At 41.4% G+C, this 235,000-nt stretch overlaps 12 protein-coding genes and 1 long non-coding RNA gene across 23 annotated transcripts in view; 3 read left to right on the top strand and 10 right to left on the bottom strand.

Annotated features, from left to right (window-relative positions):
* LOC134082625 (NACHT, LRR and PYD domains-containing protein 3-like) overlaps window positions 1–1,298 on the bottom strand; it is a 17,932-nt gene extending 16,634 nt beyond the window's left edge. The window contains exon 1 of the mRNA XM_062538514.1: window positions 1,248–1,298. The gene's annotated coding sequence lies outside the window, so the exon portion shown is untranslated. The remainder of the gene's footprint in view (window positions 1–1,247) is intronic.
* A 21,202-nt stretch (window positions 1,299–22,500) lies between these two features.
* On the top strand, window positions 22,501–23,883 carry LOC134098382 (uncharacterized). Its single transcript, XR_009941032.1, has 2 exons — window positions 22,501–22,878; window positions 23,682–23,883. It is a non-coding gene; the product is annotated as an uncharacterized LOC134098382 (long non-coding RNA).
* Window positions 23,884–31,890: 8,007 nt separating this feature from the next.
* Window positions 31,891–115,625, bottom strand: LOC134082695 (NACHT, LRR and PYD domains-containing protein 3-like). Its single transcript, XM_062538639.1, has 11 exons — window positions 115,565–115,625; window positions 62,194–62,465; window positions 62,042–62,070; window positions 59,828–61,670; window positions 59,478–59,651; window positions 40,728–40,898; window positions 40,003–40,173; window positions 37,115–37,285; window positions 36,500–36,673; window positions 35,082–35,128; window positions 31,891–33,335 (listed from the first exon to the last, which is right to left on the bottom strand). Exons 2-11 carry the CDS (start codon window positions 62,454–62,456, stop codon window positions 32,797–32,799), a joined length of 3,582 nt encoding a protein of 1,193 aa, XP_062394623.1. The 5' UTR covers window positions 62,457–62,465; window positions 115,565–115,625; the 3' UTR covers window positions 31,891–32,796.
* A 5,654-nt stretch (window positions 115,626–121,279) lies between these two features.
* LOC134086201 (52 kDa repressor of the inhibitor of the protein kinase-like) lies at window positions 121,280–128,985 on the top strand. The gene is made up of 3 exons (XM_062540013.1): window positions 121,280–121,395; window positions 121,604–121,940; window positions 125,392–128,985. The coding sequence occupies exons 2-3, from the start codon at window positions 121,649–121,651 to the stop codon at window positions 128,016–128,018; spliced, it is 2,919 nt and encodes a 972-aa protein (XP_062395997.1). The 5' UTR covers window positions 121,280–121,395; window positions 121,604–121,648; the 3' UTR covers window positions 128,019–128,985.
* Window positions 128,986–129,995: 1,010 nt separating this feature from the next.
* On the bottom strand, window positions 129,996–138,782 carry LOC134087526 (zinc finger protein 791-like). 2 transcript variants are annotated; one of them, XM_062541121.1, is made up of 3 exons: window positions 138,717–138,782; window positions 138,056–138,411; window positions 129,996–135,496 (listed from the first exon to the last, which is right to left on the bottom strand). In XM_062541121.1, exons 2-3 carry the CDS (start codon window positions 138,372–138,374, stop codon window positions 133,104–133,106), a joined length of 2,712 nt encoding a protein of 903 aa, XP_062397105.1. In that variant the 5' UTR covers window positions 138,375–138,411; window positions 138,717–138,782; the 3' UTR covers window positions 129,996–133,103. The 2 variants fall into 2 exon arrangements, with proteins under 2 accessions (XP_062397105.1, XP_062397186.1); XM_062541202.1 differs by lacking the exon at window positions 138,717–138,782 and having other exon boundaries at window positions 138,056–138,655.
* A 2,780-nt stretch (window positions 138,783–141,562) lies between these two features.
* LOC134087726 (zinc finger protein 91-like) lies at window positions 141,563–146,752 on the bottom strand. The gene is made up of 3 exons (XM_062541454.1): window positions 146,613–146,752; window positions 146,068–146,409; window positions 141,563–144,892 (listed from the first exon to the last, which is right to left on the bottom strand). Exons 2-3 carry the CDS (start codon window positions 146,357–146,359, stop codon window positions 142,734–142,736), a joined length of 2,451 nt encoding a protein of 816 aa, XP_062397438.1. The 5' UTR covers window positions 146,360–146,409; window positions 146,613–146,752; the 3' UTR covers window positions 141,563–142,733.
* A 2,607-nt stretch (window positions 146,753–149,359) lies between these two features.
* LOC134088686 (zinc finger protein 345-like) lies at window positions 149,360–168,645 on the bottom strand. 4 transcript variants are annotated; one of them, XM_062542884.1, is made up of 3 exons: window positions 167,990–168,096; window positions 153,665–154,095; window positions 149,360–152,408 (listed from the first exon to the last, which is right to left on the bottom strand). In XM_062542884.1, the coding sequence occupies exons 2-3, from the start codon at window positions 154,083–154,085 to the stop codon at window positions 150,571–150,573; spliced, it is 2,259 nt and encodes a 752-aa protein (XP_062398868.1). In that variant the 5' UTR covers window positions 154,086–154,095; window positions 167,990–168,096; the 3' UTR covers window positions 149,360–150,570. The 4 variants fall into 4 exon arrangements, with proteins under 4 accessions (XP_062398868.1, XP_062398789.1, XP_062399027.1 ...); XM_062542805.1 differs by lacking the exon at window positions 167,990–168,096 and adding an exon at window positions 154,336–154,450; XM_062542966.1 differs by lacking the exons at window positions 149,360–152,408; window positions 153,665–154,095 and adding exons at window positions 157,292–158,769; window positions 168,510–168,645 and having other exon boundaries at window positions 167,990–168,322.
* A 1,973-nt stretch (window positions 168,646–170,618) lies between these two features.
* On the bottom strand, window positions 170,619–174,910 carry LOC134091940 (zinc finger protein OZF-like). Of its 2 annotated transcripts, XM_062544810.1 has the most exons (4): window positions 174,796–174,910; window positions 174,259–174,569; window positions 172,106–172,756; window positions 170,619–172,021 (listed from the first exon to the last, which is right to left on the bottom strand). In XM_062544810.1, exons 2-4 carry the CDS (start codon window positions 174,530–174,532, stop codon window positions 171,309–171,311), a joined length of 1,638 nt encoding a protein of 545 aa, XP_062400794.1. In that variant the 5' UTR covers window positions 174,533–174,569; window positions 174,796–174,910; the 3' UTR covers window positions 170,619–171,308. The 2 variants fall into 2 exon arrangements, with proteins under 2 accessions (XP_062400794.1, XP_062400713.1); XM_062544729.1 differs by having other exon boundaries at window positions 170,619–172,756.
* A 1,309-nt stretch (window positions 174,911–176,219) lies between these two features.
* Window positions 176,220–179,913, bottom strand: LOC134093726 (zinc finger protein 883-like). Its single transcript, XM_062546974.1, has 3 exons — window positions 179,780–179,913; window positions 179,196–179,504; window positions 176,220–177,662 (listed from the first exon to the last, which is right to left on the bottom strand). Exons 2-3 carry the CDS (start codon window positions 179,464–179,466, stop codon window positions 176,512–176,514), a joined length of 1,422 nt encoding a protein of 473 aa, XP_062402958.1. The 5' UTR covers window positions 179,467–179,504; window positions 179,780–179,913; the 3' UTR covers window positions 176,220–176,511.
* Window positions 179,914–181,234: 1,321 nt separating this feature from the next.
* On the bottom strand, window positions 181,235–190,862 carry LOC134076224 (zinc finger protein 260-like). The gene is made up of 3 exons (XM_062531227.1): window positions 190,776–190,862; window positions 185,878–186,180; window positions 181,235–183,198 (listed from the first exon to the last, which is right to left on the bottom strand). The coding sequence occupies exons 2-3, from the start codon at window positions 186,140–186,142 to the stop codon at window positions 181,235–181,237; spliced, it is 2,229 nt and encodes a 742-aa protein (XP_062387211.1). The 5' UTR covers window positions 186,143–186,180; window positions 190,776–190,862.
* A 2,152-nt stretch (window positions 190,863–193,014) lies between these two features.
* LOC134090467 (gastrula zinc finger protein XlCGF57.1-like) lies at window positions 193,015–205,412 on the bottom strand. The gene is made up of 3 exons (XM_062544260.1): window positions 205,272–205,412; window positions 204,757–205,068; window positions 193,015–196,217 (listed from the first exon to the last, which is right to left on the bottom strand). Exons 2-3 carry the CDS (start codon window positions 205,028–205,030, stop codon window positions 194,593–194,595), a joined length of 1,899 nt encoding a protein of 632 aa, XP_062400244.1. The 5' UTR covers window positions 205,031–205,068; window positions 205,272–205,412; the 3' UTR covers window positions 193,015–194,592.
* A 3,713-nt stretch (window positions 205,413–209,125) lies between these two features.
* On the bottom strand, window positions 209,126–229,421 carry LOC134088355 (zinc finger protein 493-like). 3 transcript variants are annotated; one of them, XM_062542316.1, is made up of 3 exons: window positions 229,271–229,421; window positions 226,642–226,953; window positions 209,126–211,875 (listed from the first exon to the last, which is right to left on the bottom strand). In XM_062542316.1, exons 2-3 carry the CDS (start codon window positions 226,913–226,915, stop codon window positions 209,834–209,836), a joined length of 2,316 nt encoding a protein of 771 aa, XP_062398300.1. In that variant the 5' UTR covers window positions 226,916–226,953; window positions 229,271–229,421; the 3' UTR covers window positions 209,126–209,833. The 3 variants fall into 3 exon arrangements, with proteins under 3 accessions (XP_062398300.1, XP_062398381.1, XP_062398459.1); XM_062542397.1 differs by lacking the exons at window positions 226,642–226,953; window positions 229,271–229,421 and adding exons at window positions 218,904–219,200; window positions 219,408–219,533; XM_062542475.1 differs by lacking the exon at window positions 209,126–211,875 and adding an exon at window positions 222,677–225,213.
* Window positions 229,422–232,480: 3,059 nt separating this feature from the next.
* LOC134080376 (NACHT, LRR and PYD domains-containing protein 3-like) overlaps window positions 232,481–235,000 on the top strand; it is a 26,486-nt gene continuing 23,966 nt past the window's right edge. For 3 of the 4 annotated variants that reach the window (XM_062536826.1, XM_062537060.1, XM_062536987.1), the window contains exons 1-2: window positions 232,481–232,633; window positions 233,872–234,004. In XM_062536826.1, the coding sequence (XP_062392810.1) occupies window positions 233,955–234,004 (50 nt within the window). In that variant the 5' untranslated portion in view covers window positions 232,481–232,633; window positions 233,872–233,954. Of the gene's footprint in view, window positions 232,634–232,683; window positions 234,005–235,000 lie in introns of those variants that run through there. The other variant, XM_062536908.1, reaches the window with a different exon arrangement.

Genomic DNA, 235,000 nt, shown 5'->3' with positions numbered 1-235,000 from the left:
CCATGTACACCCCACTGACTTCTCCAGGGCCCTAAAACCATGTACGCCCCACTGACTGCTCTAGGACCCTAAAACCATGTACACCCCACTGACTGCTCCAGGACCCTAAAACCATGTGCGCCCCACTGACTGCTCCAGGACCCTAAACCATGTGCGCCCCACTGACTGCTCCAGGACCCTAAACCATGTGCGCCCCACTGACTGCTCCAGGACCCTAAAACCATGTGCACCCCACTGACTGCTCCAGGACCCTAAAACCATGTGCACCCCACTGACTGCTCCAGGCCCCTAAACCCATGTACACCCCACTGACTGCTCCAGGACCCTAAACCATGTACACCCCACTGACTGCTCCAGGACCCTAAAACCATGTGCGCCCCACTGACTGCTCCAGGACCCTAAAACCATGTGCGCCCCACTGACTGCTCCAGGGTGAAAGACCCTAAAGGTCCCTAACATACACACAACACTATACATATCCAGATGATTTTACTACAACCATCTCTATTATATTTGGTGGCACAGGCCTTGCTGAGTTGCAAACAATGGCAATACTGTATAAAGGACAAAGAGAATACTGATCTGAAGTTGTACCCTTTCTTGAGGTACAGACAGACCATTTGTCCACACTCCTGCTTGCCTCATATGTGTCTGCCACTAACGTGAAGAGGCCTATAGCTAGCCTATGCTTTGCCACTATCATGTGAGCGTCATACCCTTTGGTTTCAGCCAATGAAATGACAGCATAGTTATACTGAGATGTAGGCGCACCTTAAGAGGAACGACTGCACAACCAAACAATTATACAAATAACTTCGCTAAAGTATTGTTAGGAACGATTTCATCATCCCAAAGTATTGGTATCGACATCCCTATGGTCTATGCAAACCCGTTCTGGTCAGGATAGCGCCAGTTAGTAGCCATGTTATGCACGAATGTTGGGCTTGATTCCATAATCTGGCCCTGGTAAAAGAAAAAAAAAAAGCCTAACTCGATGTTATGTTACAGCGGAGTGTAGGCAAATGTGATTTATTCAGGAGCCTAGTCTTATATTTAATATGACCAAGACCGCCTTCGATGGTTTGTCAGGGCGTAGAATGTCAGTCGAAAACATTTCTTGCAACGACGACAAGTTCATGCAACGAAATTTTAATATATGTTGAAATATGTGTTAATTCAAAACATTCCACTTACCGAAAACACAAAGTGAATGAGAACATGGACACATAAAATAGTGTGTTTCTTACCTCAGGCTAGCGTGTGCTCTCGATACAAAACAAGTTACAGATGCGTCAGAGTATAGGCCTGTTTACTTTCGCTTACTTTTACTTCAAAAGTCCCTCCCCGTATCGTAGCCTTAATAGAATGTATGGCAGGCTAAATTGATTCCAGTAAAAATATTGAATTGCAGACAAACTCTGGGACAACATTGTATTATGCTGTGTCATATAGGCGTACTATATGTAACCGGCGGGTCATATTAAGAGTTTATTTCATTTGCAATTTTAAAAGTGCGTGTCTCCTTTAAATGCCAGAAAACTACAGTGATGTCATGATGTAGTTCCCAAATGGGTTTAGTGATTTCTGGGTAGATTCAGAAGAGCAGGAGGCTACGGAATATGACCGCCGCGGAGTCCTGCACATTCTCTCCTCAAAATGAATCATGCGTGTCAATTTATTTCCATCTCCTAATCCATCCCCTGCTGCAACTTTTATGTGTGTGAATGAGTGCGTGCCTGTGTGTGCTTGCTTTTGTTTATGTTTGCGTCCCTGTCTGCTTGCCTGCGTTCGTGTGTGTTTTATGTGTCTGTGTAGCCTACTGTATGTTCACTTGTGAGTGTGTGTGTGTGTGTGTGTGTGTGTGTGTGTGTGTCTGTGTGGGGTGTGTGTGCATGTGGGTGTGTTTGTGCATGCGTGCGGGTACGTGTTTATGTGTGTGTGTGTGTGTGTGTATTTATTTATGTGTGTGTGTGTTTATGTGTGTGTGTAGCCTACGTGCATGAATGATGAACGTGAGTGTGTGCGTACATGTGTGTGTGTTTCTCTTGTGTGTGTGTGTGTGTGTGTGTGTGTGTGTGTGTGTGTGTGTGTGTGTGTGTGTGTGTGTGTGTGTCTGCATGTGTGTGCATACAGTCACTAAATATAGGCTACACATATGTGACCCAGGGCCCATAGGAGCCCTAAAGCTACACAAAGGAACCGACTAGTACGCCACCTAGAGGGAGATGGGGGACCCTTCAACCCTTCAATGCACCCTTTTCAACCTGTAGTGTATGGAGATACACTTATACTTATATTTGACTTTTATTTCCATGTTTTGTATTTCTTAATGTGACCCTTGACCTGTTCTTGTTATTGGATGCCACTGTGGTATAAATGTTAGAGCGCCACTCATGGCGCAGCCTTAGATGAGACCGAGCTAGAGTCCTGATGAGTGTTGGTTCAGTGGCTGCTTTGCTGCTGTGTAATGTATGTTACCAGTTTTAGTAATAAACAGAGGAATATCCAAAGATACCCATCGTTGTATATTGCAGTTACTTTGTAGATACACGACAATTTTGGCGACGAGGATGGGATATTCCTCGTAGTTTTATGTACAGCGGGTGACTCCCGTCCTGACCGGTAGCAGCTAGATTTTTTGAAGTTTGCTAACAGCTTAGCTAACATGGCGCTGTACAATACAGATATTGGACTGCAGTTCGATGAAACAACGGAAACATTCGACAATTACGAGGAAAGACTTTTACAATTTTTGTCTGCTAACGACATTGAGCAAGGCAAAAGAAGAGCTGTATTTTTGTCCGTAGTTGGACCGAAGAACTTTGCCTTGCTAAAGGATTTGATATCTCCTAAAAAGTTCGATGAACTCTCCCTAGAAACTTTGCTAGAAACACTGCGTAATTTTTACACGCCAAAGAAGAACGTATTGGCTGAGAGATTTGCTTTTAGAAGCCGAAGGCAACAGGCTGGAGAGACTTTTGTTGATTACATTGCTAGTTTAAAAAGGCTAGCGTCTACATGCAATTTTGGCGCGAGCCTCGAGGAGCAGCTCCGAGATCAGTTTGTGTGTGGAACATCTAACCAAGAACTGCGTCGAAAGTTACTGAATGCCGCCATTGGCGAGGGATTAACATGGCAAAAGATGGTCGAATTAACGAACAATTTTGAATGCACAAATTCGGGACTGGACAGTATGCAGAGGGGCCAGTCGTCGGTGCATCTGCGAGCAGACCACGTCGGAGTGCGCAGACCACGAGAGTCCAGGACTGAACGGAACCAGAGGGAGGTCAGCGACAGTCAGCATGAATGCTACAGGTGCCTGGGGAAAGGACACGGACCGGGGAACTGCCGTTTCAAAGACTTCCAGTGTCGTGGCTGCGGGAAGAACGGACATCTGGAGCGAGCTTGCCGGAACCAGCGCACCGACGCAGGAAAGGAGATGCGGTTTGCGGGACACTCATCTGCCCGCCCGCCTCGGATCAAAGGGGGCCCGGAGGTGAACTTTGTGGATCAGGCAGACGAAGAGCCAGAGACTCACTCTACTGAACAGCGGACTGATATGAGACTGTATACAGTAAAGACTGTGAGTGAGTATGTGAAGCCTTACAATGTGATGGTAAAATGTAATGGTGTTAGAATGTACATGGAGGTAGATACCGGGGCAGCGATGTCTGTTATCTCAGAGAACTTGTACCAATCTAAACTGAAGGGAGTGCCATTGCAACCGTGTGACGTTACACTAAGAACATACACTGACCAACCGTTAGCCTTATTAGGTAAAATCGTAGTGAATGTACAGTGTGGGAAGCAGCAGCTGCGCTTGTCCTTGCTAGTGGCTCGTGGGAAGGCACCTGCGCTTATGGGCCGTGATTGGATTCGCGTGCTCAATTTAGATTGGTCAAAAGTGAATCGCGTGGCTGTATCCGACCCAGTGGAACAAGTGTGTTCAGAGCACAGAGCAGTTTTCAGCACAGACCTAGGACGCGCCAAAGGCGTCACTGCGTCCTTACGTGTAGCACCAGATGCTAAGCCAAAGTTTTGCAAGGCCAGACCAGTGCCTTATGCACTGCGCGAAACAGTTGACAAAAAGTTAATCGAACTCGAACAACAAGGAATAATCTCTCCAGTGCGACATAGTGAGTGGGCGGCGCCGCTTGTGTGCATTCCGAAACGAGACGGTTCTGTGCGCATTTGTGGAGATTATAAAGTGACCATTAATCAGTTCCTGGATATTGATCAGTATCCACTTCCAAAACCGCAGGATTTATTCTCCACGTTAGCAGGTGGAAAGCATTTTACAAAGCTTGATTTAACACAGGCCTACACTCAGCTAGAAATGGATGAGAAGAGTAAACCGTTTCTCACCATCAATACTCACAGAGGTCTATATGTGTGCAACCGCTTGCCATACGGGGTCGCTAGCGCTCCCGCTTTATTCCAGCGCACTATGGATGAAGTGTTGCAAGGGCTTGATGGTGTAGTGTGCTACCTTGATGACATTCTGATAACGGGAACAGATAGCCATACACATCTGCACAATTTAAAATTAGTGTTACAGAGACTAGAAGAGCATGGGCTTAGGCTTAACAAAGAGAAATGCGCTTTTTTTCAGAACAGTGTGACCTATCTTGGGCACGTAATTGATGCTGAGGGTGTGCGCCCAATTAAAGAGAAAACTGAGGCTATTGACAAAGCTCCTGTGCCGAAAAATGTGACAGAATTGAGGTCGTACTTAGCCATGCTCAATTACTATGGTAAATTTATACCAAATCTGTCCACTGAAATTAAGCCCATGACAGAGCTCCTACACAAAGATAGGGAGTGGACCTGGACAAGAAGATGTCAAGAGGCATTCGAACGTACCAAAAAACAGCTAGTAGCCGCGCCTGTGCTCACCCATTACGATCCTAAGTTGCCTGTAATTTTGGCATGTGATGCTTCGCCTTACGGCATAGGCGCTGTGATTTCACATCAGCTCCCAGACAACAGTGAGAAACCTATAGCGTATGTGTCTAGAACACTCACTAAAACAGAAGTAGCTCTGATGAGTAGCACCACATCGGAAAAGACCATAGAGGTTTTGAGGGGATACTTTGCCACATGGGGTCTTCCAGACGAATTGGTGTCCGATAATGGACCACAATTTGTGTCTGTTGAATTTGAAACATTCCTCAGAAATAATGGTGTGAAACACATCAGGAGTTCTCCTTACCACCCAGCTTCTAATGGGGCTGCAGAGCGTTTGGTGCAGAACCTGAAAACCGCTCTGGAAAAAGGAAAGAGTAGCAACATGACTTTGCAACACTGCATCCACAACTTTTTATTCTGTTACAGAAGTACGCCACAGTCTACCACAGGGAAAACTCCTGCTGAATTGTTTCTGCGACGTCAATTCAAAACCAGGTTGTCTCTTACTAAACCTAGCTTCAAAGATACAATGCAACACAAACAGGACAGTGAACAATCAAAACAAGCTGATCAATTGGCGAAAGTCAGACACTTCCTACCAAAGCAAAAGGTGTTGGTTAGAAACCACAGGGGAGGGGAAGGTGTTAAATGGGTGCCTGGGTGCATTGTAAAGGCACTGGGTCCTGTCACATATCTAGTGAAAGTGTATGGAAAGGTGCATAAGAGACATGTCAATCAAATGATCAATACGGAAATTGATAATTGTAATGTGTCAAATGAATTGGAGGATGATGATGATTTGAGGGTTGTCCAAAACGGGTCAAATGCATGTGGGGCTGTACATGTCCCGGAATTCCCTGAGAGAGTTGAGCAAGAAGGTTCCAGTGAGACTGCTCCCTCCTCGGTTGCAGAGGATACTCAGAGGCCGCAGCGGCAAAGGAAGCCGCCTGATAGATTAAATCTGTGAACCCAATGTTATGACCATGTAATGTGTGAAAAGAGAAATGTTAAAAAGAGAAAAAAGAAAAAAAAAAGATTTTGTTTGTATTGTACAGTAAGAGTGTTGGGTTCAGATCTCAGGGGAGGAGTGTAGTGTATGGAGATACACTTATACTTATATTTGACTTTTATTTCCATGTTTTGTATTTCTTAATGTGACCCTTGACCTGTTCTTGTTATTGGATGCCACTGTGGTATAAATGTTAGAGCGCCACTCATGGCGCAGCCTTAGATGAGACCGAGCTAGAGTCCTGATGAGTGTTGGTTCAGTGGCTGCTTTGCTGCTGTGTAATGTATGTTACCAGTTTTAGTAATAAACAGAGGAATATCCAAAGATACCCATCGTTGTATATTGCAGTTACTTTGTAGATACACGACACAACCCTTCACCCAGACAGGTTCTTAAATGGACAGAGGAAGAGCAGAGACCTAGTTCTCAAGTTCAAAACACTTTTATTGATCTTTTGGAAACAGCAATCAACTGCTGGGGAGGGAATTAGTTAGTAAAAATATACATTTGCAATAAATATTGATTGGTTTACGGCCAGATATAAATGGGCATGCAACAGACAGAATATAGGCTACTATACCAGCTGGAGGAGTAGTCAGGTGAACCACTGGAGGGAGGGGAAGGGCCAGAAAAAGACACATTGTTGACAGAACTTGCAGCGTGTTTTCTAAATGATGTGTATGTGTTGACAAATGAAGATGAAGATATTTTCTTAAGTTGTTTGTGTTTCGTCTATTTGCACGTGTTTTGTTGATTGTGTTGTCATAAGCTGCACTCTTTTGGACCTGTCAGCCACAGTAGGTAATGCACCAAAAAAGCTGCTTTAGTTGCCTCAAGAAGAAACTTTTTATTTATTTATTTATTTATGTAGGCCTATGTAGTAATTCTGCATGTACAATACACATGGCTCAAAGTTATACATACGAAATCCATGTACAATATTACAGGTGCAATAAACATTCAGAGCAAACAAAACAAGAAAGGAAAAACACACAAATGCATACTAGGACTTGGAAAGTAAGTCAGATTCTGTTACTCTGTCCTAGAGCACAAATAAAGAAACAGTAGAGTTCCACACTCCAGCCCAGTCAGTGGCGGTAATGCACCGCCATGCAACATACAGTAGCCTAACATAAAAGTACGAAGAAGTAGAAGAAGAAGAGTTCTGTTTTTTTTTTACCGACAGAGAGGTATGTCTGGTACAGCAGGTAAACTGATCTCCGTGCAGAACTCAATTGAGTCACTGCTGGCTGATTTCTTGATCATATAAGTGTAGGTAGGCTACGATCGTAGTTCTTGTAAAACGACGGGACATACGTCAGGTGCCCATTTAATTAGTCGTTACAGTTCATGTTGTTTTGTTGTATTCTCTTTAAGATAAATAAAATATGTTGAAATACATGCTTTCGTTTTTTGTGTGTCGCTCCGTCTATAGGCTGCAGAAACTGCGTGGAATGATGTATGGTCCGTTGTGAACATGGATCTCGGACTTGTTCCGTTAAGTTCTGTCTAACGTTACTGAAACGCAGCATGTGGACCCTCTAAGAATGACGGTGAAACAAGAAGATCGGCCTATAAAAGAGGAAGAATGTGGTTTTGTGATTGCATTTCAACATGAAGAAAAGCCCTGTGCAGAGCTGCACTGTACCACTGAAACAGACCATGAGACAGCTGTCGCGGAGCGGAGATCAACAGCGGAGGTGAACGTGAAACGAGAAGAGGATGGAAAAGAGCTCGACTATCACCTGGGAAGTAAGTCCTTAGCAGGGTTCCTACCGGTCATGGAATTTCTGGAATGTCGTGTAATTCTAGAAATTCTATTCCAAACATGGAACGTCACAGGGAATTGTGTCACGTGTGGGGCAAAGTCATGGAATATCAGGGCATGTTGTTGTAGCAGTTTAAAATGTAGGCCTACTTGCTCAAATATTTCCACGCAGAATTTGTGTATATCATGCTGTCCTGCTTGTTTTGAGTAGCTCAACTGTATTTTTGAATGCCTATTTGTTTCATCTTCCGCTCTAAAACAAAAAAATTATAATGCTACGCAGGTGCTCTAAAATTGTTGGCTGCTTTATTTTACTATTCATAATGATAAAGTCATGGGATTTTACGTTTCATTTAGAGTGGGGAAACCTGTCTCAGATAACAAAAGCTTCTACAATGTCACCTCTTCTAGTCATAGACAATCGTAGCGTTTTCATGTCTACCTTAAATCACCTAGGCCTAACATATAGATGCCACAGCATCTGTCATACACTGTCTCCTGCTCCAACATGTGCACCTGAGTCCTCAGCTCCTAAACCGACCTGTTCCCTACAGACCCCGTGTCTCTGGCCCAGTTGAAGAGGGTATCAGTGGTGCTGGTGGACTGCTGCAGACCACAAGGACGACGAGGGAAGGAGGAGGAGATGCAGACGCAGACCAACGGAGATGCAGAACAACCCGAGACCAGTAAGAGACCAGAAACTACACACACACACACACACACATACACACACACACACACACACACACACACACACACACACACACACACACACACACACACACACACACACACACACACATACAAGCATGCATACAAGCAAGCATACATACATAGGGATGGCATAGTTCACAAAAAAGGCATTTTCCCCCCTTTTGCGTGAAAAGCAGAGTTGTGTGAAGTGTTGCGGGTCACGAGCAGAAATGGGAAGTGGGTGAGATAACGAAGACATGTCATTTCTAGCAAGCGTGCGAGCTGTTCTCTGCTCTTGCGTCTTTCGCTCGTTCTGTAGTCTTGAAGCCGCTGCACCTCAACCCACTCCACCAAGTTGATCATTAGTGTCAGCTAAAGCCTACCTTACACTGACCAGATTTGGGAAGGATTCTTGAAAGATTGTAGTCTTTTAACTAATGCCCCTCATTCAAGCTTTACTCAACAGACTACAATCTTGTTAAGTGTAAGGTAGGCTTTAGTTTCAACGTAAATTGGCACCACAGAAATAGTTTTAAAACACCAAGTTATTACTTGAATGTTACATCCCTCTTCTAGGTGAAAAGTCCATTGTAAGTAGCTAACATTAATTTGTGAACAAGGTCATCTCATATAAATGGTGGGAACGTTAAATGTAACCAGAATACATAGGATCTCTTTTTCTGTGTTATGGACTCAGTTACTGCGCAAAGCACAGATTCCATTGCTGTTGATCTGTTCCATCTTAGCTTAGTTCCAGCGCTTATGAGCTACTAATAGCTAATGTGTTACACCACGCAAATAGTTAATGTGTTACACCACGCTAATAGTTAATGTGTTACACCACACAAATATAGTTATTAGGCCTACTTACATTTTCAATTCAAACACTGGTGAATTAAATGTGTGTAATCGGTCATGTATGTATAACTCTTTGCGACTTGTTACATTTAAAGTGCCCACCATTTAAATGAGATTACTTGTTCGCAAATTATCATGACTTACACTGAAGAGATGGGTGTTAAATTGAAGTAGGCCTAATAACTAACTCTCTGTGTGGTGCAACCCATTGTGGAATTGAAAGGTGTCATTTTTTAACCGCAACATACTGTAAGTTGCCAATGTTGGCAGTCCATTACCTGCAACATCAGGCTACGTTGCAGCAATGTGGAATTGAAAAGTGTGACTTACTGGTGTTGCTAGTCTGTTAGTTATTGGCTAAAATATGTAACATTACATAAAATATATAATAAATGTAATGCCACAAGGTCTGCCATACACTGCTCTCAATATTTGCGCTGGAGTCCAACAAGCAAAGTGTGTATTTGCCCCCCACCAACATTGACATTTATTTTGAACAACTTCACTCAGGTCATGAACATCCATTCCCACTGCATCTGAACTTAGTTTATTTTCCAGCTAGCTTGAATGTGGGAATGTGTCAGAGTGAAGCAAAATCCAAAATTGACAAAAGGCCAAGTTTACACAGAAAACGTGGCATAGTGAATCTGGCCAAGACTTCAGAGAGTACAAATTATTTTACAAAATGATTTACAAAAAAGGATTCGAAACCAAGTTTGGAACCAAAAGAATTGAGAACTGCAGCCCTACACCATAGTGTAGTTAGGCATGTAGTGAGAGTGGGATGGGTTTTTTCTCTCATTTTGTGCTGATTGCCCGCTGTTAGGTGATGATCACCATCACTGATTAGAAATAACATCAAGGAGGAGGGACACTTGCACTGTACTGACACATTTGTTTAACGCAGCAGAAGATCCATGGACAGAATGATGAACTCAACCTGCAACTCCCTCATTCTAATTCTATGTCTCTATGGTAACTCTTACAGGTGCATCGGAACATCCTAACGGAACACAACAGGAGACACATGGACAGAGTGATGAACAACTCCACCTGCAACTCAAAGGAAGGCTGCACCACTGCACCGTGTGCAAGAAGAGTTTCAAATCCCTGAAAACACTTGAGAAACACCAGCAAACGCACCCTGTTAAGACGAACAAAAAACACCAGCCAACGCACTCTGTTAAGACGAACGAATTACACCAGCCAACGCACTCTATTAAGACGAACGAAATACACCAGCAAACGCACCCTGTTAAGACGAACGAAAAGCGAAAGACTCGCAAAAAGTCACATCAGTGCACACAGTGTAAGAAAATGTTAACAACAGCTTCGACTCTTCGACGCCACATGTTCACACACACTGGAGAGAAGCCTCATAAATGTGACCAGTTTGGTAAAGCGTTCTCACAAATTGCACGTCTTGAAGTACACACGCGTACACACGCTGGACAGAAGCCTCATAAATGTGTCCTGTGTGGAAAAGCTCATCTACATCTTAAAACTCTTAAAGCCCACCTGCTAACACACGTTGGAGAGAAGCCTCACAAATGTGACCGGTGTGGAAAAGCTTTCAGCCAAACGGAATCTCTTAAACAGCACGTTGTGTCGACGCACTCTGGAGAAAACGCTCACAAATGTGCCCAGTGTGGGAAAGCCTACACGCAAATCCAGGCTCTTGAAGCCCACATGCTAATACACACGGGAGAGAAGCTTCACGCCTGCGTGCTGTGTGGGAAAGAGTTCACGATTAGATCGAGTCTTAAAGCCCACATGCTAATACACACTGGAGAGAAGCTTCACGCCTGCGTGCTCTGTGGGAAAGAGTTCACGATCAGATCGAGTCTTAAAGCCCACATGCTAATACACACTGGAGAGAGGCCACACACCTGCGTGCTCTGTGGGAAATTGTTCACGATCAGATCGAGTCTCAAAGCTCACTTGTTGACTCATACGGGAGAGAGGCCACACGTCTGCGTCCTGTGCGGAAGAGCTTTCGCGCTGTTTTCAAATCTCCTAAAACACGCGGTGACACACACGGGAGAGAAGAGGTACACGTGTGCCCAGTGCGGTCGAACATTCGCGCACTGCTCCTCTCTGAAAACGCACGTCCTGACGCACAAGGCAGAGAGGAACTATCTGTGCTCCCTGTGTGGAAAAGCCTTTACGTTGCTATCACATCTGAAGTTACACACGTTCATACATAGCGGAGAGAGGCCTCATAAATGTGACGTGTGTGGGAAAGGCTTTACGCTGACATCAAAACTTAAAGCCCACAAGGTCATACACACTAGAGAGAAACCTCATACATGTGAGCAGTGTGGAGAAGATTTTACGCGAACATCAGAACTTAAAACCCATATGCTCATGCACAGGGGAAAGAAACTTCATAACTGTGAACAGTGTGGAAAAAGTTTTTTGACACCATCAAAACTTAAAAGGCATATGCTCGTACACACGAGAGATAAACCTCATTAATGTTTTCACTAACACATACGGGCACACACCAATTTCCAACATTTCATTTCTTAAAAACACTGAATGTTTCTTTCTTTTAATTTCAGTTCTGTTATACTTTATATGATGCAAAAATGTATTGCAATAATAAAAAAGAATATTTTTGATGTTGCAGGATGCCTGTGTTTTATTTGATTAAAAATCAATTTATTCTGGTTCATCCTACAGTAATCTGCATTATTTTGCTGTATAATATAGGCCAGCTGGTTCTTGTTGTTTTGCCTGCAGGCAGATTAGTGTTTTGAGCATAAACTATTGCTGTTGTGTTAAGGTGGTGGTAGTGGTTAAGTGTACTAGTGTGTTTTGAGCATAAACTATTGCTGTGGTGTTAAGGTGGTGGTAGTGGTTAAGTGTACTAGTGTGTTTTGAGCATAAACTATTGCTGTGGTGGTAGTGGTTAAGTGTACTAGTGTGTTTTGAGCATAAACTATTGCTGTGGTGTTAAGGTGGTGGTAGTGGTTAAGTGTACTAGTGTGTTTTGAGCATAAATTATTGCTGTGGTGTTAAGGTGGTGGTAGTGGTTAAGTGTACTAGTGTGTTTTGAGCATAAACTATTGCTGTGGTGTTAAGGTGGTGGTAGTGGTTAAGTGTACTAGTGTGTTTTGAGCATAAACTATTGCTGTAGTGTTAAGGTGGTGGTAGTGGTTAAGTGTACTACAGTAGTGTGTTTTGAGCATAAACTATTGCTGTGGTGTTAAGGTGGTGGTAGTGGTTAAGTGTACTAGTGTGTTTTGAGCATAAACTATTGCTGTGGTGTTAAGGTGGTGGTAGTGGTTAAGTGTACCAGTGTGATTTGAACATAAACTATTGCTGTGGTGTTAAGGTGGTGGTAGTGGTTAAGTGTACTACAGTAGTTTGTTTTGAGCATAAACTATTGCTGTGGTGTTAAGGTGGTGGTAGTGGTTAAGTGTACTAGTGTGTTTTGAGCATAAACTATTGCTGTGGTGTTAAGGTGGTGGTAGTGGTTAAGTGTACTACAGTAGTGTGTTTTGAGCATAAACTATTGCTGTGGTGTTAAGGTGGTGGTAGTGGTTAAGTGTACTATAGTGTTTCGAGCATAAACTATTGCTGTGGTGTTAAGGTGGTGGTAGTGGTTAAATGTACTAGTGTGTTTTGAGCATAAACTATTGCTGTGGTGTTAAGGTGGTGGTAGTGGTTAAGTGTACTAGTGTGTTTTGAGCATAAACTATTGCTGTGGTGTTAAGGTGGTGGTAGTGGTTAAGTGTACTAGTGTGTTTTGAGCATAAACTATTGCTGTAGTGTTAAGGTGGTGGTAGTGGTTAAGTGTACTACAGTAGTGTGTTTTGAGCATAAACTATTGCTGTGGTGTTAAGGTGGTGGTAGTGGTAAAGTGTACTAGTGTGTTTTGAGCATAAACTATTGCTGTGGTGTTAAGGTGGTGGTAGTGGTTAAGTGTACCAGTGTGTTTTGAACATAAACTATTGTGGTGTTAAGGTGGTGGTAGTGGTTAAGTGTACTACAGTAGTGTGTTTTGAGCATAAACTATTGCTGTGGTGTTAAGGTGGTGGTAGTGGTTAAGTGTACTAGTGTGTTTTGAGCATAAACTATTGCTGTGGTGGTAGTGGTTAAGTGTACTACAGTTGTGTGTTTTGAGCATAAACTATTGCTGTGGTGTTAAGGTGGTGGTAGTGGTTAAGTGTACTATAGTGTTTTGAGCATAAACTATTGCTGTGGTGTTAAGGTGGTGGTAGTGGTTAAATGTACTAGTGTGTTTTGAGCATAAACTATTGCTGTGGTGTTAAGGTGGTGGTAGTGGTTAAGTGTACTAGTGTGTTTTGAGCATAAACTATTGCTGTGGTGTTAAGGTGGTGGTAGTGGTTAAGTGGAAGATTGTATAGGTAGAGGTACTGTATACGCACACAACCTTAGATCTGAGTTAGACAACAATATGAATGGTAGTCAGGAAGACAACATAATAATAAATGTGTCCTTGCGCTGATGTCCTGCTTAAGTTATCCAGTCTGGCATTTCCTGCATTGTGATGTGTTGTTATGGCAAATGAATATGAAAACAACACTGGTACTCCCATTGCTGTGAGCTGAAAACATGTTGGGTCATCCCATGCCAAATCAACACTTCTCAACAATGGTTCCACCTGACCATCTTGGATTTGCTTCAAACTGTATGTCAATAATCTCATTATACCTAACACCATCCACGCATACGTTAGTTAGTTTTAGGCTTGTATCTTCTTTAGTTTCCGAAATATAAATGGGATGAAGTTACAAAGTTCCATAACTTATTACTTTTGAATGATTAATGCTGCAGTATAGACCAGTGTTTTCAGGGATCTACACTGTTGAAGGTCTTCAACTTCTACAATAATTGCAATAACAGTTGCAATGTTGCTAAGTTCTAGTTTGCTGAAAATTGTATGTAGGAAAATATGGATTAATTTCATTATAGTGCGCTAACACAACGTACACAAAGGTAGAGTGGCTGCGTCTCCATGTTGCATGGCAACCATTCAGATAGAGAAAATTTCTTGGCGGAAGAATGATTATCTGTGAATACATTGTTACATTTTTCGTTGCTGTGCCTTCGTTTCATGCAATCTTGCCGAATAGAAGTGGTAACAGTTTGAGAAAAGTAATAAGCCACTCGAGTCCGTAATTTGCACTGATTTTAGAACAGCTAAGGGGGCTTGCTGGTCGTGCCAAACAACAACACCCCTTAGCTTATAGCTGTTCTAAAATCAGTGCAAACGACAGCCTCTCGGGACTTATTGCTTAAGTAACTTTCCCCCTTCTGAAATAATTGTCCAACATTTGCAGTATTGCTTTTGCCCACAATATCTTCACACTATACACATACCAGATCACAATATCCTCAATATCAGTGCTCTTTAAGTGGTGACAAAGACTAAATGGGCACCTTGGCAAACTGTCTAACTGCCTCATAGACTTACAGCCTGACCAGCTAGACCAACATCAAGATAGGCAGGGCTCAGTCAGAGGGGTTGTCTTTCAAATTCCCTCTCCACGCAATAGGACAATGCTAAACGAATCATCATCTTGTTTTCAAGTAGCAGGATGTGTAACATTCCCTCTCCACGCAATAGGATAATGCTAAACAAATCATCATCTTGTTTTCAAGTAGGATGTGTAACATTCCCTCTCCACACAATAGGACAACGCTAAACAAATCACCTTCTTGTTTTCAAGTAGCAGGATGCGTAACCATCGCAACTTCTGGTCGCATGTCACCATTATATTAAGCCTGCCCACCGACTCTAAACACGATTGGTCTGGTCATTCACTCAGCTCCCTAGCTCAATGGAGCGTTGCTAGACTGGCCTTCAGCCAAATTAGATTTGCTGCCGCTAGAGGCGTCTAGATTTCTAGGCTATCAGAGAGCAACTCTCTGTATTTGTCTGTAGGCTATATCAAGTGAGCATCATGGCTGAGAACTCTCTGGACCTGCTCTTCAGAACTCTGGATGAGTTAAAGAAGGCACAGCTGAAGCGGTTCAGGACGTACCTGTCTGAGAATATGGTGGAGGGGTTTGAGCCCATCCCCAGAGGAAAGCTGGAGGACAGTGATGCTACTGATGTTGCCTCTGTGATGAAGGAGGCCTATGGGGAGGAAGGCTCAGAGAAAATGACTCGGACCATCCTGAGGAAGATGAACCTCAACAACCTTGCAGACAAACTAGAAGAGAGGTAGATACAGTATATGCCACTCTCTCTCTCTCTCTCTCTCTCTCTCTCTCTCTCTCTCTCTCTCTCTCTCATCTCTCACACATACTGTACACACACACAGACACACAATATTTCTCCATGACATTTCTTATTTGTAGACGAAATGGTACATGTGTTACGTTTTGTTTTCCTTACAGAACTGACCATGTTTATTTAGACAGAATACGACCACGTTTGCTGAGATGTACGTTTTTATTGTTTTTTAATTTATTTGTAATTGTCATTCACATTCACATGTTTTAGCCTGCATGCTTGAATGTAAGTCTCTAGCAGTGTGTGTGTGTGTGTGTGTGTGTGTGAGAGAGAGAGAGAGAGATAGTCAGGGGGCCAATTCTGAAAAGGGCTTCCGTTAAGACTTTTGCGGACATGTTTTGGTACAAGCGGTCAACCTATTTTTTTAGTTAGAAGACACCCATAGGTAAGATATTATGGTGGTTGTCAAGCAAAATTTTTTTTTTTTTGACTTGTGCAAGCAATTTCAGGCCAATTTTTTGGTTTCCTGCTCAATATGACATGCCAACGATAAATGTTGAATATCTCCACAACCACAAGGACCATATAGATAAAAATGGTATGGAATGAAAGCTAACACTCGTGGGATGTCTGCTGAAGTGTCAGAATTAACATTTATTGTACAGTATAAGAGACAACAGACCTAGAACATGAAAAAAACAATCTCCGCCTAAAGAGAACCAGTTTTCAAAGTGAATATCAGATTGGAAACATAACATAGCATTCCAAAACCTCTATCAATCAGTACCCCTATCTATGGGAATGAGTCAAGCCAAGTTTAAAGCTTGTAGGGAGAGACAGTGCACTGCTGCACATGTTGTAATACTTTAATGTTATGGCGAAAATGTAGAACTGTAGATGGTGGTCTATGGTGCTATTTGACTTCATTAATGTACCAGGTTGTGACAATTATGTTTAATGGACATATCACTATATTTATCAATTCTACCCAAACATAACTGCTCTCTCAGTTCTTTACGATTAGAGGTTAGTAACTAGTTAGTAGTAATAACTTTGTAATAGTCGTATGGCAAAGGTATTTTTCCCCATCCAAGCAGTGGTGCTCGGCTATAGGCAGCCAACAGAAGAAGGGACATGAAGGATGGCATGCTTTCCCCCCAGCTTTTAACCACAGAGGTCAGGTGCTTGGAGCTTGGTGAGAACAGGTCAGGTGCTTGGAGCTGACGATATGAGGATGTGAGGAAAGTGGAAGTCAGTGCAGTACCAGGCAGTGTCGATGTCCCTGACCAGGACTCAGACTGAGCACATGGACATGGTCCCTGGGTACCTTCTGTTGGCTGCCTACCTGAGCACCACTGCTTGGCTGCACTGTAAAACCCGGGAAGTTAACTTAAGTGTAAATAAGTCATTCAGCTCAGTTATTTCTATGTGTGTAGTTTGTGTTGGGATAACTTTAAGGAGTCAAGTAAACTACTGTATACTCATTTTATTCACCTAATTTCTTGAGTAAAATACAGTCATGTCTGAAAGTGTTGGCACCCATGTTAAAGTTGACTAAAAAGAGGAATATAAAATCATCTTTTGGAAATTGATATTAATGTCTTAAGTAATAAAAGTAGAAAATGTCCAACCTTTAAGGACACCAACTTTCTATGTGAATGAATAATGTATCATAAACAAATAAATGTATTGGCACCCCTATGTAACCCTATGGGAATTTAACACAAAGGGTTAACATAGGGGCAGGCACATTTTTAAAGGCCACTTATTTCATGGATCCAGGATACTATGCATCCTGATAAAGTTCCCTTGACCTTTGGAACTAAAATAGCCCCACATCATCACACACCCTTCACCATAACTAGAGATTGGCATGGTGTTTTGTTCAGTTGGCCTATTAGCTGGTTTGATTTGCATTGAGCTCAATGAGCATCAAACAGGCTAATAGGCTAACTGAACAAAACTGAACAAAACACCATGCCAATCTCTAGGTATGGTGAAGGGTGTGTGATGATGTGGGGCAATTTTAGTTCTAAAGACCAATGGAACTTTATCAGGATGCATAGTATCCTGGATCCATGAAATAAGTTAACTTAAGTGTAAATAAGTCATTCAGCTCAGTTATTTCTGTGTGTGTAGTTTGTGTTGGGATAACTTTAAGGAGTCAAGTAAACTACTGTATACTCATTTTATTCACCTAATTTCTTGAGTAAAATACAGTCATGGCTGAAAGTGTTGGCACCCATGTTAAAGTTGACTAAAAAGAGGAATATAAAATCATCTTTTGGAAATTGATATTAATGTCTTAAGTAATAAAAGTAGAAAATGTCCAACCTTTAAGGACACCAACTTTCTATGTGAATGAATAATGTATCATAAACAAATAAATGTATTGGCACCCCTATGTAACCCTATGGGAATTTAACACAAAGGGTTAACATAGGGGCAGGCAATTTTTTAAAGGCCACTTATTTCATGGATCCAGGATACTATGCATCCTGATAAAGTTCCCTTGACCTTTGGAACTAAAATAGCCCCACATCATCACACACCCTTCACCATAACTAGAGATTGGCATGGTGTTTTGTTCAGTTGGCCTATTAGCTGGTTTGATTTGCATTGAGCTCAATGAGCATCAAACAGGCTAATAGGCTAACTGAACAAAACTGAACAAAACACCATGCCAATCTCTAGGTATGGTGAAGGGTGTGTGATGATGTGGGGCAATTTTAGTTCTAAAGACCAATGGAACTTTATCAGGATGCATAGTATCCTGGATCCATGAAATAAGTGGCCTTTACAAATAAAAATCTGCCTGCCTGCCTGAGAACATAGGGTTAACATAGGGGTGCCAATACTTATGACCCCAGTCTTTTAAGGAAGAACATTTATTTATTCATGATACACTCATTGCATGGGGTGCCAACACTTTCAGCCATGACTGTATATGCCACTCATTTCAATTAAGTAATCATGGCAAGAAGTATATTCACAATAAGAAATGGCTGACCACACATTACATTTCCCAGAATGTCACCGTCCATAGTATTCTTAACACATTATCACATATTAATCTTGACTGAAATTGAATCTTAAATGCAATAGTTAAACTATATTTATGGCTATACTATAGCTGTTATGTTATTGTGTTATTTACATTGACACCACACACCATCAAGCAGATGACTATCCACAACAGACTTGGCCTGTGGGCTGATTTTAAAATCTTAGATCATGTGTAATGCTTCTGACAGACGTAATGATAATCTGAAGATACAGTATATCATGATGGCCAGTACTGCCATGGTGATAAATATTATGTTTCACAATTACCCTCATTCTGCAGTAATCCTATTCATTTAATAGAAATTTAAACCTATAAAAAAATCCTGAAATCTTTACTCCTGAAGCTCATATCCTGCCCATAAGAGGGGTAATATAGTTACTCAATGTAAACATGCATAATGTGTCTGTATCTCCCCAAGAGCCAATACAGACAGACAATAGGAGGCTCAATCACACCATTGGGATACTCAACTTTGTGACACTTTCAAGTGACTATAGGTCAAAGTCAAATTGGGAAACGCAATCAACTTTGCATTAGGCCAAGTAAAAGTGCACTTCATAATGTTCTTTATATTTTGAGAATGGGCTTCTCCTTAATGGTATATCTGACCATATTCTGAAAATCATCAACACAATATTTTTGCCCATCACCTGGTAAACAGTAAGAAGCCACAATTAACAGCTAAGAGAACAAATACTTATTAGAAAATCAAAGAAGCATTTACCCATAATCCATAGAAAATGATAGCTCACACATTGAGTACATTGCATTTTTTCGTGTGTAGGCCTACATAATTCTTACTTGTCATGATAATTCACTCAAGTTGTTATTAGGTGAATAAAATTAGTGTAGTTTACTTGACTCCTTTAAGTTACCCCAACACAAAATGCAATACATACTGTACAATATACTAATAACTCCAGTTGAATGACTTATTTACACTCAAATTAAATGAGTTGCCAAACTCAAATGTCAAGGCATCCGGTTTACTCAAATAATTTCAGATAAGTTACAGTAGCTTCCCAGGCTTTACAGTACTCAAATAATTTAAGTTCAGCTAACTTCCCGGGTTTTACAGGGGAAAAACATACCTTTGCCATACGACTATAACAAAGTTGTTATTGCTAACTAGTTACTATCCCCTAACCCTAAAGAAGTGAGAGCAGTTATGTTTGGATTGAATGAATAACTATAGTAATATGTCCATTAAATATAATTTGTGTCACAACCTGGTTTAAGTTAAATAGCACTATACACCACCATCTACAATTCTACATTTTCATTGTAACATTTAAATATTATAACTTGTGCAGCATTGCATGTCTCTCCCTACAAGCTTTTAACTTCATCTTCACAACCACCCTGATATCTTACCTATTTGTGTCTTCTAACAAAAAAAAGTAGGGTGACACTGACAGCTTGAACCAAAACATGTCTGCAAAAGTCTTAACGGAAGCCCTTTTCAGAATTGGCCCCCTGACACAACAGTGGCCCTTGTGGTGTGATACTCTTGTGGTATTTATTGATCATTATTTTTTAATGATCATGCTTGCACACAAGTTGGATTATATTGCACATTTGCCCAAGATTACAGTAGGTAACATGGAAGAAAAAGGAAGCACTTTGGGGGGAAAATCCGCTTTTTCCATTTTTAAGAATATAGTGTTAAAATGGACAAAATAACATTTTCTAAGCTGACAACCTGTCTAGAACTCATGTTGAGGGGTTAAATATCAATACTGGATAGGTTGTATGCTTGTACCAAAAAGTGTCCGACAAAGTTTTAATATCAGTTTTGGCCCCCTGACTAAGAGAGAGAGAGAGAGTGTTTGTGTGTGCTTATTTCTGTTTGTTTGTGTGTGTGTGTGTGTGTGTGTCCCCATATTCTGATGAGGATGTTCTCGTGTTCTCTCCTCTTGTCTGCAGATGCCTGTGAGCTCACACTGGACCCAAACACAGCAGGCAAACTCATCTCTCTCTCTGAGGGGAACAGAAAAGTGACATATGTGAGCGAGGTGCAGTCGTACCCTGAGCACCCAGAGAGATTTGACGGGTTTCAGGTGTTGTGTAGAGAGGGTCTGACTGGACGCTGCTACTGGGAGGCTGAGTGGAGTTATGAAGGAGCTGGTATATCTGTGGCCTATTCATGAATAGCAGTCACGTGACATTTTACGTCATCCGCTCATTTTCGAGCTGACTGCCGCCATCTTGAGTACCTACTGAGTACCGCTGAGTACTGACGAACGTCAGCTAAGTCATTCTCTAATTTAGGGTACATTCCATGTCAGCAAAAAAGCACAATAGCGCTGTCCTTTCTCAGTGGAACATTAAATGTCTCAATATAGTATATTAATTCAGTGTTGCATATCTGTTATCTGCAGAGCTTAAACATTAACTGTTTTTGAGTTTTTTAAATAAAAAACAGGTTTTTACTTCAGAGTTGGTCAACTATGTTACGGACAAACAGGGTGTTACAAAAAACATTAAATTCAGTCTTGCACTTGAAATGAAATGCAATTTAGAAGGCTCTTGAGTCTATTTCTGCTACCCATACAATAGTTATTTAAAATTATTTTTAGAATCAACCTTTTTTTAAAGATGAATATGCAATGCATGCATAACCGTCCTTATGGACGAGGATATTTTTCATCATAAATCTCCAATAAAGCTATCTTTCATCATTAAAAAATATGTTATAGTAAAGTCCAACCTATTCAAATAAGTAGAATGCTTAAAAATGTAAGAAACATCAATATTGGCTGTTTTAACTTTAAAAATCAAAGTGTAACCTAGGTGACAATGAAAATCACACAGTTGACACTATAACTTAGTTGACTGGACATACAGTATTCTTAACCATGGACAACATTTTATTCATGAGACAGAATTTAATTACCAAAGTTCCTTTTGGTGAGGACCTCTTATTTTAAATGCTAAATTATTGAACAATATACATAATTCCACAGAGAATACATTGAAATGCACACTAACAAAACTTTAATTTCACAAAGACTTGTGACGTAAAATCATCCTTTTTGTATTCAAAAATCTGAAATAAGTTAAGTAAAATAATATATCTATATAAAATGTGTGTATATTTAAAGGTCCAGTCGATATAAATGACATAGAAATAATTAATTCTCACAATATTCCATAGATCACTGATGTAACTTAGTTGACAGATAGTTGAGCTCTGGTGTAACTTAGTTGAAAAATAGAGCTGATCGTAACTTAGTTGACCGTAACTTAGTTGACAATTTCCATATTTCTTCCCCATAACAGAAATGGTGGACCTAGCCTAGCTAACCACATGTCATTTTTTAGAGCAGGTTAATGGAAGAATTCAACTCAAAATGGAATTATAATGAATAAAACTTTTTTAGTCATGATAATGTACATAACATAGTTGACGGTTAATAATACGGGCGTTGACAATATGCTTTTCTACATCAAATATTCAAAAAACTGAGAGGAGACTCGCCATGGTGTGTTTGAAATGACCGCTGCAGAGGAAAATGACATCACATGGTGCTGGTCACATGGTCTTGGGACAAACCATTTTTGAGTTACCAGGGGAGGTTTTGTTTGTAACATAGTTGACCAACATTTTGTGGACATGAATAAATTATATTATTTTAAGTATTTAAATACATCATTTTCATTTTAAACTATTATTTTCCTTTAATATTAAGACTTTTGAAAAAGATTGCACAAATAATGTATTTATTTCAATGGTTTTAATGGATGTTTTTGGACCCTCAACTTTCTCACATTGAAATCGGACATGGACAAAACTGTACATTTAGGGCTATAATGACACATTTTAAGAAAAATTAAGAATATATTTCACATATTATCTATGTGATGTTATTTCATGAAGCAAGTATACAAACAAAATGTTATTTGTTTGAAGAAATTTGATTGTATAAGTATATTTAACATCAGTGGACATGCAGTGTACCCTAAATTATAGAATCACCCAATTTGCTGATAGGTATCTTAGTGTAGTGTTTTTTTTATATTGGCGTTCACACTGGTTGAGTAAATGGCTACGAAGGACAACATTTCCCCACCTCGACTGCCATGAGAAGAAACGTTACTTTGAAAAAATAGCATCGTTAGGCTGTGATCCCTACTCATTACCTGAGGCGGTCTTCCAGCCTCTGTCCGCTGCTACCGAGCTAGCTGCTACCACTGTCATTTAACGATATGTATACCTAATTCATAATCCGTCGCCGTACACTGGTGAAAGCCTCAAAGCATACAAGAGTACCGAGGCATATCGGTACTTTGTCGCAGGCTGGGTCCTTGACCCGAAAATCTGGCACCTTAACAAGAAGAAGATGTTCCTCGTGAAAGGAAAGGTAAGTGTTCTTTTAATGCCAACTTTGTAGCTAGCTGTTAGCCTAACCACTGAAGACTAGACTAACTTCTAGCAACGAACTACAGCACGAATGCACACTTTGCTGCAACAACAACCCACCCCCCAAAAAAACATAACGAAGAAATGTTCTTGTGCTTAAAATGTAAAGCGTTGTATTTTCATGTTTTGGGGAGGAAATAACAGACATGTCTTTTTCTCACTCCTTCGTCCTTTTGCGTGTGACTCCTATCTGACTTTCTTTCCTACTGTGTTGGAAGTCACTGTTTTAGACGTTTTGTTGAAAATGAAATAGCACTTAACATGTAGGTCTGACGTAATTTGTTGCATAACCTAACAGATATATCTTTCAAACGAACAGTCAGTGGCCATGATGGTTTTAATGAATCTGTTGGCTTCTTCAACATTCATCAAGTACAGGGATTCCCTAACTGTGTTAACGTTGTGCGTACCACCGGTGATACGCGAGCTGCTTCTAGTGTACGAGAGACGAAGAGGGCTATGCGGAGAGTTGTTAAAAATGAACTCTTTTTGCAATTAATTCATGAATAAATAAATGATTTTGAATAATGTCATAATGATATGGAAACATGGGAACAAGGATATCAACAAGGATATCAATTTGTAAACTCTGTAGTAGGCTATGTCTCTGCAGTGTCTACATTTGCGGAGGGGTGGGGGGGGGGGGGGGGGGTACATTCGTCTGGATTTGCATTGGTATACTGTAGTTTGCTGATGAAGTATGCGGAATCTGTCTAAACAACACTTCTTTCTCTATTTTTCTAGATGGGGAAATGTGAGTGAGCCAACAGCAAGAACACAGTTCACAGCATTGCAAGATCATCACCACACCGATTTTCAAGTAGAGACAACAGGCCTGATCATCAGCACATCACTGCCATGGATCGGTGCATCGCCGGATGGAATTGTGACCTGTGCTTGCCACGGTAGAGGTGTGCTTGAAATAAAATGCCCTTTTAGTCTTAAAGATCGTTCTGTTATGGCAATGGACAATGGAATAATAGCCCTTAAGGCTAATCACAAATACATGGCACAAGTCCAAATGCAAATGCACATTGCCGAAGTCCATTACGCCGATTTTGTAGTGTGGAGTCCCACTGAAATATTTATTCAGCGCATTCAATTTGACGAACAGTTTTTCAATGACGCATACAACAGAGTAGAAAAATTTATAAAAACTAGGATTTTGCCAGAACTGCTTGGGAAATATTACACTGTACCACGTCCAGTGGTTTCCCCAACCTCAGAGCAACAGCCCCATTCAGAGTGCTACTGTGGTGAACCAGCTGGAGATCCAGAGAATGTCGTATTCTGTGCATCTAAACAGTGCAAAAGAGGGCACTTTCACAGGTCTTGCTTGCAGTTGACAAGAGTTCCAAAGGTCTGGAAATGTTATGAGTGCAGGAAAATTAATGAAAATGAAACACAGTGTTTGTTCAGATTGACTACACACATACACATGTAATGGATGCCAGCTGGCTTAGCTGTGTGTGTGGCACGTTGGTAAACCTCACTCCCCGACACCTCAAGAGTGCTGCTGGCATGACAGCTAGCAGCTTGGACTTTAAGCTCGATTGTTAGCACGCTTGACTCCCTATCTGAGGTGCTGCTGTTTGCAGGTTCAAGTCCGAGTGTGTGCTGAACCGCGCTGTTTGACACAACGCAGGTTACACTGGTGCCATGAGCTGGATCAGAAGTGAGGTTTAGAGGGGCGAGTGTAACAGATGCCAGGTAGCTTAGCTGTGTGTGTGGCACGTTGGTAAACCTCACTCCCTAACGCCTCAAGAGTGCTGCTGGCATGAAAGCTAGTAACCTGGGCTTTTTGCTCGATTGTTAGCATGCTTGACTCCCTATCTGAGGTGCTGCTGTTTGCAGGTTCAAGTCCGAGTGTGTGCAGGGCTGAACCGCGCTGGTTTGACACAACGCAGGTTATACTGGTGCCATGAGCTGGATCGGAAGTGAGGTTTAGAGGGGCGAGTGTAACAGATGCCAGCTGGCTTAGCTGTGCGTGTGGCACTTTGGTAAACCTCACTCCCCAACACCTCAAGAGTGCTGCTGGCATGAAAGCAAGCACTCCTGAGGTGTTGGGGAGTGAGGTTTACCAACGTGCCACACACAGCTAAGCTACCTGGCATCCGTTACACTCGCCCTCTAATCCTCAATCCCGATCCAGGTCACAGCACCGATGCAACTTACGTTGTGTTGAACCAACGCAGTTCAGCCTTGCACACGCTCGGACTCGAACCCGCGAACAGCAGCACCTCGGATCGGGAGTCAAGCATGCTAACAATCGAGCTTAAGGTCTAGGCTGCTTGCTTTCATGCCAGCAGCACACTTGAGGCGTTGGGGAGTGAGGTTTACCAACGTGCCACACGCACAGCTAAGCCAGCTGGCATCTGTTACACTCGCCCCTCTAAACCTCACTTCCGATCCAGCTCATGGCACCAGTGTAACCTGCGTTGTGTCAAACCAGCGCGGTTCAGCCCTGCACACACTCGGACTTGAACCCGCGAACAGCAGCACCTCGGATCGGGAGTCAAGCATGCTAACAATCGAGCTTAAAGTCTAGGCTGCTTGCTTTCATGCCAGCAGCACACTTGAGGTGTCGGGGAGTGAGGTTTACCAACGTGCCACACACACAGCTAAGCCGCTGGCATCCATTTTACATACATACACACACACACACACACACACACACACACACACACACAAAATACGGTAGACGGTTACTCCTGAAGAATAAGGCTTTATGCTTTAGGTTGTATTAGTTAATTTCCTGTAGTCTTGACAGCAGACACACGAACACACATAGATATGGTATACTGTTACACTGTATCAAGGTTTTTGCATATGATTCAAACTATTTGTTATTTTGCGGTCTTTGATTTGTATTTAATTATTTTGATGGGAAGTTCCTCCTATTGCCTTTTAACTGGTTTGTGGAGTGTGTAAATCAGATTTCAGTGCCCTGTCTAGTGTCCTGGCAAATTGTAAATACTATATATGTCTGGAAAGTATACTATTACATACAATCCCATATCCTGCTAAATTAATGAATAAACTGTGACAGTGACACTGTTACTGGTCTTATTGTTCTGTTTTTAAGAAGTTTGACATTTAAATAAATCAATTATTTGTACTGTATCAGCCATAAACAGTTTCCTGTGTGTATTATTAATGTTACAAACACAATCGATACAATTATTCATAAGTAGGTTTATTCAATCTGGTGGAACAACAGGACGGCAAAGGTTACAGAGGGCACAGCACACTTTTACCATCTTGTCCAGAGGTGTGAGTCCATCTGGGGTTGAGTAGCACAGTGTTATTGGTATAATTCCTTGCAAAATGGTGTATTTATTACGAACTAGGCCTATAACTCTCTCCACATGGATGTGCACTGCTGTCAGTCCCCGTGATGACTCAACTTCAGCTGGGTGAAGCTGCTGTTTCCCCTTAGTAAATGACGGTATCTTGAGTCGAGCATTAACAAGACCCAAAGAGTCCCAACCACCGCCACATACTTTTTTTTTTTTCGTTCTCCACACCCATTAAATATTGACCTATTAACATATAGAATTATTTAAGTGATAATAATGAGAAAGTCATGTTGTTGTAGAAAATACATGTGTTAAGAAATACGGTGAATATGATGCTGTTTAATTCATTTATAAATGATGCACTGTCACTTTAAGACTCTTACTGGCTCCACTCTGGCTGCTATGCCTGCCCTCACTCTCACAGTTTAGTGGAGCTACTGTTGTCTTTGCGTTTTTCTTTTACGTTTCTTTTAAAAAGGAGATATATCAGTTATCAACAATGCAAGCCAGCTGGTGCTCTCTCTCCCTTTCATGCGCACTCAAACACGTTCCCAATTACGTTATGAGTAACGTTATTATTAGCCTAACATAAGGCAAATTAGATTTGCTGCGGAGATTTCAAAGAGTAGCCTATCATCTACAGTGTGTGACATGCTGTTTTGATATTGATATTGTAAATTAACGTTCTCTAAGAAGAGTGTAAATCATTACTTTATGTTAACCACAACATCGTTGCTGGGAAAAAATAGCAAATAGCAAATAGCCAATGATAACCTAGTCCTAGTGCGTGGCGAGCCGGATCTATGATAAACTAACGCATGCTCGGCGGCCCGCATTGAAGTGTATCTCGGGAAGTAGTTTGGACACCTGATGGCAGTCCCGCGGCCCAAAGGTGCAAAACTGAAAGTTTGTTGCGGCCCTCGGTGGGGTGCCGGCGGCACCGTCTATACCGTTCTAATTAGGACACAATTTTCTTCTATCACTCACCACCAGCCAAAGTAGCTATAGTGAGGTTTTTTTTATACCCGCCAAAATGAATTTTTACCCGCATTTGGCGGGTTGGCGGGTGTTAATTTAGGAGCCCTGAACGTATCGCCGAATCAAGTACTCAATATGGCGGCATAGAAGTTTGACAGGTGATTGACGTCAGGTTAGAATGCGTTTGTGACATCAGCTGATATTTAAGAATAAAAGCATCAAGAGGAAAGGCTTGGGTGATGACGTCATAATGGGATGGAATGCCAAGTCCTGGGGCCGGTTGCACCAACATGTTTACGCCCGGTCTTAAGCTACGCCGGTCCTAACTCAGCGTTCTAAGTCCAACCTGATAGATACGCCAGTTGCACCATCAAGGCTTAGGCCTTCTTTTCGCTAAGACCGGGCGTAAATCTTACGCCTACTCAGTAGTAGGCGTAAGTTCTTAAGACCAACATTTTAGCACTTCTCACAGTCGTTTCTAAAGCGCAAACTACATTGTTATTAATCCCATGCTCGCTTGTTGGCCAGCTAGCACTCGTTTTAGGTTGACACTGCACTACGCCAGCCTGGCAATCATTCAGGGGCTTTCGGTATCATTCACGAATTAAAAACCTTTATTAACAGCTTTGTACATTCCTAATAGCATAACCATACACTTGGAAACATTTCAAAGATGCATATTAGCCCGCCCTACAATTACGTTTAGTGCATAAAAATAAACCGTGTAAGCTAACGTTACATTTGTTAGATAATTGCCTGTTACGGCATTCCTAGCACAACGTGGCTGGTTGGCTGACGTTATTCCGTATTCCAATGGGTCTAGCTCTTTACATAACATGCAAACTTTTTAGCCTACCTGCATTTTACAGTGCAGATAACGCTTCTACCAGTTAGTGTTGTTCTGCCACAGCCTATTGGTAGCCTTAATCTCTGAAAAGATAATGCTATAATGCGTCTCCTTTGCTTATTCTATATCAAGACATAATGAGAAGGAACTAGGCTACAGTAATTGTTAAGTTATTTATTTAGCTATTTAAATAGGTGCCACTTCCACGCATTAGGCTACATGTCATTCACTTTAACCGCTGTTTCCTCCGAACGGGGGACGTGATTGACAGAGAATCTTTAAAACAGGCAAGTTGTCATTGTTCCGTAGGCATTCACATGGACGCGCATCGGTGTAGTTAAGACCAGGCGTAAGTTCTGCTGGTGCAACCGACTTTAGTTGAATTCTAAAGACTGGTCCTAACAAAGACCAACTTAGCAGTTAGGACCAGACTTAGTAAAGACCAGTTGGTGCAACCGGCCCCTGGAGTCTGAACTGCTCTCCTGAGTCTCCTGACAGTTACTCTGTCTGGCACAATAAGAAACGCATTGACATACCTGCCCCCTCCTCCCGCTCCAGAAGAGTAGGAGTGCACCTGGACTGGCCGGCTGGCACTCTGTCCTTCTACAGCGTCTCCTCTGACACACTCACCCACCTGCACACGTTCCACTCCACATTCACTGAGCCCCTCTGTCCAGGGTTTTGGACCGGTTTTTCAGTGTCCCTGTGCCAGATCACATGAGCTCCTCCAACAGGTACGTCCTGTCACTCTTTCTCTCAATCAATTTCTCTACTCCCTCTTTCATCTTTTCCTCTTTTCTCTCCCTCTTTCTCTCATTCCCCTCCCCTCCTCTTCCTTCTCACTCTACTCCCTCTTTCCTGCCCTCTCTCCTCTTCCTCTCCTCTTTAGTCCCTTCATCCTCTCTCTGTCTCCTCTCCCCTCTCCTCCTCCTCTGTCTCTGTGTACTTCCTTTCCCCTCTTCCACTCCTCCTTCTCTCTCCCTCACCTCCCACTCCTCCCTTTCTCTTCCTTCTCTTTTTTATCTCTTTTTTCATCCATCCATCTGTCACCTGTTCATGCAGATCTGCCTCTGTCGAAATTCCAACATCATTTGGGTTACTAAAGCTGCCATCGGCAAGCCTTTGAAAATTCCGAGTCTAAAGTCGGAAAATTCAAACTGATACAACTTTCAGGTCCCTCCGCCAACCTCTACCAAGATCCAAACTGCCCCCCAAGCCCCTCCCCCTCTGGAGACGAGGTTGTGCACGTGAGCAGCAGAGCAGCAGCGGCTGGATAGCAGCGTGTGCACAAGCTGTGACTGACAGGTAGCGACTCCTCCCCCCTAACGTGATTGCTTAAACAAAATAGGGAGCGCTCGATTTTTGCAAGCACGATAACAGGCTTTAGAGGGAATTCGGGTTTTTTCCTAAACAGGCTATTTAATATTCTACCTCCAGAATCCTATGACAGCTCAAGCTAATATGACCTAAAAAATGCTGCCGACGGTGACGCACGTTGCCTGATTCACGCTCTGCGTGAAATGTATTACAACTGTATTACAACTTACAGCCACAAGGTGGCAGTACAGTCCGCTGTAGCATTGCTGCGGTGTGATTGTAGCTTAGAGTTCTACTCATTCAATAGGCGGCCCAGAAGCAACCTCTGAGTGGCCCAGCCCATAGTTTTGACTGAAATGTAAGCTAGAGAAAAAATATTTTGCGAGCTTTCGGAAATTCCAACAGAAATCCCTAGTAGCCTAGTCACCTACAGACTGCAACAACTCTTTTATTGTTTTGTTTTTTCGGGTGTTTGTAAATTCAGTCTGGCACTCTGAAAATGTTTGCAAGGCTCTGCACTTCGAAAAAGACGAGCATGTACTAACAAACTATTTGTCATAGTTAAAATTACCATTAACACAAGCAGCAGATTGAAATAACGCAGAGAAGCCTCTGTACTGGCCCTGCATGTGTGAAGCCCCATCTGTGGAGTTTCCAATGCACGGGCTCATGTCCAGTTGCAGATGCTCAAGGAGCTCTGGAAGCAGCTTCACAAAGGACTGTCCAGTGGATGCACTGCCCCGGGCCACTGCCACATGCCTCTCATGGACCACATCAGTGACCTCTCTTCACATCACTGACCACTGATCTGGCCCTGCTACGCCCTGATCTGACCGAGATGTGTTATTCATGTTGTTGCATTTACCCACCACTAGATGGCAGTATAACATTCCTGCTCTCTGGATCTCAGCAGAGATGTATTATTCATGTTGTTGCATTTCCCCCCCACTAGATGCCAGTATAACATTCCTGCTCTCTGGATCTCAGCCGAGATGTGTTAATTCATGTTGTTGCATTTACCCACCACTAGATGGCAGTATAACAGTCCTGCTCTCTGGATCTCGGCAGAGATGTATTATTCATGTTGTTGCATTTACCCACCACTAGATGGCAGTATAACATTCCTGCTCTCTGGATCTCGGCCCTGATGTATTATTCATGTTGTTGCATTCCCCCCGCCCCCACTAGATGGCAGTATAATAGCCCTGCTCTCTGGATCTCAGCAGAGATGTAATTATTCATGTTGTTGCATTTACCTACCACTAGATGGCAGTATAACATTCCTGCTCTCTGGATCTTGGCCCATATGTATTATTCATGTTGTTGCATTTACCCACCACTAGATGGCAGTATAATATTCCTGCTCTCTGAATCTCAGCAGAGATGTTTTTTTTTTATTAAGATCCGGATTTCACCAATGACAGAGTTGATGGTTGTTTTGGACAGTAATGTAACAAATGAACCTCTGCCTCTTGATCCTGACAGTTCTTCGCTTTTTCCAGTGACATTCTTTCACTAAACAGACAGAGAGAGAAAGGGGTGATTGGCTGGCATATGCTACATCACTTGCAAGATACAATTGACAATTCACACACAACCATAATAGTAATAAGCAAACAGTTGTTTACTTCATGGAGCTTTTTCATCATATATTATGCAAACACTGACTTCTTAAATTCAATACAATACAAATACATTTTGATACAATTGTACTTAGTAGCCGGGTGGCAATTGGTAACCTAGTAATACTGTGTCCTCCAATTTAGCCAGATAGATGCTTATTTTACTTCTTATAATTTCAATTTAATTTCACTTTCACTTGTTTTGCTATAACAAATCAGTTGTGTGAGTGTGGTATGTCCATAATCATCCATGTTGGTACTATTTTCAGTATTATTCATGCTATTCCATTTTCACCCACTAGATGGCAGTATAAGACCAGGAATGAGTGTTGGCATTACAGTAATGTTAACTCCACTGATCAACAGTCACCAAGGACAGAATAGTCTAAACAATAGTTCAAATAAGTAGGTAAGCTGGGCAAAGGAGGGTCCACATTAAAAGTCATTAAAAGTTGTGTTAGAATTATGTTGTATATGTCCTATATGTATTGTTACAGTTATTATCTAAGTTCATCCACATAACTCGTGTTTCAGCAATGTTTTGTATTGGGTCTTTTATTTATTTAATTTTATTAAATGAGATTTCCACCTAAACCTGAAATAAACACATTTCATTCAAACACCTGAATGCCTGAAGAGTCTCTCTGGAGACAAACTCACATCTGCCCTCACTCATCTACCTGCAGGCTACAGTATGGAAATGTGATCTTAGATACTATACTACTGCAATGCACTCATCTGGTGCAGTGTTGCATGAGATGAACTTGGTCGTTAATGCATGCCATGATCAACTACAGAAAAAAAAAAGTTTCAAGGAAGAAAGAAATCATACTCTATTTTGTTATTGCATAGCAAACAAAGAAGGAAAAAAAATGACAACATCGTCAAAGTTCATTACAGGTCCTTTCGGAATCTTTATTCAGAGATTTTAAAGTCAAAAACACATTTTACTTACATATTTGAAGTTGGGAAAACAGGCATGTTTTATAGTTCTGTGTCAACACATATAGAAATCATTTTCAAAGAGATTCAGCAAATAACTCAATTTTAGGGAGAACAGAATACATTATGTTGTTGTTGCTGAAACATTTTTTATAATTCCCACATTCATTTTAGGAAAAGCGCAAAATATGAAGAAAGCAATATCATAATTTGTTCAGTATCACCAAAACAGTAGTCTATACATTGAATATAGATAGCAATATCTCAACAGCATCTCAGCATTACACGTGTGTATGAACAGGAGTGTGTGACTCTGGTGTTCCTGCAGCATGCTCAACTGCCAGGGCCACAGATCAAGCACCAGGTGCTTACATCACAATGGATGTTGCTACGGTTACCTGGTTACTGCGGAATGTTGCGCAGTGTCTTGTGTTGATGAATTTGTGTTTCGAATTTTGGCAGTTTCATACAAACCACACACACACACACACACACACACACACACACACACACACACACACACACAAAGACAGCAGAAGAGGGAAAAGGGAGGAGGAGTAGGACGGGGGATAGGAAACAGAGAAAAGAATGAAGGATCAGAAAGAGAGAAGAAGAGGAGAGAGGGAGAAAAGAGGGAGTAGAGAGAGGAAGAGGAGATGGAAAAGAGAAGAGAGTGGGAGTAGACACTGAGTATGAAGAGAAAGAGTGATAGGTGGATGTATTTTTGTAACTCACACAATCATTTTAGGAAGAGGAGAGAAGGATAGAGAGAGAGGGGAAGAGAGTGGAGGGGGAGTAGAGACTAAGGATTGAGAGAAAGGGTGACAGGTGGATGTACCTGCTGGAGGAGGAGCTCATGTGATCTGGCACAGGGACACTGAGGAGTTAGACCAAACCAGAAATCCTGGACAGAGGGGCTCAGTGAATGTGGAGTGGAACGTGTGCAGGTGGGTGAGTGTATCAGAGGAGACGCTGTAGAAGGACAGAGTGCTGGCCGGCCAGTCCAGGTACACTCCTACTCTTCTGGAGCCGGAGGAGGGGGCAGGTATGGCAGTGTGTTCATTATTGTGCCTGACAGAGTAACTGAGAGGAGAGCAGAACAGACTCCAGGACTTGGCATTCTGTCCCATTATGATGTCATCACTGTTCCCTTTCCTCTTGGTGCTTTTATAGACCACAGATATCTCAGCTCCATATTCTCCACTCCACTCAGCCTCCCAGTAGCAGCGTCCAGTCAGACCCTCTTTACACAACACCTGAGCACACCTGTCAAATCTCTCTGGGTGTTCAGGATACGGCTGCTCCTTATTCACATGTGTCACCTTTCTGTTCCCCTCAGAGAGAGAGAGATTTCTGTGTGCTGTGTTTGGGTCCAGTGTGAGATCACAGGCATCTGCAGACAAGAGGAGAGAACATGAGAACACACACACACACACACACACACACACACACACACACATATACACCACATCAAAACACACACACACACACACGCACACACAGCTACACACACTCGTCACAGGCATCTGCAGACAAGAGGAGAGAACATGAGAACACACACCTACTCAACCTAACAGCACACACACACACACACACACACACACACACACACACACACACACACACACACACACACACACACACACACACACACACCATGTCAACACCCTCCCACTCACCCTACCAACACACACACACACACACACACTTCTACTCACCCTACCATCACACACACACAAACAAACACTTCTACTCATCCTACCAACACACACACACACACACACACAGACAGCCTACTCACCCTACCAACACACACACACACACACACACACACACACACACACACACACACAGACAGCCTACTCACCCTACCAACACACACACACACACACACACACCACACACATGAGAATACACACACACAGACATACACACACACACGCACACACACACACACACACCATTTTAACATAAAACACACTCCCACTCATCTTACCAACACACACAGTCCTACTCACTCAACCAACACACACACACCCCTACTCACCCCCCCCACACACACTTCTGCTCACCCTTCCAACACACACACACACACACACACACACACACACACACCTCTACTCACTCTACCAACACATATACACACAAACAAACTCCTACTCACTCTACCAACACACACACCATTTCAACACAAAACACACTCCCACTCATCCTACCAACACACACACTCCCACTCACTCAACCAACACACACACACACACTCCTACTCACCCCCCCACCACACATATACTTCTGCTCACCCTACCAACACACACACACACCTACTCACCTTACCAACACACACCAACACAAACACACTCCTACTCACCCTTCCAATGCCCACACACAAACACACACAAACACACACACACACACACACACACTAACATACACACACACACACACACTTCTTCTTACCCTACCAACACACACACACACACACACACACACACACACACACACACACACACAGACACACACAGACACACACAACACACACAACACACACAACACACACACACACGCACACACACACCATTTCAACACAAAACACACTCCCACTCATCCTACCAATACACACATGCCTACTCACTCAACCAACACACACACACACACACACACACACACACACACACACACACACACACACACACACACACACACACACACTCACGCACACGCATACACATACACGCACACAAACACGCACACAGCCTGCGGCCTACTCACCCTACCAACACACACTTCTACTCACCCTACCAACACATATACACACGCACACATACACCATTTCGTCACCACAAGCAAACACACACACTCCTTCTCACCCTACCAACACACACAGACACACACCATGTCGTCAACACAAGCAAACACACACACTCCTACTCACCCTACCAACATACACACACACATACACACACAAACACACACAACATGTCAACACAAGCAAACACACACACTCCCTCTCACCCTACCAACACACACACACACCCTACACACACACACACACACACACACACACACATTCAAGCATACCACACTAAAGCACGTGTATGTAAATGATCAAAAATACTGAAAAAAACAATTAAAAACGTACATCTCTGCAAACGTGGTCGTGCTCTGCTCACAGAAGAATGGTCAGTTCTGTAAGAAAAGCAAAATGTACCATTTCACAGATGTCAGTTTGTGAAATACTGCTGATTTGATGCTGTCTAACTAATGTAATGGTGCACTGTCACTTTAAGAGCACTGTACACGATTAGTTCTCAGTGATCTTTGCCATCTCAAATATATCCTATGGCTAGTGCTGTGCCTATGTCTGTGTCACAGTTTATAAATGGTTAGTAGTGGGAACTATAACTATAACTCTGTTGCCTTCATGATTTACTTTTAAAATGTTCTTGTAAAAAGAATATAAAATATAAAGCCAGTTGGAACCTGCCACACGTTCCCAATTAAATGGAGTAGCATAACGTTCAAGCTGCAAAGTCATGAGTATCATGAGTAACATGCTGTTTTGACATAGACATTGTAAACATTCTCTAAGAAAAGTGAAAAGCAGTTTGTAATATGTCGGATTGGCCATAACTACTTTCATCATCATAGCATTACTAAGAGAAGTTGAGGTTTTTGTTTTATTTAATGAACCACTCTCTTTAGTTCAACTCAGTTAATAGAACTTTTGAACAGTTAGTGACCAGAATATGTACAGAAATATCAAGAAGAGGCCTTCAACTGAAGTGCAAAAAACGTCTGTACCTCTATCACAACTGTATTTTGAAAATGATATTATGGCTAATAAAAGAATATGTGAATAAATGATTAAGCCTTGCACTATTCCGCAGCACCCTGAGTATGCGTCACAGCTCACTTTAGAAACCATGGCATAGTGGGCCGTAGTTTGCCCACCCATGATACAAAGCACTGAAGTAACTCTTTTTCCAGCTGTCTTTATCGCATACAAGGACATCCACTTGTCCCAAGGTGATGCCACAAGGATCATTTAATTCTCAGAAGGGCACAATCATGAAGTTAAAAGCCCCTACACTGTCTGTCCTGTACTTAGATTAGTATTTCATAAGTGTCCCGATATACAGAATTATTAGCACCCAGAAAATAGCTCTCTGCTTTTCTGCTCACCTCCCTGTCTTTCTGTTAATCTCACAGCCTGGAATCTGAGAGGTGATCAAATTCGGCAAACAGTGATGAATGTTTGTGGCAAATTAGTTTCAAATAAGTTTCTCTAAACAGTTACAAACAAACAGAAAACTATTTGCAAAGGTTCATTAACATTCCGCCTTGTTTGTGAATTTGACCACACCTCTGCATCCATATTTGAATTACTGGATGTTGCATCAAAAGGTAAAAATGAAAGGCAATACATTTCAGTGTAAAGCAGCTATCACAATACACATTGGAAAATAGGCCACTTCACTCGGTATGAATAAATAACTAAGGTCTCCACAATGGAGACAATTTCTAAATGTACAACACTGAGTTTCTTTCTGAACATACTTAAGTCTCTCCAGTTTACAGACAGGATCCTCCAGTCTAGCAGATAACAGCTTCAGTCCTGATTCTCCAGGATGATTGTAGCTCAGATCCAGCTCTTTTCGATGGGAGGGGTTTGAAGTCAAAGCAGACGCCAGAAAACCACAACCCTTCTCTGAGATGAGACAATCAGAGAGCCTGAGAGAGAGAGAGAGAGAGAGAGAGAGAGAGAGAGAAAGAGAGAGAGAGGGGGGTCATTATTACAGTATTAACAGTAATATAATACATTTTGCGTGTGTGTGTGTGTGTGTGTGTGTGTGTGTGTGTGTGTGTGTGTGTGTGTGTGTGAAAACTAGTAACACATAATTAAAATATCAATAAACTACAATGCTCTAAATACATGTTCAGGCACCCTGTAAAACACACTGTGCTTGGCCTCTGGCCTCGTGCCTAATTGCAAATCACAGCCATGCTAATATCTGCTACCGACGCCACTCTCACTGGTGCCATATTGCTTAATCCACAAAGAGATTTAGAAACTCACAATCAGCTCAAGAGTTGGACTACAGACAATGCAATATGCTTAAGCATGTTCAGTGCTGACCAGAAATCTAAGATTATAATAAAATGTATACCCACCTTAATGTGTGTATTTTGCAGTTAAAACTGGACAGTCCTTTAGAGAGAAGCTGAACTCCAGAATCCCCCAGATCATTGTCACTCAAGTCCAGCTGTAGCAGTGAGTTTGGTGATTGTAGAACTGAAGCAACAATCTCACAGGGTTTATCTGTGAGTTTACAGTCAGCAAATCTGCAACATTTGACAGCATTATGACAGAACATATTACGCAAAGTTACTTTGAATTAAATTGACTACATTTAGTGAACACATAACATTATACCAGTGTAGTTGATGCAGCATTTAGATTGGCTGATTATTGATTGATTCATGATTCATTTGTTACCTGTAGTGAGGACCAGTCCTTCTGCAGTAACAGTAACAGGTCACATACTGTAGCTACTTGATCATTTACAGTAAGTGTTCTGACTATACAATAGTAAATGCATTCGTTTATTCAAAAGTAGAGTTGTTTGTTTTGGACTGCTTGTTTTGCAATATGACTGGACTGTTGTAACAACTTGTAGGATAAAATGTCACATGCCAACATGTTACATGTGTAACTGGGAGGATAACAAGGGTGTGTATAAAATATACTGTATTAATAATCAATTATTTTAATATCTCAAAATGGAGTATCAAATTCGTAAATGTAAGAACAATTGAACAATTAAATAAGTTACAATTCAGAACCACTAGCCTAGATGGAATCCCATTTTCTGACATTCTGCAATTTCAATAGGATAAACATCACTTAGAACAAATAGAATAACAAATGAATACATGGAGTAAATTGAGGAAAAATATCACTTAGAGTATTCAATAATCTCATAAATAGTCTGTTTCACACTGCTATAAAGTATGCTGTGTGTGAAAATGGTCCATCAACTAGTTCAGTCCATGGAGACCGACAGGCTTTTCAATCGGGATAGCCTATTCCATTCAAATGAGTGTCTTTCAAGAACAACCCCCTGTGCTAACTAGGCCTAGTCCGTGTTGCCTTTTACACTAGGTCACTTAAATTTTTTTAAAAACAACCTGTAGCCTACCGTACGTACCTTTAGGTGACACACAACAAACATTTAGAATCTACACCAGACACAGCAGCGGAGAGTGGTCACTGGTTGTCAGGGAAGACGCGAGGCGACCGTCGCCATGAGAACCGCTGTTGAGTTGGGAACGATGGCTGCGCGCGGTGAGCTCCCAGGATAACGGTTTTCACTGGAGGCTTTTCCATTAACGTCCACCAAGTTGTAACGTTAATCTCACTATGGCGAACATTCCCTATCTCTGTCCTTCCGTATCAATTGCAAACAGATCCCAAGACTGATTCCAGACTAACGGGTGTGTGTTACAAAATACTCTCTTACCGATCTAGTTTAGCACTAGCAGTTAGATACCGATTCAGCTACCAAATGACTTCAACATTCAAGTTAACTTCACTCAAAGAACTGTCACGGCTACTAACCTCCACAATGTCGACTCATCCGACTCTTGCCAAAATAATACGTGACTATCGACCTCCGTGGCTGTATCATCCAACTACACTGATCTGTTATGACAGCTTGTAACATTTTAGCAACTTTTTCACCCCAGTGTCAAAACCGTGTAGCCTAGTTCTAGCTTCCCTTCTTATCTGTTTTTCAACTGCCCTGGTTGCTAAGCAGCGACGTCATCCGACCACCACAGTCACGTGAATGTACATGCTCTCTTGTTACATTTTACAACACTCCACAAAACTATGTTCCATGTGTGTAACCTCACAAAACCATTTATTTTTCGACAACACATGCATGCATAGGCTACGTCAAGTCATGTTAATCTGCAAAGGAGCAGAGAGGGTATCCTAACATCAGAGACTGATAGCCTTTAAACATGACATGAGCGTGGATAAAAATCGCACTGTTGAAACAAGTGCTTAAAATTGACCAGCTTGCACGGCATGATCAACAACACACGGCAAATAGCCTACGAATTATAAGGTCCATAGAAAGTTCCCCACGTATTAGTTCTACATTACTTCAGTTATGAAGCATTTAAAGCAACATTAACGCCTGTGAGGCGGTCACACCAAATCCAAGACTTGTCTTGCACAGCAACCTGCCAACATAACGAAGGAACCCTGGACACAATGCCATTGTCAGAAGCATAGTCTATGATAGGCCATATTATCATGCACTGCATCCTATGGGTTCAAATGCCTAAATTAACATGATGCACACTTCCATTTCCGTGAATAAATGTATTTTTTGCAAATGTGCAATGTGCAATGAGAGCTTCTCTGTTCACTCTAATGGAATTTCATTCGACCCAATAGAGATAGTGGGAGAAGGCAGGATGGTAGCAAAGCTGACATCTATGCTGGGCAATGAGCGTCACCCAATGCATGTCACTCTGACAACACTGAGCAGCTGTTTCAGTGACAGGCTGCTAGCACCGTCCCGACAGAGCACAAGGCACTTTAGAACTACTAGAGCTGTTCTACTGACTACCTTTTTATACAGTGCTTATACATTGCATTAGGACAGGTTATCCTTGTTGTTGTATGTATTTATTTATCTATTTATTATGTATTTTAGCATTAGTGCAGGCTGATGAGATTGTCTGGTATTGTGATAAATGGTTGTACATAGTGGTTGTGCTTTCCCCACATGTGCTCCAACAAGTAGGCTATAGTGGAGGGGTGCATGCCCAAGGAATGTGTACTGTTGCATGTTGCATGTCTTACAGATGTACTGTTGTGGGGAGAGGGGGTTTCTGCAAGTCTTATTTTTTCCTTTCCTTCACTGTCTGGACATTGTAACAATGGAAATTTCTCCTTTGGGAGACAATTAAAGGATTATCTCATATCTTATCTTCTCTTATCATGATAACACTCCTTTACAAAGACATGTCTGACTAACACCAACCTTAAGGTCTGCAGTTTGCAGTTAGGACTAGACAGACCCTTAGAGAGGAGATGTACTCCAGAATCTCCCAGGTCATTGTGACTCAGGTCCAGTTCTATCAGGGAGTTTGGTGACTGTAGAACAGTAGCCACAATTCCACAGGACTTCTCTGAGAGTTTGCATTCACCAAGTCTGCATAACAACATGAAAAACAAACAACAAAAATATAAAATGTTGCAGAAATGGATAATAGGGATACAAAGTGGTCCGATAAATCAACACAATCATCATTTCAAATCACACACACACACACACACACACACACACACACACACACACACACACACACACACACACACACACACACACACACACACACACACACACACACACACACACACCACACGCAGAATAGCCCAGTACCTGTGAACTGGTGCCTTCTCTGCTTACGGACTGTGTCTTTTAACATATTGTCTTAAATAAATATATTTGATTTTCATATAGTGGAGGGGTGCATGCCCAAGGAATGTGTAGGCCTACTGTTGCATGTTGCATGTCTTACAGATGTACTGTTGTGGGGAGAGGGGGTTTCTGCAAGTCTTATTTTTTCCTTTCCTTCACTGTCTGGACATTGTAACAATGGAAATTTCTCCTTTGGGAGACAATTAAAGGATTATCTCATCCTATCTTATCTTCTCTTATCATGATAACAATCCTTTACAAAGACATGTCTGACTAACACCAACCTTAAGGTCTGCAGTTTGCAGTTAGGACTAGACAGACCCTTAGAGAGGAGATGTACTCCAGAATCTCCCAGGTCATTGTGACTCAGGTCCAGCTCTATCAGGGAGTTTGGTGACTGTAGAACAGTAGCCACAATTCCACAGGACTTCTCTGAGAGTTTGCATTCACCAAGTCTGCATAACAACATGAAAAACAAACAACAAAAATATAAAATGTTGCAGAAATGGATAATAGGGATACAAAGTGGTCCGATAAATCAACACAATCATCATTTCAAATCACACACACACACACACACACACACACACACACACACACACACACACACGCAGAATAGCCCAGTACCTGTGAACTGGTGCCTTCTCTGCTTACGGACTGTGTCTTTTAACGTATTGTCTTAAATAAATATATTTGATTTTCATAAGTCGGTTGTCAACCTTGGTTTGTTGAACAGCCGCAGCATAGCTCCCCAGCAAAACGAGTTACACCTTAATGAGACTAGTCATCATGGGCAGCAAGATCACCCATTCTGTCAGCTTTGTCTGCTTGTTGTTCTACTTGTGACATCAACAGAAGCCTGTGAAATCATTATCGGATGGGCCCGGAGCCCCTTTCAAATGTGAAAGTTCGCGTCAAACGAGACTAATGAGAATACATGTGCTTATGGGGGGCACATATAAAGATATTCGGGCTGAATTTGCCCTGATTTTCCCCCTTTCGACCAAAGACAGAAAACGGCCGATTATCTTGAGCTCTTAAGATTAAGATTATCTTATGAGATACTCTTTTAGTGTGTGGTGTGTTAAGAGTTAAAATTCTCCCGACAATCGCCTCAGAAAACGTTCCGCACCGATAATTGTAGTTGTAGTTGTAGTTGTAATTGCAGTTAGGACTAGACAGAGATAAACTGAACTCCAGAATCTCCCAGGTCATTGTGACTCAGGTCCAGTTCTATCAGGGAGTTTGGTGACTGTAGAACAGTAGCCACAATTCCACAGGACTTCTCTGAGAGTTTGCATTCAGCTAGTCTGCATAAGAACATGAAAAAAAGATCAAATATTGCCGAAATGGTTAAATGGGATACAAGGTGCCCTGATAAATCAACAACACAATCATCATTACAATGGCAAATCACACACACGTGACTAGGACCCACACAAGACTTCCGATGCACATACTTGCACCTGAGCAAAATAGAAAATAAAGATGAACTGAACAGAACGGAACGTGTCCCCCCCCTCTCTCTCTCTCTTTTTCTCTCTCTCTCTCTCTCACACACACACACACACACATTTAGAATGTTTGTAATGTTATTATTAACATAAGTGCCATTTTATGGCACACTATCAACTGCAATCCTGTAGTGAAGATGGAATTTCTCACTTCTTCATAACAAGATGTGAAAAAAGTGTCTATATCTGCTTTTTTAAAAGATGAAAAATGGTCAAGATACCTCAACAAACTTCCATTTTAAAATGGACATTACACATCAACGTGCACATCTCTAAAATATCTATAAACTAGGGCTGTCAAAATATCTGATACATTTAGATTAATTAATTTGAGAAAAAATAACTGATAAAAAAAAAAACGTAGATTAATCGATGACCTTTGACCTGGAGCCATTCTACTCAGTCACCATTAGACTGTAAAATGGGGAGACAAAAATGTGCTGCCTGGATCATTGATTGTAACATTTACTTAAAAAAAAAAAAAAAAAAACAGCCTGAAGGTGTTAAAAATAAAGTTTTTGGAATTTGCATATCATCAGAATTCGTCAACTGTAAAGTACCACATCAATGCAAAGAAACAGTGTTTACATTGAGGCACTCAATGTTACATGACAACACAATGCATACGTGAAGTCATGTTAATCTGCTAAGGAGCAGAGGGTATAACATCAGAGACTGATAGCCTTTAAACATGAGCATGGACAAAATCGCACTTTTGCAACACGTGGTTTAAACTGACCACCAATGATCAACACACAATAAAAGTGAAACAATATAATGAGTCTAGAATTTCCCCTTGGGGATCAATAAAGTATCTATCTATCTATCTATCTTTCTTTCTGGAAGTCTGAACACAACACAACACAAACCATGGTTCAGTTTGGTTCGGACCGAGATTACCTCTTTAGGTTGAACCAAATTTTGATATTTTGATCCAGACCGAGGCACATTTCTCACCTGCAATTTTGGACCAAACTGAAAAGGCCAAACTACCAAATTAGTTTAGTCCCAAGATAAATAGCCCTGGATAAGATGCGGTAGGCATTTTTGAGGAAAAGTACTTCAAGTGTTGTTTCTATATGATTTTTAGGATAACAACTTGTAAACATCACTGTTTAGGTATAAACAATAAAAACAAAATGGCTGCCAAAAAAGTTCTAATGCATTTATTGCAGTTTAAACATTAAATATTAGAACTACACTGTGCATTCTCAGAATCGTTAAACATGTAAACAATGAATAAACAACATTAAAATGAAAGGGACCATTTTTTTAAAGTGGAAATGGCTGCTGGAAGTCTGAAATTTCAACAAAATCAGCAACAAAAAGCAATTAGGCTTGCAGCTGCATCGGGCTGTCTTGCACCCAGCAGTTCTTTAAATTGGTGGAGTTAGGGCCAGCGTTTGGAAGAAAGAGGGTAGGACTATTTGTATGTGCCTCACACGGGGCACATGTTTTCTTGAATTTCCCCTTGGGGATCAATAATCTATCTATCTATCTATCTATCTAAGTTGTGTATTTTCAAAATCTGCCAGCCGTTTTGCGAATCTCATACCCCACCTTTAACTTGTATTCCTTCAGTGCAAAAAAATACACACCCAACAGAAAGCACAGAAAGCACTGTTTATTTCACTATACACTTCGTCTATTTGAGACTGCGGATTTCAATTTTGATTATGCAAATTGGCAGCTATATTTAAATAACTAATGCCTCGTTTGCATAATGTAAACATTACATTTCAGAAAACTTCTAATTCAAAAAAGTTTGTCTCTGTCGTGAATAACTGGTAAAGTTCTATGGTGATATTATAACTTAAAAATGTTAGGCTACCCCCGTCCACCTGTAGTGTTTTGCCTGTATAATAATGCACCTATTCTTTTGATAACAGTTACAGAAAACTGGGACCCTTATTTCAATGTTGGATCCTTGCTTGGTGGATCTTTATTCAAGAGACATTGATCTTTCTACAAATGTGGTGTAACAACTTTTCCTCAAAAAATGCCTACAGGGCTACACAATCTTGAAGATTCGGACCTGACGAAATGAGGTGAGATGGCAATGGGCGAAGTTTGATTTTGTGTTCAGTAAAGCATTTTTGTTTTGATCTGGATGTTTGGTTCATTGCCTTGATGAATGATCCAATCATATCCAAGGCATAGATAAACTTATTGGGGCAGATGTACTAACGCATTTGCGCCCACTTCAGGCGTATTTGTTTCGCAACGTGCGTATAAAAAGATGGCCAGGTATGTACCAACAAGCCGCAATGAGGTGAAGGCGCAGACTGCCTGTCGCGGGAGCTGAGAATGGAAAATTGCGCTCTTCCGTCTCATGCATATGGATTTATGGGAGTGTCAGATGATAGTATGAGGTTTGGGTAAAAAGATTGGAGGAGAAGCGTTAAATGCGCCTAATTATGTATTCCCCTACTAAAACAGCCCGTGAAAGCGCACGTCTATTTTGCGCCTAAATATTTTCGCCTTGTAAAAGCAGGTGTTAAATGCGGTTTGCTGTTAAATGCATCGATAAGAGAATCATTCAAAGACAACAAAATCGCTAGACCACCAGTTTTGCGTCTTTGTACTACATCAAAAGCAACCTTAACTGTCGGTGGCCTTTCGAACATCTACTTTCACTTTCACGCCATCCGCTTAAACTTTCCTACTTGTTAGATTTGATCAATCTTCCATAGCCTACGTGCACAAGTAAGCCTAGTTTGAGTAGAACTACTGCTCTTCATTATCTTCCTGCTTGTTGACATTATGCATTGTATTATATCATGATCGCTAAACGCTGGATTCCTTTTAATGTTGTCATCAGTTAACTTCATTCAACTGCGCTTCTGATTTAAGTGTCGTTCAGTTGTTGTCCTTCGCTAATTGCGTTAGGGGGCGGAGAACGGCGCAGATTACCCAACGAATTTCAGGATTGGTAAATAGGACGTAAACTGTAGTAGCGTGTGCTTTCTGCGTTTTGGCCTTGACGCAAAAAACGTTGCGATCGCTAAACTATGTAGGCTACATCTGGCCCATAGTGTCTTGGCAGAGATTGACGGATCTCCTTTGAAAATGTTCAGTGCATTTGGGGATGAAAACAGCCCCATATCACAGACCCACCACCATCATTCTAATTAGAATGGGGTTATTTTCAGTGAAGTCATTCTATGTAGTCTACGCCAAATCTGCCCACCGAAAGTGTTTTTTCCCCAGGAACACAATTTTCATTTCATCTGACAATAGACCACACTTCCACACAATGTCACTGTACCATTCTGTGACTCCTGCCATTTAAGTGTGTAATTAAATGACTGGAAAGGCTTTTACCTTGCATGGCCTCTAAATTATCTATTAATAGTGAGGTCACTTTTGACGACTTATTTGGGGACTTGGTGACCCCAAGATAACAACCTTTTCTGTAACTCTCCAACAGTGGCTCTTCAGTGGCTCTTGTCCTCCGTACGAGGGGGCAAGAAAACCATGGGTCTTTGTCCAAGCATGTTTGCCACATTTCCAGTTGGTAAGAACCTTTTAATCTTTGTTTTAATTGTAAATATAGCCATGTTTATCAAAAAATGTTTTATAGCCACTCTCTGACTTACAAATAACAACCACTGCCTTCTATTTGAATTTCTGTTTAGTGTAAATACTCCATTATTTCCATACCATTGTCAAAAAAGAAAGTGATGAATTACAGACACTCAACTCAAAGAAGGTGAAGATAGACAGAAAGATGTTTCTGTTACATTTTGTAAATGAGATTTTATAGGGATGCCAATAACTATGGGCGATGTGTGTTGTTAAAACTATTTATTTATTTTCTGATAATTTTCTTTTTCTCAGAATATATTTGCTTCCCTTCAATGTTGGATTTGTCCTCATTGTCTTCATTGTGAGATTACAATAAACTGTTTTACCTGTAGTCAACTTTAACAAAGGTGCCAATAATTCTGGAGGGTATGTTGCAGGGAGTGGAGTGTCTTCATGTAGAGGTTTGGAATCTTGAAATATGCAATGGCTTACGCTAAACAACTATCTAACATCCATTTGCAGTGTCCATAGCCCAGCGAAAGAATCCACTTCAGAAACGTTGAAATAAAAATATTAAAAAGGTCTCCGGTTTTATGTCTTGGTTTCTTGGTTACAAAAAGAAGAATGTGAGCCGACTAAAATACACTTAATCCAAAAGTAACTGGCATAAAGTAGATAGCAGTATCAATATCAGAAGATGTAAACTAAGGGTGTTTTCACACTTGGTCCCTTTCAGCCATCTAAACGAATTCAGATCGATGACTCAGCATTTTTTGCGCATATGTGAACACTCCAACCGTACCCAGACCCCTTTAAAACGAACCGAACTGAGACTACCTCGGGAGGTGGTCTCAGTACGGTTCGCTAAAAAGTCTGCGGTACAGTTCGCCTAATCCAGGCATTGTGAACACAAAGCACACTGGGTTCCCATTTGCCTTTTTGCACAGTGGTTTAACCTTCTCCGTTTGTCGTAGCTTGGTCACGTGACCGTCGCAGCCGGGACTCAGGATTCAGTCAAAGATCCTTCATTAATATCAAGATACTGCAACACAATATGTTACTATGGGAACAAAACGGGACAGTCACTAAATAAACTCTCTCTCTCTTCACATGGTAAGAGCAGATAAACATAATTGTGTTTATAGTATTACTGTCTAAAATCACCTCCTCCAGTCATTCTATAGGACACGGACTGAATAATTTAATTAGTCTGTGAACCGAGCTAGCCAGCTAGCAAACGCCAGCTAGCTAGCAAACGCCAGCTTAAAAAGCTATGTAAGTGAATGGCATTAACCATAACAATACAGCTATGCGCTGCCAGGTCACTATAGTTGAAAGACTCTGCTCAAACTGTATATACCGTTGCAAGTTCATTGGAGTATAAACTACCCACTTTAACTAATGTCACTAATGTTTTCAGGTAGGGGTGCAACGGATCATCATTGATCCGTGATCCGTTCGGATCAGTATCTTCGGTTCGGCACACACATGATCCGCGGATTGATTTATAATAATTATTAATAATAATGTCCGTGTGTTCTTTTGAAGTAACATGCGTGTCCACAAGGCATGCTTCTAGTCCCTCCCTGCTCTGCTCCCCTAGCCTGCCTGCGCGTCTTTTCTGCTCTCACACACGTTATTAGCAGTCATGCCATAACCAGCAATACATGGCTGCTAGTTTAAGTGCTGATGTGGCTGCATAGCAGCAACACAATAATAGCCTAATATCAAGTTCGTTTGTGCACACTTACATCTCAAGTTTGTTGCGCACCTACCTATGCTATGATATTTAGGTAATTTAGGCTTAGCTACTGTTGGGTTCAATGTCAGCAATAAGCTACGCAACATTGGCTAACTTGTACATCTGGAGATAGCTTGTGCTCACTAAAATCATAAAGGAGCATTGCAAGACACTCATCTCTTTTATGATCCCAGAAAGATTTTCTTTGACTTGTTAGTTTTATTAACATGTATTTTATCTAATGAAATATCCTTGTCATCATGCACTATCCAACTTATTTTCTCAAGAATAAAACCGCGAGACTGAAGCCTAATTACCCTCACGTATTTCTTAAAGCGACAGGGACTCAATTACACACACCTTCTATGCGCACTCCTCCACACCACATTAAAGATAGCTAAATCAGTAGGCCTACACAAATGACTAAACATTTGTAGCTACTAGTAATTATGCAGATTGTGTGTGGAGGGTCAAGCAGAATCTTGGATGGCCACTGGTGTGAATGATCACACAATATTCAATATAAGGTGATTAAACACCAAATCAACTAAAATTGTAAAAAAGCATCGAAAAAGTCATTCTTGACTTAGTATCGGTATCAAAACAATAATTTTGGTATCGTGACAACACTAGCCTACTTTAAACACATGCTGAAAGTGCTTGAGCCACGTTACAACATCCTGTCAAAGACCAAACTATGTTTATTTATTTTTTTTTGCTGATCCGAAAAATGATCCGATCCGTGACTCTTGATCCGAGGAACGATCCGAACCGTGACTTTTTCGATCCGTTGCACCCCTATTTTCAGGTAGTTGTCACTTCAAAGAAATTACACTGCTCCGTTTAAAATGTTGCTAGCTAGCTAGCAACCAGACAGTAACCGGCAACAGCATAGTCTGATATTAACCCTCTATGGTACGGTGTTGCCTGTAGGCAACATAGCCTATTTTGCCTTGTTGTAATAAAATGAGGCATCCCTTAAATAAGTTAATACCACTTTAAGAACTGGACAACTCAATACTAACCAATGGAAATGCAAAATAATGGTCACATGACTCACAGGCTGCTAGTTTGACACTTCTTTCAGCACATGCACACGTTTGGCTGGGTGTCATATTTTCACGCTAGAAAAGTGTGAATTTCACTAATTTCCCTCAAGTTTGTATCCTTCAAAAAATGTACAGCCTTCATTGACAAGCATAGATGTATTTTCAATCATTTTTTTGTATATAAAATAATGTATATTTTAGAAAATAGCAAAAATCTGTATGTTGCCCACAGGCAACATTGTACCGTAATGGAATCACAGTAGGCCATACTTTATATCATTTTGGGATTGGAGGGTGTTTTTTTACTCATTGTAATGCTTTTTTCTACTTGCAATTTCAATAAATAGTCATTTAAAATAATATACATGATGATTTTAACATATTTTAGTTTGATTATGATAGTGTTCCACAGTGGTACAATGTTGCCTGTGGGCAACGGGTGAAAATGATATGACACTTTTTTGCAAGAATTAGATAATATTATGGTGTAAAAACTACATAATTCTGCTTTCTATGTCTCTGGCTATATAAAAATATGTTCTAAACACATATGCCATATTCTTTTGTATAAGAAAACATACATAGTTTAATGTTTTCCATTATGGTACAATGTTGCCTACAGGCAACATTTTTATAAAAACAAAATAAAAAATATATATTTTAAAATCTTCATTAATTTTGTTAAAGTGACTATTTCTAAGCAGGAAAAACATTACAAAAAAAATCTTGCCCCCTCAGATCATAATGCGTACCATAGAGGGTTAAGTTATTTTCTTAACAGATCCATACACTAAAAATTACACTATTAGGCTTGAAATTATTGGAACAACTTACAGATCATGACAAAATTGTCCAAAATCCAGAAAGCCATAATGACCAATTTATTGATAACATTCCACAAGTCTCCCATTGACATTAATGCAGCAAGGGCTTACTCTGGTCTGCATAGGGGGATTCCCTCCCAACCCCATTGAAATAATAGAATGCGGAAATGGTCGAACGTTGGGGCCTCTCGCTCTGCTTTAACCCTCTCTGATTCAGTGCAGTAGGGGTCTCCTCCGTATCATCCTTATAGTCCTGGTGGTAAATTGGGATTAGTCTTGAGCAGCAGTAGGCTAAGTGCTGAGGAGTAAGAGCTTCCAGATCGTTGAGATCATTGGAAGGCATGGTAATAGGCCTACTATTCAGAATGGCTTCACATTCACAGAAGAACGTCTGAAGACCTTCTTCATCCAAGCTTTGCTCTCTCAGCATGGCACCCATGATTTTCCTGATGGAGCGGATTATTCTCTCCCACACCCCTCCATGATGGGATCCGGATGGTGGATTGAATAACCATTTGATGTCACGTTGGAGCAAGCTGTTCTCAATTTGTGAAGTATTCCACTCCTTTACGGTCTTTCTGAGCTCGTGATCAGCTCCAACAAAGTTTGTCCCATTATTGGACCTCATCTCCTTCACCTGACCCCGTCTAGCAATGAAGCGACGCAGAGCTTGAATGAAGGAGTCTGTTTCCAAAGATGTTGCCATTTCTATGTGGACCGCACGACATGCAAGGCAGGTAAATATCACCCCATATCTTTTTACAGATGATCTTCCACGTTTAATGCTGAATGGCCCAAATAGATCCACTCCAGTTCTAGTCAAGGGTGGTTCGTCTGGTACAACTCTGTTTCTTGGTAAGTCCGCCATCATTTGTGTGCCTGATGCACCATGTTGTCTTCGGCAGATAGTACACCGTGACAGCATTCTTCTGATTGATGAGGGAGCATCGATAATCCAGTACCTCTGACGTACATGAGACAAGACATGATTACGTCCACTGTGTCCCAGCTGCTCGTGTGCATCCTGGAGAATCAGATTAGGGCTTTGACTCCGAACTTCGTTATTCGATTATAATTCGAATTTTTGGAAAATATATGATATTCGAACGAATTTTAGGCAGCTCTTAATATTCGAACCTGTTATGAGCATTTTTTTTTTGTACATGTGTTTGCATGCAAACGTTGTTTTCAGATTCAGTGGCTTTCTCACATCTGGTAAAGTCGTGAATCATGAGCTCATAGCAAGGCTATTAGGCTTAGGCTACTCATCTGGGCTCCTGTAGGCGATGTTAGCGAGTGGTTTGACTAGCCTATTCAGTTTCCCCACGTGTGTGTAAGTTTCAAGGTAAGCTAATAGTAACTTCCTCATTGGGACAGGCCCTTTTAAGTCTTGGAGTTGGAGGACATTGGTATTGAGATGGTCAATCAACTTGAATGCAAGAGTTTTAATCTGTGCAGCATGCTAATCATGCTAACCGGATAATTTAGCTTGTTGTCTTCTATGCGTCATTGCTTTCACGATTGTGAATGTTTAGGATGCATGTCGAGGGACGGGTGTCCATTGAGCGCGCACGAGGGAGGACGAGAGAAAGCGGGCCATGGAGAATGAGTTTAGGCTACTTAGGCTATACTGTTTGGTAAAGTTGTATGCATAGTGCCTCCACCTGAACAGCGTTATGTCGGTGCAATCAAGCTTCCAGGGATCTTGTTTTCATGGAGACAGACGCGGTCTGCACGGAGTGGAGGGGCTGTGTACGTGTGTGTGTGTGTGTGTATGTTTGTGAGAGAGAGAGAGACACAGACGCATGAGTGACAGAGAGACGGAGGGAGAGCAGGAAAAGGAAATTCAGCTTAATGAATGCTGCGTGTTTTTCCAATAGCATAAAAATAATGGTCAAAATATTATTAACAAATATTCGAATACATTCGAAGTTTGATATTAATAACCAAACGAACTTCGAATACGATTTTTGGCCAAAAGTCAAAGCCCTAAATCAGATATACCACACGATGATTCTTAGGGAGGATCATTGGGTGTTTAGCTTCGGCTGGCATGGATGCTCGACTGAGCCTTCCTCCAACGCAAAGGATTCCCTCTTCCAGTTGTGGATTCAGTCTGAGGATTCCACTACTCTTCTTGATGGAGTCCTTTCTCTGAAGAGCAGATATCTCTTCCTGGAACCTACTTTGCTGACAATGGCTGATGATGTCCGTCTCAGCTTGTCGCAGATCGTCCACAGTCGGGTAAGTCTGTTTGAGACTCTTTTTGTAGCTCAACCATCTCCCTGTTCACCTGTTGTTGATCACTGAACAATTCATCCAGCTCCTTTCTCTTCCTTGACAGGTTTACCAGAGTTCCCTTGAGTCTTGTGAACCACGCCACAGCCTTCTCAAGACGTATCCATGAAGAATAGTATTGAATTAGTTGTTGCATTTCATCAGTGCTTTCTTCTGCTGTTGTAGCATTGACAAGTATACATTTCTTGACCTCAGGATCTTCAGCTGTGAGCTTCTCTAGGTGATCATGATTGACTGGCCATTCCCTTTCAGGTTTACTGAGGAAGACGGGCCCTGCAGTCCAAACTTCGTTCTTCATGAAGACACTCACCTTTTGTCCCCTAGAGGCGCAATCAGCAGGATTCAACTGAGTGTTGACATAACTCCATTGCTGCACTTTTGATGCTTGCAAGATTATGGCAATTCTGTTCGCCACAAATGTCTTAAATCTGATGTTCTCATTCGCTAAGTACTTGAGTACGGCGGTACTGTCCGTCCAAAACCTGGAATCTGACAGTGGCAACTGTAGCTCTTTCTTCAGCATGACATCCACCTTCACAGCTAAGGCAGCCGCCGTCAGCTCCATCCGTGGGATAGTTGGTGGTTTGAGAGGGGCAACCCTCGCCTTTCCTAAGACAAATGAACAGTGTATTTGGTTACTGCTGTTCTTCTGGACTAAGTAAGTAACAGTACCGTAGCCTGTTTCGCACGCGTCACAAAAGTGATGCAGACGAGCTTGCACTGTTTTCCCAAACTCAGGTGGCTTAAAGCACCGGTCCACTCCAAAGTCAGTGAGGTGTTGAAGTTCTTCAGTCCACTTTGTCCATTGTTGTGCGAGATGTTGTGGCACAGTGTCATCCCAGCCTGTTCTTAGTCTACATAATTCTTGCAGGATGTTTCTAGCTGGCAGTATGACTGGCGACAACATTCCCAGTGGGTCGTAAACTGAACTCATTGTTGACAGGATTCCTCTCCTGGTGAGAGGCTTCTGCTCTATGTGCACGTGGAACTTGAATTGATCTGACCGGATACACCACTGTACGCCCAAAGCTCTCTTGATGGCGCGTGAATCCTGGTCAAGATCAAGATCCTTGACTTCTGTTGCCCTGTCCTGAAGTGGAATGTTTAACAACACATTCCGATTGTTTGTCGTCCATTTTGTCAATTTAAAGCCTCTTGTTTGACAGATGGCCGTCAAGTCTTGAAATAGTCTGACTGTTTCTTGTTCAGTGGCAACTGATTTCAAGCAATCGTCTACATAAAAATTATTTAAGACTGTGTCCACTACTGCTGCATCAAACATGTTCTTGTTGTCCTCAGCACACCTCCTCAACGCATAACTCGCGCAGCTTGGCGAGTTATGTGTTGCCTTTCTTTGCCTTTACTCTGACAGGAACGATGGTGAGGACACTACCTGTACCCCCGGCCCCAGTCTGAGAGCATGCTTCCCCTGCATCCACAAATCCACTGACAACAGTTTGCTCTTCCTTTGTAGACTCTTCTTTTGGCTCCTCCTGTGAAGCTTCTTCCTTTGGTAAGTCTTTGTATTTCTGCTTTATGTGTAAGAGCGTAGGGTGTGTCGCTGAACATACCTGACATCTCTTCTTTTCTTCACAGGCATTACTCATGTGTCCGCCTATAAGACAACTAAAGCAAAGTTCTTTCAGGAATTCAAGCTTTTCTTTGTGGAGCTTTCTTTGGAGTTTCTTGCACTGTTCCATGGTATGATCTCCCTGACAGAAGATACAAGGCTTCACGAAGGCTTGTGACTGTTCTCTTCTCCTGAGCTTTCTTGTTTCCGACACCAGCTGCATATTTCTCGGCTTTCTGTTCTTTTACTTCAGTGGCTAGTGTTGTGATGTTTTTCTTTCCACTTGACTTTTCAGTCTGACGCTTTGTTGGTCCTGAAATTTCGCCAAACACAGGGTGTGCGGCCATTTCGGCTTGTTTGTTGACAAATGACACTACGTCATTGAACCTTGTCCGCCGATCTTGCTTTTTCTGAATGTCAATGGCGACACTCCTGAATCAGCCTGTATGGGAGCTTCGAGATAATTGTGCGCATATTAGCAGCATTTTCCATCTCTTCTAAGTACTCTAGATCTGACATTGCATTGTTGCAGTTTGTTATAAAGAGGGCGTATGCTTCGAGTGCCTTGGTGTCATCTGCTTTAATGATAGGCCAGTTTAACGCCTTCTCAAGGTATGCCATGGATATCTTATATTCATCACCAAAGCGTTCCTTTAGCAGTCTCTTGGCTTCAGGGTAGCCCTGATCTGGGTCCATGTGAAAACAGCTGCGCACCAAGTCATTAGGCTGTCCATTTGTGAGCTGTTCTAGATAGTAAAGCCGATCTTTGCTGCTTTCTGTCTTGCTTTCTATGCGGTGCTCAAAGGCTCTTATGAAGAGACGATATTCTAATGGATCTCCTTTGAAAACTGGAATGTTCGGTGATGGCAATGTAGATAGCCTTTGTTGCTTTATTAGGCTTTCTGTGATGTCATTTTGGCGCTGCATGACGGTAACCAGGTTATCTGTATGTACAGAATTGTCTACTGAAGTGACAGGAGCTTATATCACATCTGCGCCTCTTCCACTAGTGTGACTATGGCAAGTTCAACTACTAGCCACGCTTCTCTTACTGTGGCTGACGTCACGTTTCCTCGGTGCAGACATCAATACATCCACCCTACTGCCTTTGCTTCTACTTGACACTTCTGAACTTTCATATTTTCTTAACACCTCTAATCATGCATCAGTTGCAGCTAATCCTTCTTGCAGGTCCAACTGTTCTTTTTCAACCTTGAGCTGTAGTTCATGCTCCTCTATAGTCTGTCTTTTTTTCAATGTAGCTGACTTGGCTAACAGAGCAGCTCTCTCCAATTCAACCTTTAAGCGCTCAGCACGAGCTGACGATGTTGTAGAAGTAGCAGACATTTTAGACTTCTTGGATGTGGCTTCTTTTTCTATGATTTCCATGTTTGCATCATCATCCATTAAGGGTCTAGCTACCTCGGAGGGAGGGAGATAGAGAGAGCTTCAGCCCTTACGCCCAAGAGTTGCTGGTTAGTTACGTTACTCAGAAAAAGTAATTCAAATAGTTACACTACTATTACATTTTAAACAGAGTAACTTGTAACTGTAACACATTACATTTCTAAAGTAACCTTCCCAACACTGCTTATATGACAACACTATGTTGTCTCGCGTTCGGCCATGTTTGTCCAGGCTGCTATTCTCTTTTCTCACAGCAGATGTCGCAAGGGTTTCCTGTCAGGAAACATATAGTTTATATATGTGCAATATGCCATAAAACATATAGTTTATATATGTGCAATATGTATTATATATGTGATTTATTTTAATAACTATTTTTCATTTTCATTTTCTATTTTCATAGTCTATGGAGGCGATTTACAGTGGTAAAATGCGAGTTTGTTTTGAAAATGTTGCAACGTTGTTCTATTAGGCAGGCCTACATGTGTAAAAAATATTTTCAGCTGAAATTCGTCCGTCGTAGCCTATTTATGTACGTAGGGCGCGTATGCCTACGTACATTCATAGTTGTATATCTTATCTTCTATTTGTATGGAGTGAGATAGCTGTCAATATATTTGTGTCATAGATTTGATGCACGTTCGTATTTGTCTGTAGTCGTGCATAAAATAAATATTTGTGAGTTCTCAAATGAGTCCAGTCGTGCATAAAATATATTGTGTGTATTTTATCCATCAGAATACGGATGGGAAAAAAATACGAATTCAAAAATTACAAGTACGAAATCAAACTTTACAGGTAGGCTTTCATTTATGAGTACGACTTCGCACAAGTGACTGAACTGTCAAAATACGTCATCGCCACATTCAGAGACATTACTTGTTTTCTGGACTGACTGAGTTACGTCGCGTCAAAGACCTATCCTATTTCCAATTTCGAGGTGATGAAAACGGCAAGTGGCGCAGCGTTAACTTCCTTGCCTGCGACGCAGAAGGCCCGGGTTCACAACTTGGCAGGGGCGAAATATTATAGCTCATATTGACTGAATTCACTGACCGTTCTTGAACGTCGACGAACAATTATTTTTTGTTAATGTTTTTTAATAACAAACTCTCTGAAATTTGTTTACCATTAACGAAAAATAATTTCGCCAGCCAATAATTTTCTAAGCCAAATTGAGCCGCCATCTGACAAACTTTGGCTAAGCCAGTTAGACTTTTTGCATCTAAAAATAATTATATCAGAGACACAGGCGAAAAATAAACGCGAGCCTATAAACGATTCCCACTGGATACACCACATCAGTATTGTGCTCGTTGCTACGATAGGCTACACAGGACTCAGTTGCATGTTCTGTAGACATGAAGTGGCAACTAAAGCCATTATCAGCCATGAAAACTTCATCAGCCAGCCGTTATTCTCAAAGCAAATGGCTTCGGGGTCTATAGGCTACATAACACACTATCCACTGCAAACATAGCCTATTTGAAACCGATCATTCCCCCTCCCCCATACACGTCTAACCAGTTCACGGAGGGGGGTGGGGGTCGTTTTGCTACGTGTGGACATGATCTTAGGCTACAGACATCACTGCGGCATTGATAAATGCCTCATTGCACACACTTCAATGGACTTCTTTTATGATATACATAACTATGGACATTCAAGTTATGCAATAACAACTGCAATACATTGTAATAACAACTGTATAAAGTGTTTGGACGTTCGTTGCATACTACTGTTCTATGAATGATGATGATCATAAGTAATGGCTATTCATGTACATAATTTATGTTGCACATGAAATTAGGGGCCGGAATGTTATAGCCATTCTTCTAAGTTGGATAATTTACTTTATATTTGTTGGATAATTTGTTTGGTCTATTTTAAATAGTTATGAATGTTTGCCATTACTTAATTTGAATTATGATTTTGTTTTTTGTCTTTTATTTTTGTGCACTTTTGGGCGTAACATGGAGGTGACGTAGGTAGGCATCACAGCATATGGTGCCGGCATTCCAGGTTAGAGGGCATGGAGTACGGTAGTCTGGTGAAAAACACTTTTTTGACCACGCTTTTCTTTTACAAACCATTTAAACAGTTATTTCGTTCAGACTTTACCTTGGATTACTTGCAACATTCATTTTTGTTTCTGTAAGGACCAATAAACATCTTTATTTGCCACGTAAAACGAAAAGGCGCGTCAATTCAGCCAGGCTCTAGTGCTTCATCGCAACCAGGAACTTTTTAGAAAAATGGACATCACACCTACACATTCGCAAAACGGATAATATCTTTTTCACTCATCATTTTTAATTAGCCTACTTCTCGCGCCTATGCCTGCTCAGCATTTCTGCTCTCTCTATCTCCCTCCCTCCGAGGTAGCTAGACCCTAGAATAGATCATAGGTGTCAAACTCAAGGCCCGCGGGCCAGATGCGGCCCGCCACGTCATTTCATTTGGCCCGCGAGAGCTTAAAGGGTCTGATACAGTATGTGGCCCGCGAGAGGTTGAGGTCCGATACAGTTTTAGTGTATAGGCAATACACTGCAATACAATGCATGCATGTGAGACTGAAAGGGAGGCAACATCAACCACCTTCCTCTATGATCAGTGCAACTGGCTACATCAGATGTGATAGCACTGCGTACATGTGAAAACAAAATAGACCAGTATTCTATCTTAGCGAACAGAGCGCCTAACTTAAGCGCTCGGTTTAGCCTGCCTGTGAAACGCATGATTGCTTGAAGTGCGTGTGCTTCTTTGAGAGGGGAATCGATGTAAGTTACTTTGATTTCAATTGGTAGTTGTAAACTACGTGATACATTTACGTCTACGTTTAAAAAGCATGTATAATTGTGTGTAGTCCTATTATCCAAAAAATCCAGCTTCAAATCCTTGCTAATCGCGCAAGTGATTGTTTAGCCGAAAGCGAAAGTAAGCCTATTCTGACCGAGAGGTGCATTCAGATCAGGCAAGCAGAGGTAGGCTAGACGTTTGTAGTAATCGCCCTGTTGCTTTGCATTTTCATTTCAGTTTAAAACTAACAACGTAGAATCCACACAACACCTTTCAACTTTAAAAAACCTGGGAAAAGTCCACCGGGACTGTTTGCTTCTACTGTATGTGTATGGAACGTTGTAGGCTAGTGACGCATCTCATATGGATGCACTTTTTGACATGTCAGTTAGCCTACTCGTTTGCATCACTGGCTAGATGTAAAACTGCATTTTGTTACTGGTATTTCACTTGTGCAATGAATATACTCGAATCTACAAACTCAGAAATATGAAAGAAAAAAGAAAAGAAAAAAAAATCCATGGCATGATCTCTTCCTAACTGACCAGTGACCCTCATTGAAAAGTCAAACTGTATGGAACTGACAGTGTCTGACATGTCATGCTGATACCTTTTGCTCTTCTCGATTTTAGAAGTTTTACCGATGCTTAAGATTTTGTGGCTAGTGCTGCAAATTTTAGAAGTTACATCTGGCCCTTTTAGGGCAACCATTGTGCTGATGTGGCCCTCGGTGAAAATGAGTTTGACACCCCTGCCCTAGATGCTTCTCCCTAAATGAATGAACATTGTTTTAGAAAGTAGCCGCGGTAGCCTGTAAAATGCGGCATGAAATCCTGGCTACTGTGTAATTGAAACCAGACTAGGTTAGGCTCTTTGTTCGGTCCGATCATTTTCGGCGGCGCAAACATAGCCTAGGCTACCTATATTAAATGAATAGAAGTGCATTTGGGGAGTGAATTAGAACCCATTCATTTTAGAGCTTAGATTATCTGCCCAAACCCGAACTGCGGGTTACGGATCTCGAGATCCAACAACACCGGTGTTGGGTCGACATTTTTCATCTTTCCCCTCCCGTCGGGTCAGGCTCCTAATCACAGAACGCGTATGCCTCCGTTTTAAAATAGCCAACATTTCTAAGTAGGCTAGCATACAAAATGTAAAAACGAAATATAAAAAATGAAATACTATGGCCCCAGCCGTGGCGCAACTGGCTGGGGCACCTGCTCCGCACGCCGGCGACCCGGGTTCGATTCCCGCCCCGAGGTCCTTTCCGGATCCCACCCCGACTTTCTCACCCATTCGCTTCCTGTCTCTCTCTACTGTCCTGTCAAAATTAAAGGCACAAAAGCCCAAAAAATATACTTTAAAAAAAAAAAAAAATGAAATACTATGAAAAAGTTGAAAGTCAAGTTTGCTCAAGGTTTGTTCAAGAACTCCTCCAGAGTTTTTACCTCAAACAACACAAATCAACAAAAATAAATGAACAGATAACTCAAACGTGCTGTATGTCATAATGAAACAACCACAGACAACACAGTCTGACAAATTTATGACCAAACGATTTGATTCGTGCACGAAGCGCCATATAGCTGTCATTATGTGTAAGTAACAGCCTCCCAGTCTAAGGACTCAGCGGTCTTTTGACCGCCTCGCCGCGCTTTAAGTAGTTCACAACAGCACGGCGCTTCTAGTAGGTCGTCAAAGCGGTCAAATGACCGGGGCGCTGCGCTTCTAGGTATAAGTGGATCAGAACGGCACGGCGCTTCTAGTGTTAAATGAAATTAAATTATTTACCTTTTTAAACATCATTAAATTCACATCAATAAACACATTTGTATTTATTCCTATGAACTACATCTAGGCCTCTACACTTCATATTGTTACTTTGCTTTGCCCACATACAGCAAGATATAACCACCAGATATTTATTTACAGGAAATACCAGTGCAGTATGAGTATGCATTGAGTGAGTAAGATTTGAGTGAATGAGTACTGTATGTGAGTATGAGTGAATGAGTAATGGTTTCTTGATGTCAAATTGATTTGTACATTTGACTTGATTCAAGGAGTAATTTAGACATGAATGTTTGATTTCATACTGTATGTTAAAGAGACAAGAGACAAATGCCCACTGTGGTATCTTGGTGTTAGTTCACAACTACATGCAGTGAGTGACTCACAAATCAGACAAATGAAAGGTAAGTCAGGGTAATACGATATTACATTACCACTCTACCCACAAATACAACACCAGTATTGAGTACTATTTTGTTGACCTCAACATATTGTAACCAAATAACTAACCTCATTGTTTCCAGCTTGCAGTTAGTATGCTCCAGCCCAACACACAGCAACCTCACTCCAGAATCCCTCAGAGGATTAGAACTCAGGTCAAGCTCTTTCAACAGGGAGTTTTCTGACTGAAGAACAGATACTAGAACCTCACAGGAGTCCTCTTGGAGATCACAACCAACCAATCTACAACAACAAAACACATGTGTCGGGTTAATTATAGCTAAATCAATTTAACTATATTACATCACCACTATGCACTCTCTAATACAATGCCAGAGTTATAACCTCATTACTATTTTGTTGTTCTGTAGTTTTTTACAATTCAGGTTCAAATGCTCGGCAGAGTGGCTATTACTCACCGTGCTTTCCTACAAACCTTCAGGACTACAAGAAGTCTCTTCCGACCCTTATTTGTTGTCTTGTACTTTGTCAGATCAAACTCATCTGTTGTTTCCTCTGACACTTGAAGTATGTAGGCCAGTCTTGAACACTGGGTAGGTGAGAGCAATTCTCCAGAGTTTATGTATTGTTGAATTTCCAGATGAATGGAGTTGTCCTTCATCTCCAATAAACAGAGTAACAGATTCATGCATCTTTCTGGGACTTTTGTGTCTTCACTCAGAATTTTTCTGATGTACTTGGCCGTTTCTTTTAGGCTGTCTGAGCTGCTCTCCTTGTGTGTCAGAAGGCCTTGTAGGAGTTTCTGGTTGGACTCCAGTGATATGCCCAAGAGGAAGCGAAGGAAAAGGTCCAGCTGTCCATCTTCCCTCTGCATGGATTTATCTATTGCACTTCTTAACAAATCAGTCATGGAAAGGTGTGAAGGGCCCCTCTTAAATAACCTAGTCAGCTGTTTTGGTATTGCTGTAAGGACAGATTTTTGTGGTGTAAAATGTCCGAGGGTTTCTATGTTCTTATTCAGAAAGGAGTGAAACACAAACAAAGCAGCCAGGAACTCTTGAATGCTCAGATGCATAAAGCAAAAAACTTTACGGCTGTCACCTACACTCTCAGTCTTGAAGAACTCAGAACACATACCAGAGTACGATGTAATTTCATTTTCACTGATGCCGCACGCTGTCAAACTGTCTTCATAAAATATGATATTACCCTTCTCTAGTTCTTGATATGCTAATTTAGATAATTTTAAAATAGCTTCACTATCAAACGTCAGGCATTTTTTATCATCTTGTTCAAAGTCCTCGCAATGTTTCTGGCCCTTCCGTTTTGTCTCGGTGAGCAGAAATCCGATATAGACCTCAGTCAGTGTGTTAGGCAAGTGGATTGTGCTGGTATGATGGATCATTTTCAGAAACACAGTGGCTAAGATCCAGCAGAAGACAGGGATGTGGCACATGATGTAGAGACTCTTTGACCTTTTAATGTGAGTGATGGCTGTGCCTGCCTTTTCTGGATCCTCAATCTTCTTCTTGAAGTATTCATCCTTCTGTTGGTCATTGAACCCTTGCACCTCTGTCCACCTGTGTATGTATTTACCAGGGATCCGTTTGACAGCTGCTGGCCGAGAGGTTATCCATTTAAATGCTTTAGGCAGTAGATTGCCTTTGATGAGGTTTGTTATCAATATATCCACTGGAGCAGTCTTCTGGGGATCACGGATCTCTGCACTTTCTCCAAAATTCAGGGAGAGTTTGCTCTCATCTAGACCATCAAAGATGAAAATGATCTTCAACTTCTTAAGCATATGTGTATTTATGTATTTTCCGTCCAGTTCATGAAAGTTGTCAAGGAGTTTGCGAAGAGAGAATGAGTCATTCTGTTTCAAGTTTAACCGTCGGAATGGAAGCGCAAATATGAAATCAATATCCTGATGGTCGCTCCCATCTGCCCAGTCCAGAATGAACTTCTGCACACATACAGATTTTCCTATACCAGCAATGCCTGTGGTCATCACAGTTTGGATTTTGATACAGATTTCTCCAGGTTCTGGTAAACACTTAAAGATGTCATTAGAGTTGATTTTGTCTTTGTTTGAGGTTAGACATTTTGATTGTGTTTCAATCCTGCGAACCTCATGCTGAGTGTTGACGCCTTCATTCTCTCCCTCTGTGATATAGAGCTCTGTGTAGATCTTACTCAGGAGTGCTTTGTTCTTCCCATCTTCAATACACTCATCAATAACACCAAACTTCTCCATCATCCACTTCTTGTGGCTTGCTTTGATTTCCTGTACAATTGCATCTAGTAAAAAAGAGAGGTGTAATCAATAGAAATCAATACACTGTATGCTAGAATAATTCTCACATGGTTTTGTACTTGACTTTCAAACGGTGTTAATTTATGATGAGTGGAAAAACTTGAATCTATGTCCATGATCATAGTTATGATTAGTTATCATATTTTAGCAATAAATAACTATTATTCTGTTCATATTTCATTAGAGTGTCATTATAAAAGTCCAACCATCTAATCTTCCTTATTTGAGTCTTGAACATTGATCCCTCTCATACAGAAAGTAAAAAAAATGTTTCAAAAGAAATGATTCAAGTACACTCAGTGTGAAGTACTCAAACATGGGGTACAGGTAGGTGTAGAATGTGTGAAGATCTCACCATCTATCTCTCCTGACTCGGCAGCATCCCTGGAGGAACATGGCAAGAAACATTACAATTATTCACTTAAATATCTATACAACAGAGCATTCCTATACGAGCACTGGGGAAATATCAATGTATTGTGCATGCGTAAGTGTGTGTTTATCTACCTTTCTTCTAGTTCATTTGCAAGATTGTTGAGGTTCATCTTCCTCAGGGTGGTCAGGGTAATTGTCACTGAGCCTTCCTCCCCATAGGCCTCCATCATCTCAGAGACAACATCTGTAACATCACTTTTCTCCAGCCTTCCTCTGGGGATGGGCTCAAACTCCTCCATGGTCCTGTTAGACAGGTACATCTTGAACCGCTTCAGCTCTGCCTCCTTCAACTCTTCCAGAGTTCTGAAGAGCAGGTCCAGAATGTTATCAGCCATGATGTTCACCTGACATACAGAGAAATACAGATAGTTGGTCTCTGAGAAGATAGTTTGCCAAGGTGCCCTTTTAGTCTTTATCATCATTGAAGTTCTAGCCCCTTAAAAAGAACACTCTGATGTGGTTTGATGTGAAGATAATGTGTGTGAAAGTTACTCCCATGTAATTTTCAGCATGCCATTACTTAGCAATATTGCAACAATTATTTTACAGGCAATTATTTTAGAAGTTGAAGACATTTAACAGTGTAGTTTGTGTAATTCTAGGAGAAGGGATGTGGAACTCAGAGTAAGGAGACAACTGTCGCCGAAACTACAGTATACTTCGGTAAACGGTCTAATTTTATTTACAGTATGTAAAGCCCTTTTAAAATACTTTTTATTAAGGGTTTTCAATATTAATATGTACATTTGCAAGTGTGTTTAATAAATAGTTCTGCAATGTACTCAAATGCTGCTATCCAATCCTGTGTTAGTAGATGGCAGTGATGTATAGCCTATTTGGCCAATTAGAATTAAGGATGTGGAGTCACGAATCTGCTGCCACCGACTACTAGGAAAGTGAAAATGAGAGAACACGTTTTGTGCTACGAAGTGGAAAGACGCAGTGTTGGGAGCTGAAACAGTTTTTAACCATTTGGAGACTCAGAGTAGCTAGGCTAAGTGTTGATAACTATCGGGACAGTGCTTGGGTGTCCTGGGACAGTTCCAAGGTGTCCTGGGACAGTGTCTAGTGTCTCGGGACAGTGTCTGGGTGTCCCGGGACAGTGCTTGGGTGTCCCGAGACAGTCCACAGGCCACCAGCAACAGCACAGTTATTGCTCTAACTGCCTCTCAGTGTGGGGGAACATCCTTTTCGCGTGAGTCAGGTCTCATTTTCATGTGGAATTTACATTGTGGATTTTTTTCTTGTTCGGCTACATATTTCTTTTATTTCAACATTTTATGCTTTTATTGCACGCAAACAAAAGGAAAAATAAATGTCATCTCTTTGTTGCATTTCATATTGAGTGTGGTATTGAAATAATTTGAGTGTGACCCCAGTGTAGATTATACCATTAGGGAAAAAAAGGTTACATTTAGATTTATTCATTCAGCAGATACTTCTCATCCAATCATATTACAATGGACTACATTGTCCCCGGAGCAATTTGGGGTTAAGTACCCTTGCTCCGGGGCACAACGCTGGCAGCCGGAAATTGAACCCACAACTTGTCAGGCTACTGCATGCTGGCCCAGCTCCTTAATTAGTACAGTACTACACATTGATATGCTAAAAGCAAATTGCACTCGTACCAAACAATCAGTTTACAGTCTAGTACACAGGCTGCGGTGGTGGGGGAAAGGGGAGTGTGTTCATGAAGATAAAAACGCTTCCCTAGCCTGCTGGTGCCAATACAATTAGATGTCAAAATAAAAGCACCAATACAAACCACGAACACAGCATACAGAAAGTGGTATAATAGGATCATACTGTATGTTTGAGTCTGTCTGGTTTGAAAACGACATACATACGCGTTATCTGACACCAGACCCTGTTGTTGAATGCTTCCAAATAGAGCACAGTGTTCCAGTGTTGCTTAGTGACTGATTAACAGACTTGATCGTGCCGTTGTCTACCAAGTACAATCTCCTTCCAGACTCTTATCATGAGCACAGAACTCACTGTCTGGATACCCTGATACCAGGGGGCTACATGAGTCACCAAGCTGATCTGGAGTTAGCCTCTCTCCTCTCATGCTAGATACACTCCCACAGACACACAGCACTGACCTCAGCACAGTATAAGGCCCCATGCTGATCTGGAATCAGCACTCCTCTCCTCTCTCCTCTCATGCTAGACACACTCCAACAGACACACAGCACTGACCTCAGCACAGTATAAGGCCCCATGCTGATCTGGAATCAGCACTCCTCTCCTCTCTCCTCTCATGCTAGACACACTCCCACAGACACACAGCACTAATCTCAGCACAGTATAAGGCCCCATGCTGATCTGGAATCAGCACTTCCTCCTCCACTGACCTATGGGCTATACCTGCTCAGCCCTGATTTAGTTATAAGAACCGGCTTTCCCATAAGGATCACTGTAAGTACAAGACAAATCTCTTCTATTTCTGTGATGCCCTGCATGGTAAGAGGAAGAAATCTGTTCAATTTCAGATGGCTTGTTTAGACGCCTATATCGGGTCCACAACTTATAAAATACTTATAAAAAACGTATAAACTTTTATGAAATATAGCTGTCCTGCTTATCCAGTGTCATGTTACCCCATGCTGTAACATGTTCCCAACAGGGAAGTTACAAATACTGTATAGGGCATGCTAATTATGTCATCAATGGAACTGACTACACCAGACAAGATAGCGGCCCATTCCTTTGAAAGATTAGACATTAGACCCGTCTTCAAAAACTAGTTTTACAAACTGAGCCCTTACTAGAGGCTGTAATAGGCACTTAATGGAACTTACTAGAAATGATTAAGCTTGAAGTGTAACATGCTCTCCAAGTCTGTTGTGGCACAGCTGGAAATGAATTAATGTTCCAAGCTCTCTAAACACCTACAACATTGGACATTAATATTTATAATTATAAAATATTAATTTGATCTTATTTAAGTTGGCAGAATCATACTTAGCCAGTTATTGATCACTTCATTTACATGTATGTAACTTCCCTGTTGGGAAAATGTTCCAGTACGGGCCAAGTAATTGCCAAAGATAAAGACTTTAAAGTAGAATTTCAGATTATTCAAAAACATTGAAGTATACAGGTAGCCTATGTATTATCATTAAAGTCAGTGAAAATGTTGCCTTGGCCCACACCAATGAAGAAAATTCTTCAGTTATGAGGTAAATACACGGGGGCAGTTAATATTAATATGGTTTTGTTTTTTTAACTTGCTAGGCAGCCAATCCAGAAACACTCCTGGACTCCCTTTCCTTTTTTCATGCTATACAAGCCTTTTCCTCACTTACAAAAGTACATATCGTAATAGAGTATAATAGAGAATAACATAGAATAAAGTTGATTTATTTTAAGATTCATACTTTGTCGCGTTGGTCAAAAGACTTTGCTAAATGTAACCATATTTGACCTATTTTAACCAAACTAGATGTACCGCAAAGTGGTACAAAATATGACTGCTGCTCAGTCCTGCACATTCTCTCCGCAAAAATAAATCACGCTTCTCAATTTGTTTCCATCTCCTACTCCATCCCATGCTGCAACTTTTATGAAAGTAAATGAGTGTGTCCATATGTGCGCCTGCTTTTGTGTATACTGTATGTGCTTCTCTGTCTGTGAGTTCTCACTTGTGAGTGTGTTGGGGAAATGGGATGTGTGTGTATGTCTGCTTGTCTGCATTTGTGTGCGTGTTATGTGTCTCTGTTTGAGTATGTTCACTTGTGAGTGTGTGTGGGGGTAATGGGGTCTGTATGAGTGAGTGTTTGTGTGTGTGTGTGGGGGCGGCATGTGTTCCTATAGTATACGTGTTTATGTGTGTGTGCGTGCAAGTGCGTGTGAGCATGTGTATGCCTGCCTGTCTACTGTGTATGTATATATGCGTGTGTTTATGCTTGTGTGTGTGTACTTGCATGTGAGTGTGCGTGCGTACCTGTGTGTATGAATGTATGTATGTGTGTGTGTGTGTGTGTGTGTGTTTATGTGCATGTGTCTGTGCTTGTGTGTGTGTGTGTGTGTGTCAGTGTTGTACATGAACGAGTTCAAAAGAACACGTTCTTAATTGAGACATTCTCAATTAGATGAGAACAACAGGTGGCTGTAGCCTATATTCCGTAAGAAACAGATTTTCATTCAAATTAACTGAATTTGAACTAGTTCAAAATTAAAAATGGTCAACTATGAACGTGAGCAGTTCACTTTGCACGTGTGTGAACTGAACTTTGAACTAGTTACTGAAGAGTGTGAACGTGCACAACACTGGTGTGTGTGTGTGTGTGTGTGTGTGTGTGTGTGTGTGTGTGTGTGTGAATGCGTGTCTGTGCTTGTCTGTGTCTGTGTTTATGATGTGTGTGTGTGTATGTATCTTTGTATGTGTTTGTGCATGCATGTGCGTAGTGTACAGTCACAAATTGTACACATAATTTAATTTATTGTATGGCCCCCCATGAACAAAGTTTCATGAAACTTGGCATGCACTGCAGCCAAGCAAGTTAGTGTTATTCACCTGACCTTGTTACACAAAACCGAAAACACAGAACAGCAACCAGACACTGATGCCAGAACACACACAGGAACGGAACACATACTAGTGTAGAGAGTGCTGAAGAGTGCCCCTAGTGGCAAACAGGGGAACGGCAAAGGCATGCCAGTGTAGAGAGTGTTGAAGGGTGCCCCTAGTGGCAAACAGGTGAACTGCAAAGGCATGCCAGTGTAGAGAGTGTTGAACAGTGCCCCTAGTGGCAAACAGGTGAACTGCAAAGGCATGCCAGTGTAGAGAGTACGGTAGTGCCCTATATTGGAGAGTACCGCCAGAGAATGTCTAATAAGGGGAGAACGACCACTCGCTGAATACTTCCGCATGACACTGCAACTAGATCGCGAGCAAGTGGAGAATGAATGGAGGTGAATGAGTTGAGGAGGTGAGTTTCTCCTCAAATCCATTTTTCTCTGGATATAAGTTTTTGTGTAGAAATCGGAATATTGCATGTGAAAGGGGGTCAAGGAAAATACACACGGCTGAGTATTAGATTTTTTAAGTCCCTTAATTGCTCTAAAAAGCCTTTAAAACGTGTCAATGACGTCATTCATTAGCAGGGTGCTAGTGTGTTATGGGCAACAACGACCAAGCCTGTGAGAAACCAAAGGGCCATGAGTATTTGTTCATTCAACTTTCGACCTAAAACCCATATTGAGCTTGCAGAAATTAAAATCCAAACTTTGATTTTTAAATGACAATCAGGTGAAACAGACCAATTTAGCCGTCTAGCCCCATAGACCCCCATTATTTGATCACTTGCTCGTGATCGCCCCTAGTGGAACTGCAACGGTAACTGCAGGTACAATGCAGGTACAATGGAGTTAATAGCAAGTGGATCGGCTCTCCATAAATGGGCTCTGGTACCGCCAACTGCGTTTGGAACGTTCAGAGCAGTTCTGCCAAGGATTGGTTCAGAGGTGACCACATGTTTTATGGGTGCCATCTTTCCTACAGGAAATGCCTTCGCATAGAACGCTTTCAAATGCTTTCAAATGGCAGTGTTTGAGTATCGTTGGCATTAAGTCTAATATCTTCGCCATATAGCGACCCATTTTCTTACTGAAAACTTTTCTGATAAAGTTAACATTATAACGTTTACGTCTTAAGCCTTTTTAGTGATATGACTCGTTAAGACATTAGCAGCACGGATTCTGTTTCTAACTACCCGGAGAGATGTCACTTCTGGAGGAGCAGCGGATACATCACCTTGTCTAAAAGGAAAACGGTTGGAACAACTCTGGTATATAAGGTTTATTATCATCTCATACTGTTATCATTTATGGTCTTAATTTCCTTGCATTTTGCGTTTTTGAAGCACTAAAGTGGCTACTAAGACAAGCAGTCAGTAGTGTCGTGTCGTGTGTTTACTAATACAGCTGCTTAGCAGGTAACATGTAGCGATCTGTAATCATTGATAAACTTGTTAGTTTTGCGCTTTCTTTCTTGTCGAGCAAACTAAGACAACGTCTTGTTTGCCTATTTCAAGAATGTCCTCCTGCTTGACTGAAATAGCTGGTCAGATAATTGCAGTTTGCCAAGTTAGCTAGGTAGGTAGTCTTTCTATCGACAACTAACTATCGGTATGCACTGTCAGCGCTTGCATCGCGTTGTTAGAAACTTTACTAGTAGCCTAGGCACAGTATTGTCCAAATCTGTTGAAACACACAGCATAGTTTGAAGATATAGTTTGCTAGCCATCTGTCAAACTTGGTAGGTGGTGTGTTAATCACAACATTATTAAGTGGTGTCAATACAGACTTCAGCTCAACACTGGTTTTGTAGGCTATACTTCAATCTGTCAACCCTAGTGAGTGTGCCATGCTTTATTGAATCATGATTTAAGGTGATGAATTATGTCTGTATTATAAAACAAAGCAATATAGTAAATATTATGCTTCCTCTTTGTCTTTTTCGTTATTTCAGATGGAGGTAGAGAAGGGTTAGTGGCTGGTGAAGTAAGAGGGATACAGTTGTCTGCTGATTCAGTGTCCCTGCCCCGTCGCCTCAACATCCTCAAGATCCTGTAGGCTACTGCTGCTGCTCCTTGCTTCAGCACCTTTCTCCTGATGCCTGACACCCATTGGGGGAAAGCAGTCGGCCTTGCCAGAGGGAGAGAAGCAAGAGGCAACGCATCAGTCGACCTCAGCATGGGACGATGTTCTGATGACGCCACATGGCTCTGTGCTGCCCTCCTCCTCACCAAATCAGCCCAGTCAACATGGACCCAAGTCTGAGGCTGAGAGAGGAGCTTCACGGTCAACTCCCTTTGTGTCCCGTGTGTGTGTGTGTGTGAGAGTGTGCGACAGATAATGAGTGTGGTGTAGAAGCAAACGAAAAGAGGGATCTCCCTTCACCCTGAGCCAGGTAAGTGTGTTCAGCTGCAAACCTGTGCACATTTCAGATTTTTAGAATAGCAGTCCTTACTACAGTGGTAGAAATAGTTTTGGTCTTTGGTCTTTTTTATGTACAGTACATCTACCCATTTAATGACAAGAGTTTCATTATTTTACATGCAGGACGAGAACAAAGGTACAACTGGAGAGCTGGGGTGGGATCCCGAAAGGACCACAGGGCGGGAATCGAACCCGGGTCCCCGGCGTGCGGTGCAGGTGCCCCAGCCTGTTGCGCCACGGCTGGGGCCTAGTCTTTGATTATTTAATGATTATTTAATTGTATTATAATAAATGGAAATATATTTTATTGAAAAATATTTTTGAACACCTAGCATGTTTGTGTGCTTTAGTATCAGAATGAGCTTCTATTGGCCAAGTATACTCACAAGGAATTTGACTGGCGGTCGAAACAATTAGACATGCAATAGTATACAGTCAGAAGATGCATACTATAGAGCACCACAATATACTTAAGGCACCTACCAATAGATTGAGTCCAAAACATATTGCAAAAGATGCATGTGATTTAGTCTGTAAAAATTGAACTTATGGCCAAGGTGGTGGTGACCAATTAATCTACAGTTCAGGAGAGTGATGGCAGTGGGAAAGATGTGGTTATTGTCTGGCAGGTTTTGTGCACAGGGGTAAGTTCTTATTTAACGGAAGAGTTTAAGATCAAACTAATGGTGACCTCCATGTAGTTATTGTAATAACAATAACTTTATATAATATCTATTATATTATTTTTAATAACTTAAAAAACTAAAAAAGTGTTCAATAAAAACTATCTTCTTTTACTGTCCCAGAGTATATTGAAACACCATACTTATTGATAATTAAAAAAGAAAGAAATAGCATATTTAGCCTTGCCTCATGCATGGTCAAAATATATTGTATGTCTATGTATGTATGTAATAAAGTATGATGCACATTATAACATGTATAGGCTTGTTTATGACGATGTTAAGCTATTTGTTTCAACATGTCATATTCGCCCTATTGGCCGTCAGTGTAGAAAGATTTCACTTCCGGTAGGAAACATGGCGCCCGTGATTTGAGTTGGCGATACTCTCCACATATAGGGCACTACTCTCTACACTGGCATGCCTTTGCAGTTCCCCTGTTTGCCACTAGGGGCACTCTTCTACAATAGTATGTGTTCCGTTCCTGTGTGTTCTGGCATCAGTGTCTGGTTGCTGTTCTGTGTTTTCTGTTTTGTGTAACACGGTCAGGTGAATAACGCTAACTTGCTTGGCTGCAGTGCATGCCAAGTTTCGTGAAATACAATAAATTAAGTTATGTGTACAATTTGTGACTGTCACTGTACACTACGCACATGCATGCACAAACACATACAAAGAAAGATACATACACACACACACACACACACATCATAAACACAGACACAGACAATCACAGACACACATTCACACACACACACAAATTTAGTCGCCGACTGTTAAAACAGACCAAAATCGTACAATGTAAGCCAGCCTTTATGTGTCACTTAGGCTACATCTGTCAAGTCAACAGGAAACCCCAGACATTTGCACGAGCCACGTAGGCTACATCTTCCACATCCACAGGAAACCACAGACATAGCACAAGCACATCATTTTTTCTCTGAGTTGAAGAACAACAAAGATTTTGCTCTACAACTTTAGCCTTCCATATGCCCATAACATTATCTATAAGTGACAATTCTACAATATAGTCTAAATCCGGCAGAAAATGATCACAGTATACAGAACCCGTTACATGTATTGCCACCCCGGTACAAAAAGAGCATTAAAAATCCCCCTTTGCCAACACATCCTATTAAATATATATCTACAAGCCTAAACACATAGGACTCCACCAGTCCACCACTCTCTGTATAAACACATAGGACTTCACCACTCCAGTGCTCTCTGTATAAACACATAGGACTTCACCACTCTCTGTATAAACACGACTCCACCAGTCCACCACTCTCTGTATAAACACATAGGACTCCACCACTCCACTGCTCTCTGTATAAACACATAGGACTTCACCACTCTCTGTATAAACACGACTCAACCAGTCCACCACTCTCTGTATAAACACATAGGACTCCACCACTCTCTGTATAAACACATAGGACTCCAGCAGTCCAGTGCTCTCTGTATAAACACATAGGACTCAACCAGTCCACCACTCTCTGTATAAACACATAGGACTCCACCACTCTCTGTATAAACACATAGGACTCCACCACTCTCTGTATAAACACATAGGACTCCACCACTCCAGTGCTCTCTGTATAAACACATAGGACTCCACCACTCCAGTGCTCTCTGTATAAACACATAGGACTCCACCAGTCCACCACTCTCTGTATAAACACATAGGACTCCACCAGTCCACCACTCTCTGTATAAACACATAGGACTCCACCACTCCAGTGCTCTCTGTATAAACACATAGGACTCCACCAGTCCACCACTCTCTGTATAAACACGACTCCACCAGTCCACCACTCTCTGTATAAACACATAGGACTCCACCAGTCCACCACTCTCTGTATAAACACATAGGACTTCACCACTCTCTGTATAAACACGACTCCACCAGTCCACCACTCTCTGTATAAACACATAGGACTCCACCAGTCCACCACTCTCTGTATAAACACATAGGACTCCACCAGTCCACCACTCTCTGTATAAACACATAGGACTCCACCAGTCCACCACTCTCTGTATAAACACATAGGACTTCACCACTCCAGTGCTCTCTGTATAAACATATAGGACTTCACCACTCTCTGTATAAACACGACTCCACCAGTCCACCACTCTCTGTATAAACACATAGGACTTCACCACTCTCTGTATAAACACGACTCCACCAGTCCACCACTCTCTGTATAAACACATAGGACTCCACCACTCCAGTGCTCTCTGTATAAATAGTCCAGTGCAGAATTCTCTGTATAAGCACATATGGCAGCACTAGGAGTCCGGTATGCTCTATAGCAGGTTAACAAAATCTGCCATTGGAGTTCGACCAGTTTGAGACCGTCCGTATATGAAAATGGACAAAGACAAAACCACAAAAGCGCAAGGGGGGCGCAGAGAAGTTGCGAGAGAAAAGGCGCAAAAGTCTACAAGTGGATGTAGCAAAATGTGCTAAAATTACAGAACTGTTTGCCACCACAAGTTCAATCGCAGCTGGGTCATTCCGTGTCAAATCACCCAATTTCAGCTACATTTGGAAAGTGACCGTCTCCAAAAAAATCTGAAATAAATCACAGGTGTTTGTAGACTAAACCTATGCATAAATCTTAAATAGTATATCTGGATCACTAATGGTTTAAAAACTACAGCCCTTTGAAGCTTCAAGTCATTTTAAGCATTGTGGTGAACAATCCTTTTTGGTCAACTTGCAATGTTATTGGTTCTTTTTGTATTTCACACACATCAGTGAAACTATGTGAATGGAAGCACATTTTCCTGTTGAATTAAGAAATCTAATCAGATCAGAGGTATCTTGTGCAATTTCCCATCTGCAAAGCTCTGAAAATGGCTATAAATTCATTATGTGAAAAGAGTAAAGACATCATCACTTTTGAAGGTTTCTCATTCGAAAAGTATGTGCCACAAATTTCATCAGGTTTTTTTCCCACTCATATATGAACTATAAGGTCATCAACTTTGGTTGTAATCGTTGTCGTATTGTCAGAGCATTTTGTTTTAATTGGGCTTGATTTTCAAAAAGCCCATTTTCGTCCTATCATTTCACCATGTGGACAGTTAACAGGATTTTTTAAAAATTTGACCATATATCATTCTGTATGTGAGGACCATCGGTCCAAAATTTGGGCTTGTTGCTGAGTTTCTTTATTTGACATATGATTTTTTGAAAATATTCCCTATAAATCCACTGAACTTGCATTGGATCTGCAGTACCACTTTGCACCACATGGAGTGCTCTTTTAATACAATGGAAGTCGATGGAAGAGTAAAAGAGTCACTTGTTTGCTGCACATATCCAATCTAAACACACATGTTATGGTTCATAGTTGAATATCTCCAAGTAATTATTGCAACATGAACAACATACTACTCAAATAAATCTTATTTAGAGAAAATAAGCGGATCAAGCAAATTATACACACATAAGACTCACTGGTCATCAATGATCATACATGCAGCAAGAGGATTTAGCATAATTGCCATCTTTGGCAGTTCCCACTGATAGATAAAGAATGATGGGGCGGCAACAATAGGATAGCATATCCAGTGTTAGTTAGATCAGTGGGAATGAGCCTAGAGGACCTTCCTTGAGAGTTGAAGAGAGAGGTTGAGAAGGGGCCTATATACTTGGTATGCTGTCAGAGACAAAGAGCCTCAAGGTGGATCAGTGGTTTGTCTCCATGTGATCTGGGAAAGAACTGGGAAAATGAATGTCATGAAGGAACATTAAAAAAAAAGGGGGGGGGGTTCTAAAATTCAGTGCATTGCCAAATGCAGAAAAAAAGTATTGTTTCAGTTGAGATCAGGTACAGTATTTTAAAAAGATACTTGAGGAGTTATCTCCTTTTCATGAATGTGTCTTGGATCCAGGCAATAGCATTGTGAGCCCTCATACCTTTTGATGAATACTTTTATGTGATGGAAACATGCAGTCATCTTCTAGGGGCAGCCGTGGTGTACTGGTTAGGGCTTCCGGCTTGTAACCGGAGGGTTGCCGGTTCGATCCCCGACCATTCCACCATGGCTGAAGTGCCCTTGAGCAAGGCACCTAACCCCTCACTGCTCCCCGAGCGCCGCTGGTTGGGCAGGCAGCTCACTGCTCTGGGTTGTGTGATTCACCTCACTGTGTGTTCACTGTGTGCTGTGTGTTCACTAATTCGGTTAAATTGGGTTAAATGCAGAGAACTGAATTTCCCTCACGGGATCAAAAAATTATATATTCTATTGTATTCTATTCTATTCTATTCATCAAGTGAAATACCTGTTCTAAACTGCATCTGACGCTTTTTCTGCATCTGACAATGCACTGAGTTTTAGAAACCCTTCTTTTCTTGAATATGTTCTGTTATGACTTTCTTTTTCCAACTTCTATGGTGGTGTAGAAAACTGTTACAAAGATGGCAAGCTAAATCCTCTTGCTGCATGTATCAGTCTGTCTATGTGTGTATATTTTGCTTGATCAGTTTATTTCACTAAATAAGATTTATTTATGAGTAGTATGTTGTTCATGTTGCAGTCATTACTTGGAGCAATTCAACTATGAACCATAAAATGTGTGTTTACATTGTGATGTGCAGCAAACAAGTGACTCTCTTACTCTTCCATTGACTTCCATTGTATTAAAAGAGCACCCATGTGGTGCAAAGTGGTACTGCAGATCCAATGCAAGTTCAGTGGATTTATAGAGAATACTTTCCAAAAATCATATCTCAAATAAAGAAACTCAGCAACAGGCCCAAAATTTAAACAGATGATCCGCACATACAGAATGATATATGGTAAAATTTAAAAAAATCCTGTTAACTGTCCACATGGTGAAATGATAGGACGAAAATGGACTTTTTGAAAATCAAGCCCAATTAAAACAAAATGCTCTGACAATATGACAACAATTACAACAAGAGTTGATGCATGGACATGACCTTATAGTCCATATATGAGTGGGGAAAAAAACTGATGAAATTTGTGGCACATACTTTTCGAATGAGAAGCCTTCAAAAGTGATGATGTCTTTTCACATAATGAATTTATAACCATTTTCAGAGCTTTGCAGAGGGGAAATTACACAAGATACCTCTGATCTGATTAGATTTCTTAATTCAACAGGAAAATGTGCTTCCATTCACATAGTTTCACTGATGTGTGTGAAATACCAAAAGAGTCAATAATGTTGCAAGTTGACCAAAAAGGATTGTTCACCACAATGCTTAAAATGACTTGAAGCTTCAAAGGGCTGTAGATTTTAAACCATTAGTGATCCAGGTATACTATTTCAGATTGATGCATAGGTTTAGTCTACAAACACCTGTGATTTATTTCAGATTTTTTCGGAGAGGGTCACTTTCCGGCACTGGGTGATTTGACACGGAATGACCCAGCTGCAGCTGCAGGTGCAGGTCGACATCTAGCAGCAGTGCAGAAGCAGCACAGAGTGCACTGGCTGTCAGAGAGGCACACGCGAGTGTGCAACAGAGTAGTTACACAGAGGAGGAAGGAGTAGCTATTCACATTGATTCGGAGGAGGAAGAGGAAGAGGAGGGGGAGGAGGTGAGAGATGTGACTCAGCAGGGACAGATTGAGGAGGAGGTCAGAATAGCTACTGTGAGCCCGGTAAAAAGTAGCCGAAATGTTGGCAGAATGAAGAAGAGGGACATTTTGTGTAGGGAGAGCGGAGAGCTGTTTGTGTGTGTGTGTGTGTGTGTGTGTGTGTGTGTGCCACTCTTGCATGCATTTGACCTAGGATTCAGCACCCAGTTAAGCAAAAGAAAAGTTTTATAGTGTGAGTGCGTCTTTTTGTGTGGTTTGTGTGTGTGTGCCACTCTCGCATGCATTTGAATTGCGATACCAATTAAATTAACGAGTGGTCGGCTTAAGAACGCCATCAACCTTCTGAGATCTGAAGACAGTAACGATTGGTCGGAATTGTTGTCAATCTTGACGCAGTACAACAAGCAAACTATCAAATTTCTTTGCAGACACCCATGCACACAGACATGCAGTCAGAAGCATATGTAACAGGTTATAGTATATACTTATTATATTTGAATAATTGCACAACAGATCTAGTGTAGATAGTTACTGTGCAGCTTTAATGGTTAGATATTGCTCCACACTGGTAGTGAGGGTCTTTGGTAGCCCCTCCTCTCCCCCCTTTGCCTTAATCCTTTGTCTCCCCCCTTCCTCCTTCTAGTCCGGGAGCCAAATGCCATAATTTAGGTGAACCTGGCTTTGTCGGTTAAAGTTTTTTTTTTTGCAGAATCTAGTAGACTAGGGGTACCTCTTTAAGATTTAAGAGGGTGCCCGGTGATATCCCTTGGGCAATTTCATATATTAAGCCTTTCTTGTCCAATGTGTTGACTATAAGGCGGATATACTACAGGTGAATAGGGTAAAAAAATTAACAAGCAGATATCACTATGAAACTTCACCAGTTGATTACTTAGATCAATATAAAAAATAAATGTATTACAAGTTTTCTGAAATTTAATGTTTGAATATGCAAATTAGGTATGATGTAATTAAATATGCACTGATTTGCATAAACGTAAAAATATCAAATCTGAACATTGGACAAAGCCAGCTTAATTTTTTTTCTTTTCATTTTGTTGACATAAGAGATGAAAAGTATTTTAGAGAGGGAATTATGGATATCTCATTTAGTTATTCAGTAAATCAGAAAATACTATACCAGCCTTTAAAAAATCCATTTTCGCCATGTTTTTTGGAATAAAATGTCATGTAAATCAGGCTAAGAATCATATATCAACAAACCCCTCTGCAAAATCCTTCTAAACATGGTTAGGTATAAGACTGAAAAGTTTGGTGTATGTAGATGCTTGTGAAGTGGAGATTTTGTTCTCCTAGTGAGAGAGGAAACTCATCCATATCCGCCTTATATTCAACACATTGGACAAGAAAGGCTTAATATACAAAATTGCCCAAGGGATATCACCGGGCACCCTCTTAAATCTTAAAGAGGTACACCTACTCTACTAGATTCAGCAAAAAAAAAAACTTTAACCAACAAAACCAGGTCTGACCTGGGTTGGTTGCAACCTGACCCCATGGCTTAGTGACTGGTCTGGTCTGCCAAAAGCTCACGAGAACCTTAAAGGAACACTTCACTTTTGTCGGTTAAAGTTTTTTTTTTTGCTGAATCTAGTAGAGTAGGTGTACCTCTTTAAGATTTAAGAGGGTGCCCGGTGATATCCCTTGGGCAATTTTGTATATTAAGCCTTTCTTGTCCAATGTGTTGAATATAAGGCGGATATGGATGAGTTTCCTCTCTCACTCGGAGAACAAAATCTCCAGTTCACAAGCATCTACATACACCAAACTTTTCAGTCTTATACCTAACCATGTTTAGAAGGTTTTTGCAGAGGGGTTTGTTGATATATTATTCTTAGCCTGATTTATATGACATTTTATTCCAAAAAACATGGCGAAAATGGATTTTTTAAAGGCTGGTATAGTATTTTCTGATTTACTGAATAACTAAATGAGATATCCATAATTCCCTCTCTAAAATACTTTTCATCTCTTATGTCAACAAAATGAAAAGAAAAAAATTGAAACTGGCTTTATCCAATGTTCAGATTTGATATTTTTATGTTTATGCAAATCAGCGCATATTTAATTACATCATACCTAATTTGCATATTCAAACATTAAATTTCAGAAAACTTGTAATACATTTATTTTTCATATTGATCTACGTAATCAACTGGTGAAGTTTCATAGTGATATCTGCTTGTTAATTTTTTTACCCTATTCACCTGTAGTATATCCGCCTTATAGTCAACACATTGGACAAGAAAGGCTTAAGATACGAAATTGCCCAAGGGATATCACCGGGCACCCTCTTAAATATTAAAGAGGTACCCCTAGTCTACTAGATTCTGCAAAAAAAAAAACTTTAACCGACAAAGCCAGGTCTGACCCCATGGCTCCCTGACTATTCCTGTTAAAATTCCTTATGGAAAGAGGTAGGTTGAGTGATTGCAATCTCATAAGCAATCTAATAAATATTAATATCAAACATAGTCATCCATAAGATTGCCTCACGTTATATTGTTTGTATTCAGTTTATGCATAATATATTTGTGTTATTTTTGGGAATTTACCTTTTAAATGCATTGTTTACCTGTACACTGTCTAGCCACGAGTCATAATTAGCAATACAGTGGTGTATAGTAGCTACTGTAGCCTAGGTAGCCAATATAGCATACAGTATTAGCGATTACAATAGTTCTATGAACTTTTCCAGGAGCTACTGGGAAACCGAGATCACCTGTGTGTACTGTATGTTTGCTGTGCATGTGTGCAGGTATGTCCTGTTTTATTCTTATTTTACTATATATTTTACTGCCTGTTAAAATTCCTTATGGAAAGAGGAGCTACTGGGAAACCGAGATCACCTGTGTGTACTGTATGTTTGCTGTGCATGTGTGCAGAATAAAACTTCAACGGTATCCCGCGATCGCTTTGGGTCATTTACTAAAAAATCAACACAACGCAGAAGTCTACCCGGTTACAATGGTGCCGTGACCCTTGGATCATCTGATCTGCGCTCGCTAGATCACCGGGCTGCTGTTGCTGCATCTATACCGTTCCTGCCGATAGCGACAGCTAGCTATCTCCTGCATCGAAGGCTCCTCCGACGCGTCTGCTGTTCGGTAACGTGTGTAGCCCAGTTTATATGCTGGTCCGTGCGTAAATCATTGACGTCATTTGATGAGTGTTGTACGTTCAAATCTTTGCTCAGCCTATTACTGATAAATACTAGTAAATTACTGTTGAATACTTCTCCTTTTGAGATATTGCTTATGTTTTACTATTGAAACAAAATTTTCGTTTGAAATAATAGGCTAATACGTCTTAGTTGGTGATATTACATCACAAGTTATATGCACTTTTGAGTGCTATTATTTCATTTATTGGTATAATTGCTACTGTTAGGATGTCATTTTCTAAACTGAACGGTGTTTATGTTTCTAATGGGCTTGGGAGGGGTTGCTCTATGGGATCAGATGGGGAGGCCATTTATCGAAGAGTAGGCCAGTCAGTCCTGAATCCAGTAGCTTGTTCCACCCCCATAACCCGCCTTATTAGAGGCTCACCAGAGCAGGTGGTAAATTCAGTTGACTATCCAGCCAATAGACATACAGAGCAAGCACATGACATTAACAATACAATGCATCACTACACACCTAGCACTCATTCAGGCCCAGTACATGCTTCACAGACCTGTTCAGGGGGCTGCCTGGATGCCTCAAGGCTGAACGTGGTAGTTCAATCAGATGTTAAACCGCCCCCTTTCTTCAGAGGTGATCGCACTGACACGTGTACTGTCCATGAATGGGAAGATTTGATGCAGGCTTACATTCGCCGACGCAGATTTACCACTGCTGAAATGTATGATGTGATAGCAAGCAGACTGATGGGGAAAGCCAGGGACATTGTAAAGGTTTCACTACGTAGCAACCCAGAAATTAACCCCTGTAGCCATCCTTCAGCTGTTTTTGACATACTGAAGCAGAACTTTAGTGAGCTCCCATACTCTGGCATGCCCATGGCAGACTTTTATAGCACACTTCCAAAAAAAGGTGAGAGCGCACTGGACTACTGGGTGCGGCTAAACAAGGCGATAGATGTTGCTGATGAATGTCTCCGCAGACAGGGTAAATGTGTTGAGGATGTGAGTGCTGAAGTTGTGATGATGTTTGTTACTCACTGCCCAGACCCTCACCTGGCTATGTCTTTCAAATACAAGCCAGCTGGGAGATGGATTGCGCCTGAAGTCCAGGAGCGCTTAGATGATCATCAGCGTGATCTGAGACGTGGAGCTTCAGTGAGTCAGCACTCTCCTGCCATTCACAGTCCGGGCCCTGTGGCAGTCACTCAGTCCACTGCACAGTTCAACCCCTCATTCAGCAGCATGCAAACAGAGATGATGAGCCATCCTGTGCAGCCACCTGCAACTGTGCCGTTGACTGCAGTCCACTCAGAGGAAGAGCCAGGTATGCGTGAGGTGGTAAGCATGCTGAATAAAGTCATCACTCTGTGCTCTGCTCCCCAGTCACTGTCACGTCGTGTTCAGCCTCAGCAGCGCCAACAGTCCCCTCAGCCTTTAATATCTTCTTCATGCAGAGTATGCAGCAGCACGGACCACTCCACCTTTAGCCATTGCAGGCTGCTGAAACTCTGTCATCACTGCTTCCAACCTGGCCATTTCAAACATGATTGCCCCAGTGCCTCCCGTCCGGCAGCGGCGTCTGCACAGCCCGGCCGCGCTCAGTTAAACTAGATGCCCCACGCTGTGAGAGGGCAAGCATGGGTGGTGGTACAGAAGCCCTCATGAGAGAACCAGATCTGCTTTCTATCTACCGTAACAACTGTCAACTTTTGCAAGCAGGACAGGTGCAGATTCTCATTGGCTCACAGAGACTTGAAGGGTCAAGTGAGCTGTTTTATGCACCCGTGTTGGTGAGTGGCAAGGTTACTTTGAGAGGGATGTTAGATTCTGGCTCCATGTCTTGTACACTTAGTGAAGAGGCAGAGACTAAACTTCAGGCTGCTGGTGTATTGCCCAGTGCTCAGTCAATCCCTGGAAATGTGGTGATTGTGGGTTGTGGTGGCTTGACAACGTATCCGAAGTGCTTCTATGACCTTGGAATTGAAGTGTATGAGTCGAAGTTTGTTGTACCCACTCTAGTTGTAACTGGCCAGAGAGATGACTTCATAATTGGCAGTAATGTGATTAAGTCTGTTCTACAAAACATGAGAAATAAGAAAGAATACTGGGAACTCATTTCCTCCAAAAGCAGTGACTCTGAATGTGAGCGCTTCCTGGAGCTACTGAGCTGTGTGTCACGGTGGGAGGGCCCAGGTGAGCAAGACAAAGTCGGGACGGTGAAGCTGGTGCATAATGTTACGCTGCTACCAAAGCAAGAACATCTGGTGTGGGGTAGGTTACCCAGTGATGTCCATGTGTCCCCTGGTAGCACCATCATTGTTGAGCCTACTTCTGCCCGCTCAGCTCCAAAGCACATTCTTGTAGGAAAGCTGGTCACAGCTATGTGGGGAGATCGCTGGGTCCCGATGAAAGTTCTTAATCCGACACTGAATCCCATCACTTTGCGGCGCAATGCTAAGATAGCCGATGTGTTCCCCTGTCTGGCAATGGAGGACTTGAACATTGCACAAGGACTGTGTCAAACCCAAGATGTTGCCCCTAGCCCAGTGTTGTCTAGTAGCATGCACATGGATCTTGATCAGGCGTTGAAGGATGCTGGTTTGACTGATATTGATTTAGAGGGCTGTGAGGTTTCCCCTGCTGATAGAGCCAAACTAGCCACCCTGCTCTTGGAATACAGTGACATCTTCTCAAAGGACTCACTTGACTGTGGGAAGGTCAAAGACTTTGTTCACAAGATCCACCTTTCAGATGACCGTCCTTTCCGGCTTCCCTATCGGCGAGTCCCGCCAGCACACTACCACAAACTGAGGCAGGTGCTGAATGAGATGGAAGAGCGGGAGATCATCAGGAAGAGTGTGAGTGACTATGCCTCCCCTCTAGTGATGGTCTGGAAAAAGAATGGGGACCTGCGTATCTGTACAGACTTCAGGTGGTTGAACGCCAGGACCATTAAGGATGCCCACCCTCTTCCCCATCAGTCCGACTGCCTTGCTGCACTTGGGGGCAATGCTGTTTTCAGCACCATGGACTTGACGTCTGGATTTTACAACGTCCCCCTACATGACGTCGATAGGAAATTCACAGCTTTTACCACTCCGCTAGGGCTGTATGAATATAACCGTTTGCCACAAGGCCTATGTAACAGCCCAGCATCCTTTATGAGGATGATGCTCAGCATCTTTGGTGACTTGAATTTTTCCACCCTTCTATGTTACCTTGATGATCTGCTGTCTTTTGCTCCATCTGTCAGTGAGGGATTAGAGCGTCTGAGGACTGTATTCAACCGTCTGAGAGCCAATAACCTCAAGCTTTCTCAAAAGAAGTGCTACTTCCTGAGACAGTCAGTTAAAGTGCGTGAGTTAACTTAAAACTTTTATTATTATTTATTGGATAATGGTTAGATAGCTCAGTGAAGATATAATTACCATTAAAAGTATTACTATAATTGCAATACAGTAACATTTATAGCCATTTCTGTCAAAATCACATTTTAAAATCACAGCTGAGTTATGACGTCAGAAGAGTGAGTCCTGCCACGAAAGTTCTATTTAAGTATTATGCAATATGGAGAGTTTTGAGTCTGAGGAGATCCAAAATCTCTCTCAAACCTCTATAATGGCACCCAGCCATACAATTTTGAGCATCCCAGACATGAGAGGGATGAGGGACTAAACACAAATATTAAATAATTCCCATTAAGGAATATAAATATCTGGTGTGAAGAAAACGTGCTGGTGGAGTCAGTTGTCTTGGTAAGTAGCCTATAACTTGGCCAAAGAACGATAGCAGCTACTTTTTTTCAAATTCTCACTCTCATCAATTTTTAATAAAGCCAACTCAAAAGTTCAGACACTTTAAATAGCAAAGATGAAGATTAATTTGGAGGCATAACTTGCAAAATAGGCCTATCCAATGTAGAAAAATGCGCCTTCACTAAAACACCTTGAAATAGCCAGCTAATTTAGCCAATCGTCCTCCCTCTTAACATTCACCTGACCTTCCTTATGCTTCATTTAGATCTGTCTGAAATACATCATATGACCTCTAGTGTTCAACGTAACTCTTTCCACTACGCTTTGTGTGCATTTATGACAACTCCCAACTCCGACAGGCGCTCGGTGTCCAGGGACGCACCTCCACTCCAGTGTATGCTGCTTGTAGGATGTGCTACCATTGTGTTTAGCATTTCTGAATTACACGTTTGTGCTGTTTCTGCAAGCTACCAGCCACCCACTATCCAATGTTTAATCGAGGAATCCCAGGTGGTGCAGACTAGCCTATTTCAAAACGGAGAGGTGAAATGAAATAAACAACATGAATATGTCCGGTTTTTGTTTTGTTTTTGGCTCAGCGATTTTGGTTGACTACGGTAGACTATGTGAAATATTGTGCGCTGAGATAGCACATAACAGTCGTTGTACATGACAGTGAATTGTCCGCTGTCTTTACCACTGCACTTGCATGGTAGCGCAACTCAACGGGTAGCCCAATTCGACACCATACCGGTGGGGTGTCCTACGAAGCAAGTTAGACAAATCTAGGTTATCTAGACATATCGAGGCTGCACAAAGCCTCAACTCGGGTATTAAGTTAAGTGATCCTACGACAGCAGGTATGTGATAAATTTGTCAAACTAGGCTTTCAGCTCAGATCTGTGCGCGTTCTCGTGGTTGGGGTGATTTTGACCAATCGGGAAACGTGGAGACGCAGAAGACAGCCTAGGTTTAAAAACGATTACTTCCGCATTTATGAGCGGTAGCGAAATCTAGGGTGGTCTTTTTTAGTGTCTAACCTATAACATCAAAAAGTCGATGGTCATCAGATTTTGTATGGCATACATGTCCATAGTAGTGACATATTTGCACGCACAACATAGTTAAAAGCGCCTTCGAGATTCAAAATGTTTGCAGAGGCGGGGCTGACTTGTTCAAAGTATGACAGATTAGCACACGTGAGATAACTTCGTTTTTCAAGATAATGGATTGGTTAGAATTGGTCAGAGGGCGGTGATATTTCACGATTTGAGCTATAACTAAGCACATAACCCGCTCCCGACCAGGTTTGGTTGCGAGCATAAGATACCATGGTGATACAGCGACGCTAAAACAAATCCACTTTCGTATGACAGCATACCCTGGTTTTGAGCGCAACATACCTCGCTAAGCCACTAATCGAGCTTCGTAGGACACCTCACAGGTTATTATCAATTCATTGAAAAGCGCATAATTGTCAGACTGGTGCGAGACGTTGTAATGAGCAAATCATGGTGCTACCCTGAGTGATGACCGATTGTTGGAGAGGGAGAGAAAGGAGTTATCATAGCCTACCTTATCGTTATGATTGATAATGTTTATGTAGGCATTGCCAGCCCATGGTCTCAGCTGTAGAGAACTTGTGCAGAGAAGCGTGGGTTCTGGGCCCTATTGACCATTACCCTCTGCCAGACAAACATGCCCTGACTTTGAGGCATGGTATGAACCCCCTTTGTTCTCAAGATTGCCTACCAAACTTCAGGCAGGAATGATCCTACAGACTAGTAGTCATCAGTATGCTTACACATTCACATTATTTTTTTGGTATTCATTTCATTATCATCAGAGCAGTACTCTAGTGAACAAATCAAATTAATTCTGCAACAGCATATAATAAAAAAAAAAATCCAGCTGTCCATATCTAGTTTAACTGTTACATCCCTATCCGTGGCAATACCACTACACCGCATACAGAGTACGTTGGGCCTATGGCATTCTGGGGAGGCACATCCGGAGGCCCTCATTCTTGCTTCAGCCATCAGAAGACATGTTCAAGCAGTTTCAAGAAGGTGGAATGTACAAATGTTTTAATTGGCCAAGATCAATAATAGCAATAATAATAATAATAATAATAATAATAATAATAAATAATTCTGATCACAAGCTGTCATATTGTGTGAAAGTAGCAAGGGGGCTATTTACTGACTACTTGTCCTAACTTAAACAGAAAATAAGCTATACTGGCTGGCAGTCAGGAAACAAAATGTGTACAGAAGTTCAAACACAATACACAGAAAACATAAATTCTATTTAAAGAAAAATTGTTTATTGACTGAAGATTGCAATATGAAGAGCAAAATTAAGAGCATTTATTTTACAATACATGTGGGGTTGAAGCTCCTCAAGGATGGGAGCTTGCCTATGAAGGAAGGTTGATGCAAATGCACTCACATGATATACCCAAACTTGACTAGGTCATGGATCATTACTATAAATGTAAAGGTCAATTTAAAGAATTAAAAAAAATGGTATGCATACTAGATGCATCCTAGAGCTGGTGGAAATGGGGAGATTATCAGAAGGCTGAATTAACTAAGACAGTAACTGTAAATACAAATGTTTATGAAATCATACTTTATACAATAATTACAGTTGTGTTACACATAACGCCACATTCACACCAGGTACGTGATGTACGTTCCGGCACAGCTGATATGTGTAGGCCTACGTGTGTCCATCTGTCCATCTAAACCTAGCAGATGATGGGGTGTAAATGACGTTTATGTCTGTAAAATAGAGTATTGATTAATAAGGGGAAATTCAAGAAAGAAGGATAGGTGAGATTACTCTGCACATTCAGGATATCCTTGTCTTTCTCTTTCAGAGGCTTCCCATCTTCCATATTCATGCCATCATCATAGTCCATGGGGTCATATGGTTGCCAATGTCCTGCAGTTGGCTGCTTCCACCAGTTGTGCCATCTAAAATAACAGAAGCAAAAAAAACAAGCATGGTAGTGAATAGGTTGTTTAGTTCTATTATGTCACTTACACATAATCTTAAACATCACACTTTTCACTAAAATTGTTATCAGTGGCTGCTTTATTAGCATTCTGGATTGAATGCAGTAACAGGTTTGCTGATCTGATTTTTTTCCCCTAAAGGCAGAAAAAAGAAGCCCTTTTCTTTAGAAGGCTACTTCTACCATGTTGGTAGGCTTGCCTACATCTCTGCTTCTGCACTAGTTGGTCGCAGCATACAGCGTTGCTCTTTCTCCTCTGACATTTTCATTATCGCAGCGTTTCTCTTTCTCCTCCGACATATTTTCATTATTTTAGCTACTCAGCTGCGCTGCTGATTGAAACCAGCTGGATAGCTAATACGTTAGTCATGCTGGTAGGAGAGTTTAGATTCCCCACGTGTTTTCTAAGTTTGCAACCTATATGTAAACAATGTTGGGAAATACGTTTTATAATCCATTGGGACTGAATGAGCAAACAATCAGCATAATCCTATGCAAACGTGCACTAGACGTAGCTTTGCTTCTGTTGCTATTAGCGAGCTGTACGTGCCCATTTCAACAGCCAGGCGTGTTATGACATTAGATGAGGGATCTTACCATAACTTCAGTGATTAGTTTGCTCACCTCGATTAACAGTGAGAGAGTTGCAATTTCGTTGTTGTGGTCTCTGATGCCACCGATGCTACCAAGTGAACCGACATGCACGAGCAAAACACACACCCACAAAACTGGCAGCTAGGTTAGCTCACAAGCAAGATGCTACAGCAGCCTACAAACAATTAGCCTGCTATTGAAATTGTGCTACATATTTCGACGGAATAACAGGTTTATTTGACAATAAAATACCGATTAGCTGCTCGACAAAAAGGATGCACGGGAGTTCATTTTATGGAGACAAGGCAACGCAAGCAACATCTTAGCTAGTTTCTGTATAGCCTAAATGACAAGCAACATCTTTCAAAATGGACAAAATATTTTAAGTGTCGGTCGATCTTGTTCTTGGCTGACATAATATAGTAATCCCACAAGAATGACTGGAAATCATGCATGTAGCCTACATAAGTGTCTCTGATTTAGCCTACTAAAGATTACAGTGTGCCAAAATATCATGAATTTGAACACCACCAGTCTGAACCACGAGGCATAGCACACACGGTGCTACCGGCAAAAATAACTTAGCTTGAAATAACTTAAAAATAATACGTTTTAAAAATTACTATGAAGTAATAACATGGATAACAACTAATAACCTCATAAAATACTTACCCAATCTCTGTTGATCCCGCATTTTCTCCTTCAGACGACGTGAAGGTGATGTGATGCGCTATTGTGCTTCTTGCTGCTTTTCCATCAGCTGAAGAAGACCTCAACTCTCGATTCACACAAATCCCTTAACCAATCATACCACTGGAAAGCTAATGATTTGACTTTTATGAGGAAGTTTTCAATGATAAAATTAGTTGGGTCATGGCGGAGTTATTTGACTGACAGGTAGGCCTAACAGCTGTAAACCTGAGCAACCCGCCATTTCTCTCAGGGACCTGCAGGAGTCACTCTTATGACGTCAATCGGTTCGTTTGGGGGGTAGGGGGAGTTTTAAGTAGGTACTGAAAATAACCAACTTTATCATCTTGTATTGTGCCTTTATGTGTCGAAAAACATACAAAACAATACATCGACTTGTCAAACATGTATTTCCCCTATATATTTTGTGTCAATCATAATTATAAATTTAACTTGGCGCACGGGCTTTAAGTTTTTGGGCCACATAGTGGATAGTAATGGGGTCTCAGTGGATCAGGATAAAGTTGCTGTGATTTCATCCTTTGAGAAGACTGACTTGATGGAGTCTGATGGCTGCACCCCGTCCCAGAAAAGGATACGGTCATTCTTGGGCATGGTACTATACTACCAGCATTTCATTCCAAACTGTTCTTCCATTGCAAAGCCTCTGTTTTGCTTGACTGCAGGTTCTAAGCGTAGAGGCAGAACAGCGAAAGGCGGGAGAGGTGGCACTTTTCGCCAGTTGACTCCGCAAGACTGGACGGCAGCTTGTGATAGAGGTTTTGCAGAGCTGAAGACTGCTTTGGTTGACTGTGTGGTTCTTGCCCATCCAGACTTTGATAAGCCTTTCATTCTTTCCACCGACGCGTCTCTTGATGGCTTGGGAGCCGTTCTCTCACAAGTCCAGGATGGTGATGACAGAGCGAGGCCAGTGGCATTTGCTAGTAAGTCACTTAGCCGAAGCCAAGCCAACTACCCTGCACACAGACTGGAGTTTTTGGCGCTTAAGTGGGCAGTGTGTGATAAGTTCAGCCATTGGCTGAAAGGCAGCCAGTTCACAGTGTGGACTGATAACAATCCGCTCACGTACATCATGACAAAGCCCAAGCTGGACGCCTGTGAACAGCGCTGGGTTGCGAAGTTGGCTCCATATAACTTCAAGATCAAGCATATTCCAGGCAGGTTGAACATTGTTGCCGATGCACTGAGCAGAGACCCCTTTGTCAAGCCACTGAGCCAGCGGCTGCTTTCGGAACCATACAGAGACCTGCTTCAGTGTGTGAGAGATGTTGGAGATGTGTTCGTCCCGGATGTTTTCCGCTTCATCAGCCAGCCGCAAGCTCTTACCTGTATGATTGAGTCTTCAGCCAGCTCCCATGCATCACTCTCGGAAGATGAGGTCTCAACGCTGTTTGATAGTCACAGTGACTGGGAGTCTGCCTCACGGCTCAGAGCGATGTCAGTAGGGGAACACCTGTCCGATGTGGTCCCTGTTGGCCAGCCTGCTCTGCCTGCCATGTCTTTACAGGATCTGCAGTCCCAACAGCGTCGAGACACATCCATCTCAGCCGTCATACCTTATGTGGAGAGGAAACGAAGACCATCTTTCCGTGAGCGCTGCCAAGAAAGTCAAACTACTCTGCAGCTGCTGAGGCAATGGGACAAACTGGCCCTCCAAAACGGTGTCCTATATAGAGTCTGTAAGGACCCTCTGACAAACCACAAGAGATTTCAGTATGTCTTGCCTGAAGCATTAAAGCCTGAAGCTCTGATGGGAGTCCATGATCTCGCTGGCCATCAAGGTCAGGCACGTACACTCCACTTGGCTCGCCAAAGGTTCTTCTGGCATGACATGGAGAGGGAGGTCCGTGACTACGTCAAGAAGTGTGAGAGGTGTGTGTTGAGCAAGACACCTGAGCCAGCTGCCAGAGCCCCACTGGAGAGCATAAAGACCACTGCTCCACTGGAACTTGTCTGCATTGACTTCTGGTCTGCAGAGGATCACAACAACAAGTCCGTGGATGTTCTTGTGATCACAGATCATTTCACAAAGCTCGCCCAAGCGTTTCCTTGTCGGGACCAGACAGCGAAAAAGGTGGCAAAAACGCTGTGGGACAAGTTTTTTTGTGTCTATGGTTTCCCTGAGCGTATTCATTCGGACCAGGGAACGAGCTTTGAAAGTGAACTGATTGCAGAGCTTTTTCACCTTGCTGGAGTTTCAAAGTCTCACACCACTCCCTATCATCCTATGGGGAATGGTGGGACTGAGAGGTTCAATAGGACTCTGGGTGGCATGCTCCGCTCCTTGGCTCCTAGACAAAAGCACAAATGGCCTCAGATGGTCCAGACAATGACGTTCGTTTACAACTGCACGGCCCATGAGACCACTGGCTTTCCTCCATTCTATCTCATGTTTGGCCGTGTCCCAAGGCTGCCGGTGGACTTGATGTTCCGAAGTGTTTTGCTGGACAATACGGTGTGTGACTATGACTCTTTTGTGGAATCTCTACTGAAAGATCTCAGGTCTGCCATGTCAGTTGCCCAGAAACACACAGAGTCAGAGCAGAAACACCAGTCAAGTCAGTACAACAAGAAGACCAAAGGTCAGCCATTGTCGATAGGAGACCGAGTGCTGGTGGCGAACAAGGGCTGCCGTGGAAAACGTAAGCTAGCAGACAGGTGGGGAGACACCATGTACACAGTCATTGCTTCCAAGCCGGCGCTCCATGTTTACAGGATTCGTGATGACCTTGGAAATGAGAAAGTGGTACATCGTAACCTGCTGCTGGAGGTGAATTTTCTCCCTCTAAGTGAGAAGCTGGATGGAAGCTCTTTGGAGGACGCCGAGGTGAATGCTGATGCTGTCGGGGATGAGCCTCACTCTGTGCCTGCAGTTCTCAGTGATACCATGTCTGTCCATCCATTGGATGAAGCTCTCTCTTCCCTAGATGCAGATGGTGGAGCCCGTACTTCATCGTGGGTCTCGCAGCATCACTCTGATGTCACTGTAGGGCCTGCAGAAGACCTGACTGAAGATCCTGGTTTGGTCCAGTCTCCCTCTGACTCCCCTCCTGAGCATGGTCTGACTGATGTTTCTAGTCATACTCCATCTACACAGCCACACATTCCTGTTCCACAGACCACACATACACCACATTCACCTCACACTTCTAGATTTGGTCGGGTTATAAGGCCTGTGTGTAGGTTGATAGAGTCCATGGTTCAGCTTCAATCTGTTCTTAGTGATGATGTCCCTGAGAGACATGTCATTCATGTTTGAGTTTGATTTCCAATCCTGTTTATTGACCCGGTTTATGATGGGTTATTATGGATATCGCTATAGAGTGCATTATTTTTGTCCTGGTGGTATAGAGTGTAGGCATTAGTCTATGGCAGTGGTCCCCAAATGGCGGCCCGCGGGCCAGATCCGGCCCGCGCACAGTATTTTTTTGGCCCGCCACGTCAAGTCTGAACAAAGGTAAACAGTCATGTTGGCCACGCGTGATTAGCGATCTCTCTACTTCAGTGGGTTAGGCTACAACATCTGATAGTCATTCACCTTTCATACTGTTCGTATCCGACGTCCATGTCAAATTTATTCCAATTGATTACAAATGCTACAATGAAACTCCATCTCATTCTCAGGTTTTCATTGCCTGTCTTCACAGCACGCATAAGCGCACACACGCACAGACAAATGAGCAGTCAATTTCTATCTGAAGTAACCGCTGGAAGTGGCTACAATACACTCGCGAAATCCTTCTCGTTTTGATTACGTTAAATCCGTGTCAATAAACCACTGCTAATATTAATACAGTTTTTGCGAGAGCTACTTTATTAATATTTGGGAAAGTGATTAGGGGCTGCGACTGCTCTGCTGAAGTGCCACGACGGCACAGCACAATGAGCTTCAGAAACAATCACGACATTCAGACTACCCCAAAACGTTAACGGAATTCTACCGAAGCTCCCGATTAGCCACTCAGGGCCTGCATTCAAAACATTAAAGAAATTAATTTAACAGATCATGGCAACTGCATGCAAGGTTAACTAGGCCTATCATGAGGTTATTAAAGCTGGTTCAGAATTAATTGTCCACAGTTTGCCTCTGTTCACATCAGGCCTAGATAAACGTGTGGCAGCTGATAATGCTTTAAGTTTCATTTAGCAAATGTGTACAATTGTTTGTTTGCTATTAGTAATAATAAATAGTTTTTAACCTGCCGTATCACACAGATTCGGGGGGGGGGGGGGGGGGCGGATTTGTTGGCCCTCAGCCTCACTTGCTGTACAGAATTTGGCCCTCGGGGAAAACTAATTGGGGACCACTGGTCTATGGGGTGTAAATGGCATCCCTGTTTCCTGTAGGGAATTCTGAGACTTGATCAATCTCTGTGTTCTTTTAGCCTGCTGGTGTAGGCAGCTTTTTATGCTGGAGGGTTTTTGGTTCTAATGGCCTGTATACCTGATGGAGGTTAGTAGATCTTTGTGCAATTCTGAAGGGGTGAGTGTAACAGGTTATAGTATATACTTATTATATTTGAATAATTGCACAACAGATCTAGTGTAGATAGTTACTGTGCAGCTTTAATGGTTAGATATTGCTCCACACTGGTAGTGAGGGTCTTTGGTAGCCCCTCCTCTCCCCCCTTTGCCTTAATCCTTTGTCTCCCCCCTTCCTCCTTCCTGTTAAAATTCCTTATGGAAAGAGGTAGGTTGAGTGATTGCAATCTCATAAGCAATCTAATAAATATTAATATCAAACATAGTCATCCATAAGATTGCCTCACGTTATATTGTTTGTATTCAGTTTATGCATAATATATTTGTGTTATTTTTGGGAATTTACCTTTTAAATGCATTGTTTACCTGTACACTGTCTAGCCACGAGTCATAATTAGCAATACAGTGGTGTATAGTAGCTACTGTAGCCTAGGTAGCCAATATAGCATACAGTATTAGCGATTACAATAGTTCTATGAACTTTTCCAGGAGCTACTGGGAAACCGAGATCACCTGTGTGTACTGTATGTTTGCTGTGCATGTGTGCAGGTATGTCCTGTTTTATTCTTATTTTACTATATATTTTACTGCCTGTTAAAATTCCTTATGGAAAGAGGAGCTACTGGGAAACCGAGATCACCTGTGTGTACTGTATGTTTGCTGTGCATGTGTGCAGAATAAAACTTCAACGGTATCCCGCGATCGCTTTGGGTCATTTACTAAAAAATCAACACAACGCAGAAGTCTACCCGGTTACACATAGAATTGAACAGGAATGGAGATAGCCCATGGAATTAACAATGAAAATGTTTTGGGATGTGTAGCCTACAGTATCTTCACTAAATAGTATCAGGTGAATTGTTGCCTAAAACTGTGCAAATGCTCAACATAGGAAATTGTTGCAGGTTTTATTTAGTGAAGCATTTAATAGCATATGAGTTTTGTGCACAACCTCATCCTTGCTGGTTTAGAGGTCACTCTAGTGGGTGCATGGTTTTGTTTGTGTGTACAGTAGGCTGTGTGTGTGTGTGTGTGTCTGTGTGTGTCTGTGTGTGTCTGTGTGTGTGTGTGTGTGTGTGTGTGTATGTGTGTATGAAAGGCTATTGCTTTGACAACAAATTTTGCTTCAATATGGAAATTGTGGCACTTTGACCATCTCTCCCAAGTCTGAGTATTGTACTTAAAGTATTGAAAGACTGTATAATAATAATAAATATTTTTTAAGCAAGGTTACTCGCCTCCATGCAGGCTACTGCGGTTTACTTAAATATTTCTACAAACAAAACAGTGTGCACATATACTGTATGTTATATTGTGTAAATTATCATGGTGGGCCACTATGGCCAAAAATGCCCGGGCCGTTTTTGATCCCAGTCCAGCCCTGGTGGGCACCCCTGTTCTTGCATACATGACTCTACCCGCCATCACATCCCACCAACACAGATATGTATTGGCAGATATATACACCTACGTGCACAACAAGAGAGAGAGAGAGAGAGAGAGAGAGAGAGAGAGAGAGAGAGAGAGACCCAAAGTACTAAATCTGTCTTTTGGATTATCATTTGCAGGGCTGTAGCCTAGTGAAGGCTAAACGCAAGTTAACACAATTTATACACCTCTGATCATTCTGAAATAAAGTTTATCAACCTGAGAAGAATTGCAACTGTCAACATTCAAAACCCAGACTGTATCCGCATTCATTATGAGTAGGCCTATTCTCATCCACACTCTCTAAGAACCATTGGTAGGCTATTGTAACGCCCCAAGCTGCACTGTTCCGGACTTGAGCTCCGAGAATGCTCTGCAGGAGAGTTGGGTGATGTGTAGCAGGGGTGCCCACTTCCACTTTTTGTGAGCTGGTAAACAAGTACAGGAAGTGTGCAACGTCGACGCCATTTTATGCATTTCATAAAAAACATGTGACTTCTTCAAAATCTAATTCTAACACACAATCTACGGCAGAAAAAAAAGTCAACAATTACCCACCCCGAAAAATGTAAAGTTGGCAATATAAAATAGGCTATCTCCAAGACAGGCTTTGTCTACTGATCTTGGCCGGGGCAAATGTCAACAATAAATCGTAAAAAGAACTCTGATAAGATGCGCTACTCTGATATTGTGCACTTGATCACACGGTTCTATTTCTTTTCCACTTGATTTAACGTAAGCCTAATTTAATATCCGTTAGGCAAACAACGTAGCCGGGTGCGGTAGCCTAGTCGTAGCCTATTCTTCTAAATAATTAGGCAATGCTACGAAACAGAATAAATTAACAGTAGGCCTATTGGAAGACTACTCACCACGAAATAGGTTACTTCAGCCTAATAAAATAGCAATTTTCCAGGAAGTCTGCACCCAGCAAAAGCCTGTCAGTCCGTTACACGTCTCAACGAAGTGACGATATGTTGCAACCTGTCATTTCCGATTCGAGCCTACAGTATATGCGTCAGATAGCTAGGCGCAACAGTCCCGCACGCACCTCCTCCGAGAGAGCATCCTGAAAGTAGCTTAAGTTTCTCATTCATTTCTCCAATACGTCTTGAAAAATCTTAAAGAGTTTTAGACCATGCCTTAAGGCCGCCTTACATTGTACGATTTTGGTCTGTTTTCACACTCGGCGACTACATTTCCAAAGCCGGAGAGAAATCATGAGAGTTGTGTAAGACGAGCCACTTTTTACATTTTTCATCACAGCGTCATGTCAAAGACGTCTTTTTTTTGCAATATTCATACCATATCAAACTTCAAAGTGCCCTGCTACTATTTGACTAAAAAAATAGTTGAAAACATTGTATAGACCCAGTGATAGTGATATGCCCTTTTGAAACACATAGGACTCCAGCAGTCCACTGCTCTCTGTATAAACACATACTGTAGGACTCCAGCAGTCCACTGCTCTCTGTAAACACATAGGACTCCAGCAGTCCACCACTCTCTGTATAAACACATACAGTAGGACTCCACCAGTCCAGTGCTCTCAGACCCCTGCTGAGCCTACGTCACTACGTTCGCTGGCGGCAAAACAACCATCAACTGCCATCAGCGACAACGCTAAACTCATCCGATATGTCATTGTATTGTAAATCTTAGACATGACCATTTGGGACATAGTTATATATCCAATGATCTATACACCCGCCACTTCTCCTTACTGTATACGCTCGGTTTTTCAACAACGTAATTATAAATATCTGGCCATTCAACGGAGGGCAATCTTGCTACGTCTTCTTTCCATTCACTTAGAATGGGGATCTGTCAGAATGATCCCACCTGATAACGTACGTTTTTTCAAAGTTTTTTCAAATAATCCTCCCAATCCCATACACTGAGTGTATGTACATACTGTTTTATATCGTTAGCCATTTCATCAAAGGTTAATTACGGACTAATTTTAGCCGCATTACTAGTGCTTTTCAATAGCCGTCTAACTTTTCTGCCGCCACTGACGTCACGCCACTCCGAATGTTTATCCGTTGTGAAGGGGTCTATAAATAGTCCAGTGCAGAATTATCTGTATAAGTGTGGCCTTTGGGAGTAAAACCAGCTCCGCTTTAACCCTCTCTGGTAAAACCCAGTTGTATGACATCACAAAATGGTCTGACTACGCCACTCCCATTTATTTGACTGGATGGGAGACCCAGCTAATATCTTAAAATAAAGGTACACCCCACGCTAGATATATTCAACTGAATGAAAGGATTGGAGGCTGATGTAGCAAAAGCAATACATATTATTTATTTATATTCTTTGCAAGTAGTTAAAATAGTTGTTTGGCATAGGGACAACCCACAATAACAGATTACACTAAAGACACATCCATGGGTTCTCGTACATAAATATAATAAATTACATTAATTCCTGTTGGGCAGCACCACAGTTCTCAATGTTGACAGGCCATCCACCTTTTTGGTTCACCATGAGCACAAGGCTCCAAAGAGATTCAGCACCCCAACGACAGCAACCTGGATTACACTGCATCAACCATAAAATGTTATACACACCAATTTTAAGCACATCACACAGGTGGTCACCTTAGCACACTGAGAATTGAGCCCTGCCCACTAATTACAAGAACCCACTTAATGTCTTATACTGGAGACCTAGTAAAGTGCATAGTGCTACTAAGATCAGCTGTATAGAAAAACATACAATTGCACTTGCCCACTGGCCCTTTCCCCAGCCCCCCTTGATATTGCACACTGCCCAAATACAACAATTTAACTCAATACGAGACAATACCAATGATCGGAACAAGACATATAAGTTCATAGACCTGAATGCAAGATAAAATCATACGCAATTTTCATACATGAGAAAACAGTGACTGATGTCCAAACAAAGTAAACAAACTGACAAGACCTACAAAGACAGAAACACACTGATTTAGTTATTCACATATCACACGCCTCTTCATCTTACTGGTAACAAACATTGAAACTAGAAAACGTAATTTCGAGGAAATTACCAGTGCATGCAAAAGCAAGACATAAGATAAAATGTGAAACAAACTTAAATTTACAAACAGTTGTGGACAGAGGAAGGTGAGGGAAGGGGGGGGGCAGTGTGTTGTATGTATGTGGCTTAGGGGCAAACCGTTTCGGTTAATGTTCTAATGTCTGAATTGAAGTTGGTCAATAAAGCTTGACGGCTGGATCAGGATCGGCGATTGAATGATGATTTATTGTTGGTACAATAAGTGAATAACAGACACAGTCTAAGTCTCGCTCAGTAAAACTGACAGAGTCCTCGTAGTGTGAATTGCTATCAAGCGTGGCACATAGTATCTTGCGCGTGATGCTATGCGGTTGGCTTCTCGATCCGTCTCAGCGAGAAATACAATAAGGAAACATTATTATACTCCTAACATGAATCAAATGTAAACGTGGCACAAACTAAACGTGGCACAAACATGTGGAAAAACCCAGCTCTGACCCAGATACAATGGCTCCGGCCCTCGGCCCATGCTATCACCCATATCTGGATGTTCTAAGCTACAAGGCCTTCTCTGACCTAAACATGGCCAACTGTGCAGCTAATATCAGAGCTTAAAGGATCCCATTCTATGGTGAACACATCAGAATACAGTCAGAATACCCCAGAATTCAACAAAAGTCCAACCAACCAGCTGATTCTCAGTAGTAACTCTTCAGCCAGGCAGAGCAGCTAATTGGTGAGATCACCTGTGTTTAAGTGCACAGATAGAACCAATACGTGATTGGACTTTTACTCTCTGAAGCTTGACTTTTCCACCTCTGAGTGTGAGTGCGTGTGAGTGTGCGTGCGTGCGTGCGTGCGTGCGTGCGTGTGTGTGTGTGTGAGTGGATGTAAGGAGCATGGCTTTCTATGATGCAGTGAAATGGGAGAGTTAGGTTAAGGAATGTTGTGGAGTGCATGGAGAAGTGTGGTATATATGAAGTGCTGCAGTGAGGTGTGTGTGTGTGTGTGTGTGTGTGTATATGAGTGAATGGGTAGACAGAGAGAGCTGATAATGCAGGTTCAATTTAACTGGCTGTCAATTAAACTTGATAGGGCCTTTGAGCAGCTGGCTCTTGACACAGGTGCAAATCAGCTTAATCAGCAGTGCAGTGCGATAGACCTCTGAAGTTCGCCTACAAAAAAGCTTCCCATATATGGGCAGTTGGCTTCAATTAACTCCCGGATCTCCTTATATGGGCAACAGGGCAGCTTCAGAGGTCTATGAAAAGTCAATGGGGAAAAATATTTTGCTAATATTTCAAAAAGTATCAAGTTTACAGAACTGAAATATACATAGACTTAGTCTTATTTTCAAGACCTACGTAACAAAGTTTGAACCAAGTTTCTACGTTAAACGGTTGAAGCTAATTAGGACCTGGTTAGAATAATAATAATAACTAGAAATGCAATTCCAAGGAATTACCAGTGCATGAAAATGCAAAAATAGATAGATAATGTAGATATGGTTACTAAGGTGTAGCTAGGGTAAACATGGTGGTTGCATAGTTTACAGAGAGTTGATAGTGTGAAGGTAGACAGTTTAAAGATTAAACATTCCAGTTCTAACTTAACTAATGATTTCTATTCATGTTAAAATGTTGATTAGCTAACTTAGCTAATGATTTCTAGCAGTTATGCTAAAAATGCTAATTATGCTAGCAATGCTAACTTTACTAACAATGCTAACCAGGTTGATTAGCTAACTTAACCGATGATTTCTAGCAGTAATGCTAAAAATGCTAACTGGGTGATTCTATAATTTAGGGTACACTGCATGTCCACTGATGTTAAATATACTTATACAATCAAATTTCTTCAAACAAATCACATTTTGTTTGTATACTTGCTTCATGAAATAACATCACATAGACAGTATGTGAAATATATTCTTCATTTGGCTTAAAATGTGTCATTATAGCCCTAAATGTACAGTTTTGTCCATGTCCGATTTCAATGTGAGAAAGTTGAGGGTCCAAAAACATCCATTAAAACCATTGAAATAAATACATTATTTGTGCAATCTTTTTCAAAAGTCTTAATATTAAAGGAAAATAATAGTTTAAAATGTAAATTATGTATTTAAATACTTAAAATAATATAATTTATTCATGTCCACAAAATGTTGGTCAACTATGTTACAAACAAAACCTCCCCCGGTAACTCAAAAATGGTTTGTCCCAAGACCATGTGACCAGCACCATGTGATGTCATTTTCCTCTGCGGTGGTCATTTCAAACACACCATGGCGTGTCTCCTCTCAGTTTTTTGAATATTTGATGTAGAAAAGCATATTGTCAACGCCCGTATTATTAACCATCAACTATGTTATGTACATTATCATGACTAAAAAAGTTTTATTCATTATAATTCCATTTTGTGTTGAATTCTTCCATTAACCTGCTCTAAAAAATGACATGTGGTTAGCTAGGCTAGGTCCACCATTTCTGTTATGGGGAAGAAATATGGAAATTGTCAACTAAGTTACGGTCAACTAAGTTACGGTCAGCTCTATTTTTCAACTAAGTTGCACCGGAGCTCAACTATCTGTCAACTAAGTTACATCAGTGATCTATGGAATATTGTGATAATTAATTGTTTCTATGTCATTTATATCGACTGGACCTTTAAATATACACACATTTTATATAGATATATTATTTTACTTAACTCATTTCATATTTTGAATACAAAAAGGATGATTTTACGTCACAAGTCTTTGTGAAATTAAAGTTTTGTTAGTGTGCATTTCAATATATTCTCTGTGGAATTATGTATATTGTTTAATAATTTAGCATTTAAAATAAGGTTTTCACCAAAAAGAACTTTGGTAATTAAATTCTGTCTCATGAATAAAATGTTGTCCATGGTTAAGAATACTGTATGTCCAGTCAACTAAGTTATAATGTCAACCGTGTGATTTTCATTGTCACCTAGGTTACACTTTGATTTTTAAAGTTAAAACAGCCAATATTGATGTTTCTTACATTTTTAAGCATTCTACTTATTTGAATAGGTTGGACTTTACTATAACATATTTTTTAATGATGAAAGATAGCTTAAATGGAGATTTATGATGAAAAATATCCTCGTCCATAAGGACGGTTATGCATGCATTGCATATTCATCTTTAAAAAAAGGTTGGTTCTAAAAATAATTTAAAATAACTATTGTATGTGTAGCAGAAATAGACTCAAGAGCCTTCTAAATTGCATTTCATTTCAAGTGCAAGACTGAATTTAATGTTTTTTGTAACACCCTGTTTGTCCGTAACATAGTTGACCAACTCTGAAGTAAAAACCTGTTTTTTATTTAAAAAACTCAAAAACAGTTAATGTTTAAGCTCTGCAGATAACAGATATGTAACACTGAATTAATATACTATATTGAGACATTTAATGTTCCACTGAGAAAGGACAGCGCTATTGTGCTTTTTTGCTGACATGGAATGTACCCTTAATTAGAGAATGACCCAACTATGCTAACAATGCTAAATTTGCTAACAATGCTAACCAGGTTGATTAGCTAACTTAGTTGATGATTTTTTGCAGTTATGCTAAAAATGCTAACTATGCTAACAATGCTAACTATGCTAACCATGCTAACTAGCTAACTTGCTAGTGAGGACTTTTATTTTTAAACATTTGTTGCAAGGGTATCCATTGTGGCCACTATCAGGAAACAAGAAGTTACTGCAGTATAAGCATGTTGGTTGCTATGGAAACGGTCATAAACACTTAATTTTAATGGTTGCTATGTTGGTTGCTAGGTACATGGAGGTTTCATGTAGTTGACTGGAGGCATAGTTGATGATAACTGACAGTTGGAATGGTTGAACAGTTAAATAGTTGAGTAGTTTCAAAGGTTAAATGATTTAATGGTGTATTATTGCAGTGAGGACTTTTATTTTGAAACAGTTGTGGACAGAGGAAACAGTTAACAGGATATGTAGTCTTCAGAGAGATTGTATGCTTATAGCCAGAGAAACTGACTGTTGATACGGGTGTAATCAATTTAACTGGCTAGTCTTAAGAGAGCCAGAGTGTATATGCTTGAAGCATGAGACAGAGTAAATAATTTAAAAGTTGAATGTAGTCTAATTAATGTTGATAGACAGAGAGTTTAATGGATGTTGATAGACAGTTTAATCAATGGATGGATGAGTGAATGGTCTGAAGAAGATGAATGGATAGAAAGTTGGATGGAATGTGCCTTATATTCTTGTAGAATGGAGAGACACAGCTCTCTACTGAGAGTAGTGGATACAGATACAGGTGTAATCAATTTAACTGGCTAGTGTGTTTGTTTAAAGCCTGAGAGAGAGAGAGAGCTGCTGCACCTGGACTGGCCACCTGGCGTAACATTCTAATTGCTGCCGTGATGTCATAATGAGCAATGTTAAGTCTATGGGGAAATAGCTCAATGTTAAAAGGCATAGTGGATGACAACTGACAGTTGGAATGGTTGAACAGTTCAATAGTTGAGTAGTTTCAATGGTTAAATTATTTAATAGTGTATTATTGCAGTGAGGACTTTTATTTTGAAACAGTTGTGGACAGAGGAAACAGTTAACAGGATATGTAGTCTTCTGAGAGACTGTATGCTTAAAGCCAGAGAAACTGACAGTTGGTGCCCAGGTGGCCGGCCACCTGGCGTAAGATTCTAATTGCTGCCGTGATGTCATAATGAGCAATGTTAAGTCTATGGGGGAAATGGTAATAGTTTTTAAGTAATAGTTTAAAAAGTATACAAGTTACAAAGTTAAGGGGACACGTTTTAAATGGGAAAATTACCAGAAATCTTAGTCACTTTTAAACATGAAGCTAGCAGGCGAGAAGCTAATGGTCTAATCCGATTCAATGATCTATGCTAGGCTGAAGCTAAAAGTTGTATCGCCAGACTCACAGAATGGCTGGATGAACGGGAGCAAGGTAAATATCGATTGTTTTGCTCGAGGGAAGGTGGAAAATGAGCGTATTTCCAAAAATGGCGGAATATCCCTTTAAAAAATACAAAGCAGGCATGGCATAAGCAAGACCTACGCAACAACATTTGAATGAAGTTTCTACGTTAAACGGTTGAAGCTGAATTGGCTGCGTTAGAAGAAGAAGTTTAATAACTAGAAATGCAATTCCAAGGAATTACCAGTGCATGAAAATGCAAAAATAGATAGATAATGTAGATATGGTTACTAAGGTGTAGCTAGGGTAAACATGGTGGTTGCATAGTTGCAGAGAGTTCATAGTGTGAAGGTGGACAGTTTAAAGATGAAACGTTCCAGTTCTAACTTAACTAATGATTTCTATTCATGTTAAAATGTTGATTAGCTAACTTAGCTAATGATTTCTAGCAGTTACGCTAAAAATTATTATTATGCTAGCAATGCTAACTTTACTAACAATGCTAACCAGGTTGATTAGCTAACTTAACCGATGATTTCTAGCAGTAATGCTAAAAATGCTAACAATGCTAAATTTGCTAACAATGCTAACCAGGTTGATTAGCTAACTTAACCGATGATTTCTAGCAGTAATGCTAACTATGCTAACAATGCTAAATTTGCTAAAAATGCTAACCAGGTTGATTAGCTAACTTAACTGCAAAAAATCATCAACTAAGTTAAAAATGTTAACTATGCTAACAATGCTAACTATGCTAACTAGCTAACTTGCTAGTGAGGACTTTTATTTTTAAACATTTGTTGCAAGGGTATCCATGGTGGCCACTATCAGGAAACAAGAAGTTACTGCAGTATAAGCATGTTGGTTGCTATGGAAACGGTCATAAACACTTAGTTTTAATGGACAGAGGAAACAGTTAACAGGATATGTAGTCTTCAGAGAGATTGTATGCTTATAGCCAGAGAAACTGACAGTTGATACAGGTGTAATCAATTTAACTGGCTAGTCTTAAGAGAGCCAGAGTGTATATGCTTGAAGCATGAGACAGAGTAAATAATTTAAGGCGAGACACTACAGGTGAATAGGGGAAAATTTTAAACTTAAAGATATCTTCATGAAACTTTACCAGTTGAATACTCACATAAATAGGAGAATAAAATGTATTGCAAGTTTTCTTTAATTTAATGTTTAAATATGCTAATTAGGCTATATCTCATTAAATATGCGCTAATTTGCATATATTTTGATGCGAAGGATCTGACCATTGGAAAAAGCCAGGTTGAAAATTATTTTTTTGTTGTGTTAATATATCAAATAAAAAAACATTTACAGAGGGGATTATGAATATCTTCTTTTGTTTTCCAGTAAATCAGAAAATACTGCCAATTGGCTTAAAAAGTGGATTTTCGCCCTATTTTTAGGCATAAAAAGTAATGTAAATCATGCCAAGAATGCTATATCAACAAATCCCTCTGTAAATATCTTCCTAATATAGTTAGGAATAAGACTGGAAAGTTTGGTGTATGTAGGTGCTGCAGAAGTGGAGATCCTTTGCATGGCGTGTGGGGGAAAACTCGTTTTGAGAAAACAGCCTTGAAACACAGCCAATGAAATGCGTTCTCAGCTTAGACTCGTCTTTGAACTTTCGCGATTGGTTGCTAATACAAAGGAAATGCCCATATTTGGATAGCATAGCGTCTTGTAGGAGAAGCAGGGCTTTCAAACGGTATCAAACACGATATGATTTGGATCACGATCACGGTAGTACATGACACTTTAGAATGGGAACTTTTGGTAAAATTAGGAGAAATATACAGGCGCGAGTAGACAAAAGTTCGTGAAATAAACACTTAAATGTGCAAATCGGACTTTGTTGTTGTAGTAGGGTGGTAGAATACATGCTAAAGTAGCAAACTAGCTCAAAATCTCGAAATTGACCGGAGGTCACAAAAACAGTATTTTCACCTGCCGTGTCTCGCCTTAAAAGTTGAATGTAGTCTAATTAATGTTGATAGACAGAGAGTTTAATGGATGTTGATAGACAGTTTAATCAATGGGTGGATGAGTGAATGGTCTGAAGAAGATGAATGGATAGAAAGTTGGATGGAATGTGCCTTATATTCTTGTAGAATGGAGAGACACAGCTCTCTACTGAGAGTAGTGGATACAGATACAGGTGTAATCAATTTAACTGGCTAGTCTTAAGTGTTTGTTTAAAGCCTGAGAGAGAGAGAGAGAGCTGCTGCACCTGGACTGGCCACCTGGCGTAACATTCTAATTGCTGCCGTGATGTCATAATGAGCAATGTTAAGTCTATGGGGAAATAGCTCAATGTTAAATCTATGGGGAAATCATTTTTAATGAATAGTTCAAAAAGTATAAAAGTTACAAAGTTGAAAAAAACAAAGCCCACATCACATAAGTCAGACCTACGCAACGAAGTTTGAATGAAGTTTCTACGTTAAACGGTTGAAGCTGAATTGCGTGCGTTAGAAGAAGAAGAATAAGAACTAGAAATGCAATTCCAAGGAATTACCAGTGCATGAAAATGCAAAAATAGATAGATAATGTAGATATGGTTACTAAGGTGTAGCTAGGGTAAACATGGTGGTTGCATAGTTTACAGAGAGTTGATAGTGTGAAGGTAGACAGTTTAAAGATGAAACGTTCCAGTTCTAACTTAACTAATGATTTCTATTCATGTTAAAATGTTGATTAGCTAACTTAGCTAATGATTTCTAGCAGTTACGCTAAAAATGCTTATTATGCTAGCAATGCTAACTTTACTAACAATGCTAACCAGGTTGATTAGCTAACTTAACCGATGATTTCTAGCAGTAATGCTAAAAATGCTAACAATGCTAAATTTGCTAACAATGCTAACCAGGTTGATTAGCTAACTTAGTTGATGATTTTTTGCAGTTATGCTAAAAATGCTAACTATGCTAACAATGCTAACTATGCTAACTAGCTAACTTGCTAGTGAGGACTTTTATTTTGAAACATTTGTTGCTAGGGTATCCATGGTGGCCACTATCAGGAAACAAGAAGTTACTGCAGTATAATCATGTTGGTTGCTATGGAAACGGTCATAAACACTTAATTTTAATGGTTGCTATGTTGGTTGCTAGGTACATGGAGGTTTCATGTAGTTGACTGGAGGCATAGTGGATGATAACTGACAGTTGGAATGGTTGAACAGTTCAATAGTTGAGTACTTTCAGTGGTTAAATGATTTAATAGTGTATTATTGCAGTGAGGACCTTTATTTTGAAACAGTTGTGGACAGAGCAAGTAGTGAAACAGGATCTGTAGTCTTAATGAGATTGTATGCTTAAAGCCTGAGACAGAAGGTGCCTCTAATAGCGTTTACGCGTCCTCCCTCGCTCCTCACTGATCTACATAAAGAATGATGGAGCGGAAACAATGGGATAGTCTAGCCCTTTTTCTATCTCTCTTTATGTAGATCATTGAGGAGCGAGGAGCGAGGGAGGACATATAAACGCTGCTTGAGAGGGACCCACAGTAAATACTTTAAAAGTTGTATGTAGATAGTCTAATTAATGTTGATAGACAGAATGTTTAATGGATGTTGATAGGCAGATTGTTTAATAGATATTGATTGACAGTTTAATGGGTGGATGAGTGAATGGTCTGAAGAAGATGAATGGATAGAAGGTTGGATGGAATGTGCCTTATATTCTTGTTAAGAGAGACACTGATACAGCTCTCTGAGAGTAGTTGATACAGGTGTAATCAATTTAACTGGCTAGTCTTAAGAGAGCCATATTGTACTCTTAAAGCCTGAGACAGAGTAAATCATTTAAAAGTTGAATGTAGATAGTCTAATTAATGTTGATAGACAGAGAGTTTAATGGATGTTGATAGACAGATTGTTTAATAGATGTTGATAGACAGTTTAATGGGTGGATGAGTGAATGGTCTGAAGAAGATGAATGGATAGAATGTTGGATGGAATGTGCCTTACATTCTTGTAGAATGGAGAAACACAGCTCTCTACTGAGAGTAGTGGATACAGATACAGGTGTAATCAATTTAACTTGCTAGTCTTAAGAGAGCCAGCCTGAGACAGAGTAGATTGTTTAAAAGTTGAATGTAGAGCGTCTAATTGATGTTGATAGGCAGACTGTTTAGAATGGGTGGATGAGTGAATGGTTTGAAGAAGATGAATGGATATCAAGTTGGATGGAATTAGGAGGACTTATTTTGATACTGTTGTGCGCAGAGGATAGAGGGGAACAGAATATGTAGTCTTCAGAGAGATTGTATGTGAGAGAAACTGACAGTTGGTGCCCAGGTGGCTGACCAGCTGGAGTAAGATTCTAATTGCTGCCGTGATGTCATAATGAGCAATGTTAAGTCTATGGGGGAAATTGTAATAGTTTTTAACTAATAGTTTAAAAAGTATAAAAGTTACAAAGTTGAAAAATACAAAGCACACATGGCATAAGCGAGACCTACGCAACAAAGGTTGAATGAAGTTTCTACGTTAAACGGTTCAAGCTGAATTGCGAGCGTTAGAAGAAGAAGTTTAATAACTAGAAATGCAATTCCAAGGAATTACCAGTGCATGAAAATGCAAAAATAGATAGATAATGTAGATATGGTTACTAAGGTGTAGCTAGGGTAGACATGGTGGTTGCATAGTTTACAGAGAGTTGATAGTGTGAAGGTAGACAGTTTAAAGATGAAACGTTCCAGTTCTAACTTAACTAATGATTTCTATTCATGTTAAAATGTTGATTAGCTAACTTAGCTAATGATTTCTAGCAGTTACGCTAAAAATGCTTATTATGCTAGCAATGCTAACTTTACTAAAAATGCTAACCAGGTTGATTAGCTAACTTAACCGATGATTCCTAGCAGTAATGCTAAAAATGCTAACTATGCTAACAATGCTAAATTTGCTAACAATGCTAACCAGGTTGATTAGCTTACTTAGTTTATGATTTTTTGCAGTTATGCTAAAAATGCCAACAATGCTAACTATGCTAACCATGCTAACTAGCTAACTTGCTAGTGAGGACTTTTATTTTGAAACATTTGTTGCTAGGGTATCCATGGTGGCCACTATCAGGAAACAAGAAGTTACTGCAGTATAATCATGTTGGTTGCTATGGAAACGGTCATAAACACTTAATTTTAATGGTTGCTATGTTGGTTGCTAGGTACATGGAGGTTTCATGTAGTTGACTGGAGGCATAGTGGATGATAACTGACAGTTGGAATGGTTGAACAGTTCAATAGTTGAGTAGTTTCAGTGGTTAAATGATTTAATAGTGTATTATTGCAGTGAGGACCTTTATTTTGAAACAGTTGTGGACAGAGGAAGTAGTGAAACAGGATCTGTAGTCTTAATGAGATTGTATGCTTAAAGCCTGAGACAGAAGGTGCCTCTCATATATAGCGTTTACGCGTCCTCTCTCGCTCCTCACTGATCTACATAAAGAATGATGGAGCGGCAACAATGGGATAGTCTAGCCCTTCTTCTATCTTTCTTTATGTAGATCATTGAGGATCGAGGAGCGAGGGAGGACATATAAACACTGCTTGAGAGGGACCCACAGTAAATACTTTAAAAGTTGTATATAGTCTAATTAATGTTGATAGACAGAATGTTTAATGGATGTTGATAGGCAGATTGTTTAATAGATATTGATTGACAGTTTAATGGGTGGATGAGTGAATGGTCTGAAGAAGATGAATGGATAGAAGGTTGGATGGAATGTGCCTTATATTCTTGTTAAGAGAGACACTGATACAGCTCTCTGAGAGTAGTTGACACAGGTGTAATCAATTTAACTGGCTAGTCTTAAGAGAGCCAGCGTGTACTCTTAAAGCCTGAGACAGTAAATAATTTAAAAGTTGAATGTAGATAGTCTAATTAATGTTGATAGACAGAGAGTTTAATGGATGTTGATAGACAGATTGTTTAATAGATGTTGATAGACAGTTTAATGGGTGGATGAGTGAATGGTCTGAAGAAGATGAATGGATAGAATGTTGGATGGAATGTGCCTTATATTCTTGTAGAATGGAGAGACACAGCTCTCTACTGAGAGTAGTGGATACAGATACAGGTGTAATCAATTTAACTGGCTAGTCTTAAGAGAGCCAGCCTGAGACAGAGTAGATTGTTTAAAAGTTCAATGTAGAGCGTCTAATTGATGTTGTTGATAGGCAGACTGTTTAGAATGGGTGGATGAGTGAATGGTTTGAAGAAGATGAATGGATATAAAGTTGGATGGAATTAGGAGGACTTATTTTGATACTGTTGTGCGCAGAGGATACAGGGGAACAGAATATGTAGTCTTCAGAGAGGAGCCTGAGAGAAACTGACAGTTGGTGCCCAGGTGGCTGACCAGCTGGGGTAACATTCTAATTGCTGCCGTGATGTCATAATGAGCAATGTTAAGTCTATGGGGGAAATGGTGATAGTTTTTAACTAATAGTTTAAAAAGTATAAAAGTTACAAAGTTGAAAAATACAAAGCACATATGGCATAAGCAAGACCTACGCAACAAAGTTTGAATGAAGTTTCTACGTTAAACGGTTGAAGCTGAATTGCGAGCGTTAGAAGAAGAAGTTTAATAATAACTAGAAATGCAATTCCAAGGAATTACCAGTGCATGAAAATGCAAAAATAGATAGATAATGTAGATATGGTTACAAAGGTGTAGCTAGGGTAAACATGGTGGTTGCATAGTTTACAGAGAGTTGATAGTGTGAAGGTAGACAGTTTAAAGCTGAAACATTCCACTTCTAACTTAACTTATGATTTCTATTCCTGTTAAAATGATAACTATGGTAACTATGATAACCAGGTTGATTGTTAACTTAGCTACTGATTTCATGCAGTTATGGTAAAAATGTTAACTATGCTAACTATGCTCACAGTGCTAACCAGGTTGATTAGCTAACTTAGCTAATGATTTCTAGCAGTTATGTTAAAAATGCTAACTATGCTAGCAATGCTTACTATGGTAACAAGGCTAACCAGGTTGTTTAGCTTACTTAACTGATGATTTCTAGCAATAATGCTAAAAATGCTAACAATGCTAAAATTGCTAACAATGCTAACCAGGTTGATTAGCTAACTTAGCTAATCATTTCTAGCAGTTATGCTAAAAATGCTAACTATGCTAACAATGCTAACTATGCTAACCATGGTAACTAGCTAACTTGCTAGTGAGGACTTTTATTTTGAAACATTTGTTGCTAGGGTATCCATGGTGGCCACTATCAGGAAACAAGAAGTTACTGCAGTATAATCATGTTGGTTGCTATGGAAACGGTCATAAACGCTTAATTTCAATGGTTGCTATGTTGGTTGCTAGGTACATGGAGGTTTCATGTAGTTGACTGGAGGCATAGTTGATGATAACTGACAGTTGGAATGGTTGAACAGTTAAATAGAGATTGAGAACGTGACGTAAAACGCAACGCATTTTGGGAATAGGTGCCCCAAAATTAAGTTGTTTTACTGACGTGCGGGAACAACGAAGTGCAGTTGTCGAAATGCCGTTTACCTGCTGTGTTATAAAATTCAATAGAGTAACATGAAGCTTATCTTTTATAGTTTTCCAGCGTGGAAAAATAATAGTATACGTCATGTTTCAGAGGTGACAAAAAGGCGAGGAATGGCTTGGATAGCAGCACTAAGGAAGCGCGAGATTATAAATGTTTTTCACACAATTTTTTCACGCTTAGTTTTCATTATTATCATGCCAGATCATAGACCCAGACCCACTAGTTTACATGGGCTGGCATCAGGCGAGCCAAACGTACCCATAATTCTTTGTGTTTTGATGACTTTGGTCACATGTCTTAGCGATCTCTATAGTTGAGTAGTTTCAATGGTTAAATGATTTAATAGTGTATTATTGCAGTGAGGACTTTTATTTTGAAACAGTTTTGGACAGAGGAAACAGGATATGTAGTCTTAATGAGATTGTATGCTTAAAGCCTGAGACAGAAGGTGCCTCTCATATAGCGTTTACGCGTCCTCTCTCGCTCCTCACTGATCTACATAAAGAATGATGGAGCGGCAACAATGGGATAGTCTAGCCCTTCTTCTATCTTTCTTTATGTAGATCATCGAGGATCGAGGAGCGAGGGAGGACATATAAACGCTGCTTGAGAGGCACCCACAGTAAATACTTTGAAAGTTGTATGTAGATAGTCTAATTAATGTTGATAGACAGAATGTTTAATGGATGTTGATAGGCAGATTGTTTAATAGATATTGATTGACAGTTTAATGGGTGGATGAGTGAATGGTCTGAAGAAGATGAATGGATAGAAGGTTGGATGGAATGTGCCTTATATTCTTGTTAAGAGAGACACTGATACAGCTATCTGAGAGTAGTTGATACAGGTGTAATCAATTTAACTGGCTAGTCTTAAGAGAGCCACAGTGTACTCTTAAAGCCTGAGACAGAGTAAATAATTTAAAAGTTGAATGTAGATAGTCTAATTAATGTTGATAGACAGAGAGTTTAATGGATGTTTATAGACAGGTTGTTTAATAAATGTTGATAGACAGTTTAATGGGTGGATGAGTGAATGGTCTGAAGAAAATGAATGGATAGAATGTTGGATGGAATGTACCTTATATTCTTGTAGAATGGAGAGACAGCTCTCTACTGAGAGTAGTGGATACAGATACAGGTGTAATCAATTTAACTGGCTAGTCTTAAGAGAGCCAGCCTGAGACAGAGTAGATTGTTTAAAAGTTGAATGTAGAGCGTCTAATTGATGTTGATAGGCAGACTGTTTAGAATGGGTGGATGAGTGAATGGTTTGAAGAAGATGAATGGATATAAAGTTGGATGGAATTAGGAGGACTTATTTTGATACTGTTGTGCGCAGAGGATACAGGGGAACAGAATATGTAGTCTTCAGGGATATTGTAAAGCCTGAGAGAAACTGACAGTTGGTGCCCAGGTGGCTGACCAGCTGGAGTAAGATTCTAATTGCTGCCGTGATGTCATAATGAGCAATGTTAAGTCTATGGGGGAAATTGTAATAGTTTTTAACTAATAGTTTAAAAAGTATAAAAGTTACAAAGTTTAAAAATATAAAGCAGGCATGGCATAAGCAAGACCTACGCAACAACGTTTGAATGAAGTTTCTACGTTAAACGGTTGAAGCTGAATTGGCTGCGTTAGAAGAAGAAGTTTAATAATAATAAGAAGACTTGGAATAACAGTACAGTGCATTTTCATGCACTGTAATAATAAGAAGAATAGGAAGAACAGTACAGTGCATTTTCATGCACTGTAATAACTAGAAATGCAATTCCAAGGAATTACCAGTGCATGAAATGCAAAAATAGATAGATAATGTAGATATGGTTACTAAGGTGTAGCTAGGGTAAACATGGTGGTTGCATAGTTTACAGAGAGTTGATAGTGTGAAGGTAGACAGTTTAAAGCTGAAACATTCCCAGTTCTAACTTAACTAATGATTACTATTCATGTTAAAATGTTAACTATGGTAACAATGATAACCAGGTTGATTGGTTAACTTAGCTACTGATTTCATGCAGTAATGGTAAAAATGTTAACTATGCTAATTATGCTCACAGTGCTAACCAGGTTGATTAGCTAACTTAGCTAATGATTTCTAGCAGTTATGCTAAAAATGCTAACTATGCTAGCAATGCTAACTATGGTAACAATGCTAACTTAAACTAACAATGCTAACCAGGTTGATTAGCTAACTTAACTGATGATTTCTAGCAATAATGTTAAAAATGCTAACTATGCTAACAATGCTAAAATTGCTAACAATGCTAACCAGGTTGATTAGCTAAGTTAGTTGATGTTTTTTGCAGTTATGCTAAAAATGCTAACTATGCTAACCATGCTAACTAGCTAACTTGCTAGTGAGGACTTTTATTTTGAAACATTTGTTGCTAGGGTATCCATGGTGGCCACTATCAGGAAACAAGAAGTTACTGCAGTATAATCATGTTGGTTGCTATGGAAACGGTCATAAACGCTTAATTTTAATGGTTGATATGTTGGTTGCTAGGTACATGGAGTTTTCATGTAGTTGACTGTAGGCATAGTTGATAACTGACAGTTGGAATGGTTGAACAGTTAAATATTTGAGTAGTTACAATGGTTAAATGATTTAATAGTGTATTATTGCAGTGAGGACCTTTATTTTGAAACAGTTGTGGACAGAGGAAGTAGTGAAACAGGATCTGTAGTCTTAATGAGATTGTATGCTTAAAGCCTGAGACAGAGGGTGCCTCTCATATAGTGTTTACGCGTCCTCTCTCGCTCCTCGATCCTCACTGATCTTTCTTTATGTAGATCATTGAGGATCGAGGAGCGAGGGAGGGCATATAAACGCTGCTTGAGAGGCACCCACAGTAAATACTTTAAAAGTTGTATGTAGATAGTCTAATTAATGTTGATAGACAGAATGTTTAATGGATGTTGATAGGCAGATTGTTTAATAGATATTGATTGACAGTTTAATGGGTGGATGAGTGAATGGTCTGAAGAAGATGAATGGATAGAAGGTTGGATGGAATGTGCCTTATATTCTTGTTAAGAGAGACACTGATACAGCTCTCTGAGAGTAGTTGATACAGGTGTAATCAATTTAACTGGCTAGTCTTAAGAGCGCCAGAGTGTGCTTAAAGCCTGAGACAGAGTAGATTGTTTAAAAGTTGAATGTAGATCGTCTAATTAATGTTGATAGACAGAGAGTTTAATGGATGTTGATAAACAGTTTAATGGGTGGATGAGTGAATGGTCTGAAGAAGATGAATGGATAGAAAGTTGGATGGAATGTGCCTTATATTCTTGTAGAATGGAGAGACACAGCTCTCTACTGAGAGAGTAGTGGATACAGATACAGGTGTAATCAATTTAACTGGCTAGTCTTAAGAGAGCCAGGCCTGAGACAGAGTAGATTGTTTCAAAGTTGAATGTAGATCATCTAATTGATGTTGATAGGCAGACTGTTTAGGATGGGTGGATGAGTGAATGGTTTGAAGAAGATGAATGGATAGAAAGTTGGATGGAATTAGGAAGACTTATGTTGATACCGTTGATACAGGGGAACAGAAAATGTAGTCTCAAGAGAGCCAGTTTAAAGCCTGAGAGAGAGAGAGAGCTGCTGCACCTGGACTGGCCACCTGGCGTAACATTCTAATTGCTGCCGTGATGTCATAATGAGCAATGTTAAGTCTATGGGGAAATGTTTAATAGTTTTTAATTTACAGTTTAAAAAGTATAAAAGTTACAAAGTTGAAAAATATATTGCACAGGTCTCCTTAGTAAGACCTACGTAGCAAAGTTTGAATCAAGTTTCTACGTTAAACGGTTCAAGCTGAATTGCGAGCGTTAGAAGAAGAAGTGGAATAATAATAAGAAACCTAGGAAGAACAATATAGTGCATTTTCATGCACTATAATAATAAGAAGAATAGGAAGAACAGTACAGTGCATTTTCATGCACTGTAACTAGAGAATGTAATTCCAAGGAAATTACGAGTGCATGAAAATGCAAAAATGTACAGATAAATCATGTAGATATGGTTACTAAGGTGTTGCTAGGGTAGACATGGTGGTTTCATAGTTTTTGAAAGTTGATGGTGCGAAGATAGACAGTTTAAAATGTAATTAACTATGCTAAAGAGGTTGATTAGCTAATTTAGTTGATGATTTCTAGCAGTTATGCTAAAAATGCTAACTATGCTAACAATGCTAACCAGGTTGATTAGCTAACTTAGCTTATGATTTCTAGCAGTTCTGCTAAAAATGCTAACTATGCTAACAATGCTAACTATGCTAAACATGCTAACTTGCTAATGAGGACTTTTATTTTGAAACATTTGTTGCTAGGGTATCCATGATGGCCACTATCAGAAATAAAGAAGTTACTGTAGTATAATCATGTTGGTTGCTATGGAAACTGTCATAAAAGCTTAATTTAATGGTTGCTATGTTGGTTGCTAGGTAGGTGGAGGTTTCATGTAGTTGACTGGAGGCATAGTTGATGAGAACTGACAGTTGGAATGGTTGAACAGTTAAATAGTTGAGTATTTTCAATGGTTAAATGATTTAATAGTGTATTATTGCAGTGAGGACTTTTATTTTGAAACAGTTGTGGACAGAGGAAGTATGAAACAGGATCTGTAGTCTTAATAAGATTGTATGCTTAAAGCCTGAGAGAGAGAGAGAGCTGCTGCACCTGGACTGGCCACCTGGCATAAGATTCTAATTGCCCTATTATGATGTCATAATGTAATGTTAAGTCTATGGGGAAATTTTAATAGTTTTTATTTAATAGTTCAAAAAGTATAAAAGTTACAAAGTTGAACAATATATAGCACAAATCACCTAAGTAAGACCTACGCAACGCAGTTTGAATGAAGTTTCTACGTTAAACGGTTGAAGCTGAATTAGACGCAGGAAAGTGTTAGAAGAAGAATAATAAGAAGAAACCGAATAACAGTAGAGTGCATTTTCATGCACTCTAAAAAGCCTAGGAAGAACAGTACAGTGCATTTTCATGCACTGTAATAATAATAAGAAGACTTGGAATAACAGTACAGTGCATTTTCATGCACTGTAAAAAGCCTAGGAAGAACAGTACAGTGCATTTTCATGCACTGTAATAATAAGAAGAAGATGCCCAGGAAGAACAGAACAGTGCATTTGCATGCACTGTAATAAGTTGTAAACCTTCAAACACTCACGAGGGCTGGAATTCCTTCACAAAAGGCTAGCCATGTGTGAATTGAAGCGTGCAAACGGCAGAGCGCGCAGAAGCCAGAGCACGCAGAAACCAGTAGGCCCAAATAACTGAGCACACGGGACCGGGTATGACGACGGGCTACACACAGAGTCAGAGTAAGTCTTTGCAAGGCCAAAGTCTTAATAATTCATTTGGTAATTAGGCTACCAGATACCTACTTTGGTTAGGGCTAGGTCATCCGCCCCAGTACACGACAGCAATTAAGCAAACGTCCTGTAACACCAGCACAGTCTATTGAGAGACATTAGATAACAATATTCCCAGCGTACGGAGCAGGGGATCATCTCATTGCTTTGTTATTAATACGCACCTGGTCACGAGAGAGAGGGAGAGTCCCAGGGGAGGTCAAGATTCGTTCTGTTTACATGCTCGTTCTACAAAATGCCATAATAAAATCACATCACTGCATGCCTAAAGGCTCACATCAAAACCATACTTTAAGGGAAGGATACCTACCAGCGTTTAACCCAAAGACGCTTCCGCGATTCATTGACAAGGACTGCACACACACCCATCAACACACGGAACGCCAGCACACTAACTGCCTACGTTCGCCTGTGATCTACAAAAACCACACATTTATCAATATCACCACACACAATAAAGCAGCTAATGCTGACCCATTACAACAGCGTGCCAAACAATTCAAACTCACCGCGGTTCCACTCCGCTCTGTTTCCCTGGCCAAGCAGCTGACTGACGACGCAAAGTCCCGCCCCCACGAACACCTCAGCATTTAAGCCCTCGCTACCAGCTCCTGGGTCCTAAAGTCCCACAGGCTACATCAGCACATGGCAGCACTAGGAGTCCGGTATGCTCTATAGCAGGTTAACAAAATCTGCCATTGGAGTTCGACCAGAGTTTGAGACCGTCCGTATATGAAAATGGACAAATGCAAACCACAAAAGCGCAAGGGGGGCGCAGAGAAGTTGCAAGAGAAAAGGCGCAAAAGCCTACAAGTGGATGCAGCACATTGTGCTAAAATTCCAGAAATGTTTGCCACCACAAGTTCAATCGCAGCTGCAGCTGCAGGTCGACATCTAGCAGCAGTGCAGAAGCAGCACAGAGTGCACTGGCTGTCAGAGAGGCACACGTGAGTGTGCAACAGAGTAGTTACACAGAGGAAGAAGGAGTAGCTATTCAAATTGATTCGGAGGAGGAAGAGGAAGAGGAGGTGGAGGAGGTGAGAGTGTGCAACAGAGTAGTTACACAGAGGAAGAAGGAGTAGCTATTCAAATTGATTCGGAGGAGGAAGAGGAGGTGGAGGAGGTGAGAGTGTGCAACAGAGTAGTTACACAGAGGAAGAAGGAGTAGCTATTCAAATTGATTCGGAGGAGGAAGAGGAAGAGGAGGGGGAGGAGGATATAGCCCATGGAAAAAATGGATATAGCCCATGGAATTAACAATGAAAATGTTTTGGGATGTGTAGCCTACAGTATCTTCACTAAATAGTATCAGGTGAATTGTTGGCTAAAACTGTGCAGATGCTCAACATAGGAAATTATTGCAGGTTTTGTTTAGTGAAGCATATGAGTTTTGTGCACAACCTCATCCTTGCTGGTTTAGAGGTCACTCTAGTGGGTGCATGGTTTTGTTTGTGTGTACAGTAGGCTGTGTGTGTGTGTGTGTGTGTGTGTGTGTGTGTGTGTGTGTGTGTATGAAAGGCTATTGCTTTGACAACAAATTTTGCTTCAATATGTTTTCAATGTATCTTTCAAAACCCAGACTGTATCCGCATTCATTATGAGTAGGCCTATTCTCATCCACACTCTCTAAGAACCATTGGTAGGCTATTGTAACGCCCCAAGCTGCACTGTTCCGAACTTGAGCTCCGAGAATGCTCTGATGTGTAGGCTAACAGGGGTGCCCACTTCCACTTTTTGTGAGCTGGTAAACAAGTATAGGAAGTGTGCAACGTCGACGCCATTTTATATTTAATGCATTTCATAAAAGACATGTGACTTCTTCAAAATCTAATTCTAACACACAATCTACGGCAGAAAAAAAGTCAACAATTATCCACCCCGAAAAATGTAAAGTTGGCAATATAAAATAGGCTATCTCCAAGACAGGCTTTGTCTACTGATCTTGGCCGGGGCAAATGTCAACAATAAATCGTAAAAAATAACTCTGATAAGATGCGCTATAGCCTATAGCTACTCTGATATTGTGCACTTGATCACACCGTTCTATTTCTTTTCCACTATTGATTTAACGTAGCCTAATTTAATATCCGTTAGGCAAACAACGTTATAGCCGGGTGCGGTAGTCGTAGCCTATTCTTCTAAATAATTACTACGAAACAGAATAAATTAACAGTATTGAAAGACTACTCACCACAAAATAGATTACTGTAATAAAATAGAAATGTTCCAAGAAGTCTGCACCCAGCAAAAGCCTGTCAGTCCGTTACACGTCTCCACGAAGTGACGACCCATCCCACGTGACGTCAGAGCAAAAGTAAGTGCCATTTTGGACATGAACTACCAGTAGTCTACCACGGCTAACACGCGGAAACAATTAAAAGGATAATCGAAAGGAATAGAACAACAGCGTCCTTTGGTAGCCTCAAAGTAACAATAAAGTTATCAACACATATCTTTGACATGTAATTTACGAAACTCAACATCAGGCCCATTCTAGTGCTGCATGGACTTGCTGATGGCCTTGGCTCATATTCAGTGAGGTGACGTTTTATGCAAGCATTGAGGCTTTAATCGTCTGCTTCGTGAGCGCAAGTTTGTCTTTATATTTTTAAATATGTGATAGAGATTTCTGGCATGCGTGTTTGCGTTTGCAAGATCAATCGCATGTCCGCGGGCAAAGCTTTCAAGAGCGAACACAATTTGACTAAATTAAGCTCTCCTCTAAACTGAATAGTAGACTAGGATTTCTCACATGCATAAGTGGAATCGAACATGGTCAACTTGTTAATGCTATGTTAATACCAGTGACGAGGCGTAAGGGACATTTCCGAGGAAGCCAAGTGACGAATACGTATTTTTTTGTTTGTTGTTTGTTGTTCACTTATCGAAGTGTAAAGTCCCCTCCGCCTGCGGCGTCGGGTCCTTATTACCACTTCGAACGTGCATTATTTTCCTATAAACGCACGGCGCGTCGTTGATTATCCCTACTCTAACCTACAGACCATGTAAAAGACATAACAGACTGGACGAGGGTCATTGGTAACTGCAACACACACGCACTGTCTCTCTCTCTCCCTCCCTCACACATCTCCACACAAAGAAAGAATGCACAAAACAGTCCTGTATTTACAATAGTGATTGTCGGACAAGATAGGGCCTTAGCTCCCGGGAGAAAATGCCACTGGTTGATACTAACTTGTTTCAGTGTGCGACATGCAGTTCGTTAAATGTGAACGTAAACAAACCTTAGCTGCAATAAGATGGCGACCACCGGCTCCAGTGACGATCCCTCTGCTCACCCTGTAAATGCCCTACATCGCTGGACAGTGAAGGTGTTTTCTGCATTTTTATTTTACTCGTTTTTCATTTACGTTTTCTCGTCCATTGCATTCAAACTTCAGTCCACTACATGTCCAAAATGGCAGCCGCTCTTACTAAGGTCACGTGAGTGGGATTCGAGCCTACAGTATGCGTCAGTTAACTAGGCGCAACAGTCCCGCACGCACCTCCTCCGAGAGAGCATCCTGGAAGTAGCTTAAGTTTCTCATTCATTTCTCCAATACGTCTGGAAAAATCTTAAAGAGTTTTAGACCATGCCTTATGGCCGCCACATTGTACGATTTTGGTCTGTTTTCACACTCGGCGACTACATGTCCAAAGCCGGAGAGAAATCATGGGAGTTGTGTAAGACGAGCCACTTTTTACATTTTTCATCACAGCGTCATGTCAAAGACGTCTTTTTTTGCAATATTCACACCATATCAAACTTCAAAGTGCCCTGCTACTATTTGACTAAAACAAATAATTGAAAACATTGTATAGACCCAGTGATATGCCCTTTTGAAAAAAAGTGGTCGAGTGGCTCAACTTACCCCATGCACGGGGTAAGATGAGCCAATGTGTGGGGTAAAATAAGCCAAAGCAAATATTGTTTTATTAAGTTTTTCATTGTTCATTACACGAAATATGTCCTGTATGAAGCTATGTCAACCAATTCAACCTTTAAACTTATCTTAAAGTCCATTTAAAGTTTAAAAGGGACATACAGTGGATGCATGGATCATATTACCTTGTTCTCACATGTTAAAATATGTTAAAATATAGGCTAATATTGTATATTATTCTCATATGTTAACATATAATATTGTAATCCTTATTAAAAAATAAACTCAACTGCAATTTAAAAGCCTAAAATATAGGCCTGATATTGTCAGGCTTTTTGTGGCTCAACTTGCCCCACCTCTTATGGCTCATCTTACCCCATAGAACCATTTCGGGAAAAAATGCTTCTCATGACAAGCTAGGCTAAGATTTGTCATTTTTATTAGCCCTCATATAATAGCTAAAGGCACCAACTTATAATGTGTCTAAATATTGTTCTATTCTTGTTTTCTCTAAATCATCTTACTTCTGGACAAACATGGAATTCACTCAGAGAGCAAAAAAACCACATTATTCCAAATGACTTTCTTACCAAATTTTCCATGTGCTTTCCTTCTCTACAGATGTTAGGAAAGGGTCCCTCCCCCTTAGAATGCTGTCATAATTACATTTGTTTACTGTATCCTAGAAACAAGGTATGGCTCACCTTACCCCTCGGCTCATCTTACCCCTCTCTCCCCTACTGGAATCACGGCATGCTGTTGTCAACTAGGCTACCGTTTAGAGAAAGAGAAAGAGAAAGAGAAAGCCCTGTCCCCAAAAGTCCTCAACATGGTGCGGGGGGTGGCCAGCAGGTCCTTGTCAGGGCTGCTGAAGAAGTAGGAAGACGACCTGACATGGGGTGTCTCTCATCCAGCGTTTATACGCCCTCCCTCGCCCTGATCCTCACTGATCTACATAAAGAAAGATAGAAAAAGGGATAGACTATCCCATTGTTGCCGCCCCGTCATTCCGTATGTAGATCAGTAAGGATCGAGGAGCGAGGGAGGACGTATAAACGCTTGAACAAGAGGCACCTCCAGTGCGCCGACACCAAGGAGCTGCTGAGGACGACCTGACACGGAACCAGAGAGGGTTAAAGCGGAGTAATGAAGGATCTTTGACGGAACGCAGACACCAAGGAGCTGGAGGACGACCTGACACGGAACCAGAGAGGGTTAAAGCGGAGTAATGAAGGATCTTTGACGGAACGCAGACACCAAGGAGCTGGAGGACGACCTGACACGGAACCAGAGAGGGTTAAAGCGGAGTAATGAAGGATCTTTGACGGAACGCAGACACCAAGGAGCTGGAGGACGACCTGACACGGAACGCAGACACCAAGGAGCTGCTGAGCTGCTCCGCTGCGCGTCGGGGTTCAGTTCATCCTGTCGGGAATTATTTTCCGATAATGACCGGCGTTCTATACATTATCCCTTACATAAAATAATGTTGCCGTTCTGCAACAATGGAATTGGAACACCACGCCGCCATTATGGGACCACTCGGGACAGTTCCATTGGCTTCATTGTTGATGGGTCAGCAACAATGAGATAGTCTATCCAGGTATTCTTTATAGATCAGTGCCTATCACTGTTGCATAGAGAGTGAGCTCAGCTGTGTGTTTGGTACAGTCAGTGGTGTAGTAGTGAGCTCAGCTGTGTGTACGGTCAGTGGTGTAGTAGTGAGCTCAGCTGTGTGTACGGTCAGTGGTGTAGTAGTGAGCTCAGCTGTGTGTTTGGTACGGTCAGTGGTGTAGTAGTGAGCTCAGCTGTGTGTTTGGTACGGTCAGTGGTGTAGTAGTGAGCTCAGCTGTGTGTACGGTCAGTGGTGTAGTAGTGAGCTCAGCTGTGTGTACGGTCAGTGGTGTAGTAGTGAGCTCAGCTGTGTGTTTGGTACGGGCAGTGGTGTAGTAGTGAGCTCAGCTGTGTGTTTGGTACGGGCAGTGGTGTAGTAGTGAGCTCAGCTGTGTGTACGGTCAGTGGTGTAGTAGTGAGCTCAGCTGTGTGTACGGTCAGTGGTGTAGTAGTGAGCTCAGCTGTGTGTTTGGTACGGTCAGTGGTGTAGTAGTGAGCTCAGCTGTGTGTTTGGTACGGTCAGTGGTGTAGTAGTGAGCTCAGCTGTGTGTTTGGTACGGTCAGTGGTGTAGTAGTGAGCTCAGCTGTGTGTACAGGCAGTGGTGTAGTAGTGAGCTCAGCTGTGTGTTTGGTACGGTCAGTGGTGTAGTAGTGAGCTCAGCTGTGTGTATGGTCAGTGGTGTAGTAGTGAGCTCAGCTGTGTGTTTGGTACGGGCAGTGGTGTAGTAGTGAGCTCAGCTGTGTGTTTGGTACGGGCAGTGGTGTAGTAGTGAGCTCAGCTGTGTGTACGGTCAGTGGTGTAGTAGTGAGCTCAGCTGTGTGTTTGGTACGGTCAGTGGTGTAGTAGTGAGCTCAGCTGTGTGTTTGGTACGGTCAGTGGTGTAGTAGTGAGCTCAGCTGTGTGTACGGTCAGTGGTGTAGTAGTGAGCTCAGCTGTGTGTTTGGTACGGTCAGTGGTGCAGTAGTGAGCTCAGCTGTGTGTACGGTCAGTGGTGTAGTAGTGAGCTCAGCTGTGTGTACGGTCAGTGGTGTAGTAGTGAGCTCAGCTGTGTGTACGGTACGGTCAGTGGTGTAGTAGTGAGCTCAGCTGTGTGTTTGGTACAGTGGTGTAGTAGTGAGCTCAGCTGTGTGTTTGGTACGGGCAGTGGTGTAGTAGTGAGCTCAGCTGTGTGTACGGTCAGTGGTGTAGTAGTGAGCTCAGCTGTGTGTTTGGTACGGTCAGTGGTGTAGTAGTGAGCTCAGCTGTGTGTTTGGTACGGTCAGTGGTGCAGTAGTGAGCTCAGCTGTGTGTACGGGCAGTGGTGTAGTAGTGAGCTCAGCTGTGTGTACGGTCAGTGGTGTAGTAGTTAGCTGTAGTGCAGTTGTTCTCAAACTGTGGTATGGGTAGCCTACCACTGGTGGTACGCGGACTCTCTGTTAAGGTACTTTGGGAGGCTCCAAGGTTCTTTTTTTACTTTGCTGAAAAAAAAGCAAAACATACAATGTAAAAAAATGTAAACCAAAACTCAAAACATTAGAATTATTTTTGTAATCTATCTATCTATCTATCTATCTATCTATCTATCTATCTATCTATCTATCTATATCCATCCATCTATCTATCTATCTATCTATCTATCTATCTATCCATCTCCCAAATGCAGGTGCCTGTTTGATAACCCCAGTGAAATGTTCTTGAAGGCTGTTCTATTGGTAATGTTTTAAAGTGATTGATTATTGATTATTATTATTTAGATGGCAAAAGCCTTGGTTGTTGAATGATTGGCCGCTGTGTGAAATCCTCTGAGCAAGAGGAATTTAACATCCCTGTCTATATCATGTATGGTCTTTCAAAAAGTAGCCTAAATATTTAATGTATTCCACATTAATACAAAGTAAAATATTTGAAGCCATTTATTTTTATTTTAATCTTGATGATTACGGCTTACAGCTCATGAAAGCCAAAACTCAAAACATTAGAATATTTTTATTATTATTATCAGACCCGGCTGCAGGGGGGGGCAAAAGGGGGCGGTGCACCCTCAAACAAAAAAGGTGCCCCCTCAGTTTTACTTGGCCTAATCCTAACTGTAGCCTTTTACGATTGATAGTGCCCCCCTGAAAATCTCAAATGCCCCCTTTATCACTGCTCTCTGCAGCCGGGTCTGATTATTATTGTTGAATGGCTATGAATATCTAATTTCGAATGAACCTAGAATGTATGAATATAATGAAATTGGGGCGGTGGGGGTGGTCTTTCTCCACGATATTGACATTTTCTGAGACCCACCTGTGGGCCCACATCTATCCAGCCACCCACGTCCCTGTAGTGAAACTCCACTCCAAGAGGGGGCAGTATATGCGTAGTTGTGTGTTTGGTTTCCCAACCATGAGAAATTCCATTCATCAGAGTTAGTCGGCTCCAGATTACGGAAGTTTGTGGATAAACATCTGCACGGTGAACACTTTCCTCCGTTGTGTGCGACTTAAACAGCAGGTTACCTGATGCCCATGCTCAGAGTTTCAGTTACTCTTCTTACTTGAGGTAAGTTGCGTGTTCAGATAAAATTACAGTGAATATTTTCTTGATCGCAAAGTGTAGGGGGACATTCTAGAAGGCTTGTGAAAAAGCTTGCCGTGCTTTATGGTAGGAAAACAACGATCAACGATGATCACAACATTTAGAAGTTGTCTCACATTTACACTTTCTTTGTCATCTTCACAGTATGTGTTGTTGTGTTTTCTGACTACAGGCTGTAGAAAACGCTGGGTGGTATCATCTTTGGTGCGTTGGAAACATGGATCTCGGACTTGCGTCTAGTCCTGGCGGTGGCGGTAACGTTAACGTTACTGAAACGCTGAGCGTGGTGGTGAAAGAAGAAGATGTAAAAGAAGAGGGCGAATATGGTCACATGATTACATTTCAACACAATGAGGAAAAACCCGTTGCAGAGCCTCTCTGTAAAACTGAAAGGGATTTTGAGACAGACATCGCAGAGTCCAACGTTACGAACACTGAAACGCCACAGACAACAGTGGAGGTTAAAGTGAAGAAAGAAGAGGATGAGGATGAGCTAGCTTATCTCCTGGGTAAGTAAGTTCTTTCAGATAAATGTATCATATTTACAGACTTTTTCATATTAGTTATTTGCACTGACATGACTGTTGAAACAAATTAAGCCTACACTTGCAGCCTACAGCTAATACAGCCTACACAGTCTACACTTGCCCCTGTTGCTCCCCAACCCCTCTTTTTGTATAGTAGGCCTATCTATTTATTTATTTTCTTTTTCATTTATATCTGTAGTTGAATGGACACTTGAGCACAACGAATTTCATTACTTATAAAGGCTTTTTTATGAGTACATGACAATACACTTGAACTTTGAACAGTCACACACCACACTTCAACACCATACCACACACCACACTTCAACAACACCAACACCAAGTTCAACACCAGCCACACTGCCAACTTTCCTTAGAAAATAGTTCAGTCTTGTTAGCTTTGCCCAAAGTCAGCAGACTCGGCACAATATCAGTAATAAAGTCAACTGCATTTTCATGCCTGCCTGCCTTACATCACCCTTGGTGGCTGTAGGCTACAGTATACAGTGCCTATAGAAAGTCATCATACCCTTTTGAAATAGTTACTTTTTTTTGTCTTACAGCCTGAAATCAAAACCTATTTTAAAAACAATCTTTTTCAGTTTTATTCACAAATTTAGCTGTACAACATCAAAATAATGAAAAAAAAGTCAACAGTTCTGAAAATTAATAAAAAATTAAAAACTAGAATAACAGGGTTGGAAAAGTCATCATACCCCTGACTTAATACTTTGTAAAGCTTCCTTTTGCTTTCATTACAGCCATCAATCTGTTTGGATATGTCTCTATTATAGCTTTGCACACCTAGATAGGGGAATATTTGCCCAATTTTTTGTGCGGAAATGTTAAAATTTAGTCAAATTCTGTAGGGAATGGCGATGGACTGCTCTCTTCAAGTCAATCCACAGATTTTCTATAGGATTTAAGTCAGGGCTCTGATTTTGCCACTCAAGGATATTCACCATCCTATCCTTAAGCCACTGCTTTGTTCTTTTGGCAGTATGTTTAGGATTATTGTCGTGTTGGAAGGCGAATGACCTCCCCATCCTCAGCTGTCTAGGAGAGGGACGCAGGTTTTCCTCAAGAATGTGGGTGTACTTGGCAGCATCCATTTTCCCTTCTATCCTGACCAATTGCCCAGTCCCCGCTGAAGAGAAACATCCCCAAAACATAATGTTGCCCCCGCCATGCGTCACAGTAGGTATGGTGTGTTTTGGGTGTGTTTGGGTGTGTATACTGTGTTTGGTTAGCGCCTGGAGCTCAGTCCAAAAACTTCAATCTTAGTCTCCAAAAAGTTCGATCTTAGTCTCATCTGACCATAAAAGCTTTTTCCACATGGTAGCAGAATATTCCAGAATATTCCAGATGTCCAGAACTCCAAGCGCAATGTTTGGCGAAAACCAACACAGTACACCACCCAAAACACACCATACCTAGTGTGAAGCATGGTGGGGGCAACATTATGTTGTGGGGATGTTTCTCTTCAGCGGGGACTGGGCAATTGGTCAGGATAAAAGGGAAAATGGATGCTGCCAAGTACACCCACATTCTTAAGGAAAACCTGCGTCCCTCTCCTAGACAGCTGAAGATGGGCAGGTCATTCGCCTTCCAACACGACAATGATCCAAAACATACTGCCAAAAGAACAAAGCAGTGGCTTAAGGATAGGATGGTGAATATCCTTGAGTGGCAAAGTCAGAGCCCTGACTTAAATCCTATAGAAAATCTGTGGTTTGACTTGAAGAGAGCAGTCCATCGCCATTCCCTACAGAATTTGACTACATTTTAGCATTTCTGCACGGAAAATTGGGCAAATATTCCCCTATCTAGGTGTGCAAAGCTATAATAGAGACATTTCCAAACAGATTGATGGCTGTAATGAAAGCAAAAGGAAGCTTTACAAAGTATTAAGTCAGGGGTATGATGACTTTTCCAACCCTGTTATTCTAGTTTTTAATTTTTTATTAATTTTCAGAACTGTTGACTTTTTTTTCATTATTTTGATGTTGTACAGCTAAATTTGTAAATAAAACTGGAAAAGATTTTTTTTAAAATGGGTTTTGATTTCAGGCTGTAAGACAAAAAGAGTAACTATTTCAAAAGGGTATGATGACTTTCTATAGGCACTGTATGTGTAGGTTATATGGGTAGTGTAACAGGGGAGCTACACCAGACGCGTAACTGAAGCGTTCCGTTCGCGACGCGTATGTTGCAGCAGTTAATTATCACTGTAGTCAATGGAAGTAGCCACACCAGACGCAACAGTGGCGAACTTCGCATCGCACTACTCATTCGCTACGCTACCCTCCCCGTAGATGCCTCCTGTCACAAGCCCGAAACCCTAACCAGTAGGCCACGGCTGCCCCATAAAAGTAAATATGTGACTCAGTCATCAAAGTAACTGAAACTGCATAGGATTTATTTAAAGTCTATAATGTTGGTTTGACTTGTCATTGATTCATGTTTTTTTGTGAAAACAGTTTGCAGACTCCTTGTTATTCTTTTTTGATGTCCTTTTTTTTAAGTTTATTTCATTTCATTTGGCAGATACATTTGCAAAATAAACATAAAAGGACAATCAAAAAAGAATACCAAGGAGTGTGCTAACTTTTCCCCCACAAAAATTGGACCTTTTTGCTCAGCACCTGGGACGTGCTCAAAGTCTCCTTGCAAGTAATCATTGATTTGCTCATTTGTCCAGATTTAGATTGAAACATTCTAAAAAATGCATTCCAAGAAAAAATGGATGCATACAAAGAGTTTAGATCATGGGTGGCTAACCAGTTCAGCATGAAGAGCGAAAGACATTCCACACCACTCAAAAAGAGACAAAAAGAAAAACAAGTCTGCTTCTCTGACGTTGGTGTTTAAATCTAGCCTACTTTTACCTTGTAAAAGTAGTCAGTTGTCAGTGTCATCAGTTAAGTCTGAGACTAAGTAGCAAACCAAAACCAACAATTCCTACTTTTGAATGTCCTTGATCCTCTATTTGCATTTAGCTTCAGGCCTTTTCCTCTACGTTTTCCTGATTGCAACAGTAGCATTAAAGGTCTGTGTATGATTTGTTTGTTAGTTTTCCCATCTAAAACCAACATTGGGAAAACAAAAATGCGCTTTTTTCCCCCCTATATCCAGTTCTAAAACCAACATGAAAAACACAAATTACAATGGACAAATTGTTTAACAAGACAAGCTCTCACATTCCATAATCGGCAGCCTAATTAACTGCAGAATAATGAAATTCATTCAGATTTATCAGAAATAGATGAAAATGTTTCAGTCCAAGGAGAAGTGAGAACATGTTTGATTAGCCGCGAGCTGCACAACAGGAGGCAGAGCCGCATGTGGATCGCCACCTCTGATTTAGATAAATTGATCACAGAGTATGCAATCAATTCATTCTAATTCTATGTCTCTATGGTAACTCTTACAGGTGCGTCAGGACACCCACCCATGAAGCAACAGGAGGCACATGGACAGAGTGATGAACTCAACCTGCAACTCACAGGCAGACTGCTACACTGTCTGTACCAATGCATCATCTGCAGGAGGACTTTCACAGCCCTGCGAGAACTCGAGGAACACCAGCAAACGCACTCTGTTGGTGCGAACGACAAGCAGAACGAAAAGCAGAACAAAAAGCAGAACACGAGCGGCAAAACGTCGTATGAATGTACTCACTGTGGGAAGACATTTACAACAGCGAGAAATATTAAACGCCACATGCAAAACCATGCTCTCCTGGAAAAGCCATATGCATGTGCTCGTTGTGAGCAAGCGTTTGAAAATTCCCAAAGTCTCAACACCCACATGGCAACACACACTGGAGATAAGCCTCGTAAATCTATCCACTACGGCGGAGCTTTTATACACAGTTCCTACCTTAAAGTCAAACTTCGCACGATGGCAGACAGTGCTAATATCGTCGACCTGATTTTGGCGATGCCATTCGAAAGCCTTCCTCACGAGGAGAAACTTCGAATTAAAGAGCAGGGCAGAGCCACGCCCAAGATCGATTTAGTGCAGAAGATTGGGCAGAGGAACAGGTCCTTTCAGCTCTCCTGGTACGACAAAGTCAGCTGGCTGACCGCAAGCGCCGTGACAAAGAAAATGTACTGCTGGCCGTGCCTCTTGATGAAATCGCCTCACGGATGCGTGGTTTGGTCAAAGGTGGGCTTCGGAGATCTGTCTAACTTCGACCGAGCGTACAAAAGGCACGAGAAGAGCAACGAACACGTGAGTGCCAGCGCGAGATTAAGCTGCATGGGTAGGCTGAGGGTCGAGCATGCCAACAGCGAAGGTGCCCGCGTTCAAGTGGCCAAACATAACGAGACGGTCAAACAAAACAGGGCCTTCCTAAACCGCCTGATTGACGTGACGTCCTTGCTCGGGCGTCAGGAGCTGTCATTCTGGGGCCACGACGAGAGCAGCGAATCACCCAACAAGGGGAACTACAGGGAGTTCACCGAAACGTTAGCTAAATACGACCCTGTTCTGTCCACGCAGTTCGAGTCCTCGACCGTGTTTTCGGGCACGTCCCATACCATTCAGAACGACCTGATCTCCGCTCTCGCCGCCACCATCTCCGACGAGATCAGAGATGAAATTCAGGATGCTCCCTTTTTTGGGTGGCAGGTGGATGAAACGACTGACGCGTCCTGCCGTGCCCGACTCTCGGTCATCGTCCGCTACGTGGACGCTGCCGGTAAAATTCAGGAGCGCTTTATTGGATTTTTCGGCGCACCCGAGGGCCGAGATGCTCAGTCCGTTTTTGATGTGTTGATAGAGAACATGCAGGACTACAACTTTAAGGAGAAGCTCGTGGCACAGACCTACGATGGGGCTGCTGTCCTGCCTTCGGCTCTCAATGGTCTTCAGGCCAAAGTGAAAGAAATGGCTCCCAGTGCAATGTTTGTGCACTGCTATGCACACAGGCTGAATCTGGTGCTGTCGCAGGGCGCTAAGTGCCTGCCCGAGTGCAGAATGTTTTTTGCGTCTCTCTCTGGGATTGCCACATTTTTCTCAAAATCCACAAAGAGGATGTCTTTTCTGGAGTCTGCGGGCCGTTCGAGGTTGCCCGGAAACGCTTGTACTCAATGGAATTTCACATCACGTATAGTGAGCACTGTGGCAAACAACTACGACGTCCTCCTGCAGACATTTGATGACATCATTGCAGATACGACAGTGGACGATGACTCACTTTACTGTGCCAAAAGCTTTGTGAGGAATCTGGAGGATTTCGAGTTTGTCTTCATGTTGTACACATTCGAACACATCTTCTCTGAGGCTGACGCGGTCTTTGATGCAGTCCAGCAGAGGGCTATGGACGTCCTTTACTGCAAGAAAAGAATCGAGTCTCTTCTTGCGTTTGTCAAGGAGAAGTCGTCCGAGGGGGCTTTCCAAGCCGTCTACGCCAAAGCGGCAGATCTCACGTCAGACCCTCGAGACGAGCCCGCGAGAAAGCGTTGCCGGCGGCGGCGGACCCAACCGGCGGATCCGCAGGGGCGCTACAGGACTCTGTACGCGGTCGTCCTCCACATCATGGCGGAGCAGATCCCTCAGCGCTTTGCAAATTTGGAGAGCATGCTCTTCTTGGAGTTAGCCAATCCGGGGAAGTTTGATGACATGACACAGGCGTTTCCAGAGGAGGCATTCCAGAGTGTCCTGAAGAATTACGGTCGTCACTTCAACTCAGGGAGACTGAGGTCTGAACTCAAAGTCCTGTATTCCAACCGGGACTTGCAGGGCGACCGGGGAAAGCTGTGCGATTACTTGGCGTTCCTTAAAGACATGGAGCTGGACAGCGCCATGCCGCAGCTTTACAAACTGTTCTCGTTAGTGGCAACGATCGGAGTCGCGTCTGCAGCGGTAGACGGGAGCTCCTCCTGTTTAGAGCGTCTCAAGTCCCACAGCCGCAACACCGCGGGCCAGGGCTGTGGGAGCAGCTTAGCTCTGCTGGCCGTCGAGAGGTCACTGGTCAAGTCCCTGGAGAAGACGCCCAGCTGGTACGACCGGGTCACCGAGCATTTTCTTGAAAAGGAGCATGGGGCAGAATAAAAATAAAAATTGTCATTTTTTTTTGTTATCAAAGTTTTTTTTTTATTGTGTTTCATAATTCATTCAACAAACAAACAAGCAAACTGAAATACATCTAAAATAACAAATAAGACGACATACAGTGCTGTGAAAAAAGTGTTTGCCCCCTTGCTAATGTTGACTAAAAAGAGGAATATGAAGTCATCTTTTGGAAATTGATCTTCATGCCTGAATTTGAAAAAGGAGTAAAAATCCAACCTTTAAGGACACTAATGTTCTTTGTGAATGAAGAATGTATCTTAAATAAATTAATGTTTTTCTTATTAAGTATTTGCCCCCCTATGTTAAATTCCCATAGAGGAAGGCCAGCTATTTCATGGATCCAGGATATTATGCATCCTGATAGTTCCTTGGCCTTTGGAATTAAAATAGCCCCACATCATCACATACCCTTCACCATGTGTTTGACTGTTTGACGCTCATTGAGCTCAATGCAAATCAAACAGGCTAACTGGAAAAAAACATGAGGATCAATGTCCAAAAGATGATTTTATATTCCTCTTTTTAATGTGATTGATTGATCCGCACACTGGGTATAAGCTCCAAAATACACTTTTTATTCACATTGTCTACCACTTTTGTCCGGCACCTGGATTAGTGTTTCTGTGGATGTGCGCACCTCAACCAAACGCCATATTCCTCTTTTTAGTCAACATTAGCAAGGGGGCAAATACTTTTTCACAGCACTGGACATCAATTAAGACTGCATAAAGGGGGCAAATACATCAAATAAGACTGCATAAAGGGGGATTTCGTAATTGCTGATGCAGCCTTTAAGCCAGGTAATAAGCTAGTTTCGTGAAATTACTTGTGCTAAGCACATAAATTGAACCAATACATGGCCGGACTTCTACGTCATGAGTTTCCCTCATGTTGGAGGGTCTGACCTGTTTTAACCTTGTCTTATTATACTGTACAATAAAGATCATCTACCTGAATATGCCAGACTTAAGTTTTGTTTGTTTTTTTTTTACTTTGGTTGACCATTTTGTCTTAACAGTGTCTTAATTTTAACATATGCTAGAATTTAGGCTACATAAAGTATTCTAGTTTCCTTTAAAACTAAAACTAAAAGTCTTTAAAATGCATGTCATGAGCATTATGTTTCAACTTATAATAATAATAATAATAATAATGTTTTATTTATATTCATCTATTAACATAGTTTCACAAATGGGTGTGAAATACCAAAAGAGCCAATAATGCTGCAAGCTGAACAAAAAGGATTGTTCACCACAATGCTTAAAATGACCCGAAGCTTCAAAGGGCTGTAGTTGTGAAACTATTAGAGATACAAATATACTATTTAAGATGTATGCGTAGGTTTAGTCTACAAACTCTTTTACAAAGTACTTTTACAAACCACTCTGACCAGTTAGCTCTGAACAGACCAATCCAGGCACGTCTTTCTCCACTAACTTCCTCTATCTGGTAATTTTCTGTCTGATTCCTCACACTGGCCAGGTCTGTGTGTTTCTCTCTGCAGTATCTCTGAGCATCTGTCCAGTTCTTCCTCTCAGTAACCAGCACATAGGGACCTGTGGTAATCCATGGGTCATGGTTAACTGGGAATCAGCACAGGTTTACTGTCTGGTCTTGTGTGAGTGAGACAAAGAGAGAGTCTGAACTGATTAGATCTGCAGTTTTGGATGCTTTTAATGCCTGTAATCATGACAGGAGGTGAGTGGGAGAGAGAGTCAGGCTGGGATCAGGAAAGGACCACGGGGCGGGAATCGAACCCGTGTCGTCAGCGTTCAGTGCATCCGGAGGAGGTGGGATCCAGAGGAGGATATCAGATCAACTAGAAATATGAAATGTATTGCAAATGTGCAATGACAACAAAAGCACACTTTTTATTGGAATAAAAATAACTGCATTTATTGTAGCTTATTTTACAATGACATGAAAATTCATTCGTCTTACAGACGAAAGCTCACATGAAGAGAATCACATTCTACAGTGCAGAGGAGATCTTAGACTCAATTACAACAAACAAACATTTTGCTAACGGGATGGTATGGTTTCAACCTTTAAAAGCTTGTTTATGGTTTTTCACAATATCTTCATTTTGGGAAAATTTAACCATGTGACTGTTTTTGTCAGAGGGTCAAATAAGCAACGAGAAGAATACAACTGTTTTGGGGCACATTTATGAGGCTTGCAGGTTACGAGGTGTGCAAGTGAGATACAGGCTTGTGGGCTTTGGGGGTCTACACGCTTTCTCACCCTGTCCTGCCACCCAAGTAAAGCCTCTGCAACGGCAGTTACCAGGTGCTGTGAGGAAAAACACAGTAACATCCTGCCACCCAAGTAAAGCTGCTTGGTGCTTCTGCTCTCCAGACGACCTGCCTAGCGACTTTGAATTCCGCCGGGTTGGTCTGATCAGCTACGGGGCTGTGCGTCATCATTGCCCTGGGACTTTTCTCGGCCGTCTACTGATGCAGTCAATTGGACTAAGTTGGCGTGGACTTTTCTGATTTTGTTTGCTTTTATTTATTTATTTGATTTGTGTTTGTTTGTCTGTCTTGGTGTCTTGGGAATGCTGGCGATTACGCCGCTCCGTCCGGCATTTTTGTCTTGTTTTTATTTGTAAATTTGTTTGTTTGTCTTGTTGTCACGGGAACACATGAGGCTTGCAGGTTATGAGGTGTGCAACTGAGATACATGTGGGCTTTAAAATACAGAATTTGTGCAAAAGCTGTTCCACACTGGACACATTTATGCTGGCTCTTTTGGCTATAGTGTAAAAAAAAAAATAGATTGCATTTATTTTAGTTAATTTACAATGACATGAAAATGCATTCATCTTATATATATAAAAAAAATACACGAAGAGAATCACATTCTACACTGCAGAGGAGGTCTTTCACAATATCTTAATTTGAGAAAACTGAACCATGTGACTGTTTTTTTTTTTATCAGGGGGGTCATATTGCCACCATAGAAGCGGTGAGAAGCATATGACTGGGTTTTTTTCCCCACATACAATACATTTACGAGGATTCTCTCCAGTGTGCGCAAGCACATGGGGCTTAAGTAGTGTGAATGTTGTAGATGCAATTCTGTGGGATTTTGCTAGTAGTGTGAATGTTGTAGATGCATTTCTGTGGGATTTCGCTAGTAGTGTGAATGTTGTAGATGCAATTCTGTGGGATTTCGCTAGTAGTGTGAATGTTGTAGATGCATTTCTGTGGGATTTCGCTAGTAGTGTGAATGTTGTAGATGCAATTCTGTGGGATTTCGCTAGTAGTGTGAATGTTGAGGATGCAATTCTGTGGGATTTCGCTAGTAGTGTGAATGTTGAGGATGCAATTCTGTGGGATTTCGCTAGTAGTGTGAATGTTGTAGATGCAATTCTGTGGGATTTCGCTAGTAGTGTGAATGTTGTAGATGCAATTCTGTGGGATTTCGCTAGTAGTGTGAATGTTGAGGATGCAATTCTGTGGGATTTCGCTAGTAGTGTGAATGTTGTAGATGCAATTCTGTGGGATTTTACTAGTAGTGTGAATGTTGTAGACGCATTTCTGTGGGATTTTGCCAGTAGAGTGAATATTGTAAATGCTTTTCCACAATGACCGCATTTCTTTGGGATTCTGCCTTCAATGTTCTGCTTGAGTGGCGAGTTGAGTTTTTGGGCACATTTAAGAGGCTTTTCTCCAGTGTGTGCAAGTATTGAGTTCTGCTTTTCATTCACACTGACAGTGTACGTTTTGCTCAAGCTTTCTCCAAGTTCTCTCGGGGTTGTGGAACTCAGTGGTAAAGTTGTACTGTACTTGGAGTTGCTGGTTAAGTTGAGGCATGTCTAGTGTGAATCAGCTTACAGTTATTATGTTTTCGTCTGTCTGTCTGTCTGTCAGCAAGATAACTCAAAAAGTGATGGATGGATTTCGATGTAATTTTTAGGGAAGGTCAGAAATGACACAAGGACGAAACGATTACATTTTGGAACTGATCCGTATCACCGTCGGAATTCCGGAGCCGTTTTTGTTTTTCGCTTAGCGGTGTAATGGTATGGTATGGCCACGTGGTGGCGATCTGAATAGTTAAGGTTCAAATGTATGACAACCTAGGAAGAACAATACAGGCGGAGGTCTGTGCTCTCTGAGTGTTTTTCTAGTTAACTCCGCCAAAGAGGTTATGCTTTCATCAGGGACCAGGGTTTGTCTGTCTGTTTGTGTGTGTGTCTGTCTGTTTGTTAGCAAGATAACTCAAAAAGTAATGTATGGATTTCAATTAAATCTTCAGGGAAGGTCAGAAATGACCCAATGAAGAAACGATTACATTTTGGGAGTGATCCGTAAACGGAGGCGTTTATATTTTTCGCTTAGTGTTGTAATGGCATGGTATGGCCACGTGGTGGCGATCTGAATAGTTTAGGTTCAAATGTTATCACAACCTAGGAAGAACAATACAGGCGGAGGTCTGTGCTCTCGGAGTGCTTTTCTAGTTAAGACTTAAAAAATTGTGAAATATGTTCACATTTATAAACCTTCTCTCTGATGTGTCTAGTGTAAATCAGCTCACGGTTACTGTTGGATGATCGGAATGCTTCTGCACACAGGGCACTCTGGTGGTTTATTCACAATATTCCGTAGCCAACAATGGGCGTCACCATGACACCTCAGCATTCAGAAAACGGTTATCTATTTCCGGCGAAGCTGCGTTGTATCTATTTTAACGTGACGGTTTACAGTGCTTAACATATCATAACGCATATAAAAGGTAGACATTTCGATTTTATATTGGTTATATATTATGTAGTATTTCCATGCTGAGGGCAGCATTGTCAACATTTCGAAAGAAATCTAAGTCGAAGCATATTCTAGTTAGCGTACATGTAAACAGAATCAAGTTGAAAACAGTACAGATTTCCGGGTTAAGGAATAAGGTGAATAGACGTGTATTTTCAGAGTAAGTAATTTATGAGGCCTCTGGCCAGTAAACTTAAGATTTTTTTTATTTTTATGAACTGTCCATATAACTGAAAAACCTATTCCACACTAAGTGTTGAAATCTGTAGAAAAACCGTTCCACACACACGACACATTAACGAGGCGTCTCTCCAACGTGAGTTCGCATGTGGATTTTAAGCCCGGAATTTGAGATGTAAGCTCTCTCACACTGGGTACATTTATAAGGCTTCTCGCCGGTGTGAGTTCGCATGTGGATTTTAAGGGTTGACTTCTCATTGAAAGCTCTTCCACAGTGAACACATTTATGAGGCTTCTCTCCGGTGTGGGTTTGCAAATGGCCTTTAAGAGTCGAGGGGTGTGTGAAACTTTTTCCACACTGGACACACTTATAAGGCTTCTCTCCGGTGTGAACTTGCATATGGGATCTGAGATTTGACATGTCTGTAAATCCTCTCCCACACTTGACACATTTGTGAGCCTTCTCTCTGGTGTGTATCAGCATGTGTTTCTTAAGACCGGAACTGGAGTTGTAAGCGTTTCCACACTGAGCGCATTTATGAGGTTTCTCTCCGGTGTGAGTTCGCATGTGGACTTTCAGAACTGAATTTTGACCGAAAGCTTTTCCGCACTGGACACATACATGAGGCTTCTCTCCGGTGTGAACTAGCGTGTGGTTATTAAGACCCGAACTTGTCATGAAAGCTTTTCCGCACCGGCTACATTTATGAGGCCTCTCCCCTGTGTGAGTCAGCACGTGGGTTTTAAGAGTCGAACTTTGCATGAAAGCTCTTCCGCACTCGACGCATTTATGAGGCTTCTCTCCGGTGTGATTCATTACATGTTTCTTGAGGCCTGATTTTGAGATGTAAGCTTTTCCACACTGGGTACATTTAAAAGGCTTCTCGCCGCTGTGAGTTTGCAAGTGGGTATTAAGAGTTGAAATCTGACTAAACTCCCTTCCGCACTGGACACACTTGTAAGGCTTCTCTCCGGTGTGAGTTAGCATGTGGGTTTTGAGGGTTGAAATTTGAATGAAAGTTTTTCCACAGTGGACACATTTATGAGGCTTCTCTCCAGTGTGTGTTAGCATGTGGCTTTTGAGATTTGACACCTGTTTAAAAGCTTTTCCACACTGGGCACATTCATGAGGCTTCTCTCCGGTGTGACTTAGCATGTGGGTTTTAAGATTTGCATTAGAGGTGTACGCGACTCCACACAGGATACATTTATAGGGTTTCTCTCCGGTGTGAATTCGCATGTGGGATTTAAGAACCGAAATCTGTTTAAAAGCTCTTCCGCACTGAACGCATGTATGAGGCTTCTGTTCAGTGTGAGTTTGCATGTGGATTCTAAGCCCTGAGCTTGACGTAAGAGCTTTTCCACACTGGATACACTCGTAAGGCCTCTCTCCGCTATGAGTTTGCAGATGGGATTTAAGAGTTGACATCTGTATAAAAGCCTTTCCACACTGAACACACTGATGCGGCCTCTCGCCCGAGTGAGTTCGCAAATGGACCCTGAGACCCGATCTCGATATGTAAGCTTTTCCACACTGGACGCATTCATAGGGCTTCTCTCCGGTGTGAGTTCGCACGTGGATTTTTAGCGTTGATCTCAGAGTAAAAGCTCTTCCACACTGAACGCACTTATAGGGCTTCTGTCCCGTGTGAGTTTGCATGTGGTTGTTGAGAAGCGAGCCGAACGCGAAACCTTTCCCGCACAGGAGACACCGATGGGGCTTTTCTCCCGTGTGCGTTTGCACGTGCACTGCGAGAGTTGACCGCTGCGAAAAACTTTGTCCGCACTGCGCACATTTGTGAGGCTTCTCTCCGGTGTGCACGGGCATGTGGGACTTCAGATCCGAGAGGTACGCGAACGCTTTCCCGCACTGGTCGCACGCGTGGAAATAGTCAAAGTCCTTGTCCTCTCCGCCGTGCGTCCGCATGTGCGCCTTCACGGCCGAGAGCTGCGCGAACACTTCTCCGCACACCGTGCACGTGTAGTCCTTCTCCCGCGCGTGCACCACCAGGTGCTTTTTGAGATTCGAGAATTGCGCAAAACCTTTTCCGCACTGGGCACATTTGTGCGCCTTCTCGCCGCTGTGTGTCCGCACGTGTCTTTTGAGAGCGTAACTGGTCATGAACGCTTTTCCGCACTGGACACACAGATGAGCCCTCTCTCCGGTGTGTGTGAGCATGTGCGAGTTGAGGAGTCGGATGTGTGTAAACGCCACGCCGCACTGCGGACACTGATGAGCGTTCACTGCAGCGTGCGTGAGCACCTGCAGTTGAAGGGACGAGGCTGGGACAAACAACGTTTTGGGAACACTCTGGGAACTCTCCTGAAACGTCTGCTTTGCATTCACACCAACAGAGTGCGTTTGCTGGTGCTTCTCGAGTTCACCCAGTGCCGTGAAGCTTGTCCTGCAGACGGGGCAGTGGTACAGACCTCCTTCATGTTGCAGGTGGAGTTCATCATTCTGTCCATGGATCTTCTGTTGGGTTGCATACGCATGGTCCGGCACACCTGCAAGAGTTACCATAGAAACTTAGAATGATGCAGATGTTCTGGAAGAGTTACCACAGAAACTTAGAATGATGCATATGTTCTGGAAGAGTTACCACAGAAACGTATTTAAAAAAAAAAAAAATGCATCAAAACAGTGCAAAAGTGGATGGGGATAAATGATTCCAATAAAGTAATAACCAAAGATTCTAGAACAGAGCTCTGTTCTAGAATCTTTGGTAATAACATAAATAATTAAATTAAAAAAGCCATTATGTGGCCAGGCTGTGAGGACAAGTCCAGGCGCTTACCCTTATGGTGTTAGGTGAACCAGTGCGAAACATTTTTATTCGCACCCTTAACCATTTTGGTTGCATTTGTGATTAAATTGGTTGCACTTTAGAGTCCTGGACTATGATAGGATAGCCGAATATGCTACTTTGTATACAATATTTCCCTGCTTCAACCAGACGACTGAATCAAAGAAGTATAGTTGTTAGTAGGCTTTGCATACATTTTTATGTGATGTTTTGCCATGTCTGTGACTTAAAATGACTAAATCTATTGTTAGTATTTAGAGGTGTGTGTGTGTGTGTGTGTGTGTGTGTGTGTGTGTGTGTGTGTGTGTGTGTGTGTGTGTGTGTGTGTGTGTGTGCTAGCCTCAGGGCTGCCAGGTCACACAAGGAAAAACAAGCTGCAGGTTTCTGAAAATAAGCCCAAAAGAAGCAACCCAAGACCAAATAGTAAGCATCCACTCTCCGAACCCCCGACGAAACATTTCTGCAGTTATGCTGGAAGAGCCAGCTACATCTCAAGAGTCGCCGCAGAGCGTTAAAATGCCCTTACTGTCAGGCACTGCATGGATTCTACGGAACTTCACAAAAAACTAGAGATGCTCCGATCGATCGGCTGCCGATCATGATCGGCCGATATTGGCTAAAAATGCCTTGATCGGTGAAGCCCAAAAGCGCCGATCAAAAAAGCCGATCGTGTGACCTAAATTACTTCCGTGACTTTTTTCCACCTCCAGGCGCGGCGCACAGGCACACAACAGTAGCCTAGAGTAGAGGAGCTTGCAGTGACAAACATGAGTAGGCTAAAGGTTCAGTGTAAAATACCATTTGCAATGTATGTCGTGCTGAAATCCCTCGAGGTGGAAGCCACCAACGAAGTTTTAACACCACTGACGGACAACTGAATATGTCGGGTATGAGAAACTAAACCAGCCAACGTCCCCACCCTTGAATCAGCCGACTGTAGGCCTACTAACCATAGGGATAATAAGAGATGGAAAGACATCACGTTCAGAATTAATTTGCCTCCACGAACAACCTCGTTGTGGAGGATAAAGCCCTCCTTATACAGTAGTTACGATTTTGCAAATATTTGTAGCCTAAAAGATTTTTGAAAGACAGTCAGACTCTCACATCTAAAACAAGACAAATCATAGAGTTTTAAGTCACAAACTAGTCACAGACTATGCAGACAGGCGATAATATCAGACATGTTTGATATTGTCGTAACGGCAAAACTAGAAAAAGACTCCGACTGGCTTACAACCGCTAATGGACACCTTACAACGAGTTTACGGGAGCGCGCCGCGCCATGATTTCTGTCCCGACTTTGGATATTTATTCGCCGACATGGCAACATCGTGCAATGTAAGTCGGCCCTAACCTGCCTTGATCCACGATATGACCCCGCAGGCATGAAATACTAATGTGTATCTCCCCGTGTTACCAAACAGTGTAGCCTACATTGACAAGCTGAAGAATAGAGTAATAGCTTCCCAAGCGCAGACGCCTGTCCAATGTCCCTGCTAGCTTAACAGTGCACTTTATTGACTCAAACTGGTGGCATTTAACGGCATGTTTCAATCATGGGGGATTCCAAAAGAAAAAAGGCTAGCAATTTATTGCTTACAGTAGCTTAAATTGTTTCTTTTTTGGGGATTTGGAACAGAGAAAAAGCCATAGTTTTGCACTTTGTGGCAGTAGGTTTTGATGTAACACGTTTTTCATCTAATGTAGTCAGTGTATTTAAAGGCTGTACTTTTCAAGTAGCCTAGGCAATGTAATTTGGACCCATCCCATTTAGGTGATGTGTGTTGGTCTGCCTGACCCCCTCCTTGTATGAAATCATTTTATGTCTCGCTGCATATTTGGAAGAGATGGCCAAAGTTATTTACAGTAATTTTCCAAATACAAATCGATAAATGGTTGTTCTTCAACATCTTGACTAGCCTATAGGACTACTGTCTTCTATGCCACTTACATTAATTCATAGTTAGTTTAATTTCTACAAATGATGCAAACTCTATTAGACTATTGTTAAAAGACTCTCATTCCCCTGCCATTCTGTGATCGGCAGTGATCGGCAATCGGCCGATCATGATTTTGGTGATCGGTAATCGGTGATCGGCCCCAAAAATGCTGATCGGAGCATCTCTACAAAAAACAAAGTCGCTATGCAATAGTCAAAATGCCAAACGTATGAGTGAGTGTGTGTGTGTGTGTGTGTGTGTGTGTGTGTGTGTGTGTGTGTTTTCTAAGGGTATTTGAAAAAAAAACACTCACTTACCCAGGAGATGAGCTAGCTCTTCTTCATCCTCTTCTTTCTTCACGTTAACCTCCACTGTTGTGTTGTGTTGTGTCTGTGGCGTTTCAGTGTTCGTAATGTTGGACTCTGCGATGTCCGTCTCAATGTCGGTTTCAGTTTTACAGAGAGGCTCTGCAAAGGGATTTTCTTCATCATGTTGAATTGCAATCATGTGACCATAGTCACCCTCTTCTTTTATATCTTCCTCTTTCACGATCACTCTCAGCAGATCAACCTGCTGCATTTCCGTAACGTTACCGTTATCGTTATCGTCAGCATGGAATGAATGTCCGTGATCCATGTTCCACGTAGCCTACGATGATCTCATTCAAAGTTGCCTGTGTAGCATATAGTCAGAGTAACACAAAAACAATAGCCTTTCGAGATCGGTTCTCTTTTTGCAAGACAGCTCAACATAACAACATAAAATGATTAATTGGCGAATGGCTTGTGCATCACTTTATGTTAACTACCGTTAATGTTCAAGTGGAGCCTACACGTTTTACTGTAGACTATGAGATCAAGAAATCGGCCACTGTAATTGTGTCCAAACACCGTAACCTTAACTTAATTAAACTCTGCACACGGAGATCAGTTAACCTGCGATTTAGGTCGCATAAAACGGGGGAAAAAGTGTTCATACCCGAGTTTCATTTACTATTCTTGAAGCAACAACACTGAACTCAGTGCACAATTTCCTAGGTGAACGATCTTCCTCGTGGTTGGCAAACCAAACAGACACAAACAGACATCTACGCATTGCTGCCACCGCTTGGAGAGGAGTTTCACTACAGCCATTCTTAAAAAAGGCAAGTAAAAAAAAAAAACCCACACACACCACTGTTCAACTGTTTGGAGTCACTTAGATTTCATCATTAACGTTGTAAATTAGACATATTTGATTTTTAATACAGTTGTTTAAGGGGGGGGGATATTAAGTATTTTCTTAATATTCATGACAAGTTAAATTGAAAGAGATGGTGGTCCAACAATAATTAGGTCAATTACAATATCCAGGAGAGTGGCGCTATGACAGAATCATCAATGCACGTTATCCCACATTAAGCTGCTGTGACAGGAGGTACTATAAGCGCATTAATGTTGAATTAGGCTACTTGCCTTGCTTTGGCAATGTGTGCATCCATGCTGAGCTGTTTGAGCACTTAAGGGTTAAACATCATACAATATGGAAAGCTGTGCAATTAAAATGATACCTTACACCTACATTTAGACTACATGTTTTTGTCACAATATGCAAATATGTAACCTAAGGGAGGAAAAACAAGCAGCATGTTTCTGGAAAAAATAAGCTACCCAAGACCAAATAGTTAGCATCCGCTCCCCAAAGCCCTGACGAAACATTTCTGGGGCAGTCATGCTAGAAGATAGCCATGGGCAACTATAATACTACTACTAATAATAATACTCCTTATAGAAACAAATAGGGCTTAATACTACTACTACTAATCATAATAATGCACCTGGTGAAACATAAAATAGAGCCTACTAGCCTGACATAAAAGGGACATGCAAATAACCACATCTCCTGCATATTTACACTGATACAAATTACAGCCAAGTCAAATGAACTTTATTTATATACTGCATTTCCTGCATATTTACACTGATACAATATAAATGTATATTAAAGCCAAGTCAAATGAACTTTATTTATATACTGTATACTGCATTGCATACCGGTCAGAGGTCAATCAATGTGCTTCAGACTAACAAGAGCAAACAGGAATAGCTACTGACGGCATAGAAGGGCCACAGTTAAATAACAGCTTAAAAAGTAAACAATACAAAAATAATAATAATAATAATAATAGGTGGAAAACACAAAACACACAAGGAACAGGCATGCAAACTGGTCAGGGGTGAAAAAGGTGAGACTCTTTTCCGACCCCCCCCCCCCGCGGAAAAAAAAAAAAAAAGGACAAAATCTTCCAAAGTGTGAGGGACCCGCTTTCTTTTCTGATGATTTCATAGGCCTAATGGACAGGGACACTTCACCGATTAGCATTAAGCTTTGTATCTTTAGAAAACTAGTCATGTTTTTGAATGGTCATGCATATTCCCTCAGTTTGCCTTGAGATGGGAGAAATACTGATTTCAATGTTGGACTTCCTGCTTTCAATGATGTAAAAATCATCATTTTACATCATTGAAAGCAGGAAGTCCTATTCATGGGTTTCACTGAAATCCGTATTTCTCCCATCTCAAGGCAAACTGAGGGAATGATGCACGACCATTCAAAAACATGACTGGTTTTCTAAAGACACAAAGCTTAATGCTAATCGGTGAAGTGTCCCTTTAAACTATAAGTCTGAATATTTGTTGGACTAAACCAGGTAATCAATAAACTTGCTTGAGACACACTATTTCAAACTAATATCATTATATAAAATAGGGTAGATAGGCTTTATTTTTTCAAATTGTTTTTAAACGTTTTAATATGCAGCCTAGGCTACTGTGGTTTATATTGTGTTAGTGTGTTTAACCAACCAATAAAGTTATGTGAACTGTCTTCATATTACATGTTAAACTGTAGGCTACCTGTAGGCACAGACTAGGCTACTGATCAGGGTCCTGAAACTCGACAATCAAATGTAAATGTACGTTACGCTTACGCATGGCTTACGATCTCGTAATGATCCGGGTGTAACTGAAACTTGTCGCAAGTCACACACACTCAAACGGTTACGTGTGTGGTCTGAAGCAGTCGCAACTTTTTTTGGCTACGTTAATCATTTGAGTTGCATATCTTTTGCGTAGGCTTTGCGTAAGGTCTATGCGCAGTGTGCTTCGAGTAACAGGGCCCACGTTTCTTAAAGACAGCATTAGCATGTCAATCAACTACGTCTCCGGACAAAACAAACCAGACCAGTTTATGAGCATTTAATTCAACTGTCACATTAGCCTTTGATATACTGATAAAGTCTGCCTTTTTGCTTCACCTTTTGCCGATCTAGATGGTTGAAACTGCACGTATATTCTTCATCAAAAGAACTCGTTATGTCTACATTTCTGTCTAATTTCGCTGACTTTCATAACATTAGAAGAAAACCACCTATGCCCGTTGCTTCACTCAGCGTCTTTTTCTAATAGAAGTTGAAAGTTTCAACTAGCCCACCTGTGAAATCCCTCGGCATCTCTCCTCCATCTGTCCAGAATCACTATTCCACCTGAGACGCATCTATCTGCGCTCACAACAGGGAGGCTATACTTGGCGTGCGCGTATTAAACGCATAGGGGCTACATTCACGCATCCCTTGCTGATCAGACATGTTTTAAATGCGGCTCTGGAAACACCTCAAGATGCGTTAGCGTCTGCGCATGATTTTTAAACTCAGTTGTAAATTCAATTCACCTTGACCCGACCCCCCCCCCCCCCCCCCCAAATATTTTCTCATCGGATCTGCACGAATCATGTAAGTCACCTATTTTTGATTCAAAACGGCGAATTTCGCCGAAAGGTGAGGAGTTTGCATGCCTGAAGGAAAAAGTACGCAACGGCATGAAAGGCCAATAGTTTAAAAAAAGTGTTTAAAAAGTAATAATAATAAAAAAAAAAAAAAACATAGAAAGATTATACTAGTCAAACACCCAGTGAACAACAGCACTGTATGGAGATTCTTGAAGTTGTACCAACCTGCTGAGCAGACACTTTAGACGCGGCTCTGGAAACATCTCAAGATGCGTTCACGTCTCACGCGCGTGATTTTTAAACTCAGTTGTAAATTCAATTCACATTGAATTTATACCAAAGATCCTTCATTACTGACAAGATAAGAGCAACATAATGCATCTCTATGGAAGCAAAATTCGAACAGTTCCTGTCTGCTTAAGGAAAGACGTCATAGTGGGATATCGATTGGCAAACAGTTCAGTTCAAATGTAACGGCACTTTCTAGGTCTGCTTAAAGGGGGATTTCGCCCCCCCCCCTCCCCTTTGCGATAACAGAACGCGGAAATGGTCGAACGTTTGCGCCTCTCGCTCCGCTTTAACCCTCTCTGTTTATACATAGCTAACTGCCCTTATTCTTTTACTGTTACCTGGCCAATACAACTGATTCTGGTTCTGAGAACAGTTCCAGCTAGCCATTCCATTGAAACCCCATTGAATGTTGGCGCCACTTTCACATCAAATACCGTTGCAGCTGAAGCATTTTTAAGCCTTTGTACAAAGTTTTTCTATTTTCGGAGTAATACAACATTGTGCGATTGGCGTCATAACCTCGTAACTGTCTTACCGCCCGAGTACTACACTTTTTTTCCAAAGACAATGCTAAAGTGACGTGAGTTAGGTAATGCACATGCGTCCGTAGAGTAAAGCGTTGCCAAAGGTCAGACTACGTGCCTACGTCACATCTACATCCCTGAGGCTGCGCAGAAAGGCAAGCAGCCCAACAGGAAAACGGTTGAAATTTGCTTCATTGGTCTCTGCTGACGTCTACGTGATAGCTCTGTCCATATCTTTTACCGTCTATGGTTTCTATGCTCAGTTGATAAATAAGGGCAATTGTGTACAACACTGTGGATTTGAGATACAGTATGCTGAAAGTTTTAAATGTTTTTTACACACTGGACACATTCATGAGGATTTTGTTCAGTATGTGTAACCGTGCATGGTTTTTTTTGTTTTGTTTTTTTTCCCTTAAACTGTCCATTCCAGAAAATCTTTTTCCACATTGCACACATTATGAGGCTTCTCTCCAGTGTGAGTTTTCATATGGATTTTTAGAGCTGACCTTTGTTTAAAAGCTCTTTCACAGCGGTTACATTTATGAGGCTTCTCTCCGGTGTGAGTTCGCATGTGGGTTTTAAGTGTTGAATTCTGATTAAACGCTTTCCCACACTGGGCGCATTCATAAGGCTTCTCTCCCGTGTGAATTAGCATGTGGGTCCGAAGACCTGTTGTTGAGACATAAGCTTTTCCACACTGGGCACATTTATGAGGCTTCTCTCCGGTGTGAGTTCGAATGTGGGTTTTAAGGGTTGAAATTTGATTAAATGCTCTTCCACAGTGAAGACATTTATGAGGCTTCTCTCCAGTATGAGTTCGCATGTGGATTTTAAGACTTGACACCTGCTTAAAAGCTCTTCCGCACTGCGTACATTTATGAGGCTTCTCTCCAGTGTGAATTCGCATGTGGATCGTAAGACTCGAACTTTGATTGAACGCTCTTTCACAGTGAACGCATTTATGAGGCTTCTCTCCAGTGTGAGTTAGCTTATGGATTCTAAGACCTGAACGTGACATAAAAGCTTTTCCACACAGGACACATTTATAAAGCTTCTCTCCCGTGTGAGTTTGCAGATGGATTTCAAGAGTTGATTTTCGTATAAAAGCTTTCCCACACTGGACACATTTATGAGGCTTCTCTCCAGTGTGAGTTAGCATATGAGATCTAAGACCTGACCTTGAGATAAACGTGTTTCCACACTGGACACATTTATAACTTTTCACTCCAGTGTGAGGCAACATTTGGGTGTTAAGGGTTGAACTTGATTTGCAAGCTCTCTCAGACTGGAGACATTCATAAGGCTTCTCTCCAGTGTGAGTTTGCATGTGGATTTTAAGAGTTGATTTTCGTATATAAGCTCTTCCACAATGGGCACACACGTGAGGCTTCTCTCCGCTGTGAATTAGCATGTGGGTTTTGAGACCTGCACTTGTGATATAAGCTTTTCCACACTGGATACATTGATGAGGCTTCTCCTCTGTATGTGTTAACATATGGCTTTTCAGAGTTGAAAGTTGTCCAAACGCTTTTCCGCACTTGGAACACACATAATCCTTCTCACCAGTATGTACTACCATGTGTTTTTTAAGACTCGAAAACAGCGCGAAAGCTTTTCCGCACTGAGTGCATTTGTGAGCCTTCTCGCCGGTGTGCACTAGCATATGGGTCTTAAGATTCGCTATTGTTGCTAAAGCTTTTCCGCACTGCGCACACACATGGGGCTTCTCTCCGGTATGCGTTTGCATGTGGGCTTTAAGCTGCGACGCAAGCGTAAAACCTTTTCCGCACTGGACGCATTTATGAGGCCTCTGTGCGGTGTGCACCAACATGTGCGTTTTCAGAGCTTGACGTAGAAAAAAATCTTTTCCGCACTGCGAACACACGTGAGGCCTTTTGCCGCCGTGCGTGAACATGTGCGATTTCAGAGTCGAGATGTATCCGAACACTCTCCCGCACACAGAGCACGTGTGGTCCTTCTCCCGCGTGTGTACGACTAGATGTTTTTTAAGATTCGAAAGCTGCGTGAAACCTTTTCCGCACCGGTCACATTTGTGAGCCTTCTCTCCCGCGTGCGACTCCAGGTGGGCTTGGAGTCCCGACTTTGTGGGAAAAGCTCTCCCGCACTGGACGCATTTGTGAGGGCTCTCGCCGGTGTGCGTCAACATGTGGGATTTCAGATTTCGGATCTGTATGAAAGCTTTTCCGCATGCGTCGCATTTGTGCGGCTTCTCTCCCGAATGCGTAAACAAGTGGACTGCGAGGAGTTGAATTTGTGAGAAGCCTTTTCCGCACTGATCGCATTTATGAGGCCACACTCCAGTGTGTGTGTGCATGTGCAGTCGAAGAGACGAAGACGCCGAGTAAGATTTATCGCACTGGGTACACTGATGGGACTTTTTGCGAGTCTTACGCTTTCTGTTCGGCTTGCGCTTTTTGTTCGTCTTCGAGTGCGTTAGCTGGTGTTGCACGAGTTCTGTCTGCGTCGTGAAACTCTTCCTGCAGACGGTGCAGTGGTGCAGTCTTCCTTTGAGTTCATCATTCTGTCCATGGATCTTCTGCTGAGTTATATCTGGATTGAATACAGTTTTAAAAACAAAATTGTTAGGCACAAAAGTGTTCCTTGTAGTTAATTCTTATCTGCGATTGTAATAATAATTATACATCATTAACAGCAGCCAATCAACAAAGCAAAACAAATCCAGGACCCATTCACAACCATATCAATTAAGCATGCCATTTGTTTCTATATATGGAATATATGGCTGTCTATGGTGTAACGTTAAGTTTTGTTTACAAGTGGCAATGCCTTCAATAGCATTCATGGTTAGCTTATGTTTGAAACGGTAGGATAATACCCATTTACTGTCTGTGGATAATACTTTCTAGGTTTAAATTGGCCATTTTCAATAGAAAGTCATTTTCATGGACTTTGTCTTCAAGAAATAAAATGTGTTCTAAACTCAGACATCGATACGAGTCACATGCTACCTTTCCGTTATGCCAGTTTTCAAGGTGTCTCAAATCGTACACTTCCGCACGTACAATACCTAATTTGAGTACCTGGATGGGGCACTCGTAAATGGACAAAAAGCTGAGTGTGGAATGCTGGACACTTTTCACCCTCTACAGACGCCATCTTGTATATGTAGCTGAAGGGCAGGGAGCGTTTCAAACTCATGGGGTGCCTCTCAACATGCCTCCTCGATCCTCGATGCTCGATCCTCGAGGGGCGTTCCCACTGATCTATAACGAAGACTGGATAGACTATCCCATTGTCCCCCCCCCCCCCCCCCATCATTCTTTATGTAGATCAGTGAGGATCGAGGCCCGAGGAGCGAGGGAGGACGTATAAACGCTGCATGAGAGGCACCTACGGTAATCACAGTAGAGAAAGCTGCTATGCATGCAGGATCATCCAGACCACCCATGGAAATTTTACTGCATATATAATATTCCTATTTATGCACCAGCCTGCAACATTTAAGCCTCCTATACATATTTTAGTTCTTGAGCAATGAGCTTGTAAAACTTTTACAAAAAAAAAGGGGCAGAACAAAATTGACACCCCCCTCCCCCCGTAAAACTGGCTGTAACTTGGAAAGCATTGATCTGAACACAAAACAATTTGTCATCCAAATGCATGATTTGAGTGTGTGTGTGTGAGTGTGTGTGTGTGTGTGTGTGTGTGTGTGTGTGTGTGTGTGTGTGTGTGTTTTCTAGGGGTATCTGAAAGGACTTACTTACCCAGGAGATAAGCTTGCTCTACTCCATCCTCTTCTTTCTTCACGTTAACCTCCACTGTTGTCTGTGGCGTTTCAGTGTTCGTAACGTTGGACTCTGCAATGTCCGTCTCAATGTCGGTTTCAGTTTTACAGAGAGGCTCTGCAACGGGTTTTTCTTCATCGTGTTGAATTGCAATCATGTGACCATATTCGCCCTCTTCTTTTATATCCTCTTCTTTTACCATCACTAGCAGATCAACCTGCTGCGTCTCCGTGACGTTACCGCTAGGATGTAATGAAAGTCCGTGATCCATGTTCCCAACAACACACCATAAATGATCCCATCCAAAGTTTTCTATATAGCCTATAGTCAGAGAACAGAAAAAAAGCAATAGCTTTTCAATATCGATTCCCTGTCTCTGCAGCTACAACAAAACGACAACTGTTATATGATTAATTGGCACTGGCTTGCCCATCACTTACTTAGCTAACGTTGAACCTGCTCCAGTGAGCACAAACGGGAAACAAGAAATCGGCCACTAATTGTGACTGAAAAACGAAACCTACCTCAAGTAAGTATTAAGACCTGCACACGGAGATGAGTCACTCTGCTGTTGAGGTCGCACAAAACGTGAAAACGTGTCAATCCCAAAAAACTTTCCTATTCTTGAACACAGAGAATGTAGACGGTCGATGCCTAAACAAACAACTGTCTTCTTCTTTGGAGGTTGATAACCAGCATTATGGTGCACTGCCGCCACCGTCTGGACTGGAGAATGGATGATGTCAATCTACATTATTTTCCTTATACATTTTTAACAAACCAGCTAGTCAATCTGCAAAAAGAAAACAGAAAATGAAAACAAATTTCTGCAAATTCTCTTTGAAGTACATGTACATTCACATTTAGCATCATGTGGATTAATGTTTGGCTTTATTTAAAGGCTAGTGAAATTAATTCTAATGTCTGGTGAACATTTCATGTGAACAGACTCTTTTGGAGATACTCACTGAAAGAAAAATGTTGGCAGGTTCAATTACTTACACTACTGTTCAAAAGTTTGGAGTCACTTAGAAATCTCCTTGTTTTCATCATCAATGTTGTAGAAATAAACAGCTGATCTTTAAAGCAAAATCTACGTAAGTATACAGATGCTCATTATCAGCAATCATTTCATCCAATGTTCCAAAGGCACATTCTGTTAACTAATCTGATTATAAACACATGTAATCTGAAAAACTGATTTCCGCTAGTATTCTGTCTAACGGAGTGGAATAGATCTCTGAAGTTCGCCTACAAATGGGAGCCAAGGCTGCCATCTAACCATGGGTGCGTCTCATCATGCCTCCTCGATCCTCGATGCTCGATCCTCGATGGGCGTTCCCACTGATCTATAACTAACACTGGATAGACTAACCCATTGTTTCCCCCCGATCATTCTTTATGTAGATCAGTGAGGATCGAGGCATCGAGGAGCGAGGGAGGACGTATAAACGCTGCATGAAATGCACCCCATGCCTACTGGTTAGGGCTTCGAGCTTGTGACCGGAGGGTTGCCGGTTCGATCCCCCGACCAGTCCACGGCTGAAGTGCCCTTGAGCAAGGCACCTCACCCCTCACTGCTACCCGAGCGCCGCTGGTTGGGCATGGCAGCTCACTGCTCTGGGTTAGTGTGTAATCCACCTCACTGTGTGTTCACTGTGTGCTGTGTGTGTTCACTAATTCTGTTAAATTGGGTTAAATGCAGAGAAACGAATTTCCCTCACAGGATCAAAAAAGTATCTATTCTATTCTATTCTATTCTATCTTTGCCCATATAAGGAGTTCCAGGTGTTAATTGAAGCTAACTGCCTATGGCAAGTTGCATTGTAAGTTAGCTCTGGGGTAGCAAAAAACAAAGTGTGTCGTCTTCACCTAGCGAAGATCACAGTACCCACTTAGGCCGCGTTCAGACTGCAGATGAATCTGATTCAAATCTGATTCCTTCTCATATCCGATTTTTAGGGCTGACTGTTCACACTGCCTTTAGCAAGTGTCCAAATCGGATATGGTTCTGTTCAGACTGGGTCACATTAGAAACAGATCTGACAGGTTGCTGTAGCAACAAAAACAAACATTTCTGCCATCAGGAGGAAATACTTGCTAATTTGGTGTGATTAAACATAGAACAATACAACTAGGTGAGTGTTCATTGAATGCATGCATACGTGTGCGCATTTGCGCGACAGAAACCGAAACTAATCAGTGGCAAGCTCCGCTTCAAACTGTTGAGGCTATTCAATTATTTAACGGCATTTAATAGAACAATGTGGATTCTTGCAACTTCCATGAAACAGAGCAGAGACTACATAATGCTATATTTAGCATTGAGTATTGTTAAGTCACGTTTAATAACATGGTCAAAAGACATAGCCGTAACGTTGCTCCACAACTCGACATCACGCACGTAAAGTCACGTCACGTCACGGACAGTCAAATCCGATCTGAGTGTTGGGAGCTGTTCAGACTGAGACGCATCTGTCCATATCCGATATGAATGCGATATGAAACTACCTCCTGGATGTGGTTTGCAACCGTTTCGCAAAAATCGGATTTCATGTAACCTGTCACTGTTCAGACTTCAAAAGTGACATCCGATACAAATTTGAATGGGCTAAAAATCGGATTTTGGCTGGCAGTCTGAACGCAGCCTTAAAGGCAGAGGACAAAACTTTGTAGCGCAAAATGTCTGCATTTCCAATTTCTTCGTCCCTGCGATAGTTTAACAGGTGCGGAAATTCAAAACACCCATGTTATTTTTCCATAGAAAAAAATCTCAAGATGTGGGCAAAGATGGTGGCTTTTTTTTGTAGGCGATCTTCAGAGGTCTATGGACATTTTTAAGTGTATTTCTCCTGCTGCATGGCAACTATGACACTAAGTGCCATAAGGGGGCGCTATGGAGTCCCTATAGGCATGTTTTTATTTTTAAAGGTCAGATATTTCATGGATCCAGGGTGATGCACCCTGATAAAGTTCCCTTGGCATTTGGAATTAAAGCAGCCCCACATCATCACATACCCTTCACCATATCAGATTGGCATGGTGTTATTTTCAGTCAGCCTATTAGCTGGTTTGATTTGCACTGACCTTAATGGGCATCAAACCAGCTAATAGGCTACCTGAAATAACACCATGCTAATCTAGGCATGATAAAGAACATAATAGTTGTTTTAAAGCGATGGACACAGCATGGGAACAAACAAATAAAGTACCTTGTGTGGTGGACATTTTAGAACCGAACACAGAGCTTGTAATGATCACGATGGATTTATTTATCATACACAGTTGCAGCAAGCTGCGTATACACAACAGTAGACAGCGTCTTTGAAGTAACTTACTACGTAATTCATGTGGAGGAGGTTTCATGTACTCGCCATAGCCCTTTTCATCTCGCGTACCCCCTAGAAGCAGCTCGCGTACCACAATTTGGGAATCCCTGGACTAGAAGTTTTATTAGGCGCGTTCAAGATGGCTGCGCAGCACAAAAACTGTGCAGCACAAGATGCACGTGGTTAAAAATCTGTCCACGATGGTCTAGAAGGGTGTGTTTTCGACTCGGCAGTCGGTATCACATGGCCTCAATTTACCGCGGGAGCAAGGCGTGGCCAGGCAGCTGCGGAGCAGCAGAGCAGCCGCTCTGGAGGTACTGCGGAGCGCAGCGGAGCCTAGACCCTGCCTTCATGACGTTAGGTCTTTGCCCTAATTGGCTTTTACATCCCTGACGTATGTGCAGGTGTTTAGATGCCTCCTCATATCCACAAGGGTCCGTGCGGGTCCGTGCCTCGTGATTCGTCACATGGTCAAGTCTAGCCAAGTCTACACTACGGGAAGTAGAGAGTGTACAACTTCATAGCAGCGTTTGTATCCCCTCCCCTGCTGCCACCGGCAGCTCTCGTTGCTGCAAAAGGTCATTTGGAGTTGAACTTGAACACGCCTATTTACTTGAGGAAACGGAGCACATGGTAATCGTCATGTGATACAAGCACAACCAATCAGGGAAGGGAACCTGGATTTGTACGAATAACTAGAAAAGCACTCCGAGAGTGCAGACCTCCGCCAAGTGAAAACATAACCGCCTTCTGGATCCAGACGGTGATCCGGATCACTCCCAAAATGTAATGTTTTCTCTCTTGGGTCATTTCAGACCTTTCCTGAAAATTTCATCGAAATCCATCCAGAACTTTTTGAGTTATCTTGCTAACAAACAGACAAACAAACCCCGATGAAAACATAACCTCCTTGGCGGAGGAAAAAATGTGCTAGAGTAGATTTAGCTAAAGCCTACCTTACACTGGCAAGATTTGGGAAAGATTCTTGAAAGATTGTAGTCTTTTAACTAATGCCTCTCATTCAAGCTTTGCTCAAAAGACTACAATCTTTCAAGAATCTTTCCCAAATCTTGTCAAAGTCTATCAGTGCAAGGTAGGCTTTATGAGACTGAAGACTTTGCGATTTGAGTTGAGGCCTCTAGTGTTGATTAGTTTATGAGTCTGAAGCCTTGCGATTTGAGTTAAGGTCTCCAGTGTGAATTGTCTTATGAGTCTGAAGACTTGCGATTTGTGAAAATCTTTCCCCACACTGAGCACATACGTGAGGCTTCTTTTTCGTGTGCATGGCGATATGCGCTTTAAGAGTTGAAAGGTGTGCAAAAGCTTTTCCACACATGAAACATACGTGATGCTCCTCTCTCGTGTGCGTAAGCATGTGGTGTTTAACATCTGCGTGGCTCAGAAACACTTCTCCACACTGGGTACATTTGGGAGGTTTCTCTGCCGTGTGAGTTGGCACGTGGGGGCCAAGAATTGAATTGCGTTCAACAGCTCTTCCACAATTGACATACTTCCATTGCGGATGAGGCTTCTCTCCAGTGTGAGTTCGCATGTGGGTTTTAAGATGTCTGGACTGTGTATAAGCTTTTCCACAGTGGATACATATATGAGGCTTCTCTCCAGTGTGAGAGAGATTGTGAGTGTTAAGAGTTGCCTGTAGTGCAAAACATTTTCCACAGACGGCACATTCATAAGGCTTCTCCCCCGTGTGAGTTCGCATGTGGGTTTTAAGATTTGTGGACAGTGTGAATGCTTTTTCACAGTGGACACATTTATGAGGTTTCTCTCCAGTGTGAATTTTCATGTGTGTTTTAAGATCGCCCCTTCGCCGAAAAGTCTTTTCACACAGGTCACATTCATGGGGTCTATCGTCTGTGTGAGTTCGCATGTGGGTTTTAAGACTTCTGGATTTCTTAAATGCTTTTCCGCAATGTGAACATTCGTGTGGCTTTTTGCCAGCGTTCTGTTTTTGCTGGTACCGAGAACATTTAAGAGGCTTCTCTAACGTGTGTTTTTCACGAGGCATCTCTCCTCTGTGTATGCGCCTGTGCCGTGAAAGACTTGACGCATGTGAAAAACCTTGTCCACACCAAGAACATTTAAGAGGCTTCTCTAACGCTTGTTTTTCATGAGGCATCTCTCCTCTGTGTATGCGCATGTGCCGTGAAAGACTTGACGCATGTGAAAAACCTTGTCCACACCGAGAACATTTAAGAGGCTTCTCTAACGCGAGTCTTTCAAGTGGCATCTCTCCTTTGTGTGCAAGCTCGTGCCGTGCAAGTCTCGACGCGTGCAAAAAAACTTGTCCACACCAAGAACATTGAAGAGGCGTCTCTAACGTGCCTCTTTCACGAGGCTTCTCTCCTTTGTGTGTAAGCACGTGCCGTGCAAGACCTGACGCGTACGAAAAACCTCTTCCACACCAAGAACATGTATGAGGCTTCTCTACCATGTGTCTTAGCATGTGGTATTCAAGCGTGAAGGGGTGTACAAAACCTTTTCCACACTGGGAACATTTCTGACGCGCCTCTCCCGTGAGTCTTTTATGCGCCATCTCTCCTTTATGTGCACACGTATGGCGTGAAAGATTTGACGTGCGGGAAGAACCTTTTCCACACTGTGAACATCCATACGGATTCTGTAACGCGTGTCTCAGCATGTGGTATTTAAGCGTTAAGCGGCGTGAAAAACCTCTTCCACACCAAAAACATGTACAAGGCTTCTTTACAATGTGTCGTAGCGTGTGGTATTTAAGCGTTAAGGGGTGTGAAAAACCTCTTCCACACTGGGGACATTTATGAAGCTTCTCTCCCGTGGGTGCGAGCACGCCGAGTTCATGTGTTTGCTGGTGTTTCTTAAGGTTTCTCAGGGCCGTGAAACTCTTCCTGCAGACGATGCAGCGGTGCAGCCTTCTTTTGCGTTGCAGGTGGAGTCGTTTGTCACTCTGTCCATGGATCTTCTGTTGGGTTCCATTTGGATGTTCTGATGCACCTGGAAGAGTCACCATAGAGACATAGAATTAGAATGAGGGAGTTGCAGGTTGAGTTCATCATTCTATCCATGGATCTTCTGTGAGGTTGTATCTGGGTCAAACACAATTTGAAACAAACGCTTAAGTACATCATCAATAATAACATCTGTGATTACAGGGACAGGAAGAGGAAGTTGAAATAACCTGCCATTTCACCATACCTAGAGATTGGCATGGGGTACTTTTCATAAGATCATCTCTCAATGCAAATTAAACCAGCTATTTGTCTAACTGAAAAAAAATATTTCTGGTGTGCAGACTTCTTTTTGAAATAAAACCATGCCAGTCTCTAGGTATGGTGAGGGGTATGTGATGATGTGGAGCTATTTTAATTCCAAAGGCCAAGGGAACTAGGATGCACAGTATCCTGAATCCATGAAATAACTAGCCTTTAAAACAAATCGGCCTGTCTTTATGGGAGTTTAACATAGGGGTGTGTATACTATGCCCCTGTATTTTAAGGAAGAACTGTATTTATTTGTGATACATTATTCACAAAGAAAATGGGTGTCCTTCAAGGTTGGATTTTTTCCACATTTTTCAATGAAAGGTTTTGTCCTTTTTTAAAAAAAAATAAAAAAATTAAGGCATTAAGATCAATTTCCAAAAGATGACATTTTATTTCTCTTTATACTCAACTTTAGCACGGATTCACATACTGTTTCATGCCACTACTTCATATGCCAAGACACCGTATTATTTGGTGTGATTTGGTGTGAAATTATGATAATAGAAGGGCTTCTTGGGTCTAAAATCAAAAACATCTTTATAGAACAGATTGGTCAGCAAAAGTTAAAAGCATTTTGTTTCTTTATATCAATGTGTTTAGAAAATAATTAACTTTCTAAAACAGATTGGTCAGCAAAAGTTAAAAGCATTTTGTTTCTTTACATCAATGTGTTTCGAAAATAATTTGAAGTTTAATGAAAGCTTGAGGCCAGGTGGCTTTGTTGGTGAAGTAAATTCTGTAAAATGTTACACATTTGCACAAAGAAATGGTAGATCTTGATGAAGTAGCGTAGCCTAACGATTCAGTAATGATAAAGGACTATGACGACTTGACTTACATAAGAAAATGATAATTATTTCACACACAAGTAGGCTACTTTCATGTCACACATTAGATGAAAAAGCTGTAGATATGCCTTGTAAGATTTGTATTTGTGTGTGTGTGTGTGTGTGTGTGTGTGTGTGTGTGTGTGTGTGTGTATCTTACTTTCCAGCATATAACTGTGCTCTCCACCATCGTCCTCTTCAATCTTCACTTCAACCTCCACTGCTGTCTGTAATGTTTCAGTAGGCCTGTACGTGGTGAACTCTGCGAAGTCAGTTTCACAGTGAACCTCTGCAAAGGGCTTTTCTTCCTCATCTGGACATGAAATCATGTGATCATATTCCTCCTCTTTTATATCTTCTTCTTTCACCGTCACGGTTTCAGTTTCACAGTGAAACTCTGCAAAGGTTTTTTCTTCTTCATCTGGACATGCAATCGTATGATATTCCTCCTCTTTCATATCTTCTTCTTTCACCATCACGCTCAGCAGTTCAACCTGTTGCGTTTCTGTAACTTTAACGTTACAGCCTGAACTTAGCTGAAGTGCATGTTCCATGTTCCCAAAGCACCTTGACGATTCCATCCAAAGATGCCTATTAGTCAGAGAAACACGAAAAAAAAAACAGTAGAATGTCTTTCAAGATTATTTCTCCTTTTTAAAGTAAATAAAACAAAACAATAATAACTGGCAAATGTTAGCCTATGTACATCACGTGTGGTTACGACAATTTGTTCGAGTGTAGGCTAGTCTACACACTTAACTGTAGGTAGGAAGAAACCTAGAAAATCGGCCACTGTAGCCTATACTAATTATGTCTCAACACGCAACTTACCTCAAGTAATTCTAACGCTTGGAGATCAGTATGCTGTTCGCAACATGTAAAGAAATATCAATCCCCCCGAGTTTTGTTTACTCTCCGGAATCAACGCTGCTGGATGTTCCGGAACTTCTTCTTTATTCCATGGCGACCAGCTCTTTGGCGCATTATCGCCACCATCTGGACCGAAGTGTATTTAAAATACTTGCGAGCTTGTTGCACTATTTTGACATTACAGTCCACCTACAGTCAGTGTTTTTTTCACCTGGTGAATTTCTAATGTTTGTCCACATAAATCACTGATAATAGTTCATGAAATTCTTGTAATCTAAAATAATGTATTCTTTTTTCTTTGATTGGCAGGGCAACACGGATAGTGAAATCTGCCTGCCTTCATGTAATCTAAATAACAGTCAAATGTAAACTAATGAGAAGAAATAGTCAAGGTGAGTAAACTTAAATTTCTTATATAAAGGCATGGAAGTATCACATGCTTTTTTAGAATTAACGTAGCCTAGCCTATATATATATATATATATATATATATATATATATATATATATATATATATATATATTCAATCATAAAGTTAACAGTCAAATAAATAATTATGTCAAACTGTATGTCAAACTGTATGTCAAAATTGCATTGCATGGCTATTGTTGCGTGGCTATAGTTGCCCTTAAAAATAGACTGTCTATATCACACCAAAGATCCTTAATTACCGTTTTAACCCTTTCTGATCACAGCCTTCAGACGTTAATAAATCTCTAGAAAAAACAAAAAGACAAAAAGTCCTCCGCGCTCCTGAGTTCACTCTGGTGCGTCAACGGGAGAGGACAAACTGTAGTAGAGAAAAAAGTTCACCGGAGCAACTCAGATGTGAAGATTTTAAATATTTATTCAAGGTGCCAACATTGTAGGACTAACGTTTCGACGTTTTGTTACGTCTTCATCAGATGAAGACGTAACAAAACGTCGAAAGTTGCTCCGGTGAACCTTTTTTCGTTAATAAATCTCTCTTCCCACTCCATTATAGACAGAATACCAGTTGCATTGTTATTATTACCTCCGCCAAGGAGGTTATGTTTTCATCTGGGTTTGTTTGTATGTTTGTTTGTTTGTCTGTCTGTCTGTTTGTTAGCAAGGTAACTCAAAAAGCTATCAATGGATTTCGTCTGAAATGGCCCAAGGAAAAAGCCATTACATTTTGGGAGTGATTCGGATCCCCGCCTGGATCCAGGAGGCGGTTATGTTCTCGCTCTGTGGAGGTCTGCGCTCTCGGAGTGCTTCTCTGGTTTTGTTTTGTTAATCAGGGCAGCAATTTTCAGATGTGTTGCAAAAGGGGTTTTCATTTTATTTATTTTTTTCAGTTAGCCTTCATATAGCCTAGTCTTTAAAAAAAAGACTTTCCCTGGGAGCAGTGATGGACAAACTACCCTAACTACACACTTGAGTGAAAGTAGAGATACCTTTGAAAAGTGATTCCATTTTTAGTGGAATCACCTTTCAATCAAACACAGCAATACTCACACAAAACGTCTACTAACAGGCAGCAATTCAAGGTTCTAAAATTCTATGATGAATTCAGTGAACCCAGATATTCTTCAATGTTCACCTTCCAACATTTCCATCACACCAGAGTGATGGTACACTTTTAAGGGTTAAATGTGAAAACTTCAAAATTGAGTGTGGTGGTTAATATACCCACTTGACCCCTCATCAACCTGGCAAAATGGTAACATTAAGAATAATATTTTTTTCACACAACAAAAAAACTTGCACAATGTACTTTTAACATCTTAACATCATGTATACATATCTTTATTTTTTTCACTTTTGAAATGGAATGAAATAGAAATGTCCAGGATTCCCAAACTGTGTGGTATACAGAGCTTTAAGGTGTGACGGCCATGAGCCAAATGACTGTCCGCAGAACAATGATGTCTGGAATACGTCAATAGAACGTGTTTCTGTTTAACCTGTTGAGGGGTGCGGTCACAAATATGTGATTAGAATGTTCGGTGAACTGAGAATTCCACATTATGATGAGACAATTATCCGCAGAGATTTTCCCCACAGACTGTATTCAGAACACTGAAACTATAGATTGTTTGCATTGAATTCTAGAAGGAACTAGGAAAATAATTCACTCCTCAACACTCCTGTCAGATGATGGGGGTGTGCAAGGCAAGTCAAGATGTAAAAGGTGGTTCATGGGGGGGGGGATGTGGGGGGATCTGTTCGGAACGAATTAAATGGGGGGGGGGATCTGGGTCAAAGCCTTGCCTTAATATGACATTTATTTTCGCTCAAGTGGATTAAATCAAACCAGAAGTTTGGGAACCGCTGGTCCAGAAGCTCCAGAGATTCGTCAGCAGGTGGCGCCGTAGCGCAGGCCTCCACCTCCTGCGCCACGTCAGTCAGTACAGGTGCCTATATAGAATGATGGGGCAGCAACAATGGGATAGTCTATCCTTTCTTCTATCTTTCTTCTATGTAGATGAGTGAGGAGGGAGGTCCGAGGAGCGAGGGGAGGACGCATTAACGCTGAATGAGAGGCACCCAAAGTCCATGGTGCTCCTGTTCTGCGGCACTTCCACCTCCTGCACTACGTCAGTCAGACTCCAGGTGGCGCCGTGGTGCAGACCACTGATCTATAAAGAATACCTGGATAGACTATCTCAGTAGCCCCGTTTACATGGACACTTCTATTCCGATTAGAAACGGAAAAAACAGCTCAATCGGAATAAAAATCGTCATATAAACACCTCAATCGGTATGAAAATCCTGATCCGATCAGAATTGTGATCGGAATAGAAGAGGTGGTGTAGTCCATTCCTATTCCGAATGAACGCTCATGTATACGGTCATTCGGATTGACCGTAATATCTTCCCAATGAAAAGCAGCAAACAACGGCTATTCCGATCAAAGATTCTAAAGCGCTTACAGACGTCTGATCGGAATAGAATGTATAGCCCATGTAAACAGACGGCGCAAAAATGTTCAATCGGAATAGTTTAATCGGAATGACAAAAAACTGTCCATGTAAACGTGGCTATTGTTGCTGACCCATCAACAATGAAGCCAATGGAACTGTCCCGAGTGGTCCCATAATGGCGGCGTGGTGTTCCAATTCCATTGTTGCAGAACGGCAACATTCTTTTACTGTCTTTTACTGTCTATGCATTCCTATGGCAAGTGGTCCCATAATGGCCGCCGCCATGTAGGCTTCAGAATTTTGACGTAGATGCTCTATCCAGGTATTCTTTATAGATCAGTGGTGCAGACCTCCACCTCCTGTGCTACGTCCGTCAGTATGTCTACGGTGCCCCTGTTCTGCTGCATCTGCATCAGACGCAAATCCCGTCTGTCCTGGCGTCTCTGCTTCGCCAGGTGCGCGTTCGTCGTCATGTGGCGCGACAGACTCGACGCGTGAGAGAAACCCGTCTCGCACAGGGCACACTTGTGAGGCCTCTCTCGCGTGTGAATCACCGTGTGGACTTTGAGACTCGCCTTGTCTCGAAAACGTCTCCCGCACTCGGCACATCTGTGAGGCCTCTCTCCGGCGCCGTGCGCGGTCTCCCCGTTGCGCTGGCGCGCCAGGCGTTTGCACATGTGAAGTGAAAAGGACGAGATGCTCTTGAAACCTTTTCCGCAGTAGCCGCATCGAAGATGCCTCTCTCTGGCGCGCGCGCTCTCCACCTTGTGTTGCAGCAAGTGCCGCTTAAGCGTCACGGGGTGAACGAAACCTTTTCCGCACTGCGAACACTTGTGACGTCGCTCGGCGGCGGGCGGTGGCGCGAGCGTTTTCTGCGGCGTCTCTTCTCGGTGCACTCGCAGGTGCTGCGACAGACTGGACTTGCACGGGAAACCTTTCCCACACTGGGAGCACTCGTAGGGTTTCTTCAGCGTGTGCTTCAGCACGTGGTGCTCCAGCGCTAAGGCGTGCGCAAAGCTCCGTCCGCAGTGGGGACACTCGTGAGGCTTCTCGCCGCCGCCGCCGCGGTGTCCCGGCGCGTCTCGTTCGTGAGCGCTCTCGCCTTTGTGCACGCGCATGTGGCGTGACAGACTCGACGAGTGCGAAAAACCTTTTCCGCACCGGGAACACTCGTGAGGCTTCTCTCCGATGCGCATCTGCGCCTGTATTTCATGAGGCTTCTCTCCTTTGTGCACATGCATGTGGCGTGAAAGACTGGACGTGTGCGAGAAAACTTTTCCACACCGGGAACATTGATGGGGCTTCCCTCTTAAACGCTTTTGCTTGTGACCCTTATCTCGTGCGGGTGGTTTAAAATGTGTTTTCTCAATGTGCTTGTTGAGGTTTCTAAGGGCGATGAAGCTCTTCCAGCAGAGAGGACAGGGGTGCTTGCTTTTGCGTTGCAGGTTGAGCTGATCACTCTGTCCATGGATCTCCTGTTGGGTTCCGTTTGGATGTTCTGATGCACCTGGAAGAGTTACCATAGAGACATAGAATTAGAATGAGGGAGTTGCAGGTTGAGTTCTGTCCATGAATCTGCTGTTAGGTTGTATCTGGGTCAAACACAATTTGAAACAAACGCTTAACGTACAATGCAAAAGTGTTACTTTTTTCTAATGCATTACAATCTGATGTATTTTAATTAATACCATTTTGGATTATATAAAATAGACCTTGAAAAAACAGTCCAAATTGGAAAAGTGAAATTAAAAACATTGACTTTCTAAAAAAAAAAGTCCCAAAAGGTAAAACATGGTAAAATCAGTGTGCCTATGTATTCAGAGGCAACAGATAATCTAATTGTTATCTAATGCTCTGATGAGGCCTTTTCCCCAGTGCAATTCTTCCAGTGACTGGAGATGAACATAGCTGCTAATAATAATATATTATTTATATAACTAGTGTCATTATTATTATTATTATTATTATTATTATTATTATTATTATTATTACCACTATCATCATCATCATCATTATTATCATCATCATCGTTATCATTATTATTATGATTAGTAGTATTAGTATTATTATTATCATCATCATCATTATCATCACGGCTGTCAGGTGATGAGTGAGTGAAACTGTATGAGGATTATGAACCTACTGTATGAGGACTATGAACCTACTGAGGACTATGAACCTACTGAGGACTATGAACCTACTGTATGAGAACTATGAACCTACTGAGGACTATGAACCTACTGAGGACTATGAACCTACTGAGGACTATGAACCTACTGTATGAGAACTATGAACCTACTGAGGACTATGAACCTACTGTATGAGGACTATGAACCTACTGAGGACTATGAACCTACTGTATGAGGCAGTGGCGTGCGGTGAGGTCTGTGGCAGGGTAGGCAGTGGCCATTCACATAATGTAAATTCCAATAAATAATTGTACAGAGTTGTACAGAGCCATTCTAGCAGAGCACCATCACATTTAAAACAATATATATGCCAGTATGCCTATCCTGCATAAGTTGAGATCATATTGATAACCACAGCTGCATCTTTAAAAGGGAAATGTGAACAAAATACAAGAATATTTGTTGCAAAGAAGCCATTTATTGTGACATTTTAGCTTGTATACACATCATCATTAATGAATTCATACTGTACATGTCACAGGATCCAAAGAGTGCAATAATCAAAAAGTGCAAGAATCAATCATTACTATCAGTATGAAATTTCCATGAACAATGAACCATTATGAGCAAAACCATAGATATATATATTGACTAGATGTCGCCTTGACTGCTGCAGTTCATAGGAAGGAATGCGTCAATAGAGACGCCATCGTACAGCGGGGTTCTACTCCACTTAAATGCATTGACGTCAATAATGGCAAAGACCTATCGACCATTAAATCACCATAAATCGTCAAAATATCAAGCGATTTCGTAGTGTTTTGGTTTGTTTCAACTGACAAACGTGTATTTACGTCGAGTCCAGAGAAATACTACGCTTTTTAAAATGATGAAGATAAACTTACCCGTCTAGCCCCATTGACTCCCATTCATGCTGCGCTAGCTCACCATGCTAGCTCACGGCCGCCGCTAAACGAACTCTGAGTGAACTCAACCAGGTTTCTGGTTGAGGCTGCTGCTTGTCTCGTTGACTCAGGTTGTAATCTCACCAGAAGTTGCTGTTGTTAGATGGTAAGTTGTTTGAACATTTACTTCTGTGCTTTAACACGGTCTGATACTACATAGGCCAATCATTACTTTTATAATCATGTGGAGATACGTTTGGCGAATGATGTAGTTTACTAATTCACAAATGGAAAAGCCACTATAACGGTGATTTTCTGACGTTTCAACTGAGAAACGGAGTTTGACATCATTGTGAGAAGTCGCTGAATTTGTCGCTAGTCAATAGATAAGATTTTAATCACTCGGGATGCCCAAAAGTAGCTAAATATGTAACACTGGACAACACGGGTGAACCAGTTTAGAGCTTCAGAATCCCCGCTCCAAGATGGCGCCGGTGTTGACGTAGGCCTATGCTTAGAAGCTCAAGGCGACATCTAGTCAATATATATATCTATGGAGCAAAACAAGCCTACTTAAGTCATGGGCAACACTGCTGCAAAAGTGCATTAAGGAATAGTACTTTGCCCATAAATACAGGTTGTATAGATTTGTAAAAATGAACAATGAACCACTGTAAACTTGCAAAACAGGCCTACTTAAGTCAGGCAACACTGCTGCAAAAGTGCATTAAGGAATAGTACTTTGCCCATAAATACAGGTTGTATAGATTTGTAAAAATGAACAATGAACCACTGTAAACTTGCAAAACAGGCCTACTTAAGTCATGGGCAACACTGCTGTAAAAGTGCATTAAGGAATAGTACTTGCCGTTGTATAGAATTGTAAAAATGAACAAAGAACCACTGTAAACTTGCAAAACAAGCCTACTTAAGTCATGGGCAACACTGCTGTAAAAGTGCATTAAGGAATAGTACTTGCCCATCTATACAGGTTGTATAGTTCTGTAAAAATGAACAATGAGCCACTGTAAACTTGCAAAACAGGCCTACTTAAGTCAGGCAACACTGCTGTAAAAGTGCATTAAGGAATAGTACTTGCCGTTGTATAGATTTGTAAAAATGAACAATGAACCACTGTAAACTTGCAAAACAGGCCTACTTAAGTCAGGCAACACTGCTGCAAAAGTGCATTAAGGAATAGTACTTGCCGTTGTATAGATTTGTAAAAATGAACAATGAACATTTGTGAATTTGCAAAACAGGCCTACTTAAGTTAGGCAACACTACTGTAAAAGTGCATTAAGGAACAGCACTTGCCTATAAATACAGGCTGTATAGATTTTTAAACATTAACAATGAAACTGATTGCATATTAGGGATGCACGATATTGAAATTTAGCCGATATCCGATATGCCGATATGTACAAGCTCATTTTGGCCGATTGCCGATGCCGATACCGATATATACCCCTCTGCTTTTTAATTATTGAAAAGTCTCTCCAGTACTATAATTCATCTGTTATTATGATAGGGTACTTGCTGTAGATATGAGACATTAAAAACGTGTAGCCTATCATTTTAGAAATAGACATTCACTCATGAAAACTATTGAAATGATTTCTAATATGGCAGATTTATTTATTTAGCATCAGTTTCCATATACTTAAACAGTACCTCTTTGAACAGTACCTCACAGTTTCCTTAAAACTGTTGTTTACAATTACACATAGAAATGTCATTGCACTAGAGACAGCTGTGACTCTGTTAACTTAAAATGTAGATTAAAATGAATGAAAATGAATGAGACCTTCAAAAACTTCAGCTGGACCGGTCATTGAAATTGTAAAAAAAGAAAAACCTTCAGCTGGATAGGCCTAACTAAAAATTTTAATAGAAACCTAAAAACCAAAATAAACAGAGCTATGCTAGTGGTTTCATTATCAGTGTGAGTGGTGTAGTATTCGGAATCGGATAGATTATAGATTTAACATCTGAGGTAGGTTTTTCTGAACAAAAAGAAGCATCTCTGCCTTTTCACAGGCTATTCTATTCCTCTTTTCATCCATCACGTGGGAGGCAATGCTAAATAATTAGGTAGATACACAACATGTGTCATGACATAGAAAAATGGCACATAGATTTGTAAAATCAGTTCCTTACCTTCATTTGAAGATGAAGTCCATGCGCCTGTCTTTTTCCACGAATTTCTCGATGACGTCATTGTGGAATGTCTCTCGGTCCTTCTTCAGTCTCTTCAGACGTGCAGACTCGATGGAAATGATGGCCAAGGATGACGGGCGCTCCTCTCCAGTTCGGTTTCGTCTGTAGGTCTCGATTCTTTTCAGGGCTGAGAATGATCTCTCCCCTGAGGCCGTTGTCGCGGGAAGTGTCAGGACAAGAGAGAGGAGCTGGGACGCTTCTGGCACAGTCACCACCAAATCATTGGAGTGCAAAAAATCAAGGAGTTGTGCAGGTGTTGAGCACGTCTGACGAATCATCTGTGAGCAGTACAGCCCGGTCAAATCGGCTTTAAGCCTGACAAAATCAAAGTATTTGGAATATGCCTCGGCCAGGCTCTTCAGTAAACCATCATCAAAACATCTTGACATGTGCTCGAATTTGCGCGTGTCCACCAATCCAATGAACGACAGCTTCCCATAATGATCGAACCTTGTCTTCATTTGAGTGCAGATGTTGTCCAAGATGTTGTGAAACAGAACACTTCTCCTGTCTCTGATTGGTTGATCACCTCGTGTGGATGCCTCACGTAGGCCCAACTGTTGGCATCTCTCTTCAAATCTGACGTGAAATGAGTCGAAGTCCTCTTTCAGACGACACACAACGGCCATGGTGTCACTGATGCGCTGGCAGCAGAATCCAACATCTAGCGACTTGTTTTGTAGGACAGAAAAAAGGGAATCTGTTGCGTTGAAGACTTCTCCATAGACCATCAAAAGAAAACAGGTCGAAGCCTTTGACAGCCAGACTTCATACCCCGCGGCCATCATAAGAGTGTCGTTGTCCCAGGCAGCGTCAGCGTCATTCTCACAGAGAAGATGGAACATCCTGAGGAGATCCCCATAGTGGAGGCTAATGGCTTGGACCAGCCTTGAGTGCGAGCTCCATCTCGTTGGCGCGGCCCTCGGCAAGCGGCGCTTGACAACGTCATCCAAGAACCTTGTTCGTTTAACAGACTTGCTAAAAAACGATGCCAGTCCCTCCACAGTTTTAAAAAACACCCTGCACTCTGCGATGGATTTGGCAGACTGTGAAAGCACAAGGTTTAATTTGTGCGCATAGCAGTGTATGAACATCGCTTCAGGAACTTTTTCTCTGACTTTTGCCTGAACTCCATTCAGGTCGGATGCCATCACCGCAGCCCCGTCGTATGTCTGCGCAACTAGCTTCTCAGTGCAGTTGTAAGATCCCAACACAGCCAAAACGTGCTCAGTTACAGCAGCAGCTCTTCGATCATTGCTCACATCAGTAAACCCCAAAAATGCCTCTTTCACCTTACTGTGGCAAACGTACCGCAGTATGACCGAAAGCTGAGCCTTGTTGGCTGCATCAGTTGTCTCATCCACTTGAACAGACACGAAAGGGGCTGCATTTACCTCAGCTCGAATGTCTCGACAGACGATGTCGCTCACAGCCAAGATGAGGTCGTTCTGAATCCGGTCGGATGTACCACTAAACAGCGAGGAGGTGTTCAGATGCATCTCCAGGCGCTCATCCTTCTCTGCAAAGGTATCCAGCAGCTCCACATAGTTCCCTCGGTTAGATGACTCGGTGGTTTCATCGTTCCCCCTGAAGGCTAGCTCCTGCCTTCCCAGATAGCAAGTGGCACGAATCAAGTCCTTCAGGATCTCACGGTTTTCCCGAACCTTTGCATTATGCACGGACACCTGCAGACGACTAGCCTCATTCAAAGCTAGGTTGATCGGAGTGGATTTTCCAAAGGTTTTCAATGCAATTTCATTTTGGATGTGTCCACTGGATCGTTCATGCTTGGCTAAAGCACCGGGCAGGTTGTTTAAGTCGGTGTAGCCTGCGCGTACCCACACGTTATCCCGATCTTTGGAAAACAGCAGACAGCTAAAGCAAAAGAGACTGTTGCTAACTTCACACCCGCAAAGCCACTCTTTTCTGGCGTACCAATCCGGCTGGAATGAACGGACGATTTTCTGCCCCTTCCGCTGATGGAGGTCACGAAGAGGAGGTGTTGGTCTGCCTTGCCTGATGATAAGCAACTTCTGCTGGTGATCCAGTTTGTTAAAACCTTTCAAACGCACAATAATCGACATTATATCTCTCAGAATTTCGCTTTGACTCAATGCTAAAATGGTTTATCTCCAGTGTGATGATGATTGTGGTGCATAAGGCGCTAAATCTGACATTGTAACAATTTTGCATCTTAGCGGGTGTGATTGGCTCGTACTCCCGCCACAAGCAGAGCCTTTCTCAGTAGGCCTATGACTTGCCCATATTTGGTGGCAATAAGCATGCTTATGCTCCCCATACACTTTCGCATGAATTATGTAATACGCATGCGCAACCTCCGAAATTCGCAGCATTGAAATGAATGGTGAGGATAGGCAGAGACCTTAACAGCCTACCCTGGCCTTTAGAATCCAAGCAAGCTTCGGGACTGCTTGCTTGGGCGTTCCCACGGTAACCAGGCATGTTTGCTTTGCTGCGTAGTTCAGTGTTGTGAATCGCTGTTTGCGTAAGCCTTCTAATTCGAGTTTTTGACCTTAACCCTCTAAGCGCCACAGGCGACTATAGTCGACAAGATGCGGTACTGAATAAAACGGCCGATTGTGTCAAATAGGGTGTCAATTTTCGTTCAAACTCCCTGCCACTAGTTGGCAGACATGTCATACTACGTCCCCGACTCAGAATTACGTCATGTTTCTATACAAAATATTCGAGCAAGGACCCTTTAAACCAATGCGAAATATTAGCTGAGCTAGCTTGCGTCTGAGCCATTGTATCAGGGCGGTATTGTGAACGTAAACGAATATTAGCATTAGATAATCGTCTAAACACATGGAAAAAGTTTACCAGGAATGAAGTGTTGGGTCTTCTGTTCGCTGACAGTTATTCTGAAAAGAAATATCTGCCTTCAGAAGATGACGGGGATTTGTTTATTCACACGCGTCTCCGCCTAGCCATGCTGAAGCTGGACAACGTCAGAGATAAGTCCTACACAAGCACACACGTGGATCCTTTGCCCAATGTCAGTGTTAGGAACATTATTTCATGGGTCTAGGTGTTCATAGGGAAGTTAGAAGACCCTCATCAGACGTGTTATTTGTGTAGAGAACGGCAGTATTGGTCGGGGCACTGCCATGTTATCGCGCTATTTTGCCCTTTCGTTTTCATTGTGCCTCTCGATAATTGCGAGGACAAGTGACGTGATGGAGAATTTGTCTAACACTATTGGGTATGTCGGTATGGAGGTCGAAGTGTCCATAGGAGAACTGTGGGGCAACGTAGCAGCAGTATAGTCGCAATGAGAATGAGAACGAAAGCCACTCCACTCGGGAGGCGCGCGTGGCAGATCGAGGTGGCCATCAGACAAAATAGGCAACAGGTGTTGTTAGTGTGGGGTGATTTTTTATGTTATGCCTTGCAATGAGAAGTAGGCATATCGTGAAACAGTTAGCAGACCCTCATTACGTGTTAGTTGTGTGGAGAATGAAAGCTCATGTCCGGGGCAATGTGTGTGTTTTTTGTTTTTTTTTTGATTGCGCTAGCCATGCTCCCTCGACAGTGACCGTGTGCCTCTCCATAATCGGAGGAGGACGGGAATGTAGTGGAGCCTTTGTCTAATATCAATAGATGTGTTAGACGAGGTCGAAGTGTCCATAGGATAGCTTGGGGAAACGTAGCAGCAGTGTAGGCAGTCGCAAGGAGAATGAGAAAGAACAGCCATGCTGACTTACTCCACTCGGGAGGCGCGCGTGGCAGACCTTATTACAGGCTGTCATCAGACAAAATAGGCAACAGGTGGGCAGTGTGGGGTGGGTTCTTATGTTATGCCATGCAATGAGAAGTACCATGAAACACTACAAGAAGTGTCACCTGGATGAATAGGGATTCATTATATTTACAATAAAAAGCCTTCTACAGAAATTTGCATTCCCATCATCTTTCCATTTATTATTTATTACACTATTGATTTACTATTTCCCTGACCATTTAGTATGGCACAATGTGTGTTCTTTTTGTGTGTACATGTCCTTGTGATGGGAATGTCTGTCAACTAAAAAAGAAAAATAATAATAATAATAAAAAAAACTCAAAGTGGCAGATCTAAAGGCCACAGTCAGACATACAGGTGTAAGCAGTGTGTGGTGGGCCTTTGTGTTGTGCCCTGCAATTAGAGGTACCACACCATGAAACACTACAAGAAGTGTCACCTGTATGAACAGGGATTCATTATCTCTATGGCAAAAGGCCTGCTACATAAATTCGCAGCATCATCATCATTCCCATCATCTTGCTATTAGTAGCCTATGATGATTTACTATTTCCCTGACCATTCAGTATGGTACAATGTTTGTTCTTTTTGTGTTTTCATGTCCTGGTGATGTGTGTGTCTGTCAGCAAAAATATGAATAATAATAATATTAATATTTTTATAATAATATTTTTAAAAAATCATAAAAATTAAAAAATCAAGATGGCCGCCACCATATGACGTCACTATGACGTCATAATATGCAAATTAGTTGGATAAATTTAATCCCTACATAAACTTTGGGTCATCCTTAATATTTCTCTAATTTACAGAAAGTCTCTATCTCTTATCACTTTTAAGTTAAAGCCTTTTGAAATTAATATGTCAAAATTGAATGTTTTTGGAAAAAACCTCTGGCGCCTAAAGGGTTAAATAAGACGTAAATGTACTTTTTAGAATTTAAATTGCATTGTAATTGTATTGTTTGTGACTTCAGTGTGAGCTACCCTGACCGCACGTCTCTGGTATGAGGACTATGAACCTACTGTATGAGAACTATGAACCTACTGTATGAGAACTATGAACCTACTGTATGAGAACTATGAACCTACTGAGGACTATGAACTTACTGTATGAGGACTATGATCCTGCTGTATGAGGACTATGAACCTACTGAGGACTATGAACTATGAACCTACTGAGGACTATGAACCTACTGAGGACTATGAACCTGTATGTCTCAAGACCATGGGGAAGAGGAGTAGAGCAAAGAAAATAATAGTCCACTGTGGACATGCTAAAAAATGAATTAAACAAATAAAAACATAAATTGTACATAATATCTTGCATAATAATCTTTACAATTCATGTAATTTTCTCCTTCCCCTAATGAAGTATCTATCTACTACTACTTTTTTTTTTCAAAAGGCCTAAATCAAGTGTTGGTTTAAAAAAAATCATATTATGCTGCTATATCCTGTCAGCCGCTGAAAATGTCTGACCCAGCCCAATTTCATGGTTTGCAAATCGGTCCCCATTTAATTTGTAATGAGCCATGCTGTAGCTTAATTGTCATGCCTAAACCAGCAATAATCAATGCAAGAACTAACATGAGAAAGGCTATCAAATTTAAGATTTTGTGTGTGTGTGTGTGTGTGTGTGTGTGTGTGTGTGTGTGTGTGTGTGTGAGAGAGAGAGAGTGTTGGCTAGGTATCTGAAAGAACTTACTTTCCAGCAGATGATCGCGCTGCTGTCGATCCTCCTCTTCAATCTTCACTTCAACCTCCGCTGCTGTCTGTAATGATTCCGCATACGTGATGGACGCGAAGTCCGATGATTCCGTTGTAAGGTGGAGCTCTGCGACGGCCCTTTCTTCGAACTGAAATGCAGCTATGTCGTCATTCTCCTCCTTGATATCTTCTTCTTTCACCAACACTATCAGGTGGTCAATCTGCTCCGTTTCGTTAACGTTAACGTTAACGTTGCAGCCGGAACTAAGCTGAAGTCCGAGATCCATGTTCCCAACGCGCCAAGGATGATCGTATCCAGCGTTTTCTATAGCTTAGTAGACAGAACAACACAAAAGCAATAGAATGACTTTCAAGATAACTTCTTCTTTATTAAATAACAAATATATGAACCGTTACAACATGATTAATTGGCAAATGGCTCACTTAACTTAACCCGGGCTATATGTTTGAGTAGCACTTAGGCTACGGGACCAAGACATCAGGGGATGTTTACCTACCTCAAGTAAGCTAACTCCACGAAGCACTGCACGCGGAGATCAGTTAATATGCTGTTTAAGTCGCACAAAACGTGAACAAATGTTAGTCCCAGCAGAGTCTTCGGCTTGAACCAAAAACGCAAACACTCCAACTCCTTTTCTTCTTCTTTAAGCTTTAATGGTGGTCGGCAAACCAATGATAAGGTGCACTACTGCCACCTACTGGGCTGGCATGTGGAATTCGAAGAGAATCAAGCCTGTACTATGTCCTCATTCCTGTTATCCTCTCTCCTGCGCCTGGCCTCTCCAACCTTTCAAACGTTTCCAAAACAGTAGACAACGAGAGAGAGAGAACCTTCCCACAAAACCATATGTATCATGTAGTCTGTTAGGTTGAGGGTCTATGCCTCTCGTTCCCACTGATCTAGATAAAGAATGATGGGGCGGCAACAATGGGATAGTCTATCCAGTCTATCCAGTGTTAGTTACAGATCAGTGGGAACGAGCCTGGTGGACTGAGCATCGAAGATCGAGGTTGAGAAGGGGCCACTCTGTGCTCTTCGTGAGATTTGAGCAGCATAGGCCATTTGCCTGATATACATTGTGTGTGTGTGTGTGTGTGTGTGGTGCTGTGAGTGTGCTAGTGTGCAGGCCTGTATGTGTGTGTGTGTGTGTGTGTGTACACACCTGTGGGGAGAGAGGGGGAGTAGTAGTAATAATAATAAGTACCCTTATCAATAAATCCTGTCTGTACAGTATGTGCCACTCCTTATGTCTGTGACCATGGGTGCCTCTCATGCAGCGTTTGGGTGTGATGCATTGTGGGTAGTGTAGTGCGACTCCTTCACTTCTCCTACACAGCAGCATAGGGTGCCTCTCATGTAAAGTTTATACGTCCTCCCTCGCTCCTCGGGCCTCGATCCTCACTGATCTACATAAAGAAAGATAGAAGAAGGGATAGACTATCCCATTGTTGCCGCCCCATCATTCTTCATGTAGATCAGTGAGGATCGAGGCCCAAGGAGCGAGGGAGGATGTATAAACGCTGCATGAGAGGCACCTACTGTACATGCCATCCAGTGCCCGGGTATGAGGAGAAGCGTTTGAAGAGCTCTTTTCCAAAACGCTATGAATACATTTTTGATTTGAAAACATTAAAAAGTCTCGTCATTTAATTGTGTATTTCAGGTAATATCAATAAAAATGCAGTTGTTTTGTTTTGATTGAGTAAAGATAAATCAACTACACATAACCCGATTACAGTTCCACTGAAATTACTTGGAAAACAAAATAATAATGAAAAAAAAGATTTATGAAACTTCATTAAAATGGTGGATAGCCTATAGTGTTTTGGAAAATAACTCTTTGTAAAATGTGAAAAAGAATTCCCCATAAGGGTACTACTAATAAGCTAATTAACTTAACTACCCTATCAAAACATCCTATAGAATTCCCATCAGATGCCAATACCACTGCCAATACTACTGCTATCAATTCTCTACAGTATGCTGCCTTTAATTTCAATAATGACTCAAAGAAAACCCTAGCCTAGAAATCTAGACGCCCCTAGCGGCAGCAAATGTAATTTGGGTGGCGGGGCAGTCTAGGCACGATCCATAGAGCTTAGGAGCTGAGAACTGGAAAATCAAGCGGGCCAATCACAGCGTGTATAAAGTCGGCGGGTGGGCTTAACATAATGGTGACTGACATGCGACCAGAAGTTGTGATGGTAACGCATCCTGCTATTTGAAAACAAGCAGATGATTCTAGCGTTATCCTATTGCGGAGAGGGAATTTGAAAGACCACTGTTTATTCCATTGCCACCCCTCCGATTGAGCCCTGCTTACGGTGAGTTCCCAGACCCTACATCTTTTTTTTAATTAAAGTATATATTTTTTGGCTTTTTGCCTTTATTATTATAGGACAGTGAAGTGGTAGACAGGAAACAAGTGGGAGAGAGAGATGGGGTGGGATTGGGATATGACCGCAGGCCGGATTTGAACCTGGGTCCCCATGGGCACTCGGACCCATAAATGGTACGGGCGCTGTAGCCTGCTGTGCCACAGCGCCCACCCAAGACCCTACATCTTGATGTGGGTCTGGCTCGTCAGGCTAAGAAAACCCATCTGTATATTTGATTCAATTTTATTTTTTTTGCATGCACTTTTCATCAATAACCAAACACATTTATAAAACAGTTTTTTTTGTTACAGAAAGAGGACAATATAGGTCATTATGGTGTTAGCATATGTTGCTAACACCATAATGTATGTTTTGTGCTGGCTATGTTTCTTTCTTCTTTGTGTATTAGCATATGGGCTTCAGTTAAAAGAATTGCAGGGCCAAACAAATGACATCATCAATCACATTCATTTAATCATTTAGCTTGTATACAATAAGCCCATATACGAGGCGTCTTGTTCTGCTTTTGATTCACGCTAACAGTGTGCATTTGCTAGGGATCTCATGAGGTTCTTGTCCTCAACGCAATGCTTACGCATGTGGCGATAACAACTCGACAAGTGTGAAAACCTTTTCCACATCGGGAAACAATTCACAAGGCCTCTCTCCAGCGTGGGTTAGCACGTGAGTTTTAAGACTACAAAGTTGTCGACAACCTTTTCCAAACTGGGCACATTTATAAAGCTTCTCTCCAGTATTTGTAAGATTGTGGCGTTTAAGATCTTGGGATGTTCTAAAAGCTTTTCCACACTGGGCACATTTATGAAGCTTCTCTCCAGTATGTGTACGCACGTGGTATTTAAGAGTATAGAGGCGAGAAAAACCTTTTCCACACGGCAAACAGTTATGGCGCCTCTCTACAAGTCCTCTATGAAGAACCTCTCCTCTGTGCTTAACTGCTTAACAACAGTGTGTCTTAGCAAATGGCGATGAAGATGTGAATTTTGATAAAACCCTTTTCCGCACTGGGCACATTTATGAGGCTTCCCTCCTTTGTGATCAAGCATGTGGCGTGAAAGGCTTGAGCTGTGATTAAAACCTTTTCCACACTGGGCACATTTATAAGGCTTCACTCCAGTGTGTGTAAGCATGTGATAATTGAGATCTGTGGAGGTTATAAAACCTTTTCCACACTGGAAACATGTATGAGGCTTCTCTCCTGTGTGTGTAAGCATGTGGCGTTGAAGATCTTGGGATCTTCTAAAAGCTTTTCCACACTGGGCACATTTATGAGGCTTCCCTCCAGTGTGTATTAGCATGTGGCGATTAAGATGAAAACTTTGATAAAACCCTTTTCCACACTGGACACATTCATGAGGCGTCTCTCCAGTATGTGTAAGCATGTGGCGTTGAAGATCTTGGGATGTTCTAAAAGCTTTTCCACACTGGGCACAATTATAAGGCTTCTCTCCAGTGTGTTTTAGCAAATGGCGATGAAGATGTGAACTTTGATAAAACCCTTTTCCACACTCGACACATTTATGAGGCTTCCCTCCTTTGTGATCGAGCATGTGGCGTGAAAGGCTTGAGTTATGATTAAAACCTTTTCCACACTGGGCACAATTGTAAGGCTTCTCTCCAGTGTGTGTAAGCATGTGGCAATTGAGCTCTGTGGAGGTTATAAAACCTTTTTTACACTGGACACATATATGAGGCTTCTCTCCAGTGTGTGTTAGCATGTGGCATGAAAGACTTGGACTTTGTGTAAAACCTTTTCCGCACTGGGCACATTTATAAGGCTTCTCTCCAGTATGTGTAAGCATGTGGCGATTGAGATCTGAACTGTGATAAAAACATTTTCCACACTGGACACATTTATGAGGCTTCCCTCCTTTGTGTTCAAGCATGTGGCGTGAAAGGCTTGATCTGTAAGAAAAACTTTGTCCACACTGAGAACAGTTATGAGGCTTCTCTCCAGTGTGTATGAGCATGTGGGTTTTAAGAGCCATGATGTGAGAAAAAGCTTTTCCACACTGCAAACAGTTAAGTCTTTTACGAGACATCACTCTTTTGTGTACAAGCCTGTGCCGTGAAAGACTTGACATGTGTGAGAAACCTCTTCCACACTGGGAACATTTATGAGGCTTCTCTCTAGTGTGTTTCTGCACGTGGCGGCTAGCTAGTGAGGATGTGGTCAAATTCACCCTGACTGAGTGTGTTTGCTGGTGTTTCTCGAGTGCTTTCAGGGTCCTGAAACTCTTCCAGCACACAGTGCAGTGGTGCCGTCTTCCTTTGAGTTGCAGGCTGAGCTCATCACTCTGTCCATGTGTCTCCTGTTGGGTTCCGTGTGGATATTCTGATGCACCTGGAAGAGTTACCATAGAGACATAGAATTAGAATGAGGGAGTTGCAGCAAAGATCCTTAATTACTGACAAGATAGAGCAACATAATGCATCTCTATGGAAGAAAAATTCTAACAGTTCCTGTCTGCTTAAAGAGGCGTGTCGCAAAGACGTCATAGTGGGATATTGATTTCTGTCAGATTGGCAAGCAGTTCAGTTCGAATGTTAACAGGTCTGCTTAAAGGGGGATTTAGCCCCCCTCCGCTTTGCGAAGATAGAACGCGGAAATGATCGAACGTTTGCGCCTCTCGCTCCGCTTTAACCCTCTCTGGTTGCAGGTTGAGTTCATTAGGCCCTGTGTCCACCAATTGCGTTTTTCGAGGTTGAGGGGCGCTCTCGGCATAAAAAACGTGTTTGGTGGACACAGCACCTTATTCTGTCCATGGATCTTCTGTTGTGTATCTGGACTAAATCCAAATGTAAACAAATGCAGCTGAAGTGCAACACAGAGCTAAGCTAAGCACAGCAGGTCATACGAGTGTTCTTTCAACGTTGCTATGCATACAGTGACAGAACATAGTGTGTTTTTGTATGCGTGGATGTGTTTATGTGTGCGTGCGTGTGTGTGTGTGTGTGTGTGAGGATTCAACTATCATACAAGTGTTTTGTCAATGTTGCTATTAATACAGTGACAAAACATTGTGCGTTTTAGGTGCGTGGGTGTGTGTGAGAGAGCGTACGTACGTGCGTGTGTGCGTGCCGTGTGTATGCTTGTGTGAGGGCCTGTATGTGTGTGTGCGGGCCTGTGTGAGTGTGTGTGAGGAATAGGTCATATGAGTGTTTTATTGTTAATAATACAGTGACAGAACATTGTGTGTGTGTGTGTGTGTGTGTGTGTGTGTGTGTGTGTGAGTGTGGTGCTGTGTGTATGCTAGTGTGCAGGCCTGTATGTGTGTGTGTGTGTGTGTGTGGTGCTGTGTGTATGCTAGTGTGCAGGCCTGTATGTGTGTGTGTGTGTGTGTGTGTGTGTGTGTGTGTATGTGTGTGCTAGTGTGCAGGCCTGTATGTGTGTGTGTATGTGTGTGTGTGTGTGTGTGTGTGTGTATGCTAGAGTGCAGGCCTGTATGTGTGTGTGTATGTGTGTGTGTGTGTGTGTGTGTGTGTATGCTAGAGTGCAGGCCTGTATGTGTGTGTGTATGTGTGTGTGTATGCTAGAGTGCAGGCCTGTATGTGTGTGTGTGTGTGTGTGTGTGTGTGTGTGTGTGTGTGTGTGTGTGTGTGCTTGTGTGCAGGTAAATACAGTGTCAGAGCAGTTAGCATATGTATCTATACATAGTCAGTTCTGGAACAAGCCAGCCTGGCCAGTGTTTCCAAACACAGTTCTGTTGTCTGTTTGTTATCAATAATCATATAATCATATCAGCACAAAGAACTAACATGACAAAGACAAAGTATGTGGATATGATACATTTAGGATGTGTGTGTGTGTATGTTTGCTTGCTAAGGGTATCTGAAAGGACTTACTTTCCAGCAGATCATCCTCGTGCTCATCGTCTTCAATCTTCACTTCAATCTCCGCTATTGTCTGTAGTGTCTCGGTATGAGTTGGCGTCACTTTGGACTCCGCAAAGTCTGATCCAGTTCTATACTGAAGCTGTTCTTCACCAAGTTGAAATGCAATTATATTCCCATATGTCTCCTCTACGATATCTTCTTCTTTCACCATTACGGTCAGCTGGTATTGGTTTTGTGTAGCAGCATCGTTACAGTCCGAAGTAAACTGAAGTCCGAGATCCATGTTCCCAACGCATTAAGATGATCCCATCCGAAGTTTTCTGTAGTATATAATCAGAGCAACACACACAAACTAGAACGCCATTCAAGCTCTTTTTTGTAAGTAAAAGAAATAAGATAACAACATTAACTGGTACATGCTTAATTGGCAAATGGCGTAGCGTAGCCTATCCATCTTGGGATAGTTATGTTCGAATTTAGCCTACCTACACACTGTAGGAGATCAAGAAATCGACCGGTGAAATTGTGTCTAAACACTCAACTTACCTCAAGTCACTCAATTAAGCTCTGAACCTGGAGATCAGTTGAGACTGTCTAGATTGCCCAGATCGAGAAAACGCCGTTTTATTTACTATCCTTGAGCCAGAGAATGCGGAAACTCGGGAAACTCCCGGGAACTCTGAAATTGAATTCCTCGTGGTTGGCAAACGACAGACAACTACGCTTTACTGCCACCGTGTGGAATGGAGTTTCACTGCAGGAATGTAAAATAGACGGTGTTGGGAAGTAACTGAATCTATTATGTAGGCCTATTCTTCTAGCATAGAAATCTAGTTTGGCTTGCCAGGCTAGTATTCTTCTGGATAACATACAAAATATGAGTGATGTATTTAAAAAATACAGTCACATTTTAAAACAATGGTGTTCAGAATACAATTACATTAATATCAGGGATTGTCTTTTAAAACATTATAACACACAGGCCAAGGCTTTTCAAATTCAAACTCAAATCCTGAATTGCACCATACAGCCTATATAGCCAATCTCTCAGATGACTCCTCTCTCTCCCCCTGTCTGTTCATCTTGAGAGCCTAAATGTGAAACCTCTCAGAGAATGTGGAGTGTAAAATGAGGCCAACAGGGCCTACATCCAGCCAGCATGTTTTAGGTCAGTATAGAGGCTCTTGTTTCTTGACAGGGTGATCTCTTCTTCCCCTCTGTCTCTCTCAACTCTCACTCTCACCTCTTCTCTGTCTTGTCGTTCAATTCCCTCTGCTCGCTCGCTATCTCTCAACTCTCACTCTCTACCTTTTCTCATATAACCATTGATATGGTTTTTAATATGTGACCCTGCAAAGCGAAACCAGTCGCTTTGGTAAAATCTACAACATTTATTTGTGCTCACATGAACGGTCATAAACTAAGCTTTCCAACAATATGTATATCGAAGGTATTACAGAAGCTATCGCTAAGATAACCGCATCCAAAGTTGACATGGTTCTCCCGTCACGATATGCCAGAAGAGGATAAATAAATTTTTTAAGCGGCGTGGAAAACGGGAATGATTGCAAATGTGTTGAATCTTCACCGGGTTGAAAACATATTTTTTTCTGTGAAATGAGTCCACTGTATGAAACTGTAGACTGTATACTGTCGAATTATGCGAAAACGTGAAATTCGACATTTTAACCCGGAAGTTTGTTTATTGTGGATTTTCTCAAAATAGTACCGTGCGACAAGCGACTGATTTTGCTATGCAGGGTCACATATTAACCATCAGTAATACTAACCCACTCTATAGCTATCTTTCAACTCTCTGCCTTTTCTCTCTAGTACCGTTGATATGCTCATTAATACATATTAATGTCTGAGGTTCTAGCCACTGTTTCCATGGTTACACTCTGTTGATCAACTCTAAACCAGTTCTGTACAGTATGCTGCCTTTAATTTCAATAATGACTCAAAGAAAACGCATCTGTATATTTTATTAAGAAAAAAAAAAATATATATATAAATATATATTTTTTTGCATGTACTTTTCATCAATGTTTTTCCAACAATAACCAAACACATTTATAAAAAAAACTGCTGGCTATGCTTCCTTCTTCTTCTTTGTATATTAGCATATGGGTTTCAGTTAAAGGTCGTACCAGCAATTGCAGGGCCAAACATAAATGCTCACATTCATCTAATCTTTTAATCTTTCAGCTTTTTTTACAATGAGCACATATATGAGGCGTCTTATTCTGCTTTTGAATCACGCTAACAGTGTGCATTTTCTAGGGATTTCTTGAGTTTCTTGTCCTCAATGTGATGCTGACTTATGTGGCGATAACAACTCGACGCATGTGAAAAACCTTTTCCACATCGGGAACATTCATAAGGCCTCTCTCCAGCGTGGGTAAGAACACAAGTTTTAAGACTAGAAAGTTGTCGAGTTGTTTTCACAAACTGGACACATTCATCATGAATCTCTCCAGTGTGCGTTAGCATGTGTCTTTTAAGAATTGAACTTCGTGAAAAACCTTTTCCGCACTGGGCACATTTGTAAGGCTTCTCTCCAGTATGTGTAAGATTGTGGCGTCGAAGACTTTGGGATGTTCTATAAGCTTTTCCACACTGGGCACATTTATGAGGCTTCTCTCCAGCGTGTGTAAGCATGTGGCGATTGAGATCTGAACTTTGATAAAACCGTTTACCACACTGGACACATATTTCATACTGAGAACAGTTATGAGGCTTCTCTGTAGGCTTTTCTCCAGTGTGTGTAAACATGTGGCGAAATATGTGGCGATTGAAATTTTCGGAGGTTATAAAACCTTTTCCGCACTGGACACATTTATGAGGCTTCTCTACAGTGTGTGTTAGTATGTGTCGATTAAGACTTGAATTTCGATAAAACCGTTTTCCACAATGGACACATTTATGAGGCTTCTCTCCTTTGTGTTTAAGCATGTGGCGTGAAAGGCTTGAGTCGTGATTAAAACCTTTTCCACACTGAGGACAGTTACGAGGCTTCTCTCCCATATGTGTCCGCATGTGGCTGTTAAGAGCCATGAGGTGTAAAAAGGTTTTTCCACACTGCGAACAGTTAAGTCTTTTATAAGACATGTCTCTTTTGTGTACACGCCTGTGCCGTGCAAGACTTGACGAGTGTGAGAAACCTCTTCCACACTGGGAACATTTATGAGGCTTCTCTCCAGTGTGTTTCTGCACGTGGCGGCTAGCTAGTGAGGATGTGGTCAAATTCACCCTGACTGAGTGTGTTTGCTGGTGTTTCTCGAGTGCTTTCAGGGTCCTGAAACTCTTCCAGCACACAGTGCAGTGGTGCCGTCTTCCTTTGAGTTGCAGGCTGAGTTGATCACTCTGTCCATGTGTCTCCTGTTGGGTTCCGTGTGGATATTCTGATGCACCTGGAAGAGTTACCATAGAGACATAGAATTAGAATGAGGGAGTTGCAGGTTGAGTCAGAGAGGGTTAAAGCGGAGCGAGAGGCGCAAACGTTCGATCATTTCCGCGTTCTGTCTTCGCAAAGGGGAGGGGGGCTAAATCCCCCTTTAAGCAGACCTGTTAACATTCGAACTGCACTGCTTGCCAGTCTGACAGAGATCGATATCCCACTATGATGTCTTTGTGACACGCCTCTTTAAGCAGACAGGAACTGTTCGAATTTTGCTTCCATAGAGATGCATTACGTTGCTCTATCTTGTCAATAATTAAGGATCTTTGGTTGAGTTCATCATTCTGTTCGTGGATCTTCTGTTGGGTTGTATCTGGGTCAAACACAAATTGAAACAAATAGTGCATAGAAGTGTTTTGTCAGTGTTGTTATTAAAACAGTAATGGAACATTATGTGTGTGTGTGTGTGTGTGTGTGTGTGTGTGTGTGTGTGTGTGTGTGTACTGTGCCTGTGCGTTTGCTTGTGTGCAGGCCTGTATGTGTGTGCGTGTGCTTGTGTGCGGGTAAATACAGTGACAGAACAGTTTGCGTATGTATCTATACATATAGTCAGTTCAGGCACAAGAGGAGATGGTCAGGGACAGTGTTTCCAAACTAGCACCATCAGTTCAGGAAAGTTTACATTGCACTACATTTAGCAGTAGCCTAATTCCCATGCCTAATTCAACCCACACATAGCCTATAGCCCATAGGCTTCAGCCCCCCCCCCCCCAAAAAAAAATATATTTCCAAGCCCCCCTATAACTTTGCATGTTATCAAAGTTGGATAAAAACACAAAACAAATAGTGATGATCCATGTGTAGGCTAGGCCTAATGCATCTCAAACTCAACCCAGGCATTCCCAACCCCTCCTAAGGAGTTGTCTTATTCATTCCCTTTATGCCCATATTTCATATAATTCTGGCCAACTTGAGTTGCTCTCACTGTGTAGGCTTAGCCTAAAACCTAAATTAAATAGTTGGGATGTAAAAACAGGCATAGGCTACCTTTATGCATTTATTTTATTAATAGTAGGCCTACCCCATTCCCAACATCATCTAGAAAAATGTTGGTTCTGATAAATGTTCTTCAAACAATGACGAAGCCTTTGTGCGCTCCTGGGGCTAAGCACCCCTAACCCCTCAATCCTAGATACGCCCCTGCTATAGCCGCCCAAGGTGATGTAAGGGAGGCAAGAAAATGCTGTTGGATTCATTACGTACTATATTGTGTTGACTTTAGGGTGAAACTAACAAGATCACACTAGCATTTTCTAAGAAAAGTTCGCCGTGTAGAAGCTGGTGTTGAAGTGTGGCGTGTGAGTATGAATATGTAGGCTTAATTTGTTATCAATAATCATATCAGCACAAATAACTAAATGTAGGGTGTGTGTGGGGGGGGGGGGGGGGGGGGGGACCTAAAAGGACAAAGTATGTAGATATAATACATTTAGAATTTGTGTATGTGTGTGTAGCCTATTTGTTAAGGGTATCTGAAAGGACTTACTTCCCAGCAGATCATCGCGCTCATCGTCTTCAATCTTCACTTCAATCTCCGCTATTGTCTGTAGTGTCTCGGTATGAGTAGGCTTCACTTTAGACTCCGCAAAGTCTGATCCAGTACTATACTGAAGCTGTTCTTCGTCAAGTTGAAATGCAATTATATTCCCATATGTCTCCTCTTTGATATCTTCTTCTTTCACCATTACGGTCAGCTGGTATTGGGTTTGTGTAGCATCATCGTTACAGTCCGAAGTAAACTGAAGTCCGAGTTCCATGTTACCAACGCACCAAAGATGATCCCATCCGAAGTTTTCTGTAGCCAGAGCAACACCAAAGTATTTTTAAATACAGAAATGTCTCTGGCAACACACACAAACTAGAACGCAGTTGAAGCTCTTTTTTGTAAGTAAAATGAACAATATTATATTGTTTATTTGACTTACAAAAAAAGAGCTTCAACGGCGTTCTAGTTACATGCCTACCGGTAATTGGCAAATGGCGTAGCATCTTGGGATAGTTATGTTATGTAGCCTACTGTATGAGATCAAGAAATCGGTCGGGGAAATTGTGTCTAAACACTCAACCTACCTCGAGTCACTCATGCACAGATCAGTTGATAGGTCGTCTAGATTGCACAGATCGAGAGAACGTGTTCAATCCCTCAGTTTTATTCACTAGCCTTGAGCCAGCCAACGTTGCTGAAACTCCCGGGAACTCTGTTGGAATTCATCGTGGTTTGCAAACGACAGACTCTACTGCCACCGCGTGGAATGGAGTTTCACTGCAGGAATATAAAATAGGCAGTGCTGGGAAATTGGAATCTATGTATTCTGGACAACATACAAAATATGAGTGATGTATTCAAAAATACAGTCACAATTTAAAACAATGGTGTTCAGAATACAGTTACATTGATACAAGGGATTTCCTTTTAAAACATTATAACACACAGGCCTAGGCTTTTTCAAACTCAAATTTAGATTTCCTTTCACTGGAACAAAGGGGCCAAGCCCAATTCGGGGGTGGCCTCTTCCTGTTCCAACATGACTGTGCACCATTGCACAAAGCAAGGTACATAAATAAATGGATGATAGAGTTAGGTGTGGATGATCTTGAACCTGCACAGAGTCCTGACCTCAACCCAGTAGAACACCTTGGGGATGAATTAGGTAAATCTGAGAGCCAGTCTCCTCGTCTGTATAGACCTCACAAATGCGCTTCTGTAAGAATGGTCGAAACTTCCTATGAAAACTCCTAAACCTTGTGGAATGCCGTTCCAGAAGAATTGTAGCTGGTATAGCTGCAAAGAGTGAACCAACATCATATTAAACCCTATGGAGAATGGGGTGTCACTTATGTTCATATGCGAGTCAAGGCAGGTGACCCAACACTTTTGGCAATATAGTGTACAGTACCATTGATATGCTTAACACTGACTTACAGTAATACTAATCCACTCTATCTCTCAACCCTCCCTTTCTGTATTTTCTAGTAGATCTATCATTGATATGCTAATAAATACGTATTAATGTCTGTTGTTATAGCCACTATTTCTATGGTTACACTCTGTCCCCTCAGTTCTGTACAGTAAGCTGCCTTTAATTTCAATAATGACTCAAAGAAAACCAATCTGTATTTTTTATTCAGAAAAAATGTTTTGCATGTACTTTTCATCAATGTTTTTCCAACAATAACCAAACATATTCAAAAACTGATTCTTTTTTTTACAGAAAGAGAACATAGATCATATAGACATATGTTGCTAACACCATAATGTATGTTTTCTACTGGTTAGCATATGGGTTTCAGTTAAAGGTCGTACCAGCAATTGCAGGGCCAAACATAAATGATCACATTCATTTAATCTTTTAGCTTTTTTACAATGAGCACATGTAATATGTGGCGTCTTGCTCTGCTTTTGATTCACACTAACAGTCTGCTTTTGATTCACACTAACAGTGTGCATTTGATTCACACTAACAGTGTGCATTTGATTCACACTAACAGTGTGCTTTTGATTCACACTAACAGTGTGCTTTTGATTCACACTAACTTTTTTAGTGCTTTTGCTAGGGATCTCTTGTCCTCTACGCGGTGCTTCCGTATGTGGCGATAACAACTCGACGCGTGTGAAAAAACTTTTCCACATCGGGAACATTCATAAGGCCTCTCTCCAGCGTGGGTTAGCACGTGAGTTTTAAGACTAGAAAGTTGTCGAAAACCTTTTCCAGACTGGGCACATTCCTGAGGCTTCTCTCCAGTGTGCGTTAGCATGTGTCTTTTAAGAATTGAAGTTTGTGTAAAACCTTTTCCGCACTGGGGACATTTATGAAGTCTCTCTCCAGTGTGTGTAAGATTGTGGTGTCGAAGACTTTGGTATGTTCTAAAAGCTTTCCCACACTGGGCACATTTATGAGGCTTCTCTCCAGTGTGTATGAGCATGTGGCGTTTCAGATGTGAGGAGGTTCTAAATGCATTTCCACACTGGGCACATTTATGAGGCTTCTCTCCAGTGTGTATGAGCATGTGGTTTTTAAGAAATGAAATTCGTGAAAAACCTTTTCCGCACTGGGGACATGTATGAGTATTCTCTCCAGTGTGTGCTCGCATGTGGCATGAAAGACTTGACCTTTGTGTAAAACCTTTTCCGCACTGGGGACATGTATGAGGCTTCTCTCCAGTGTGTGTAAGATTGTGGCGTCGAAGACTTTGGGATTTTCTATAAGCTTTTCCACACTGGGCACATTTATAAGGCTTCTCTCCAGTGTGTACTAGCATGTGGCATGAAAGACTTGAACTTTGTGTAAAACCTTTTCCGCACTGGGAACATGTATGAGGCTTCTCTCCAGTGTGTGTAAGATTGTGGTGTCGAAGACTTCGGGATGTTCTAAAAGCTTTTCCACACTGGACACATTTATGAGGCTTCTCTCCAGTGTGTACTAGCATGTGGTGATTGAGATTTGCAGAGGTTCTAAAAGCTTTTCCACACTGGGCACATTCATAAGGCTTCTCTCCAGTGTGTATGAGCATGTGGGTTTTAAGATTTGGAACTCGTGTAAAACCTTTTCCACACTGGGAACATTTATGAGGCTTCTCTCCAGTGTGTACTCGCATGTGGCATGAAAGACTTGAACTTCGTGTAAAACCTTTTCCGCACTGGGGACATGTATGAGGCTTCTCTCCAGTGTGTGTAAGATTGTGGCGTCGAAGACCTCGGGATGTTCTAAATGCCTTTCCACACTGGGCACATTTATGAGGCTTCTCTCCAGTGTGTATGAGCATGTGGGTTTTAAGAGTTGAAATCAATGGAAAACCTTTTCCACACTGCGAACAGTTATGGCGCCTCGCTACAAGTCTTTTATGAAGAACCTCTCCTCTGTGCTTACGTATGTGGTGATAACGACTTGACATGTGTGAAAAACCTTTTCCACATTGGGCACATTTATAAGGCTTCTCTCCAGCGTGTGTAAGCATGTGGACTTTAAGATTTGAACTTTGATAAAACCCTTTTCCACACTGGACACATTTATGAGGCTTCCCTCCTTTGTGTTCGAACATGTGGCGTGAAAGGCTTGAGCTGTGATTAAAACCTTTTCCACACTGGGCACATTTATAAGGCTTCACTCCAGTGTGTGTAAGCATGTGGCAATTGAGATCTGTGGAGGTTATAAAACCTTTTTTACACTGGACACATTTATGAGGCTTCCCTCCTTTGTGTACACGCATATGCCGTCCAAGACTTGACGAGTGTGAGAAACCTTTTCCACACTGGGAACATTCATGGGACTTCCCTCCAGTGTGTTTCTGCACGTGGCGGCTAGCTAGTGAGGACGTGGTCAAATTCACCCTGACTGAGTGTGTTTGCTGGTGTTTCTCGAGTGCTTTCAGGGTCCTGAAGCTCTTCCAGCACACAGTGCAGTGGTGCCGTCTTCCTTTGAGTTGCAGGCTGAGCTCATCACTCTGTCCATGTGTCTCCTGTTGGGTTCCGTGTGGATGTTCTGATGCACCTGGAAGAGTTACCATAGAGACATAGAATTAGAATGAGGAAGTTGCAGGTTGAGTTCATCCTTCTGTCCATGGATCTTCTGTTGGGTTGCATCTGGGTCAAACACAAATTGAAACAAATAATTCATAGAAGTGTTTTGTCAATGTTGTTATTAATACAGTGATGGAACATTATGTGTAGTGTGTGTGTGTGTGTGTGTGTGTGTGTGTGTGTGTGTGTGTGTGTGTGTGTGTGTGTGTGTGTGTGTATGGGTCACATTGATAGAACGCCGGTCATTATCGGAAAATAAGTCCCGACAGGATGAACAGAATCCCAACACGCAGCGGAGGGGTTTTGCTTCGTCCTGAAGAGACTTATTTTCCAATAATGACCGCCGTTCTATACATTATCCCGCTTATTATATGGCTACGTGCCAAAACGAGAAAAGAAACTTAACTCAATTTCTTTCTTTAAAATGTCTTTAAAAGTCTTTAGCTACCGTTTCGTGGCTTCCGCTAGAACTAGGATGGTCTGAATAGGACCGAAAATGTTTTGCACGCACTTTTTGGGTAGCACTTTTTTAAATGCAATAAAAACCAACTTTTTGCATCGGCTATAGCGGTGTGCGAATTCCGTTCCTCCTGACTGCTGAATTCCGCTAGAACTAAAAAAAATAAATAGTTCGCCACAGTTGACAGTTGTTAGGTGTTGCCTGGCAACATACTTAGTAGCTGAGTTTTACTTTCAATGAAATCCATTGCAACCAACGAACGGATTTGTTGCGGATTGATATTAAAGACGTGAATTAAAAGCACAAAACCTGTTGCCATTGACAGCGGTATATACTTTGCAGCGGTCATTATATAGATTTAACAGACCTCAGAACGTTGGGAAAGTCCATTCAAGTGAATGGAACTTTCTGCAGCACTCTGAAGAGCCGTGTAATAACACTCTTTTAATAACAAGTCATAATTGTGTGAAACATTTTAAACTGGTTGACCTTTATTGTGTTAAATGTGCGAAATGTCATACGGTAAAACGGCACTCGCTTAATGTCAATGAAGAGAAATGTTATTAAAATTATAAAAAATAGTTTTAAATCTTCAAATTTTCTCTTTGGCATATTTTTTCAAGTCTTTAGATAAATAGTGCAAAGTCTTTAGAGGATAGATAGATCATTTAAAAGCATAATTAATATTTAAAACACTTTGTTCCGTGAAGACACATTTTCCCTTATGTCATTCGGTAAAAACAAAGACTGGAGGCCATTTTGAACTGTAGACTCATGACTCTTGTCATGTGACATATAATGTCTTCACTAAGAAGACCCCTGAAGACCACCCAAGTTGGAAATAAGTTTAAAGTTTTGCTCCTAAATTTAAGTTAATTTCACCTTTTGTAAGGGTCATACCATGTGTCACAGATTTGGGTGTCATTCGGTCAAACATTATAAAAGTGTTTATAAAGTTGTTTTTTAATATGATATTATTAAAAAATATATTTAAAAATTATTAAAAAACAATCGCTAGATTAATCGTTTAAAAAATAATTGTTTATCCCAGCCCTACTGAGGATATACCTTGGGACTCAGTCCCAACGGGGCAAAATAAATGATTACCTTTGACGGAGCTATAGCTTATAAAAACGCTTATCTCAAGAATACTTGAAAAATGTATTGAAACCAAATTTGGTACTTGGTGCATCCTCAGAAAAGGGAAAAAAATCCATCAATTTCATGGGTTTTTTTTAAATTATTATTTCAACTGGGTTGAGACTGAGGGTGGGGGGCATAATTTCTGTGCAATCAGTTTAACATGTTTAACACAAATATGATTTGTTATTAAAAGAGTGATACATGGAATTAAACAATTTACAGTTTTTTCACAAAAAAATAAAATGGGAAAGGTAAAAATGTATTATTCAAAACAATGCGATAAAAATATTATTTATTATTTTCTTGTTATTGTCTGTCTAGTGTTTTATTTGAATATTAGGTTCAGCTAAAGGCTGGCTTACATTGTACAATTTTGTTTAGTTTTCACAGTCAGCAACTATATTTCCAAACGGCGGAAATCATGGGAGTTGTACTGGAATCGCAGCGTGCTCCGGTCAACTAAATAGTTTAGTGTAAGGTCCTAATCTTAGCGGTTTTAAGTCAGTCGGAGTCAGTCTCTTTCTAGCTTTGCTGTTACGACAATATCGCAATTCTTTTTAGTCGTGGCTCATGCAAATAGTGACGTTAACATTAAAAACCAATAGTCACCTCGCTCCAACACCAAACAGGAAGGGGCAAAATAGGCGACAGGTGTAGTGTATATGATTATTTGTTATTTAATTTCTTATAAATTATTTGTTGGCTATTCTACGTGACAGAACAACTGTATAATCTGTTAGGGATGTCACACATGAGACACTGTAGAAACACGAAACAATTACTTTGATATGAGTAGGCTATCGTATATGAGTTCCTGTTGATATGTGCACGATGGAAATAATTTGAAGGAATCTAATACAAGGCCGTAGTCATGCACTGTAATAAGAAGAAGCAGCAGAAGTTGTAGCAGACTTGGATGAACAGTATTTGCATGCACTGTAACAATCATATCAGCACCAAGACCTAAAAGGACAAAGTATGTAGATATAATACATTTAGAATTTGTGTATGTGTGTGTATTTGTTAAGGGTATCTGAAAGGACTTACTTCCCAGCAGATCATCGGGCTCATCGTCTTCAATCGTAACTTCAATCTCCGCTATTGTCTGTAGTGTCTCGGTATGAGTAGGCTTCACTTTGGACTCTGCAAAGTCTGATCCAGTTCTATACTGAAGCTGTTCTTCATCAAGTTGAAATGCAATTATATCCCCATATGTCTCCTCTATGAGATCTTCTTCTTTCACCATTACGGTCAGCTGGTATTGTGTAGCGTCATCGTTACAGTCCGAATTTAACTGAAATCCGAGATCCATGTTCCCAACACACCAAAGATGATCCCATCCAAAGTTTTCTGTAGCATAATCAGAGCAACACACACAAACTAGAACGCCATTCAAGCTCTTTTCTTTGTAAGTAAAAGAAATACTGGGTCATTCCACCTCAATTCAACCATCCCAGATTTGCTTCAAACTTTTACCATCTAAAGAGTAACCATTTGAACTAACTTAGCTAAAATATCAGATTGGTATACCTAATACATCCAGGGAAAAACATTTTTGAACATGTACCCCCCTTCTGATTTTTGGCACATTTGCACCCTCATCTTACTCTGCAGCACAGTTCAGATGTCATTATCTCAAAAAGTGGTGAAGTTAAAGACTTCAAATTTTCTGTGAATAATGATTGCTACCTATAGACTTCACATATTAATTCGTAAGCCATATGTGTTGATACTGACTGTGTTTCAATCTTGTGAGATCAGAAGAAAAATCACAGATTTTCACCCCCCCACACACTGGGTGCCCCATTGCACAATTTGTAAACAAAATGTTTGGCAAATGGTTACGTCTCTCTACAGATGTGTTAAAGCTGTCTTTGAAAAAGTAATTAAGAGGTGTCTATATTATTTTTCTGCTGGAAGTATTGTAACACAAAACTGAAAAATAATCAATTTGGATGATATTGTATCTCTCCATTACAGAGGTAAGCCAAGCTATACGAATTGAGGTGGAATTACCCTAATATAACAACATTAACTGTAACATGCTGAATTGGAAAATGGCGTATATAGCCTATCCATCTTGGGATAGTTATGTTAGAATGTAGCCTACACACTGAAGAGAGATGATTAATCGACATGTGACACGTGCCAGTGGCATGGAAAATACATGTCACTGGGCCCCAGTCGTGGCGCGACTGGCTGGGGCACCTGCACCGTACGCCGGCGACCCGGGTTCGATTCCCGCCCGGTGGTCCTTTCCGGATCCCACCCCTACTCTCTCTCCCACTCATTTCCTGTCACCCTACACTGTCCTGTCTGATTAAAGGCATAAAAGCCCAAAAAAATATCTTTAAATTTTTTAAAAAAAAAAGACATGTCACTGGATTAATCAACATGTGCCATGTTCCAATGACAAGTAAATGACATGTCACTGGATTAATCAACATGTGCCATGTTCCAATGACATGTAAATGACATGTCACTGGATTAATCAACATGTGCCATGTTCCAATGGCTTACATGTAAATGACATGTCACTGGATTAATCAACATGTGCCATGTTCCAATGACATGTAAATGACATGTCACTGGATTAATCAACATGTGCCATGTTCCAATGACATGTAAATGACGGGTCACTGGCATCGGCATTTGGCATGCCACTTCGGCATGCTCAGAGCAGTAGATAAAACAGAATGGCGACACTATAGACCCCAGAGGAAACAATGGCGGACGTTTTTCCAGGCTACAACCCCTGGCATAAATTATGGAATCACCAGACTTGGAGGATGTTAATCCAGTTGTTTAATTTTTTAGAAAAAAGCCAGATCACAGACATGACACAAAACTAAGTTCATTTCAAATGGCAACTTTCTGGCTTTCCTCTGTCAGTTTGTTTTTCATGATTCCATAATTTTTGCCTTGGAATTGAGTGATTCCATATTTTTTTCCCCTCTGGTTGGTCTAAAACAAGCAACTGTTATTAATTTTTTTCTTGATTTCCTTTAATGTTTCCTAAAGCCAGAAAGTTGCCATTTGAAATAAACTTAGTTTTGTGTCATGTCTGTGATCTAGCTTTTTTCTAAAAAATTAAACATCTTAATGAACATCCTCCAAGACTGGTGATTCCATAATTTATGCCAGGGGTTGTACTTCTCTGCGTTATGGAGAGCTCAACCAAAGATCGTATAGTTACTAAGATGAATCATAAAGGGTTTTTTCAATGGAATGAAATGGCACCCACTTCCGCCTCCTAAAGGGGCGTGATCAGTGACGAGATAATCGGTTTAGAACGGTGTAGAATCAGCAGAAGCAGGTGCCGTTGATGACAGGTTTATTTCTACCATAGAAATGCTCCCGTTTGCCTCTTAAATGGGAGTGGCAGTTGCGTCACAGTGAAACCGGAATTTACCCTCATATGAATCGTCTCGCTTTATGAACCGTCTCTGGCTCAACAGTTCCTATACATTGTCAGCGGTAAGTAAATGAAAGCAATGTTTTTTAATTGTTATTTATATATATATATATATATATATATATATATATATATATTTTATATATCAACTGTGCCATACTAGTTATTTGAGTTGTTTGTGCTGCTCATTTAGTTATGACCGAAATTTCAGAGCCATAACGTTACGTTAGCCTACAAAGCTAACCTTAGACGTGGAGGGAGGCTAGCTTAAATATAATGTTATGTCAATAAGGAATGTCAATGACTATGTCAATAAGGAATGTCTATTTTACAGCTCACGCACATTCGAAATGCAATGAGGGGGGAAACCGTAACGTGATCTTAATCCATGCAATACACGGATACATCTTAATACATGCAATTCAGCATCAGATGTGCTCGTTATCAACGAGTTTGTGATTAAGTTATTGGTGGACAGTGGAACTAATTAATGGGATAACATTTGCTTTAGACCTGATCTAGCTTGCTAGAAGGAAAGTTTCATGGCACTATGAAGTGAACCTGAAGCTGAACTTGTGACCTGAACATGACATGAACTTAATTCACAACGGAAATTTCTGTTATGAACTTCAGGCCAGGGAAGCTGTAGAAGCAAAACATGTACTGTACACTCCTGCCGTGTGTCACTTGCCTACTGTCCAGTCCTGTCCTGTGCCACTACCACTCACTGATCTATAAAGAATACCTGGAGAGAGCATCTACGTCAAAATTCTGAAGCCTACATGGCGGCGGCCATTATGGGACCACTTTCCATAGGAATGCATAGACAGTGAAAGACAGTAAAAGAATGTTGCCGTTCTGCAACAATGGAATTAGAACACCATGCACGCCGCCATTATGGGACCACTCGGGACAGTTCCATTGGCTTCATTGTTGATGGGTCAGCAACAATGAGATAGTCTATCCAGGTATTCTTTATAGATCAGTGCTACCACTTACCTACTCTCTCCATTTTAGGACCAAGGATGCAGAGCACAAGGGTGTGTAGTAAATGTAGTTTATGGTTTAGGTCCAAATGAAGGGACCCTCCAACCTCTCCAATACATCTTCCTCAGTTAACATTCTTGTAGGTGTGCATAGTGTATATACAGCATCCTACCCCTACTCCATCCACCTCCTCCAACCTCCACCCCCCTACCCCTCCCCAGTTGCAAGTTTTTTTTGTGTTGTGATGTAATGTGTGATTATGTGCTAATACTGAGGTGTTTTTTTTCCTGCCCCCACACTGTTCTTTCCACAGGAGCATAGTCTGAGGGTTGCCTTTTTTCTCTCCTCCCTCTCCTCATGTTATGCTGTATTTTTTATTTACTGTACTGTAAATGTTGGGCAGGCTGGTGTCAATTTCGTTGTACTTGTTACAATGACAAATAAAGAGCTTACTTACATTGTGTCTTTGGTTGTTGACACACAGTTTTTCAGACTTGGGAATCAGAATGTCTTTGCAAATCTAAATGGGTCTAATCCCTCCTTTTTATGTTGCAGTCTCACCATATCTCCCCCTCTGCCTTTTTTTTTGTGTTTGTTCCTATTCTTGTTGTTGTTCCACATATTGAAAATAATAAACAAATGTAGTGAAAACCCAAAATGTATCATCCTTTCTAGCTGTTAAGTGCTTTCTTTAAACAGTTAATTGCTTATTGAGTTACAAGTGTGTTATCGAAACAGTGGGTGTCCTGAACAAACTGTTGAACAAACTTAATTTTGAGCAAACAAACTTTTAATATTTCGGCTGTTATTGCTCGTTATTTGTTAATGTATTTTTGACACATGGCTAGTCTTTAAAATATTAGCCCACTAAAGCGGTGTAGTGGCCATTAGGCCATTTCTTCAAAAGAAACTAATTAGCAGATTGAATGCTTAATCTAACTTACTTTTTTCAGCTGTTACTGGTTGCCATTTATATAGTCTACTTATTTGCTAGATGTTTATGGCTTACTTTTACTTTTAAATTGTGAAGGCTGTGTGGTAGGCCTATATTTAGGTTGGCAACCTTCATCTCATCAAAAGAACAGGAGAGGACATGCACATCTCAAATACCTACGGTAATCGAAATGAATGTGTTTTGTATCTTGAGTTAATTATACATACAGAAAGGAAAATTGCGGAGCCCAATAAATGTGATGCCCAGTAGGCTAAGTAGGTTAGGCTAAGCGGCAATGTTAGAACTAGCTTACCAAAGAATAGGCTACTAGCCTATATTTCAGAACGATGTTTGCAGAGCAATTAAACTTGCAATATCATGGGCACTAACGTTAACATGCTAACCCACGTCATAGCACTTAAAGTTGAACTCCTGTTTGGTCTGTTTCGATGTTTCCCGTGACATGTCGATTAATCCAGTGACATGTCTTTTTCATGCCACTGGCACGTGTCGTGTCATGTCGATTAATCATCTTAACATGACACCTCATATGAATGAGATCATGAAATCGGCCGATGTAGGCTATTTGTGTCTAAAAACTCAACCTACCTCAAGTCACTCAATTAAGCTCTGCACTCGGGGATCAGTTAATAGACCGTCTAGATTACACATATCGAGAAAACGTGTTCATCCCCACAGTTTTATTATTCACTATCCTTGAACCAGAGATTTGCTTGAACCAACGTTGCTGAAACTCCCGGGGACGCTGTTGGAAATTCCTCTTGGTTGGCAAACGACTACGCTTTGCTGCCACCGCGTGGAATGGAGTTTCAATGCAGGAATATAAAATAGACGGTGTTATGATCGAAGTAACTAAATCATGTATTCTGGATAACATACAAAATATGAGTGAGATATTTAAAATATACAGTCAAACAATGGTGTTCAGAATACAATTACATTTATATCAGGGATTGCCTTTTAAACATTGTAACAGGCTTTTCAAATTCAAACTCACCATGCAGCCTGTGTGTCTCTCAGATGACTCTCTCTTCGCCTCTCTGTTCATCTTGAGAGCCTAAATGTGACCCCTCTCAGAGAATGTAGAATGTAAAATGAGGCCAACAGGGCCTACATCCAGCCAGCATGTTTTAGGTCAGTTTAGAGGCTCTTGTTTCTTGACAGGGTGATCTCTTCTCCCCCCTGCTTTCTCAACTCTCACTCTCACCTCTTCTCTGTCATGTCGTTCAACTCCACCTCTGTCTCTCAACTCTCACTCTCACCTCTTCTTTGTCTTGTCCAACTCCCCCTCTGCTCTCCCGCTATCTCTGAACTCTCCCTTTCTGCCTCTTCTCTATACACTAATCCAGCGCGAACTTTATGGGCGCTGCCATCTTGAATATCGCCATTACTGCGTGCCTGCAAGTATGACGAGTGACACTTGCCTGTGCTTTTCAATGAAAGCATCCTGTCAGAGAATGTCTAACAAGAGATCCCGCTCATGAAAGAAAATGTCAGGTGAAAGGGAACATTGGATCAATGATGTCAGACTGTGCCAAATGAAGGTAATTTATTAACAACATAAGGTATTAAGACGTGTATTAATGACAGCTAACCTCTGCAACAGCCGTCTATGGAACCAAGGGGCTAATTTCTTAGCAGCCAGCCACGCAGTAATGGCGGCGCTGTGTTACTTCCGTGTTTCGCTGGATTAGTGTATACCATATTATGCTTAAAGGGACACTTCACCGATTAGCATTAAGCGTTGTATCTTTGGAAAACCAGTCATGTTTTTGAATGGTCGTGCATCATTCCCTCAGTTTGCCTCAAGATGGGAGAAATATGGATTTCATTGTTGGACTTCCTGCTTCATACATCATTGAAAGCAGGAAGTCCTATTCATGGGCTTCATTGAAATCTGTAATTCTCCCATCTCAAGGCAAACTGAGGGAATAATGCACGACCATTCAAAAACATGACTGGTTTTCTAAAGATACAAAGCTTAATGCTAATCGGTGAAGTGTCCCTTTAATTCATCTCGACTTATCTACTGATACTAATCCACTCTATATCTCTCCATCTCAATCTGGTCTTTTCTCTCATACATAGTACCATTGATCATGCTTATTAAAGCAACACTAAAGAGTTTTTTGTACCTTAAAATAATGTTTCCAAAATCATTTCAGCGGTTCATCAACTCGTAACGGGGTGAACGGCACTTCTGCTATCACTTTCCGGCCCTCTATCGGCTATAACCGCACTATATAACTTTACGAGGTGGGATAGTGTATCTGTAGTTCGATGAAATGAGACATCAGAAACTACAAATTTGACTTGCTTCGATGTCGCAATACATCATACTTTCATAAAATCATGCAACATATTCTACCTTGTCTGTTATTTGCTGGGTAAACAAATAGCGTGTGTGCGACAGAGGAAAAGTGCTTTAGTGTTGCTTATTAGGATCAACCATCATGACTTATAGTAATACTAACCTTTAAGAAGAGTAGCTGTGTGCACATCCCACCAGGTGCAGGACAAATGGATAGTAACTATGGAAGGAATGTAATGTCCGCAAAACTGATAAATTGCTCCCGGTTTTGCCTGATGAAGGGTCGAAACGTTGCATTCTTTCATTAAACCAGGAGCAATTTATCAGTGTTACAGACATTACGTTCCTTCCATCATTATAGTAATACTAACCCACTCTATCAACTCTGCCTTTTCTCTCTAGTATCGTTGATATGCTCATTAATACTTATTAATGTCATGGTTACACACTGCAACTGCTATCAATTCTCTATATACTGCCTTTATTTTCAATAATGACTCAAAGAAAACCCATCTGTATATTTTATTCAGAAAAAAAGATATATATATTTTTTTGCATGTATACATTTCATCAATGTTTTTCCTACAATAACCAAACACATTTATAAGAAACATTTTTTACAGAAAGAGAGCAATATATAGATAATTATGGTGTTAGCATATGTTGCTAACACCACAATTAGCATCTGCTGCTAACACCATAATGTATGTTTTACACTGGGTATGCTTTTTTTCTTCTTCTTTGTATATTAGAATATGGGTTTTAACGGTTGTACCAGCAATTGCAGGCCCAAACATAAATGATCACATTCATCTAATCCTTTAGGGGGAATTCTCCCATGCGGGTAAGAGTGCGTAATTCCAAAAAAAACGTGCAACTACGCACATTTCACTCTGTGAACATTCTTCCCCTCACTTAAATCTGTCATTTACGCGTGATAAAAGGTAGTTAGGCATTTTGGGTGGAGCAACCCCAAAATCTGGGCGTTTCTTATACAACTCATGTGCATTCTGCCATGGCTTAGAGCACCTATCCAGCTACGCACTCCGGAGGGGTGTATAGACCTCTGAAGTTCGCCTACAAAAACAGCTACCATCTTTGCCTATGTAAGGAGTTACGGTATCTGACGATTTTTCCTATGGGAAATTAACATGGGGATTTGGAATTATCACACTGTTAAACTTTCGCGTGGATGACAAAATTGGAAATTCAGGTGTTTTCCTGAACACACTTTTGCCCTCTGCCTTCGAGAGGAATCTGTGATCTCCGGTACGCGAAGGCGGCAGACTTTGATTTTTGCTACCCCAGAGCTAACTTGCGATGCAACTTGCCATTAAGTTAGTTAGCCAGTTAGCTCTGGGGTAGCAAAAATGAAAGTGTGCTGACTTCACGTACCGGAGATCACAGTATGCACAAGAAGGCAGAGGACAAAAGTGTGTTCGGGAAAACGTCTTTATTTAAGACTATATCGTCCCCGCGAGAGTTTAACAGGTGCGATAATTAAAAAATCCCCATGTTATTTTCCCATAGGAAAAATCGCCAGATACAGAATCTCAAAGATGGCAGCTTTTTTGTAGGCTAACTTCAGAGGTCTATTAAGGTCGAGCGCCACTACACACATTGGCATGTTTCCAACATTACCATATCCTTTACATTGTTAAAGGGACACTTCACCGATTAGCATTAAGCTCTGTATCTTTAGAAAACCAGTCATGTTTTTGAATGGTCGTGCATCATTCCCTCAGTTTGCCTTGAGATGGGAGAAATACGGATTTCAATGTTGGACTTCCTGCTTTCAAATATGTAAAAATCATCATTTTACATCATTGAAAGCAGGAAGTCCTATTCATGGGTTTCACTGAAATCTGTATTCCTCCCATCTCGAGGCAAACTGAGGGAATAATGCACGACCATTCAAAAACATGACTGGTTTTCTAAAGATACAAAGCTTAATGCTAATCGCTGAAGTGTCCCTTTAAATAGTGTAAACCTGTTATAATCACCCACATTGGGTATTAGAGCTTAGCGACTTATCGGTACGCTTTTTTACAATGAGCACATATACGAGGCGTCTTGCTCTGCTTTTGATTCACGCTAACAGTGTGCATTTGCTAGGGATCTCATGAGGTTCTTGTCCTCAACGTGATGCTGACGTATGTGGCGATAACAACTCGACGCATGTGAAAAATCTTTTCCACATCGGGAACATTCATAAGGCCTCTCTCCAGCGTGGGATAGCATGTGAGACTTTCTAAGACGAGAAAGTTGTCGATTTTTTTCCCCAAGCTGGGCAGGCGTCTCTCCAGTGTGAATGAGCATGTGTCTTTTAAGAATTGAAATTCGTGAAAAGCTTTTTCCGCACTGGGAACATTTATGAGGCTTCTCTCCAGTGTGTGCTCGCATGTGGCATGAAAGACTTGACCTTTGTGTAAAACCTTTTCCGCACTGGGGACATGTATGAGGCTTCTCTCCAGTGTGTCCAAGTTTGTGGCGTCGAAGACATTGGGATGTTCTAAAAGCTTTTCCACACTGGGCACATTTATGAGGTCTCTCTACATGGTGTAGTAGCATGTGTTTTTTAAGCACTGAAGTTTGTGTAAAACCTTTTCCACACTGGGCACATTTATGAGGCTTCTGTCCAGTGTGTGTTAGCATGTGGCATGAAAGAGTTGAACTTTGTGTAAAACCTTTTCCGCACTGGGCACATTGATGAGGCTTCTCTCCAGTATGTGTAAGCATGTGGCGATTAAGACCTGAACTTTGATAAAACCGTTTTCCACACTGGACACATTTATGAGGCTTCTCTCCTTTATGTTCATGCATGTGGCGTGAAAGGCTTGAGCTGTGACTAAAACCTTTTCCACATCGAGTACATTGATGAGGCTTCTCTTTAGCGTATGTTAGCATGTGGCTTTTAAGAGTTGAAATTTGTGAAAAAGTTTTGCCACGCTGGGCACATTTTTGAGGCTTTTCTCCAATGTGTGTGAGCATGTGGCGTGTCAGATCTGAGGAGATTCTAAATGCGTTTCCACACTGGGCACATTTATGAGTCTTCTCTCCAGTGTGTGTTAGCATGTGGGTTGTTAGAGTTGAAATAAATGGGAAAAGTTCTCCACACTGGGGACATTTGTGATACTTCTCTCCCGTATGTGTTAGCATGTGGTATTTAAGCGTCAAGAGGTGAGAAAACACTTTTCCACACTGCGAACAGTTATGACGCTGCTCTGCAGGTCTTTTTTTACGAGACAGCTCTCCTTTGTGCACATTCATGTGCCGTGAAAGACTTGACGAGTGTGAAAAACCTTTTCCACACCGGAAACATTCGTAAGGCTTCTCTGCAGCATGTACGAGCATGTGGCGTGCAAGACAAGATGCGCGTAAAAAACCTTTTCCACACTGGGAACATTTATGATAGTTCTCTCCAACGTGTAAATGCATGTGCCGTGCAAGACTTGACGAGTGTGAAAAAACTTTACCACACTTGAAACATTCATAAGGCTTCTCTCCAGTGTGTTTCTGCACGTGGCGGCTAGCTAGTGAGGATGTGGTCAAATTCACCCTGACTGAGTGTGTTTGCTGGTGTTTCTCGAGTGCTCTCAGGGTCCTGAAACTCTTCCAGCACACAGTGCAGTGGTGCCGTCTTCCTTTGAGTTGCAGGCTGAGCTCATCACTCTGTCCATGTGTCTCCTGTTGGGTTCCGTGTGGATATTCTGATGCACCTGGAAGAGTTACCATAGAGACATAGAATTAGAATGAGGGAGTTGCGGGTTGAGTTCATCATTCTGTCCATCGATGTTCTGTTGTGTATCTGAACAAAATACACTGCTCAAAAAAATAAAGGGGACACTGGTTCATAGGAGTAGAGCATCAAGTCAGTCACACTTGTGAGATATTGATTTGGCCAGTTATGTAACAGAGGTGGTTTGTGAATCAGGTTGACCTGCTTTGATGTCAACAACATTTTCTACAAGTGTACTAGAGGGCCAACTGTGAGACGACCCCCAAAACAGTAATGTTTTTACAGGTGGTGGCACCTGGTAATTTTTCCATCTTCATCCTTCTTGACTGATTTGTCACTAGTTTTCAGTGATACCACTGGTAGCATAAGCCAGTATCTGGAGCCTACAGAGGTTGCACAGGGTAGTCCAACTCCTTCAGATTGGCACACCAATACGTTCCATTGCCAAAATGACTGCTGTGTCTCCCCCTGCAGTCTCAAGAGCATGGAGGAGATTCCAGGAGACAGGCAATTGCTCTAGGAGAGCAGGGCAGAGTGGTAGAAGATCCTTAACCCAGTAGAAGGACCAGTATCTGCTCCTCTTTTTGGCAATGACAAGTATTGGTGTGCCATTCTGGAGGAGTTGGACTACCCTGTGCAACCTCTGTAGGCTCCAGATACTGGCTTATGCTACCAGTAGTAACACTGACCCTATCCAAATGCAAAACTAGTGAAAATCAGTCAAGAAGGATGAAGATGGAAAAATTACCAGTTGCCACCACCTGTAAAAACATTCCTGTTTTGGGGGTCGTCTCACAGTTGGCCCTCTAGTACACCAGCAGTAGATTTCGTTGACATCAAAGCGGGTCAACCTGATTCACAACCACCTCTGTTACATAACTGTCCAGATCAATATCCCACAAGTGTGACTGACTTGATGCTATACTCCTATGAACCAGTGTTCCCTTTATTTTTTGAGCAGTGTACAAATGTAAAGAAATGCAGCTGTACAGTGGAAAATAGAGCTAAGCTAAGCGCAGCAGGTCATGCAACGTTGCTATCTATACAGTAACAGAACATTAGGGGTGTCACGATTCTCCAAATCCTCGATTCGATTTAATTTTCGATTTTAAAGCCACGATTCGATTCGATTTTCGATCTTTTTTTATTAATGCATTCCTTGTGTCATTATTATTATTATTATTATTATTATTATATTCATTTTTATTTTTTGCCCTCTTCCTATTCTGTTTCAGGGGGCTTTTATTTTGAAAGCAATTTTTATTTTGAAACCGTTCCATCCGTGAGGTTGTAAACAAAAAAAACCGTCAAACATAGACATGTGAACATAGTGAAATGAAGCAACACAGAATGATACTTTGAATGTTTGTGCACACTCTGAAGACACTCTGAAGAGACCCAAGGTTAGTGTTAATGGAATAAGTACTTATCAATGTGCATTTTAAGCCTTAAAGTCATTTTGAACTGTAGGCTAACTAAATCGTTTTTTTACTTGCTAAGTTGAGAAGGCTCAGTGTTTCCCACAGATTAGAAGGCAATGTGTGGTGGTCGCCCCATGTCTGGGGTTCATTGCATCGCCTTTTTATCGCTCTCCTTATGTTTTTTTTTTTTTTTTTTTTACCAAGATGTGAAGCTTGTCTTTATTTGAAACACACACACATATTATGTAATTATTTACATTATATAAGCCTATACTGACATTTCTGATATTCCTAACAGCAAACTTTATGCAGATTATAGCCTACTATTCATATTACAACTCCACTTCTTAAATTCAGCTGTCTGGTTGAAGCCTGAAAATATTGTAAACATAGCAGGCTAAGTTTATCATACTCTACTGGTTGGACTGTTCATTTTCCCCACATGTGTTTAAGTTTCAAGGTAAGCTAATACTTTTTCTCCTTGGGACAGGCCCTTTTAAGTCTTGGAGTTGAAAAACATTGGTGGTCAGTCAACTCGAATGCAAGAGTTTTAATCAAATGTCTGTAGCATAGCCTACTAATGATGCTAACCGAATATAACAGTAATTTAGCTAGTCGTCTTCTATGCGTCAATGCGTCCACGATTGTGAATGTTTTATTTGGATTAAATGTGCATGTGGAGGGCGGCTGTCCATTGAGCGCGCACGAGAGCGTTTACTTCTACTGTTTGGTAATTAAGTTGCACGCATAGACTACAAAAGTTGCGGGAGAACTTTATGCTTCTACCCGAGCAGCGTCAGGTGCATCAGTGCGACCACCGACCACGCTTCCAGGGATGATCTCGTTGGTTTTCATGGAGACAGACAGCCGCGGTGTGCACGGAGGGTATAGGGGCTGTGCGTGTTTGTGTGTATGAGAGACAGACGCGCGAGTGACAGAGAGGGAGCGCAGGGAGAGGAAATTCAGCTTTACGAATGCTGCGTGTTTTTCAATAGCGTTTCAAAATAAGAATAAATAAATAAATAAATAATAATAGACGCAATATGTGGCGGCCGGTGCTGAATCTGTGGCGCACCGCCACAAATTTGTCTATGTGTGGGAAACACTGAGGCTAAATTGGTGTTAGGCTAACTGACGTGAATGAACGCAAAAATGCTTCCACACCCGTGATTTCAGAGTAACAAGAGGTTGATGTGCATTTTTTAACTGCTGCACCCTAAAATTAGAGGAGTGTTGATGCTGCACGTGTGTGGTTTTGCGTTTTGGGCATACATGCTGTACGTCACGTTGGGGGTGTGGCTGCATCGTCGATTCTACTTTTCCGTTCGAAGTTCGAGATTGAGATGTAATTTCGATCGATTTCGATTTAAAATCGAGATCGTGACACCCTTACAGAACATGTGTGTGTTTTTGCGTTTTGCGTGGGTGTGTTTGTGTGTGTGAGGATTCAACTGTATGAACCGAGCGAAATCATAGTGTTTTGTCAATGTTGTCATTAATACAGTGACAAAACATTGTGTGTGTGAGCGTGTGAGAGTACGTGCGTGCGTGCCGTGTGTATGCTTGTGTGTGGGCCTGAATGCGTGTGTGCATGTGCTTGGGTGCCGTGTGCTTGTGTGCGGGCATGAATGCGTGTGTGCTTGTGTGCAGGCCTGTGTGTGTGTGTGTGTTAGAAGCACCAGGCATGTAACTGAAGCGCTCGATTTGCGATGCGTAAAATCCATGTTAGAAGACTGGTCCATCTCTTCAAATGTACACGCCACTGTCGCGTCTGGTATAGCTACTTCCATTGATTATGGTGATTATTAAAGGAATACGCCACCCAAAAATGAAATTAAGCTAGTCTCGGTCACCCCCAGAGTTAGAACAGTGAAAAAAACCCGGTTAAAATCCGTCCGGGCATTCTCCTGCTTTGGGAACAGCGATTTTAGCTTTAGCTTAGCACAGTTGCTGTAGATAAAGGGTGTCCGTGAGCACGTCCTCCAAAAAAGTGACCGAGACGTCTACATTTTTTTCTAAATATATCTTGGGAGCCGTGTGTTCAAAACGAGTACAAATCATAATGCAAAATCGAACGAGACTATTACCTGGGCAGATCTTTACTTGGAACTATATTCAGCCTCATCGCCGACGAAGCACCGCTAGCTAGGCGCAAAGTTCTCACGTAGCACCACTTGAATCCCATCCCGTGAAGTTCCAGTCGAATCTAAGTTGGGAGTTTACAAGCCCAATTCCCATGCCTAATACCACCCATACACATATTGTAGCCTATAGCCGCCCAAGGTGATGTAAGCCAGGCATGAAAATGCTGGGTTAACTTTGGATGAAACTAACAGGATTGAACTAGTATTTTCTAGGGGTGGGAATTGGCAAAAAAAATAACGATCCGATCCTATTGCAATATTTGGGCCACAAATTCGATATTATTGCGATTGTTAACATATTGCGATACAACAATTATTGCAATTCAATTCTGCGATATATTGCTATTCATATCTCCCATGTTATTCGAAGGCATTACAAAAATTAGGAAAGGTCCTTACTATTCACTTTTTGTTGAAAACCTAAATACACCCACCTTTTTCGATGTGAAAGAAGTGTTGAGTGTTGTGTATAACAGGTTGTGATTGTAAAGCCATTGAAAATCACTGTTGAATGCGCAATAAAACGCTACAACAAGTGCCCCCTTAAACGTGTAATAAGCAAATTTAACACTTGGAGGTCCGGGGCCTTTTCAGGCACTTTGGGGCAGTCTGCTATACCTTGAGATGTTTAAGTTTTTCATCTAACTAAAAACACCTATGGGCAATTCCATATCAGTTGGAACAGGTCCGACACCATGGTCCTCAGTTTTTCCTGATTTTTGGTCCAAATGTTCCTCCATGCCTCATTAGAAGAAAACCACATTTTTAGCTGGGTATCTTGTTTAGTTTCTGAGATATGGCTCTTCAAATGTGGTTAGACGCGTCCTAAAAAAAGGCTGAAAATTCCTGTATCTAATGAGCACCACTTTTTTTTAAACCCCTCTCCTCTCTTAAGGCTACCATATTATTTTCTAAAAATTTGAACACTGGGGCAGTACCCTGTGTTGTTGTCCAAAATCATAAAGGAATTACAGTCCTTCCCACCATTGGAGACTTATTCATCGAAACAAACCCATATTTGTTTTGAAAGCAATGAAAAAAAAACTGTTTTTGTTCTGTTATGGTCATGAATGGCTAGCACTCACAGTTTTAAAACTCTACATATATATAGTCCATGAGTAAGAGAACATGTTGACAAAAAATTGAGAATGTTAGTTTTCGTATTTCGAGGCTATGAGCCTTCAAAGTTGGCCAAAATGGCGTTTTCTCCGTACCTTTCCGGAAATGTTATTAAAATGTTGTTAACGCGTTGCTAGCTGCAACAGTGACAATTCCCGGAAAGGTACTGACTCGATTAAATTCATTCTGGACTCTCTATCCGACCACATAAAGACGTGGGGATACTTCGGTTTGGCTTTAGGGACCCTCTACTCACTACCACGTAAGTGTAGTGTTGGTTGGAACTAGGGATGCAACGGTACAGTTTTGCCACGGTTCGGTTTGTATCACGGTTTTTGGGCCACGGTAACGGTTCGGTTTCAATATATCAATATTATCTTGGCTCTAGCATACAGGAGGCTATATTTGCCTTTTCTATTTCAAATCAACAATGTGCTTCTACTTACACTTGCAGAGAAAATATTAAATGCATAGCCTGACACAGATGAAGCAGAATCACAAAAATGTATTAAAAGAAAAGAACACCATCATTGCCTTCTGTCATAAACAGGCAATGTTATCCATAGTGCAGTGCAGCATAAAGTAATGTGTAGTTATTTATTTAATAAACTCACTGTCCTTCACACATTTAAAGAAAATACTTAACTGTTATACACCCTCAAAAAAGTAGTGAACAATTCTGAAAATCTTCTCAAAATAATTGGTGAGGTAGTATTAGGCTATGTGTAGTTTCAAATGGATATTTGATTTGAGAGTGCCTGCCCTGTCCTCTTTTATGAACGTAAAAAATGTAAACATAGACAAAAGTGCAGTGCAGCATTAAAAATATTAGAACAATGAAATGAACATTATTGCAACCTGTTGTCAGGGGGGGGGGGGGGGGGGGGGGCAATATTCCGAGAAGAAAGTGGCAAATTTGTAGCCTGATTACCATCGACTTTCAAAGGCTCTGCGAGACTTTAGTCTGACCAACAGCCTGTGCTAACGCGGTTTCTTGCCAGTGCTGGTTGACCCGCCTCCTTTAAGTGCCTCGATTTGCTACTGGTAGATGTCATAAAGCGGATTGCCGAGTTTAAACCAATAACAACACTCTTTCCTCTGCCTTGAACACGCCTCTACCCAGAGCCGTTGGAGCTGCTCAAAGTTGATTGGTTCTCGACCAAAGGGGGCAGTTCCGCAGATTTCGGGAACTCAGAAATCCTTCTCAATGAGCAGTTGACCAGACCAGCAGCAAAAGCCTGAAGGCGTTGCGTCACTGGGAGGGCGTGCCAGGCTAGCAAATTTGCCACTTCACAAAGTGTCTGTTTCCCCTGTGTCTCCTGTCGTGTGTGTGTGTGTGTGTGTGTGTGTGTGTGTGTGCGTGTGTGTGCGAGAGAGTTGTGTGATTGACGAGTGGACGAGCGATTGACTGATTTAGCAGTGAGTTTATTGTTTTTCGAGTGGACACCTCCCGCTGCCCGTAGCCTAGCATGTACAACGTCAGGAAAATAAATGACCCGAGTTTGGAATGACATGTCAGCCTCCCCATCTCCTATAACCTCCCATCCCTACAATATTTTCCAGTAAACTATCAAAAAGAGAATACACTCAGCTGTGTCGGCGTCACGCTTTCTTAGGCTACTCTAGCGCGAGCAATCAACGCAGGGCAGAAACCACCGGTTACACTGTTACACACAGACTTTATAATGTGGCAAATTTTCGACCTTCTAAAGTGGCAAATTTGCGTCTTTACAAAGTATATATACGTGGCCCTAATACGCCGTCGTATTCGTTATGTCTTTGGGAATTATAGGAATATTGTTGTCGAAAGGCTGCAGCAATGGATGGTTGGGTTTTCGGTGGCAAACTAACTCTCCGTGCTGCTCCACTTAAGGTTACAGCCGGGTGATGAAGGCGCAAGTGGGCCGACATGTTGGATGTGTTATCTTTATTAGGTGATCGTTGTGAAGCAGTGCTTGCAATGCACACTGTGCTTTGTTTACTGACGGTCTTTTTGCCTTGTTCGTGGGCTACTTCAAATGTCGCCATGATCATGCAGCCGCCGGTAAAGTTTGTTTCTTCTCACATGACTCCTTCATTTGCATTTCAACGCGCTTATTGGCTCTTGGGAAATTCAGTAAAATTCTGATTGGTTGTTGCAAGGTTGACGAGAGGCAAGCTGAACAGTCAGAGAAAACGCATCCCCCGGGTCCTAAGCACTCCTCTCTATCGCTCCCAGGCTACGCGCGCGCAATAACCTTGTATTAAATAAAAAGTTTAATGTCGCGTATACCGAAATATTGCGGTTTAGGTGAGTCTATTGAACCGAACAGGCCAAACCGAACGGTTCAATAAATTATTGAAAACCGTTGCATCCCTAGTTGGAACAGTAGAAGAGGTATAAAAATAGCGTTTTGTAGCGGCGAAAGGACTTGCCCCGGTCACTTCCAGGCTAACGAGTTTTGGCTAAAAACGGTGAACTCGAACTTTCTCAAAATACATCCGAATGACATGATTGTGGTGTCAACTCAACGTATGTACTCCCAATAGTCCGAAAAATTGATCTAAAGTGCATTTCACTCCGGATTATCCCTTTAAGAGAGGAGAGGGGTTTAAAAAAAAAGTGGTGCTCATTAAATACAGGAATTTTCAGCCTTTTTTTAGGATGCGTCTATCCACATTTGAAGAGCCATATCTCAGAAACCAAATAAGATAACAAGCTAAAATTTTGGTTTTCTTCTAATGAGACATGGAGGAACATGTGCACCAAAAATCAGGAAAAACTGAGGACCATGGTGTCGGACCTGTTCCAACTGATATGGAATTGCCCCTATGCAAAATTTGCACATATGGTTATATTCTAGAGGTCCTCCGCAATAAGAGACTTAAGTGGATGTAATGAAATTACGTCTTAATATAATTCAGTGTAAACACAACTATTTAAAAAAAGATTTTCAAAGGACAAAGGTCAAAAACACACTATGAATATATCTAGCTAAGACTTTTGAACTTGAATGGGCTTTTTGAATGGGCCTGCTGCAGGTGAGAGGACTGAAATCCTAGGATTTTCTGTTATTGTTTTTTCAAAGTGCCATTGATTCATTCTCTTTTAAATATGGGTACTTTGGGGTTAACTCTAACCATTTTAAGGCCGTTTAAAACGCACCAAATCAACAGGCCACCTGTTCAATCACCATTCAAATCAACAGGCCACCTGTGCACCATTCAACAGCCTCAGAAAATGGTTACAGACTAGTTAACCCCAAAGTACCAACATATGTACTTGGAAACTAGTTGATTAAACGTACGTTTCTAGTGGTTTCTAGTGGTGTTTCTAGGACAAAAACTAGAAGTGATTGAGATGTGTGTTTGGAACAGTTTTTCAAATCCCCATTAACCCTCTGGATTTAGACTCCAGAGGGTTAATGTGATCAGAGAAACCCCTGGGTAAACCCAACTCAAATAAAAGTAAAATAGATAATTAAATTCTATAATCAAGTATTGCAATACTTTGAGCTACTAGTATCTAATTGCATGCACAAAATACCACAATACTGAATTTTCCCCACACCACTAGTGGGCTATTTTCTAAGAAAAGTTGTAGAAGTGGGGTGTGTGAGAATAACAAATGAAGCCTACACTTATTCAATCAGCACAAAGAACTAACAGAACAAAGGATGTAGATATGATACATTTATGGTGTGTGTGTGTGTGTGTGTGTGTGTGTGTGTGTGTGTGTGTGTGTGTGTGTGTGTGTGTGTGTGTGTGTGTGTGTGTGTGTGTGTATGTGTGTGTGTGTGTGTGTGTGTGTGTGTGTGTGTGTGTTTGCTTGCTAAGGGTATCTGAAAGGACTTACTTTCCAGCAGATCGTGCTCATCGTCTTCAATAGTCACTTCAATCTCCGCTGTTGTCTGTAGGCCTAGTGTCTCGGTATGAGCAGGCTTCAATTTGGACTCCGCTAAGTCTGATCCAGTTCTATACTGAAGCTGTTCTTCATCAAGTTCAAATGCAATTATATTCCCATAGGTCTCTTCTACGATATCATCTTCTTCTTTCATCATTACGGTCAGCTGGTATTGCGTTTCTGTAGCGTCATTACGGTCTGAATTTAACTGAAGTCCGAGATCCATGTTCCCAACGCACCAAAGATGATCCCATCCAAAGTTTTCTGTAGTCAGAGCAACACACACAATTTACACAATTGTTTGCAAGTGAAAGAATATAACAACACCAACTGTTACATGCTTAATTGGCAAATGGCGTAGCGTAGCCCTTCCATCTTGGGATAGTTATGTTCGTGTGCACCCTAACACACTGTATGAGATCTAGACATCGACCAGTGTATGTAGCCTATCTAAACATTCAACCTACCTCGAGTCACTCAATTAAGCTCTTCACTCGGAGATCAGTTAATAGACCGTCTAGATTGCACAGATCGAGAAAAGGTGTTCATCCACGCAGTTGTATTCACTATCTTTGAACCACCGTTGCTGCTGAAACCATGGCTGAAACTCCCAGGAACTCCGTGTAATAATCAAATGTATTTCCTCGTGGTTGGTTAACGACAGGCAACTACGCTTTACTGCCACCGCGTGGAATGGAGTTTCACTGCAGGAATATAAAATAGACGGTGCTGGGAAGTCACTGAATCATATGCTGGATTCCATTTATAAATTGTATAACCAACAATACATATAAAACACAAAACATGAGTGATGTATTTAAAAATACAGTTACAATTTAAATAATGGTGTTCAGAATACAATTACATTGATATAAGAGATTGCCTTTCAAACATAACTTGCAGGCCAAGACTTTTCGAACTCAAATTTGTTTCATTGCATGAGAAAATCAGGCAGAAGTTGGAAGATGGGGTCATACAATTTTTCATACAGTGACACAAAAATGTACCATAAATTACCCTGAAATTATATATTATTACCTGGTTTATTTAGTCCAAACCCTGAATAATCCCTCTAAAGACCCTCCATTATGTGGCCCGATTAGACGACACTTGTTTGTAAATCAGTATGTTCCTCTCTCCAGCAACAGTAAAACCATCCACTAAAGCCACAGCGATTATGAGATAATGCCTCTTAAAAATGACCGAAATTTAGAAGGATGAAAATTCTGCTTTCAGTGGTGCAGATAACCCCGTAGTCTACCTATGCTATAGGGCGGGCTCTATGGAAATGTAAAGCTTATGTTCATATCTTTATCCGGATAGTCAGGGTAGCCATTGTAATTTCAGTCTTTTTCAGCCATGAATTAGGGTCTCTGAGAGGGGTCCCAGAACTCCATAACAAAAAAAAGCTGGAGGGTTTTAAGTATATGGCTGTTCATAGTTCCACATACTTATCATATACAAAGTATGAGCCGATTTGGCCGACCCCCATCTTCTGACCTCTGCCTGGTTTTCTCATGCAATAACTCTTAATTGCACCATGCAGCCTAGCCTCTCTCTCAGGGCCTTTTTCCACCGACAGAGAACCGGCTCCGTTCCCGTTCCCGAACCAACATTTGAACCGTTCCGTTCGTCGTGCTTCCACCAAACAAATCCGGTTCGGAACGTGGCACCTTGGTTCGGAAGTCGAACCAAAAAATACTTGTTTTTTCCTGCGAACAGGAGTAGGCGTGTCATTGCGCAATTCAGAGGGGCTAAAAGCATGAGTTTTCCGTCCATATCAACTGTTGAGTAAACAAAACGATTCAACTAGCATTGCACTGCTGACGTTGACTAGCATTTTAAATAGCTAGTTTCCGCCCTTTTTATGGGACAACTGGTCATATCGTTCTCCCGTTTATGCATCTCATTAACTTTTACTTTTGCATGCACCACCCATTGTTGACGCATCCTTGGTTCGATTCAGGACTGGTGTAAATGTGGGCTGGTTCACTAGACAGCACCACGGTTCAAAGAATTCTGAACGGCACCAGTTCAACACCAGGTTCGTTTTTGGTGGAAAAACGCCTTTAGATGACTGACTGCTCTCTCTCCCCCTGTCTGTTCATCTTGAGAGCCTAAATGTGAAACCTCTCAGAGAATGTAGAATGTAGAATGAGGCCAACAGGGCCTACATCTAGCCAGCATGTTTTAGGTCAGTATAGAGGCTCTTGTTTCTTGACAGCAGGCTTGTGCAAAATTCAGAATTGAATTGAGAATGACCCCTAAATTCCTATTCAATTCTTGAGTTTGAATTGAATTTGAATTGAGCTCAAAAACAGGATGTAGAATTACAATTCGAATTTGAATTAAGGGAAGTAGAAGTGAAATTTCTTTGAAATTCAAATAAATTCATATACATAATTTAAGGGTATACACTGCAAATTATTTGATTCTTACCAAGATAAGAAAAAAAAAATAGATTAGAAGTTTTAGATCATTTATATTGTTTTAGAGTGAATTTCTTACTTTAAGTTTTCAACTTTACATAATCTTAAATCAAACACAACCATATTTTTTTGTCTCAAATAGGCACGAAATCTTAAAATGAGGTAAATACTGTTATAATTAGATCTTTTGCATCTCTCCCTCAAATTCTCATCAAAATAAAGCTTGTTTTAAGATTCAGTAACAAAAATGTGCCTTGATTTAAGATGACATTTAAGATTCTCAGCTCGCCCGCTATCTCAACTCTCCCTCTGCCTTTTCTCTCTCTATATACCATATGCTTATTAATATTAACCATCATGATTTATAGCAATACTAATCCACTCTATATCTCTCAACTCCTCCCTCTCTGCCTCAGTATCATTGATATGCTTATTAATACTAACCAGCATGACTTATAGTAATACTAACCCACTCTATATCTCTCCATCTGCCTTATATAATACCATATGCTTATTAATATTAACCATCATGACTTATAGCAATACTAATCCACTCTATATCTCTCAACTCCTCCCTCTCTGCCTCAGTGTCATTGATATGCTCATTAATATTAACCATCATGACTTATAGCAATACTAATCCACTCTATATCTCTCAACTCCTCCCTCTCTGCCTCAGTATCATTGATATGCTCATTAATATTAACCAGCATGACTTATAGTAATACTAACCCACTCGATATCTCTCCATCTGCCTTATATAATACCATTGATATGCTTATTATACTAACCATCATACTACAACAATAATCCACATATCTCTCAACTCTGCCTTTTCTCTCTAGTATTGATACGCTTAATACTAACCATCATAAGCCCTATTCACACGGGATTATATTACCTGGGGACCTTTGGTCATTTTCAAATTACCGCCCCACCTCTGTGTTACTTGCAGCGCATTCGCACAGGATAAGCAACGTCTGTAAATTACTCTATTTTCACTGACATTACACGCAGTGTATGTCGTATCCTAACATTCGAAAACAACGCAGAAAGTAATTAAAATAACAATCACTGAGATGCACATTCGCACGGGATTAGTATTATCACTGGACGTCTGTGTTTTGCGAAATACAGTAGGTCATTTGAGGCGGAATTTTTACTTTACAAATTAAGCCTACCTTACACTGACAAGATTTGGGAAATATTCTTGAAAGACTGTAGTCTTCTGAGTAAAGTCTGAATGAGGGGCATTAGTTAAAAGACTACAATCTTTCAAAAATCTTTCCCAAATCTTGTCAGTGTAAGGTAGGCTTACCAGACATGGCACATTCACACGGGACTAAGATCTCAGGCATCCTCCACAATTATCACAAATCACCAAAGGTCCACAGGTAGTACTAATAGCCTAATCCTGTGTGAAAAGGGCTACAGTAGCCTAACGCTAACCCATATATCTCTCCAACTCTCAACCCTCCCTCTGCATTTTCCCTCTATCATTGATATGCTGATTAATAGCCTACTCATTAATGTCTGATGTTATAGCCACTGTTTCTGTGGTTCTGCCCACTCTAAAGCCAATACAACTGCTATCAATTCTCTAAAGTTAGCTAATCAACCTGGTTAGCATGGTTAGCATAGTTAACATTTTTTGCAAAACTCTTAGAAATCATCAGCGAAATTAGCTAATCAACCTGGTTAGCATTGTTAGCTTGGATAGCATTGTTAGCATAATTAGCATTTTTAACGTAACTGCTGGAAATCTTTAGCCAAGTCCGCTGATCAACCTGGTTAGCATAGTTAACATTGTTAACACGGTTAGCATTTTTGCAAGCCCACTCTTGCAGGTCCTTGGAAATGCACATTTCTAGTTTCAATAATGACTCAAAGAAAACACATCTGTACATTTTATTCTGCAATTTTTTTCCAAGGTTTTTTTTTTCAACCGTAACCAAACACATTTCTAAGAAAAAGAAAAATACAGAAAGAGAGCAATATATAGATAATTATGGTGTTAACATATGTTGCTAACACCACAATTGGCATCTGCTGCTAACACCATAATGTATGTTTAACACTGGTTATGCTTTTTTCTTCTTCTTTGTGTATTAGCATATGGGTTCTAACGGTTGTACCAGCAATTGCAGGCCCACACATAAATTATCAAATTCATAATCCTTTAGGGGGAATACTCCCATGCAGGTAAGAGTGCGTAAGTAAAAAAAAAAAAAAAAAAGCTACGCGCATTTCACTCTGCGCAAATTCTTCCCCTCACTCAAATCTGTCATTTACGCATGATAAAGAGAGTTAGGCATTTAGGGTGAAGCAAACCCAAAATCTGGGCGTTTCTTATACAAGTCGTGTGCATTCTGCCATGGCTTAGAGCACCTATCCAGCTATGCATTCCGGAGGGCTGTATTAAAGTTGAGCGCCACTACACACGGTGACATATTTCCCAACATTACCATATCCGTTACATTGTTACATAGTGAAACCCCATTAATATCACCCACTTTGGGGATTAGAGTTTACCGACTTTTCTTTCAGCTTTTTTACAATAAGCACATATATGTAGCGTCTTGTTCTGCTTTTGATTCATGCTAACAGTGTGCATTTTCTAGGGATCTCTTGAGGTTCTTGTCCTCAACGCGATGCTGACTTATGTGGTAATAACAACTCGACGAGTGTGAAAAACATTTTCCACATCGGGAACATTCATAAGGCTTCTCTCCAGTGCGGGTTAGCACGACAATTTTAAGACTAGAAAGTTGTCGATTTTTTTTCCCAAGCTGGGCAGGCGTCTCTTCAGTGTGTATGAGCATGTGTCTTTTAAGAATTGAAATGCGTGAAAAGCTTTTTACGCACTGAGAACATTTATGAGGCTTCTCTCCAGTGTGTACTAGCATGTGGCATGAAAGACTTGACCTTTGTGTAAAACCTTTTCCGCACTGGGGACATGTATGAGACTTCTCTCCAGTGTGTTCTAGCATGTGGCATGAAAGACTTGACCTTTGTGTAAAACCTTTTCCGCACTGGGAACATGTATGAGGCTTCTCTCCAGTATGTGTAAGATTGTGGCGTTGAAGACTTTGGGATGTTCTAAAAGCTTTTCCACACTGGGCACATTTATGAGGTCTCTCTACATGGTGTAGTAGTAGGTGTTTTTTAAGCATTGAAGTTTGTGTAAAACCTTTTCCACACTGGGCACATTTATGAGGCTTCTCTCCAGTGTGTGTTAGCATGTGGCATGTAAGAGTTGAACTTTGTGTAAAACCTTTTCCGCACTGGGCACATTTATAAGGCTTCTCTCCAGTATGTGTACGCATGTGCCGATTAAGATCTGAACTTTGATAAAACCGTTTTCCACACTGGACACATTTATGAGGCTTCCCTCCTTTATGTTCATGCATGTGGCGTGAAAGACTTGAGCTGTGACTAAAACCTTTTCCACATTGAGTACATTGATGAGGCTTCTCTTTAGCGTATGTTAGCATGTGGTTTTTAAGAGTTGAAATTTGTGAAAAAGTTTTTCCACGCTGGGCACATTTCTGAGGCTTTTCTCCAATGTGTGTGAGCATGTGGCGTGTCAGATCTGAGGAGATTCTAAATGCGTTTCCACACTGGGCACATTTATGAGGTTTTTCTCCAATGTGTTTGAGCATGTGGCGTTTCAGATCTGAGGCGATTCTAAATGCGTTTCCACACTGAACACATTTATGAGGCTTTTCTCCAGTGTGTGTGCCCATGTGGCGTTTCAGATCTGAGGCGATTCTAAATGCGTTTCCACACTGGTCACATTTATGAGGCTTTTCTCCAGTGTGTGTGCCCATGTGGCGTTTCAGATCTGAGGCGATTCTAAATGCGTTTCCACACTGGTCACATTTATGAGGTTTTTCTCCAGTGTGTGTGAGCATGTGGCGTTTCAGATCTGAGGAGATTCTAAATGCATTTCCACACTGGGCACATTTATGAGGCTTCTCTCCAGTGTGTAAGAGCATGTGAGTTTTAAGAGTTGAAATAAATGGAAAAACTTCTCCACACCGGGCACATTTGTGATACTTCTCTCCCGTATGTGTTAGCATGTGGTATTTAAGCGTCAAGAAGTGAGAAAAAGCTTTTCCACAGTTATGACAGTTATGACGCTGCTCTACAGGTCTTTTTTTACGAGACAGCTCTACTTTGTGCACACGCATGTGGTGTGAAAGACTTGACGAGTGTGAAAAACCTTTTCCACACCGGAAACATTCGTAAAGCTTCTCTGCAGCATGCACGAGCATGTGGCGTGAAAGAAATGATGCGCGTAAAAAACCTTTTCCACACTGGGAACATTTATGATAGTTCTCTCCAACGTGTGAATGCATGTGCCTTGCAAGACTTGACGAGTGTGAAAAAACTTTCCCACACTGGGAACATTTACGAGGCTTCTCTCTAGTGTGTTTCTGCACGTGGCGGCTAGCTAGTGAGGACGTGGTCAAATTCACCCTGACTGAGTGTGTTTGCTGGTGTTTCTCGAGTGCTTTCAGGGTCCTGAAACTCTTCCAGCACACAGTGCAGTGGTGCCGTCTTCCTTTGAGTTGCAGGCTGAGCTCATCACTCTGTCCATGTGTCTCCTGTTGGGTTCCGTGTGGATATTCTGATGCACCTGGAAGAGTTACCATAGAGACATAGAATTAGAATGAGGGAGTTGCAGGTTGAGTTCATCATTCTGTCCATCGATGTTGTGTATCTGGACCAAATACAAATGTAAAAAATGCAGCTGAAGTACAGTGGAAAATAGAGCTAAGCTAAGCGCAGCAGGTCATTCAACGTTGCTATCTATACAGTAACAGAACATTGTGTGTTTTTGTATGCGTGGATGTGTTCATGTGTGCGTCAGTGCGTGCGTATGAAGGTAGATGTGTCTATTATTCAATCAAAAAATATATCTTCAATCAAAAAAACATTCACTTCTGTCGAAGAAAACACATTCAATCAAAGGAAAAAAAAGTGTTGGAATGCAAAAAAAAAATTGACTGAAAAATGCCTTTGAACACCTTTTTTCTTTGATTGAAAATGTTTTTGTGATAGAACGTTATTTTGTTTAACTAAGCTGTTTTAAGGGCATTTTCACTACCTATAGTTAGAAGCATTTATCCTGGTCATTGTAAGTGCCATTCACACATGCTACATATTGTTTTTTTCAGCACAGTCTAGGCTACCCAGATCTGCCACAATATCATGTATAAATTATACTTGCATTGATTTGATTTAGATTTTTAAATATTAAAAATTTGAAAAGCATACTATACAAATTCTTACATTTTGACGTGTATCTCACCACAGCAAGCTGACAGCTCGACATGACTTGCACGGTTGTGTAGGCCTGACTGTCCTGAAAATGGCAATATAAGAACCATGGTGGAGGTATACTTCGGGACTGAGCAATTTACAGAAATATGTGGTGTGTGCCTTCCAGAAATAAATGGCAATTTTTATTTAGTGCCGAGAAATGACTTTTTGGCACCTTTTGCGCTCCATATTTGTGATGCCAGCCTGGCAAGCCAAACTATACAGAAATGTATAGTCTGGGGTCGGACCATTCACAGAGCTGAGGCCATCCTTAAAAATATCTTTGTTTGCAGTAACAGCCCCCCCCAAAAATAATTGGGTCGGTAGGTAGGCAAATATTTTTTTTTTCAAGATTCAAGGTAAAAAAAAAAAGTAAATTTTTGGTCACAGCGATTTTGTTGGTATGAATTTAAAAACATTTGCATGTTATATATATATATATATATATATATATATATGTACATACACACACACACACGACACTATATTGCCAAAAGTATTGGGTCACCGGCCTTGACCCCCATATGAACTTCAGTCACATCCTATTCTTAATCTATAGGGTTTAATATGACGTTGGTCCAGTCTTTGCAGCTATAACAGCTTCAACTCTTCTAGGAAGGCTTTCCACAAGGTATATGCATGACTGTGTACCCGTGCACCAAGCAAGGTCCATACAGACATGGATGACAGAGTTTGGTGTGGAAGAACATGACTGGCCTGCACCTGACCTCAACCCAATAGAACACCGTTGGGATGAATTAAAGGGGACTGAGAGCCTCCTCGTCCAACATCAGTGTGTGACTTCAAAAATGCGCTTCTGAAAGAATGGTCAAAAATGCCAATAAACACTCCTAAACCTTGGAAAGCCTTCCCAGAAGAGTCAAAGCTCTTATCCTGTAGCTGCAAAAGGTGGACCAATGTCATATGGATTAAGAATAGGATGTGACTGAAGTTCATATGGGGGTCAAGGCAGGTGACCCAATACTTTTGGCAATATAGTTATATTTCTGAACGTGACTTAACAAAAATCAGCATAGGCTACTTTATAGAGGGTGCATTAACCGTATGTTATCTGCACACCTATGACTAGATCCAATTTGTTGTAACAACACACAAACACTCTTGCATAAATTCTTGCTTTATAATGATCTTTACTTTTTTAATTATTCTTTGACTATATTGCCCTTCTCTGCTCTTATTTGTTACTATTTGCTTTGTGTCTAAAGCACATTGAATGACCTGTGTATAAAATGTGCTATTCAAATAAACTTGACTTGACTAAAATGTAGGCTATAGCTTTAAATATGCTGTAGCCTACTGTCAGAGAAGTAAACAAAAAATATATCATATGAAAATAAATTATGAAAAAAATAATATGTTCATTTCAATGATTTTACTGGTAACTAGATTGGTTTACTTGCATCCACCGCTACGACGTGTCAATGCAACCTACAAATCAGAGACATTACGTTGCTTTCTTTTCTCCACCAGTAGCTAGTTCTTAACCACTTGAAGAATAGCTGTCCTTGCTAGCCTGTAGTAGAACGATCCCTTAACGGGTCACTTAAATGTTTCAATCCAAAAGAAACCACTTAATGCTGGCACGTCCTCAATTTTTTTTGTTTCTTCCACCAAAACCTTAAGGTCTCATTTAAGTCTGTTGACACGGTCACCGTTACACGAATGGGGAGAAGGGATGGGTCCGAGAAAATATCTGGACATAACTTCGTGCCAAGTCATCTAAATGTTCAAGTGTTTAATGCGTTTTCAGGTGGATAATAGTGCCCGAACTAGTATAAGTTTTGACGTTGACCGCGAACATTTCTTGGCTACAGCCGCAGCTATTAGGCAACAGTCAAGCGCGAACCACTGGCAGTGAATGAGACTGGAAGCAGCCTGTAGCGCATGACAAACATAAACATATGACGCCACAGGTTTTATTTGGAAGAAAGAACGCAGCCTACGTTTGTATGTAGGCAATTTGTATTCACAATACTTAGGAAAATATAATATTATTGTATTACATTTGTATTGAGTGTTTGAAGAAAAATAGGCCTAATTAAAAAAAAAAAAATCGGTCGGTCTTAACGCAATTTGCAACCGGCAAGTCGGTCGGACTAGAGAGGGAAAAAAACAAATATTTGGGTCGGCCCTATATTGACAGGGTCGGTCGGGTTACGGCAAACAAGAATATTTTTAAGGATGGCCTGAAGCCTGTGGGTGGGATGAACAGTCTTTCAAACTGCCTCTGCACGTAATAGGCCAGCACTTGTGACCAATTGAGCCGGTCGGCAAAACGACAAATACATCCTTCTATAAAGCGAATGACTTGAGTGCTTCTTTCTGCTCAAACTTCAAAGAAAAGCCCAAGTCTAACTCTTCCAAAGCCGATTCAAACGAGCGCGCTTTGTTAGCCTCATCCATCTTTTGTTTTTCTCTATGGTTGTGCAACACGGTCTCACACCCAACTCGTCGAACGAGGACGCATGGTCCAGCCCCCTGGCGTCAATATCGGAAGCCGAAGGTGAGCTAAGGCGGGCTCAAGGACTCCGTACACAGATAGAGCGTTCTGATTGGCTAGGCTGGCCTGGAGCCTAACACAGGCTTGGCCTCAACGGTGCGACCCTAGACCATCCCGCTAGGAAAAAATATTTTTGGCCGCTAGGGTGCGTCTAGATTTCTAGGCTAGATAGGGGCAGCCGTAGTGTACTGGTTAGCGCTTCGGGCTTGTAACCGGAGGGTTGCCGGTCCAGCCGGTTCAGCCAGTTGCCGGCTGAAGTGCCCTTGAGCAAGGCACCTAACCCCTCACTGCTCCCCAAGCGCCGCTGGTTGGGCAGGCAGCTCACTGCTCTGGGTTAGTGTGTGATTCACCTCACTGTGTGTTGTGTGTTCACTAATTCGTTTAAATTGGGTTAAATGCAGAGAACTGAATTTCCCTCACGGGATCAAAAAAGTATATATTCTATTCTATTCTAGATGTCTGCTATACCTTGCAATGTTTAGGTTTTTCATCTAACTAAAAACACCTGTGCAAAAGTGGCACATATGGTTATATTCTAGAGGTCCTCCGCAATAATTATATGAGACTAAAGTGGATTAGGGCTGGGCGATATACAGAATATACTCAATATATCGCAGTTTACAGTACGTGAGATAATTTTTTTGTCATATCGCAAATATCGAGTATTTCACCATTTTCGTCATTTTTGCAAGCAGCAACCTTTTACTGTGGCGGCAACACTGCCGTTCTGTGCAGACCTGTGTCCCTATCCATCGTAACCTCTCCCCCTCCCTCTCAGTAACAACGTGAACACTCACCAACCAATCCTGAACCATCTATTCAGATGAGGGTGTGACGTCTAGGTGTAGCAGACGAGAAGAAGTGAACTTCCAGTTCAAAACAACAGCGGTAGCATGTCTAGGCCAGTGTTGTTCAACAACCAGCTAGGTTAATAGATGGAAGCAGTTCTGATTTGGTTATAGCCTACGAAACAAAAAACGAACCGAAACAGCAAGGGATCTTCAAATTAAAGTTACAGCGATGCCCATGCATTAGGCAGAAGAACTAGGCTACTGTCTATCTAAGTGCACGTCTGACTGTTTCAAAACGACAGCGCAAATGCGCACATCTCACTCTACTACACACATGCATTTATTGTGCTATGCTCGTCTATACGTCCTCCCGATTGATTTTTAAATTAAATGTAGGCTATGAGATTTGCGCATTGAGGCAGATTAGGCTACTGCCTATGAGTGCATCTGACTGTCTCATAACGAAAACTTCTTATTTATCAACGAACAACCAAACGACTAATTAAGGGAGCACGCACCACCGTTCTATCAGATGTAGTAGACATCATCATTCATATGGAAACATATCAGAGTCAACTAAAGCCATGAAGCCATGCAAAAAGAGAAGTGAGTTAACATTTTATCAGTGTATAGGCAGAGGGGCCTTTCAAAGAAGGCAGGGAAAGAAGAAGAGAGAATGATAAAGCCAAATAACAGGCCATGCTCACATAGGCTAAAATAAACCAATTGATTTGTGCATGCACACGTTTCCCTATGAGAAACATTCATAGTAGGCTACTGGCAAGATTCAAAAGTACCTTCACCCCTGCTTTTATATACAAATTTAAAATAGAAACCACTAAGAATGTTTTAATGTGGATATAATTTCCAGGGTTTGGACTGGTATAATTTATCCTAGCCTGCTGCATCATACTGACATGATTTAAAACATCACTGGGTAAAAGTGAGAATTCAGGAAGTTCTTTTGAGAAAATGTAAAAATATCGAGATATATATCGTATATCGTGAAATGGACTAAAAATATCGAGATATTTTTTTTTTTAGCCATATCGCCCAGCCCTAAAGTGGATGTAATGAAATTACTTTTCATTATAATTCAGTGTAAACACAACTATTTAAAAAAATATTTTCAAAGCCCAAAGGTCAAATACACACTATAAATATATCTAGCTATGTTTGTTCCTTTAAAACAACAGTGTTGGCTCCATATAAGTAAAAGAACATTAAAACATGTTTTGTAGTTTTACTACAAATAGTGAAAAAGTTTGACTAAGGCCAAGTCCACACGTAGCAAAACGATCTCCCCCCCTGCCCTCCGTTTTCCCTGGCAGTGTTTCAAGAGTATTTGCGTCCAAACGGATCCCTCTCAATACGACTTGACACGCTACTTCATATTCCAGGCCTGTATGTGGCGCTGTTTCAGTTCACCAAATCACCAAAAACGGAGAGGAAAAGGTTTTAATGAGACGTCGAAGGGAAAACTGTTTTTACAGTTTATAAGTGGAAGGCTTGAGCATACCTGCAAAAACTCCCATTTCCCCCTTGTTTCTCTCCTATCTTAAAGTCATCTCCTGCCGCCCTCCCATTTTGTTGTTTCTCCCGGAAAACTCTCGTAACTTGCATGGCCATCATACTTCATTCGAAAATCACTGATCCGTTCATTTTCTGACACCAGGTTGCCATACACCCGACACATAGCCTACGGCCCTACGCAATCACTTACTTTAAATTTATTTCAACCGTTCTGTCATAGGCTAACACCTGGTAACGTAAACCCAAATAAGGAAACCGGTGCAGTTCACAACCGAGTCTCACAAGCAAGCGGGCTAGTTAGCCTAGGCTACTCCAGAATTAGCTGTTGTGAAATGGTTGGAAATTGAATTGATTAACACATCACAAACTGTTCTTGAGTGTTGGTAGCCTAACTTGTGTCCTCGGAACAAAATCTGACAGCAGCTTTGGAGTTTTGGAAGCAGGCTGCAGGCTGCAGGCTGCAGTTGGATAGGTTGCATATAGGCTCCAGGTAAGGTAAAAACAACTACCGAAATGCAGTAACGTTATCCAATTATTTTGAAAGCTAAATGTTGACAATAATGGGCTAGAGGTCGAGGAGTGTGGCGATGACATCATTGAAACGCAGGTATGCGTCTTCCCCCGTCCAAACGAACGCTAGAGGGCTGCGTTTTCGAAGTTATGCACTCTGGGACCCGGTTTCAGATAGATTCGTTTTTAGGGCTATGCGTTTGGAGGATGCGTTTGGAGGATGCGTTTGGAGGATTCATTTGGACGATCGGCCAAAACGATGCAAAACAGCTGCATTTAACCCAAAACACGTCCCCGTGTGGACATGGCCTAAATGTGCCACTTAGTGGGTGGCTCATTCAAATGCAAATGAAGTTGAGTGGGCTTTTTGAATGGGCCTGCTGCAGGTGAGAGGAGTGAAATCCTAAGATTTTCATTTGTTGTTTTTTCAAAGTGCCATTCAGTGCCACTCTTTTAAAACATTATGTATTTGGATTGGATTGGATTGGATTGAGTTGATTAAAGGTTTCTAGTGGTGTCACTTATATGTTTCTAGGACAAAAACTAGCAGAGATTGAGATGTGTGTTTGGAACAGTTTTGCAAATCCCCAGGGGGGGATCAGAGAAAACCCAAATGACTCAAATAAATGTAAAATAGATCATTAAATGAAATGGCATACTTTGAGCTATTGCATCGATGTAATTGCATGCACAAAATATTGTGATACTGAATAGAACCCCCCCCCCCACACAACTAGTATTTTCTAAGAAAAGTTGGCAGTGTAGAAGTGGAGGGTGTGAGAATGAATAAGTGTAGGCTTCATTTGTTAATCAGCACAAAGAACTAACAGGACAAGGTATGTAGATATGTTACATTTAGGATGTGTGTGTGTGTGTGTGTGTGTGTGTGTGTGTGTGTGTGTGTGTGTGTGTGTGTGTGTGTGTGTGTGTGTGTGTGCATGTGTGTGTGTGTGTTTGCTAAGGGTAGGCCTATCTGAAAGGACTTACTTTCCAGCAGATCGTCGTCGTCTTCGATAGTCACTTCAATCTCCGCTGTTGTCTGCGTCTCGGCATAAGTAGGCTTCACTTTGGACTCCGCAAAGTCTGATCCAGTTCTATACTGAAGATGTTCTTCATCAAGTTGAAATGCAATTATATCCCCATATGTATCCTCTATGATATCTTCATCTTTCACCATTACGGTCAGCTGGTATTGCGTTTCTGTAGCGTCATTACGGTCTGAATTTAACTGAAGTCCGAGATTCATGTTCCCAACGCACCAACGATGATCCCATCCAAAGTTTTCTGTAGTCAGAGCAACACACGCAATTTACACAATTGTTTGTAAGTAAAAGAATATAACAACAGTAACTGTTAAATCCTTAATTGGCAAATGGCGTAGCGTAGGCCTAGCCTATCCATCTTGGGATAGCTGCTAGTTATGTTCGACTAGCCTACACACTGTATGAGATCAAGACATCGACCAGTGTATTTGCATCTAAACAAACCTACCTCGAGTCACTCAATTAAGCTCTGCACTCGGATATCAGTTAACAGACCGTCTAGATTGCACAGATCGAGAAAAGGTGTTCATCCACGCAGTTGTATTCATTGAACCACCGTTGCTGCTGAAACTCCCTGGAACTCGGTGAAAATAATCAAATGTTTTTGCTCATGGTTGGCTAACGACAGGCAACTACACTTTACTGCCACCGCGTGGAGTGGAGTTTCACTGCAGGAATATTAAATAGACGGTGCTGGGAAGTCACTGAATCGTATGCTGGATTCCATTTATAAATTGTATTGTATGTAACCAACAATACATATAAAACACAAAACATGAGTGATGTATTTACAAATACAGTTTCAATTTAAATAATGGTGTTCAGAATACAATTACATTGATATAAGGGATTGCCTTTTAAACATAACACACAGGCCAAGACTTTTCCAACTCAAATTTGTTTAAGAGTCATTGCATGAGAAAACCAGGCAGATGTCGGAAGATGGGGGTCATACAATTTTTCATACAGGTACACAACAATTCACCATAACTTACCCTGAAATGAGATATTATTACCTGGTTTATTATAGTCCAAAACCCGAATAATTCCCCTAAAGACCCTCCTGGCACGACACACATTATGTGTGGCCCAATTAGACGACAATTGGTTTTGAATCAGTAGATGTTCCTCTCTCCAGCAACAGTAAAACCATCCACCAAAGCCACAGCGATTATGAGATAATGCCTCTTAAAAATGACCGAAATTTAGAGGGATGAAAATTCTGCTTTCAGTGGTGCAGATACCCCCCTAGTCTACCTTTTGGTCTTTAAAACTATGCTATCGGCTCTATGGAAGAATAAAGCTTATGTTCATATCTTTATCAGGATAATCAGGGTAGCCATTGCAATTTCAGTCATTTTCAGCCATGAATGAGGGTCTCTGAGAGGGGTCCCACTCCATAACAAAAAAAAGTTGGAGGGTGTTAAGTATATGGCTGTTCATAGTTCCACATACTTATCACATAAACAAATTATGAGCCGATTTGGCCGACTCCTGCCTGGTTTTCTCATTCAATGACTCTTAATTGACTCCTCTCTCTCCCCCTGTCCGGTCATCTTGAGAGCCTAAATGTGAAACCTCTCAGAGAATGTGGAGTGTAAAATGAGGCCAACAGGGCCTACATCCAGCCAGCATGTTTTAGGTCAGTATAGAGGCACTTGTTTCTTGACAGGGTGATCTCCTCTCCCCCTCTGTCTCTCTCAACTCTCACTCTTACCTCTTCTCTGTCTTGTCGTTCAACTCCCTCCCTCCCTCTCTCAACTCTTCTCTCTGTCTTGTCGTTCAACTCCCCCTCTGTCTCTCTCAACTCTTCCCTGTCTTGTCGTTCAACTCCCCCTCTGTCTCTCCCAACTCTCACTCTTACCTCTTGTCTCTTGTTGTTCAACTCCCCCTCTCCCTCTCTCTCTCAACTCTCACCTCTTCCCTCTGTCTTGTTGTTCAACTCCCCCCCTCACCTCTTCTCTGTCTTGGCGTTCAATTCACTCTGCTCCCCCGCATATCTCTCAACTCTCTAATACATCTAACCCTTAACTGTGTGTTCACACCGCCGGCGACTTGAGCTTCCAAAATCGCTCAGGACGCCCTGTAAAGGACGCTGTGGGAAGCTGGCATCAGCTTGGATTCTTTGGCCGCTCTGACGTAGTAGCATTCTATGTTCGTTGCTGGTCGTTTGGTCGCTGAACCGCGTCATAGCTCATTACCATAAAGTTAAACCATTTTCAACTTTCTCTAGTCGCTCAAGACGCCCAAAACGCGACGCCGACGGATTGGTCGCTGCTGGCAGCTGAGAGAAGCCAGCTTCCATTGAAAATGAATGACTTCCGGAATCTTTGGAAGCTCAAGTCGCCGGCGGTGTGAACACACAGTAAGAGTGTACCGTCACACCGGTGTGTTTGGAGTGTTGGGAAATTAACATTCTAAAGAATATCTGGGTTCATTGAATTGTACATAGAATTTTAGAACCTTGAATTGTTGCGGAATGGAATCTTGTGTTAGAATGTTCAAAACCCACCCTTTTAAATCCACTCTATTATCTCCATCTCTCAACTCTCCCTCTGCCTTGTCTCTCTATAGTACCATATGCTAATTATACTGACCATCATGACTTATAGCAATACTAACCCACTCTATATCTCTCAACTCCTCCCTCTCTGCCTCAGTATCATTGCTCATTAATATTAACCAGCATGACTAGTAATACTAACCCACTCTTTATCTCTCCATCTGCCTTAGTATCATTCATTATGCTTATTAATACTAACCATCATCATACTACAACAATACTAATCCACTCTACAGTCATGGTTGAAATTGTTGGCACCCATGCTAAAGTTGACTAAGAGAATATCAAATCATCTTTTGGAAATTGATTTTAATGGCTTAAGTAATAAATTTAGGAAAAATCCAACCTTTAAGGACACCAATTTTCTTTGTGAATGAATAATGTATCATAAATAAATAAATGTTCTTCCCAAAATACTGAGGTCAAAAATATTGGCACCCCTATGTAACCCTATGGGAATGTAATATATTTTTTATATCCATCAACTCTGCCTTTTCTCTCTAGTATCATTGATATGCTTAATAACCATCATAGCCCTATTCACACAGGATTATTACCTGGGGACCTTTGGTAATTTTCAAATTACTGGCCCACCTCTGTTACTTGCAGCGCATTCACATGATAAGCGAAGTCTGTAAATTACTCTTTTTACACGCCGTGTATGCCGTATCCTAACAGCCGAAAACAATGCAGAAAGAAATTAAAATAACAATCACTGAGATGCAGATTCACATGGGATTAGTATAATCACCGGACGTCTGTGTTTGGCGAAATACAGTAGGCAATTTGAGGCGGAATTTTTACTTTACAAATTACAGACATGGCACATTCACACGGGAGTAAGATCTCAGGCATCCTCCACAATTATCACAAATCACCTAAGGTCCACAGGTAGGCCTAATACTAATCACACGTGAAAAGGGCTACAGTAGCCTAATACTAACCCATATATCTCTCCATCTCTCAACCCTCCCTCTCTGCATTTTCTCTCTAGTATCATTGATATGCTCATTAATACTCATTAATGTCTGATGTTATAGCCACTGTTTCCATGGTTACACTCTGCCCACTCTTAAGCATACAGTACAACTGCTATCAATTCTCTACAGTATACTGCCTTTAATTTCAATAATGACTCAAAGAAAACACATCTGTATATTTTATTCAGCAATTTTTTATTTTCAACGTTTTTTTCTAACGCATTTATAAGAAAAAAAGAATTACAGAAAGAGAGCAATATATAGATAATTATGGTGTTAACAAAAGTTGCTAACACCACAATTAGCGTCTGCTGCTAACACCATAATGTATGTTTTACACTGGTTATTTTTTTCTTCTTCTTTGTATATTTAGCATATGGGTTTTAGCGGTTGTACCAGAAAGGGGAATTCTCCCATGCGGGTCAGAGTGCGTAAGTCCAAAAAAAAGCGTAACTATGCGCATTTCACTCTGCACGAATTCTTCCCCTCACTTAAATCTGTAATTTATGCGTGATAAAGGGAGTTAGGCATTTTGGGTGAAGCAACCCCAAAATCTGGGCATTTCTTAAGCCCTATTCGGACGGGACTTATTTTACAGGGGGATGTAGAGTAATGCAGGTTTATCACATGACCTCTTTATGTTATGCTAACAACATCCAGCTATTAGGCAAACTAGCTAACGTCTTATTAGAAGCTGCACAGCATGTTGTTTTCATTCAGACTATGGTGTAGCCGACAACATAGGGAATTGGGTGGAATTTTTTTTCCAATCAGGATATGACGAAATATTACAGACATCTTTACAGGGGTCGGGTCGCACAGGATTAATATTACCTTCAGTAATTTCTACGGACCGTTTTACGGAAAGTAAAAGTGGCTGTAAATTTCACCGTCATACTCCGTTATGTTTACTGACATGGCGCGTCCGGATGGGACTAAATTCCCTGATAATTATTACTTTACCTCATGTCACCCCATAAAACTAATCCCGTCCGAATAGGCCATTACACAACTCGTGTGCATTCTGCCATGGCTTAGGGCACCTTTCCAGCTACGCACTCCGGAGGGCTGCATTAAAGTCGAGCGCCACTCCACACGGTGGCATATTTCCCAACATTACCATATCCGTTACACTGTTACATAGTGAAAACCCATTATAATCACCCACTTTGGGGATTAGAGTTTACCGACTTTTCTTTCAGCTTTTTTACAATAAGCCCATATAGTGTCTTGTTCTGCTTTTGATTCACGCTAACAGTGTGCATTTGCTAGGGATCACTTGAGGTTCTTGTCCTCAACACGATGCTTACGTATGTGGTGATAACAACTCGACGAGTGTGAAAAACGTTTTCCACATCGGGAACATTCATAAGGCTTCTCTCCAGTGCGGGTTAGCACGACAATTTTAAGACTAGAAAGTTGTCGCATTTTTTTCCCAAACTGGGCAGGCTTCTCTCCAGTGTGTATGAGCATGTGTCTTTTAAAAATTGAACTTTGTGAAAAACCTTTTCCGCACTGGGGACATGTATGAGGCTTCTCTCCTTTGTGTTCAAACATGTGGCGTGAAAGGCTTGAGCTGTGATTAAAACCTTTTCCGCACTGGACACATTTATGAGGCTTCTCTCTAGTATGTGTACGCATGTGGCGATTGAGATCTGAACTTTGATAAAACCGTTTTCCACACTGGGCACATTTATGAGGCTTCCTTCCTTTGTGTTCAAGCACGTGGCGTGAAAGGCTTGGGCCGTGAGTAAAACCTTTTCCACGCTTGACACATTTCTGAGGCTTTTCTCCAGTGTGTGAGAGCATGTGGCGTTTCAGATGTGAGGAGATTCTAAATGCCTTTCCACACTGGGCACATTGATGAGGCTTCTCTCCAGTGTGTACGAGCATGTGGGTTTTAAGAGTTGAAATAAATGGGAAAACTTCTTCACACCGGGCACATTTGTGATGCTTCTCTCCCGTATGTGTTAGCATGTGGTATTTAAACGTCAAGAGGTGAGCAAACGCTTTTCCACACTGCGAACACTTATGACACTGCTCGACAGGTATTTTACGAAGAATCTCTCCTTTGTGCACTCGCATGTGGCGTGAAAGACTTGACGAGTGCAAAAAACCTTTTCCGCACTGGATACACTCGCGAGGCTTCCCTCCGGTGTGTGTTAGCATGTGTTTTTTAAGAGCCCAGAGGTGAGAAAAAGCTTTTTCACACCGCGAACAGTTAAGTGTGTTACTAGACACGTCTACTGTGTGTACACGCATGTGCTGTGCAAGACTTGACGAGAATGAAAAACCTCTTCCACACTGGGAACATTTATGAGGCTTCTCTCCAGCATGTACGAGCATGTGGCGTGAAAGACATGATGCGCTCAAAAAACCTCTTCCACACTGGGAACATTTATGATAGTTCTCTCCAACGTGTGAATGCATGTGCCTTGCAAGACTTGACGCGTGATTAAAAACTTTCCCACACTGGAAACATTCATGGGACTTCCCTCCAGTGTGTTTCTGCACGTGGCGGCTAGCTAGTGAGGATGTGGTCAAATTCACCCTGACTGAGTGTGTTTGCTGGTGTTTCTCGAGTGCTTTCAGGGTCCTGAAACTCTTCCAGCACACAGTGCAGTGGTGCCGTCTTCCTTTGAGTTGCAGGCTGAGTTCATCACTCTGTCCATGTGTCTCCTGTTGGGTTCCGTGTGGATATTCTGATGCACCTGGAAGAGTTACCATAGAGACATAGAATTAGAATGAGGGAGTTGCAGGTTGAGTTCATCATTCTGTCCATCGATGTTCTGTTCCAAAGATTCTAGAACAGAGCAAGATGGATCACTGGCCGGAGAATACGTTGGATATGTTGAAGTACATTCTAACGCTCCATGGGCGCCATTTTGGTAAGCCGAAAAGTAATAAATCGTGCCTTTCACACGGCCAGATCATTACAGAGTAACAAAACAAAACCAAAAACAGCTGTTGAGGTGGGTTTATATGATTGGAACTGTGTCTGAAATGTTGCTGAGCTTACCAAAATGGCGCCCTGTCGTGTACTTCATTCTTTTGACGCAACTGATCCATCTTGCTCTGTTCTAGAATCTTTGATATGGACTAAATACAAATGTAAACAAATGCAGCTGAAGGACAGTGCAACACAGAGCTTAGAAGCTAAGCGCAGCAGGTCATACGAGTGTTCTTTCAACGTTGCTATGCATACAGTGTGTGAGCCCGTGTGTGTGTGTGTGTGAGGATTCAACTGTATGAACCGAGCGAAATCATGCGTGCCGTGTGTATGCTTGTGTGTGGGCCTGTGTGCGTGTGTGCGTGCGTGCCGTGTGTATGCTTGTGTCTGTGCCGTGTGTATGCTTGTGTGTGGGCCTGTATGCGTGTGTGTGTGTGTGTCGTGTGTATGCTTGTGTGTGGGCCTATTATGCGTGTGTGTGCGTGCCGTGTGTATGCTTGTGTGTGGGCCTGTATGCGTGTGTGTGTGCGTGCCGTGTGTATGCTTGTGTGTGGGCCTGTGTGTGTGTGTGTGTGTGCGTGCCGTGTGTATGCTTGTGTGTGGGCCTGTATGCGTGTGTGTGTGTGCTTGCGTGTGTGTGTGCGTTCGTGCCGTGTGTATGCTTGTGTGTGGGCCTGTATGCGTGTGTGTGTGTGCGTTCGTGCCGTGTGTATGCTTGTGTGTGGGCCTGTATGTGTGTGTGTGTGCGTGCAGTTCAGTTGCGCGCCTGGTGTAGCTTCCCTGTACGGCATACGACATAAGTGTTTTGTTGTCAGAAATACAGTTTCAGAGCAGTTTGCATATTTATCTATAATAGTCAGTTCTGGTAAGAAGAGAGAGCCCTGGGACAGTGTTTCCAAACATGGTTCTATTGCAATTTGGCAAGGAAATGCTGTTGGCTTTATTACGGACTATATTGTGTTGACATTGGGTGAAACTAACAGGATTGAATTAGTAATTACGAAAAGTTGGCAGTATAGAATCTGGTGTTGAAGTGTGGCGTGACTATGATAAGTGTAGGCTTAATTTGTAATCAATAATCATATGAGCACAAATAATTAACAAAGTATGTAGCCTAGATATGAATGATACATTTATGATTTGTGCGTGTGTGCGCGTGTGTTTAATAAGAGTATCTGAAAGGACTTACTTTCCAGCAGATCATCGGGCTCATCATCGTCTTCAATCTTCACTTCAATCTCCGCTATTGTCTGTAATGTCTCGGTATGAGCAGGCTTCAATTTGGACCCCGCAAAGTCTGATCCAGTTCTATACTGAAGCTGTTCTTCATCAAGTTGAAATGCAATTATATTCCCATATGTCTCCTCTACGATATCTTCTTCTTTCACCGTTACGGCCAGCTGGTACTGTGTTGCTGTAGCGTCATTATTACGGTCTGAACTTAACTGAAGTCCGGGATCCATGTTCCCAACACACCTAAGATGATCCCATCCAATGTTTTCTGTAGCATATAGTCAGAGCAACACACACGATTTACACATTTTTTGTGCTTTGTAAGTAAATGGAATATAACAACATTAACTGTTACATGATTCATTGGCAAATGGCGTAGCGTAGCCTATCCATCTTGGGATAGTTATGTTTGAGTGTAGCCTACACACTGTAGCTGTGTCTCATTCCAGGGGCTGCGTGGTTCTAAGGCCGGATTCGTAGACCGGTTGCGTCATAGTGGCGCGCCTAGTACTGTCCCATTCCGTGGGCTCCTTCGAATCCGGCCGACAAACCCACCCTTCTTTTCCCCGAAACGGAGTGTGCATCGGATGTATGCTTCGCGGCCTACCTGGCCACCAAGATTCGATTACGTTTATGACGTTTCATTGAGTTTCATTGAGTTGGCCAGACAGTCGGCAGATAGCCTACACGTTTAAACATTTAATAAACGTTATAATAATATTTAAATGAAGTTATTATTTTTTTTTCAGTTAAGTCTCAGTTTCAAAATAACGTTTTGAAATGTGAACTATGCTTAAACGATGTAGCCGATTTCCGTAGGCTATCAAATAATCACTTCCTAAATAAAGCTCAAACATTGGCCGTTCACTTTCAAATTGTTTATCAAGTCATATGCCTATTAATATTATGCTCAGATGATCACTAGTGAATAGGCTAGTCTATTATAAAGGTTCCCACGTCTTAGAAGATCGTTATTAAACACCACATGGAAAGCGTAATGTATTAGTTGATGGCCGTTTGCGTGAAGTCCAAGGGTGACATCCACCAAAGGTTTCTTAAAGCATTTGTTGGTGACATCTAGCCTATGAGTGGAAACTAGATTAAATTTGATAGATTACAAATGTGTCCCTTAGCAAATTAAGTAGGCTAGACTAGCCAATACAATTCCATCAGTTAAAAAAAAAATGTGTAGCCTGAATTAACCACAGCCTGCACACGATGCCGCTGGAGATAGTTTTCGTGTAGCCTATCAGTAGCCTAAGCCTAATGAAAGTCTGATCACTAATTGTAAACCTGCAATAATAGAATAACCTAGAAGAGAAAACTGCGACTGTCCTGTAGGCTATGTAAAGTTTCTCGGTGATAAAGTTTGTAGAAGGCAGTCAGACGTCCGAGGCACACCGATTGAGTGAAACTATTTTTTCAAATCCTTTATTTCATTGGATAAAGTTAGCGCGTATGACTAGTGAGTCTTCCTCAGCTCAGGGCAATCCAATTGAGTAGGCTAACCTTCTTTGTTGATCTATTTTATGAGGCAAATGTGATGCTTTGTGCATGATCGAGATATCAAAAGAGAAGCCTACAAACAGCACTTGCGCAAGAGACGACCAACTTCTGCTAAATGGATAACATGGATATGATCATCAGCTGAGCCTCAATGACGTTTGTCAACGTTGCAATGGAGCTACAAGCTAGGTCAGTTAACGACGAATGCAATACTGTATGCATTTAAGCCTGCAAACGACCAGCATATGTTAACAACAGCTGCTGATCACAGCTCGTTATCCTGCAATTCCATAGCCAGTTAACTTAACTCCTGTTATATTCCCTCCAATGTTTTTGAAATTATATCAAGCAGCGAAAGCAATTACGCTATAGCCATGCCCATCGGTATCCTACCTCTGTAAAGTTTGGTTTTAACCAGGCTAGAAACAAAAAGGGCAAGGCTACTCAAATGAACGCTATCCAACTCCCTCTGAAATCGCCATCTCTTGAAAAGTAGCCTAATGCGACAGTTGTGTGACCGCTTGTTAGCCGGTGGCTTAACAAATTATTTTAAATGGGAGATGGACGAGGCAAGCATAGGATATGGCCATAATTATAGGCCTATCACTGTTTTGACTAGTCTTATAATAAAATAAGATTGGCATTGCCTATGCCACATTAATTCCTTGATCACTTTTCCTCTGCACTGAAGCCGGAATGTTATTCTAAGCGTCTGCTAAATAAAAAATAAAAAATCGAATAGATAGTGTTCTCAGTCAGTAGTATATGTTGTATCATAGCCTATGAGTTAAATGTAACATGTTTTGATGACATGGGCGTGTTGAAAGGATGCGTTTCACGTAGCCTAATGGTTTGACAGATCAGTAGGCCAAGCTCGGACTCATGACGTAACAGAGCCGTTCTTTTGGGCTAGACCGTCCCGTTTAAAAAAACGTTGGTCCAGCTAGGTCGGGTCTATGCGGTCACAGAAGACCAGTGCTAGGTAGCACGAATGCTCCGAAGCATCCAGCCCCTGAAATGAGACACGGCTTGTATGAGATCAAGAAATCGCCAAGTGAAATTGTGTCTAAACAACCTACCTTAAGTCACTCAATTAAGCTCTGTACAAATCAGTTGACAGACCGTCTAGATTGCACAGATCGAGAAAAGGTTTTTATCCCCTCAGTTTTATTCACTATCATTGAACCACCGTTGCTGCTGAAACTCCCAGGAACTCCGTGAAATAGTCAAATGTTTTTCCTCGTGGTTGGTTAACGACCGTCAACTACGCTTTACTGCCACCGCGTGGAATGGAGTTTCACTGCAGGAATATAAAATAGACGGTCTTATGACGTCACCGAATCATAATACATATAAATCACAACATATGCGTGATGTATTTAAAAATACAGTTACAATGTAATATGGTGTTCAGAATAGTTTCATTGATATAAGGGATTGCCTTTTAGATAAATAGATGGATAGATATAAATGTATTCATCTCCAAGGGGAAGGTGTTTCAGCAGCAATACAAACTCACCATTGAACAAAAACATACAAACATACAAACATACATGCAGAAAATTATTAGAGGGGATGCATCCCCTCTATTGAAATCCGGTCGCTTCTTCTTCTTCTTATTATTATTCTTTTTACCTTTTTGTGCGCGTTATTCAGCCCGAACCGCTTAGGCCTAACGTACAAACTTGGTTGAAACACCGTTCTGTAGATCTTCCAAATATCTACTAGACAATCTATTTGACATTTTTGAGAAGTTTATACTTTTTGAGATATTTGTCATTAAAAGTGTATTTTCCCCCCATATACTTTAATGGAGAATGTGATGTCATAATGGGCCAGAACTCTCAGTTCCCAGTCTAGTTAGAACACTGCCCTGTGAATCCAACTGTCACTTTTAATCAAAGATTCTAGAACAGAGTTCCACTTTAGAATGTTTGCCTTTAAGCATACAATCTGGCTCTCCCTGAACTACACATCCTATTGAAGTGTTTCCTGTGTGTCAAAATAAAAGTCTACCCAACAGATTGCATCCCCTCGTGTAATTCCTCGGGAATTGCATTTCTAGTTTAAAATGTTATTCCTTTCTCTCTGCTCAGATGGGAGACATTATAAAGTGATACTGCAGTGGGTAAAGAAGTCTTTCTAAATCTGTCTTTCTTACAGCTAAGTTGGCGTAGCCTCCAACTAAAAATACTGTTTTGCTTGACCAGTACATCGTGTAGTGGATGAGAGGTATTGTTGTCCAATATATTTAAAAGTTTGTGCAGAATCCTTCTCTCCACCAACTCCAGGGGCTCTAGGGCTGACCCCAACACAAAGCCAGCTTTCCTTATAATCTTATTTAGTTTGTTAGTGTCCCTGGCTGTAATGCCACTTCCCCAACAGATGGCAGAAAAGAAAATTGCACTTGCAACAACACTTTGATAAAAAACATTTGCAACATTTTGCTGCAGACATTGAAAGACCTGAGCTTTCTCAGGAAATAGAGTTTGCTTTGCCCTTTCCTCAGTGTTGTGTCTCCAGTCCAGTTTATTGTCAATAAGAACTCCCAAATATTTGTAATTCATTGAAATGCAGTATAACTCTAAATCACTAAATAAAAATGACCATTCATGTCTGTAAGGCACACACCACATATTTCTATATTGCTCAGCCCCAAAGTCCCCCTCCACCATGGCTCTCACATCACCAGATTCAGGACACATACCTGCTCATACATGAGAATCATGTCCAGCTATAATGTTGAATTAATGAACTTGCAAAAACTACAATCAAGTCTGAGATCTCTCAACGACAGTCGGGTGAAAGAGACACATTTAACCATCTAGCCTACTAGTAGCTCCCATTCATTCTGCTCTCATGGTGATCGCCCCGGGTTGAACTCTTTTTTTTATTATTATTCAGTTATACTTTATCCATCATTTTAATAATAATAGAAATATTTTTTTGTAATATTCACGACAGAATACAGAATTTAATTCATTCAAGTTTAATTTCAAGAGGCTGGCGACTACTGGGGGCAGATCTGGCGTTCAAATGTTGTCAATGGTGTCACATTTCATCATTAACGTTGTAAATAAGAAATTGTTGATTTTAAATACAGTTGTTTATTTATAGTTGTGTATCGTTGATTTTTAATGCAATATCCCAGATAGCAAGAGGCTGTTGGACCACTAGGGGGAGATCTGGCGGTCTGCTGGCGTTTTGCTCATCGGCTCTCTGACAGGTTGTCGACAAATGGCCCAATATTTTGCCACCAGGCCTATTGGTCTAATATCTTTTTAAAAATGTATTCAATTATATACATACTTTATCCATCATTTTGATAACATGTCATGTCTTTTCTTAATATTCATGACAATTTAAATTTCAAGAGATGGGTCGAATCGCGGACTGCTATCTGCCAATCTGAGTTTGCTACACACTCAATGTGTATGCTAGTTATATGCATTATATGTTATATGTATCTCTCTCTCACACACACACACACGGGTTATGTCATATTTTCCCTGTTTCTGAAAGAGCCCACATGTGTGTTTGTGATGGCATCATTTTTTCAATCGGAATATAGTTTAATCAGAATTATAAAATAGATTTGATTATCTAAATGATAATGTAATCTCAGCAATTCACGTATAGGCTATAGCCTGCTAGTTTAGATTATTTAAAGCAACACCAAGGAGTTTTTTGTACCTTAAAATGATGTTTCCAAAATCATTTCAGCGGTCAACTCAACTCGTAATAGGGTGAACGGCTGTAACCGCACTATGTAACTTTACAAGGTGGGGTGGTGTATCTGTAGTTCCATGACATCAGAAACTACAAATTTGACTTGCTTCAATGTCACAATACATCATACTTTCATAAAATCATGCCACATATTCTACCTTGTCTGTTATATGCTGGATAAACAAATAGTGTGTGTGCGACAGAGGAGAAGTGCTTGTGTTGCTTTAAATTATAATGTAATCTCAGAAAAAGACAAAAGTAATAATAATAAAAAAATAAAAAAATAAAATAATAATAATCAAAAAAGTTAGGCTATACTTCCTGAACATTTTAGGTAAGGATAGCCTATGCCTATCTATTATGTTGTGCACAGTGAGGGCCATTAAGTTCTGTGCAATGTAATTTATCATGCAATGCATGCAAAAAAGACTAGGTGTATCTAAGGAATTATGCACTTATTCTAGCCTACCAAAGAGGAAAAACGCCGAAATGGTGAAATGAAGACTTACTGCACATGCACAGAATCTGCGCCTCTGCCATCCCGACCACAGACGCGTAACACTATACGCAAACACTAAAGCGAAAGTGAAAGGTTGTAGGCTACCACAGCATGTCCTTCATCGTCGTCACCTCGTTTGAGACATAGCCTAACGACGGACAGGCTTTGTTGGATGTTGTCGTCTTGATATTTTACTACAGGAACCTATTTCGTCGTGAGTAGACCTACAATTGACAAAGTAGCTTACAGTTTGTTTGTTCTGCTTCGTAACATTGCCTAACGTTAAGAACGAGGGCAGGCTAGCCTACGACTACCGCACCCATAGGTGCCTAAAGGAAATTAAATAAATTAATGGTGGAACTTAAAGGGAACAGTGTGATCAGTGTATTAGTGTATCAAGTGCATCAGAGTTCTTTGTTTTACGATATATAACGTACGGAGGGAACTTTCGTCATTTACCCTGGTCGATCGACTCGATATCCGGGTAGAGCTATCGCAGTAGCCTTTTTACATGTTTTGAGTGTGGAATGGTTGACTCGTTGTCTATATCTTTTCAGAGTTCAGTTTTAATTTCGTATAAGTATTTTCTATAGTTAAAAATGGCGTCAACGGTGCACATTTCCATAGTGTGTATTAAGCAAAGACACTTTGTATAAGCAAAGTCTTTTTGTCTCTGGTAGCCTATAATTACGTAGCATACTCGCTGCGACCATAAAAGGCTCCAACCTGCGGAAGGCCCCATAAAGAGAAGGCCAATTCAAGAAGCGTGTTGCTGCACCTGATCTGCGCATACATCGCTGACGGACTGAAGAAACCGTGTAGGCCTATGGTGTATTGTGTTGTATAGCGTAACTAAGATTATCTGTAAATTAGGCTGTATTTTTTTTCACTGACAATATGAGATACAGAGTATTAAAACATTGTAAAAACTTGTTCTTTGACTTTTCCCACACTCGGCCTTCAAGAAAAGTGCACTTGATCTAGGCTACATCACTGACGGTATACTGTGTATGGAGTGTTGCGCAGTAGGCTAGGCTATTTGTCTTGTAATGAACTTTATCGGTGAGTTATATTTTATTTATATAGTTTATTTTTAGTTATATTGTATTTTAAAATTTGACATATGTAACCTGCGTTGTGTGGAACCACCGCGGTCCAGCCCTGCACACGCCCGCGAGACAGCAGCACCTCGGATCGGGAGTCGAGCGCGCTAACAATCCAGCTAAAAGCCCAGGCTACTAGCTTTCATGCCAGCAGCGCTCTTGAAGCGTCGGGGAGTGAGGTTTACTAACGTTCTACAGCATAGCTAACAAGCTAGCACCCGTTACACATAACACACGCAAGTACCAAATGTAAAATATTATTACCGTTATTGCTTGGTCTGTTGAAGGCTATGGGCTCCAGGCATTTCAATGAATGTAATACACTTTAAATTGTGCTGTCCTGGTCTAGTAAAACCACAATGAGTCAAGAGGATGTGAGGTCACAGTAGGACACTCTGACCTCTGTGCTACACAACTGTGACCAACAAGGACATGGATGCCGTATTAAGCAAGAAGAGGACATCAACACGGACCGATGCAGGGTGAGTGCAGAAAGCAGGGATCTGCTCACTCACACAAACTTGCACCAACACACTCACAGGCTCACACACGGACTGCCAGAGTAAAAGTCCGACCATGTATTAGCCATTTTCACGTGATGTCAGCAGCTGGGTATCCGTTCGTCCGGTAGCAGTAATATACAGTCATAACGTCATTTAAACGTTGTGCAAACGATAACTGAACATAACGAGTCCAAACGTTTAGGAGACCCGTGCTATACATAGCAGCAACTTCAGCTAGCTAACATGTTAGCAAGTTGGTTTGATGTAGACCTTCCACGGCGAAATCAGTCACATTGTTCAAATTTTCAAAATCATAGTTATTAAGTTTTCACGAAGGGGCATAGTCTACCTTCAAAACGATACCTTTATCTAATGAATTGAACGTCACATTACTGCATATCTGCCTCTGAAGTTAACCGTCGGCTCAACACTCACGAACGCTTTATAAGGTCGCCGCTATTTATGATTTACGGTACTCGCTTGTATACAACGACACAGCACGTGGATAGCTTGGTGGTTGTCAATGAGTGCATTTACCGTAAATATTGTAATAGAGGGGCAAAAACGAGCCGCCTCTTACTTCCTGCTTGTATTTAGCTTGCAAAAATCACGATAGGTCTGAACACGTCTAAAGCATGTTTTTTGACTCCTCTCCTCCACAACATCATCCCCGGGGTCTTAACAAGTGAACCGCGTTGGCTGGTCAGGGTTTTAAAGCATTTCCAGAAATTGCCCTGTCATTACACATCAGTGGCAATTCATTTGCAATGACTAGCATGCTAATAGCGATTTACGCTAACGCACCTAAAGCACTATCAAACCAACTTGAAGCTAGCTGAAGTTACTGCTATATATTAAGGATTAGGCTACTGACTTTACTCTCAAATCAAGGCAGCTACGTGACGGCAATGATCGCCAACGATAACAAGGAAAATGAAGATAATAAATGCACGTGAAATATTAATCTAACTGTAA

The sequence above is a fragment of the Sardina pilchardus genome, chromosome 1, assembly GCF_963854185.1.
Source record: "Sardina pilchardus chromosome 1, fSarPil1.1, whole genome shotgun sequence".
In the NCBI taxonomy this organism is placed as follows: domain Eukaryota; kingdom Metazoa; phylum Chordata; class Actinopteri; order Clupeiformes; family Clupeidae; genus Sardina; species Sardina pilchardus.
Note: the sequence above shows the minus strand (reverse complement) of the source record. Positions and strands in the feature narration are given on the sequence as shown.

Excerpts from the sequence above, each read along its gene's own strand:
- LOC134088355 (XM_062542316.1), bottom strand. The coding sequence starts at position 226,915 with ATGGATCCCGGACTTCAGTTAAGTTCAGACCGTAATAATGACGCTACA. Across the intron at positions 211,876-226,641 it reads GCCCGATGATCTGCTGGAAA|GTGCATCAGAATATCCACAC; the intron begins GTAAGTCCTTTC and ends TAACTCTTCCAG.
- LOC134091940 (XM_062544729.1), bottom strand. The coding sequence starts at position 174,532 with ATGGATCTCGGACTTCAGTTTACTTCGGACTGTAACGATGCTGCTACA. Across the intron at positions 172,757-174,258 it reads CGAGGATGATCTGCTGGAAA|GTGCATCAGAATATCCACAC; the intron begins GTAAGTCCTTTC and ends TAACTCTTCCAG.
- LOC134082695 (XM_062538639.1), bottom strand. The coding sequence starts at position 62,456 with ATGGCTGATAACATTCTGGACCTGCTCTTCAGAACTCTGGAAGAGTTG. Across the intron at positions 36,674-37,114 it reads TGCAAAATACACACATTAAG|GCTCTCTGATTGTCTCATCT; the intron begins GTGGGTATACAT and ends TCTCTCTCTCAG. Across the intron at positions 35,129-36,499 it reads TGTAAACTGGAGAGACTTAA|AACTGACCATTCTTCTGTGA; the intron begins GTATGTTCAGAA and ends CTTTTCTTACAG.
- LOC134076224 (XM_062531227.1), bottom strand. The coding sequence starts at position 186,142 with ATGGATCTCGGATTTCAGTTAAATTCGGACTGTAACGATGACGCTACA. Across the intron at positions 183,199-185,877 it reads GCCCGATGATCTGCTGGGAA|GTGCATCAGAACATCCACAC; the intron begins GTAAGTCCTTTC and ends TAACTCTTCCAG.
- LOC134087726 (XM_062541454.1), bottom strand. The coding sequence starts at position 146,359 with ATGGATCACGGACTTTCATTACATCCTAGCGGTAACGTCACGGAGACG. Across the intron at positions 144,893-146,067 it reads AGAGCAAGCTTATCTCCTGG|ATATAACTCAGCAGAAGATC; the intron begins GTAAGTAAGTCC and ends TATTCAATCCAG.
- LOC134093726 (XM_062546974.1), bottom strand. The coding sequence starts at position 179,466 with ATGGAACTCGGACTTCAGTTTACTTCGGACTGTAACGATGATGCTACA. Across the intron at positions 177,663-179,195 it reads GCGCGATGATCTGCTGGGAA|GTGCATCAGAATATCCACAC; the intron begins GTAAGTCCTTTC and ends TAACTCTTCCAG.
- LOC134086201 (XM_062540013.1), top strand. The coding sequence starts at position 121,649 with ATGGATCTCGGACTTGCGTCTAGTCCTGGCGGTGGCGGTAACGTTAAC. Across the intron at positions 121,941-125,391 it reads TGAGCTAGCTTATCTCCTGG|GTGCGTCAGGACACCCACCC; the intron begins GTAAGTAAGTTC and ends TAACTCTTACAG.
- LOC134088686 (XM_062542884.1), bottom strand. The coding sequence starts at position 154,085 with ATGGAATCGTCAAGGTGCTTTGGGAACATGGAACATGCACTTCAGCTA. Across the intron at positions 152,409-153,664 it reads GCACAGTTATATGCTGGAAA|GTGCATCAGAACATCCAAAT; the intron begins GTAAGATACACA and ends TGACTCTTCCAG.
- LOC134090467 (XM_062544260.1), bottom strand. The coding sequence starts at position 205,030 with ATGGATCTCGGACTTCAGTTAAATTCAGACCGTAATGACGCTACAGAA. Across the intron at positions 196,218-204,756 it reads TGAGCACGATCTGCTGGAAA|GTGCATCAGAATATCCACAC; the intron begins GTAAGTCCTTTC and ends TAACTCTTCCAG.
- LOC134087526 (XM_062541121.1), bottom strand. The coding sequence starts at position 138,374 with ATGGATCACGGACATTCATTCCATGCTGACGATAACGATAACGGTAAC. Across the intron at positions 135,497-138,055 it reads AGAGCTAGCTCATCTCCTGG|GTGTGCCGGACCATGCGTAT; the intron begins GTAAGTGAGTGT and ends TAACTCTTGCAG.